This window comes from Mustela erminea, chromosome 19 (genome assembly GCF_009829155.1).
Source record: "Mustela erminea isolate mMusErm1 chromosome 19, mMusErm1.Pri, whole genome shotgun sequence".
NCBI classification, from domain to species: domain Eukaryota; kingdom Metazoa; phylum Chordata; class Mammalia; order Carnivora; family Mustelidae; genus Mustela; species Mustela erminea.
In genome coordinates this window covers 8,008,909-8,297,266 of record NC_045632.1, presented here as the reverse complement: position 1 = coordinate 8,297,266, position 288,358 = coordinate 8,008,909, and the positions used below count along the sequence as shown (strand labels likewise).

Here is a 288,358-nt window from a genome sequence, read left to right as displayed (position 1 = left end):
CTGAGCTATTTTATAAGACCTGAGGATCTACCTACTCACTGTGTACATAACAAAAAATATGTGTCTTCTTTCCTACAAGTACACAGCAGCCTTTTCATGGTATAGCTGACCAGAAGATGACACATCCTGAATAATGAATTATTATCCTTCTTTTTTTTAAAGATTTAACTCACTTATTTTATGTACAGTGTGTGTATACAATCACGGGGAACAGCAGGAAGAAGGAGAGAGACATATTTGGCTGAGCAGGGAGCCAGTTATGGAGCTCCTTCCCAGGACCATTCTGTTCTGAGTAAAGGCAGATGCTTAACTAAGTCACCCAGACGTCCATATCCTTCAATTGATCCAATTTCAAATGTAAGCATAACAGGGTACTCAACTTAATTTTATCAGCTTCTACAACTGATAAAAACCCACTTTTCACTCAGGTCAGGAGTATAAGGAGAGCATGGGCTGTGAAACAACATAGGGACATCTAACCTAAAAACTGGGTGGGCTGTTTGAAGCAGAAATAGTCACCTCTATTTACTGGTGACCAAGAGGGAGATACAGGGAACAAAAGCAGGGGGAGCTGCAGACAGAGGGAGGGGGAGAAGCAGGCTTCGCACTGAGCAGGGATCCCAATATATGGCTCAACCTCAGGACCCCAGGATCATGATCTGAACAAAAGGCAGACACCCAACTGACTGAGCCACCCACTTGCCCTTCAATTTTCTTTCTTTCTTTCTTTCTTTCTTTCTTTCTTTCTTTCTCTCTTTCTTTCTTTCTTCCTTTTTCTTTCTTTCTTCCTTTCTTTAAGAATTTATTTATTTATTTGACAGAGATCACAAGTAGGCAGAGAGGCAGGCAGAGAGGCAGGCAGAGGGCAGGGGGGGAAGCAAGGTCCCTGCTGAGCAGAGAAAATGATGCGGGGTTCGATCCCAGACCCTGGGATCATGACCTGAACCAAAGGCAGAGGCTCAACCCACTGAGCCACCTAGGCAACCCCCAATTTTCTTTTTTTCACAAATACAGTGCACTACTCTAAATTCACTTTCCCTTCATTATGACTGTTTTAATGTTTTATTTTCTCAAGTTTCATTCATTATAGAAATACAATATACACCATTGACCCCAGCAAAGTATGAAATAAAGGACTGTTAATGTTCTAGGTAAGGGTTCTGGTCAAAAATAGAATATTTCCATATAAAAGTAGGTATGGCTTTCAGTTTGGGGAACACAAACAATCCACAGAGATGTCCAATTGTGGAGAGGTTGGCAGCCCACATGCCTACATTTTCCATGACTAAAATATAATTAATCTAGTTGTTTTTTTCCTCTAAAAATAAATATGCTGATTTAGAATCAGAGGCAAAGAATTAGGAAAACATGTTCTAATCAGAGGAATGAAATAAATCTCTAAAATTGGCCCTGAATTAATAAAGAAGTACTTACTGTCTGAGGAAGAATTCAAATAACTGTCATAAAGATCATCATGGAGTAAGAAGAAAAGTAGGAGGGTAACTAAATGTCATCAGTAAAACTATACATGACAGAAATGTAAACCCAAAGACACAGAAAATACAACAATCAACCAAAGCTTGGAGCTGAAATGTACAATCACTGAACTTAAAAATACACAAAGGGGTCAGTCACAGACTTGATCAAAGAGAAGAAAGATGCAGACAACCTAAAGACCCCAGGTTTTAAATTATCTGCTGAGAGGAACAAAGAAACATGTGGAAAAAGGCAGAGTAGGGACTCATGAGACACCAACAAGTGCTCTCATAGGCACGTTATGGGGACCCCAAAGGTAGGGGAGAGTAAATGGGGAAGAAGGTTTATATGAAGATCTAAAGACTTGTAATTTCCATGTTTGTGGAAAGAAGAGACAAATTCAAGAAGCTCAGGAAAATTAAAGTAGGATAAAATTCAAGACATGAACACAGTGACACATTACAATTAACCTATGAAAAGTCACCAGTAAAAAAGAGAATTTTGAAACAGTGTGATAAAAACAATTCATCTTTTTAAGAGATCTCCATAAGATTATTACTGAGATTCACAACAGACCTGTTAGGAAGAACTGCATGGGACAGTGTATTCAAGCACTGAAAGATCAAAATATCCACCAAGAATCCTCTATCTGGGAAAACTGTTTTCCATAAAGGTAGAAATGAACACTTTTCCCACATAGAAACCCCTGTTAAGTTTACTCCTAGTCCCGCTCTACAAGAAATGTTAAAGGAAATCCTTCTAGATCAAGTAAAAGAATTCTAAGCAGGGACGCCTGGGTGGCTCAGTGGGTTAAGCCGCTGCTTTCGGCTCAGGTCATGATCTCAGGGTCCTTGGATCGAGTCCTGCATCGGGCTCTCTGCTCAGCAGGGAGCCTGCTTCCTCCTCTCTCTCTCTCTCTGCCTGCCTCTCTGCCTACTTGTAATCTCTCTGTCAAATAAATAAATAAAATCTTTAAAAAAAAAAATAAAAAAATAAAAAAAAAAATTAAAAAAAAGAATTCTAAGCAGTAATTAAAACCATATACCAATAAAAACCTCTCTGCTAGTTATAAATATTTTCACAATTATAGAAACCTGCAGTGTTGTAAGAGGTAGCACAAGTTGTTTTTATTTGTGCCACAAAATGTCTTCTTTATAGATTTTATTTATTTGACACACAGAGAGAGATCACAAGTATGCAGAGAGGCAAGAGCGGGTGGGAGGGGATGGAGAGAAGCAGGCTCCCTGCTGAGCAGAGAGCCCAATGGAGAACTCAATCCCAGGACCCTGAGATGATGACCTAACCTGAAGGCAGAGGCTTAACCCTCTGAGCTACCCAGACGCCCCTACAAAATATTTTTAAATCAAAGTATTTAAATCATAAACCAAATATAAAAGATAGAATTTGTGATACTGGTAACAAAGTGGGTGCAGGGGTCGAGATAAGTTGAATAATTTTGTATGCAATTGAGAATATCAGTTTAAAATGCTTACTTAATGTCTCTTTTTAAATATTTATTTCTTTATTTGTGAGAGAGAGCACGTGTGTACAAAGAGGGGAAGCAGCTGGCAAAGGGAGAAGTGGGCTCCCCGCTGACCAAGGAGACCAACTTGGAACTCTAGCATCCAAGATTCTAGCTTCCAATCACAGTTGTGCTCAGTAGAGGAGAGAGAACATTGTAGAATCTAGAATCCCAGAACCCTAGGATCATGACCTAAGCCAAAGGCAGATGCTTAAGTCATCAAGCCACTCTTGCATCCCATATAATAAAATACACAAGCAAAAAGGAAAGCACAACTACTTCATGTTGTGGAAAGTCCCAGACAAAAGGAAGTACATTATTATAGAATTGCAAAAGCAGAAAAAGACCAAATTGAAGATAAAAAATTCTCAATAAGTGGCGCCTGGGTGGCTCAGTGGGATAAGCCGCTGCCTTCGGCTCAGGTCATGATCTCAGGGTCCTGGGATCGAGCCCGGCATCGGGCTCTCTGCTCAGCAGGGAGCCTGCTTCCTTCTCTCTCTCTCTCTGCCTGCCTCTCAGTGTACTTGTAATTTCTCTCTGTCAAATAAATAAATAAAATCTTTAAAAAAATTCTCAATAAAAAAAATATATGAATTATCTAAAAGGAAAATCACTATGTAACTGTATTTTCAAACACAGACTGTGACCCCATGAAAAACAAACATTGGAATTGTTGGCATGCCTTCACTGATAGTAAAATTGTAATGAATATTCATTAATATTAACCATAAGAAAGTCTAATGAAAGATTTTACTAGTAAGCACTTAAAAGACATTGAAAAATGTATGATGTTAATATACACCTCCTTTTATGTAGAATATAAAGCTATAATTCATTCTGTAGAACCAAGCAACCAAAATCCTTTCTTTTCTAAATAAACACCAACCTTGGAAAGTATACTGACAATGACTTTATTTTTAAAAATGTATTTGGATGGGGCGCCTGGGTGGCTCAGTGGTTAAGCCGCTGCCTTCGGCTCAGGTCATGATCTCAGGGTCCTGGGATCGAGTCCCGCATCGGGCTCTCTGCTCAGCAGGGAGCCTGCTTCCTCCTCTCTCTCTCTCTCTGCCTGCCTCTCTGCCTACTTGTGATTTCTCTCTGTCAAATAAATAAATAAATAAATCTTTAAAAAAAAATGTATTTGGATGAATTCAGGTATATTCTGAGGAAATCAGAAGAAAAATCCAATGACTAATTTTTCCCTGAAGTAAAATTACATTTATAAGCAAAAGTTTTTCTTAAATATGGGGATTGTACTAATTATCTCCCTCACTTCTTATAAAGTACATGTCCATGTCCCATCGGAACTTTGGATCTAAAAAATCAAAACTGAATCTCATATACAACTAATTAGAATGGAAAAACACACAAGAACTTCATATAAGATAAAATTATTAAATGATACAATTATTAATAAATAAGGTAACAACTGAGACTATATTAGAGGCTATAAATTGAGTTCTAAATGTCCTAGCTCCCCTATGGCATTATTTAAGTAGGAATTCTAGGAAACAAATAGATACATTACAGTATTTCACCATTTAGGAATGGAACACATAGACCGTGAACTTCTGAAGGGAAATACAGGATGTGAATTTTCTCATTTTAGGGAGGTACTTTGTAATCTGATGAAGTTACAGAGTCTCAGTTTTGTATAGTCCATATTAAACCCTCCATAACACCCAAAAACATAAACCTGAAAGTATGAGATGTCTGTCTCCAGTGTTTCTGGAATTTCCACACATACTCCAACATGTTCAGCACTACCCTGACACATATCTCATAGGAGGCAAAACAGAACTTACGAAGGGCTTAACACGAAAGTCCTCAGAAGTAGGGTGATTTCCCCAGGGCCCTCACAGCAATGGAGAAAATCTCAGATTAGGGGGGCCCCTCCCCCTCCAAGGAGAGTCTCCAGGCCCTCCCTGTGGATATGATGGACCATCACTGGAGCTGAAGGAGAATTCTTCAAGAATGTAAGAATTTTATCATCTTGGATAGCAGATATCCCTCACTGAGAGGGAGACCAACAACACTGGGCTTCTTGAACTAATTTCCATTCAAGAAAATACATGGGGGGCGCCTGGGTGGCTCAGTGGGTTAAAGCTGCTGCCTTCAGCTCAGGTCATGATCCCAGGGTCCTGGGATCGAGCCCAGCATCGGGCTCTCTGCTGAGCAGAGAGCCCGCTTCCCTTTCTCTCTCTCTGCCTGCCTCTCTGCCAACTGGTGATCTCTGTCTGTCAAATAAATAAATAAAATCTTAAAAGAAAAGAAAATACATGGAAGCTACACACTTTAGGTCAACCACCCTCTTTCACATTTGGATCTCACCTCTGTCATCTGCTTCATTCTTTTCCACCTACCTGGATGGAAAGCTACTGTCTCCTTTCTTATCACATCCCAGAACTTACTCTGTTCCAAAAAGGATACCAAGTCTTGCTTGGATCCAATGAGACCTGTTCATTAGAAAAAAGGAAAACAAGTACTGCTGGAGATTCTAGCTTCCAATCACAAGTGTGCTCAGTAGAGAAGAGAGAACATTGTAGAATCTAGAACATGGGAAATGGAAATCTAGAAAATTTGGGAAATGGTTTCCCAAATGGTATTGCTCAAAATCCCCTTTACAACAGGATGGAGGGATTGCCAATGTTCAGACCCTGACCTCCACTTCCAAGTAGTAGATAGAATAATGAGTGAGAATTGGTGAAGATGCGGGTAGTACCACTTAAGCCACTCAATGTTTAGAACTGCCAGGAATCTACAGAAGTGATGATGTTACCTTGAGGAAGGGGAAGCTAAAGCTGAGAAGGAAACATCATGAAGATGTTTCTCTCCATCTACAAAACCCTACTTATTCCCCTCTCTGCCTGGATCTGAAATCCAGCCATTCAAACAGGAATCTCCCAACAAACAGTCTTCACAGGAAGGAGCAAAACCCAGAGTGGGGTTTGGAAAATCCGGAAGGAGTGTTCCTCACCCAGGAAGCAGAAGTGTCTGTAGTTCTCCAACATCACATTCCTGTACAGTTCCCGCTGAGCATGGGTCAGGCATCCCCATTCCTCCTCAGAGAATTCTATGGCCACATCCATGAATGTCAGTTGTCCCTGCAATAAATACCACAGTCACCAAGTGGCCATTGACACAGTTCACGATGGTCTCTAAGATGAGAGAGGAAGTTAATGTTCACCTCTAAACCCAAGATCCAAACTTTCTTGGTCCTGCTTGTACCCTCTGAACTTTCTACCACATTTTACTTACCCTCTTGCTTCCACCTTATCTTCATTTTATTCAAAACACCCATGGACATAGTCTGCTCCCAGGAAAACAGAAACTATCCAACTAAGGGCACTTACAGCCCTGAGGAAGAGCTTGGGCTGGTGCAATTTGAACTTCACCCCCATGACAAGCAGATGGACCAAGCAGTAAATGTTGGAGTGATCTACAGTCCCCTTTATCTCATGATAATATGAAAATCTCCACCGAAGAAGGTACACGAAGTCCATTTACATAAATACAAAGTATGTAGACAAGGTTTTCTTGAGGCTCTTGTGCCATCTAATGCCCAGCTCTACAGAAGATAAGGCTCCAGTTTCTGAATATGCACCCTAACCCCAAATAATAGGAAATCCTTCTCCCTTGTTCTAGGAGTCTCTATGTTGCAAGTTTATTGCCTGTGATTTTTTTTTTTTTTTAGGCAAATCAAGTTTGCATTCTGTGACAACACCATCAATTGTAGTTTCTATCTGTGACTCACCAAGCAGTGAACTCATGTTAGTGCAGTTTTATTAGGACAACTGGTTCTGCCTTCAGAGAACATCCTCCTTTGTACAGGAAGATCATTTTTAACCCAGTAATAGGCTCTAATGTATTCTGTGACTTTGAGGTAAGAGGATGGCATAGGATCCACAAAGCCAGTATAAATACTGTGTGTTTATCCAAAATAATTTGTCAAATGAAGTCCTCAACAAAGGAATACACAGTTTTGAGTACTGTGTTACTATCATACAGTATTAGTTGTGGCTACTTCTTAGGTGGGATGTTTTAGTGGGTTACAAATGTACTTATCACATTCTATTGTGAATTCAAATTTTAAATCAGTGCATTGGAGATCTTGTAAAAATGTAGATTCTGTTCAGAAATACTGGGGTGGGATGGGAGTCTGCATGTCTAAGGAGGCAATAGCACATGACCCAAGAGATCTATTTTTTAATGAGAGTTAGAACTCCAAGGCATGAATTATTGGAGGACTTGGAATTGAAATGGTTGGTTTTTTGTTTTGTTTTACTGATTTTCATTTAATTTCAAACACAGAGAGAAAGAGAGCAAGAAACAGCATGAGCTGGGGTGTGGGCAGTAAGGTGAGGTTTGCAGAGGGAGAGGGATAAGCAGACTCCCCACTGAGCAGGGCCCCCATCACAGGGCTCCATCTCGGGACTCTGGCACCATGACCCAAGCCAAAGGCAAACAGTTCACTGACTAAGCCACCCAAGTGTTTCTGAGTAGGTTTTATACCAATGACAGATTCTACTGGAATAACAAGAAAGTCAACAACAATCCTTTTCTCACCATTTCCTAGTTTCTAGAGAGCATCTAACAATTGTTCATAAATTAAGGTGAAATGAAGAATAATAATCTTAGAGAAGAAAACATTATTCTTCTAATTTTACGGGAATATTTTGTCAAACATCCAGTAACATGGAAGGGATCAGGCTTTCACCAAGGTTATCTGACCTAGAGTTGATCTAAAATGGCACTCAGGTCAATATACAGAGAGACCCTAAAGCAGTGTTCATAGAAGGTGCCCAACCTGAGAAGAATGATGAAAACAAGAAGGATCCACCCAATGCTGATCTACCATTGTACATTCATGCACACATCCATATATTTAGAAAGTACTTGTACCCACAGGAAAAGTGATAGAATAGAAAATTTTTGTGATGCCCAATTTAAGAAACAGTTTCAATGACATGACATTCATAAATCTTTTTGCTGATGATGATGCTTTTTTAAAAAAGATTTTATTTATTTATTTGACAAAGAGAGAGTCAGTGAGAGAGGGAACACAAGCCGGGGCATTGGAAGAAGCAGACTTTCCACTGAGCAGGGAGCTGGATCTGGTGCTCCATTCCAGGATCCCAGCATCATGACCTGAGCCCAAGTCAAAGGCCAAATGACTGAGCCACCCAGGTGCCCTGATGATGATGCTTGTCTTTTATTACACTATCAACACAAACACACTGAATGACACAAAGAAAACAACTCTTTATTTCTGAGACTACCATGATAAGGGCTAGAAGCAAAAAATGTTCACTTGTAGTCCAGAGGGCTGACCTACAGCTGGCATAGTTTTTCTGTTGTTGTAGTTTTAAGATTTTATTGAGAGAGAGAGAGAGAGAGAGAGCATGAGCAGGGCAGAAGGAGAGGGAGAAACAGCCTCCCCACGGACCAAGGAGTCTGATGGGGCTCAATCCCAGGAAAATGAGATCATGACCTGAATCAAAGGCACACCCTTAACTGACTGAGCCACCCAGGCACCCTGCCTGCATAGTTCTAGAAGCATCACCTAAGCGCAAATTGCTACATTCTCAGTGGATCTTGAAACTACCTGTACATCTCCCCCATATTAATATCAAGTGGAATAAGTGTCCGAGGAATCTTGCAAAAGGAGTTTTACAAGTATAGATTCAAAGAAACATTTATCATCTTATACTCCTTGCACAGCCCCTCCCCAATGAACATTAAGCACAGAACCACCAGTTTGATGCAGCCAAAGTGCAGCTCTTCCTGCCCATTGATACAGTGCTGTTAAAATAAACTTACTCGGGGCACCTGGGTGGCTTAGTGGGTTAAAGCCTCTGTCTTCTGCTCCAGTTATGATCCCAGAGTCCTGGGATGGAGCCCCACATTGGGCTCTCTTCTCAGCGGGGAGCCTGCTTCCTCCTCTCTCCGCCTGCCTCTCTGACTAATTGTCATCTCTGTCTTTCAAATAAATAAATAAAACCTTAAAAAAAGAAAATAAATTTACTAACTTGCATCCTTTTTTCCTCTCAAGAATTCTCTTTCTTGGCCATTGTAGTCAATGATCCTGTATCATAGTAGTTCATTGAAAAATTCGATTAAATTATGATTTGTGTTGTATTAGATCTCAGGATTTTAAAATACTGAACAATGTTCATTTTGTGATTCTTGGGTTTTTTCTGAAAACACAAAGAAGTAAATAGAAGAGTAAGTCTGTGATAGGAGTGTCCAATAGAAGAAAAACTATGGGATGGTGGGTTGACTGAATGAGAATCTCCAACCCAGAACTCATATATACCAACTACACAGAAGTGAGAGCCCTTCTTGTCCAGTGCAAACTGATGGATTTTGGATATGAGCCATTTGTCAAGAAAGAATTCTTGAGATGTTTTTGATGTGAAATATTGGGGTTCAATAGTGAATTATGAAAAATAATCATTGAGATATCATTGGTACAAAAAATATGGCCTTATTAAAACACAGGTGAGGACCTTTTGGTCAAAGAGTTACACTGGGGTTGTAAGCAGTGACTGATTACATACTTTCAAATGGGGAGAAGGTGAGGGATGGTGGAAGTGTCTAAGGAATTTGGAGTCTAGGCTTCCGGAACCTTGTCAGGAGATCCATCAGATATCTATCAGTGGGTCATATGCTTGGAGGATGATGGCCAACACATATTTGGAGAGTAGAAATAAAGGAAGTTTCCAAAGGGATTTTCATATGTTAAAGAGTTTTTAGAGGATCCTGGAGGCCTGGCACATCAAGATAAGGCTGCTTTTCACCTCCAACAAATCATGAACATTGAGGCAGTTGTGAATTCCTTGAGGAATGCCATACCCTGCTTGTCTCAAGTATTTATCAATGGACTGCAAGTTGAAGGAAATGTATCCACACTTCTTAGGACTTTGTTCTCTTCCTCAGAAACTATAAGCAAGGGGCACCTAGGTGGCTCAGTTGGCTAAGGGTCTGCCTTTGGTTCAGGTAGTGATCCCAGGGTCCTGGGATGGAGACTTTCCTGGGGCTCTCGCTCAGTGGGGAATTGGCTTCTATCTGTCCCCCACCCCTAATTCTCATACTCTCTCAAAATGTAAATAAAATATTTTTTTAAGAAAAGAAACTCGGGGTGCCTGGGTGGCTCAGTGGGTTAAAGCCTCTGCTTTCGGCTCAGGTCATGGTCCCAGGGTCCTAGGATCGAGTCCTGCATTGGGCTCTCTGCTCAGTGGGGAGCTGCTTCCTCCTCTCTGTCTCCCTGTCTGCATACTTGTGATCTCTGTCTGTCAAATAAATAAATAAAATTTTAAAAAGAAAAAGAAACTAAAAGCAAGTGAAACTCAGAACAAAGAAGTTTCCAATTGGAAGGCAATGGTTGCTGCATGTGGCTCAGAACATCTAAGCTCCTTACAAATAATAAGAGGGAAAACATGAATATTATAAGGGATGAATCTGGCAGACAACACCAAGCAAATAAAAGCAGTTCTCATCAGGTGTATAGAAACAAATTGCTATCAGTGCCTAAGGCACACCCAAGGACACACCATCATGGGTGTTTCCTTAGAGTCTGGAAACAGGAATTCAGAATAAAATCTTATTATGAGAATGCAGTGGATTTATATACACTTCAATCACATGTAGATTCTGTAGAGCCTACTTTTAGGCAAAGAGGCTTCAGTAAAGGAGTGGAGAAAGTGCCCATCGTGACCCTCCTGCTGAGTCCAAATAGCCCCAACAGGGGGCCCACCTCAAGGTAGCCATAGGACCTAACAACCAGGTACAGTGACGAATAAAGGGTCCTAAGTCCCCACAACTCCTCACCTTCCCCCTTCCAACACAGCCCCACTCACTGCATCCTGGCAGCCAGCCTCTCCTCTGGTGCCCTGCCTGCAGCTCTCTGGCAGGGTGTTCAGTCAATTTATGTCTCCTGTGTTCTCCCTCAGGTGCATTCTTCTCAATGCCCACATGACTGGCTTCCTCCCAATCTTTGATCCATGTTTGGGGTCCCCATCTGACTGTCAGAGTCATTGAAACACCAGTTTCCATGACCTGTAATAGCTAGTATGTTTTAGTTTTGGGTTTTTTTTTTTTACTTTATTTAAAGATTTATTTATATTTTAGAGAGAAGAGGGGAAGCGCTGAAGAAGAGGCAGAGAGAATATCAAGCAGATTCCCTGCTGAGCATGGAGCCAAAACAGGGCTCCACTGAAGGACCCTGAGATCAGGACCTGTTCTGAAATCAAGAGTCTGACGCTTAACCCACTGAGCCATGCAGGTGCCCATCTAGTATATTTTATTATTTTTTTTAAGATATTATTTATTCGACAGAGAGAGATCACAAGTAGGCAGAGCAGCAGGCAGAGAGAGAGGGAAGCAGGCTCCCCGCTGAGCAGAGAGCCTGAGGCGGGGCTCCATTTCAGGACCCTGAGATCTTGACCTGAGCCAAAGGCAGAGGCTTAACCTACTGAGCCACCCAGGCACCCCCAGAAGCTTTTTATCCTGATGAAGTCCCAAAAGTTCATTTTTGATTTTGTTTCCTTGCCTTTGGAGACATATCTTGAAAAAAGTTGCTGTGGCTGATGTTGAAGAGGTTACTGCCTGCATTCTCCTCTAGGATTTTACATCACAAAATGGGCAGAAGACATGAACAGACACTTCTCCAAAGAATACATACAAAAGGCTAAAAGACACATGAAAAAATGTTCATCATCATTAGCCATCAGGGAAATTCAAATGAGAACTACATTGAGATACCACCTTACACCAGTTAGAATGCTCAAAATTAATAAGACAAGAAGCAACAACTGTTGGAGAGGATGTGGCAGAAGAAGAACCCTCTTGCACTGTTGATGGGAATGCAAACTGGCGTAGTCACTTTGGGAAGTAGTGTAGAGATTCCTTATGAAATGAAAATACTTGGCGCCTGGGTGGCTCAGTGGGTTGGGGCCTCTGCCTTTGGCTCAGGTCATGATCCCAGGGTCCTGGGATTGAGTCCCAAGTTGGGCTCTCTGCTCAGGGGGGGAGCCTGCTTCTTCATGTCTCTCTGCCTGCCTCTCTGCATGCTTGTGATTTCTGTCTGTCAAATAAATAAATAAAATCTTTAAAAAAATTAAAACATTGAAAAAATAAAATTAAATTCAGATGTTAAAAAATGTTTCCATTTATAGATACAGCTTTACCCCATAGTCAATGCCAACAATGAATGAAGATTTAGAAATCTTAATAAACGCAGAGGTACGGTAGATTCTGACCTTCTGCTTGAAACAGAAGCCACCACCCCCTTCCCACTATGAGGATGGTGGACAGACGTGAAGGTCCTAACAGCCAGGACAGGTGAGGAGAGGAGGCAGCCAGACCCTGAGATATGAGTTCAGGAATCTGTAACCTCACCAACCCCCTGACCGCACTTATCATTTCTCCTACAGCGGCAATGAGAGTGCAGGCTGGGAGGAAGAAAGTTTCCAGAAACCTTTTTCCAGTCGCTAATTTAAAAAAAAAAAAATCAACCAAACAAAACAATTACACATCTCCTTTCATTGTCTCCCAAGGGAGTTTTGGAACGTTTGAGAATGACTCTTTCTCCATGATCCCTACAGGCAGATGCTGGCAAGCACTGGCACATCTGAAGACCATTATAGCAATACTGCAATAAAGTGGGCAGGAAACTCTGGGGTCCCACAGGTGAGGAGACACATGGGTCTCCTTGCACTCACAGAGAACATCTGTAAGAAGTCATTCTGCCAGGAAAACATGTTCTTTCCCTCTTTGGACTGTCACGTGCACCAAAACATCAGTTATGAGCAGAGACAAAAATGAGGCAGGCATCCCCTGAGGATTTCCAGACAGATGCAAGTGAAAGCTATCCATGACACCAATATTTCAGTTAGAAATCAGTAGACTTAATCTGCATGACTCTGTCCCCATGTTGAGTTCTCGGCATAATTCAATGCAAATTAATATGAATGCATAGGAAGGTGAACAGTGACACTGACCCCCACTCACAACAGGAACAACAGAAGAGCGTCCATGGAAGAAAGAGGGAAGTCTCAGAAGAGCCCCTCACAAATAAAAGCATTGGGGTCAGACTTTAAGAGGCAGATTGTACTACATTTTTTTAAATGATTTCATTTATTTATTTCACAGAGAGAGAGATCACAAGTAGGCAGAGAGGCAGGCAGAGAGAGGGGGCATCAGCCTCACTGCTGAGCCGAAAGCCAGATACAGGGCTCAATCCCAGGACCCTGAGATCATGACCCAAGCCAAAAGCAGAGGCCCAACCCACTGCAACACCCAGGCACCCCAGATTGCACTATTTCTATCAGTCACTTAACCCAATGGAACTTACTGAAATCTAGAGTAGTGAAGGATTACCATAGTTCTCATCACTTGATTTTTTCCCCAGAATTGTTAACAATAAGCACTGGTTGAAATCCCACTGAGCAGGGTCCAGGCACTAGTGATGAGGGAGCAGGAGGCTGGCTGAGGACAAAGCAAAAGCTGGCACCTTGCACCTCCTCTCCACCCACTCCCCTTGGTAATATGTGTCACATTCCTCAGGCACCCCTGACTGCCCTAAAAGGAAAACAAATAGTTAACTTGCTGAGATCACAGTCCTGCAAGGCAGGAGTCTCCCTTGGTTTACAAATGTCCTTGAGATTTACAACAAATAAATTACCTTATCAACAGCCCAATTTCCAAAGGCACATAACTCAATTCCCCAAGCCCTAGTGTCACCCTCCCCTCCCTAAAAACTGAAGGAGGCTGTGGTAGAAGGAAAAGTAAATAAAGTTACATTTCTTCTAAACCCAAATCTCACTAACAAGGACGCTTGATAGCAGGAATGTAACATTCCACCAGGAGACTCCCAATTGTCTTTATGTTAGTGCCTCATCAGAGGGAAAGTGGCCTTGGCTTGATAGTAACCAGGTTTTAGTATCCTGGCAGTCTTCTTTACCCCAATAGCCCTTGTTCTCACCTACCCAACTCCTGTGTATATAACCAGCCACTCCTCACATGCCTGGTGCAGCAGCATCTCCGTCTGCCCACAGGTCCTGTCCCTGTGCTCTAATAAACCACCTTTTTGCACTAAAGACGTCTTAAGAATTCTTTCTTAGCCGTCGGCTCCAAACCTCACCCCATTGAACCTCACCTAGGTTCAAGAACTTCATCACTAGCACGGCTCCTGTGAGAAATCTTCAGTCCCATTCCTGAATGTCAACCATCTCCGAGATAAAGAATACATTTATCATGTGGCCATTGTGCAGAGTTTTTCATTTTGCCTAAGAGAGTTCAGAGAACTGACTTAGGTGAGTGGCATGAATTACACACTGAGATGATTAGACACAAAAACACTCCCTGACGTTTTCCCTAGTTCAGAGGAAAGAGGTCAGCATAAGGTTCACAAAACCCTGATAAATAATACTTCCAGGGATGGTAAAATGTATTAGGGCATCAACACAGGCATACATGGATATGTTTGGTCTCTCTATTTACATCGTAAGTTGTGTATCTTTCTCAATGGGAGTCATGGTGAGTCAGAAGTGCACTTCTGAAAAATTTAATGTATACAGCCACAAGCTGGAGACCTTATTCAAATACAGGCTCTGATTCCATTCTGGGGTGGGACCTGAGTTTCTGCAGTTTTTTTTAAAGCTTTCATTTTATTTATTTGACAGAGATCACAAGTAGGCAGAGAGGCAGGCAGAGAGAGAGAGAGAGAGAGAGGCCCCGATGTGGGGCTCGATCTCAGGACCCTGGGATCATGACCTGAGCTGAAGGCAGAGGCTTTAACCCACTGAGCCACCCAGGTGCCCTGAGTTTCTGCATTTTGAACAAGTTCACCAAGTGTTGCCTCTGGTCTAAGAGACACACTCTTTTTTTTTTTTTTTTTTTAAGATTTTTTTAAAATGTTTTTATTTTAGAGAGAGTGTATAAGAGGGGAAAGGGTCAGAGGGAGAAGCAGACTCCCTGCTGCACAGGAAGGCCTACGAGGGGCTCAATCCTGAGACTCTAGGATCATGACCTAAGCCAAAGGCAGATGCTTAACTGACTGAGCCACCCAGGCACCCCTAAGGGCTTCACTTCCGAATAGTAAAGAAGTAAAATCTTGAGGAAAATAGTTGTGTGTGACTTAGAACAGTTTTATGGAAATTATAGATCCTTTTTAAAAAATATTTTATTTATTTGACAAGAGAGACAGATTACAAGTAGGCAGAGAGAGAAGAGGAAGCAAGTTCCCAGCTGAGCAAAGAAATTATAGATTCTAATATATGACCACAATCTTTTTTGAATATTTCCCTAGGTATTATTCAAAGAGCTTTCATCATTAACACATAAAACCACAAAAATAATCTAAGAGAATATTATTCTTCAACTTTTATGAGACTATTCTGTCAAACATCCAGTAAACAGAAGGGCCTGGGTTTTAACCTCATTTGTGAGATGTAGAATTTCTCCAAAAGGACCGCATTGGTCAATGTACAGAAAGGTGCTAAAAGACTAATGACAGGTTTTCTAAGTGAGAGGAATAATATAAAGAAGGTAAGACCACAGAACTCATCTAACAACTTCTATATTTTATGCACATACTGATACATTGACAAGATAATTATATACACTTTAAAAGAGATAGTGTAGAGGCACCTGGGTGGCTCAGTGAGTTAAAGCCTCTGCCTTTGGCTCAGGTCATGATCCCAGGGTCCTGGGATTGAGCCCTGCATGGAGCTCTCTGCTCCACAGGGAGCCTGCTTCCCTTCCTCTCTCTGCCTGCCTCTCTGCCTACTTGTGATCTCTGTCTGTCAAATAAATAAATAAAATATTTTTTTTTTTAAAAAAAGAGGTAGTGTAGAAAATCTCTCATTGTGACTGCAATTTTAAATATTTTCAGTGGTATAAAACATAGACATCTATTTGTGGATGACTCTTTTGGGTCATTTCAACACACCATGGAGACAAATATACAGACTAAAATAAGAGCTGCTGTTTCTGATTCTTGTTTTCATTGAAAATTTATTTTGTTGATCAATTGGGTGTTATCTTTGAGAATTCTGGGACCCTTGAACATATGTTAATATGATATGATTGTTTCCCAGCAATAAGAAGAATGTGTCTGTGTGACATGAGCGTGGAATGGGTGTAAATTTGCAGGACCAATGCCCTAATGATTTAGAACCTCCACCTGCAAAGTTAAGAATCTCCAAGTAAACAAAGGTGAGAGCCTTCATTTCCCAAGCAAACTGTAAGCAAAGAGAAAGGAGAGAGGGGGCTTTCCAGATTAAACACCATGTTTTGGGGCTCCTGGGTGGCTCAGTGGGTTAAAGTTTCTGCCTTCAGCTCCGGTCATGGTCCCGGGGTCCTGGGATCGAACCCCGCATCTGGCTCTCTGCTCAGCGGGGAGCCGGCTTCCTCCTCTCTCTCTCTCTCTCTCTCTCTGCCTGCCTTTCTGCCTACTTGTGATCTCTGTCAAATAAATACATAAAATCTTTAAAAAAATAAATAAAAAATAAACACCATGTTTTATACTCATCTCAAAGCAATTCACCCAGGACCCATATTAACAGTAAAAGACAAACTTTATTTTTTTATTAATTTTTTAAAAAGATTTATTAATTTTTTAAGAATTTTAAAAAAGATTTTATTTTTATTTTTATTAATTTTTATTAATTTTATTTATTTTTAAAAACGATTTTATTTTTATTAATTTCAATAATTTTATTAATTTTTATTTTTTTAATTTTTAAAAAAGATTTTATTTATTTATTTGACAGAGAGAGATCACAAGTAGGCAGAGAGGCAGGCAGAGAGAAAGAAGAGGAAGCAGGGTCCCCGCTGAGCAGAGAGCCGGATGCGGGGCTCAATCCCAGGACCCTGGGATCATGACCCATGCGGAAGGCAGAGGCTTTAACCCACTGAGCCACCCAGGTGCCCCTTACTAATTTTTTAAAATATTTTATTTATTTATTTGAGAGAGAGAGAGAGAGAGAACACAAGCAGGGGGAGGGGCAGAGGGAGAAGGAGAAGCAGTCTCCCCACTGAGCACGAAGCCCAACAGGGGTCTCAATCCCAGGACCCTAGGATCATGACCTGAGCCAAAGGCAGACGCTTAATGAACTGAGCCACCCAGACACCCCCTTTACTAACTTTAAAACAGTATTATCTCAGCAATTGCACTATTTACCCCAATGGTAAAGATGTAGTGAAAAGAAGGGGCACCTGCACCCCAATGTTCATAGCAGCAATAGCCACAACAGCCAAACTGAAAGAGCTGAGAAGTCCTTCAACAGATGAATGGATAAAGAGGTCGTGGTCCATATACACAATGGAGTAGTACTCAGCCATCTGAAAGGAAGAATACCCACCATTTGCATCAACATGGATGGAACTGGAGGGGATTATGCTGAGTGAAGTAAATCAATCAGAGAAAGACAATTATCATATGGTTTCACTCATATGTGGTACCATAAGAATAGTGTGGAAGACCATAGATGAAGGGAACGAAATCAGAGAGGGAGATGAACCACAGGAGACTCAACTCTAGGAAATGGACTGAGGGTTGCTGGAGGGCGGATTGGGTGATTGGGGGATGGGCATGAAGGAGGGCATGTGTTGTGATGAGCACTGGCTGTTAAATGCAATTGATGAATCACTGAACACTCCATTGGAAACTAATGATACACTCTATGTGGGCTAATTGAATTTAAATAAGAATGAAACACTGTATTAGCTGTAGAGCGGGGTGATCTGGCAGAGAACACCTGAGCTGAGGGGATGAAGGTAACATCGGCCCTAACAGAGCACATCACAGCGCTGTCAGGTGCCTGATGTACCCAGGACACATCACCAATTTTTGTGTCATTGGAAAAACAAAATCCAGACACCTCCTGCCTGCACCAGTGCCTCCCTGTCACTTGCTGTGGACCTCCATCCTCAGCTGGACTCCAAGTAGATCCCAGGAGCTCACATTCCACCGGCAGCCCAGGCACCTGCACCAGCTCCTGCCAGTGCACCACACTGTGGGCCTGGCCTTGTGCCCTAGGCTGTGTCGGCATTGGACAAGTGGGGCTGCCGGCCTCCATGCGGGGGAGAGCCTGTTCCAACATGCACAGAGCTATAGCTTAAAAACAATTTTTTTTTGTATTAACCTGACTTATTAGCTACAATCCTGTTTCCACAATATATGTGAATTACAATAAAAGTTGACTTTTTTTAAAGATTTTATTTATTTATTTATTTGTCAGAGAGAGAGAGAGAGTGCGGGAGAACACAAGCAGGCAGAGCGGCAGGCAGAGGCAGAGAGGGAAGCAGGCTCCCCGCTGAGCAAGGAGCCCGATGCGGGACTCTATCCCAGGACTCTGGGATCATGACCTGAGCCGAAGGCAGTGGCTTAACCAACTGAGCCACCCAGGTGTCCCAAAAGTTGACTTTTAAAGAAAGAAAATTATAATCAGAATTGAATCATGAGAAAACATCGGCTTTATGCAAATATCAAGGCACATTTAGCTTCCAAGCCCTATAATCTGCAGGGTATGTAAGTAGTGTTTCTTTAGCAAACTACACAGCAAAGTTCTCTTTTGCAGAAAATTCTGAATTATTTTAGACCACCAATGCCTTCCTGTTTATTTGCACATTTTCTTTTTTTTTTTTTCTTCTTCTTTTCTTTTTTAAGTGTGCTTATGGAGCCTGACTCTGGGCTCAAACTCATGACCATGAGATGAATACCTGAGCCCATATCAAGAGGCAGATGCTTAACCAACTGAGTCACTCAGGTGACTTTTTAAAAAAATGATTTATTTATTTTTTTAAAGATGTCTTAAAAAAAAAAAAGATGGTTTTTTTTAAAAGAAAAGATTTATCTACCCATTTTAGAAAGAAAGAGAGAAAGGAGCAGGGAGGGGAAGAGGGAGAGAGAGAAACTCAAGCAGAGTCCTTGCCAGGTGCAGAACACAACACAGGGCTCGATCATACAACCCTGAGATCAGACCTGAGCCAAAATCAATAGTCCAACACTTCACCGACTCTGCCACCCAGGCATTCCAGATACCACTCTTTCTAAGAGGTGGAGACTGATTGACCTGCTAAACTTACTGACTCCCTTCCAGTCAGTACAGAATGGGGATGGGCAGATAGCAATTTTACAGTGGAGAAACTGGATAACACTACCAACTGTTGATAACCACGTGATCAAGATTACCATCACCAATGATAAGTAGTAGCTAATTGCATGAATTCCCTGATGTGATATGATGTGATTAGATGAGATGTGAGATGTTTTTATAAAAATCTATATACATGTCTTAAATCCATCAAAATCCTTGAGGAGAACACAGGCAGCAACCTCTTTGACCTCAGCTGCAGCAACTTCTTCCTAGCAAGAGAAGCAAGGGCAAAAATGATCTACTGGGACTTCATCAAAATAAAAATATTTTGCCTAACAAAGGAAACAGTCACCAAAACCAAAAGACAATGAACAAAATGGGAGAAGATATCTGCAAATGAACTATCAGATAAAGGGCTAGTATTCAAAATCCATTAAGAGGGACGCCTGGGTGGCTCGGTTGGTTAAGCATCTGCCTTCAGCTCAGGTCATGATCCCAGCGTCCTGGGATCGAGTCCCGCATTGGGGTCCTTGCTCAGCAGGGAGCCTGCTTCTCCCTCTGCCTCTGCCTGCCATTCTGTCTGCCTGTGCTCGCTCTCTCTCCCTCTCTCTCTCTGATAAATAAATAGGGTCTTCAAAATCTATTAAGAACTTATCAAACTTAAAACCCAAAGGACAAAAAATCCAATAAGTAAATGGGCAGAAAACATGAACAGACACTTCTGCAAAAAAGACATCCAGGCCACCTGGGTGGCTCAGTGGGTTGGGCCTCTGCCTTTGACTCAGGCCATGATCTCAGGGTCCTGGGATTGAGGCCCATGTCGGGCTCTCTGCTCTGCGGGGAGCCTGCTTTTCCCCTCTGTTTATCTGCTGCTCTGCCTACTTGTAATCTCTCTCTGTCAAATGAATAAATAAAATCTTAAAAAAAAAAAAAGAAGAAGAAGACAGCCAAAGAGCCAATAGACACATGAAAAAGTGCTCAACCACTTGGCATCAGGGAAATACTAATCAAAACCACAGTGAGATCCCACCTCACATTGGTCAGAATGGCTAAAATTTACAAATAAGGAAACAACAGGTGTTGGCAGAGAATGTGGAGAAAGGGGGACCCTCCTATACTGTTGGTGGGAATGCAAGGTGGTGCAGCCACTCTGGAAAACAGTGTGGAGGTTCCTCAAAAAGTTCCAAATAGATCTACCCTACCACCCAGCAATCACACTACTGGCTATTTACCCCAAAGGTACGAACATAGTGATTTGAAGGGGAGGTCCAAAAATGAGTGCTGTGAGTTGTGTAAGACTGAGAAATCACAGACCTGTACCCCTGAAACAAATAACACATTATATGTTAATTTTAAAAAGGGAGAAAAAAATCTATAAACACTATCGAATCAGACAAACCCAGGTACTAGAAAGTACCTGGCCAGTCCTCCACACACCTATCATGTTCATAAAAACTGAGGAGACAGAGAATCTGACAGAATCTGACAGAGAGAAGAGGAGGTGGGAGACACATGTGGGCTACATGTAATGTGGTATTTTGGATTGGATCCTGGAAGAGGGAGGAAAAAAGACATTTGTGTTAAAACTGATGAAATAAAAATAAAGTCTACAATTCAATTTCTAATGTGGTGTCAGTGTTGGTTTCTTAGTTTTCCAGAATGTACTATGGTAACCTAAGATGTTAACAATAGGGGAAACAGACTGAGTGGAAGATGGGAATTCTCTGTATGTTCTTTGCTAAACTGACTCCAAAGTAAAAAAATTACAATAAAGTTTCAACCATCTGGCATCTGGGTTGTTCAGTCGGTTAAGTATCTGCCTTCTACTCAGGTCATGATCCCACGGTCCTGGGATCAAGCCCCTGGTTGTGCTCTCTGCTCAGCAGGGATCCTGTCCCGCCCCCCGTCTCTGCCCACTTGTGATCTGTCAAAAAAATAAATAAAATCTTAAAAAAAAAAAAAAAGACATCCTACATGTGATTTCTCAGACAGGGCAGTCCTTTAGAATTACCTGGGAGTTTCAAAAAATATATCGGAGATTCTGATGGAATTGTATCATGTGGCTATCATCAGGGATTTTGAGATGTACTGTCCTAAATGACCATATTGAAAACTCTACAAGCATAAGTACTTGTCAAATTCAACTATACCTTATATCTATGAACACTGAAGTTTTCAAAGTATTAGGATGTGGCTTTGGTAGCAGTTCTCAGATGGGAAAGATTTTTGCTATTAAGAATCAAGATTGGGCACCTGGATGGCTCAGTGGGTTAAAGCCTCTGCCTTCAGCTCAGGTCAGGATCTCAGGGTCCTGGGATCTAGCCTCGCATCTGCCTCTCTGCTGGGTGGGGAGCCTGCTTCCCCCCTCTCTCTGCCTGCCTCTGTGCCTACTAGTGATCTCTCTCTGTCAAATAAATAAATAAAATCTTTTTTTTTTTTTTTTTTTAAGAAAAATCAAGATTGGGGCACGTGTCTGGCTCAGTTAGTGGAGCATGCAACTCTTGATCTTGGGGTTGTGAGTTCAAGCCCTTTGTTGGATACAGAGACTGCTAAAATGAAAATAAAGACTCAGACCTAGGCAGTATGCAAAGTGAAGTAAGTCAGAGAAACACAAACACCATAGGATTTCATTTATATGTGGAGTCTAAAAAACAAAACAAACACAAAAAAACAGAACTCTTAAATGCAGAGAACAAATGGGCGCTTGCCAGAGAGAAATGGTGGGGTGATGGGTGAAAGAGGTGAAGAGGAATAACACATACAAACTCCCAGTTATAAAATAAATAACTCAATATGGGAAACATAGTCGATAATACTGTAATTAACATTGTATGGTGAGTAAATTTATCATGGTGAGCACTGAGCAACATATAGAATTTTCAAATCACTATGCTGTACACCTGAAATTAATATAACATTGTATGTCCACTAAACTTCAATAATAATTTTTTTAATTTTATTTATTTGACAAAGATCACAAGTAGGCAGAGAGGCAGGCAGAGACGGGGAGGAAGCAGGCTGCCCGCTGAGCAGAGAAGCTGATGCAAGACTCGATCAGGACCCTGAGATCATGACCTGAGCTGAAGGCAGCAGCTTAACCCACTGAGCAACCCAGGCGCCCCATAATAAATGTTTAAAAAAAAAAAAAATTGGGACCACTTCTCCATCAGTTTGCATTATATGTTCCAACTCTTTTCATGCTTTTGTACCTTCTTCATATGTTTTCATTGTTTGAGGAGAGATGATCATTTTTTAAAAATATTTTATTTATTTATTTGACAGAGAAAGATTACAAGTAGGCAGAGAGGCAGGCAGAGGTGTGGTGGAAAGCAGGCTCCCTGCCGAGCAGAGACCCTGATATGGGGCTCAATCCCAGGACCCCAAGATCATGACCTGAGCTGAAGGCAGAGGCTTTAAACCACTGAGCCACCCAGGCACCCTGAGAATTGGTCATTTTAAAGATAATCAACATGGCAATATCTCACCAGATTGTCAGGAAATCTTATGAAATATTTTGAAACAAGTGAGAAATTTGAAACCTGTGAAAGATTTTAAAACCTGGTTTCCTTTCAGGGGAATGTTGGCATCCTAGGATTGGTGTTATTTGGCACATGTTTCCCTGTGATGATTGGGATGAATCACAGACTCATTAGTTTTTATCTTTGCTGAAATAGCTTATGATAGTTCTCTACAATAAAATACTTGTATTTAAATACTGTTTCTTCTTACACTTTTGTTAAACGATGTGTTTTGTTTTTTTTAAGTAAGCTCTACACCCAATGTGGGGCTCAAAATCATGACCCTGAAACCAAGAGTTGCACGCTCTACACACTGAGCCAGCCAAGTGCCCCTAAGAAATACTCTTTATTCCACTTGAACACACACATAGTGAAGCTGCCTTGGCCCCTCCAATCAATCTAGAAGTCTTTAAACTATAGCAAATACTCTTAGCCTCTGTGATTGATTATCTTATCTTTGAATATCTATAGGTCATACATTCTTTCCTAGAAACAGCAGAGCACCTCTGCGCTTCACCAAACAAAACCCAGATCCACTGTGTAATCTCTAGGTACTAAGGAACCAGACCCCTGACACCCTTGCACAACCCCTGGGGCATAAGGAACCAGACCCCCTTGTACAAATTCTAAGCACTGAGATAACATCTGTAGCTGGTGTCATCAGAGTCTGCCTTCTCTCCAGGTGGCCAGACTTCTGAATCAAGCCCAAATTCCTTCCCAGTCATTACTCATCTCTTGGGGAGCACCTGGGTAGCTCAGCCAGGTAAGCCTCCAACTCTTGATCATAGCTCAGGTCCTGATAGCAGGGCCTTGAGTTCAAGCCCCACGCTGCCCCCCATGCTGGGTGTGGATCATACTTTAAAAACAAAACAAAACAGAAATTCATGTCTTGTCTCTTGGGTATTGGTCTTTTGAGCCATGGGAACCTGGACTTTGGGTGCTGTAACAAAATATCTATCAATGTGGGATTACAGTAGGGCAAAAAAAATTCACCGAACAAAAAAAAAAGTAGATATAATCCAACTATTTCAAGAGACATGGATTTATGGCTCACCTCCAGCATATAATATATAGATCAACACACTGAAGATAGATGAACAAAGTAACTAGTACCTATTTTCAAGGCTTTTTAAATTGATTTTTTTAAAAGATTTTATTTATTTATGTATTTGTCAGAGAGAGAGAGAGAGAGAGCGCGAGCGCACAAGCAGGCAGAGGCAGAGAGAGGAGCAAGCTGCCAGACCAGCAAGGAGACCGATGTGGGACTTGATCCCAGGAGCCTCCGATGAGGACCTGAGCCGAAGGCAGTGGCTTAACCATCTGAGCCACCCAGACATCCCTAAACTGGTTTTTTTAAAAAGATTTCTTCACTTATTTTAGAGAGAGCCTGTGTGCGTTGAGGGAGGGGCAGAGGCAGAGAATATCAAGCAGACTCCCCACTGAGGAACGAGCCCTAAGAGGGGCTCGATTTTAGGACCCATGAGATCCCGACCTGAGCTGAAATCAGAAGTCCCACACTCAACCCACTGAGCCACCCAGGTGCCCCTATTTCATGGTTTAAAGCAATAGATTGATGACCTAAACCATCAGATTCCTGTCCACCCACCCACCCATCCTTGCTCCTTGAAAGCTGCTGGACCTGAATCCTCTGGTTGCTCAGCCGTCCTGCGGGGGGTGAAGAACGGAAGCTGTGTTCTGGTGGAAGTGGGTACAAAGCTGCACGTTCTTCACAGGCGCGGTATGCCTGACCCTTCCAGCTTGTGTAACCTGAACAGACAGCTCCAGTCTTCCATCACCTAAATAAGCCATTCTCTCTGTCTGGGCTGCAGGTACAGGTCCGGGGTGCAGCCACAGTCGGCACAGATCCCCGCCGAGGTCCCAGCGCCCCCTCTCGTCTCCACCTGTTAGCAGAGGCAGCTTCAGACTCAAACCTTTCCGGCCTCCTAAGAGGAAAACATCTCAGCTTCCGGCCTAAGTGTCCACAGCACAGTAAGCTTTTACCCTGAACGGCTGGAAACGTTTACTGTAGAATAGTCAGGAGGCATTGCTAGGGGCTCCGCGTGATGCCGGAAGAACACAAACGAACCCAAACCAGACCAAGCTCAGCCTGGCAGAAGGGGCAGGGCGCACGGGAAGCCGACTCCCCGCCCACTCGTAGACCCCGCCCTCGCTCCCGCGACCGCCGCGGACCCGCCCATTTCCACTCCCAGCACCGCCATGGCGTATTTCCGGCAGACCCGGAAGCGGTTCTGGAGCCCTGGCGGTCTCCCTGTAGAAGGTCACTTTGTTTCTGCTTCAAGCTGTAGCGCGGCGGCACTCAGTCGGCCAAGGTCCGTACATGGGTGTGGGGGTGGTAGGATACTAATGGCCCCTGTGTTCTCCAGTCATGAGCCCGGATATCGGTCCTACACAATCCGAGGGCTGGGTCTCGCGTCCGTTGCAGGTAAAATCCCTGGGAGGCCATCCCTGCCCCCCTCTCCAGCTTTGGGGGGGGGACACCACCTGCCTCTTCGTTTCTCTGCTTGGTACCCTTGGCCCACCTTCCTCACGCACCCGGTGCCGTGTGAAAGTCCCCGTTAGTGGCCGGATGCCCCTCACGGGGGCGCCGTCCCTCCAGCGGCCGCCCCCCTGCCCGGTGTCCTCCCAGATCCTGGGCTTCTGTGCACCTCACCCTGTCTTGAGGCGCCACCCCCACAGCATCACGAAGGGCCTCTTTCGCCTGGGCTTCTGCTCACTGTTGTTACCCCTGCAGAAGGTGACAGGCTCGTGTCCCGTGACAAGCCGTGTTTGTTCCATCCCTAGGCTCATCCCATGCAGGGGATGTGCTAGTCGTGCTGTGGCTGGGGGACAGCTGTGCAACAGCCGCTTGATGTAAGAAAGTTGTTAGGGCCTGAAGTGACGGCCAAGAAATAATTCTTGAGACGTCTTAGTGCAAAAAGGTGATTTTATTACAGCACCGGGACAGGACTTATGGGCAGGACCTTTGCACTGGGGTCATGAGCGGTGGCCCATTATATACTTTCAAGTTGGGAGAGGATTAGGGATAGCGTAAGTCTCTAAGGAATTTCGGAAACAAGGTTTCCAGGATCTTGAGGGGGCTAGCTGTTAGGGGAAGGTCATTTATTACCATCTAATAAAACCTTGGTCATGAGACTCTTCCAGTGTATATCAGTGGGTCATATGCTTGGAGGATGATTGTTAACACATATCTTGGCGGGGTGGGGGTGGTGGGGACTAGGTTAGAGCTACAGGAAAATTCTAAAGGAGTTTTTATGTGTTAAAGTAGACGTGCAGGATCCAGGGGGTTGGGCTGGGATTGCCTTTTGCCCTTATCAGAGTATGAACATCAAGGCAGCTGAGTTCCTAGAGGAATGTTACTGCCTGTTTGAAGGACTTACCATTGGGCTGTAGTCAGTAAGAGCATTTAATAAGTTATCTTCTGCCTCGATTTCCCACATCACAGCGGAGGGCTGGGATCCGCATCTTTTGGGGTCCTAAACAAGCCAGGTTCTGCCATTCCCGCTGACAAAACTCAAAGGCAGAGAAACCAGTGGTGGTGAAAGAAAAAAAGGATTTGCTTCAGGGAGGCGGACAGTGGGAAGACATCAGAGTAGCCTCTCAAAGACTGTTCTCCAAACTATTGAAAATACTGCCAAGTTTCTAAGGAAAATGTAGGGCAAAGGTGGGTGGATGAGTAGTAGTGCAGGTAGGCAGTGGAAGTCTACGTGATGGCGTCTGTGAGTCAATCATTGGTGGGGACTGGCTGGCTCAGGGCCATTCTTTCCTTGAGGGGGTGGATTCACTTTCCCTCAGTATGATTTGCTCTCAGGATCTTCCACGTGAGCTGAGACTGGAACTGGAAAGAACCCAACCAGAAAGATTGAGGCCAAAATGGAGGCACCCAAAGTCCTCTTTTAGTGGCATGTGTACGGCCCCAGTGCCCCACTGGAAAGAGTATTCCCCATACAAGGGTTTTGGGGGGTTTTGTTTTTTGGGGGTTTTTTTTTTTTTTTGGTTTTTTGGTTTTTTGGTTTTGGGTTTATTCTGTTTTGTTTTGTTTTTCCTATCTTTGTATCCTCAAGTTTCATTTAAATTTGATTCCAATTTTTTTTTTAATTTCCAGTGTTTTTCCTTTAAATTGTATCACAGATGAGTTCTCAAGGGTTTTATAATAATTATATATTGAAAAGACTCTTAGTATCTGGTACATAGTTTTACACTATTTCATTGTGCACTTGCTAAACATACAGGAGTCCTAGTGCTGCTTTAACAAAGTACCACAAATAGGGATGCCTGGGTGGCTCAGTTGTTAAGCGTCTGCCTTCAGCTCAGGTCATGATCTCAGGGTCCTGGGATCAAGTCCCACAAGAGGCTCCTGCTCAGTAGAGAGCCTGCCTGTGTGCATTCTCTCTCTCTCTCGCAAATAAATAAGATATTTAAAAAAAAAAAATACCACAAATATGGTGGCCTAAAACAGAAATGTTAAAAAAAAAAAAAAAAGAAAGAAAGAAAGAGAAGCCAAAATAAAATAAAAACAAATGTATTGATTCCTAGTCCTGAGTGTGGAAGGTGTCTGCAAGGCCCTGTTCCCTCTGAAGCCTGTCGGGAAAAAAATCTTTCCTTGGTTCTTCTAGCTTTTTTTTTTTTTTTTTTTTTTTTTAAGATTTTATTTATATGCCAGAGAGAGAGAGTACACACAAGCAGGCAGAGAGGCAGGCAGAGGCAGCGAGAGAAGCAGGCACCCTGCCAAGCAAGGAGCCCGATGGGGGACTCAATCCCATGACCCTGGGATCAGGACCTGAGCCGAAGGCAGCAGCTTAACCAACTGAGCCACCCAGGCATCCCCTCCTCTAGCTTCTGGTCTTGGTGGGCAGTGTTTGACTTTCCCTGGCTTGTGGTGCATCACTCCAGTCCTTCATCTTCACAAGATGCATGTCTTTATATAGGGACACCTGTCATATTGAATTAGAGCTCTGTTCTACCCCAGGATAACCTCATCTTAACTCATTATATCAGCGATGACCACACTTCCAGTAAGATCACACTGAGGAAGCCAGGGGCAAAGGGGGTGTGGGTTAGGACTTAACAATATCTTCTCTGAGAAAAAGCACAGTTAAACTCATAATACTAAGGATATTGATGATCTCTTACATTAAGTCAAAAACTAATTTAACCAGACCATCTGATATGTTTAATGTTATGTTCTCCTTTGTGCAAATCTGGAAATGCCTCATAAGAAAGAGTCACAGTGTATTTGCTGATGGGAAATGCAACCCGTTTGATTTTTGTTTGCATTATTTTTTAATTACTGCTAGTAAAGCAGAAAGACTGATGTCACTGTGTTAAGGATTTGCTCTGTGTTCTTGTAGGGACACAAAGCAGGCTGCCCCCAAAAATGGCACATAAAAGTTGTTCTGAGCTAAAAGTAATAAAAACCCAGCAGATGCAGGAAGGGCCCTCTGCTTCCCATGTAACTGCCTAACACACATCAGAAAGATGAGCCTGCTGCAGGAAGACAGGTGTTAACCGAGGCCCCTCATCTGCCTGATGGAACAATCTTGTTTTTCCAAGCTTCTCTTTCACCTTGCCAAGGAGTCTTCTTCCCTGCCCCTCTCCTTAGCTCAAGTAAGCTTCGTGGTGCCTAGTTGTCTTTGGACTTGCATGTCTGAGTTCCACGGATGTACGCCTGTTTCGTGTCAATTTGATTCTTAAGGCCAGTGAGAGGGAACACAGGGCAGGGGAAGTTCTCCCTCCCTGACGTTCTCAATTCTCTTGTTTGTCTAACACTCGAAATACAGACTCTGCTGTTTCAGGTATGTAATCACGTCGCCCATGAATAATAACAGTTCTAGCCGCCTACTGTCCTTGTCTTGTTTCCACCTTTACCTGTTTCTCTGGGTCCCCGCTCAGGCATCCTGTGTGTAGTGAACGGGAAGAACCCAGACTGGGCCCCTAGTCCCAGACTCACTTTCACGAAAATGCTCTCAGTGTTGACTGCTGATCATAGTGTTTGCTGAAACTTTCTTGCTGAGATGTAATTTTAAATGATTTTACTACCAGTTATCTTGCTGATGGGTTAATTGTACTCAAATATGTTTTGCTTAAATCTGTTATTTTGAGGGGTGCCTGGTTGGCTCAGTGGGTTAAGCCTGCACCTTTGGCTCAGGTCATGACCCCAGGGACCTGGGATTCAGCTCAGCATCTGGCTCTCTGCCCAGCAGGGAGCCTGCTTCCCTTCCTCTCCCTGACTGCCTCTCTGCCTACTTGTGAACTCTGTCTGTCAAATAGATAAATAAAATCTTAAAAAAAAAAAAGTTAGAAATCTTTCTTCAAGGTTTGTCCTGTAATACAAATGGCATTATTACCTTCTGCTATGATGCCGAGTTATATGTGTGTGTGTCTGTGTATTCAAGAATCAATTAGATGGAGGACCTTTATTAGGAAAAGAGATGATCATGATGTGGGAAACCAAGGCAGAAGAAAACATACTAATATCCTTATACCCACAGGTCATTGACATGTCCTTGAAACAGGCAGACTGACATTCCTTCAAGGACTCAACTGCCATGATGTTAATAGGTTGCTAATGGGAAAAGACAATCCTGACCTGAACTCCCTAACCTCCAGCAGGATCCTATAAGTCTACTTTAACATATAACTTTTTTTTGGAAATACTTTTTTTTTCTTCTTTCTTTCTTTCTTTCTTTCTTTCTTTCTTTCTTTCTTTCTTTTTTTTCCTCTTAACCCTGCTAGCTACTTATTGGCAATCATCTCCCAAGCAGATGGCCCACCGAGACACATCAGAAGGGTCCCATGACTAAGCTTTTTTAGATGGTAATAAATGACCTTTTCCCAACTACTGCTAGCCCCCTCAAGGTCCTAAAACCTTGCTTCCAAAATTCCTTAGAGACTTCTGCTATTCCAAACTCCCTCCAACTTGAAAGTATGTAGTGGGCCATGCCTCATGACATAGTGCAGCTCTTTCTGCTCCCAGGTCCTGTCCCCATGCTTTCATAGAACACCTCTGGCACCAGAGACATCTCAAGAATCCTTTCCTTGCCATCAGCGTCAAACCCTAATGCTCTTTCCTACATGGATACTGGAGATTAACAGTTTATATCACAAAGAGTTGCCTACCTGTAACAGACACAAGAAAAAATGTTCATCATCATTAGCCTTCAAGGAGATTCAAGTCAAAACCACATTGGGATACCACCTTACACCAGTTAGAATGGCCAAAATTAACAAGACAGGAAACACCAAGTGTTGGAGAGGATGTGGAGAAAGGGGAATCCTCTTACACTGTTGGTGGGAATGCAAGTTGGTGCAGCCACGTTGGAAAACAGTGTGTGGAGATTCCTTGAGAAATTAAAAATAGAGCTTCCCTATGATCTTGCAATTGCACTCTTGGGTATTTACCCCAAAGATACAGACATAGTGAAAAGAAGGGCCATCTGTACCCCAATGTTCATAGCAGCCATGGCCACGGTCACCAAATGTGCAAAGAGCCAAGATGACCTTCAACACACGAATGGATAAAGAAGCTGTGGTCCATAGATACAATGGGATATTATGCCTCCATCAGAAAGGATGAATACCCAACTTTTGTATCAACATGGATGGGACTGGAGATTATGCTGAGTGAAATAAGTCAGCAGAGAGAGTCAATTATCATGTGGTTTCGCTTATTTGTGGAACATAAGGAAGGACATTAGGAGGAGAACACTAGGAGGACATTAGGTGAAGGAGTGAAGTGAATTGGGGGAAATCGGAGGGGGAGATGAAGCATGAGAGACTGTGGACTCTGAGAAAGGAACTGAGGGTTATGGCGGGGGATTGGGGGTTTGGTGAGTCTGGTGGTGGGTATTAAGGAGGGCATGGATTGTATGGAACACTGGGTGTGGTGCATAAATAATGAATCTTGGAACAATGGGGGAAAAAAAACTGCAAAAAAAAAAAAGAAAGAAAAGAAAAGTTGCCTTCCTTGAGGACAAACATTGTTTCATAAACATATCGTCTTTCCTTTCTCCTCTGAATATAATCCCTTCTTTGGAAATTCTAAATCGTACCTCCTCCTTCATAAGTCACAGTGACACAGAAGTGTCACCTCTTTGAGCCTCACCTTTCTCATTCATATACTTGTTTTTTTTTTTTTTTAAAGATGTTATTTATTTATTTGACAGAGAGAGATCACAAGTGGGCAGAGAGGCAGGCAGAGAGAGAGGAGGAAGCAGGCTCCCCGCTGAGCAGAGAGCCCGATGTGGGACTCGATCCCAGGACCCTGAGATCATGACCTGAGCCGAAGGCAGCGGCTTAACCCACTGAGCCACCCAGGCGCCCCAGAACTTGTTTTTTCTTGTGAAACTGTCTGACATCATTGAGAACAGCACAGGAAAAACAAATTTTCCTCTCCTCACATTCATTCTGTTGTGTGAACTGACCTCCACACTGTAGACCCAGAACAGAACATGCAGACAGAGCTGGGGAACAAGGGCAGTCAGAGCTTCATTGTTTTTCCTGCCAAGAAGGCCTCAGCAGATCAGGGCCATGAAACCTGCAGCCCACCCAGAGGAACGGGCTGGGGGGTTGTAGGGAAATACGGGATAATTGCCGATTTCCAGAGGAATTTGTCTGTGTTGCCAGCCATGTTCATCACGTCGTCAGGGTGGGGGTTTCTGAATCAAAGGGCTGAGAAGTGAGGAGAAGAGGTCTGTGGAGAAGGAAAAGGTTACGTATTTGGAAATGGAGTCTCACTGATGTGGGAAGCAGAGGCAGAAGAAAAATTACTCAATTTCCTTACCCACTGACAAGCCCTTCATATAATCAGAGTGACTCTCCTCTAGGGACTCAACAAACTCCACGTTCAGGCTTTGCTAAGGACAAAGGGCAATCCTAGCCTGACAGACCCCTTCCCCCAACCAGGATCCTGGAAGTCTACTGTAACTATTCCTTATAACTTTATCTCCAAATGCTCCAAGATACGTGCTGACATCATTCCCAAGCATACGGCCCACTGACATACATCTAAAGGGTCTCACAACAAAGGTTTTATTACCAATAATGAATAACCTTTTCCCCAATAATACCTAGCTCCTCAAGGTCCTGGAAACCTGGCTTCCAAAACTCCTTAGAGACTTACACCATCCCTGACCCCCTCCCAACTGGCGAGTATATAATGAACCACTCCTCACAGGCCCAGGGCAGCAGCTCTTTCTGCCCAAGGTCCTGTCCCTGTGCTTCAATAAGCCACCATTTTGCACCAAAAATGTCTAAAGAATCCTTTCTTGGTCATCAGCTCTGCACCTCACACACCAAATCTCACTTAATATTCTAAGAACCAGGTTCCTAATCAAAGGGCTGAGAAGCGAGAAGAGGTCTGTGGAGAAGAGAAAGGTTACTTATTTGGAAATGGAGTCTCACTGAAGCATTAATTGCTTTTATGTTTGTTCAACCTGATGCCTTCCAAGTGGTTTTCATTTCAGTGACCAAGACAGCTGTTTTAAGAAGACTACATAGTTTATAGCGAGAAACCACTCAGTCTTTTCTGGAATGGCTAAAATAAAGAAAAGCGACAACATCCAATTTTCCTGAGAATGCTGAGAATTAGAATTCTCATATCGCTGATGGGAAAGTAAAAAGAACATGCAGTGTGGAAGACTGTGTGTCAGGTCCTTATGAACAGAAACAGGTACTGGAGGGGAATATTTAGTCACCCAAAAATATGTCTCCTTGGCCTGAACATTATTTTCGGGTCAGTTATTTTGAATCAAGGAAGATAAAGGAAAAAACTCTGAAATCCTGTGTTTACTTTGAAAGAGACATTTGCATTTATATGTGTGTAAGCTGTCTCTCTCTGTGTAGCAGAAAGAGGGAGAAGGTGTCAGTCTCCAGAAACTCTGATGGTGGGAAGGCAGGGCTCAACTCTGCTCCCAGCCCCCCTGCTTGACCTGGTCACATCCCCAGTTCCCTCCCAGCAGGGTCACCTGTGGAGTTTCAGAAAGGATCTTCTCTGTGGGCCTCCCCCTCACTTTCTGTCAGTTGGTTTGGGCGAAAACAGCACTGTGGTGTTAATTAGGGGCTCAGGTGATTCTCCGGGAGGGCCGGGAGAGGGGTGGGGTTGGGTGGGAGCCTGAGGGCTTTTGGTGGTTTTCTGAGAGTAGATTTTCAGCTCTGGTCTTGGAGAGTTGACAAGGTCTCTGCTCCCTGAGTCTGGGACGGTCAGGTTCCAATGCTGATGCTGAAGGTATGAGTGGCAGTGGCAGGGGACCCCTCCCTCCCCACAAAGCAGGAGAGGAAAATGCAGGGATGGGTGTCCTCAGGGGAGCTCACAGTTTCTGAGCTGCTCCTCACGCAAAGGACTGGAAAGTTGGGCCTTTTCTGCATCTCTGAGTCCTGCCCGCGGGCGTGCTGTGTGAGGACAAGGAGCTCTGTTGCTGGATTTCAGGGCATTTTCTCCTGATGCAGCTGTGATTTTCCCCCAGATCCCTCATGAGGACGAAATCTAGAGGTGGAGGCGAAGACAGAAATGGCCGGTTCTCAGGTGAGCCTGGTGTCCCCGCGCAGCCATGTGCTCTGGTTCTCTGCAGACCCTCGCGTTTAGAAGCTGCAGATGTGGATGCCTTGAGTTCCGGTGCTTCTTGCTTCTACGTTTACCTGTTTTTAAGATCTGGTCAGAGTGATAACTCACAGTTAGGTCTTTAGAATGCTTCTCTATGTCCCAGAGCCTTCTGTCCTTTGTCCCCAACCTAGCTTCGATAGGGCATCAGCCGTTGTCACTTTGAATTAAGGTCTTGCGAGGAGTGACAATATTCCATTGGTGGCAGATCCAGAGGGGAAGGTGTCGAGTCCGAGAATCCTGTGGCTGATGAGGTCTGGTCCTGGGATGTCAGGGAGGGAAATCATTTCTCATTCGGGCTCGTCTGGATTCTCGATCAGCTGTGTGCAGCCGGGGAGGAAGGAAATGCAGACATAAGCTCAGTGGCTATGAGTCCAGAAAAACTTGGAAAGTTTTTATTCTAAAAATGGGTGTGTGTATCTCCATCTTTAGCACGTGAAAGAGATATTCTACTTAAAATGCACTAGGTGAGTGGCGCCTGGGTGGCTCAGTGGGTTAAGCCTCTGCCTTCGGCTCAGGTCATGGTCCCAGGGTGCTGGGATCGAGCCCTGCATCGTCTCTCTGCTCAGCGGGGAGCCTGCTTCCTCCTCTCTCTGCCTGCCTCTCTGCCTGTTTGTGATCTCTCTCTCTGTCCAATAAATAAATAAAATCTTTAAAAAAAAAATGCACTAGAGGAAGGTGCCTGGGGCCTCAGTCAACTAAGGTTGGACTGTTGATTGCCGCTCAGGTCAGGATCTCAGGGTCCTGGTCTGGTATCCCCGCTTCAGGCTCTGTGCCCAGAGGGGAGTCCCCTTGACATGCTTTTTATTCCTCTCCTGCCCTTCTCCATCTCCTCTAAAATATAAATCAGTCTTGGGGACCTAAGGTGGTTCAGTTGGTTAAGAGTCTGCTTTTTGCCTCAACCTCAGGTCGTTATCCTGGGGACTTGAGATCCAGACCCACATCAGGTTCCCAGGTCGGCAGGGATCCTGCTTCTTCCTCCCCCTCTGCTTTACTGCCTGTTTGTGGTCTCTCTCTTGCTCCTTTTGAAATAAATACAATAATTTTTTTTTTCAAAATTTTATTTATTGTGGTACTTGGGTGGCTCAGTGGGTTAAGCCTCTGCTTCCAGCTCTGGTCATGATCTCAGGGTCCTGGGGTCCAGCCCCACATCAGGCTCCCAGGTGGGCAGGGATCCTGCTTCTCTCTCTTCCTCTCCTGTTCTGCTACTTGTGCTCTCTCACTTGTCTCTTGTTGAAATAAATACAGTCTTTGTAAAAAGTTTTATTTGTAAGAAAAAGAGTGAGAACACAAATAGGCTGTGTTAGGGGCAGAGGTAGAAGGCTCCCCACTGAGTAAAGACACCCCCCCACCACCTCAATGTAGAAGGCCATCCCAGGACCTTGTGTCTTGGCCTGAGTAGAAGGCTGATGCCCACTGACTGAGCCACCCAGGTGCCCCTATAAATAGAATCTTTAAAGAAGATGAAAATAAAAATAAATCTTAAAAATTAAAAGAAAAGAAAGGCATAAAGTAGTTACTACTAGCACAGAGATGCTGTGCTATCTCAGTGTAATGTCTCTGTCAGTCAGACGTGGGTCCATGATTGGCTGGAAGCCCGTTCCGCAGGGCTGTTGGAATTCCCCTGAGGCAGGACAAAGGCTGCAGAAGTTTCCTGAATACCAGAGATGAGCAGGCAGGAGGGCACAGGAGAGCCTATCTGAAGGAGGGGGGGGTGTGTTTCTTAAAGCGGGAAAGAAGGTGAGGAGTTCTGGGGAATGAGGAACTTGCTCCTTTCTGCTCACTGTACCTGGTTGTCAGAAGCCAATTAGTTCCTTAGTCTCCTGGGAATTTTGAGGTGGGTCCCCTGATGGCCCTGTCTGAACTCAGCCAAGGGGACACAGGGGCCGTTCCTCGACTCCTTTGCTGAAGCCTGCTTGCCTAAAAGCAGCCTCTACAGAAGGAAAGTGTTTGATTTGTGTATGTATATCCACTGTATTTCCAAAATCAGATTTATATTCTGAAATCCTGTTTTCAGCCCAGTGGAGACTCCAGTGATGATGTGTCCTTTGATGTGCATTAGGCGCTGATAACGTTTGTTTCCATTCAGCTGATGGGAACTTCTTTTATTGGCTTGGTGCTGTCTGCCAGATCCTCCCCTGAAATGTTCCTATTTTCCTTCCTGTCATTTGTAAGGAACATAGGATACTGAGGAATATGCAGGAACTGTGGCATTTCAGGTGTAAACTTCTTTCTTCTGTGTTTCGCTTGCTTGTAGGTTCGTTCTTTCTTTCATTCTTTCTTTTATGCATTTTCTCAGTTGTGAGATGGAGAGAGCGCATGAATGAGGACAGGGAAAGAAGGAGAAGCAGATTCCCCATTGAGTGGGGAGCCCAACTGAGGGTTCCATCCCAGGAGTCTGGGATCATGACCTGAGCTGAAGGCAAACCCTGAGCAACTAAACTATCTGGTTCCCTCTTGCTTATAGTTTCTGAGGAGGAAAACAAAGTCAAAAGAGATGCGGATAAAATTCAATTTCCTTCAGCTTCCAATCTCTTGATAAATACCTGAGAAAGACAGAGTGGGACATTCCTCAGGGAACTCACAAATGTCTCAAGGTTAATGTTTTGTTGGATGCAAAAAACAGCCTTAGCTTGACAGTATACCTCCAGGATCTTGTAATTCCACTTTAACAGATGAAAATTCCTTTGGAAACTCCCTTGAACTCTTCCCTAAATGTAGCTTGGCCATGATCCTTCAAGCTTGTGGCTCTCTGGTAGATATCTGGAGGGTCTCCTGACTAAAGTGTTACTATACAGTGACTGGCCTCATCAAAACACCAGCTGGGAGGCCCTGAGGGTCCTGGAAACTGGCTTCCAAATTCCTAGAGCCTCCTGCTATCCCTCACCCCCTCCCCACCTGACAGCATAGAACCAGTCACTGCTCACAACCTTCCTCTTCCCTTGCATTAGGACCACAGTGTTTGTACTACAGGTATATCAACAATTCCTTCATCATTCACTCCAGAACCCCAATATTTCACATCAGAAACATGTCTAGAATTGCTTGACCATTGGTCCCTCTCCCACATCCCAACATTTTGCACTGGACAAGGAGGGCTGTCACCTCTGTGTCGTGGATAGAGTTGACTTCTGAGAGTGAAAGGAGTGAAAGTTCTCAACCAGGCAGCGCCCTGCCCCATAGGTTTTCTTTCTTCCCACACTCATATCACAGAGATGAAAAGGTCAGGTCTGGTTCTAGCTGCTGACACTAACTTCCTCTTCATTTTAGGGACCATCTTAGGGGCACACTTTGTCGATGGTTACTTGGTGACTGTGGTATTTGTTACAGGGACTGCTCACCTTCAGGGATGTGGCCATAGAATTCTCCAAGGAGGAGTGGGGATGCCTGACCCACACCCAGAGGCAACTGTACAAGGACGTGATGTTAGAGAACTATGGACATCTCCATTTCTTGGGTGAGGAAGACTCCTTCCAGGTTTCCAAAGCCCCACACAGGGTTTTGTCACTTCCTGTGAAGACTGCCTCTTGGGAGATTTCTCTTGGGATGACTGGATTCCAGATCCAGGCAGAAAGGGAAAAAAGTAGGGGTTTGTGGATGGAGAGACAAATCTTCATGATGTTTCCTTTTCAGCCTCAGCTCCTCCTTCCTCAAGGTAACATCATGGCTTGTGAAGATGAGTGGCAGTTCTCAACATTGAGTGACATAGAATAGTGCTGCTTACATCTGAGACTGAAATACACTTTTCTTATTATGTCTGCTACTTGGAAGTGGAGGTCAGGATGTGAACATTGGAAATGCCTTCGGTGTGTTCTAAATGGACTGTTGGGCAACAGCTGTTGGGAAACCATTTTCTAGAATTGTCCAACATCATCTCTTCTCTACTGAACATAAGACTCATGGAAAGTTAGAATTGGCAGCAATAGTCATTTTTCTTTTTCCTCATAAACAGGTCTCACTGTGTCAAAGCCAAACCTGATCATGTTTTTGGAGCAAGATAAGGAGCTCTGGGATGTGAAGAGAAAGGATACTGTAGCTCTCCATGCAGGTGGGTGGGAATGGGTGAGGCAGGTGACAGAGGGGACGTCCAAGTCTTAAGAAGGAAGGTAGACCTTCAGCTGCGGTTCGAGTAGCTCTCCCTGAAGGAATGTCAGTTGGAGACATGCCCAGTTTTATGTCTCTGTCTCTCTCAAAAGGACATCTGCTCTTCAACTAGGCTAAAGTCTTTGTAAATTCTGGTTCCTCATGAGACAAGTAGGGACATTGCTTCTCCCTCTCCTCGATGTATGCACAGTGGGGTTTGGTGCAGAAATTTTCAGAACACTGGAGACAGATTTCTAATGTTCTCTGCCTTGGCTTTCTAATGTTAGAGGCTTTAATATTAGTCTTAAACAAAACTGAGATTTAGTAATTTCATCAGATAACATAGCACCGCTCTAAAATGAGAAAATATACTGCTTTATTTCCCTTCAAGTGTTCTTTTTTCTTTCTTTTCTTTTCTTTCTTTCTTTTTTTTATTTTAAAACTATAGAAATGTCCACTCTTTGAGTTCTGTTCCTCAGTGGTCAAATAGTGCAATGTCTCCCTTTGTGTCTGAGAATTCCTACATAACAAATGCTATCAGGGAGCTAGCACATTTAGTACTTGGACTTGTAGCCTTTAATAAAGTTTTATTTATTATATCATTTGTTAATAATTGCATCATGACTCTGTCTTCTGTGAACTTCTCGTGACTTTGTCATGTGTGTTTGAAAGTGAAAACACACTTTCTGATTAGTTCTATATGTGATTTAGCTCTATATTTTGTACATCAAATGTCCTGATACGACATGCACATGTGCTTTTTAAGTAGTGAGTTAGACAATTAGTAAGATTCCCATATATTTTGTTTAAAAATTTTATTTGTTTGAGAGACGGAGAGAGAAAAAATGAGTAGGGAAAGGGCAAAAGGAGAGGGAGAAGCAACGTCCCTGCTGAACAGGGAGTCCTGGATCCAGAACCCTAAGCTCATGACCTGAACTGAAGGAAGCTGCTTAACTAATTGAGCCCCACAGGTACCCTGAATCCCCATGTTTGGAAAATCCTTTTTTTCAATAATGTGATGTTATTTCTGGGAAATTAATCTTGAGCTTTTCCTTCTAATTTTCTCAGAATCTATCAGAATTTAATCCCAAATATTAATTTCATATACAGTGTCTCTCAGCATATTTTTCAACTTCCATGGTGTTTATATACTGAGAAATGGAGAAGTTGTTTGTTTCCTCTGTCTTACAGAATGGATTATAGGGTTACATTTTGTGCAGGAGGGGAAATATATTAATAACGTAGTACTTTTCTTTCAAGCTTTTTAAGTGTTAAAAAATTTTCATTTACACCTTTTTTTTATAAAGGTTTTATTTATTTATTTGACAGAAAGAGATCACAAGTAGGCAGAGAGGCAGGCAGAGAGAGAGGAAGGGAAGCAAGTTCCCTGCTGAGCAGAGAGCCTGATGCGGGGCTCGATCCCAGGACCCTTGGATCATGACCTGAGCTGAAAACAGAGGCTTTAACCCACTGAGCCATCCAGGTGCCCCTCACTTACAGCTTTCTATAATTGATTTTAATGAGAATTCTTTACGATGTTATAGTTCATGAATACATGCCAATCAAATGCTTGTTTTTCATGGGCACATGGACACAGTTTTAAATCATGGTTATATGGAAGTTTTCCTTTTCTGTCATCCATCAGTGTTTTATTTAGAATTTCTTGGGTTGAGTTTTGTCTTACTCTAATTTGTAATTTCCTAATAATGTGCCTCTTGTGTCTGGCTCATACCACCATATTCGTTAGTTGTGGATTTGGTCTTACCTGTGTGTGTTGTTATAGGAAGGGAATTTTCAGCTCAGTATATTTTAAGACCATGTGAGCATAACTCAAAAAAAAAAAATGATCTTTGTGTTTTTTGCCAGTAAATTTTGTAAATCTTGTGTTTGTATGTCACACATACATACTGTGTGACCCCTACTTTTTCTCTCCTAGGTAGTGGTCAGTGAATGTTGTACCTTGTCTAGGTGAGTTGTCATCAACATAGAATTCATTTCACCTTGTTTTTGTGGGTGAATTTTTATTCTCTCTGCATGAGAGAAAGACTGTTTTGAATTCAAAGTAATTTTCAAACATTTTATACTTCTGTATCATGTTTTGGTATGAAATATGAAAGATATCTTTTGTCTGTAATTGTAAGATGAATACCCATGATATGCCTTGGTACCTTTCTCATTGCCTTTTGTGTCTTCTGGGAGTATTTTCCTTGTGATTTCCTTAGAGATTCCTTAAAACAACATTGTTATAAAACAGTTTAAAACTCAGTACCAATACCATAAAGAATTCTTCTTCCTGTCTTTACCCCTGCACCCCCCCCACTTTGATACTACAAATTCTTTTATGTTGTGTACTTTATGACCTACATTTGTGATTTTAATACTTTAACAAAGTATTAAACAAACAAAAACAAAAACAAAGCTCTGTAGCAGAAATAAACGTGACTGGTATCTCATTACAACACTACAGGTTTGTGTAATTGTCTACATATTTCTGCTCAGTGGAGAGCTCTGTGTTCTTGTGTGGTTGCAGGTTCTGGGTAGAATCCTTTTATTTCATCTAGAGAGTGTTTCTTTAATGGTTCTTGTAGGACAGGTCTACTGGTAAATGTAGAGGGGTCTTTACTTGAGAATGTCTTCATTTCTATGTCTGCGGAAAAGAGTTTTGCCGGGTAAAGTATTCTTGGTGGTATTTTTTGATCTTTCAGTACCGGAGTGCATTATGCTGGCCCCATTCTTGTTGGGACTGCTGGGATCCCACTACTACTCTTCTAGGAGCTCTTGCACAAGGTGAAGTGCATTTGCCTTGCTGTTTCAAAAGTCTCTTTTCATCTGTGGTGTTTGATGGTTTATCAGTCTTCCCATCCTTTGTATGTGGTCTGCTGTATATACCATAGTTTTATAAGGAAGTAATTTGAGGGGCACCTGGGTGGCTCAGTGGGTTAAAGCCTCTGCTTTTGTCTCAGGTCATGATCTCAGGGTCCTAGGATCGAGCCTTACATCAGGCTCTCTGCTCATCAGGGAGCCTGCTTCTTTCTTCTCTCTCTCTGCCTGCCTCTCTGTCTACTTGTGATTTCTCTCTGTCAAATAAATAAATAAAATCTTTAAAAAAAATTTTTTTAAAAAGGAAGTAATTTGAGGAAATAAAATATTCAGGCAGTCATAGTGCAAAGACATTTACTGTGGTGCACTAGATTTATTAAGATAAACTTATCTGTTGCAAGTGGACTGTTACTTATGAAAAGCACGTTATTCAGTGGTCGATTGTATTTGTTAGTAGACCTGAAAGGATTCAGGGGCAGATGGATCTCTAGAGAGGGACAGTTATTTTCAGTGTGATTCGTTTTTTCTTTTGACTCTATTAGTACATGTAGATGGATGTCCAAAGAAAGCCAGAGTAGCAGAAAATTCATGAGATAAACCAGCCTTTTATCTTTTGTTTATACTGCTTTGGTATCAGGGTATGCTGACCTCACAGAATGGTTTTGAGTGTATTTCTCTATTTCAGTAAGTATAAATTTCTTTTTTATTGCTAAGATTTTGGTAAGGATTGCCATGAATGGTTTTTGTAAATGTTAGTTTCTTTTTGTTGTACTGAACTAATGCCCAGGGTTTCTACCTAACAAGTGCTAATTGAACAAAGTCACTAAAAATATAATGATATGGCCTAGTCAGAGAATTCTCAGGGACTCTCAATAAAATTTTATCCTGTATGTTTCTCCAGTTGTTCTGTGAGCATAGAGAACACATGCAGAGTTTTAGGGTTTTGATATGCACAGAATGCAATGTGTTATATTAAGCTAAAGACAGATTTTGGGGTCAGAGAACTAACTAGGAAGAAGCACGTGTACATACATATGTGTGGGTACCTGTATCTTCAGAAGGAAAAGGAATCCTGTGTGTGTGTGTGTGTGTGTGTGTGTGTGTGTGTGTCCCTAACACTAATGTGACCACAAGCACAGGGGGTTTCTGAGAGGGATGACTTTTTTTTTTTTTAATATTTTATTTATTTATTTATTTGACTGACAGAGATCACAAGTAGGGAGTGGCAGGGAGAGAGAGAGAGAGAGAGAGCGGGACAGAAGGAAGCAGGCTCCCTGCTGAGCTGAGAACTTGATGCAGGGCCTGATCCCAGCACCCTGAGATCATGACCTGAGCCAAAGGCAGGGGCTTAACCCACTGAGCCACACAGGCGCCCCTGAGAGGGACTTCTGTGGGGATAACTCAGATTGACCTGTGACTTCATTCCTGCAGAGGTTGTGCAGATGGGCCTGGGTCAGAATCACTGGGAGCAGTTACAATTCTTGGATCCCTATGGCTAACCTTACACTACTATGTCAGTAGCTGTGGGGTGCAGCCCCCCACCTTTCTTTTCTTACCTAGTCTCGGGTGGCTGTCTGGGGACTAGACCTTGAGAACCTGTATCTGGCGACACATTCATAGTTGGGTTCTTCAGGGAAGGTAGTAGCCTGTGGGTAATGTAGTGAGATACTCAGGTGTGTAGTCTTGGGTCTCCAGGTGTGAATGTGGACTCCTGTGTGTTGGGCCTTTCCTGTATTGTTCCTTGGATGCCTGACCTTTGTGTCTACTTCTGAGTAGTCAGCCTGGAAACCACTCAGGCTATATATGTGTGGTGTGGACTGGAATGTTGACTTTGAAGTGTCCTTTCATGGAAGCTGTTCTGTGTGAGGACAGCTGCGTGAACCATTGAGTGTCCAGGAGGAAAGAGAATCCAAACCTGGGTCACCTTCTAGAAGGGCCTCTTTCTCCTTTGTCCATATGCCTCATGTTCCTATGTAGGGCAGCCAGATTCAAACCCTGCTCTACCAATAGGGGCTCACTATACCTTCCTTTATCTACATCATTTCTTTCAAAATAAATAAATGAAAAAAAAATAATTTCTTTCAGTACAAGGAAAATAGTGTTAGCTCTAAACCATAGAATCCAGAGCATTGAATACATTAAGAGCAGATTCAATAACCGTGGGACATACATTGTATGCAGTATGCAGAGGAACATGTCAGATGCTCGTGAATATTTGGATTTTCTTTTTAATGATAAAAAGTAGCCCACAAGTCATGTTTCATGGTGAATCATCTCTGAAAATGAATATTGAACCCTGTTTAAAAAAAAAAAAAAAAAACCCTGTGTGCATTTGAAACGTGAGAGTATCTGTCTGATGCCAATTTTCATTGGAATCCTTTGAAATTGTGGTTTTATTTGCAGTCATCTAAATGTAGCCAACTGTTTGGCATTCCTTCTAGAGGTATCCCATGGACCTCAGCAGCTTCTGCTGTAAAACATGTGCGATCATTTTGAATATACACTTATTCTCTATGAGCACAGAGGGCTAGACATCTGTCTATGGACATGTGTGGACTCCTGAGTGCCTCCAAAACCTATGCTGGCAACTCTGTGATCAGCCAGGGCCAGAGGTGATGCTGAACATGTGGTGGGATCGAAGGCCATTCTCTGTTGCTGGGCAGGACCATAGGCTGGGCTCAGAGGCTGCCCAGGTTCACTGAAGAAGCTCCCTGCTCATGCAGAGTAAGAGCTTATGCTCAATGCTTGGTCCATGCTGCTGGCTTGGTTTTCTTCCCAGAGGCCTGTTAGAGAGGCTATGAGGTTGTCTATGGTCTCTGTTCAGGCTTCCAGTGGAGCAGGATTGGAGGCTAGGATCAACCATGGGAAGTGACTTAGAACTTGCATGGCTACCCAGACAGAGAACAGAGAATGTTCTAGTTCAAAGCGTTGGCTGGACACCCAAGTCAGTCACAGCTGCTGACAAATCTCCTTAGCCAGGTAGGTTCATCTCCTCCCTGCAAGTGGGCAGATTCCCATGGATCTCTGATTCGTTGCCACTACAAGTTGGAGCACTGTCTGGTCTGACAGCTCTACGATCTGAGCACTGGTTGCTGTAAGCCCTGTCCAACTTCTCCGTGTCTATAGGGTCCCCAGTGGTCCAGCACCACAGATTCCCCCAGGGATCCCCGTGAGGTGAGCTCTCACTGGGCCACCCAGAGAGTGGTTTGCCCTTTGGGGAATGCTGGATGTCCACTCTGGGCTGTCATTTTCTTTGTGGAGCCATTGTAGTTCCTTCAGGTCCCTCTTAGTGGCACACTTTGCTGGCCCAGGGAAGGCGTACTGGGATGCACGTGAAATTGCTCCTGTTACCCTTCTAGAGGTGTCCTTCTTGGTCTCTGGGGTCCCGGGGTGCATCAGCCTATGCTTTTGTATTGAGAATCATGCATTGGTGTCTCATGTGAACAGATGTTTGTTGAGCGAAGGTGGAACTACTTTTTCACTATCTTCATGAGGTCCTCACTCTGTGAGGAACAGTCTTCTCTTCTCCTGGGGCTAAAAACAGTTGTTTCCCTGTATACATGTATTTGTGGGTATTTTTTTTTTATATGTGTGTATGAATTTGCACATATACATGCTTGATATCCAAGAGGTAGTATGTTTAAATCATGATTTTTTTGATATTGAAACATAACCCTAACAGAGACAAATGCCTTTCGTGTTAATGATTATTCTGTGAGATATGTCTGTTGCCATGCTGCTTATTTGATTGCTTATCACCACATGGGTTGTTTCTTCTTCCGTCTCTTTAAATTTGATCATCCAGTTTTTTATTTATAGATAAAGGAAAAATTTCAGTTTCTGCGTTGTCCCCATTTTGACAGCTTATGTGATTTTGATGTTTGGCTCCTGGTTCATACATGATCATACCATGTCCTACTTTTATCTGCTTTGTTGCTAGTGGTGTTTGTCTCTATTACTACAGAGTTGGGCACTAACTGTTGGCCAATCTCTTTTTCAAAGTGTCTAGTGAGTTCTTGTCCTCATTTTTTTCTGTTATGCCTTTGTCTTCAGTCTTTGTAGTTCTCCATGTATCATGAGAATGTGTCCTTTGTATCCTTTCTAACTCTATTTCTCTCTCTCGAACTTGGGATACAGAGATGTTTTTAATTCTTTTTGTAATCTTTTTCTTCATTTCACCATTCATGGTTGGTGTGTTGTTGTTGTTGTTTTCTTCCTCTTAGCAATTTTTTCTTATACCATACCCCAGAGATCGAGTCCTTATATTTATCAGTCAGAAATGTAGTAGAAACTGATGTGCTCTGTGGTTTCCTTAGTGTCTGGGGTTTCCTAATTTTTTCTCCCTACATGGCTAACAAAATGAAATGTCCTCTGAAAAAGTTGAACCATGTTTTCTTTTCTTTTTCCTTTTTTTAAAAAGATTTTATTTATTTATTTGACAGAGATCACATATAGGCAGAGAGGCAGGCAGAGAGAGAAGGGGAAGCAGGCTCCCCAGTGAGTAAGAGAGCCCAATGCAAGGCTTTATCCCAGGACCCTAAGATCATGAGCTGAGCTGAAGACAGAGGCTTTAACCCACTGAGCCACCCAGGCGCCCCTGAACTATGTTTTCTTTTCATTTCCTTACACAGATCAGTTTTTCTACAGACTTTACTTACTTATTTGTGTGAGAGAGAGAGAATGAACACAAGGTCAGGGGAGGGCCAGAGACAGAGTGACAAGCAGACTCCCCACTGAGCAGGGAGTCCCAGGCAGGGCTCTATCCCAGGACCCTGCATCAGGATCCAGTTTTTAGGCAGAAGCTTAACTGACTGAGCCACCCAGGCTTCCCTACACAAGTCGTGTCTTGATATGCATTCACATGGCCAAGATCTTCGATGCTGACTTCTCCGTTGACTTATCTCTGTCTTCCTCCTCTAGCGGTGTTCTTCAGTCTCCCAGGCCCACACACCCAATGTCAGTTCTGGTGTCATCGATCTTCCGTGGGCCTGTGTGCTCAGATGAATGATGATTCCTCTATTCCCACAGCAGATACGCCTCCAGGAGCTGCGAAATGCCATAATCTTTGTCTTGCAGGCTGTCCCTGCAATCCTGGCAACCTGATCGATGTACCATTGTCTCTCTTTACTTCACTGGAGGTAGGATAAGTTCTACAACTTTTATTGCCAAACAGGTGAGCATAGGCAACTCATTGTCCATTGTCTGTAATGGAGTCGCACCCACACTGACAGCTTTTGGATGAAATATTTCTGCCATGATGTTGGATGCACACTTCATTTTTAGGTTTACAGAGTAGCCAGGGATGTGTCTTTGGTGGTACCATGTGCATCTTAGGTATCTTCCAGAGCTTTGCAATTGGCCCTATGGCCGATGGTTGGAAAATCTTAAAGTCAAACCTTCCAGGCACATTGACTTTGTGACCTACCCTGCATGTAACTGTATATCACTCCCAGATGAGCAGCAAAAGATCACGAAGGAAAATGTATTGGTTACTGTTGTGGATACCTGCATGGAATCACAGATGTGACTTATATAGTATTATCAATATTCCTTGAAGTCATGTGATGACCTCATGATCTGCACAGGTGTTTCCTTGATTGATGTTTTAGTTGTAATTTTCATTCCACTCATATTTGGTAGTATAGTGATGGCATCTTGATTGTGGGTAGCGGACAGATGAGTTTATTGTATTGGAAAACAGATGTTTCTTTTCATAGCTGAAGATTGGACATATACGCTAGGTGTTCCTTGAAGATACTGGGGTTTCCTATGCTCAGAGTGTCCAACATAAACCAACCGCATGTGCAGTGCGTCCCTGTATGAGTTGGGGGTGAGCAGCTGGCCAGTGTCACTAGTGTGATGAAGATGTTTATGATGTTTGCTATGTCATGAGCCATAAGACACTTGGACTTTGACCTGGGAACCTCTTGTCTTCTGCCCATATTGGAACACTGTTACATACCAATGGGTTACAATATGGAATGTGTGTCATCTTGGAAGTTTTATATTTATTGAGATTATCCATGGACTTTATTCAAAACAAAATAGATGTTCATAGGTCTGTTTCTTGTTTGTTCATTTACATTGTTGTTTTGATTGTACATATAAGTGAATATGTATGGTATTTGTCTTTGAATCTCTGACTTAGTTCACATCACATAATTACTTCTGGGTCAAACCTCATTATCGCAAATGCAAGACACAATGAAAAAAGCATAAAGAGACACACAAATACAATGTATAGCCTGAATGTTACCAGTGTGGAATGGAGAAGGATGATGGGCATCATGACGAAGTGGGAATGGGAACTAGAGGCTTCCATGGGTGAAAAGAATACAGGCAACTCCTCCAATGGTATTTTCATAGCATATTATGGTGCCAGATGGTAGTTACTTGTGGTGAGCATAGTAGAACCTACAGAGTTGTCGAATCCCCATGTTCTACACCTGAACTAATGGAACATTGTCCATTATACATTAATAGAAAAGAAATCAAGATGGATACTGAGAGGCATATGCCTATGTAGATTAAACTAGTGTCTTAAGAAGTTGCAGGTAGGGTGCCTGGGTGGTTGACTGGGTTAAGCCTCTGCCTTCAGATCAGGTCATGATATCAGGGTTCTGAGATTGAGCCCCACGTTGGGCTCTTTGCTCAGCGGGGAGCCTGCTTCCCCCTCCCTCTCTGTCTGCCTCTCTCTCTCTCTCTGTGTCAAATAAATTTAAAAATCTTAAAAAAAAAAAAAGATTTGCAGCTAGAGAAAACTAACCCTACTCTTCCAAGGAAGCTACTCCTACGTATTCATATAAGGATAAAGTCCTAGGAAAGCAAATTGATCTGTACAACAGTAGAGATAAAGTTTCCTTAATATAGAAGGGAGGGGACAGGGAATGAGAAGCATGTGCCCAGCAGTGTGAAGAAGTGAGCCGGAAGACCAAGAAGAGCCTGTGGTCCTCATAGGCTGAGCAGCCACGAGGGTACATGGAAAAACAGTCATTTCTGTGAGAGCTTTTTTTTTTTTTCCTTTTTTTAAACATGGTTTTGTTTTTTTCAGTGTTCCAAGATGCATTATTTATGCACCACACCCAGTGCTCCATAAAATACGTGTCCTCCTTAATACCCACCACCAGGCTCTCCCAAACCCCCACCTCACTCCCCTCCAAAACCCTCAGCTTGTTTCTTAGAGTCTGCCAGCTCTCATGGTTCACCTCCCACTCCGATTCCCACCAGCTCACTTCTCTCCATCTGCCAATGTCCTCCGTATTATTCCTTATGCCCCACAAATAAGTGAAACCATATGATACTTGACTCTCTCTGCTTGACTTAACTTCACTCAGCATAATCATCTCCAGTCCTGTCCATGTTGATAAAAGTTGGGTTTTCATTATTTCTGATAGAGGCATAATATCCCATTGTATATATGAACCATATTATCTTTAAAAAAAAAATTTAACATATCATGTGTTATTAGCCCCAGAGGTACAGGTCTGTGAATCACTAGGCTTACATACTTCACAGTACTTCTGTGAGAGCTTCTTAAGTCTGTTTCCTTGAGTGTGGTCTCTCTCATCTCTCCCCATTTAAGAGTGTGTAGTAATGGCCACAGTTTTCAGGATGGCTTTTCTGTGTAAGTGTATTCTTTGGAGAAGACCAGAAAGTATAACCAACTTTTATAAAGTGCTCATTTTCACCAAAGTCAGTTTCTTTTTTTTTTTAAAGATTTATTTATTTATTAGACACAGAGAGATCACAAGTAGAAAGAGAGGGAGAAGTAGGCCCCCCACCGAGCAGAGAGCCGGATGTGGGACTTGATCCCAGGACCCTGAGATCTTGACCTGAGCCGAAGGGAGAGGCTTAACCCACTGAGCCACTCAGGCCCCCCACCAAAGTCAGTTTTCAGGAGGAAGCCTAGGTGGAAAGAAGTGATCCTGTAGCCTGAAGCCATGAGTATTAGGAAAAAATGCAGGGGAAACCTGAAATTCATAAAGGCCATGGACGCAGTGGGGTCCAAGCTACAAAATCCAGGGTTGCAGCCAGAAGCAGATTGCACCTGCATTTCTCATGAAAGAGGGAGCTATTTCTGTGAATACGGTGGCGTGGTGAATTGAAGAAACAAAAATAAGAGGAGGTCCAGAGAAAATTTTACAGGGGTAGTAGAGTTGGCTTGAATGAAGAGGGAAGGGAAGGGAAGGTCTCCATGCTCACCTCTATGCTCTTCCCGCTTTTTAGGAACCTTTGAAACTCTTTATCGTGATTCAGTTGTGGAGTTCTGTGGGAAGCATGCATTGTCAATGTAAGACATCAGTGGCATATTTGTGAAAAGTAGAAACTCAGACCTCACCCAAACATCCAAATCAGAATATGGGGGCGCCTGGGTGGCTCAGTGGGTTAAGGCCTCTGCCTTTGGCTCAGGTCATGATTCCAGGGTCCTGGGATCGAGCTCCGCATCAGGCTGTCTGCTTAGCAGGGAGCCTGCTTCTGCCTCTCTCTGCCTGCCTCTCTGCCTACTTGTGATCTCTGTCAAATAAATAAATAAAATCTTTAAAAAAAATCAGAATATGAATTTTAATAGTCTCTCCAGTTCATTGTCATACACATTAACACTGGAGACGTGCACATCTAGCTCAGCCAGACTCTTCCATTATTCTACTCCTGATGTCATGTCTATAGGACATTAGTTTGATATCTGTGCCTTGTATGCTATAAGTCAGGATATATGCTCTTCACTTCCCAGATTATTTTGGGTAAGGGTTATCCCATGACATCACATAATGTTAGGATGGATTTTGATCTTTGTGCAAAAATGACATTGGCATTTTGTAGAGATTGCATTTTCTGTAGGTCACATCAAGATTTATTGTGTTTCAGTTATTCCAGTGAAAGAACATGGATGTGTTTCGTAGTTATTCATTCTTTGAATCCAGCACAGTATATTACACTTTTCATCGTTTCTGGTTTGACCTCTACCATTATGTTAAATTGGAATCATTTTGTTGGGGGGAAGGGGGTTTGCTCTAAATGTATGATATCTCTGTTTGGGAGTTGTTCTTTGTTGTGTAGAAACAAAACTAATTTTTATGTGTTGATTTGCGTACCAGCTTTATAAAATCCATATGAGTTTTAACAGGATTAACACAATAAGGATTCCCAGGAGAAGCAAGGGCAGTGGAATAGGAGGATCCTAGACTCATGTGTCCTGTCATGAGCACCACTAGGCAACTGTCAGGTCCTCCTGAATGCCCCAGACATTGGGCTGAGGAGTGACAGGACAAACTCTCCAAGTAAGAGGCAGAAGAGGCCATGTGGAAGATGGCAGATTGTGTGGAGACATGGTTTAGGGAGGAGAGGAGTATAGCATTGTGGCGGGAAGGGAGCCCCGGTTGTGCAGTAGGTGTCATGACAGAGGAGCACTCCAGGGATACATTTTTGGGTTCCCCAAAACCATTGGCTTGGAGAGGGAGAAGGGCTGAATTTCATGAGTTCTTGGAACCAGCACATCTTAAAGCCTGGAGGTTTAATGGTCAGCAGGTTTGGATGGGATAGAATCAGGAGGGCACTGGGGTGCTCCCGGACAGAAGGTTGGCAAACAACCTGGGGGCACCGAGCGTGGAAACAGTCATCTGAAGAACATCTGGGGTGCACAGTGGGGAGAGTATTCAGTAGTCTAGGAGCACATTCCTGAGAGGAAACATTCAGTGACATGTGGCTTCCAAAACATGGGAGCCCTCTCCTGTCCTGTAGCATAAAGACTGAGTCCCACTCAGTAAGACACTGGCTGTCTGCCTTGCTTGCACCAGTCCCCACCCACTGTGATCTGAGGGAACTGCCCTTCTCAGCGAGGCTTTCCTCGGTCTCAGCAAGGTCAGCCCCTGCCCACCTCACATCTCCTGAGCAGAGAGTTCTGCAGGGCCACAGACCTGATGGAGTAGTAAGGAGCTTGATGGAGAATTTAAGGTCATAATCATAAGGATACTCAAGGAGTTGAGAAAACAATAGTGAGAACTTTACCACAGAGATAAGAGTTAAAAAATAATTGGGTGCTTGGTGGCTCACTTGGGTAAGTACCGACTCTTGATTTCTGCTCAGATCTTGATCTCAGGCTCCTGGGATGTAGGCTCAAGTCACACTGTAAATTCAGTGTGATGCCTGCATGTGATTCCCTCTCTCTGTAGCTCCCACCTGGAATCTTGTGAGTGCCCCCCTCAAATATATAAGTCTTTTTAAAAATCAAACATAGATGAATGATGCAGTAAGTGAGAGTAGAAACAGGTTTGATCTAGAGGGCAGGCTGGAAGAAGCAGAAGAATGACTTTGTCATATAAAAGGCAAATGAAGTAATACTGAATCTCAACAAGAGAGGGAGAAGAATCATGCAACACAGGATTGCATTTAGGGAACTCATTGACCCCATCAGTTGTAGTAAAATTCCTTGGTCTTGGGCTTTTCTGTCTCTGCTGCTAGAGTATTGATTCCAAGTTCAATTTTCATCCTTCTTACTGATCTCAGGAGATGTCCCATTTCTTTGGTTCATGGTTAGGAAATCAGTCTTAATAACTTGTACAATTTTAGGAATTCTCTGTTTTGTTTTTGTTTTTTATTTTATTTTTTTTAAAGATTTTGGTTTTTTATTTGACAGAGAGAAATCACAAGTAGATGGAGAGGCAGGCAGAGAGAGAGAGGGAAGCAGGCTCCCTGCCGAGCAGAGAGCCCGATGCGGGACTCGATCCCAGGACCCTGAGATCATGACCTGAGCCGAAGGCAGCGGCTCAACCCACAAATTTCCCTAGTTGGGCGCACTGGGAAGCTCAGTGGGTTAAAGCCACTGCCTTCAGCTCAGGTCATGATGCCAGGGTCCTGGGATCAAGCCCTGCATCGGGCTCTCTGCTCAGTGGGGAGCCTGCTTCTCTCTTTCTCTCTGCCATTTGTGATCTCTGCCTGTCAAATAAATAAATTAAATATTAAAAACACAAATTTGTCCATTTGTTGTTATGTAATGGTTTGTGGAGTTAAAGCATTGCCAATTTTGTTTTATTGATTGAAATGGGCATTACTTTCTGTGTTCCATTAATGCTTATCTTCTACTTTATTTATTTCCCACTTTTCTTTATATCATCCCTCTACTAAGTCTCATCCTAGTCTCTTCCTTTTTTAGTTCTTCTGGTGGAAATTAAGTTGTTTATTCCAACATTTTTCTTAATTCTGTATTGTATAACATGAAAAACTTGGGAAATGGGAAGTCTAGTAGGGAAAAACTGGCAGAAATAAACAATACAAACAATGACCAAAAACAGTAAAAAAAAATTAAAATGATGATCTTTAGGGATTTCAGTAATCATGTCCCATGTGAACAATGAGTTTTATTGTTTGTTTTTCAGTTTAGATTCCTTTACTCTAGTTTTGGTTGCATAATTGTTCTGAATAGAGAATCCAGTACTATGCTCAAAGGCAGTGGTGGGCTCACTTCATTACCTGCTGATGATAGAGGAGAAGCTTGCAGACGGTCCCTACTGAATAGGTTTCAGCTTTTCATGCATTTGTGGCATTCATTAGGTTGGGGTTTCTTTCTGTCTCTCCTGTGAGTATGTTTATCATGACATGTTGTCTGGTATGACCATATTTGTATTCTGTCTCCCTTAATGTGATAATGTCATTTTTGCCCTTCATTCTGTTAACGTGGAGTCTTGAATTTATGGTTTTCTGTATGTTGGAGTGCCCTTAATTCCAGGTCCGTTTCCCACTTGATCATCTTGTAAAAAGGGAAAATGTGCTTTTGATTCCATTTCCTCTATTTTATTGTGGACTTTGAGTGAATATGCATCACAGGTAGAGTTTTGCAAACTTCGTTCTTTGTAGTGTCTTTGGCTTGCATGACCTGGGAATGCTGGTGCCACAGAGAGAGTGTTCTGTTACTTTCTCTGGTCATCACTCCTTGGAAATGTTTGAGGAGATTTGCAGTCCTTTCTCCTTTGGTGTCTGTTTGAATATCCAGTGAACTCAATTTCCAGTGAACTTAATTTCCACCAGTTTTTGTTTGTTTGGCTTTTTAATTTTATTCCCCTTTCATTTGGCTTCATGTTTGCAGATCAGCTGAGAATTTTTTTCTACTTTTCAGAGTGATGGAGTCTAAATTGGTTATACCTTTTTTGAAATGTATACTTGTCTTTTATTAACAATTTATGGGCACTGATTATCCATTGTTGCCTCTTACAATTACTTTTATTCCTACAGTCAGTTACATTGTGTCTGCTTTCACTTCTTACCCTGTCATTTTAGTTTGTCTTTTTTGTGTTATTCTTAATTTAGTTCATGGGCTGTCAGTGTCATTGATATTTTCTGCCAAACAACTCTTCCTGTGCTTGATATGTTCCTATTTTTACTATACCCTATTTTGTTCAGTTCAGTCTTCTCTTTCTATATCCTTTATTCTTATGCTAATTTTGAGCTCATGCGACCCTTTTCCTGATTGTTAGAGATACAGGAAAGTGATTTGTGCTACACCATGACCATACCGCAGAATTCTCTATTAGACTCTGCTGAGTACGTTGTGTGCCATGGTGTGTTTCCATGGAGAAATGAGGTCCTGATGACTCCTTCTCAGCCATCTTTCTGACTTTGTCTGATTGACTTGATGCTTCTGTATTAGACCTCATCAGTATATTCTTCTGAATGTAGTAAGTGCAATGGTTTTACTCTTGTTTGGTATCTTTCAGCTGTATCTTCACATGACACCCAGAGTTTCCTGCTACAGCGGAGCATAGAAGGTTCTTTCCAGAACGGATCAATTCCCAGATACAAACATAGTGCTGTTGAGATTTTACACTTAAACACAGACTGGGACAATGATGGGGAGAGAGAAGGGCATCAAAGAAATCCTGGACGATACACCCAAACCAAGGCAATTGCCCTTAATGAGAATCTCACTGCCCCAAATGGTGAAGGATATAAACCACTGCGGAAAACCTTCCCTTTTAAGTCAACTGTTTCTGCAGAGCAGTGTGTTTCTGTCAGCACAAGCTCCAATCAGATATTCAAACATAGCTATTTGTGGACAGACCATTTGGAACATCTGAGGAGTAACCTAGTCCATGCTGAGAACAATGATTTGAGCCATTTGGAAGATAGGACTGGTCTGACCTTAAATCAGAGATTTAGAAATGAAGAACAAAGTGCTCAGTGGGATCCATTTGAGAGGGGCTTCACTGAGGAGTCGACCCTCCAGAATGACCAGAGGCTTTTCACTGGAGACAGATTTGCTCAATGCACTGTATCTCAGAAAACATTGAACCAGGGCTCCAGTGTTCACCAATGTGTCAGGGCTAGGTTTGCAGAGAATGAATGTGATAATTGTGGGGAAGGCTTTCATCCAAACTCTAACCTCAGTATACTCCCTTCAGGAGACTGTCTTCATAAAGATAATGAATGTGGGAAAGCTTGTAACCAGTCCTCCAGTGTTGGTGATCATCAGAGAATTCATGAGAGAAAAAGCCCATTCACATCTAGTAAACCAGGGACCATGTTTACTCAGCCACCAAGCCTAAACATCAATGAGATAATCTCTCAGGGAGAGGAAACTTACATCTTTAAGGAATATGGTAAATCCTTTGACTGCCACTCAACACTATCTCAACATCAGCGAATGCATACTGGAGGAAAAGTATACAGATGTGAAGAAGGTGGTCAAACCTTTAAGGATTGTTCATCACTAAATGGTCATTTGCAGTTTTATTCTGGAGAGAAACCTTACAAATGTCAAGAATGTGGCAAGGCTTTTAATGGTCACTCAAGTCTCAATAGAGATAAACGAATTCATATTGCAGGGAAAAATTACAATGGTAATGAATGTGCCAAAGCTTTTAAATCATTCTCAGAACTTACTCAACATCACAAAATTCATTGTGTAAAAAAACCTTACCAGTGTCAAGAATGTGGCAAGGCCTTTAAACACCCTTCACACCTTACTCAGCATCACAGAATTCATACTGGAGAGAAACCTTACCAATGTCAAGAATGTGGGAAGGCCTGTAATATGCACTCGCATCTCACTCGACATTGCATAATTCATACTATAGAGAAACCCTATAAATACCAAGAATGTGGCAAGTCCTTTAATTTGAGCTCAGGGCTTACTGAACATCAGGGAATTCATAATGCCAAGAAAACTTATGAAAGTCAAGAATGTGGCAAGGCCTTTTATGACAGGTCAACCCTTACTCAACATCATAGAATTCACACTGGAGAGAAACCTTACCAGTGTCAAGAATGTGGCAAGGCCTATGCCTTCCCTTCACAACTTACGCAACATCACAGAATTCATACTCGAGAAAAACCTTACCAATGTCAAGAATGTGGCAAGGCCTTTATTTGGAGGTCAAGTCTTACTGAACATTATAGAATTCATACTAAAGAGAAACCTTACCAATGTCAGGAATGTGGCAAGGCCTTTTATGACAGGTCAACCCTTACTCAACATCACAGAATTCATACTGGAGAGAAACCATACCAATGTCAAGAATGTGGCAAGGCCTTTAACCACAGCTCAATCCTTATTCGACATCACAGAATTCATAGTGGAGAGAAACCTTACCAATGTCACAAATGTGGCAAGAGCTTTAACCAGAGCTCAGCCCTTATTCAACATCACAGAACTCATACAGGAGAGAAACCTTACCAATGTCACAAATGTGGCAAGAGCTTTAACCGGAACTCAGACCTTATTCGACATCACAGAATTCATAGTGGAGAGAAACCTTACAAATGTCACGAATGTGGCAAGGCCTTTATCTGGAGGTCAAGTCTTACTGAACATTACAGAATTCATAGTGGAGAAAAACCTTACCAATGTCAAGAATGTGGCAAGACCTTAAAGGACAACTCAACTCTGATTGAACATTACAGTATTCATACTGGAGAGAAACGTTACCAATGTCAGAAATGTGGCAGGAGCTTTAACCAGAGCTCAAGACTTATTCAGCATCACAGAATTCATTCTGGAGAGAAACCTTACCGATGTCAAGAATGTGGCAAGGCCTTTAACTGCCTTTCACACCTTACTCGACATCATAGAATTCATACTGGAGAGAAACCTTACCAATGTCAGGAATGTGGCAAAGCCTTTAACGTGCACTCACACCTCAGTCAACATAGCAGAACCCATACCAGAATGAAACACTATAAATACCAAGAATGTGGCAAGGCCATTAACTGGTGCTCAAGGCTTACTCAAAATCAGGGAATTCCTAATGGAAAGAAATCTTACCAATGTCAAGAATGTGGCAAGACCTTTAACCACAGCTCAGACCTTACTCGACATCACAGAATTCATACTGGAGAGAAACCTTACCAATGTCAAGAATGTGGCAAGGCCTTTAGCCACAGCTCAAGCCTTACTCAACATTATAGAATTCATACTGGAGAGAAACCTTACCGATGTCAAGAATGTGGCAAGTCCTTTATCCACAGCTCAACCCTTATACGACATCACAGAATTCATACTGGAGAGAAACCTTACCGATGTCGTGAATGCGGCAAGAGCTTTAACCGGAACTCAGGCCTTATTCGACATCACAGAACTCATAGTGGAGAGAAAACTTAACAAGTCATGAATGTGGCAAGGCCTTTAAGGACCGCTTAGCCCTGACTCAGCATCACAGGGTTCATCCTGGAGAGAAATCTTACCAACGTCAAGAATGGTGTTAGGCCTTTGCAGGCACTCTGTCCTCGTTAAACATCATAATATCCATATTAGATAGAAAGCTTACCAGTGTACAGAATGTAATAAGAGGGATGCCTGTGTGGCTCAGTCAGTTAGGGCACTCCCTTGGGCTCAGGTTATGATCCCAGGGTCCCAGGATTGAGCTCTGCATTGGGCTCCCTGCTCAGCAGGCAGCGTGCTTCTCCCTCTCCCCCTGCCTGACCCTCCTCACTACTTGTGCTCTCTCTCCATCTCTCTGTCAAAAGAGTAAATAAAATCTTTAAGAAAAAAGAAAAAACGTGAGAAAAATCGGTTAAGGAGTGCTCACCCATTCATGCCTATGAGAGAATTCATATTGGACCATAACCTCCCAAATATAACCAGGGTGGCAAGGCCCTTGTCCAGCATGCATGCCTTCTAAACAGAGAATTCATATTGGATGAATGATGTGGCCAAACTCCTAGCAGGCACACAACCCTTACTGCACATCACAGAACTCACCCTGCAGAGAAAATTATAGATGTAATGAATGTGAGAGAGTGCCTAAGGACTGCTCCCTCCTCACTCCATATGAGAGATTTTAAATAGGAGAGTAAGTGTACAAATACTAAGAATGTGTCTGACCTCTCAGTGGGACTCCCAACTTTCTTAACATTGTTGTTTTCATATAGGAGTGAAAGCGTGAAATGTAAAGAATGTGGCCAAGCCTGTAACTGGAATTCAGTGCTTACTCAGTATCTCAAAATGCATAGTAGATTGGAACCCTTGGAACATCGTGAATGTGGAAAGATTTTCATTTTAGTATACATTGGAGCACACACCAGGGGGTGCATTAAGGAAAGTCAGTAGAGGGCGCCTGGGTGGCTCAGTGGGTTAAAGCCTCTGCTTTCGGCTCAGGTCATGATCCCAGGGTCCTGGGATCGAGCCCCACATCGGGCTCTCTGCTCAGCAGGGAGCCTGCTTCCTCCTCTCTCTCTGCCTGCCTCTCTGCCTACTTGTGTTCTCTGTCAAATAAATAAATAAAATCTTTAAAAAAAAAAAAAAAAAAAACTATTGAATTGAACACCTGATGCCAATGAATGTTACAGAAATCAAACATCATTTACTCTATTCAAACATTACTCTCTATGAAAATAGTGATTATAAGGAAAAATCAAACTTAAACACTTAGAAAATGTATATGGTATTCTGTTTCAACAGATTTAGCGGATTGACTTTTTCATATATATAAGGATTTCAGTATTTTTTAGTTTTTTACATTAACCCTATTTGAGATTTGTGACTAATGTATGAATATATTTCCTCTGAAATCACTCCAGAAAATTCTTCCTTTCCTTGTAGGTGTGTAAGACCACGTGGTTGATTGTTGCTACATCAAATTAGATGTCCTGCTCCATTAAGTGGGACCCATGCGTACCTAATTTTCCATGGAAGATGACTGTATGATATAAAACGTATGAAGTATATCTCAGTGGAGATGGTGCTTATGGTTATAACATTGATGTAAGATTCCATGGAAGAGGTGTTTGGAGCACACACTTCTGCACGCATTGAAACTAAATAACTTACTCAATATTAGAAATAAGAGGTTTTCCTGATTGTTCTTTAAGGAAAAAGAGGTAGCTGGTCAATAAACTACCAATGTATCTCCCTAAGTGCAATCGTTAGAGAGTATGACTTGATGTGGTTAAATGAGGAAACCCTGACAGATGACTGCAGGAGGGTAGCTAACTCTTCTTTACAATGCCATACCATTGAACATAGACATTTCTGAGGAATGTACCTCTGTCCTGAAATTTTTGGAAACAGGTACTCCATATCCTTCTGAAAACACTCGAATGCTTTTGCACATGTGTTCTGTATTTCGAATGGTGACAATAGAGTGGATTTGAAATGCATAACTTAGTGTTTGTGTGAACTTGATATATTTTCATTAATAAAACCTAGTGTGTTTTAACATCTGGATATGGGTGTGTCATGAATGATGTATGATCCTACGTCTAGTGTTCATTTATGTCATTGAAGTTTGTAGGGATCTAATTGAATCAATCACCTATATGATACTGGAGTAAAACAATATACCTAGGAATCCATTTTCTCTGAAGGTTTAAGTTGTCTGAAGGTTTAAGGGATAAGTGATTATTTTTCCCCTAGTCTATGCTGTGATTTTCTCCTCTTTGTGAATACAGTGATATTAACCATGGGTGTATTACCGAGGTATGTAACATAGAGGTATTGTTGGTGTTTTAGCTCACATACTCTGTGTTACTGCTACTTGGCATCGATTTGTGTAGCCCAACATTTTTGAAGGTCCTTGCACTGACAGGAGCCATTCTCAAGAGTGCAGTCCCCAGTCACCACACTGCAGGGTGTCAAGTTAGTGGAATGTCTTATAAGACATCTGCACTCTGTTCTTGTGAGCCACCATCTCTCTTTCTCCCAATGCTTTCCTTCCCATGTCCCTTAGAGAAGACTTCCCCTCCCCCAGAGCTTCCCTAAATCTGTTTCAGTTGGAATGGCATATTCTGGACTTAGACTTTGGACTCTCTAGCACTGCACCATGGACCCAAATGAAGTCATGTGCCCCATGTCCTAAACTGAGTGGTATTTTGATGTGTCTATGAGGTATACATGTGCATATGACCGTGTTATGTGTGTCAAAGATACCCCATAAGAAAGAGAAATCTATCCCAATAGGAGTGACGTGGTAGCCCGGGGAAGAGACAGAAAATATTCAAGATGAAGAATTAGCATGTAGAGGAGGAGAAGTGTCCCTAGTTTCCCAAGGGACTCCCTAGATGTAGAAAAATAACTTCTACTTGTTTACGACCTACTTATCTCCAGATCTCCAGTTGTATTTGCCCTCATTCTTCTTTCCAGCTACATAGGCACCACAACCATTCCTTTTTGCCTGTGCTATGGAGAGAGTGTCCTCAGAAAATGCTTCATTGAGATTAGACAGGTGGAAAGCTGATGGGTATTAGGACATTTAGCACGGGGATGTGGGATGTGAATCTAAGTAAAATTTGAGGAAGGCACCATCCTTCAAGAGAAAGACAAGACCTATTAAAATGAAATGTGAGGAACTCTTTCCAATGTGGGGAGGGACCTGGAGGTGACTCCCTTTAGTCACTGCAAAGGCACAAGGAGCTCTTGCTGGTGTCATCTGATGAACACATGTAATGGGGGAAAGAATTGGCTAATGTGGGTTTCTCAGGAGTAGGGAAGTCCTGCTTTATCCTGATGATTTGATTGATCTCTGTCTTCCTGAGGACTAATGCTGCTGGATGTCAGTGATTACACTACTTTCCTTGCCTAGATCCGTGACAAGGGATGGAGGAAGGTATTGGATGATGCAATCATGTGGACAGCTTTAAGATGTCACATGGTAGAATAGATGTTTGAGATGAAGAATCCTTCTGGACAGTGGAATAGGCAGGATCTGCAAGACATGTGCTGTGGTTACTCCCAAGCCCTCATTTCCCAGGGAGATCACCCCAGTCAAGGTCATATCCAGTGTGATTGGGTGATCTTCAGGGAAGCTGCTTCACTGCTGTGCGGGACTTTCCTCCCTTTTCTCAGCACCATAATGAGTGTAGTTCTGTATTGTGGGTCTTTGCATGGCATGGATTTGTTGGTGAAGCAGTTCAGCAGTGAGAAGCAGTGAGTATATCTGCTTGAAACAGTCCAACCCAAGCATTTATTGACCCCTCAATGAATAAAAAAGAAAGATAGAAATCAAAAGACATATTTATAACCCTAAAAGTGATGAAATCTTGCCATTTGCCACAAGATGGATAGAGCTAGAGTGTATTCTTCCAAGTGAAATAATTCAAAGAAAGACAAGTATTGTATCATTTCAGTCATGTTTGGAATTCAGAAAACAAAACAAGTGAGCAATCGGAAAGAAAAGAGAAAGGGAGAGGCAATGCATGAAATAAACTTTTTAAAAAATGATTTTACTGTATTTACAGAGAGACAGTGAGAGAGGCAACGAAAGGAGTGGGAGTGGAGAGGGAGAAGTAGGCTCTCTGTTGACCATGGAGCAGGATTTGAGGCTTGATCCTGGAACCCTAGGATCAGGACCTGAGCTGAAGACAGATGCTCAATGACTGAGCCACCCAGGCACACCAAGAAACAGATTCTTAACTTTGGAAAACAACCTGATGGTTGCCAGAGTGGACATGGTTTAGTGGATGCATTAAGTAAATGATGGGGATTTAGGACTGCCCCTGTGATAGGCATAGAATGTTATATGGAATTGTATAATCACTGTTGTACACCTTAATCAAATATTACTTCATATGTTAACAAAGTGGAATATAAGGAAGAATCTTAAACATATTTTGTGTTTTGCACATTTAAGAGATTTTTTTGTTTTATATTGTCTGACTTGTAGCTGTTGCCCAAAATATACCTTTGCCCACAAATAGAAATACTTATTGTTCTCCCTTCCTCATTCTTCCCAAATTCAGAAAGTTTTGGGGACTGTTCTTAATTTTTATGCCACTATATGTTTTAGCTCTGAATGAATATGCTAATCAGAGTGATCTTACTATATTTCATGTTATGGTTTTCTCTGTAGTTAGTCTGCCTAAATTCAAAGTGCTTAGTATGTTAAGTGGCTGATTCTTCTACACTTCCCCTGATGGAACACCTAAATTATTGGTGTCCTGAATGGAAATCCCTGTGGGATGGCTGTTGGGTGCTGAAGCTGAATCTGCCGCTGTCTACTGAGAGGAACTAATGTCGTTTTTGTGTTTGGATTCATTCAGAATCTTACTACAAGAATGCATCATTTCAATGGGTTACATTGTGAAGGATTTAAAATTTTAGGGGTGCCTGGGTGGCTCAGTGGGTTAGGCCTCTGCCTTCAGCTCAGGTCATGAACTCAGGGTCCTGGGATTGAGCCCTGCTTCAGGCTCTCTGCTCAGCGGGGAGCCCGCTTTCCCCCCCAGCCCTGCCTGCCTCTCTGTCTACTTGTGATCTCTCTCTCTGTCAAATAAATGAATAAAATCTTTAAAAAAAGAATTTTAAATTTCAAAAGACAGTTTTATCTGTGCCACAGACTTGGCAATTTGTGCTTCTCCTAACTCTAAAGTGTGTTGTGGCCATGCAGTATTACAAAAGAAAAGTACCTTCCTTTTAGTAGATTCATAACTGAATTCCTAGTGATTTTTTTAAATTTTTTATTTATTTATCAGAGAGAGAGGGAGAGAGAGCAAGCATAGGCAGACAGAATGGCAGGCAGAGGCAGAGGGAGAAGCAGGCTCCCTGCTGAGTAAGGAGCCTGATGTGGGACTCAATCCTGGGACGCCGGGATCATGACCTGAGCCGAAAGCAGCCGCTTAACCCACTGAGCCACCCAGGTGCCCCTAGTGTTCTTAATGCTAACTTTTTGATATACACAGTCCCTGTACAGTAACTTTTTAATTTTTTTCTTTTTGGTTTATGACAACTTAATTCTAGGATTTATTTTGTACTCTTAACATAGAACAATTGCTTTTTAAAAATTCTTATGAGATGGGGTGCCTGGGTGGCTCAGTTGTTAATTGTCTGCCTTCAGCTCAGGACCCTGGGATCAAGCGCTGCATTGGGCTCCCTGCTCTGTGGGAAGACTGCTTTTTCCTCTCCCACTCCCTCTACTTGTGTTACATCTCTCGCTTTGTCTCTCTCTGTCAAATAAATAAATAAAATCTTTAGAAAAAAATTCATTTTTTTTTTAAATTTTTTATTTTTTATAAACATATATTTTCATCCCCAGGGGTACAGGTCTGTGAATCACCAGGTTTACACACTTCACAGCACTCTAGAAAAAAATTCTTCTGAGAGAGACTACACTTGTTACTGGTGGTGTTGGGGGAGGGGAGTGGCAAAGGGAGAGAATTTTAAGTACCCTCCACCCTGGGGACAGAGCCAATCCCGGGGTTCCATCTAACCCTGAGATCTTGACCTCAGCCCCATCAAGAGTCAGCTGCCTATCCAACTTAGCCACTCTGGTTTTCCTTCTTTTTAAATAATTTATTTTGATTCCAATTAGTTAACATAACATGTTTTCGGTTTCAGGTGTTGAATTTAATGATTCCACAGTTCTGTACCTCCCCCAGTACTCATCAGATGTATGTCCCCCTTAATCTTTGAAATGGAGTCTCGCTGAAGCATGAATGCAGCCATGTGATTTTTTTTTAAGATTTTATTTATTTATTTGACAGAGATGACAAGTAGGCAGGCAGAGAGAGGGGGAAGCAGGCTCCCCGCTGAGCAAAGAGCCCAATTTGGGGCTTGATCCCAGGACCTTGAGATCATGACCTGAGCCGAAGGCAGAGGCTTAACCCACTGAGCCACCCAGGCTCCCCCAGCCACATGATTTTTGTTCCACTTGATTCTATTATGTGGTTTCCCGTTTCAGTCACCAGGACCACTATAGAAAGACCACTTCATCTTTTACAGTGAGACACCATTCAGTATTTCCTGGTATGGATAAAAGAAAAAGGATAACACCAATTTTCAGTGAGAATGTTGAGGAATTAGAATTCTCATATCGCTGATGGGAGAGTCAAAAGGACATTCACTTCAGAATGTGTGGCAGTTACTTATGAAAAGAAACATTTACCGACTGAAGCGGAACAATTTGTCACCCTAAAATGTATCTGGCATAAGCATTATTTTAGGCTGATTATTTTAAATAAAAGTCAGATAAAGGAAAGGCTCTGATATCCTGTGTTTACTTTTGGAAGACTTTTGCATTTGTAAGGAAAATCTCCACCTGTAAGGTGTCTCTGTGTAGCAGAAAGAGGGAGAATGTGTCTCCAGAAACTCCAGTGAAGGCCTGGATCTTCATCTGTCACCACCACATTTGCCTGGTCACCTCCGCAATTACTTTCCAATAGGATCACATGTGGAGTTTCAAAAAGGATCTTCTCTGTTAGTCTCCCCCTCAGATTCTGTTGGTCAGTTTGGGTGGAAACAATCCTGTTGCATTAATTAAGGGCTCCAGGTGATTCTCAGTGAGGCCAGGGGTAAGCACGAGGGCTTCAGGTTATTTTATGAGAGTGGGAGCAGGCTTTGGCTCATGGAGAGGCAACATGGTCTCTGCTACGTGAGTCTGGGAGGGTCAGGTCCATGCAGCACATGGTGCCTATGCGCTCTCTGTCTCTCTGGGCATTTTGGGAGCGGAGCCCCCCTGGAATTAGAGAAGTAAAATTCAGGGCCTGGTGTTCAAGTAGGAACTCCAAGTTTCTGAATAGCTCTGACACAAAGCACTAGGATGTTGGGTCTATCTGCATTTCAGGGTCTTGTCTTCAGGAGAGCAGTTTACAGATGAAGAGTTTGTATTGGCAGCTTGAGGGGCATTTTTTCCTGATGGAGCTGTGACTTCTCTACAAAAACCTTATGAGAAAAAAAAATCTACAGGATGAAGTGAAAGAAGAAATGGCCGGCCAGTTCTCAGGTAAGCCTAGCATCCCAAGTCAGAAGTCTAGTCATGTTTTTCTCCTGAAATTTCTTGCATTTAGAAATTGCAAATGTTGGTTGCTCTAGTTCTGATGTTTCTGGTGCATGTGTTCTTAAATGTAGTATTCATTTTCTGAAGTGATACCATAGGCTAGGTCTTTAGAACACTACTCCCCTATATCCCAGATAACCCCTACCTCCCCTACCTCCCTTCTCTGCCTTCTTTCCAACCTGGCTCCAGTAGGCCATCAGCAGTTGTCACTTTGAATTAAAGTCCTGCAAGTATTGAAAATATTCCCTTGGTGGCATATCCAGAGGGGAAGGTGTGTGGCGTCTAAGATTCCCGTTGCTGATGAGGTCTGGTCCTGGTTTATCAGGGAAGGGAAACATTTCTCATTTAGGGTCTGTCTGGATGTTTTACCAGGTCTGTGTAGCCCAGGAGGAAGAAAATGCACAAATAAAATGATGGATATAGGGTCCAGAATAACGTGGAAGTTTCTCAGATTAAAGAAGTGGGGGGAGGGGATTGTTGACTCTTCCCCTTTAGAATGTGAAAAAGATGGAAAGCCTGGGTGGATCAGTCCATTAAGCAGCTGCCTTCAGCTCATGTCATGATCCCAGGGTCTTGGGATTGAGTCCCCCATTGGGCTCCTAGCTCAGCAGGAGCCTGCTTCTCTCTCCGCCTCTGCCTGCCACTCTGCCGGCTTGTGTGCACATGCTCTCTCTCTTTCTCTCTCTGACCAAAAAATAAATAAAATATTTTTTAAAAAAAGAATGTAAAAAAGATGTTCTATGTAGAATACACTAGAGGTTTGCCTGGGTGTTTCAGTCAGTTTCGCACTGGACTGTTGATTTCAGTTCAGGTCATGATCTCCAGATCCTAGAATCTAGGATCTCCTAGATCCTAGAATCCTGGTTCCCTGCTCAGTGGGGAGTCTCTTTGACTCAGTGGCTCAGTCAGTTTTGCACTGGACTGTTGATTTCAGTTCAGGTCATGATCTCCAGATCCTAGAATCTAGCATCTCCTAGATCCTAGAATCCTGGTTCCCTGCTCAGTGGGGAGTCTCTTTGAGATTCTCTCCCTCTAATTCTGGCCCTCCCCTCCTCCTTCTAAAATATAAATCTTTTAATAAAAATAGACATTAAAAAAATACAGTAGGTATTACAGCACATGGAAACTGTGGTGTCTAAATGTGGTATCTCTGAGAGTCAGATGGGGACCCCAAATGTGGGTCCACGATTGGGGGGAAGCCAGTCAAGTGGGCACTGAGAAGAATTCACCTGAGTCAGAACAAAGGTATTAGAAGTTTATTGAATACACTGCAAGAGAGCAGCAGGCAGGACAGCAGAGGAGAGGCTGTCTATAAGGAGCCTTTAAACACAGGGTTTAAATGGGGAAGGTGGGGGTTATGGGAGCTTATCCAATTTTCCCTTTTCTGGTCACTGTACCCGGTTTTCAGTAGCCCGGTGGTTGCTCAGGGCCCATGGTTACTTTGAGGTGGGTCCCCTGATGGGCCTGTCTGTATTCAACCATAGGGGTGCTGGGGCCCTTTCTCCATTCCTTTGATCAAGTCTGCTTGCCTAAAAGCAGCCTCAATAGAAACTATAGGTGATTTAACATCATTTATATCCACTGTATTTTCATAATTAGATTTCTAGTCTGCATTACTGTTCTCAGACCACAAGTAAACACCAGTGATAGTGTGTCCTTTGGTGGGCCTTGGGCACTGAGATCAAGTTGGTGGCATACACCTAATGTTAACTGCTTTTATTGGCTTGTTGCTCTTTGCCAGATTCCTCCCCTATAGTGTTCATATTCCCCGTCTTACGTTTGTACAGACCTTAGGTGTACAGAGTGATATGCAGAAACCATCACATTTCAGATGAAAACTTCTTTCTCCTGAGTTTCTTTTGCTTGGAGTCTTTCCTTCTTTTAACTCCACCCTTATATTTTATCAAAACAGCAAATACCATGAATTAACCCAGCTGTTGACTTGAATTATAAAAGTAACATGATTTAACATGAAAATAAGAAACTTTCTACAAATCTCTGACAGTAGTAAATTGCAATATATAATGTATATAGGAGTCCTACAGAGCAACAAACTCATGTGAAACAAAAATGTTTTAATACCTTTAAAATCCAAATATTTCTTAAATCATTCATGAAAAAGCATCCCAAGTCAGAATTAAGCCCTCAGTCAAGCATTAGGAAGCTACATTACAGCTATTTAATGTACAAAGAGTCTTCTTTCCCTAGTCACTTCATCCAATGTCTGTTTCCAGAATCATACAGACTTAAGCTTCTCTCCACCCCATGCCACCATTTCTTCAGACCCTGAAAACTGAATTCGTTGAACACCAGAAATATGACATTGTATAAACGTAACATTTTGTTGTTGACCCTCTGTAAGTTCTTCACTTAGTCCGTCTGTAGCTCTGAGTCTTCCACCAACTCCTTTCTCTCCTTTCATAGCCTCTCTGAATTTCTGAAAGGATAATTTTAGAAGTTCAACAGAACCGTCACAGCCTGAGGTCAGCATGGCAAAGAGAATTTCTTCTCCCTTGATTGTCCTCCGTTTCTCTTGATGGCATCTTTCATTTGCTTCAGATGTTACAAAGCTGATGAGCTCACTTACTCATTCTTGAACACAGTCCTTGGCATTTTACAATCCTTCCTGTTTGAGGTATGACATTTTTCATTATCCTTGCTACATTTGCAGTTGGAAGATAGATATCGCATTCTCTGAAACTGTCTTTTGAACCATTTGTGTCTTCATGATCATTCATGCTGTGCTCAGTGTCATCATGAGGCTGAATCACATAGTGGCTTCCTCCCATGTAGTGTGCAGCTGTGCCTAGTAGAGAAGCATCTGTCGTAGCACTGTCACCATTGGTTGTCATGAAATACTGTGAGAACCGTGTTGTCAGTGGTGTTCAGAAACACCTTTCTAAAAAGGGGTCTGATCTTTGCCCAACTTCAACCTTTGAGGCAAGTCCAGGGACCACAAGCCGCCAGAAGGCTGCATTTTTTACATGTAAGCCAGATTGCAGGGAGACCAAATCCACTCCTCCCTCCCAGGCACCTCCGTTCCTACCCAGGCAGGTTTTCAGGCTGACCCTAGCCCCTCCGCCCCCGTGGGCTGACTGTCAGGCCCATCGTGGCACGCATCACCCTACTCCTTGACCCAGGCCCCAGGCTAGCGCTCAACACCTGTCGGGCATCTACCTGCCCAGGGCACTGGGGCAAAGATACCCAGCCCTGCCATGCCCCTGCTAGCTGTTGGGAGTCCCCCACCCCCACCCTGACTCTGTGCACCAGCATTGCTAAGGGCCCAGGGTCGGGAATGGGGTCCAGGCCAGTGTCTCCCACCGAGCTCACCGCACAAAATGGAGCCGGCTGGGGTGCCATTGAGAGGAGGTCTGGTGCCCTCGGGAGCTCCCTCCTCAGCCTTGGGCCAGGAGCTCCTCTGAGCAAGAGGAAGCCTTACCTGCCTCCAGCAGCACAAAGCTGCCTGCAGCCAGAGCAGCCTGCCCCCATTCTTGCCCCAGCCCAGGGCGGGGGTGGGAGGGAGGCAGGTATAGGAGGAAGGCCAATGGCACTGGCTATGGCAGTGTTGGGATAGGCAGGAGATTTCTTTCTTTCTTTCTTTCTTTCTTTCTTTCTTTCTTTCTTTCTTTTTTAAAGATTATATTTGCTGGGGCACCTTGGTGGCTCTCTGGGTTAAGCATCTGCCATGGGCTCAGGTCAGGATCCCACAGTCCTGGGATGGAGCCCTGCATCTGGCTCTGGACAGTGGGGACTGTGCTTCTGCCTCTCCCTCTCCCTCTCCCACTGCTTGTGTTCCCTCTCTTGCTGTCTCTCCCTCTGTCAATAATAATAACATAACTTTAAAAAGATGACATTTATTATTTGATAAAGATAGCAAATGAGCAGTGGTGGAGGGTGACCTCGGAGTCAGATCCAGGGCTCAATCCCAGAACCCTGAGATCACAATTTGACTTGAAGGCGGACAGTTAACTGAGCCACCCAGATGCACCTTTCTTGTATTCTCTGAGGAAAAGAACACAATCAAAGAAGTGCAGATAAAATTAAATTTCCTTTTACTTGCAGCCCATTGCTAAACTCTTGAGACAGGCACAGTGTGACATTCCTCAAGGTGTTCACAATGATGGCAATGTTGTTTTTTTGGAGGTAAAAAGTAACCTTAGCTTGTCATTAGCCAGACCTCTAGGATCCTGTAAGTCCTCTTTAACATAGGATAATCCCTTTGAAATTTATGTCTTTATGTCTACCCCTTGAATATATGTTGGCAGTCATCCCCCAAGCATGAGCCCACTGATAGATATCTGAAGGGTCCATGACTAAGGTTTTACAAGATAGTCATATGTGACCTCATCATGACAGCACCTTCAAGGTCCTGGAAATCTTGCTTCCAAATTCATTAGAGACTTCTGTTGTTCCCTCAACCCCCTCCCCCACTGAACATACATCATCAGTCACTGCTCACAAACCTAGTATAGCTCTTTCTACCCACAGGTCCTGTCGCCATATTTAATAATACCACTTTTTTGCACCAAAGACATCTCAATTATTTCTTCATCATTCACTCCTGAACCCCAACATTTCACATCAAAAAAATCTCAAGACATAAAAAAAAAAAAAAAATCTCAAGAATTCTTTCTTGACCAATGGCTCCTGTCCCACATCCCTGTTTGCACTGAATAGGGAGAGCTCTCACCTTTGTGTAGTTGATATATTTGACTTCTGGGGGTGGAGTTCTTAGGCAGCCAGCCCTCTGTCCCATTGGTTTTTCTTTTCTCCACATTAATGTCATGGACATACACTTCTTCTTCTTTTTTTTTTAATAACAAGTTGTTTTTTTTTTTTTTAAGATTTATTTATTTGACAGAGAGAGAGAGAAAGATCACAAGTAGGCAGAGAGGCAGGCAAAGAGAGAGGGAGAAGCAGGCTCCCTGCTTAGCAGAGCCTGATGTGAGGCTCAATCCCACAACCCTGAGATCATGACTTGAGTGGAAGGCAGAGGCTTAACCCACGAGCCACCCAGGCACCCCTGGACATACATTTCTGTTTAGCTCTTTGTGTTTTCAGAAAAAGAGAAAAATCACATAATTAACATTTTTTAAAAGATTTATTTATTTATTTGACAGACAGAGATCCCAAGTAGGCAGAGAGGCAGGCAGAGAGAGGTGGGGGGAAGCAGGGTCCCTGCTGAGCAGAGAGCTGGATGTGGGGTCCTATCCCAGGACCTTGAGATCATGACCTGAGCCAAAAGCAGAGGCTCAACCCATTGAGCCACCCAGGTATCCCCATAATTAACTTTTTGAGGGTCTTAAAATCCTGAAATATAATAGATCACAAATGATCATTGAAACAAAACTTTTTAATGAAATACTATGTTGAGGAATCATGGATTAAAATAGCCAAGAAAGGGGTACCTGGGTGGTTTAGTGGGTTAAAGCCTCTGCCTTCAGCTCGGGTCATGATCCCAGGGTCCTGGGATTGAGCCCCACATCTGGCTCCCTGCTCAGCAGGAAGCTTGCTTCTCCCTCTCCCACTCCCCCTACTTGTGCTCCCTCTCTTGCTCTGTCTTCCTCTGTCAAATAAATAAATAAAATCTGTTTTTACAAAGTATGGATGTGTACATGAAAAGTAAATAGGTAGATCAATTGGGTGCCTGGGTGGGTCAGTTAAATAAATGCCTTCAGCCCAGGTCATGATCCTGGAGTCCAAGGATCGAGTCCCAAATATGGCTCCCTGCTTCTGGGGGCAAATGCTTCTCCCTCTGACCCTGCCCCCTTTTGTGCTGTCTCTCTCATTCTCTCTCTCTCAAACAAACAAAAAGTAGATCAATTTTATTTAGACCCCTTCTTGTTTCCCTCATTCTTCTCCAGTTTGACACCTGCTGTGAACAGTGCTTTAAGGTCCTCTCTGCATATTGACCTGCATGTCATTTTAGATAGACTCTATAAAGGTCAGACAACCTGGGTGAAAACCCAATCACTTCCATGTTACTGGATGTCTGACAAAATATTCCCCCCAAAATAGAAGAAGAATTTATTAATTCATTATTTACTAATTTATTATAATTAATTTATTACTTTTGTCATAATTAATTTATTAATTATAAGGATAGAATTATATTATAATTAATTATTAATTATAATTTTATTGATCATAAATATATAATTATATTATATTTATATAATTATATATAAATTATATAATTATAATAATATTATATAATTATAATTAATTGTTATTTATTATAATTAATTTATTATTCATTAATTTAATTTATGAATTAATGTTAGATGGTCTTGGGTAACTAGGAAATGGTGAGAAAGGATTGTTGTTGGCTTTCTTGCTCTTCCAGTAACATCTATAATGGGTATAAAACCCATTCAGGGAGCACCTCTGTGGCTCAGTCAATTAAGCATCTGCCTCCAGCTTCGGTCATGGTCCCAGGATCCTGGGCTGGAGCCCTGCATTGGGCTCCCTGCTCAGGGGGGGAGTCTGCTTATCTCTCTCCCTCTGTAACCCCTGCCTTCCTCAAGTCATCTCTTGTGTTCTCTCTCAAACAAAAAACAAGATTTTAAAAAATAATTAAAAGCATTTTTTACCTGTTCCAAATCCTCCAAGACTTCTTGTCTTAGAGTTCTATCCCTTTCTTCTTTAAAACTTTATCCCTTTGCCCATAAGGTACTGCCTTGTTAGAAAGGTAGACTCTAGGCACCTGGGTGGCTCAGTCAGTTGAACAACTGCCTTAGGGTCAGGTCATTATCCTGGAAACCCAGTATCAAGTCCACATTGAGCTCACGGCTCCACGGGGAGTCATCTTCTCCCACTGACCTTCTCCCCTCTCATACTCTCTCACTCTCTCTCTCAAATAAATAAATAAAATCTTAAAAAAAAAAAAAAAGGAAAGAAAGAAAGAAACACAGACTCTGATCCCACCCCAGTACTCCTGAACAGAATATGCATTTTCACAACATCTCTAATGCACGGTTTTGAAATTTAACCCACTAAGAGATTCCACCTAAGAAACAGACACAACTTTCTGTATGATGTAAACACAGTGGTAAAAAATGTGTATGCCTGTGTTGATGCCTTCATTTGACAAGTTATCTTGGAGAAACAGAGTGTTAATAATGGTCTTGTGGATCCTAGCCATCCTCTTACCTCGAGGTTAGAGAATCCATTAGAACATATTACTGTGTTAAAAATTATCTTCCTGTGTAAAGTAGAAAATTCACCTAAGCCAGAACTAGTTGTCCTGGTATAATTGAACTAACATGAGTTCACTGATTGGTGAGTCACAGGAAGTATACTCGGTAGGGGTTGTCACACCAAAAAAGCCCTGCAATTTGCAACCAATAAGGAGGTAACAGTAAATAACTTCCAAAGTAGAGACTTACAGAGCAAGGGAGAATGATTTCTTTTTATTTGGGGTTAGGATAAATATTTAGAAAGTGGATCCTTGTCATCTTCTGTAGATCTGGCCACAAGGGGGCACAAGTGCCTCAAGAAAACACTTCTCTACATGCTTTGCATTTTACCTAAATGAGTTTGTGCTCCTCCTTGGGTGGAGATTTTAAACTATAATGAGATAAAGGGAACTAACTAACTCCCTGTATCATCTTGGGTACATTATGAACTCTTCCAATGGCCACTTGGTGACTGTGGTATTTATTGCAGGGACAGCTCAGGGACAGCTCACATTCAGAGATGTGGCCATAGAATTCTCTCAGGAGGAGTGGGACTCCTGACCCACACTCAGCGGCAACTGTACAGGGATGTGATGTTGGAGAACTATGGACACTTCCTATTCTTGGGTGAGGAAGATTCCTTCCAGATTTCCCACACCCCACTCAGGGTTTTTTGTTTTTTGTTTAAAGATTTTATTTATTTGTTTGACAAAGAGAGATCACAAGTAGGCAGATAGGCAGGCAGAGAGAGGGAGGAGAAAGCAGGCCCCCTGCCAAACAGAGATCCCAATGAGGGACTTGATCCCAGGACCCAGAGATTATGACCTTAGCCAAAGGCAGAGGCTTAACCCACCTAGCCATCCAGGCACCCCCCACTCAGGGTTTTGTTCCTTCCTGTGAAGACTGACTCTTTGGAGATTCCTCTTTGAACAACTGGATTTCAGATCCAGGCAGAAAGGAAAATAAATACAGGTTTGTACATGTAGAGAAGCAACTTCATGATGTGTCCTTTTCAGATTTACCTTCCCTTCCTTAAGGGAACATCATCACTTCTGTAGATGAGTGTCAGTTCTAAATACTGAGGGGCATAAAATGGGTACTTCTCACATCTTCTACTTCAATTTCTACTCTTTATTATTGTATTTCATATTTGGAAGTGGAGGTCAGGATGTGAACTTTGGAAATCCCTCCTTCATGTTGTAAAGGGGCTGTTTTTCAGCAGCATTTGGGAAAACATGTTCTTGATTTTGCAGTGTCCTCTCTTCTCTCCTGAGCACAGTCATAATGGAAAGTTAGAATCTCCTGCAGTACTCCTTTCCTTTCTTTTCTTTCTTTCTTTAAGAGAGAAAGCACAAGGGGTTGGGGAGGGTCAGAGGGAGAAGCAGACTCCCCACTGAGCAGGGATTCATGATGCAGAACTCCATCTGGGACACCAGGATCCTGACCTGAGCCAAAGGCAGTGGCTTAACCAACTGAGCCACCCAGGCACCACACTTTTCCTTTTTTTTCTAATAAATAGGTCTCACTGTGTCAAAGCCAGACTTGGTCTCCTTTTTGGAACCAAAGAGGGATCCTAGGGATGTGATGAGAAAGGATACTGTATCCCTCCATCCAGGTAGGTGGGAATGAATGAGGCGGGTGACAGAGGGGAGGTCCAAATGCAAAGGAAGATGATAGACCTTAAACTGTGGTTTGAGTAGCTGTCTGAATAGAAATTAGTTTAGTAGTGTGGTGTTATTTCTCTCTTTCTTATGGAGGGGCAGATGCCATCCAACATTCTTGGTCTGTCATTCTCTAGGGATTCTCCTTCAGTGCCAGTCATGGTCCATCACATTCACAGGGAGGGCCTCCATAATCTGAGAGTTTTTCCATTGCTTCGAGGGCCCTGCAGAAATCTCCCTATTTCTGAGGAACTCTATGTTTAGCCCTTTGCAAGTTGTGTTTTTCCTCCTCTAAGAAATGTGTCGGGGGCGCCTGGGTGGCTCAGTGGGTTAGGCCGCTGCCTTCGGCTCGGGTCATGGTCTCGGGGTCCTGGGATCGAGTCCCGCATCGGGCTCTCTGCTCAGCAGGGAGCCTGCTTCCCTCTCTCACTCTCTGCCTGCCTCTCTGCCTTCTTGTGATCTCTGTCTGTCAAATAAATAAATAAAATCTTTAAAAAAAAAAAAAAAAAAAAAAAAAAGAAATGTGTCGGGTCATGGTTGACATATTGGAGTTTAGTGCAGAAATCGGGGAACAGTGGAGACAGATACCACATGCATAAACCAGAAATGGTTTATGCTTTCCAATGTTATGGAGGCTATAATCTGAAATCTACAAAACTGAGACTCAGTAATTTTGTCAGATAACAAAGCACCTCCCTGAAATGAGAAAATCTAATGCTTCCTTTCCCTTCAGAAGTATTTTTTGGGGGCCCCTGGGTGGCTCAGTGGTTGGGCCTCTGCCTTTGGCTCAGGTCATGATCCCAGAGTCCTGGGATCAAGCCCAGCATCAGGCTCCCTGCTCCTCCATGGGAGACTTGTTTCTCCCTCTCCAACTACCCCTGCTTGTGTTCCTTCTCTCACTATCTCTCTCTCTCTCTGTCAAATAAATAAATAAGGTCTTTTTTTAAAAAGTTATTTTTTTAATATTAACTAATATAGAAATTTCCACTCTGTTTCATTTCTCAGTGTTGAAATAACATAGAATTCCTACCTAAATGAATGCCACAGTGGAGTCAGAACATTTGGATCTCAGATTTTGTAGCTTTTAATAAAGTCTCAGTTGCTACCTTATTAAAAATTGCATCAGTTCATAATTCTGTCTTGTATGAAGCTCCTGTGACTTTTTCCTGTGTGTTTTCATTTTCTAAATAGTTATATATGGGTGCCTGGGTGGCTCAGTGGGTTAAGCCACTGCCTTCGGCTCAGGTCATGATCTCAGGGTCCTGGGATCGAGTCCCGCATCGGGCTCTCTGCTCAGCAGGGGGCCTGCTTCCCTCTCTCTCTCTCTCTCTCTGCCTGCCTCTCCATCTACTTGTGATCTCTATCAAATAAATAAATAAAATCTTTTAAAAAAATCTTTAAATAGTTATATGTAAGCATCCTCATTTTTTTTTGATCAAAAGTTCTCATAGTATGTAGGCATGTCCTTTATAAGAAGCAAGGTAATGAGTAAAATCCCCATATTTAAGGAAAAAATTTTGTTCATAAATTTTTTACTTCACTAAAAATTAAACATGCACTTTTCATCTACTTTCCTCAGAATGTATCTGAATTTCATCCCAAATATTTATGTTTTATGAAGTTGTCAGAATATTTTACACATTGGTAGTGTTTATTTAGAAATGAACAGATTAAGGTGTCTGTGTGACTCAGCTAATTGAGCATCTGCCTTCACCTCCTGGCATGATCTAAGATTTCTGAGATTGAGCCCCAGGTCTGATTCCTGCTCAGTGGGGAGTCTACTTCTCCCACTGCCTCTGCACCGCCCCCCCAGCCGCTCATGGACTCTGTCAAAAAAAATAAAGTATTTTTAAAAATAGAAATAAAAGGATTTTAATTTGCTTGGTTCCAAGGAATGAGTTATATCTTACATTCAGATGAAAGGAGGAATATATTAATAACATGATACATTTTTTTTCAAGTCTTTTAAGCACTTATTTGTAAAATTATCATTAGACTTTTTTGTGTGTGTGAATTTTAATTAATTTGTCAGTGAAGGCCTGTCAGTAATTCATTGCTTGTTTTTCTTGCATACACAGTTTAAAATTGTATTTATTTAGTAGTTTTCTTACTAAATCATGTTTTTTAATGTAGAAATTTGGGTTCAATTTGGGCTTACTCCAGCTTTGCAATTCCATAATCACGCACTTCCTTTTGTCTGGGACTCTCCACAACTTTAGTTACTTCTTGTTTCCTTATTAACTGTGTATCTTGATATAGGATAACAATTTTTAAGTCTGGATTTGAAGACAATGTGCATTTACTCAAATATGAATCCACTTTATGCCCTTTGCCAAGAATATTATGTATCTGTCTGTGTCAATATCACCCATACATACTTTGTGACTCATCTTGTGTATTTCTTTCACTGGTTAGTGGTCCCTGTATACTGCATCATGCCTACATGAGTTGTCATAATAGAAATAATTTCATCATCTATTTACTGGTTGATTTTTATTCTCCTTTCATGAGAGACACTTTTGAAAAGTAATTTTGACACACTTCCTGGGGCACCTGGCTGGCTCAATGGGTTAAAGCCTCTGCCTTTGGCTCAGGTCATGATCCCAGGGTCCTGGGATTTAACCCCAAATTGGGCTCTCTGCTCAGCGAAGAGCCTGCTTCCTTTCCTCTCTCTGCCTGCCTCTCTGCCTACTTGTGACTCTGTCAAATAAATAAAATCTTAAAAAAATAAATTAAACTGATAGTCTCAACTGCATCCAAAATTATTCTGCTTATCTCCATTCCTGCACACACCTTGTTTGTAATATCATGAATCCTATCTTTTATGTTGTGTGCTTTATTACCTATATTTATTATGTCTTATGCTTTGGTTTTTAAAATATTTTGAGGTAGAAATGAAAGCAACCTGTGCTACCTTATTACAACACTGTGGGTTTCTATAATCTTGGAAATATTTATATTTAGTTGAGAGCTTTATGTTGTCTTGTGGTTTTAGTTTCTGTTTAGAATCCTTTTATTACAACTAGAAGTACTTCCTTTAGTATTTCTTGTAGGACAGGACTACTGGTAAACATACAGGGGTTTCTATGTGGGAAAGTCTTCATTTCTACCTTCATGGAAAATAATTTTCCCCGATAGAGTATTCTTGGTGGATATTTTGATCTTTCAGTGCTTGAATGCACTGTCCCATACAGTTCTTCCTACCAGGTCTACTGAGAATCCCACTACTTATAGGAGCTCTCTTGTATAAGAAGAATTGCTTTTTTCATATTATCTCAAAATTCCCTTTTCACCTTTGATTTTTTTCATAGGCTAATTACAAGGCGTCAATGTGTTGACATTAATCCCACTTTGAATTTCCTGGGCTTGCTGAATTTGTTCTTTCCACATACATGAGAAGCACAAGCCCTTAGAACTTCGTGTAAGCCCTCTGCCCCCTTTCACTCTTCTTTCCTTTTTGGGGCCCCTTAATGTAGCCATGGGACCACGTTCTGGTGTCCCATGAGTGCCTAGACTATCCTATTCCACATTTTTTTTTGGTCCTCTCAGCAGGTAATTTAAAACAAGGGGTCTTTGCAAAACAAAAAACAGAACAAAACAATGGATCTTGAAGTTGAATCTTTCTTCTGCTTGCTCAAGTCTGTGGGTGAGCCGCTGGTGTGTTTTTCACTTCAGGAATTGTACTCTTCAAATCCCAGTTTCTGGTTGGTTGGTTGTTATAGTTTCTGTGTCTTTGGATTTACATTTTGGTCCTGCATAGTTTTCCCGATAACATTTACTTACCCATCTATTTTTCTTCTTTCTCCATGAGCAGCTTTACCATGGTTATTTGAATCCTTTCTAAGGCAATAAATAGTTATTAATTTATTTATTATTTTTATATAAAAAGATTTTATTTGACAGATACAGAGAGAGGGAGCACAAACTGGAAGTGGGAGAGGGAGAAGCAGGCTTCCGGCTGAGCAGGGAGCCTGATGCGGGAATCGATCCCAGGACCCTGGAATCATGACCTGAGCTTAAGGCAGATGCTTAATGACTGAGTCACCCAGGCGCCCCCCTCTTTTTTAAGATTTTCTTTATTTGACAGAGACAGCGAGAAAGGGAACACAAGCAGAGGGAAAGGAAGAGAAGCAGTTATTAATTAATTAAAAGCCAGTATTGGACATTTGTTTCATTCATCTGGTTAGAACACAATTTTCTGGTTCTTTGAATGCCTTATTATCTTCTGTTGACATTTGGGAATTTTAAAAAAGCAGCCTCCGGGCCCAGGATTATAGACTTGCTTTGTACAGATGAACAGAAATAATAGCAGTTTGGGGACTGCTCTTACATGTTCTAGGCATTTGTCATGTCTGAAAATGTGTGATTTCTCAGTTCTCAAAATGTAGTTACCTTTTCAGAGTCTGTGATATCTTCCTCTCTTGCTTCATCTCTGTAGTCTCTCCATTGGTTGAACAAATGCTCACCTTTTGGCTGGGCAGCCACCGCAGTGCATCTAGAAGGTGCTGTCATTCCTTGCTCATTCCGTGTCAGGCATGACTGAAACATGTCCACAGGCAGCAGCAAAGTAGTGAGAGCACTGAACGCACAGGTCACTCATTTGTTTCTCTCCTGAGGAGAGGTGAGAGTGTTCTCACAGTGTTGCCATGGAGTGTCTGGGAGGGTGAGTCACCATCGTGGGCAAGCGTCAAAAACTTTGTCTCCCTGATGTGTGTATATGTATATGTATATGTATATAATATATGTGTATGTATATATGATATAATATAGTTCATTAAATATTCACATATACAAATATATACATGCATACATGTGTATATATACATATATGTATACATGTAGACGTGTGTGTGTGTGTGTGTGTGTGTGTGTGTGTGTACACACAAACACCACATCTTTATCCATTTATCTGTTGATTGACATCTGGTTTTTTGGTTTTGTTGACTGTTTCCTTTACTGTGCAAACGTTTTTTTATCTTGCTGAAATCCTAACATTTTTGCTTTGGTTTCCTTTGCTTTTGGAGACATGTCTAGCAAGAAGCTGTTGCGGCCAAGGTCACAGAGGTTGCTGTCTGTGTTCTCCTCTAGGATTTTGATGGACTTTTGTCTCATGTTCAGATCTTTGATCCATTTTGAGTTTATCTTTCTGTATGCTGTAAAAAAATGGCCCTGTTTCATTCTTCTACATGTGTCTGTACAACTTTCCCAACGCCATTTTTTTAGGGGATTGTCCGATTTCCACTAGATACTGTTTACTGCTTTGTTGAAGATACATTGACCATAGAGTTCAGGGACCATTTCTGGGCTCTCTATTCTGTTTGATCTATGTGTCTGTTTTTGTGCCAGTACCATACTGTCTTGATGTTACAGCTTTGTGATACAATTTGAAGTTAGGAATTTTGATGCTTCCAGAATTGTATGTCCTTTTCATTATTACTTAGGATATTTGGGGCCTATTTGGTTCCATAGAAATGTTAGGATTGTTTGTTCCAATTCGGTGAGAAATGCTGATGATATTTTGATAGGGATTGCATTGAATGTGCAGACTGCTTTGGGTAGCATAGATATTTTAGTGTGTGTATCCTCAATTTCTTTCCTAAGTTTTCTTTAGTTTTTAAGAGTACAGATCCTTTCCCTCTTTTAGGTTTATTTTTTCCCTCCTTTAGGTTTATTCCCAGGTATCGTACAGTTTTGGGTGCAATTATAAATGAGATGGATTCCTTGATTTCTCTTTCTTTTGTCTTATTGTTAGTGTATAGCAGTGCGACTGATTTATGTGCATTGATTTTATATCTAGCAACTTTGCTGAATACTATATCATTTCTAGCATTTTTTTTAAAATATTTTATTTATTTGACAGAGAGACACAACAAGACAGGGAACACAAGTGGGGGAGTGCAAAGGGGAGAAGCAGGCTTCCTGCTGAGCAGGGAGCCTGATGTGGGGCTCTATCCCAGGACGCCAGGATCATGACCTGAGCCAAAGGCAGATGTTTAATGACTAAGCCACCCAGGTGTCCCACTTCTAGCAAGTTATGAGTGGAGTCTTTTGGGGTTTTTACATAGAATATCATGTTGTCTGTGAAGAGTGAGAGTTTAACTACTTTGCTGATTGGGATATGTTTTATTTTTTATTGTGTGATTGCAGAGTTTAGGACTTCTAGGACTATGCTGAACATCAGTGATGAGAGTGGACATCCCTGCCATGTTCCTGACCCTAGAGGAAAGACTCCCAATTTTTCCCACATTGAGAATGATATTAGCTGTGTGTTTTTCATATATGTCCTTTATGATGTCGAGATATGTTCCTTTTATCCCTACACTGCAGAGAGCATTCTGTCAAGAAAAGATGCTGTTTTTGTCACATACTTTTTCTTTACCAATTGAGAGGATCATATGGTTCTTGTCCTTTTATTAATGTGATGAATCACATTGATTGATTTGTGGATGTTGAACCACCCTTACAACCCAGAATAAATCCTACTTGGTCCTAATGAATAATTCCTTTTTTTTTTTAAGATTTTATTTATTTATTTGACAGAGAGGAAGAGATCACAAGTAGGCAGAGAGGCAGGCAGATGGAGGGGGAAAGCAGGCTCCCCCCTAAGCAGAGAGCCTGACGTGGGGCTCGATCCCAGGACCCTGAGATCACGACCTGAGCCAAAGTCAGAGTCTTAACCCACTGAGCCACCCAGGTGCACCAGGAATAATCCTTTTAACATATTTTTGGATTGTATTGTTAGTATCTTGATGGGAGGTTTTTGGTTTTTTTTTTAAGATTATTTATTTATTTGACAGAGATCACAAGTAGGAAGAGAGGCAGGCAGAGAGAGAGAGAGGAAAAAGCAGACTCCCTGCCGAGCAGAAAGCCTGATGTGGGACTCAGTCCCAGGACCCTGAGATCATGACCTGGGTCAAAGGCAGAGGCTTAACCCACTGAGCCACCCAGGCGCTCTTGGTGAGAGTTTTGGCATCCAGGTTCATCAGGGATATTGATTTGTAATTCTCCTTTTCAGTGGGGTCTTTTTCTGGTTTTGGAATCAGGGTAATGTCATAGAATGAGTGCATAAGTTTTCCTTCCACATCTACTTTTTAAAACATTTTCAGAAGAATGGGTATTACTTCTCCTTGAATTGTTTGATAGAATTCCACTGTGAAGCCATCCAGCCCTGGACTCTTTTTTGTTGGGAGATTGTTGACTACTGCTTCAACTTCTTTGCTGGTTATGGGTCTATCTGGGTTTCTATTTCTTCCTGCTTCAGTTTTGGTAGATAGAGTTTTTGAGGAATATATCCATTTTTCTTCTAGATTTCTTAATTTGTTGGTATATTATTACTCACAATATTATTTTATAATTGTTGCTATTTCTTCAGTGTAGGTTATGATCTCTCATTTTTCATTCATGATTTTATTTGGGTCCTCTGCTCTTTCTCGTAAGTCTCCTAGGGGTTTATCAAGTTTATCAGACAATAATTCCTTCAAAGATACAGTTCTTAGATTGGTTGATCTGTTCTACTGTGGGTTTGTTTTTTTATTTCTATTTCATTGATTTGTGCTCAGATCTTTATTATTTCTCTTCTTCTGCTGGATTTAGGCTTTATTTGCTGGTCGTTGTTGTTTTTCCAGTTCCTTTAGATGGAAGGTTAGATTACATATTTGAGATTTGTCTTTTTCTTGAGAAAGGCCTCTATTGCTCTATACATCCCTCTTAGGGCTGCCCTTGGTGCATCCCACATGTCCTAAACAGTCATGCTTTCATTTTCATTTGTTTCCATGTATTTTTTAAAATTCTTCTTTAATTTCCTGGTTAACCCATTCATTCTTTAGTAGGATTTTATTTAACCTTGATTTATTTGTTTTCCTTGCAAATTTTCTCATCATTGAGTTCAATTTTAAAGCAGTGTGGCCTGGAGCACCTGGGTGGCTCAGTGGGTTAAAGCCACTGCCTTCGGCTCAGGTCATGATCTCAGGGTCCTGGGATTGAGACCCTCATGGGGCTCTCTGCTCAGTGCTTTCCCCCCTCTCTCTCTCTCTGCCTCTCTGCCTACTTGTGATCTCTGTCTGTCAAATAAATAAAATCTTAAAAAATTAAAAAATAAAGCAATGTGGCCTGAAAAATGCAGGGAATAATCCCATTTTTTCTGTACCATTCAAGACCCATTTTTGACCCAGTATGTGAACTGTTCTGGAGAATGTTCCATGTGTACTCAAGAAGAATGTGTATTCTGTTGCTGAGTAGATATTATACCTCAGGAAAGAATCAGTCCTCTATTAGTAGTGATGATGCCTCTTAAGGTAAGAGATGAAACATGTCTAAGCTGAATCACTGGCATGAAGTCTTCATTGGAGAGTGGCCTGTCCAATGCTACACTATTGACTCTGAATCTAGAAAGATAAGTTTTACTTGTTTCCTTTTTTTTTTTTTAAGATTTTATTTATTGAGGGCACCTGGGTGGCTCAGTGGGTTAAAGCCGCTGCCTTCGGCTCAGGTCATGGTCTCAGGGTCGGATCGAGTCCCACATCGGGCTCTCTGCTCAGCAGGGAGCCTGCTTCCCTCTCTCTCTCTCTCCCTCTCTCTCTGCCTGCCTCTCCATCTACTTGTGATCTCTCTCTGTCAAATCAATAAATAAAATCTTTAAAAAAAAAAAGATTTTATTTATTGATTTGACAGAGAGTGAGATCACAAGTAGGCAGAGAGGCAGACACAGAGAGAGAGGCTCCCCACTGAGCAGAGAGCCCAATGCAGGGCTCACTCCCAGGACCCTGAGATCATGACCTGAGTCAAAGGCAGAGGCTTAACCCACTGAACCACCCAGGTGGCCAAATTTTACTTGTTTTCCTTCGGAATCCTCTCACGTCTTTTGTCTCTTCTTCTCCATTCCAATGATGTAGGTATCAAAACTGATCTTCATTCCTGTGTTCTGGAAAGCCCACTGTCACTGGTCTCCCCCTCCCATCTAATCCTTGCAGGCCCTTGCAGTCCTTAGGAGTAGCTTGGACTTTTCCACTTCAGTGGTAAAAGGTTGATAACAGGATTATTTGAGGCCATAACTGAGATTTAAATACAGTGTTGTCACCACTTCATTGGAAGCATAGGAAAATGCCACCAATGGGAACAGGATTAATTTAGGTACTAGCACTTTGAGAGTTGGGAGGAGTGATAAAACATGATGACACAGCTTGAAGGAAGTTAAATCCTATGAAAATAAAATATGGAGAACTCTTGAAATGTGACAAAGTTCTTTGGTCACTGCAGAGCTTTAGGAATCTACTCATGATGAGCATATGTGACAGAGATGTGTTCTTGGGAATTGTGGTGTTTTTCTGGGAAGTCAGGTGTTTTTCTCATGATTGAGAATTTCCTGGTGCTCCTGAGGACCAGTTGCTGTTGGATGACAGAGATAACTCTACTTTTCCAGGCTCCGATTCACGGAGTGATGTGGGGGGGGGGGCGATATTGGAGGATTTAAGTATTGTGTGCATAGTTTGAAGATATCACATGACTGAGTAGATGCAGAAGATGAAGAAAGGCTTCTGGGTGCAACTAGTTAGAACCAGCACGGTGTGTGTTGTAGTTCCACAGAGCATTGGTATCCCAGGAATATAACCCCAACACCGATCTCTTCGAGTATAGATGGGTGACCTTCCAAGGAAGCTGACCTGAGGTTGGCAGGAACTTCCACTCAGCCCCATGATGAGTCTAGTCCTGTGCTCTGAGCTATGTGCAAGGCATTGATTGAGAAGCAGGTCACCTGACACCATAGGGACCATTTCTGTTTTAAACAGCCTACCCAGTTTATGGGCTAGCTGTCCCTAGGTTGTTTCACAGCCTGTGCTGTCCCTCTACTCCTCCCGACCTGGGAGAAAAGAGGACTTGGTTAGCATGTTACAGTCATATTTAACGTTGCATCAATTGACGATAATTCATTTTTTAGTACCTTTGTTTTGTGGTCAGCTATATAATGAAAAGGTTGATGTGTACATATAGAAAAGATAATGTTATGTTTTCAGTTATGTATACAGTGAGTAGGTAGACACTCAGGTCTTATAAAATATGTTAGATACACTTGGGTATCCTGATTTTTCCATTTCTGCTCTCCGGTATTGTCCACCCCCAGGCATTGTGATTATATTCACAACCCTTGGATCCTGACTTCAGTTGAAACTTAGAGTTGGATGGTGAACCAACAGAGCACACAGGAGCCACACTTTATTTTTTTTTTAATAAAGATTTATTTATTTATTTTTATTTATTTATTTGACAGAGATCACAAGTAGGCAGAAAGGCAGGCGGAGAGAGGAAGGGGGAAGAAGGCTCCCCTCCCCACTGAGCAGAGAGCCCAATGCGGGGCTCGATCCCAGCACCCTGGGATCATGATCTGAGTCGGGAGCAGAGGCTTTAACCCACTGAGCCACCCAGGCACCCCAAAGGTTTATTTATTTTAGAGCAGAGCAAGTGAGTAGGTACAAAGAGAATCCTGAAGCATACTACTGGCTGAGCTGAGAGCCCGATTTGGGGCTTGACCCCAGAACCCTGAGATGATGACCTTAGCTGAAACCGAGTGATTGCTTAACCAATAGAGCCACCCAGGCACCCCTGTTCTAATTAACATAAATTTGGATTGCTTTCATTCAGGAATGTGAACTAAAGTGTATTTGGGGTTATCTCAGCAAGCTCAAGGAGCATAGAGAGGAGAGAGAGATGGAAGAGGAGGAAGCCAAGACAGACTTTGTTAGAGTCAGATGTACTTATGAATAAAGAAAATGTGTGTTGTGAATGTCATATTTGTGTGTCACAAAGGTAAAATGCCCACAAGCATAGAGGGCTTCTAAGAGGGACTTCTGTGTGGATAACTCAGGATTGACCTGTGACTTAGTTCCTGCAGAGGTTGTTGAATTTAGCCTGAGTCAGAATCACCTGGAGGATCTGTAAATCTTGGATTGTTGTGCTTATACCCACATTCCCATGTCAGTAGTCCTGGGGTACAACCCCTCTCCCCCAGCTTGCCTTTCTTACATAATCTCTAGTGCCTGTCTAGGGAAGATGTTGAGAACTAATGTCTGGGGATATATTTATAGTTTTGTTCTTCAGGCAAGGTAGTAGCTATACAAAATGTTGTCAGATACACAGGTGTATAGTCTTGCTTCTCCAGGTGTGAAAGTGAACTCATTCCTGGGAATTTCCTGTGTGTTTACCTCGGACACCTGACTTCTGTCTCTGGTTCTCAGTAGTCAGCCAGAAAGCCACTCGGGCTACATGTGTGTCATGTAGCCTGGAATTTTCAGTTTGAAGTCTCAGTTCATGGAAGTTCTGTGTGAAGGCTTCTGGGTGAGCCATTGAGTGTCAAAGAGGAAAGAGAATCCATTCTCTTTCTGAGAAGTCACATTCTGGAAGGGCATTTGACCTGGGTTCCCCATGTTGATTTTTAGAGTATCCATATTTAAACACTGACTCTACCAATATCGAGAGGCTCACTAAACCCTCATTAAATCCTTTCTTTCCATAAAAGGACAATAGTATTAGTATTAACACATAGAATAAAAAGAACATTAAATACATTATAGTAGATAAAGCATTAGTAATTGTGGGACATACATTGTACATTTTATGTAGAGGAATGTGCCAGATACTAGTGAATATTTTAGATTTTATTTTTCAGGAAAAGATAGTCCACAAGTCATGTTTCATGCTGAGTCCTCTCTAGTTGAATGTGAATATTGAACCTTGGAAAACAAATACCTGTGTGCATTTCATTAGTGGCATGATCTGTCTGGTCCAGTTTTTCATCTGACTTCTGCAGAATTTCTCTTGTATGTGTACCTCTTTCTTAACTGAAATGGAATGAAGGCAAGTTTGAGAGGTTTTATTCTCAGTCATCTGAAGGTAGCCAACTATTCCGTCCTTTCTTCTAGAGATCTCCCAGGGACATGGCAACTTCTGGTTTAAAACATTTGTCATTTTTTTTTAAAGATTTTGTTTCATTTATTAGAGCAAGCACCAGCAAAGTGGGGGCTAGGAACAAAGGGAGAAGGAGAAACAGACTCCATACTGAGCAGAGAGCCCAATGCGGGGCTCGATCCCAGGACCATAGGATCATGACCTGACCCAAAGGCAGATACTAACCACTGAGCTGCCCAGGTCCCCCACAATCATCTTGGATGTAATTTCATATTCTAAGATTACAGACTGCCACATATATGTCCATTGACACTGTGGTCCCCCATGTGTTTTCCAAAACTATGCTGCTAGCTCTGTGGTTTAGGTGGGGCCAGAGGTGATATTCAGATTTGTCAGGACTAATGGACATTCTCTGTTGTGGGCAGTACCATCAGCTAGCCTCTGAGACTGCCTAGATTTACTGTTCAGCTTCCCTGGTCAGGCAGAGTCAGATGTTATACTCAACACTAAGGAAACAGTGCTGGCTTGGCTCTCCCTTTGTTTTGGGGGAAATTCCCTGTCTTCTCTGGCCTGACATGGACTGCCTATTCCCCCTGGTTTGTGCGAAAACATGGTGATGGCTCCTCTGTTGGATTTGATGACCTCTAGAACCAGGGACCCTTTCTCTGTCTTCTGGCAGCACTTTGCCTCTTCTGTCTCCCCCTGCCCTTCTTCCAGTTTCTGTACCAGCTGGGGTGAGACCTGAAGAACTTCTGAACAACCATCCTCAGTGCCTTCTGCACCATTGGCTTCTCCTACCCTCCTTGTCAAGGAGCCAAAAGAGAACCCCTGGACTTAATACCTCCCACTCCAGATTTCCCCACTGGTCTCAGATAAACATTGAAAATGGGATAGGCCCAGGTGGAACACAGTTCAGTACTTAAGTTTAAAAAACAAAAACCGGGCGCCTGGGTGGCTCAGTGGGTTGAGCCTCTGCCTTCGGCTCGGGTCATGATCCCGGGGACCTGGGATCGAGTCCCGCATGGGGCTCTCTGCTCGGCAGGGAGCCTGATTCTCCTCATCTCTCTCTCTGTCTGTCTCTCTGCCTATTTGTGATCTCTCTCTCTGTCAAATAAATAAATAAAATCTTTAAAAAAAAAAAAAAACCCTAAAACTAAACTAAGTTTGTTGGTTTAATAAGATAGACCTATCTTCTAAGTTATCAGCAGTAAACATGAAACTTTTATTCTGTGGAGGTTTACTGAAGGTCAGATAAGCCATTTTATCTCTGTTGCAGTTTGTTAGCAATAAACACATGTAATGATTAATCTTGTCTTGTCTCAAAGTTTTCATACAAAATTGTGAAGATAGCTTTCATCAAAGTTTTTGGTAACCTTAAACTTCAAACTTTTGCTTGAATGATAAATGGGATTGAATTCATTGGACATCTTGGTCTTTTCAAATAGGATAAAGTGCTAAAGCCTTGGACTGGACAAAGGTTTGTGCTTTTGTTTACTTACTGGAAAAACCGGAGGATATTTGAGTCTGTGGGTAAACATGCTTCACAGATTTTCTATCTAAAGAATTCTGGTGTGACAGTTGACAGTTGGTTACTACTTAGTTGTCACTGGAGACTAAGGTTTCTAGGAGTGCAAAAGTTGCTAAGTATAACTAAAACTGATGGAAATAAGGGAAGATACTCTGTATGTAGAAAAGTAGGAGATATGTAAGAAAGATAAAAGGAATGAGAATACTTTTTTTTTTGAAGGATAAAAAGGTAATTTTGTCTGAAATAAGGTGGATATTTGGTGAGGATGTGGAGAAAGGAGAACCCTCCTCCACTGTTGGTGGGAATGCAAGCCTGTGCTGCCACTCTAGAAAACAGTACAGAGTTTCCTCAAAAAGTTGAAAATAGAGCTACCCTACAACCAGATTCCAGAATGTAACCTCAGTTGGATTCTCTTTCCTCTTTGACACTCAATGGCTCACCCAGCAATCGCACTACTAGGTATTTACCCTCAAGAATCAAATGTAGTGATCCGAAGGGGCACGTGTACCCAAATGTTTATGGCAGCAATGTCCACAATAGCCAAACTGTGGAAGGAGCTGAGCTGTCCATTGACATATGAATGGATAAAGAAGATGTAGGGTGTGTGTGTGGGGGGGGGGTGTATAATGGAATAATATGCAGCCATTAAAAAACCAGAAATCTTGCCATTTACAATGTTGTGGATGGACCTAGCATATTTCAATATGCTAAGTGAAATAAGTCAATCAGAGAAAGCCAATTATCATATGATCTCTCTGATATGAGGAATTGGGGGGGTGTGCTGTGAGGGGTAGGGAGGGAAAGATGGGACTGGGGAGGAAGACAAACTATTAGAGACTCAGTCTCAGGAAACAAACTAAGGGTTGCTGGGGACCAGGGCGGGGGGAGGAATAGGGTGGCTGGATGGTGGATATTGGGAGGTTTGTGCTATGGTGAGTGCTCTGAATTGTGTAGGACTGATTCACAGACCTGTACCCCTGAAGCAAATAATACATTACATGTTAATAAAAAAAAATCATTTTTAATTTGTGGTAAGTTACACCACAGATTTTTAACATGTAAACATAGAGTAATTATACTTATTTCCTTTTGCTGAAAATTAAAAAGAAAAGCAATAAAGGAGAGAACGGTTGTGACATTGTACAGAATAAAATGGAAACTTACAGGTCCATGACTCATTTAGAACTTTTATTTGCAAAGGCCAGGATCTCCAGTAAACAAAGGTTAGAGCTTTCATTGTCTGGGGCATCCAGCAGAGAAACCCTGAATCAAGTCAACATATTTTAACATCAGATGTAACAAGACAAACTGGTATCAATGGCATGAAGCATGTAGAGAGAATTACCACTGCTGTGATACTGTTTACAATATATATATATATATATATGTATATATATCATAATTCCAATTGTGAAAATATTTTTATGAAATTAAGATAGATTGCTCTCGCGTCCTATAATCTTGAATGTATTTCAAAGTTTTTTTTTTTAAGATTTTGTTTATTTATTTGACACAGAGAGAGATCACAAGTAGGCAGAGAGACAGGCAGAGAGAGAGAAGGGGAAGCAGGCTCCCTGCTGAGCAGAGAGCCCAATGTGGGGCTTGATCCCAGGACTCTGGGATCATGACCTGAGCCAAAGGCAGAAGCTTAATCCACTTAGCCACCCAGGTGCCCCAGTAAGTCTTTCTTTGAAGCAAGCTAGACAGCAAGGCTGTCCCCGAACTTTGGCTTGTTCTGGGCCTAATAACCATGGGGCTTGTTTATGTTCATCTAGGTTCCATAGAGTCGGGCCACATCCAGACAGGACCTCAATGGTATGTATTCTCCTCTTACACTGGGGTCCTGAAATCTGAACCACCTCCAGTAAGAATCTTGGATTTTAACTCATCCCCATATTAGTTTGTCACAAAGTGAGTATTTTCAATAGTTCCAGATCATGAGTTCATGGTAGGAATTCATGCTGCATAGAAAACCTTGTTGGAGAGAATAGAGACAGCCCAGGGATGAAAGAGAGAAATATCCTAAAGGGCTGACTTTGACTATCATTAAAACAACAAACAGTAGTGGAAAATACATTTGGCAGACAGTTCCACCAGAGCTAGAGAAGTAAATGTGTATAAATTCTAAATACATGACATTTCAGTAAAAAATGAGAACACCGCCCTGAGCTAAGTCAAAACAAGATTTACCTGAGAAGCAGCCATTTCTTCCTCTCCCTTCTGTTGCAGGTTTCTTTCTCGGGTGAGATTATACAGAGAAATCTCACCTTTAAGCCTTTTAAGTTCTTGGCACAGTCTCTTCACCCGCTATCATCAGCTCAGAGGCAGAAGGATCTCGAACTGCACAAAAGGCCACCTCTCCTTTGTCAGAGGAAGGATTCAGAAAAAAGGAGCTGCTAAGTGGACACTTACAAGTGTGTTTCTCCTTCCCGGTTTCAGATGTCCTCGCTTCCCACAGGCAGCCACAAATCCTGCCACAGCACGGGGAGACTGGGCTGCCCTGACCTGCCCCTTTCAACTGCAGAGGGAACAGACTGTTACCTTCTCTTCACCAGAAAGCCAGCTCAGCTCTCACAGATACACCTTCAAATCCTCGTGCTTCCCCCTGGTCTCCCTGGAAATCACCTGGAGCAAGTAGTTAAAGCGGCACTGATGCTTTCCCCTTGACTCATAGACAGACTCTGGCAGAGCGCACAGGTGATGGCGGTTCTTTAAAACGCACCGTGGGATCTTGACCGTAAACCCAGGCTGATAAGCAATGATGAGCTTTCACATTTCGATGGGCATCGAAATCACCTGGTAGGAGCACCTGGGTGGCTCAGTGGGTTAAAGCCTCTGCCTTCCGCTCAGGTCATGATCTAAGGGTCCTCGGATCGAGCCCCGCATGGGGCTCTCTGCTCAGCAGGGAGCCTGCTTCCTCCTCTCTCTCTCTGCCTGCCTCTCTGCCTACTCGTGATCTGTCAAATAAATACATAAAATCTTTTTTAAAAAATCACCTCGTGTTCCAGGTTCCACAGAAAAAGATGGCGATTCTGCAGGTTTGGAATGGGATCCCAGAATTGGCATCTTTCACAAGTTCCTCCTTAGTGCTGATGCTGCCCCCTGGGGAATCACGTTTAGTGGCTACACTGGAGAATGCAAGGACAGCACACCTGAGGCCCCCCCCCCCCCACCATCTTATGTCAACACAAACATTTCCTGGTAAGTTCCCAGGAAAGAATTTACTATTTACTTTTCACTGTTGTGAGTTTACTGTTGGTCCCAGCAAAGACCACCATCACCATCCTGAAGGACCACGTGCTTTCACAGCACTTTGAAGTTTACAGAAAGAAGACCAATGAATACACTAATGTCTGAGCAAGTCTCTATTTGGAAAACAATGTGTACACATTGATTACTGCAATGTTGACTGAGCACTGATTTTGTGTTCACAAGGGTTATGGTGCGACATGTTGGCAACTGCCCATGTATGATGCGATTTCACCCCCATATAATCCTGCAAGCTGGGCACTAGGTGTATTGTAATAACCATGAAGATGTAGATACTGGCCCCCACCTATCTGCCTTATCTTTTTACCTGTCGATTACAAGAAATGTTTGTATTCTGTATGAGTGAAATATGGATGAATGTAAAAATACAGAAAGGAAGAAAAGTTCAGGGAGTTTTCATTGTGCATTTACATGTTTTTAAGAGGAAAGAAAATATTTTATACATAAATGAGTTTTCGTGTACCATGTATACTCTCTCTTTTTTTTTTTTTAAATATTTTAGTTATTTATTTGACAGACAGAGATCACAAGTACGCAGAGAGGCAGGCAGAGAGAGAGGAGGAAACAGGCTTCCTGCTGAGCAGAGAGCCCGATGCAGGGCTCGATCCCAGGACCCTGGGATCATGACCTGAGCTGAAAGCAGAGGCTTTAACCCACTGAGCCACCCAGGCGCCCCCAATGTATACTTTCTTCATCAATATATGATTATTTTTTTAAACATTTTATTTATTTATTTGACAGACAGAGATCACAAGCAGGCAGAGAGGCAGGCAGAGAGAGAGAAGGAAGCAGGCTCCCCGCTGAGCAGAGAGCCCGATGCGGGGCTCGATCCCAGGACCCTGGGACCATTACCTGAGCCGAAGGCAGAGGCTTTAACCCACTGAGCCACCCAGGCGCCCCCAATATATGATTATTTTAATTCCTCCACAATAGTGTAAATTTCTTTTTTTTTTATAAAGATTTTATTTTTACTCATTTGTCAGAAAAAGAGAGCTCAAGCAGAGGGAATGGTGGGCAAAAGGAGAAACAGGCTCTCTGCTGAGCAGGGAACCCAGTGTGGGACTTGGGATCATAACCTGAGCTGAAGGCAGACACTTAACCACCTGAGCCACCTCGGCATTCCTGGTGCTACAAATTTCTATTTTTTTTTCTCAATTTTAGTTATTCTAACAAATAGGAAGAGTAGTCTCCCTGGTTTCTAGGAGTAGTGACTAAAAAAAACGGTATATGTATATAAATATAAATATATAAATATATTATTTATGATATATATAAAAATACATATCAAATATACATTAAAATGTAGACATATATACATATCAAATATATACATTCAAGATACATATAAAAATAATATAATATAGATCTCTGTATCTATCTATACAAAACTCAGCTTAGAAGAAGGACATCCTTCCATCTGGACAGTGGGGGTGAGCACGGAGGGTTTTACGCTAAGTGGAATAAGCCACACAAAATGGCAAATACTGCATTATCTCAATTATATCTGAAATCTAATGAAACTGAACTCCTAAAAGCAGAGTAGAAATGTGATGCCAAGAGGTAGCTGATGGCAAAGTGGGAGGTGCTGGTGAAATAGTACACAATTTCACTTATACAGTTGAGTAAGTTCTGGGATCTGAGCTACAGCATGGTTAACTACAGACAATTCTGTGTCTTTTAATATTTGAAATTTGCTAAGGGAGTATATCTTAGATGTTCTTACAAAAATTAAAGCATCAAAAATGAAAAATTTCTAACACTTTGAGGTGACGGACATCTTCATTAGCTAGGTTATTTTAACCATGTCATAATGTATACATATATTTCTATTTTGTTACTTGAGTAACTACTCCATCTTCAGGAATGGAAAACAGGATTCTGAGTGAAAGACTTGTGAAGCACAGGATTTAATGATAAAAACAGAAATGAAGGCACTAAGATACATAGTCCTTTGCTCCCATTTTTCTGATTCCCAGTTTGGGGAATTGTGAGCACCAGCCCTGGAGAGATGAAAGGAACAGCTGCTCAGAATCTGTTCTCTAATCTGTCCTGGGAAGGGAGGAGCTCCCAGAGCCAGAGAGACAGGGACCCAGACTCAGAAGAGGGTGTATCTGGTTTGACCTAGGGAGGGAGTGGGCTGTAGGCCCTTATCTCCCTGCCTCAGGGATATTTCCAGCTCTGTCATTCCTAAGCCTATCCAAAGAAGATTAACACACAGAATTCATATTATTTAAATCTATTTGGTCTCTTTACTTTCTATGTTAGAAAAAAAAAAAAGCAACTTAACATGAACAGAATTTTCTGGGACAATTATATCAGAAATATTTTCTTAAGAAGAATGTCAAATCAATGCTACTGTTACTGCTAATAAAAACTCATCCATGGATGACCCATCAGGGGTAACATCAGAACACACACAACAGCACAGACAAGGAACTGGCCCAACTGAAACAAAGTTCCATGTAGACCACTCTTCCTCCTCACATTGACTCCACAATCCCAAATTCAACAATGTGCCCAATTATCCTAACCTAAAAATTCCTGGATGATGTGGGTCATGACTCTTTATCTGTTTTTCTAATGATGGGATGCTATGGAAATAAACAGTTTCTGTTTTCATCTCTACACTTGCTCAGTGTTCTTTACCATAGTGTGAGGAACCCAGAGGGACTCCCACCTGGGTACCACGAAGAAGATTCCCTCTATGGAGGGAGAAGGAGACCCTGGATGATTCATTCCTCTTTCTTGGAGATAAAAGCAGATTCAGATTCTGATGCCAACCTAACCCCAGTCTATAGAATCCATCTCTATGTATTCCAAAGAGTCCCTGATCCTGAAGAGTGTGTCCCCAGTGAGACTGCCCCCATAGGGATCCAGGGAGCAGAAACCTTGGGCTGAGTCTGGGCCATCAAGTAGAGCACAGACCTGTCCTGGTGGAGCAGTGTCCTCTGGTGCAGGTGTAATATTTCCCGTGTCTGAGCAGGGCTCTCTGCAGTAAGTAGCCTGTACTTCAGTTAACATGGGTTACAGGTAGCTGTAGTTGTGGTCATGATTTTAGAACTGTTGTGGATCTTAACTTTGCACTGTTAAAGAATCTACCCCCGCTCCTGAGGCTGCACTGAGGCAGAACCTAGTGTGGCAGGTTTTAATGCCTATGCTTGTTGCCATGTAGACATTCTGCTCTGACCATCAGGTGCACCAGTTTCTTGAAGGACCATCAGACTTGTTAACCACCTCTGTGGAGCTTTTCTTTATAACCCAACCCCCAGGTAAAAATGGTAGGCAAATATAACATCTCATATTGAAAGTTATACATTCAAAGACATTTGAGTATCTCTGCATTCTTTCAAGAGAAACTACTTCATCATTGATTGGACTCTGACCTTATCTCTTGGGACCCTCAATATAACATAATTATATGGATAATTATGTAATAATTATAAAAGGATTCATTCTATGGCTATAGTTTATTATTTCTTACTATGATAGATTATCCCATTCACAATTTTACCTACAATGTGACTGTCTTGTCATTGTATATGACACTCTTTGAGGCATGAATATGTAAATGACTTTCATGGAGGAAAACAGACTACATTTTGCTCATGAGATGAGGAAGTTTTTTGATTTCTCCAGGATACAGAGAAGGACCTGGATACACAGTGGTCATCACTCAACAGAGTAAAGTTCTGGCAGGTTGGAAACATGCATTGATTAAGACCCAGTTGTTCCTTTCCCTCTATGTGGTTTAATAAAAAAGAGAAATTACAATGATGGCAGAGAGAATATAAAAATTTACAACAGTGCTCCCCAGGATGAGAATGTTTGGGGTCACAGCTGTTATCTCAGGGGAGAATCTAGGTGTGATATTTCCTATGAAGGTGTTGGCCCCTCAGCTTGTACATGAGCAGAATTAAAACCATAATGAGTCCTATGCACAAAACAGTTGAGATACATCTGAATGCTGCATAGAGTAACTATGTAGGTAGAGTAGTAGAACAGGATCCAAAGCTTAATAATGTTTGTGATGTACTTGATCTTCTGGTCCTATACATACAAAGTAACTATAATATTGACCAGCTGAGGTAGAATTCAGCAGAGATTATTGGAGCAGCCAATGGAATGTGGAACCTTTCCTTAATGCTTTGCCTAGCTGGACTGATGGTGATGGCCTGGAAGATATTCAAGAGGTCAGAGTTGCCAGTGGGCAATCTTTGGACACTCTGTGAAACTAGAAAATGATGGAGAAGATGTTTTAAAGCAAAAGCTGCCAAGGTGTCTGGGATTCCACTAGAAGGATGACCAACACTTTCCTACATTCAAATGACTGAGAAATACCTCTCCAATTTGTCATGGTTGCACTGCAGTTAAGGAAAATGATGACACCCAATATCTCCAAACCCATAGTTGCCCTTCACTTGATGGGCACATGTCCACCACATCATGGTGCACTCCAGAACCTGGCACCCTTTTCACATGTGGAAGATATATCCATCAATGTTTACCAGCTAACCAGAGAGGCCCATGTCCATGGATGCTTCCTACTCCACAGGTAAATATAGTCCCCAAAAATCAATCCCTCTCCATTCCCTTGTTGGCATATGCATGGCCCAAGAGGGCCATCCAAATCATCCCACTTTTGGTTGGATTAGGCATAATGATAGCTGTGGGCATAAGGATAGGAGGAATGGCCTCATCCTATTACTAAAAGAAGATGTCAGAAAATCTTGCAGAAGATATGGAGCAGGTGGCTAAGTCTATGATGACCATATAAGATAAGATTTACTCCTGAGAAGCAGGGGTACTACAGAATCAAAGGGGCTTAGACCTGCTCACTGCCAAAAAGGGGGGAACTCTGCCTCTTCCCAAAAGAGGAATGTTGTTTCTACGTGAACCAGTCAGGGTTAGTCAGAGACATAATCTAATGACTACAAGATCAGATTGCACACAGGAGACAAGGGGCAATTGGTATGATGTCTGGGGCTGGGCTGTGTGGCTCCTTAGCCAGCCCTCTCCGCATCCTCCTGTTGGTACTCCTGTTCAGTCCATGTATTATTAATCTTATCACCCTATTCATCAGCTCTCAGTTGGAATCAATTAAATTGCAACTATTGGTAACTCAGTACAGGTCTCTAGATCAACAAAAAATCCAATGGAAATTATCGCTGTCCATTCTAAGTTTAAAAAGTCATTGAAAGCAGGGGATGAAGAGGAAAATCAGTCAGAGCAGGTCCACCCAGGGTAGCCCCAGGCCAGCAAACCCCAATAGATAGAGCAAGAGATAACTAGAAGTCCCACTAAGGAGCAAGAGAAAACCAGCTGTTTCTGCTTCTGTAAACAGACTTCCCACCACAAGCCCCCTCCACTGCCATAAGAGCCTAAAGCAACCTCCCAGTGTACCTCCCAGCAGCTATCATAGCCCTTGGAACCTGACCCCTTATACCCCCCTATAAAAACTCTGTAATCCCACTACATAGGGCCCAGAGCTTTGAGCACTAGCTCGTCTGGGTCCACCAGCGTAAAATAAATTCAAGTTCTCCTACTACTCTGAGTGTCTCTTGGTCTCTTGTCAATCTGATTATTTTCTGTGACAATACAGCCATACCACAAATATCACCTGCCCAAGACTTTGCACAGTTGGTCTCAACCTACAAATATCTATGTAAGCAAAAATAACATTAAAAGCATTTGTTCTGTTTTAAAGGTATAAAAAATTAGAATTAAACTGTAATGAACAACAACAGAAAGGTTTAAAAGGACTGTGCATATCAAAAACTTAGCTTTAAGAAAACTGAAGAAAAATGTGAAATGACTTCTGAGTATGGTGTTTTCATTTTGCAGTGGGAGAAGTAAGGCTTCTGGCTGGGAAGATCTCTCTTGGTAAATAACTTAGCATATGTAACAGCAGAGAAATTTCTTTTTGTGTGGTTGGAGTTTGATCATAAACTCATTTTGGTGAGGACTGGTCCTCTACTAGTTATAGTAGGCTATGGAATCTGAGAAGCTTGATGGTTTTTGTTGTTGATGAGTGTGTATGTGTGTGTGTGTGTTTAACAGAGAGAGAGAGAGAGAGAGAGACAGATGGGGGGTTGGGTAGAGGAAGAGGGAGAGAGAAACTTAAGCGGCTCCATGCGCAGCATAACTCCACCAGAAGTCAATCACAGGACCCTGAGAACACAACAAGCCACCCAAGTGTCCCTGTTTAAATTGTTTTTTAGCTAGCCACGAGAAACTGTTTCTGATCTAGCTCCGCACTTATAGCCCAATAGGCTGCACGTTACAAAATTAGCTGCAGTTCAGTTATGACTTGACTAAAGGATGATGACTTCGTCTTGTAATACCGCATGGCCACAATATGCTTTATGGTCAAGAGAAGCACACATTGCAGGCCCAGATGCATCTGCCTCTTAGATATTTAAAATTCTTCACAATTGGGACGCCTGGGTGGCTCAGTTGGTTAAGCGACTGCCTTCGGCTCAGGTCATGATCCCGGAGTCCTGGGATCGAGTCCCACATCGGGCTCTCAGCTCCATGGGGAGTCTGCTTCTCCCTCTGACCTTCTCCCCTCTCATGCTCTCTCTCTCTCTCAAATAAATAAATAAAAAATCTTTAAAAAAAAATAAATAAAATAAAATAAAATTCTTCACAATGCAGCCCATTTAAAGGCTTGATGCATTCTGTAGAGGAGATTCTGAATAAAGCCAAAGACAAAGGACCTTAGCTCTTCTCAGTAGAACCTGGCAGAGTCACCTTCAGCACCCAGCTGCCATGGCACGGGGATGACATTCACAATACAAATAATTTAGATGCTCCATCCGGGGAAGCATAGAAAACTCACCCACTTAGCACACTGAGTGCTCTGAATTTATGACTCCAGGGAAAACCAGCACAAAATATAATCAACCATCTCCAGTGACACCAGAAGGAGCAAGAGGACCCTAATCAGCACATTCAGTCACAGCTAACTCCCCTGAGGTAGTGCTGAGCATTTCAACCCACAAGGATGGAAAGTAACCATCACACCATGAAAGAAGTGATAGAGAACCACCTTCCAACAATCTGGTACGACTCATGTTCAATACACATTGGTGACCTGTTTCCAAGTGTCTTCATGAAATGAAAATTATACTAAGGATGATTTTAATGTTCAAGTGGCCTAAATGAGAAACATTGGAAATACATAATTTGTATAAGTAGGCACCTACCGTGCGAGAGACAACTATTAATCTAAACAAACTAAGTGGGACACATATTTTGACTGGGATTGAGAAGCATTAAGGAACCACTGACAAGACAGCAACCACGCAGGAAACAACTAAGGAACCCTGAGAGACAGTGACAACAGCAGAGGTCAAGAATCTCAACTCCTGCAGAAGTATTTCCTACTACTCCACCTTCTTCACATACTTTTTTTTTTAAGATTTTATTTATTTATTTGACAGAGAGAGAAAGCACAAGGAAGCAGAGCAGCAGGCAGAGGGAGAGAGGGAAGCAGGCTCTCCACTGAGCAGAGAGCCCAATGCGGGACTTGATCCCAGGACGCTAAGATCATGAACTGAGCCGAAGGCAGAGGCTTAACCCACTGAGCCACCCAGGTATCCCTCTTTATATACCTTAAATAGGATGTCAGGAAATGAGGCATTAAAATCAAATCCTCTATCAGAGAACAGGAATTCTTGTCACCTCAAAGATCCTTCTAGCTAGACTAAGAATCACAATGACATGAGCCAATTAACAAGAAAAAAATCATATTAAATCAGTGTGCATATAGGGAATCTGCAGAGACTTGAAAATTCCAAAGACTGTCAAGCAAGATGAGGTACAAATGTCATCCTGAACTAAGAGAAATGGGTCAGGGCCTGGAGCTTCTGAGGAAAGGAAACCCCCTCATAGGGTGATAAGAAGAGCACATATTTGGTAACAGGATATTTGTCCTACCTACAGTTGGGTCATGGAGATAAACTTGGTCTCTGTGACTAACCTTTGTTCTGAGAAAGAGCCCCAATTTAGATTACATTGTGTGGTTAAGGGAGCAGGGAAAGCTTTCTTGAGGCTGCAGGTTCTCAAGTGCCTTGAACTCAAGTTACCTCCAGGACAAAGCAGCACATTCAGGCACTGGGGGGATGGACTGGCTGTCTAGAAGCCCTTCAGTTCCCTACCTGAAACTTCCTTATGAGTTTCATACATTAAAATTTCACCCGATAAGTTGTTTCCTGTCACTGATCCAGCATTTTAGGCCTGACAATAAATAGGTCAGTAGAGTCAAAGTCATTTCAGGAGGCAGTGATGCAGGTGTATTTTCAAAGTTAGCCCTGTGGCACAAGTAATGTAATTAATGAAGTATTTACACTTAATGATTAGAGCAAATGTTAAGCCAGTTTCTGTCTTCTAAGGGTAGCAGTTGACCAGACATCTGGTCAGATGTCAGACTTGAAGTATCTTGAGATAGAGGACAGGTAGCGACCACTGGATAGATCTTCCTGGTTTGTAGTTCAAATACATCTGGCAATGTTTGCAGTGGCCCATGGAGCCACAGCCCTAAGATTGTCTCTACATGAATATAAGGGTGATTTTGTTCCATCAAGTCATTTATATTAAGTTTCCAGAGCTTAAGGGAAAAGGACAGTTTTAGTTCTCGCATAATTCCATATCAGAATGGTGGGAGAAAAATAAAAATATTAGTCTAGTAATTTGTAGCCAGACACTGGAGAACCCTAGAAGAAATCAAGATCTAGTCCATTGTATATGAAAACTATTAAAACATTTTATGCACGGGGCACCTGGGTGGCTCAGTGGGTTAAAGCCTCTGCCTTTGGCTCAAGTCATGATCCCAGGGTCCTGGGATCCAGCCCTGCATCCAGCTCTCTGCTCAGCGGGGAGCCTGCTTCCCTTCTTCTCTCTCTGCCTGCCTCTCTGCCTACTTGTGATCTCTGTCAAATAAATAAATAAAATCTTAAAAATATATATTTTATCAACTAAGATGTGTTATTAAAACACAGGTTTGGGGCGCCTGGGTGGCTCAGTGGGTTAAAGCCTCTGCTTTTGGCTCAGGTCATGATCCCAGAGTCCTGGGATCGAGCCCCACATCGGGCTCTCTGCTCAGCAGGGAGCCTGCTTCCTCCTCTCTCTCTGCCTGCCTCTCTGCCTACTTGTGATCTCTGTCTATCAAATAAATAAATAAAATCTTTTAAAAAAAATAAAATAAAATAAAACACAGTTTTCTCTGGGTGCCTGGGTGGCTCAGGGGGCTAAAGCCTCTGCCTTTGGCCCAGGTCCTGGTCTCAGGGTCCTGGGATCAAGCTCCACATCAGGCTTTCTGCTCAGCAGGGAGCCTGCTTCCCCACCCCCCATCCCCCCACCCCGCCTGCCTCTCTGCCTACTTATGATCTCTGTCTGTCAAATAAATAAAATCTTTAAAAAAACCTACATTTTTCTCTATAATCACCTGCAATTTTACCAGACATAGAAAAAAACATCAATTTCATCACAAAATAACTCTAGTTCAAGAAAGAAAACTTAGCCTGATTATTTACATAATTCCACCAAGAACAGAGATTTAAAACCAGTTTTGCTGGCTGTTTCATAATGAATTTCTAGACTGAACGTTTTTTTTAAATTTATTTATTTGACAGAGATCACAAGTATGCAGAGAGGCAGGAAGAGAGAGAGAGGAGGAGCAGGCTCCCCGCTGAGCAGAGAGCCTGATGTGGGGCTTGATCTCAGGACCCTAAAATCATGACCTGAGCCGAAGGCAGAGGCTTTAACCCACTGAGCCATCCAGGCGCCCCAAAACTGTGTTTTAATAACACATCTTAGTTGATAAAATATATATTTTTAAGATTTTATTTATTTATTTGACAGAGATCACAAGTAGGCAGAGAGGCAGTCAGAGAGAGAAGAAGGGAAGCAGGCTCCCCGCTGAGCAGAGAGCCAGATGCGGGGCTAGATCCCAGGACCCTGAGACCATGACCTGAGCTGAAGGCAGAGACTTGATCCACTGAGCCACCCAGGCACCCCAGAAAATGCTCCTCTTTACTGACATATTATGGCTGCTGGGAACTCTGTAAACAAGGTATCAGGCTGCTATTTCCAAGGGGGCATTAATGGCTCCATAAAGTCAATCTTAGTCCCTTAGAGCCATCCGTCATACGTGGATCTATGCAGCTCTTTCTCTGCTATGACCTTCCAGTCCAAGCTTTTGTTATATAACCAGTGTTTTTTATCATGTCTTGTCATAAGCAGAAGTTTCCTACTGAAATTATGCAAATACATAGGTTGGCAAAAAAAAATTATATATATATACATACATATATACACATATATACATATATAATTTATATATATTTATATATATATATATACACACACACACATATGCATATATATATGAGTGGTCACAAAGAGTTTCTGAATTTGGGAGGAATCAGAAAAGAAGAAAAGATAAAGATTCCAGTTTCTTTCTAAAGGAGTATTTTTGTGCCACTGCTACAAGTCGGTCAACTTAACACAAAAAGTTTTATAAATCTGTAAAAACAAAACATTTTTCAAGGTTTTTGTATATATTCCAGTTAGTTAACATGGAAGGTAGCATTTGGTTCAGCAGTACCACAGCGGTTGTACACTTCCATACAATGCCCCGTGTGCATCACAAGTGCCCCCCATAAACCGCATCACCCACTTAATGCGAGCAGCTACCCAGCTCCTCTCTGGCAACATCAGGTTATGATCTATAGTCAAGGTTCTTTTCTTGGTTTGCCTCTCCCATTCTTTTATCTTCCCCACTGCACACTTGCTTTCGTTTTGTTTTATTTTTAATTCCACATAGGAGTGAAATCATATGGTATTTGTCTTTCTCAGACTTACTTCACTTAGCATAATACTCTCCAGCTCCATTCATGTTGCTGCAAGTGGCCAGATTTCATTCCTTTTTAGGGTGATTTAAATATTCCAAACTATATATATTCTATCATCTATCTTTTTTTTTTAAGATTTTATTTATTTTATTTGACAGCACAAGCAGGCAGAGAGGCAAGCAGAGAGACAGGAGGGAAGCAGGGTCCCTGCTGAGCAGAGAGCCCGATGTGGGGCTCGATCCCAGGACCCTGGGATCATGACCTGAGCTGAAGGCAGAGGCTTTAACTCACTGAGCCACCCAGGCACACCTATTCTATCATCTATCTATCTATCATCGATCTCCAATCTATATCTATATCTATATCTATATCCCCAGTCTTTATTCATTCAGGATTCAATGAACACTTGGGTCTGTTTGGGGGCAGAAAAGCCCACAGCCTCTCCCTGTTGAACAGCTCCTCCAACATCATAGAAAGGACAAAGCCAGAGCAGGGGATATACTCATCAAGGTGTTGACTAAAGGGAGGAAGGTCCCACACAGCAGGGAAGCAGCTTCCCTGAAAGGTCCCCCATCTGTAGTGGATCTGACCTATGCTGGTGTTATATAACTGGGATACCAGTGCTCAGGAGAAACCACAGCACATGCCTTGCTGACCCTGCTTATTCCACTGTCTAGCAGGTTACTTCATGACCAACATCTACTCTGCCAAGTGCTATAAAGCTACGCCCGAATGGTTACGTCATCCAATATGCCTCCTCTATTCACTGCCACTGATCTAGGCCTGGGCCATCACAGTCATTATTGTCATCCAACAGCATCCGGTCCTCAGTAACATAGGAATTTGATTAAATCATGAAGACTAAGTAGGACTTCACTTTTTTTTTTTTTTTAAGATTTTATTTAGTTTTTTGACAGAGAGATCACAAGTAGGCAGAGCAGCAGGCAGAGAGAGAGAGGAGGAGGAAGCAGGCTCCCTGCTGAGGAGAGAGCCCTATGTGGGGCTCAATCCCAGGACCCTGTGATCTTGACCTGAGCTGAAGGCAGAGGCTTTAAGGTGCCCCCCATCGTATTTTTAGTAGAGCATCTTTTTCACATTCTCAAGAACAAGACTCACACTGACACCTATTTGCAGTCTGAAAATGTTGCCAGTTATTCTAGACCTCATATCCATCATGGGTATTTGTGTGTTTTTTTGCTGCTGGGCTAGAGAGAGCTGGTAAAGTATCCAGGTGGGACCTAGATGACGTTTTCCTTCACCGAGATCCCAGGAACAGACCTTGGCAGCAATAGGAAACCTGGACTCACCACCTTCCCCTGCGGATCTGTCACCGAGGAGTATTTTCAACACGCTCAGGACTTTAATTCAGTGACAAACACTGATGGCCCTACTGGAAGCCTGGTTGGAGACATGGGAGAGAAGGATCTGGGATATAGGCGAGAAGTGTTCTAAAGACCTAGCCCTGAGTGTCATTTCTGGAAAGGTTTTATAAATAGGTGATAACATGATGCAGAAACTTAAAAACCAGAGGAATCAACATATGCAAATTCTTCTTTTTTTTTTATTTTTTAAAGATTCATTCATTTATTTGACAGAGAGAGAGAGACAGCCAGAGAGGGAAAACAAGCTGGGAGAGTGAGAGGGAGAAGCAGGCCTCCCACTGAGGAGGGAGCCCGACACGTGGCTCGATCCCAGGACCCTGGGATCAGGACCTGAGCCAAAGGCAGCTGCCTAACAGCTAAGTCACCCAAGCACCCAACATTTGCAGTTTCTTTTTTTCTTTTAAGTCTTTTTTTTTTAAGGTTTTATTTATTTATTTGACAGAAATCACAAGTAGTCAGAAAGGCAGACTGCGAGAGAGGAGAAAGCAGGCTCCCCACCGAGCAGAGAGCCCAATGTGGGACCCGATCCCAGGACCCTGAGATCATAATCTGAGCCGAAGGCAGAGGCTTAACCCACTGAGCCACCCAGGAACCCACATTTGCAATTTCTAATGCAAGGAATTTCAGGAGAAAACATGACATGGTCTCTGACTTGGGACGCAAGACTTACCCAGGAACTGGCCATTTCTTTTTTCCCCTCATCCTCTAGATTTCTTTCGCACAAGGTATTTGTGGAGAAATCACAGGAATATCATGAAAAAAAAAATGCCCTTAAAGATACCAACAGAGTCTCTTCATGTATAAACTGCTCACCTGAAGACAGGACCATGAAATGCAGAGAACTCCTAGCTTCCTCGTCCATTTTGTCAGCAGCTCCTACTTGAAGACCAATACCTGACTTTTTCTTCCCTGCTCTCAGGGACCCTCCCCTTCCACAGATGCCCACAAATTCCGCTACAGCATAAGAACTGTGTGCTGCATGGACATGACCCACCCCGACTCTTGTAGGAGAGTCCCTCAGACCTCTTCTTGAGCCAAAGCCTTCTCTCAACACTCAAAAAATAACAGGAAGCCCTCAAGTTTAACACAGGATCACCTAGTCTCATTGAGTATCACCTGGAGCCCCCAATTAACACAACACTGTTGTTTTCACCCAAACCAATTGATAGAACCAGAGAGGGAGGGCTCAGGTGATAATCATCTTTCAAACTCCACACCTGAGCCTATGGGGAAGCGTTTGGAGAGGTGACCAGGCACAGAACAGGAACCAAGTCGATGATTGTGAGCACATTTAGATCCATGCCTTCTCCACTGATCAGATATTTTAGGGTGACAAAATGCTCCTCATTGGTAGATAAATACTTATTTTCATAAGTATCACACAGTTTTGCAAAGTGAATCTACTTTTTACTCTCTCATCAGCAATATGAGAATTCTAATTTATCCACGTTCTCAATGAAATTTGGTGTTTGTTTTATCTTTTTTCTTTATTTTACCCATTCTAGAAAATGTGGACGGGCTTCTCACTGTAAAATATGAAGTTGTCTTCCTACACTTGTCCTAGTGACTGAACCAGAACCACTTCAAATCATCAAGTTGAACAAAAACCAAAATGGCGAGGCCTGGGTGGCTCAGTTGGTTAAAGCCTCTGCCTTCGGCTCAGGTCATGATCCCAGAGTCCTGGGATCAAGCCCCACATCGGGCTACCAGCTCCATGGGGAGTCTGCTTCTTCCTCTGACCTTCTCCCCTCTCATGCTGTCTCTCTCTCAAATAAATAGATAAAATCTTAAAGACCTGAAAGGCTTGGATTAGCCATTCTCAATTAAAAAAAACAAAAACAAAAATGGCTGCATTCCTGCTTCAGCAAGACTCCATTTCAAACTAAATGAACTGTTTTCTCTCTTCTATAAACCTCCCTTCCTACCTTCTGAGCCTATTGTTTCAGGAATCTGATTCCACCCTGACAACCTGATGAACAGGGCTGACAGCACAGACACACGATTTCCTCTGGAAATTGGCCATAATCCCATATTTCCCTACAAACCCCCAGCCCCTTCCTCTGGATGGGCTGCAGGTTTGAAGGCCCTGACCTGCTGAGGCCTCCTTGGCTCTGAAGCACAGATGTCACTGTTGTTTTTTTTTTTTTTTTCCCAGTAAATGAACATATAGTGTATTACTAGCTTCAGTGGTAGAGTTTAGTGCTCATCAGTTACATACAACACCAAGTGCTGGTTACATCATGTGCCCTTCTTATTGCCCATCACCCAATTACCCCATCCTCCATCCACGTTCCTTCCAGCAACCCTCAATTTGTTCCTAGAGTTATGAGTCACTTGTGGTTTGTCTTACCTCTCTGATTTTCTCTTACTTTATTTTTCCCTCCCCTTCCCTATGATCCTGTTTTGTTTCTTAAATTCCACACTTGAGTGAAATCATAGGATAATTATCTTTCTCTGATGGACTTATTTTGCTTAGCATAATACCCTGTAGTTCCAGCCACATCACTGCAAATGGCAAGATTTCATTTTTGATGGCTGAGTAATATTCTTTTATATATATATATATATATATATATATATATATATATATATATATATATATATATCATGTCTTCTTTATCCATCCATCTGTTACTGGACATCTGCACTCTTTCCATATTTTGGCTATTGGGAACATTACTCCTGGAAACACTGGGCGCAGGAGCCCCTTTGTTTCACTATGATTGTATTCTTTGGGTAAATACAGGGTAGTGCAATTGCTGGGGCATTGGGTAGCTCTATTTTTACTTTTTGAGTATCCTCCATATGGTTTTCTAGAGTGGCTGCTGCACAAGTTTGCATTCCCACCAACCAGGGTAAGGGGGTCCCATATCTCCTCGTCCTTCCCAACATCTGTTGTTTCTTGACTTGTTACTTTTACACATTCTGACTGGTGTGAGGTGGTATCTCACTATGGTTTTGATTTGTACTTCCCTGATGCTAGATGATGTTGAGCACTTTTTCATTTTTCTGTGGACCATTTGTATGTCTTCTTTGGAGAAAGAGCTCTTTGTGTCTTTTGTCCTTTTCTTGATTGGATTAATTGTTCTTTGTGTGTTTACTTTGATAAGTAGAGATTTTGCATACTAGTCCTTTATCTGATAAGACATTTTGCAAATATCTTCTCCCAGTCCCTGACTGTCTTTTAGTTTTGTTGACTGTAAAGCTTTTTACCTTGAAGTCCCAATAGTTCATTTTTACCTTTGTTTCCCTTGCCTTGGAGTTGTGTCTAGACAGAAGTTGCTCTGGCTGATGTCACAGACATTATTGCCTGTGTTCTCCTCTAGGATTTTGATGGATTCCTGTCTCACATTTAGGTCTTTCATTCATTTTGAGTTTATTTCCGTGTATGGCCTAAGAAAATGGTCTAGTTTCATTCTTCTGCATGTTGCTATCCAATTTTCCAACACCATTTCTGTAGAGACTGTCTTCTATTGGATATTCTTTTCTGCTTTATCGAAGATTAGTTGACCATAGAGTTGAGGGTTCATTTTTGGGTTCTCTATTCTGTTCCATGGATCTGTGTGTCTGTTTTTGTGCCAATACAATGCTGTCTTGGTGATTACAGCTTTGTAATAGAGCTTGAAGGCCAGAACTGTGATGCTGAAAGACCCTCGATCCGCACCCAAGAAGCAGACACCAAGCCTCCACTGGATGCAAGTTGCAAGAGGTTTATTGGTTACACAGGCGCCTGCAGACGCATCAGCCTTTGTGGACTGAGCGCGCCGGGCTAGGTTGGGGAACAGATTATATAGGGCAAGGGTTGGGGTGGCGGGAAGCGGTGGCGGGAAGCAGTCTTACAGAAACAGATGCTTGGTTACAGGAGTCTGATTGATTAGGGGAGAGGGGGTGCTGTGGAGACATCAGGTTACTTAAACAAGCCTTTAGCAAGGGGAGAGGGGGTCTTTCATTCCCCCCTTTTTCTTTATCATGGATAGAATCCTATATCCATTCGCTTTGTTTATGAAGTAAGTAAGTTTGAAAGCCGGTCTGTTTAATTAGTTGATATTGCTGTGTCAGTACCATTGTCTGGATTACTGACAAGCGATCTTTTACAAACTGTACAAGTTTATTTAAGATACAAGGGCCGTGGGGCACCTGGGTGGATCAGTGGGTTAAGCCGCTGCCTTCGGCTCAGGTCATGATCTCGGGGTCCCGGGATCGAGTCCTGCATCGGGCTCTCTGCTCAGCAGGGAGCCCGCTTCCTCCTCTCTCTCTCTCTGCCTGCCTCTCTGCCTACTTGTGATATCTCTCTGTCAAATAAATAAATAAAATCTTTAAAAAAAAAAAAGATACAAGGGCCGATTGAAAATTGGGTTATTGATAAGGTAACTTCTTTGTTGTAATCTCAAGGACATTTGCAAACCAAGGGAGGCTCCTGTCTTGCAGGATTGTGATATCAGCAAGTCAACTATTTATCATTTTATGGCAGTCAGGGGTGCCTGAGGAATGCTACACATATGGAGGGGAGCTGGTGAAGGGGGGATGCAAGGCACCAGCTTTTGCTTTGTCCTCAGCCAGCCTCCTGCTCCCTCATCATTCCCCCCTGAACAATTTTGACCCTTAAATCTTTAAGGTGGTTGAAGGTGGAAGGTCTCATCTTCTATAACTTCTTCGTGCTGAATAGGGGCGTAGAGCTGTCTCTACCTACTGGGGTCAATATTGATCAGGGTAGGAATGTATAAGGGAGTTTCGAAAGGTGGAGGCAGTTGAATCCGGCGCTGACAGTGAAGAGGTGTCCTTGCACGCGATAAGGATCACCTGTCGTGGTGTAGTCATTGTAGCAATGGAGTCTCGGCACCAAGTAGAGAAACATGGAACAAAGTAACATATTAAGGTTAATAAGGCGATAAGAATGAGAAGCCCGAAAAGGAGATTCGGCCTTAGTTCTTCTTCAAACCAGGAACTTAACCATTTACTGAGAGAGAAGGATCTTGTAGGCCTTAATTTGGGTATTCATATCTTTTATCAGTCCTGTGACATTTTTGTGATAGTCTGGGATGTACACACAACATTCTGTCTTGATAATTGCACATGTGCAACCCTGGGCTGCTGTCAGGACATCTAAGGCCATTCTATTTTGTAGGACTGCCTTGCGTATCTGTGACACTTTGGTATTAAGCTGGGAGATGCTATTTAGTGAATCATTGAGTGCCTTTGTAGTATATTTATTAAGGACTTCTACATGCCATATGATATCTTCTAGTCCCGCAGATGGAACAAAAAGGGATGCTAAGTGATCATACCATTTAAAAACAGATCGTGTCCATCTTTGTCTCAAGTAGGGGAGATTAGCAGGAGTTGTAATGGTTTTAGTAATGCGCCCATGATTCCAGGAAAATCCCCTTTTCTTCCAAATAGCTCCATGGGCATGTGGTACCAGGAAGGCATATTTGGAGTCAGTGTAAAGGTTAATTCTTAGGCTTTGGCAATTGCAAAGTGCTAGTGAGCACTATGGCACACCTAACTTTTCTTCTTCTTTCTATGAAAACTATTTTCATCAGAAAACCAACTGTCATTTGTAATTTTAACAGGGGCATCTTAAACCTGGCCATATAGAATAAGCTAGATTAATAATATCTGAACATTTTTGCTCTATAGAGAAAGAAGTACAGTGGTCAGGTTCAGGCATACAGGTAACTAGGTTTAAAGTTTGACAAATTTTAAGTTTTATTTCTGGCATCTCTGTTAGTGTAGCCCAGTATTTAATAAGTCGGCCTCCATCATCCATTGGTGGCCTTTGGCTACTAAGATAAATCTGGACCTGATGTGACATTATTATAGTTAGGGACTGTCCCATAGTGAGCTTTGAGGCTCTTTTATGAGGGCTATTTTAGGTTTTGCTAAAGCATCTGTTTGCAATTGCACCTCAACGGAGGTGGCCTTTAGATAAATATGACTAAGGGATGAAACCAATAAGAAGACCTTTGAGTGGTCCAACCTTAACAATATCCTGATTACAGAGGATCATTGTCAAGTGGGAGAAGAGTGCGGTATGCTGGCTTTTAGGCAATTTCATTATTCCAGTTGTTTAATCATGTGCCGTGGGGTCTGCTAATATCCCCACAAAACAGTAAGATCGACTAAAGAAGCTATTGTACAACTTCTCTGAAGTTTACCTCAAATTGTTTAGCTTAGGTAAATAAACATTTAAAGACAATCAAATCTAGAATTTAACATCCATAAAGGTGTGTTATTAAAATAGAATTTTTCTCTCTAAAATAACCCTCATTTACAGAGATAGCCAAATCAGGACTAATTCACTTGTGAAACAAGTTCAGTTTTAACAAACTTGGCCTATTATTTACATAAGCTCAGCAAGAACAATGAGTGTGATCAATAGATCTTTTAGCATCTGCTTTGCTGGAACTTTTAATAAAGAATCTCTAGGTTGAACTTTTAGTAGCCTCTCTGGGCCAGAAGCCAAGCCCTGTACTGGCCATCAGGCATGCCTGCAATACCTGTCGATTTGGGCGAATTCCTCAGTGGGCGAATTCCTCTTCTGAGACTGCACCTACCAAGGAGTGACATTCTTTTTTTTTTTTTTTTTTTTTAAAGATTTTATTTATTTATTTGACAGAGAGAAATCACAAGTAGATGGAGAGGCAGGCAGAGAGAGAGAGAGGGAAGCAGGCTCCCCGCCGAGCAGAGAGCCCGATGCGGGACTCGATCCCAGGACCCTGAGATCATGACCTGAGCTGAAGGCAGCGGCCTAACCCACTGAGCCACCCAGGCGCCCCAAGGAGTGACATTCTTTACTCATCTGGTGAGGCTGCTGGGAACTCTGTAAGCAAGGTATCAGGCCAACAGTCCCAAGGGGCTTTATGGCTCCAGGTTTTATAAAGTCAACCTTAGTTCCTTTAAACTGTCTGGTCATATCTGAGTCTTTTCAAATATGACATTCCAGTCAAAGCCTTGGTAAAATAACACGTGTTTTTAATTCTTTCCTGTTACACGGAGAACAGGTTCTTATTGAACTTATGCAAATGACTGATTGCCATGGAAGAATGCTTACTTATTGAGACCTTTTGGTTTCAGAGGGTTCAGATAGAGAGAAAAGCTTGAATGCTTTGAGCTCTTTTACAAATGAGCACTTTTACATCTCTATAAGTTACAGATAACTAGGAGGAAGTATCCCTAGTCTGGAAGAGCAAACATTAGAGAGAACCAGCAATGTTTAAAGTAAGACAAAACATTAAGAGATATAACATTATAATTTTTTAGTTCATCTAGTTCCATGTTATTAATTCTGGTGAATGCGGCTTTAGTCAGTTTTGGAAATTTTTACCCATTTCAGTTTTAGGATTTTCAAATATATCAAATATCTGTATTTGTCCTGAAAGTCCTTTATAGGAATCTCCTTGAAAATAAAACTCATTTTACAAGAGAATTAAAACAATTATAAATGACAAAAACTCGGAATGGATATGGTTAAAGCTAAAGAGACACGGGAGTTTACAATTTAGCTGCAAGGAAATCAGGTTATTTTTGTGATACATTGAAAGACCCGCGGATCCCCTTACCCAAGAATCCAACACTGCCACTGGATGCAAACAGCAAGAGGTTTATTGGGGCGCAGGTACCGGCGGGTGGTCGGCAGCTCCAGCTAACCGAGCAACCCGACCGAGGGGAAAGCGGGGGTTTTTATAGACAGGTACAAACAAGTTTTGGGTGGGGACGGCGCTGATTGATTGATCCTTTGAACAGGCATACTTGGCGTCAGTGGATTGGGTCAGGGGACCCCGCGCGAAAAGCAGACAAAGCAATCTTACAGAAGCAGAACTGACCGGTTAGCCCACGCATGCGAAAAAAAGCACTACCAGGATATTGAAGGCCTGGTTACTTATCAAGTAAAGACAATTGGGAGTCTCCTGGTGGAATGTCACACTCCTGCCATCAAGCATCCTTGTTAATGAGATTTAGGTTTAGAAGAAATTGAACTTTATTTACTTTTCCTTCTACCTTTGCCTCCTTCCGTTTTTCATGGAGGGGAGGGTGACATTAGGGCTATTGATAAGGTAACTTCTTTGTTGTAAATCTCAAGGACATTTGCAAACCAAGTTAACTATTTATCGTTTTATGGCAGTCAGGGGTCCTGAGGAATGCCACACATATGGAGGGGAGCGGATGAAGGGGGGGGTGCAAGGCGCCAGCTTTTGCTTTGTCCTCAGCCAGCCTCCTGCTCCCTCATCATTCCCCCTGAACAATTTTGACCCTTAAATCTTTAAGGTGGTTGAAGGTGGAAGGTCTCATCTTCTGTAACTTCTTCGTGCTGAATAGGGGCGTAGAGCTGTCCCTACCTACTGGGGTCGAGATTGATCAGGGTAGGAATGTATAAGGGAGTTACGAAAGGTGGAGGCAGCTGAATCCAGCGCTGACAGTGAAGAGGCGTCCTCGCGTGCGACAAGGATCGTCTGTCGTGGTGTAGTCATTGTAGCAATGGAGTCTCGGCACCAAGTAGAGAAACATGGAACAAAGCAACATATTAAGGTTAATAGGGCGATAAGAATGAGAAGCCCGAAAAGGAGATTCGGCCATAGTCCTCCTTCAAACCAGGAACTTAACCATTCACTGAGAGAGAGAGGGACCTTGTAGAGCCTTAATCTGGGCATTCATATCCTTTATTAGTCCTGTGATAGTCTGGGATGTACACACAATATTCTGTCTTGATAATTGCACATGTGCCACCCTGGGCTGCTGTCAGGACATCTAAAGCCATCCTATTTATCTCTTAAGGGAGGGGACTTCTCCAGGGCAGGGGTCTTTCACATAACATTTCCATAATTATAGTATCAAGCGATGATCTCTCAAAACATTAAAACTTGGGGCGCCTGGGTGGCTCAGTGGGTTGGGCCGCTGCCTTCGGCTCAGGTCATGATCTCAGGGTCCTGGGATCGGGTCCCGCGTCGGGCTCTCTGCTCAGCAGGGAGCCTGCTTCCTCCTCTCTCTCTCTGCCTGCCTCTCTTCCTACCTGTGATCTCTCTCTGTCAAATAAATAAATAAAATCTTTAAAAAAAAAAAAAAAAAAAAAAAAAACATTAAAACTTTAGGAAGTGTGTAGAATCTCTAGAATAGTTATAGTATTTTCCCAAATGTAATCCAAGGTTTATCATCGGTTCAGTAGTATTTCATGAGCAACTTCATATATCAAGGAGAAGCCTGAGTCAAAGAGATTTACAATTTAAATCTTGTCAACATTTGCTAAGATCTTAGAAAGTTTTGAAGCACATGCCTAAATATAATTAGGGATGTTAAACACCTGATAAAACAAAACATAGAAACTGGTTTTTCTGGGCAGGCAAAGAGAAAATCACTTACATTTTCGTAGCAGGAGATCAATTAATCTAAGAAAACTTTGTCCTTTGAACAGAGAATTTCAGTCTTGTACTAATGTAATGTACCTTTAAAACCCATTTATTTAGTCTATCTTAGTCCGTCCTGACCATCTACAACTTTTCTTTGCATTCAGGTTTTGTCCCAAGTCATTTTCTTTTAAACAATCATCTCATTTAGGATAAAATTACCTTTAACAAAATGTATTCCCATTTCTTAAATTTTTCTTACATATTTCCTATTTTCTTACATACAGAGTTTTCCTTATTTCCATTAGTCTCAGTTATACTAAGCAGAACTTTGTATTCTTAGAAACACCTTGAGTTATTAACTAATTGTGAACTGTTACAATAGAATTCTTCAGGTGGCAAATTTATGAATCAGTTAAGTGGCAAACAAGTTTACCAACAGATTTAAATACTTTTAGTTTCTTTGCAGTAAGAAGTCAAAAGCACAAACCTACAACCAGTAATTAACGACTTAGCATTTTATCCTGTTTGGTTAAGACCTAGATGTTCACAATTTAATTCCATTTGTCATCCAAGCAAAACTTTAAAGCTTTCAGATTATCAAAGACTTTGAAAGCTACTTCAGCAATTACTCATTAGAACTTTTTTTTTTTTTTAGATTTTTATTTATTTATTTCACAGACAGAGATCACAAGTAGGCAGAGAGGCAGGCAGAGAGAGAGAGAGAGAGAGGGGGAAGCAGGCTTCCTGCGGAGCAGAGAGCCCGATGCGGGGCTCGATCCCAGGACCCTGAGATCATGACCCGAGCCGCAGGCAGCAGGCCAAACCACTGAGCCACCCAGGCGCCCCACTCATTAGAACTTTGAGACAGACAATTAACCATCAGTTTAGTCATTTCTTTGCTAACAAATTTTAATAAATAACACAAGGTTATTTGATCTTCAGTAAACTTCAAAGTTTTACATTTACTGCTGATAACTTAAAAGACAGGTCTTATTTTAATTAAACCAACAAACTTAACTTAGTTCTAACATTGATTTACGTTCCACCTGGACCCACTCCACTTTGAATGTTTACCTGAGACATGGTTGGGAAGATCTGGAGTGAGGGGGTGTTAGGTCCAGGGGGTGCTCTTCTTGCTCCTTGACAGTGAAGAGAGAAGGAGCTGTGGTGCATGATCTAGAGGCCAGTCATGCAGGCTGCACACACGTTGGTACAGAAATAGAAGAAGAGGGAAACAGAAGAAACAAAGTGCTGCCAGGAGGCAGAGAAAGGATTCCCAGTTTTGGAGCTCCTAAGCCCCAACAGAGGAGCAGATGCCATGCTTTTTCATTAGCCAGGGGGGAGGGGTTAGGCAGTCCAAGTCAGGCCAGAGAACACAGGGAAACTTCCCCGAAACAAAGAGAGTTTCGGCAGCTGCTTGGGAATATTCCTTATAGTCTCTGTCTCGAGTTAGACCAACCCCAGTTGGCTCCAGTTATAGCCATCAACACAGGAAGTGAGTGAGGGAGAAGCTCCCACATCTATTAGGAGAAACAGAGAGAAATAAAGCCAGAGTCCCCTTTGCTAGGGATGGCCCAGCAACCTGGGTTTACTAGAAGAAGGCTTATTTATTTAATTATCATCCAATATGTCAGGAGGAAATTTACTAGCTGCCTCATTGAATCTGGTTTTAGTACCTAATACCTATCTTTCATATTCCCTCCCGGTATGTAAGATGTTGCAGACAAGGGGAGGGGGATCTTTCAGGTGCTGTGTTGCTCGCGTCCCTCGCGGGAACTTAGGAGCGTCTTAGCTAAGGTCTATCCGTATAAACCCCGGACCAGGCTACTCCATGGAGTAGATGACCGTTATGCTGTATGACGCTCCGCGAGACTCAGGGTGCAGCCCACTCAGACTCCGTAGCCGAAGGCGGTGGAACCACACAAACATTCATACAGTCAGTCATTCCTCAGATTCAAACAGGTTAGACACCCTCCCTTAAACAAAATGTAACCTTTATAACCAGTATAAGGAACATATAACTATATTTAAAGACATAACATGTAGACATTAGTAGAACAATTTAGACATAGGAGACACAAACAGATATTGCTGCGCAGCCCTAGATTTAATGGCCCAAGATTCTGGACCTTCCTAGACTTGATGGCCCAAGATTTTGGACCTTCCTAGACTTAATGGCCCAAGATTCTGGACCTTCCTAGACTTGATGGCCCAAGATTATGGACCTTCCTAGACCTAATGGCCCAAGATTATGGACCTTCCTAGACCCCCAAGGCGTCCCCCAGGGTGGCAGGGGAGAAGTCTGAGTTCGTCAACTCCTTCTCATGCTGCCCCTAGATACCTAGATATGGAAGAACATAAAAACAGACAAACAGAGAGACAGAGACACAGATGCTGGCCAGCTTACCTCCCGGTGGGGATTGGCCGGGGTCTTGGGTGGGATTCCAAGAGATCTCGCTGGGGCCTCCAAATGAAAGACCCTTGATCCGCACCCAAGAAGCAGACACCAAGCCTCCACTGGATGCAAGTTGCAAGAGGTTTATTGGTTACACAGGCGCCTGCGGATGCATCAGCCTTTGTGGACTGAGCGCGCTGGGCTAGGCTGGGGAACAGATTATATAGGGCAAGGGTTGGGGTGGCGGGAAGCGGTGGCGGGAAGCAGTCTTACAGAAGCAGATGCTTGGTTACAGGAGTCTGATTGATTAATTTGAATCAAGCATGATTGGGCGTTGGGGTCAGGGCGTTCTGGTGGTTCCTTGGGTCAGCACTCTGGAAAGTCCCAGTTACACTCTACTCCTCATTTGTCTTTTCTTTTGACAGACCGGATGATCACAGACATCCTGCTTGTGCAGGATATATGTTGCCATTCGGCTATGGGAACAATCAAGCCTTCAGCAAGGGGAGAGGGGGTGCTGTGGGGACATCAGGTTACTTAAACAAGCCTTTAGCAAGGGGAGAGGGGGTCTTTCAATGCCACCAAGTTTGGTTTTCTTTTTCAACATTTCTTTGACTATTTGGGGTCTTTTCTGGTTCCATACAAATTTTGGCATTATTTGTTCCAGCTTTGAGAAAAAAAGTTGATGGTATTTTCATAGGGATTGCATTGAATATGTAGATTACTCTAGGTAGCATAGACATTGTAACAATATTTGTTCTTCCAATCCATGGGCATGGACAGTTTTTCCATTTCTTCGTGGCTTTCTCAATTTCTTTCATGAGTGTTCTATAGTTTTCTCAGTATAGGCCCTTCACCTCTTTGGTTAGGTTTATTTCTAGGTATCCTAAGGTTTTTGGTGCTATTGTAAATGGCATAGAATCCTTAATTTCTCTTTCTTCTGTCTCATTGTTACTGTATGGAAATGCAACTAATATCTACAATGATTTTATATCCTGCCACTTTATTTCCTGATTCAATTCTAGCAATTTTTGGGTGGAGTCTTTTGGTTTTCTTTTCTTTGAAGATTTATTTATTTGACAGAGATAGCGAGAGCAGGAACACAAGCAGGGGGAGTGGGAGAGGGAGAACAAGGCTTCACACTTAGCAGAGAGCCCCATGCAGGGCTCGATCCCAGGACCCCAGGATCATGACCCAAGCTGAAGGTAGACACTTAACGACTGAGCCACCCAGGAGCCCCTCTTTTAGGCTTTCTACATAAAATATTATGTCATCGGCAAAGAGTTTGATATCTTCTTTGCCAATTTAGATGCCTTTTCTTTCTTTTCTTTTTGTGGTCTGATTGCTGAGGAGGGGACTTATAATACTATGTTGAATAGCAGTGAGCATAGCAGGGCATCCCTGCTGTGTTCCTGACCTTGGATGAAAGCTCTGTTTTTCATCATTGAGCATGATATTTGCTGTGGGATTTTCATATGTGGCTTTTATGATATTGAGGTACTTTCCCTCTATCCCCACACTGCAAAGTGTTTATCAAGAAAGGATCCTATATTTTGTCAAATGCTTTTTCTGCATCAATTAAGAGGATCATATGGTTCTTATCCTTTCTTTTATTAATGTGGTATATCACACTGATGGGATATTGAACCATCTTTGCAGCCCAGGAATTAGGTAAATAAAATTTTTAATGTATTGTTGGATTGTAGTGGGTAGTGTACTGGTGAGAATTTTTGCATTCATGTTCATCAGGGATATTGTCTGTAATTCTCATTTTTAGTGGGGTCTTTGTCTGACTTGGGGATTAAGGTAATATTGCTGGTTTCATAGAATGAGTTTATAAGTTTTCCTTTCATTGCCATTTTTTGAAACAGGTTCAGAAGAAAACAAATTAATTCTTCTTGAAATGTTTGGTAAAATTCCACTGAGAGATCCTCTAGTCCTGGATTCCTGCTTGTTGGGAGATTTTAGATTACTGCTTCAATTTCTTTGCCAGTTATGGTGTTCTGCTTCTTCCTGTTCAGTTTTTTTTTTTTTTAAGATTTTATTTATTTACTTCACAGATCACAAGTAGGCAGAGACAGGCAGAGACAGGCAGAGAAAGAGGAGGAAGCAGGCTCCCCACTGAGCAGAGATCCAGACCTGGGGACCCTGGGATCATGACCTGAGCCAAAGACAGAGGCTTTAACCTACTGAGCCACCCAGGCACCCTTCCTGTTCAGTTTTGATAGGTTATGTGATTCTAGGATGCACGCATTTCTTCCAGATTGTCTAATTTTTTGACATATATTGCTCATAATATGTTCTTATATTTATTCAGTTTTGGTTGTGATCTCTCCTCTTTCATTTATGATTTTATTTGGGTCCTTTATCTTTTCTTTTTGCTCTTCAATTTTCTTTTTGAAAAGTCTGGCCTGGAATTTATAGACCTTAGTAAATCTTTCAAAGAACCAACTCCTATTTTCGTTAATCTGTTCTACTCTTCTTTTGCTTTCTATTTCATTGATTTCTGTTCTAATCTTTATTATTTCTCTTCTCCTGCTGGATTTGAGGTTTATTTGCTGTTCTTTCTCCAGCTTCTTAGGTGTAAGATTAAGCTGTGTGTTTGAGACTTGTCTTGTTTCTTGGGAATGTCTTGCATTACTATTTCCCTCTTAAGATTGCCTTTGCTACAACCCAAAGGTTCTGAATTGTTGTTGTTGTTGTTGTTGTTTTTAATTTTCACTTGTGTCATGATTTTTAAAAAAGTATTTCTTTAATTTCCTGGTTAACCTATTCATTCTTTAGTAGGATGCTCTTTAACCTCCAAGTCTTTGTGTTCCTTCCAAGTTTTCTCTTGTGATTGAGTTCTAGTTTTAAAGCCTCCGAAAATATGCCTGGAATAATTCCAATATTTTGGTACCAGGTGAGACTGATTTTGACACAGTATGTGATCTATACTGCAGAATGTTCCATGCAAACACAGGAAGAATATGTATTCTGTTGCTTTAGGATGAAATGCTCTGAATTTATCTGTGAAGTCCATCTGGTCCAGTGTGTTGTTTAAAGCCCTCATTTCCTTGTTGATCTTCTGCTTAGATGATCTGTCCATTGCTGTGAGAGCAGTGTTGAAGTCCACTACTATTATTGTTTTATTATCCATGCGTTTCTTTTATTTTGTTATTAATTGGTTTATACAATTGGCTGCTTCCAAGTTAGGGGCATAAATATTTACAGTTGTTGGGTCTTTTTATTGGATAGACCCTTTCATTATGATATAGTGTCCTACCTCACCTCTTACTAGTCTTTGGTTTAAATCTAGTTTGGTGGGACGCCTGGGTGGCTCAGTTGGTTAAGCAGCTGCCTTCAGCTCAGGTCATGATCCCAGCGTCCTCGGATCGAGTCCCACATCGGGCTCCTTGCTCGGCAGGGAGCCTGCTTCTCCCTCTGCCTCTCCCTGCCATTCTGTCTGCCTGTGCTCGCTCTCTCCCCCTCTCTCTCTGATAAATAAATTAAAAAAAAATCTTTAAATCTAGTTTGGTATAAGGATTGCTACTCTAGCTTTCTTTCAATGTCCCTTAGAATGATAAATGGTTCTCCAACCCCCCACTTTCAATCTGGAGGTGTGTTTGGCTCTCATATGAGTCTCTTCTAAGCCGCATATTGATGGGTCTTGTTTTGTTTTGAATTGAATTGACTACCCTGTGTCTTCTAATTGGAACTTTTTAGTCCCTTTACACTTAGAGTGATTATTGAAAAATAGGAATTTAGCACCATCATATTACCTATAAAGTCACTTTTTTGTAAAATGTCTCTGTTTCTTTTGAGTGTTTCTTCTTTTGGACTCCCTCTTTGGTCAGAGGATCCACTTAATATTTCTTGCAGGCCTGGTTTAGTGATCACAAAGTCCTGTGGTTTTTGTTCCGCCTGGAAGCTCTTCATCTCTCCTATTCTTAATGTCAGGCTTGCTGCATAAAGTATTCTTAGCTGCACATTTTCCTCATTTAGTAAATTGACACTATCATGCCAGTCCTTTCTCACCTGCCAGATCTCTGTGATTAGGTGTACTGACAGCCTTCTTTTTTTCACCCTGGTAGTTTACTCACCTCTTGACCTGAGCTGTTTTCTGGATTTTCTCTTTATCTCTGATTTTTGCAAGCTTCACTATTCTATGTTGTTGACTTATTTTTATTGATTTTGTGGGGGGGTTCTCTGTGCCTCCTGGACTTGAATGTCTATTTTCTTCCCAAGATTAGGTAAGTTCTTAGCTATCATTTGCTCAAATAAACCTTCTCCTGCCCCCCAACCCCGCCTCTTCCTCTAGGATCCCAATTATACTAACTTGTTTTACTTTGTGCTATGACTGATCTCTTGAATCCTCACTTTGTGATCCAATAGCTGTTTATCTTTTTCTCAGCTTCCTTATTCTCTATTTTGTTTTCTATGTCACTGATGCTCCCTTCTACCTCATTTACCATAGCAGTTAGAGCCTCCTTCCTAAATTGCATCTCAGTAATAGCCTTTTAGGTTTCAACTTGATTAGATTTTGGCTATTGCTCCGGTTAGGAATTTTCTAGTGTCTTTTGTTTTTTTGAAGCCCAGCTAGTATCTTTAGAGTTGTTGATTTGAATTCTAGTTCTGTGTACTTATATTCATATTGATTAAATCCATGGTAGTGAGTAGTGTCCCTTCTTCTCTCTTTTGGGATGAGTTTTTCCATCTTGTCATTACATCCAGAAAAGAATAGATGAATGAGGGGAAAAAAATACAAAATCAGCAATAATGACGCCAGAAAAAAATGTACACTTCAGAAAAGGAACAACAACAAAAAAAAAAGGCGGGGGTTGAGGAGAGAAAATAAAATCAAACAAAAATTAGAATAGAAGACAACTAGATCCAGAAACTAGACCCTGGGTTTATTTTGGTTGGGTTGGTAGAAGAAAATCCAAAATAAGAAATAAGAAAAGGATGGGGCCCCTGGGTGGCTCAGGGAGTTAAAACTTCTGCCTTTGGCTCAGGTCATGATCCCAGGGTCCTGGGATCCAGCCCTGCATCAGGCACTCTGCTCAGTGGGGAGCCTGGTTCCTCTCTCTCCATCTGCCTGCCTCTTTGCCTACTTGTGACCTCTGCCTGTAAAATAAATAAAATCTAAAAAAAAAAAAAGAAAGAAAGAAAGAAAAAAGAAAAGGATCCCAAAATAGGAAAGAAAAACACATATACACAAAAATAAAATTGAATACAATGAGAGGAAACAAAAAATGAAAACTATATATACATATATAACATAAATGTAAAAAAGAAAATTTTAAATGACTTAAAAAAAATAACTGGTAGCAGTGCCTGGGTGGCTCAGTGGGTTAAGCCTCTGCCTTTGGCTCAGGTCATGAGCTCAGGGTTCTGGGATCAAGCCCCATATTGGGCTTTCTGCTCAGCAGGGAGTCTTCTTCCCCATCTCTCTCTGCCTGCTCTCTGCCTACTTGTGATCTCTCTCTGTGTCAAATAAATAAATAAAATCTTAAAAAAAAATCAACTCCTGTAGAAATACTTCCTACTGTTCCACCTTGTTTTTATGCTTTAAAAAGTAAAATACCAGGAACTTAGGCCTTAGAATCAAACCGTATCAGAGAACAAGAATTGTTGTCCCCTTAAAGATTCATTTAGGCTGGCCTAAGAAACTGTCAGGAACAGATAAAGAGGAGAAAATAAAATTAAATCAGTGTACATACAGAGAATCCACATAGACATGGAAATTCTAGAGACTGTCAGGCCAGATGTGTTGCAAGTTTGGGCACCTGGGTGGCTCCATTGGTTAAGCCACTGCCTTCAGCTCATGTAATGATCCAGAGTCCTGGGATGGAGTCTTGCATCAGTCTCCAGCTCCACGAGGAGTCTGCTTCAGCCTCTGACCTTCTCCCCTCTCATGCTCTGTCTCACTCTCTCTATAAAATAAATAAATAAATAAAATCTTTCCAAAAAAAAAAAAAGAGTTACAAGTGTGATTCTGAACTAAGGCAAAAGAACCAGGGCCTGAAGTTTCAGTGCACAGGAAAACACTTTTATAGGCTGATAAGAGCACACAGTTTGTAATGAGATATTTGTCCTACCTTAAGGATCAGTCCCTGAGACAAACTTTTCTCTAATAACCCTAATGCTGGGGAAGACCCCCAATAATTCTGTTGGGTGCTTAAGGGAGGGGGAGATTGTTCTCTTGAGCCTGGAGGTTCTCAAGTACCTTGAAGTCAAATAATCCATAGACCAAGGTGGCACATTCGGGGGTTGGGAGGACAGAGAGGCTGTCCTGACTCCCTTCAGTTCTCCCATCTGAAACTTCATTGGGAGTTTCACATATTAAAAGTTGAACATGTAGATTGTTTCATATCAATGATCCAGGCCTGACAATAGGTCAGTTGAGTCAAAGTCATTTCAGGAGGCAATGACACAGGTGTATTTTCTTTTTTTTTTTTTTTTTAAGATTTTACTTATTTATTTGACAGAGAGAGAAATCACAAGTAGGCGGAGAGTCAGGCAGAGAGAGAGAGAGAAGCAGGCTCCCGCTGAGCAAAGAGCCCGATGCGGGGCTCGATCCCAGGACACTGAGATCATGACCTGAGCCAAAGGCAGTGGCTTAATCCACTGAGCCACCCAGGCACCCCAACACAGGTGTATTTTCAAATGTACCCTATGGTACAAGTAATGTAATAAAAGGAGGCTTTTATATGAAAACAAAAGAACTGTGATTGATGATTGGATTGAAAGTTAAGGAGCGCCTGGGTGGCTCAGTCAATTAAGCACCACCTTTGGCTCATGTTATGATCCCAGGGTCCTGGGATCAAGCCCCGAGTTGGGCTCCTTGCTCAGTGGGGAGCCTGCTTCTCCCTCTGCTTGTGCTCTCTGTGTCAAATAAATAAACTCTTTAAAAAAAAAAAAAGGTGAAGCCAGATTCTGACTTCTAAGGCTAGGCCATTGAGCAGACATCTGGGTGTCAGACTTGAACTATCTTTAGATAGACTGAGGGCAGGTAGTGACCACAGGATGGATCTTCCTGGTTTATAGTTCAAATGCATCTGGTAATGTGTTTAGTGGCCCATGGAGGCACAACCCTAAGGCTGTTTCTACATGAGCTATTAGGACCATTTTGTTACATCGAGTCCTTTGTACTAAGTCTACAGAGCTTCAGGAAAAAAGGCAGTATTCATCCTCAAATGATTAAAGTTAGAAACTTGACAGAAAGATCAAAATACTTGGGGATTTGGACCCTGGCATCGGATGACACTAGGAAAAAAAAAAATCAGGATCTATTCCACTTTATAATGAATGTTATTAGAATCTTTTATCTAGACACATGTATTACTGAGACATATTTTTCTCTATAATCACTCTCATTGTTACCAAAAAACACAACCAAATGAACACAAATTTTATTGGAAAATAAGGCTAGTTCAAGAAAGAAAACTTGGCCTGGTTATTTACATAAGTGCCCCAAGAACAGATGTTTGACTTACAGACTTTAAGAGCAGCTTTGCTGAATGTTTCATAGTGAATCTCTAGATGGAACTCTTTTTTTTTTTTCAAAGATTTATTTGACACACACACACAGAGCACAAGCAGGGGGAGCAGCAGGCAGAGAAAAAGGGAGAAGCACACTCCTGGCCAAGCAAGGTGTCCTCTGTGGGTCTCAATCCCAGGGCCCTGGAACCTGAGCTGAAGGCAGATGCTTAACTGACTGAGCCACCCAGGCACCCCTAGACAGAACTCTTAACAGCCTCTCCAGGCCAGAAGACAAGCCAAATCCTTGCCACCAGACATTGTGTGGAACACCTGTGGATTTGGGTGAACTCCTCTCTTCTTGGAGTCCCTCAAATAGCTCTAGGCTCCTGCAGCTGTTAGGAAACGATCTTCTTGACTCACACAGTAAGTCTGCTGGGATCTCTGTCAAGAAGGTCTCATGATGCTCTTTCCAAGGGGGCTTCATTTGTTTCATAAAGTGACTCTTTTTTTTTTTTAAAGATTTTATTTATTTATTTATTTGACAGAGAGAAATCACAAGTAGATGGAGAGGCAGGCAGAGAGAGAGAGAGAGGGAAGCAGGCTCCCTGCTGAGCAGAGAGCCCGATGTGGGACTCGATCCCAGGACCCTGAGATCATGACCTGAGCCGAAGGCAGCGGCTTAACCCACTGAGCCACCCAGGCGCCCCTCATAAAGTGACTCTTAATCCCTTATAGTTTTCGAGTCATGCCTGAGTCTATGCAGCTCTTTCCAACTAGGACATCCTATGGAAAGCTTTGGTAATATAACCAGGGTTTCTTAAATTGTTTGTTGTAGTATTTTATTTGTTTGGGAAAAAGAGAAAGAGTGAGCATCCAGCAGGGGAAGGGGCAACTCCCCAGTAAATAGGGAGATGAACATGGGCTGAATCGTGGGATGCTGCGATCATGACCTGAATCAAGGGCAGATGCCTAACCCACTGGGCCACTAGGAACTCCTAAAAGCAGCATTGGTCAGTGTGTCTTGTCATAAGCAGAACAATTGCTTATTGAAATTATGCAAATATATACGTGTTGGCTGAAAAATATAAGAATAGTTGGGGTGCCGGGGTGGCTCAGTGGGTTAGGGCCTCTGCCTTCTGCTCAGGTCATGACCTCAGGGTCCTGGAATGGAGCCCTGCATCGGGCTCTCTGCTCTGCAGAGGGCCTGCTTCCTCCTCTCTCTCTGCCTTCCTCCCTGCCTACTTGTGATCTCTGTCAGTCAAATAAATAAATTAAACCTTTAAAATATATATATATAAGAAAAGTCAAAAGGAGTCTCCAAATTTGATAGCATCAGCAAGGGAAAAAGGATATATGTTTCAATTTCTTTCCAAAAGTATATTTTGATGACCTAAGACACAAAGTTTCTCCCATCTGTAAAAAGCATTTTTTAAAGGTTTTTCTTTACATTCCTGCTAGTTAACATACAAGGCAATATTCCTTTCAGGAGTACAAAAGTTACAATTCCATACGACACCCAGTGCGCCTTGCAGATGCACTCCTTATCCCATCACTCATTTAACGCATCCGCCTTCCCACCTCTGTTCTGGCAACCACCAGCCTGCTCTCTATAGTTAAGAGTCTGTTTCGTACTTTGTCTTTCCTTTTCTTGTTCTCTTTCTCGTTGCTCACTTGTTTTGTTTGTTGGAATCTACATAGGAGTGAAATCATCCAGTATTTGTCTTTCTCTTATTTCACTTAGCATAATACTCTCTAATTCACCCATATTGAGGCAAATGGCAGGTAGGCAGATTAATATCCCATGTTGAACTGTTCCTCCAACAAATCCATGTCATGGACATGATGAGGGACCAGAAGGCAAGCTGAGGACAAAGCAGAAGCTGACACCCTCAACTCCCCCTCCATGGGATGCATGTGACATTCCTCAGGGGCTCCTGGCTGAAGGAAAAAACAAATAGTTAACTTATGGAGATCACACTCCTGCAAGACATGGGTGTCCCTCTGTTCTACAAATGTCCTAGAAATTTACAAAAACAAAGCACTTCTATCAATTACCAAGCTTCCAGAAGGGAATGTACATATGTTTAAGTGACTTTAGAGTCTGCAGCCCATTGACAGATGCTTGAAGATGGCAAAATGTAATGTTCCTCCAGAAAACTCCCAACTATCTTCACAGTAATGCCTTCCAAAGAGTGAAAAACAACCTTAACTTGACAATGGCAAGGCCTCCAGTATCCTGTGAGTCTTCGACATACGAAAATCATTTTGAAAACTCCCTTATTCCTCACCTTTCCCCAACCCCATAGTATAAAATCAGCCACCCCTCAGGACCCTGGTGGCAGCAACTCTTTCTGCCCTCCTCCTCTCCCCATGCTTTAATAAAACAACATTTTGCACCAAAGATGCCTCAAGAATTTTTTCTTGGTCATCAGCTTCAGACTCCACCCCACTGAAGCTCACCTACATTCCAAAACTACAGCAGACAGAGCCAGAGCCAGGGAGGGTATTGAACATGGCACTGAGTACAGACAGGAAGTTCCCATAATGCACAGCAGCAGCTTCCCTGAGTGGTCCCCTATCTACAGTGGCTCAAATCTTGATTGGGCTTTTATCCCTGGGAGAGCAGTGCTTGAGTTCAACCACAGCACACACCTTGCTGATCCTGCCTACCCCAGTGTCCAGAAGGCTCCTTCACCACCAACAGCTTCCCTACCACGTGACTTTTGAAAGCTATGTCCAAATGAGCACATCACCAATACCCCTCTTTATCCAGTGCTACAGAATTAGGTTTGGGCAATTTCGGTAAATATGATCCGACAGCATCTGATCATCAGTAACAAATAGGAATTCAGTTAAATCATGAAGATAAAGTAGGACTTCTCTACTCCTCAGAAACCCACCACATTTGCCAATTCCTTTCTCCCATTACATGTATTTATCACATGACACCACCAAGAGCTGCCTGTGCCTTTGCAGTGACTGAAGAGAGCCACCTCTGGGCCCCTACCCACAGTAGACACAATTTTTACATTTTATTTTAATAGGGCTTATACTTCTAAGGATGGTGATTTCATCAAGTTCTACATAGATTCAAATGCGACATCCCAGAGTTTAATGTCTGAATTAATACCCATTGGCCTTCCAGCTCTCTAGTCTCAAGTGTTTAGTGAAGACACTCCTGCACAACCCAGGCAAAAAAGATGTTTGTGATGCCTATTACCTAGGGGAAAAAATGAGCAAAAATATAGCTATAAATCTGGATATAACTAGGAAATAAAACAAATAGAAATTCTTTTCCTAAATCCATGGAGTCCATTGTGCAAATTGAGACATTTGCAGTCTACATGCTCACTTTTTTATTTTATGTATTTTTTTTTAAATTTTTTATTTATTTATCAGAGGGGGGGGGGGAGAGCGAGCACAGGCAGACAGAATGGCAGGCAGAGGCAGAGGGAGAAGCAGACTCCCTGCTGAGCAAGGAGCCCGATGTGGGACTCGATCCCAGGATGCTGGGATCATGACCTGAGCCGAAGGCAGCTGCTTAACCAACTGAGCCACCCAGGCGTCCCTATTTTATGTATTTTCGATCTGTGACCTGGGCTACAGTATCACTCCATTTGGGAGGTTTCTCCTACTTCCAGGTTATCGATGACCTATACAGCATGGTCACATGGGCACGTGATTCAAACCAAGAACCCCACCAATAAATGGAGAACATAACTTTATTATGGGTCATGGTGGAGTGCTTGAGAGTCCCAGTTCAAGTCCACTTTTGGCCATTCAAACAAATGCCAGCTTGGGTAAGCTCTGTGGGCATCTTCTCTAGGAAAACACAGGATGGGAAATGCTTGGGAAAAGGGACAGAGGATTGCCCACAGAGGTGGATCTGATTGCCATGTCTCAAGTAACATTACCTTGTGACTCTACAGAGTGTTGTCTAGGTGATGAGAGAACAGAAGGCAAGCTGAGGATGAAGCAGAAACTGACACCCCATGAACCCCCACCCCCCATGGGATATATGGGACATTCCTCAGGCACTCCTGGGTGCCCTAAAGGAGAAACAAATAGTTACCTGGTAGAGATCACAATCCTGCAAGACCTGAGTATTCCTCAGTTTACAAATGTCCTAGTGATTTACAAGGAAGAAGCCTTCTTTTATCTATAGCCGAACTTCCAGTAACCCATAACTCAGATTCCTGAAGCCCTAACATCACCCTCTTCTCCTTAAAATTGAGGGAGGTTGAGGCAGAAGGAAATGTAAATAAAATTGAATTTCTTTTAAACCTACAGCCTACTAAAAAGGATGGGGTTGAATAGGAGGAATGTAATACTGCTTCCGGAATATCCCAACTATCTTATCGTTAATGCTTTACGAGAGGGGTAAACAACCTTGACAACGGCAAGGCCCCCAGGATCCCCTGAATCTTCTTTAATATATGAATGTTCTTTCTCAAAACCTCCCTTTTTCCTTACCTCCCCCAAGCCCATACTATAGAGAGAAATCAGCCATGCCTCACAACCCCAGGGGAGCAGCGCTTTCTGCCCATGAGTCCTGTCCCTGTACTTTAACAAACCACCATCTAGCACCAAAGACATCTCAAAAATTCTTTCTTGGTCATAGGCTCCAGACTCCACCCCACAGAACCTCTCCTATATTCCAAAACCACATCATAGGAAACACACTAGCGAGCAGGGCAGGTGTCCACTCAAGGTCCCTGCAAAAGTGCTGAGTACACAAAGTGGATGGCGAGTAGCAGCACCACAGGTGAGCTAAAATGTCAACAATACCCCCCACAAAACCTGTAATATATCAGTAATATCACAGTCAGCACAAGGAGGAGAAAATGATACACTAAATTAACTAGGTGGGGAAATCACCCATCATTTCAACCTTAAGGTCACTGAGGGAATGGATTCATATGAGTATTATTCTCTTCCATTACCAAATAGGTGACAGATAACACCAGTTGTGTACAACTTTCAGTAAAATGATATAGGAGCTGCCTGGGTGGCTCAGTAGTTAAGCATCTGCCTTCAGCTCAGGTCATGGCCCCAGTCCTGGGATCTACCCCTGCATCAGGCTCCCTGCTCAGTGGGGAACCTCCTTCTCCCTCTCTCTCTCCCTCTGCTTGTGTTCCCTGTCAAATAAAATCTTAAAAAAAAAAGAGAGAGATAGGTTCAGCTTGGTGGTAGAATAACACACCACTCATCACAAATTCATGTTAACATATTAAAAACCATTATGTTTGATTAATTGAAGTACATTAAATTCATACATAGACTATGTTATGCATTTCAAATCCACTGTTACACTTGTTCAAAATACGGAATACAAGCGTTAACCCCCATAGCTGATATCATGATGTGGAAGTGACTTCCTTAAGTTCCAGTGCTGCTGACAGTCGCAACAGATGTGTATGTCCAGCTATATGGCATGGTAGGGAAGAGTTAGATAACCTCTCTCTGTTATGGGGGAGGATTTCTTCATTTCAATCGCATCCACTCCTATTCTCTAAAGATCGCTATTACGAAGATACATCAGTAGTTAGCTGGTGCGCCACCTTTTTTTCCTTAAAGAGCAATCAGGAAAACCTTGTATGTCTAATATTCAGGAAGTTCTTTAGTTTTAGTAAATGAAGAAAAATATTGTTCTGAACACCTATTTCATGGCAACTTACATCAATGCTATAACCCTAAGCAGTGTCTCCATTTAGATTTTCTTCGTTCATGTTTTGTATTACACAGTTCTCATCTTCCAAGGAAAATGTGGGATGCGTGAGTCCCCCCGAGGGCAGCAGGGCATCAAATGTCGTTGACTGAGCAAAAATCAGGCTCATGGACTCATGCACCCATTACAAGTAAGTCAATCTCCAGAAGTGATTTGAGAATAAAGTACATTAATATTTGTTGGTAAAAAACCTCAAAAAGGCTCAATATAACAAAAAGCACATCAAAACTAATTATACCCTTGTAAAAACTCCCCCACTGACTCTTTGCAATGTAACAGCATATGCATTTTCCAAGTGTTTAACTTATCTTTTCCTTGGACTAATAAGTACTATCTGAATAGAGGGACTGATACACTCCTTTTACATGATATTTGTGACATTTATTGACATTAGATGTTCAATCAGAGAGTTTTCTAATTATTTGTATGATTCAATTTACCTTCTTTAGCACTTTCTGTGTTTGCAAATGTGTATATTAAAAAGAGGGTCTTTCCACAATCATCATCTTTCTAGGGTTTGAATCTAGTGTGCATTTTGGGACACTGAGTATAGACTGAATTCCAGTTAAAGGTCTCACCACATTCATCACATTTTACCATGTTGCTCCCATATGACTACGATGTGAGTTTCAGGGAGAGAGAGGGTGGACTTCTTTAGATGTGTATAGATATTTCCAGTTATATTGGATGCAAGGTCTGTGATGTAAGGGTTTTACAGTCCTTACTCCTAGTCTTTACATTTTTAAAGTTTCTTGCCAGTATGATTTCTATGATGTCTGCTAAGGTGTGAGCGCTGGTTAAAGGCCTTGCCACATTCTTCGCATTTGTAAGGTTTGTCTCCAGTATGAGATCTGTGATGCTTAAGAAGATTTGAGTGCAATGAAAAGCCCTTGCCACATTCCTTACACTTGTAAGGTTTTTCTCCAGTATGATTTCTGTGATGTACAGTAAGCGATGAGCTCTGGTGAAAGGCCTTGCCACATTCTTGGCATTTGTAAGGTCTCTCTCCAGTATGAATTCTGAGATGATTACTAAGGTTTGAGTGACCCTTAAAGGCCTTGTCACATACTTGACATCTGTAAGGTCTCTCTCCAGTATGAACTCTGTGATGTTGAGTAAGGTGTGAGCGCTGTTTAAAGGCTTTGCCACATTCCTTACATTTGTAAGGTTTCTCTCCAGTATGAAATCTGAGATGATTACTAAGGGTTGAGTGACACTTAAAGTCCTTGTCACATACTTGACATCTGTAAGGTTTCTCTCCAGTATGAACTCTGTGATGTCGAGTAAGGACTGAGTGCTGTTTAAAGGCCTTGCCACACTCCTTACATTTGTAAGGTTTCTCTCCAGTATGAATTCGGTGATGTTTACTAAGCAATGACCTCTGTGAAAAGGCCTTGTCACATTCTTGACATATGTAAGGCTTCTCTCCAGTATGAATTCTGTGATGTCGAGTAAGGTATGCCTGCTGGTTAAAGGACCTACCACATTCCTTACATTTGTAAGGTTTCTCTCCAGTATGAATTCTGTGATGTCGAGTAAGGTATGCCTGCTGTTTAAAGGACCTACCACATTCCTTACATTTGTAAGGTTTCTCTCCAGTATGAATTCTGTGATGTCGAGTAAGGTATGCCTGCTGGCTAAAGGACCTACCACATTCCTTACATTTGTAAGGTTTCTCTCCAGTATGAATTCTGTGATGTTGATCAAGGCGTGAACTCTCCTTAAAGGCCTTGCCACATTCTTGACATTTATAAGGCTTCTCTCCAGTATGAATTTTGTGATGTCGAGTAAGGTGTGCCTGCTTGTTAAAGGACCTACCACATTCCTTACATTTGTAAGGCCTCTCTCCAGTATGAATTCTGTGATGTTGAGTAAGGTTTGACTGCTGACTAAAGGACCTACCACATTCCTTACATTTGTAAGGTTTCTCTCCCGTATGAATTCTGTGATGTTGAACAAGTGTTGAGCAAATTTTAAAAACTTTGCCACACTCTTTACATTCATAGAGTTTCTTTCCAGTATGGATTTGCCTATGTTTCCTTAGGGATGAGCGGTACTTGAAGGTTTTACAACATTCTTCACATTTGTATGATTTCACTTCGGTACTCATTTGCTGATGCTGAGATCGGGTTGAGTGCCAGTCAAAGACTTTACCACATCCCTTAAAAATGGGTGTTTTCTCTCCACTAGGGATCATCTTCTTTCTACTTAGTCTTGATGACTGACTAAATGTGGGACCACGTTTAGCATATCTGAATGGGTTTTTGGCCTCATGGATTCTCTGATCATCACCAATATTGGAGGACTGCTGAGGACCATTCTCACACTGACTGGATTCATCAGGATTTTCACCCAAATGGATACTCTCATGTGTAATAAGGTTAGACCTCTGATGAAAGACTTCCCCACATTTATAACATTCATAGTGGTTCTCTGAAAACTGAGTCCTCACACGTCTCTGAACACTGCAGCCCTGGTTAAGTGTTTTCTCAGATTCAGGGCACTGAGCATTGCTGTCTCCATTGGAAGGGCTCTGGTCATTCTGGAGGGTCGACTCCTCAGTGAAGCCCCTCTCGTGTGGATCCCGCTTAGCACTTTGTTCTTCATTATTCAATCTCTGATTTTCAGAAGTATCTGATGGGGTCAATCCAATCCCGTTTTGAAAATGGTTCCAATCATTGTTTTCAGCACAGACTAGATAACTTTCCAGATTGTCCAAACTGTCTTTCTGCAAAGAGCTATGTTGGAATACTTGAATGGAGCTTTTGCTGACAGAAACACACTGCTTTGTGGAAGCAGCTGACTTAAAAAGGGAGGCTTTCCACGATGTTTTATATCCTTCACTATTCGGGTCATTTTGAGTCTTATTAGATGCCATTGCCTCAGATGGGCTACGTCCTTCATGGTATCTTTGATGCCCTTCCCTCTCCCTATTACCGTCCCAGTCTGTCATTAAGTATACATTTTCAAGAGCACTATTTTGGTATCTACTCATCGTCACTTTTTGGAAAGAAGCTTCTATGCTCGGCTTTTGCAGGAAATTCTGAATGTCATGTGAAGATTTGGCTGAAAGATATCAAATAAGAAAAAAGGAAACTCATTGCACTTACTACTTTCAGATGAATATACTGATGACTTGTAACATACAAGCTTCCAGTCAATCAGAGAGTGTCAGAAAGATGGCTGGGAAGGAATCATCAGAATTTCCTTCCTCCATGGACACCCTACCTTGGAACACAACATACTGACCACATACCCTAATAGATAATTCTGTGATACTGTCATGTTCTAGCACAAATCCCTTCCTGCATCTCAAATAATCTGGAAAAGTGCCACATGAGCGTAAAATTAGAAGGATGGTTATTTAAACATAAAACTGAAATGAACCAAATAGAAAAAAATCCAACATATTCAATAGGTCAAGATTGTAAGCTTCTCCTCTATGATCAGAAATGAGGTAATGAAGTAACACTACCACTGCCTTTCAACATGGTACTGGACATTCTAGTCAGAACTGGGGAAGAAAAACCCCATAAAAAGAATCCAAACTAAAAAAAGAAAAAGAAAAATTATCTGTGTTCACAGATGACATGATCTATAAACGACCCTAAAGAATCCTAATTTAATTTTTCTGTGCTCTTTTTCTATTGTTTGTATTGTTTATTTCTGCTAAACGTTGTCTACAACACTTTCCATTTTCAAATTTTTTTTTTTAATGCAATACATAGCTGAGTTTAAAAAAAAAAAAAAAGAGAGCTGGAAGGGTGCTTGAGTGGCTTGGTGGGTTAAGCCTCTGCCTCCAGCTCAGGTCATGATCTCAGGGTCCTGGGATCGAGTCACACATTGGACTCTCTGCTTGGCAGGGAGCCTGCTTCCTCCTCTCCTCTCTCTACCTGCCTCTCTACCTACTTGTGATCTCTGTCTCTCAAATAAATAAACAAAATCTTAAAAAAAAAAAGAAAAAGAAAAACAACTTTCCATGAGAAACAAGGAAAGGAAAAAACTTAGATGAAATTTAGTAGGACAAGGAAGTAACAAAGATAAATCTGAAATAAATAAAATAGAGATGAGAATAGTAACAGAACAATGAATGTAATGCCCAGTTTACCCAAAATACTAAAACTGGCTGTGCTTTAACTTGGACAGCATTTATATACTACCAAATCAGATAACTTAGGAATAAAAACAATAACAACAATAGATAATTCCTAAAATTGCACAAGTCACTAAGACTGAATTATCAACCCTCTACCAAATAAATGGGAACTCTTCTTACACCAGAAACAGGAATTTAAGTTATATTTGGAAACAAAACTCTCCCAGCACAGAAAAGCCCAAGACCTAGGGATGTTACAACATTTGATGCAGTCACTGAGTTCCCTAAGTCAAATCTCTCTCTTGCTCAGATTATTTTCCTTTTTTGTGTCCTTGAGGTCAGAAAGTCCTTCCCCTGTTGCCTCCAGCTAGCTGTTTATTGCATCAATCCTCTATTCAATCTCATTTATTGCATTGGTTTTATTTATGGGCGCCTGGGTGGCTCAGTGGGTTAAGCCGCTGCCTTCGGCTCAGGTCATGATCTCAGGGTCCTGGGATCGAGTCCCGCATCGGGCTCTCTGCTCAGCGGGGAGCCTGCTTCCTCCTCTCTCTCTCTCTGCCTGCCTCTCTGCCTACTCGTGATCTCTGTCTGTCAAATAAATAAATAAAAATCTTTAAAAAAAAATAAAATAAAATAAAAAAAAAAAAAAAAGATTTTATTTATTTATTTGACAGAGAGAGAGATCACAAGTAGGCAGAGAGGCAGGCAGAGAGAGAGAGAGGAGGAAGCAGGCTTCCTGCTGAGCAGAGAGCCGGATACAGGACTCGATTCCAGGACCCTGAGATCATGACCTGAGCCAAAGGCAGCGGCTTAACCCACTGAGCCAACCAGGCGCCCCTCATTTACTGCATTGTTAATCTCATTTATTTTTTAAAAAATTTATTTATTTGAGAGAGAAAGAGCATGAGTAGGAGCTACCGAGGGAGAGGGAGAGTATCAAGTAGACAGCACACTGAATGTTGACACTGACCTGGGGCTGGATCCTAGGATCCTGAAATCACTACCTAAGCTTAAACCAAGAATCAGATATAATTGAGGCACCCATATGCTCCATTTTTTCCCCTCTTAACTCTTGCCTCTGTGGTAAAGTTCTCAGCACTCTTTTCTCAAACCTGTGAGTATCCCTATGATTGTTGCCTTTAATTCTCCATTGCGTATGTTACTGACAACCTCTTCCCTTCGATCTCTGACCATGGCCGTATTTTTTTGTTTCTTTTGGGATAAATTCTTCCATCATGGCATTTTTTTTTTTTTAAAGATTTTATTTATTTATTTGACAGAGAGAGATCACAAGTAGGCAGAGAGGCAGGCAGAGAGAGAGGAAGGGAAGCAGGCTCCCTGCTGAGCAGAGAGCCCGATGCGGGACTCGATCCCAGGACCCTGAGATCATGACCTGAGCCGAAGGCAGTGGCTTAACCCACTGAGCCACCCAGGCACCCCCATCATGGCATTTTGTCTAAGTTTGCCTTCCTCTCTGTGTTAGAAAAGCCAGTGATGTGTCCTGCTACATCCTTCTAGTCAGTGGTCTGCAGGGGCTCTCCTTGCCTTCTGTAGACAGTATTTGCTCCCTGGTCTGAATGTGGTCAGTTTTACCTAGGTGAGCTCTGGACTGCTTGTGAAATGAGACCTGAAATCACCTCCACCAGAACGGAGGTTGTGCAGAACTCTCTGCTCAGGAGATGTGGTGTGGGCAGGGGCCCACCTTTCTGGGCCTGAGGTAAGCTAGACTGAGATGGTCAGTCCAACCAGAGCACAGGGGACTGGGGCTTAGGAAGCAAGCCAGACAGCCAATGTCCTCACTGACTGGGACACTGGGACACTGCTCTGAGATTATGCTACAGGGCAGGAGAAGGAAATGCTGCCATCTAACTCCTGTGTTCTTAGACACATATCCCACTGAATGTTTCCTCACAGGGAAACACTCCTAGACTAGTGAATACTCTTCCCACTGTGTCCCCCAGTCATTCTTCTGATCTCTGTTTGAAGGTTGTCTGTACCCAGGTTGCTTGCCTTCCTTCTCTCCAGGAGTAGCACAGCACCTTCTTGGCTCTATCCCAGCCAAGTCTGCTGACCTTTAGAACTCTCGGCAAGGGACTGCTGTGCTGGTTCCAAGAACTCATGAAATTCAACCCCTCTTGTTTTGCACACCAGGGGCTTTGGAGAAACATCCTCCTTGTGCGTTCCCTCTGTCATACCACTTTCCCCACAACCAGGGATCCCTGCCTTCCATAGCACTGTAATTCTTCCCTCCCTCAACCATGTCTCCAAACTTTCTGCCTTCTATGATGTGGCGTCTTCTCTCCTGTAACTTGGGGAGTATGATCTGTCAGTCTTCATGGCCATTTCTGGAGTACTGAGGGTGATTTGGTTTTATCTAATTGTGTTCCTGAGATGTGATGTGTCTAGCGCCCCCTATTCCAAGGCCATTTTCCTCTCCTGGGAATCCTTCTTTTTAGAGCTCTGTGAAAAGAAGTGCCTGGGTGGCTCAGTGGGTTAATGCCTCTGCCTTTGGCTCAGGTCATGATCCCAGGGTCCTGGGATTGAGCACTGCATTGGGCTCAGTAGGGAGCCTGCTTCCCTCTATCTCTCTGCCTGCCTCTCTGCCTACTTGTGATCTCTGTCTGTCAAATAAATAAATAAGATCTTTAAAAAAATAAAAAGAGGGCGCCTGGGTGGCTCAGTGGGTTAAGCCGCTGCCTTCGGCTCAGGTCATGATCTCAGGGTCCTGGGATTGAGTCCCGCATCAGGCTCTCTGCTCGGCAGGGAGTCTGCTTCCCTCTCTCTCTCTGCCTGCCTCTCTGTCTACTTGTGATCTCTCTCTGTTAAATAAATTAATAAAATCATTTAAAAAAAAAGAAAAAGAAAAAGAAACCTGTGTAAACTAAAAAAATTTAAAACACTGAAGAATACAAACCCAACACATAAGAAATTTGTTGTTTCTACATAAAAAAGAATTCCAAAAGTAAAGACATAATACATTCAGAGGAACATCCCCCCAAATAAAATGCTTATAATTCAAAATAATGATATCAAATCTGGAACAATGAAAACTATAAAATAGTGTGCAGGAATTTAAAGAAGAAATAAGTGGAAACACATCAATGTTCCTCCACTCAAATACTTAAGACTATTGACCTATCAATAAAACTTCAATTGACCTGCAGATTTAATGTACTCTCTATCAAATTCCCAATGCTATTTTTGCAGAAAGAACAAAATGCACCCTAACTTTACATGGATGTCACAGGATAACACATACCCAGAATAATCTGGAAAATGAATAGCACACATCATGATTTAAGGCATAATGTAAAGTCACAGTTATCAAAATAATATACTACAGATATAAAGATAAGCACAGAATAAGGGATGAGTGTAGATGATCTAGACATGTATTTCTCCAATGTTACTGTGTTTGACAATCAACTGAGGCCTTGTTAAAATTCATATTCTGATTCCGATTTCCGGGTTGGGTCTAAGTTTCTATATTTTTCACAAGTGTGCAACTGATGCCCATATTTTCAATTCCACAGTTCTAAATTCCATAAATGAATGAATGAATAAATGATGGATGGATGAATGAATGAATAAAATAAAAATAAAAAGTAAAATAAAATAAATATCATGGGTGGGACTGCATCAGTGGCTCAGTTGGGTAAGCATCTATTTTGGCTCAGGTCATGATCTCAGGGTTTTGGGACTGAGCCCCACAGCACGCTTTGTGCTTCTTTAGAGACACATGAAGAATGGAGAGAAATCAAAGAGTAGTTAGGTCTAAGATCATGGCAATGGGAATCCATCACAAGAAACAACTTGTGTAAGCAACTGCAAAAAAAGTACAGTACATTTTCAGAATACATTTCAATATGTTAGTGATGTTGTGGGGGGAAAAAAGAATAGAAAACCTCAGTAACTGCAGAAACCATATAGCACATTGATTTTTAATACACTTCTGATTGAAATTGTAAAAATAATAAGGTGTTTAGAGAAACACAAATCATTCTATCTCTCTGGGCTTGCTATAAGAAGAAAATTCTGAAACCTATAAAAAAAAAAAAAACTAACCATGAAGGATGAAATGATGAATTAGATTCCAAAAATATTAAGAATTTCTTTGCATCACAATCTTAAGAGATAGAAATAGAAGTACAGTGATAGAGAAGACAAAAAACTCATTCTCATAATATATGCAGAACTACAAAGACTAAAGAAAAAGATACCATAACAGAAAAAAAGGGGCACAGTAAGTAAGACACCTTGACAAAGAGATTATCTATAGGTTAATACCCAACTTCATACTAGTAGTAACACTACTAGTGTGAGTAACAACACAACAAAAAAGCAAATAAAACCACAACTTGGTAACATCACTTGCTAACCCAAAGCCTGACACCAAAATCACATAAGCCACCAAGTTTTAGAAGGCACGCAGATAAACCAGAAATCCTAGGAATCACTGCTGGTATGTGTGAACAATGGTACAAGTTTTGGGGCGAAGGGTTTGGTAGTATCTATTAAAACTGAACATATCTAACCTAAGTACCCGGATTCCAGTCCCACATCAAACAGCCAGCAGATATGTGTACATGTTCACTGAAAGACAAATCATAGATTTTACACGTCAGTACTAGTCATGACAGGCCTGCACAGAGAACCATCCCTGCTCCTGTTAACAATAGAATGAGGCAGCTGGTATCCACATAATGGAACAGGATCACTCCACTCTAATGAATGATGCACAGTAATATGCAGGAAAACCAACCAATTCACAAATACTGAGAAAGAAAAAAAAGCCGAATACAAGAGTCCCCATTGCCTGATGATGTTTCCACAAAGTAAAAAAGGGAGCAGAGCAATCCCTTGCCTTAGACACTGAAATGGTGCTGAGATTAGGGGGAAAGTTACTGAGACCTCAACAAGGATTCAGAGGACATATTTTGTGTTTCATGACCTCAAAGGCTTATACAGATGAGATCAGTCTGTGATATTCCATGAAGCTGTTTGCTTGTGATCTGTACACGTGATGTGACCTTTCTTTTTTTTTTTTTTAAGATTTTGTTTATTTATTTGACAGAGATCAGAAACAAGCAGAGAGGCAGGCAGAGAGAGGGGGGAAGCAGGCTCCCCACCAAGCAGAGAATCCAATGTGGGGCTTGATCCCAGGACCCCGAGACCATGACCTGGGCTGAAGGCAGAGGCTTAACCAACTCAGCCAACCAGATGCCCCAATAAATAGTTTGTTAAAAATTAAATTAAAAATAGGGGCGCCTGGGTGGCTCAGTGGGTTAAAGCCTCTGCTTTCGGCTCAGGTCATGATCCCAGGGTCCTGGGATCGAGCCCCACATCGGGCTCTCTGCTCAGCAGGGAGCCTGATTCCTCCTCTCTCTCTGTCTGCCTCTCTGCCTAGTTGTGATCTCTGTCTGTCAAATAAATAAATCTTTAAAAAAAATTAAATTAAAAATAGAAACAAAAGCTGCATCATCAAAAACATAGATGTAAGTATGAAAAATATACATATACTGACAAACTGAAATTAAAGTAGGAAGGAATTTCACACTGTGACTAGATTTAAAATGCATGCTTTAAAAAAAATGCATGCTTTTATTTCTAGCTGAAGCAGTATGTTATTGGAAACAGAATGGTCACAAAGAATGAACTGTAGAATTATTTTTTTAAATATGAACACAAGGAAACACAAGAAACAAAGAGTTAAAAAAATAGATAAAGTCTAAGGAAAAACATAAAACAACTCAGTAAATGCAAACCCAACCTCCACTGGAACACTGGACATAGATAAAAGAAACATTAATGGTAACAGTAAACTCTGCTTGAATATATTTCACTGGAGTTTTCCTGGAGCTATAACTAGAACACAAGATAAAATCAAAAAACAAAACAGAACAAAAATATATTCCACATGGTGACAACCAATCAAATAACTAGCATCACAATATGCATATTGTATAATCTTTAGCATGAAAGGAGTTTATCCCTGTTACTATTAGTTTAATCTTTCAATATCAAATGTTACACTATGTAAATATTCTACTTCATGGATGACAAACATTTGTGTGCATATTTATATACAGAAACGTAAAAATATACACACATAAACACTGGCATATAGAAAAATATGTTTAGCTTGAAACACAAAACCATCCATCACAGAGGGATGACATCATCAAACTAGCACCTGTCTGCATCAGACCTCCATGGCAACTCTCAGTACTCAGTGGTGAGGCCAAAGTAGCCCCTGAATCCCAGAGACCAAGAGGGTCATTAAAAAAGTAAAAGGAGTGATTTCACTTTGATTACAAGGCTCCTCCTTAGGGCCAGCACAGCCCTACCATGTAGGACCAAAACGAACTACAATTGCTCCACCAAGAAAAACCCCCCATGGGCATCCAGCATTCCCCAAATGGCAGGCCCCTTTCTGGGTGGCCAACTGAGATCTCACGTCATGGGGAACCCTGGGAGGAATCTGGTGCTGGACCAGAGGACCCCAGAGACATGGGCAAGGTGGGCAGGGCTACAACAACCAGTGATCAAGGGCACCCCGGGCTCAGTCAGTTAACTGTCTGCCTTCATTTGGCTAAGGTCATGATCCCGGGGTCCTGGGATGGAGCCCTGCATCAGGCTCCCTGCTCAGCGGGAAGCCTGCTTCTCCCTCTCCCTCTGCCTAGCTCCTCCCACCTATGCTCCTTCTGACAAATAAATAAACCTTAAAAAAATAAAAAGGTGATCAGATCTTGATAGACTGCCAGACTAGACTGTGTCCCGCCCTGCGGTCACACCAAGAGACCCCAGGGACCCTGCTCATGTGCAGGGCTAGATGGAACTTCCTGGTCAAGGTTTGTCACCAGCTAGGCTTGTGTTTGGTCACCGCCAACACACTGCACTAGAGCATTAAGGACATTCTATCCCTCTGTCTGGGCAGGCCTGCAAACAGGCAGTCACTTTCCACTGCTGACCATAGCTTCCGCTGCTACCATATCAGGATGACTGAACATAGGCCCTGGGCGAGCACAGAGCCCATGTCATATGGCTACTGAGGAAAGCAGCAAGCCAGTAGCATGGCCCAAGTGTGGAGCATAACGTCTCTCTGCAGGATGAACAGTGAACTTGTGTTGAGCAGTGAACTGGGGCGGTCTCAGAGCCCAACCTACTGTACTCTTTCTGCAACAGAGAATGGGCTTCAGTCCTGCCAACGTCTGTACATAACCTGGGGATCCACCTGACTGGGGACATGCCAGCGCTGGCTTGGAAAACACTCAGGGGCCCACAGCTGCCAATGGGTACATGTCTGACCCTCTGTGAACACAGAAAATAACATTAGCAACCAAATTACTGCAAATGTTTAAACTAAAAGTTGCCACGGTCCCTGGGATACCTCTAGAATGAATGACAAACAGTTGGCTACGTTCAGATGACTGAGACTAAAACCTCTCAAATGTGCCTTCACTCCATTCCAGTAAAGGAAAAGGTACAGATAGCAGCGTGAGCAATTCCGCAGGATTCCAGGGACCATCTGGACCAGACAGACCACTGCAGTTTTCACACACATGCAGGCTACTCAGCTTTTCTTTCGAGGTTCAAAAGCTACATTCAAATGGAGAGCATTCAGCATGGAACAGGACTGCTGGGCTACGTTTTTCATGAAAAATAAAATCCAAAATATTCACCGAAGTCTCACATATTCCTCTGCATAATACCTACAATGTATGTCCCATGGTTACTAATGCTTTATCTATATGTTTTTTTAAGATTTTATTTATTTATTTGATAGAGAGAGATCACAAGTGGGCAGAGAGGAAGGCGGGGGGTGGGGAACCAGGCCCCCTGCTGAGCAGAGAGCCCAATGCAAGGCTTGATCCCAGGACCCTGAATTCATGACCTGAGCTGAAGGCACAGGCTTACCCCACTGAGCCACCCAGGTGCCAGATGCTTTATCTATTTTAATGTATTTAATATCCTTAATTCTGTGTGTTAGTGCTAATGTTATTGTCCTTTTACTGGCAGAAATGGTTTAGATACAAGAAGGTTGAGTGAATATCTCAATATTGGTAGACTCAGGGTTTGACCCTGGATACCCTGCACATCAACATGAGGAACCCTGGTCCAATGCTCTTCCAGAAGGTGACTCATGCTTGCATTCTTTTTCATCTTCAACAGGTAGCGGTTGAACCAGAAGCCCTCACATGGAGCAGGTTCCCTAAACTGGGACTTCAAAGGGAAAATTCCAGCTCAAACCACACACATGTAGCCTGAGTGGCTTTCCGGTTGACTACTTAAGACTCAGAGGTCAGGTGTCCAAAGTCAAAACACAGGGAAGGCCCAGCACACACAGGAGTCCACTTTCACACGTGGAGATTATGGACCTGTACCCTGACTACATTTTGCATAGGCTAATACCCTTCCTGAGGCACTGAGCTCTAAATGTGTCCCCAGACACTGGTTCTCAGCATCTGTTCCCTGGACAGGGACCTGAGAATGCGTAAGAAAAGAAATTCAGGAGTTACACCCCAGACTTATTGACATGGTAATATAGGGATAGGCAAAGCAATCCAAGATTTCAAACTGTCCTGGTGATTCTGATGCAGGCAAAATCTGATTACCTCTGAAGGAAATGTCATGGGTCATCCCAGAGTTGTCCACAGATAAGTCACTCTCAGAATCCCTCTATGCTTGTGATCATGCTACTGTTGTGACATACACTTAGACAACTCACACACAACATACACAACACACATTTTCTTTTTTCATAAATTAAGCTGACTCTAACGAAGTCTATCTTGGCTTCCTTCTTTTCCATCTCTGCTTTCTCTCAATACTCTCCTTGAGCTTTCTGGGATCACCCCAAAAGGTGTTTTCAAAAACACCTCTGGTCCCATTCTTGTATAAAGGCAACATAATTAAAATGAAGGGGCACTTATGTAAATATTTTATCAACTAAGTTATGACATACACACGAGACATTGATACATGTCATGTATTATATTGAGATGGCATCCACCATTTTCACTGTCAATCTGTCGATGATGATTTTTACCGTTAAACCATAAATAATTGCAGGCTTAAGGAGCTCATCAGCATTCAATTTGCATGCAGCATAAAATCCCTGTGCATTAAGATTAAGGATACACTAAATTTTAGCATCTTTTTAAAAAACAGTTTCAGTGCAAAGTGTGATTACCTTTCTCTCAGATGCTGTGAACCAGTTCACAGAACAAGAGCCATTTGCAAACATCTCTATGTCCACCTGTGCTACACTTCCACATTTCTACTTAGACTGACTCCTATGACAGAGTTCTGGTCCACAGCATGGTGGGAGTAGGCCTTGTGGAGGATGGCTTTCCCTGAATGAACATGAAGAGGCATCAATTCAAATTTCTTAAGTGGAACCAGACTTACACTGTTTCCTTTGCTGTCTTCAACATGGACTGATGCCTGGTGTGTGTGTGGTGGGGAGGAGGAGGTATCTTGGAGCCATTAGAGAGCTAGTATGAACAGAATGCCAAGGGAGGACCATATCGCAGAGAAGAAATAAAAGATGAGAGTGCACGTTAGTGTGTCTGAGCCATTCTATCAGGCCTGAACACCTATCTACTCACTGTATACATAACACAAAATACACATCTTCTTTTCTATGCATACACATCAGTCTTTTCTTTTTTTTTAAATTTTTTTCAACTTTTTAAAAAAGATTTTATTTATTTATTTGACAGAGAGAGAGATCACAAGTAGGTAGAGAAGCAGGCAGTGAGAGAGGGGGATGCAGGCTCCCTGCAGAGGACCCTGAAATCATGACCCGAGCTGAAGGCAGAGGCTTCACCCACTGAGCCACCCAGGTGCCCCACACATCAGTCTTTTCTTGGTAGACCTGACCACAAAGTAACAGGTATTGAAAAATGCATTATTATCCCTCCAATGTTAAATGTGAGGATAACATGTACTTAATCTGATTAGTTTCTACAACTGATGCAAGTCCTCTTTCCACTCAGGTTAGGAGGACTGTAGGGACAGCATGGGCTGTGAAACAACACAGGGACAGCTAGCCCCCAAACAGGGTAGGCTGTCTGAAGCAGAAATGGTCACTGCTGATGATTCCCTTATCACCAAGGAATTCATGAATCCGTGAAGAAAGCATCTTACTTCTCTGAATCCTAGAACACCCTCACCATTCTCAAGTCCCCATCTCTGTCACATTTGCTCATCACAAGTAGCTTCCTAAGGCCTTGCAGTGACCAAAGGGAGCTCCCTACAGAACTTGCCCACATCAAGAATTCTCCATATTTGGTGTTTTGTAGGACTTCTCTTCCTCTCAAACTAGGTCATCATCATGTTTTATCTGTCCTCACAACTCTCTCAGTGCCAAGTGTCTAAATCAATCCCGTGGCCCACTGATGGTGTTTTCCAAAGCTTCCAATGAAGCGGTAATGACAATGTATTTAAATCTGAGATATGGCCTCAAATTATCTTGTTACCAATGATTTACTAATAAACTAGAAAATTCCATGGTACTTCTAAGGAGCTACAAGAGCCTGTGTGACTTGGGGGAGGAAAGAGCAGTGACGATGGGGCCTCCATAGCATAGAAAGGAAAGTCAGCTCTGTTGCCTACACATCACCAGAATGGAAATAAGGAGACAGAAGAACTGGAGATGATTTGGAAAGGAAACGAGAAAAATTTACATTTCTAAATTCAGTCAGTAGCACAGCCTTGTTCAAGGGTCCTCTCCCACATGAAGAATTCATGCCAAAGCTCTAGCCTAGATGTGTTTCATCTCTTACCCTGAGCTACATCATCACTCCTTCCCCCCCCCCATTTTTTAAAGACTTGATTCATTTATTTAACAGAGAGAGAGGGAGAGGGTAAGAGCACAAGCAGATGGATTGACAGGCAGAGGGAGAAGCAAGGCTCCCTGCTGATCAAGGAGCCCGATACGGGACTCGATCTTGGGACCCTGGGATCATGATCTGAGCAGAAGACAGAGGTTTAACCCACTGAGCCACCCAGGCGTCCTGAAGTCTCTACATTTTCACCTAATCAAACTGTTACAGTGAAGTGAGCAACCTGGATGATGTCACTTCCAAGAAAGGAAGATTACTTCTCCAGTCACAAAGGAAAGAATGAATGTTATCAATTAAACTACATGGAATATCATATGCTCCCTGGAGAATTACTCCCATGTGCACATTAAATTCTGAACACCAAGTCATTTCATGCAAACTGTTCTTAAAATCCTTGAGATTTTAAGATTATGCAGATTGGAAGAGAAGCATAGTGGATCCTGCAAGAGTTAACACCCAGGTACACAAGATAGGATTTACATGCAGAGAGTCTCAAACCAAGATACTCGAGATTTAGGAACTATAAGTTCCGTACTATTCCTTTTTTTTTTTTTTTGTATAAAGATTTTTATTTATTTATTTGACAGAGAGAGATCATAAGTAGACAGAGAGGCAGGCAGAGAGAGGAAGGGAAGCAGGCTCCCTGCTGAGCAGAGAGCCCAATTCGGGGCTCAATCCTAGGACCCTGAGATCATGACCTGAGCTGAAGGCAGAGGCTTTAACCCACTGAGCCACCCAGGCACTCCAGTTCCGTACTATTCCTAACATGAATATATAATACTTTTGCTTGCTAGGATATCATCAGTTTTGAAACCTGGAAATGTGCTCCTCAGAACCAATATTCCTTTTCCTTCTGAAGACACAGGTGCAATACACACATATATGTGCTTCCTCCTAGTTGGTGCTGTTACTCAAAAATCTATCTTTAGGGAGCCTGGGTGGCTCAGAGGGCTAACCCTCTGCTTTTGACTCGGGTGGTGATCTCAGGGTCTTGGGATCCAGCCCTGCGTCGGGCTCTCTGTTCAGCGGGGAGCCTGCTTCCCTCTCTCTCTCTGCCTGCCTCTCTCCCTACTTGTGATCTCTCTCTCTCTGTCAAATAAATAAATAAAATCTTTACAAAAATTACTTTCAGTTCAAGAAAGTGTTTCTCTCATGCAAGGAAAATACAAATTCACCAACAGATGATGAAATGAATTCTATTGTTATGACAACTCCACAGACATGATACAACATACACTGACCACTGACCAATGAACTACGCAAGAGGAGTAACATAGTATGTATGCGTAATATTGATACAGACCAATACATACATAATTTTTTGGCAAAGGGCCTAAAAGTGATTTAGATTTGAGGAAAACTCACATTGTCTTAAAATCTATTGAGTTAAAAATTGTCACCCTATAATAATATAATAAAATAAAACAGGTAAAAAGGAAACCCAGACGACTTTGTGATATGGGAAGTCCAAGACAAAAAGAAGCACATGATCATGGAATTGCAAAACCAGAGTAAGTCCAAATTTAATCCAAAACATTTTACTAAAAAAGGATGAGTTATTTAAAAAGAAAACCACCGTGTAACTGTATTTTTAGACTGTGACTGTGACCCCATAAAAAACAAGCACTGGAAGTACTGACATGTCTTCACGGACAGTCAAATTGCAATGAATAGTCATTAATATCAACCAGAAAAACATCTAATGAAAAATTTTACCAATAAGGACTTACAAGACATTAAAAATATATCATGTTATTAACAGAGTCCTCTTTTGATGCAGAATGCATAATTCATTCTGTAGAACAACAAGCAAAATCGTTTCATTTCCAGATGAAAAATACCCCCAACACTCTAAAATATACTGACAAAGACTTTACATAAGTATTTGGATGAATTCACGTATATTCTGAAGAAAGCAGAACAAAAATCTAATGACTGACCTTCCCTGATGTAAAACTACATTTATAAACAGAAGTTTTTCTTAAACATGGGGACTGTACTAATTATCTACCTCACTTCTTATAAAGCAAATGCCCATGTCCTATCAGGATTTGGAATTTAAGAAACATCAGAAATGAATCTCGGGGCACCTGGGTGGCTCAGTGGGTTAAGCCTCTGCCGTCGGCTCAGCTCATGATCTCAGGGTCGTGGGATCGAGCCCTGCATTGGGCTCTCTGCTAGGTGGGGAGCCTGCTTCCTCCTCTCTCTCTCTGCCTAAGTGTGATCTCTGTCTGCCAAATAAATAAATACAGTCTTAAAAAAAAAAAGAAATGAATCTCAACTACAACTATAAAAAATAAAAACACATGGCAAAGTCACAATAACTATATTTATTTATATTTGTATATATATAAATATAAATATATATTTATATAAAATAGTCATTTTATATAAAATGAAATTATGAAATGATGCAATTATTAATAAATAAGGCAACAACTGAAACTGTATTATAGGCTACAAATGTTGAGTTCCAAATGTTCTAGCCCCCCATGGCATTATTTAGGTATGAATTCTAGGAAACAAACATACATTACATTACTTCACCACTGAGGAATTGAATACAGAGTGGAAAAATTTCTACTATTAGTTCATACAGAACTTACCTGGCAGGGGAGATACCAGGATCAAGTTCATATGAAGTAAAACCAACTTTTGAAGGGGAGTAAAGGATCAGACCTTGTCATTTCAGGGAGGTACTTTCTGATCTGATAATGCTACTGAGTCTCAATTTTGTATAATTCAGATTAAAGCCTCCATAACATTGGAAAGCATAAATCAGAAAACATGGGATGTCTGTCTCCAGTGCTCCCAGCATTTCTGCACCAAATCCCATTATGCCCACCACTACCCTCACATGCATCTCACATGAGGCAAAACAGAACTTAAAAAGGACTCAACACTAAGGTTTTTAGAAGTAAGGTGACTTCCCTGGGTCCCTCATGGCAATGGAGAAGCTCTCGGGTCATGGAGGCCCTCCCAATCCCAGGGCAGTTGCCTGGCCCTCACTACAGCACTCGAGCTGAAGGAGAATCCCTAGAGAATGTAACTGCCTGATAATCTTGGATAGCAGATGTCCCTCAGTGACAGGGAGACCAGCACCACCAGGCTTCCTAAACTAATCTCCATTCAAGAAAATCTCCTCCTTCACATTTGGATGTCACCTCTGTCACCCACTTCATTCATTCCCTCCTACCTGGATGGATGACTACTGTCTCCTTTCTTATCATATCCCAGAGCTGCTGCTTTTGTTCTAAAAAGGAGACAAAGTCTGGATTGGATGTAATGAGGCCTGTTTTTTATAAAAAAAGAAAGTGAGTATCGCTGGAGATTCTTTCAATCACAGTTGTGCTAGGTAGAGAAGAGAGGAAACTGCAGAATTCTAGAAAAACATTTCCCACATCCTGTTGCTCAAAAGCCCCTTTAGAACACACGGGAGGTACTTCCAACATTCACGTCCTGATCTCCACTTCCAGGTACCACCTACACAACAGTGAGTGGAAACTGGAGTAGAAGACGTGGGCAGAACCATTTTATGCCACTCTGTTTAGAATGACCAGGAATCTACAGAAATGATGAAGAAAGGGAAGCTAGAGCTGAAAAGGACACATCATGAAGATTTCTCTCTCCATCTACAAATCCCAACTTATTTCCCTTTTTGCCTGGATCTGAATGCCAGTCACTCACACAGGAATCTTCCAAGACACAGTCTTCACAAGAAGGAACAAAACCCAGGGTGGGGTTTGGAAATCTGGAAGGACTTATTCTCACCCAAGAAGACAAGGTGTCCATAATTCTCTAACATCACATCCCTTTACCGTTGCCGCTAAGTGTGGGTCAGGCGTCCCCACTCCTCCTCAGAGAATTCTATGACCACATCCCTGAAGGTCAGCTGTCCCTGCAATAAATACCACAGTCACCAAGTGGCCACTGGCAGACTTCACGATGGTCCCCAAGATGAAAGGAGTTAATGTCACCAGCCAGACCCAAGACCTGACCTTCTCTGGTTACATGTTTGTACCCTCTAACCTCTAATCCAGATTTTACTTACCCTCGTGTTTCCACCTTATCTTTTACCTCATTCAACCCCCCCCCCCACCACTGTCTCCTGCAAAACAAACGGAAACTATCCAACAAAAGTACAAACTGTCCTGAGGAAGAGCTTAGGCTGGCCCAGTTTGAGCTTAAGCCCAGACTCACACCTAAGCAGATACACCAAGGGGTAACCCATGGAGTGATTTATAGAGCTCCCTTTATTTTAGTATTAAAATCTCCACCCAAAAAGGAACTCAAAGATCATGTACATAACATACAGAGTATGTACAGAAGTGGTTTGTGTTTTTTTTTTCTTTAAGATTTTATTTATTTGACAGAGACAGCGAGAGAGGGAACACAAGCAGGGGGAGTGGGAGAGGGAGAAGCAGGCTCCCCATGGAGCAGGGAGCCCGATGTGGGGCTCGATCCCAGGACCCTGGGATTATGACCCGAGATGAAGGCAGATGCTTAATGACTGAGCCCCCCAGAGGCCTGAGAAGTTTTTTTCTTGAGACTCTTGTGTCACCTTTTGCCCAGCTCTACACGAGACCAGACTCCACTTTCTGAACATCCACCCTAACCCCAAGTAACAGGAAATCCTTCCCCCTTGCTCTGTCAGTGTCTTATTTGGAACTTATTCCCTGTGATGCACCCCGCCTTTTTTTTTTTTAAAGGCAAATCAAGTTTCCATTGTATGACCACCATCACCCCATCCCTGTGTACTTTCTGTGACTCACCAAGCAGTGAACCCATGTTAGTCCCATTTTATTAGGACAACTTGTTCTGCCCTCAAGACTATCCTCCTTTGTACAGGAAGATAATTATTAACTCAGTAAGAGACGCTAATGTATTCTCTGGCTTTGAGGTGAGAGGACGACACAGAATCCACAAAATCAGTATAAATACTGTGTGTTCATCCAATACAACTTGTTAAACGAAGGCATCAACACAGGCATACGATGGCATCAACAGAGGCATACACATTTTTTATACCATGTTAACATCATACAGTGTAAGTAGTGTCTGCTTCTTAGGTGGGATGGTTTAGTGGGTTACAAATGTACTTATTAAATTCTAAGAGGGCAGGGAAGATCTTATATACATACAAATTCTGTTCTGGAGTACTGTGTTGGGATGTGAGTCTGCATTTCTAAGAGAGCAATAGTCCAACCACCAAGGGATACGTTTTGGAGTAACAAAGAGGTAGAACTCTGAGGAGGAATTTTTGGAGGACTTGGAGCAGAAATGTGTGTTTGTTTGTTTAAACTGGTTTTTATTTTTTTTTATTTGAGAGAGACAGAGAGAGAGAGAGAGAGGGAGAGCATGCTCACACAAGAAATAATAAGGCTGGGGGGAGAATAGAAGGCCAGTAGCAAAGGGAGAGAGATAAGCAGACTCCCACCTGAGCAGGGAACCCAACACAAGGCTCCATCCCAGGACTTGTGGCACCATGACCTAAGCCAAAGTCGGACAGTTCACCGACTGAGCCACCCAAGCATGCCTGAGTGGGTTTTATACCAATTATAGATTCTACTGGCAAAGCCAGAAAGACAACAACAATCCTTTCTCACCATTTCCTAGTTTCTAGAGAGCTCCTAACACTTGATCATAAATTAAGGGAAAATGTGTAATAACCATCTCAGAGAACAAACACATTATTCTATTTTTATAGGAATATTCTGTCAAACATCCAGTGACATGCAAGGGATCAAGTTTTCACTGAGGTGTTGTGACCGAGAGTCACTCTAAAATGACACAGAGGCCATTATGCAGAGAGACCCTAAAGCAGTGTTCATAGCAGGGGTCAAACCAGAGAAGAATGAGGGAAACAAGAACTGATTCACCCAGCACTGATCTGCCATTGTACATTCAAGGACACACCCAGAGATTTAGAAAGTGGTTACCCCCAAAGGAAAAGTGACAGAATAGAAATTTGTCATGATGACTATTTTAAGAAACATTTTCAATGATAGGATACATAAATCTTTTTACCCATGATGATTTTTGTCTTTTATTCACATTGTCAACACAAACACACAGAATGACAGAAAGGGAACAGCTCTTATTTCTGAGTCATCTAGGATGAGGGCTAGAAGCAAAAAATGTTCACCTGGAGCCCAGAAGACTATATAGTCTCTATGGTCTCTATGGATGGTTCTTGAACCATCACATAAGGGCAAACTGCTGCATTCAGGTTAGATCTCCTGACTGCCTGTACATCTCAGCTACAATTAATAAAGAACTCATTAGCACCAGAGAAATCTTGCAAAAGTAGTACAAGTACACATTCACAGAAACAGCGACAATCTTACACTCCCTGCACACCCCCACGAACACTAAGCAGAGAACCACCAGATTCATCACCACCAGAAATCAAGAGCACAGTGCTTAACCCACTGAGCCACCCAGGCGCCCCTGTTTTTCACATTTTAGGGAGCACCACTCACTCCCTGGGATTACCCCGTGAACTCTCTGAGTGATTCTGGATCTCTTATCCATCCTGTTTATTTATGCATTTTCTTAACCCTGGGATGCACAGAGCTGATAAGCATTCCCATGGGACATAAATGAAAATGCTTTCCTCCGCTGATGTCCCAAGGAAATATTTTCAATACTTAACCGGACTTTACTTAATTCAAAGTGACAACGGTTGGTGCCCTATTGGAACGCAGGTTCTAAGAAGGCAGAGAAGGATCTGGGATACTGGGGAGAAGGGTTCTAAAGACCTAACTTTGAGTATTATTTCTGAAAAGGTTTTTAAAATAGGTACAAATATAAGGAAGAAACATCAGAGCTACAGAAATCAAGACTCACAATTTCTAAACACAAGGAATTTCCGGAGAAAAGGATGACATGACCTGTGAACTGGGACTCATGACTTACGGAGCACCCAGCCATTTCTGCTCTCGCATCCTTCTCTAGATTTCTTTCTCACAAGGTTTCTGCAGAGAAACCACAGATGCGTCACAAGAAATGCTTTTAACATCGCCGACAGAGCCTCTTCACCGGAAAACGGCTCAGCTACCGGCAGGATCCTAAAATGCAGAAAAGGCCCAAATTCCTAGCCTTTGTGTCAGGAGCTAGTCAGAAAGCTAGTGAGCTCCTGCAGGAAGAGCAATCCCTGCCTTTTCCTTCTCTGCTTTCAGGGGCGTCTCCCCTCCCACAGAGCCTACAAATTCGGCTTCAGTGTAGGAACCCTGTTCTCCACGGACCTAACCCTGCAGACTCGCGGAGCAGAGACCCTCTTACCCCTCCAGGAGCCAAAGCCCCCCTCTCCACTAGTAAAATAAGAACCTCGTGCTCACCGCCGGCCTCACTGAGAATCACCTGGAGCCGGTAATTAACACAACAAAGATGTCTCCACCCAAACCGTCAGACAGACTCTGAGGGGGAGGCCAACAGATCGGATCATTTTGAATCTTCCAACCTCATCCTATAGGGAAGCATCTGGGAGGACACCATGCAAAGCAGGGGAACCAAGGCTGGGGCTGGGAGCACAGTTCAGCCCTGCCTTCTCCACGACCACAGTTTCCAGAGACTGCCTCCTTCTCCCTCTATCTGCTACCAGAGGGAGACACCAGACAGACGAACTTTCCCATAGAAATGCAATGTCTCTTTCAAATGTCTCTTTCAAAGTAAACACAGTATTTCAGAGCTTTTCCTTTATCCGCTGTTTCTTTAAAATACTAGTCTGAAATAATCTTTAGACCAAGGAGACACATTTTAGGGTGACAAATTGCTCTGTTTCCATAGGTAAATGTTTATTTCCATAACTACCTGCCACACAATTTCCCAAAGTGAATGTATGTATTTACCCTCCAATCAGCAATATGAGAATTCTTTTTTCTTTTTTTTTTTTTTTTATATGACAGATTCCAAGTAGGCAGAGCAGCAGGCAGAGAGAGGAGGAAGCAGGCTCCCCACTGAGTAGAGAGCCTGATGCAGGACCCTGGGATCATGACCTGAGCTGAAGGCAGAGGCTTCACTCACAGAGCCACCCAGGCACCCCCAATATGAGAATTCTAATTCTTAGCATTCTCACTGAAATTTGGGGCTATACTTTTTATTTTACTCATTCTAGAAAATATTGGGCTTGTTAGGCACCCCCAAAAATGGTTCCATGATTAAAGGAGTGAGACTGATATAAAGCCAAGGTCAAGCAAAGCTTTATTCCATGCCAAGTATCAAGAATCAGACTGAACATTCGGGGACACACCTCTTAAAAGAGAGGGCAACCTTTCTATGTTGCACATACTAGCTTTTAAGGGCAAAGGCCATGCGGTTGGGCCTGGCCATGCAGAGGTGGCCAATGAGACAGTAACACAGAGAAAGCTGCACAGTCATGCTAGGTGACCAATTGAATGACAATTTACTCTAGTAGACATTTGAACTAGCCTATCACCTTGGTCAGAATTGGTGCCCAAAAGGTGCCCAAAGGGCAGGGCCCATACTCCTTGGTAACTAGGAAGAAAGTACGCATCCCCCACTGATCGGATGTCTCCACCTGGCCTGACCCATTCTAGTATTTGAGCTTTGGTACCTGGGCTGGTTTCCAGGACTCGTTTTTAAGTAAGTCCCCTGGGGGAAGGGGAGCAGGGACAGTTTAAGGGTTAAACAACAAGGTTATTGTTTAACCTTAATGGAAGTCTCTTGCTAAATAGGTCCTTACAGGCTGAAGTGTGGAGGTCAGTTCATACAACAGAATGAATGTGAGGAGAGGAAAATTTGTTTTCCTCACTCCATTCTCCATTCCTTGCTTTGCTGAATACTTAAAATGAGGTAAGAAAGATTCATGAGGAAAAAAAAATTCTTAATTATGAGAGCCTGAAAGACATGAGGCTCAAACACAGGCAATGGAAGCTTGCATGCCACAGTGACTTAAAAAAGGGAGGGAGGGATTTAGAATTGCAAACACGGGTCATAAACTCACAGGAGAATGAAAAGATGAAATTGACATCGAATAATACTTTGCCCCTCCAGGTAGACAACTCTTGAGGATGTAAAAAGTTAATCTTTGGTGTCAGCAGTCTTTCAAATCGAGGTCCACCATCTAATCATTTCTTGGTATGTATCACAGACAAAGAGGGTAATTTATACCCTCCTATTTCCGCATACTTGATATTTTTGGCACCTGTGGGAAGCAGGGAACAGAAAAGAACCCAGAAGAGCCCCAGGGCAGGAGTTGGGATTCCTTAGCTCCCTAGGTCAGCCATCTTGGAACACAGGTTTTCCTTATCACTACAAGACAGTTTTCTTCCTCACTTTATGCATGTCCTACTGATTTACAAGGAAGAAGCTTTCTTATCTTATCTATAGCCTACCTTCCAGAGACCCATTAACTCAGTTTCCTGAGGCCCTAAAATCACCCTCCCCTCCACAAAATTGAGGGAGGCTGAGGCAGAAGGAAAGGTATATAAAATTAAATCCCTTCTAAACCTGAAACCAAACCACAAGGAGGTGTGATAGAAGAATACAACAGTCCTCCAGGAAGCTGGCAAATGTCTTCATATCCTTAGCTCACTGGAGGGAAAAACAGCCTTTGCTTGACAATAACTAGGTCCCCATTCTCAAGAGTCTTCTTTCCCATATGACAGTCCTTCTGGACACCCCGTTTGTCCTCAGCTCCCCAGCTCCCAATTATATAATCAGTGACACATCAGGAAAATGAGCAGCTCTTTCTGCCTAGGGGTCCTGTCCCGGTGCTTTAAGAAACCACTGATTTACACCAAAGACATCTCAATAATTCTTTCTTGGTCATCAGCTCCAGATTCCACCCCACTGAACCTCACCTATATTCCAAAACTCCGTCAAGTTCCATGTTGCTTATTGGTGGATGGACAGAGTCATGAGAGCCTATAAGAACATAGCAACCAGCACTTATCAGCACTTGCTAGATTCTTATCCTAACTATGCAGGCTGTAAGTCAGCCTTTTGGGCTAAAAGTGAATGTTTTGTTTCTATGTCTCATCTTTTCACCAAGTAACAATTTTCTGTCCTTAAGTTACTTTTTTGTAGCTCCAAGTTTTCTTTAGATTCCACTTCATTTGCACATAGTATTAGTTTCAGCAGGAGAATTTCTATTCTCCACTTATATACAACACTCAGGTCATCACGGTGTGCTACTTAACCCATCACCCGTTGCATCCACCCCTCCCACCCACTCCCTATCCAACCACCCTTAGGTTGTTCTCGACAGTTAGGAGTCTGCTCTGTGGGGGCACTTGTGTGGCTCAGTCATTGAGCATCTGCCTTCAGCTCAGGTCATTATCCCAGGCTCCTGGGATCAAGCCCCACATTGGGCTTCCTGCTTGGTGGCAAGCCTATGACTCCCTCTCCCCCTGCTTGTGTTCCCTGTCAAATAAAATCTGCTTCTTTAAAAGATTTTATTTATTTATTTATTTATTTGACAGGGAGAGATTACAGGTAGGCAGGGAGGCAGGCAGACAGAGAAGGGGAAGTAAAGAGCAAAATCTTTCTTGAATATGGTGATTTCAGTTTGCAGTGTAGAGAAATAAGGCATCTGACTGGGAAGATCTCACAGTAAGTAACATGACATGTGATGAAACCGAAATTTGTTACGTTATTTTGGTGAGGACTAGTCCTCTTCTCGTTATAAGTCACGGACTCTGAGAGGGTGTGTGATCCTGCTTCTGTTTGTGTGCCTAAAGTTGTTTTTTGGCCACCAATGGTAATCAGTGCTTCTGATCTGCACCCCAACTTGCAACACTTGGGCTGGACTGTTTCAGGCAGAAATGCTCACTGCCTCTCACTGCTGAACTGCTACTCCAACAAATCTATGCCATGGAAAGAGGTAGAGCCTAGAACTACACTTATTACCATGCTGAGGAAAGGGAGGAAGGTACCGCACAGCAGTGTATCAGCTTCCCTGAAGGATCACCCAACCACACTGGATCTGACCTTGACTGGGTGATCTACATAGGCAATCAAGGAGCAACCACAGCACATGCCTTGCTGATCTGGCCTATTCCACTGTCCAGAAGGCTTCTTCATCTCAAACATCTATTCTACCATGTGACATCTTAAAGCTGCCCACATGACTGCATCATGCAACACCCTCCTTCATCCCTTGTCATGGATCTAGGCAGGGATAGTACAGTCATCACTGACATCCAACAGTACTAGTCTTCAGGAAGACACAGGAGGTCGATCAAATCAATAAAATAAAAGAGGACTTCCCTACTCCTGAGAAACCCACATTTTCCATTTCTTTTCCCCATTACATGTATTCATCAGATGACACCAGCAAGAGCTGCCTGTGCCTTTGCAGTGACTAAACGGAGCCAACTCTGGCTCTCTCCCCACACAGGAAAGAGTTCCTCACATTTCCTTTCAATAGGTCTTGTCTTTCTCTCGAAGGACGGTGCCCTCCTCAAGTTTTACTTAGATTCACATCCCACATCATTCATGTTGGAACTAATACCCACTGGCTTTCCATCTGTCTAATCTCAATGAAGCATTTTCTGAGGGCACTCTCTCCATAGCACAGGCAAGAAAGAATGGTTATGGTGCCTATGTAGCTGGAAATAAAAATGAGGGCGAATACAACTGGAGATCGGGAAATAACTTCTACATCTAGGGAGTCACTAGGGAAGCTCAGGACAATTCTCCTGTACACGCTAATTCTTCATCTTATATTTTCTGTCTCTTCCCTGGGCTACCACATGATTCCTATTGGGATAGATTTCTGTTTCTTATGGGGTATCTATGACACACATAACATGGTCATATGCACATGTGTACCTCATAGACACATCAAAATACCACTCAGTGTAGGACATGGGGCACATGCTTTCATTTGGGGCCATGGTGCAGTGCTAGAGAGTCCCAAGTCTAAGTCCAGAATATGCCATCCTGACTAAAACAGATTTAGGGAAGGCCTGGAGGAGGGGGAGTGTTCTCTATGGGTTATGGGAGGGAAGGCATTGCAAGAAATAGAGATGGGGGCGCCTGGGTGATTCAGTGGGTTAAAGCCTCTGCCTTCAGCTCAGGTCATGATCCCAGGGTCCTGGAATGGAGCCCTGCATCAGGCTCTCTGCTCAGCAGGGAGCCTGCTTCCCCCACTCTCTCTGCCTGCCTCTCTGCCTACTTGTGATCTTTTCGTGTGTGTCAAATAAATAAATAAAATCTTTTTTTAAAAAAAGAAAAAAGAAAATCATTTTGAAAGGTCCCTTATTCCTCACCTTTCCCCAAACCATAGTGTAAAACCAGCCACCCCTCATAACCCTGGTGGCAGCAACTCTTTCTGCCCTCCTCCTCTCCCCATGCTTTAATAAAACAACATTTGGCACCAAAGACGACTCAAGAATTTTTTTTTTTTTTGGTCATCAGCTCCAGACCCCACACCACTGAAGCTCACCTATATTCCAAAACTAAAGCAGACAGAGCCAGAGCAGGGAAGGGTATTGAGTAGACAGGAAGTTCCCACAATGCACTGCAGCAGCTTCCCTGAATGGTCCCCCATCTACAGTGGCTCAAATCTTGATTGGGCTTTTATCCCTGGGAGAGCAGAGCTTGAGTTCAACCACGCACACACTTTGGTGATCCTGCCTACCCCAGTGTCCAGAAGGTTCCTTCACCGCCAACAGCTACTCTACCATGTGACTTTTGAAAGCTATCACCACATGATTGCATCACCAATACCCCTCTTTATCCTGAATTAGGTTCGGCGATCGCGGTAAATATGATCCGACAGCATCCGATCATCAGTAACAAATAGGAATTCAGCTAAATCATGAAGATAAAGTAGGACTTCCCTACTCCTCAGAAACCACCACATTTGCCAATTCCTTTCTCCCATTACATGTATTCATCAGATGACATCACCAAGAGCTGTCTGCGCCTTTGCAGCGACTGAAGAGAGCCACCTCCGGATCCCTCCTCACAGTAGAAACAATTTTTTAACACTTTCTTTTAATAGGGCTTATGCTTCTCTCTAAGGATGGTGATTTCATCAAGTTCTACATAGATTCACATGCCACATCCCAGTATTTAATGTCTGAATTAATACCCATTGGCCTTCCAACTCTCTAATCTCAAGTGTTTAGTGAAGACACTCCTGCACAACCCAGGCAAAGAAAAAAAAATGCTTGTGATGCCTATTAGCTGGAAAAAAAAATTAGCCAAAATATAACTGTAAATCTGGAAATAACTAGGAAATAAAACAAATAGAATTTATTTTTCTAAATCCACGGGGTCCATTCTTTAAATTGAGACTGTTAGGGTCAATTTAATGTTAAAACCTATTTAACTATTAGGGCCTGCTGAGCCAGAGCAACTCCATATTGCCCAGGTAGCCATATTGTTCTTTACATCCACGGACTTCATTCCAGGAATAAACGCCCCAGTAGTTCCTGGTATGGTTCTGGGTATCGATTCTGGGAGCAAACACCTTAACAATAGAAGACATGTACTTTGGATTGTTGGTTATGCCCTATAAAACCAGCCTGTGAGATCAGGAGAGGGTCGTTGTCTTCGGAGTCGGCCCTGGCCGGTCATTCTGACTTCTAATGCTTGGCATAGAATAAGGCTTTGCATAACTTTCACTTTGTCTCAGGCTCATTCCTTTGATAACTGAGCTCAACATTCTGGGGGCTCATCCACGACCTAAGGCATCAGAATTTCTGGGAAAAGCCTCCGGAGGTAAGATCTTGAGATTTTATCCTGCAGGATCTGTTCTGTCTGTCTGGTTGCAGAGCTCCAGGGTATAGCCCACCGGGGACAAGCTGGACACAGCATTGCTCCCGGGGCTGCAGTGGATGTGGGGATGCCCCATCCCTCCACTGGGATATTGCCAGGGGGTTTGAATCCCCCTAGGCTGTCAGGGGATCTTCCAGGGGGTTCAAGTCCCCCTGGGTGGTCAGGGGACCAAGAAAATCCTCACCAGCAGCAGGCTGTATTTTTGAGTTGGGATTAAGTCTTGCACACCCTTAAACTTGATATCTGGTTGAGGAAGGGCTGCTGGGTCTGGTCTGAAGTTGTCTGTCCTGTCTTTTTGTTGTCTGTTGTGTTGTTTGTTGTATTTGAAGAAATGGGGAAAGCAGAGAATAAGGGACCTATGACACCCCTAAGTCTTGTTCTCCAGCATTTCAAGAATTCTCAAGGTGAGACCACCCAGTTGGGTGACAAGGTTTACCCAGGAAAACTCTCTAAAACTAGGAATCCTTTCTCTGCCTTCTGGCAGCACTCCCCCTTCTGTTTCTGCACTGACTTGGGTGCAGCCTGCATAACTGCCTCTAGGCCGTCCTCGGTGCTTCCTGCACCATGGCTCCTTTCCCTCTTCACAGTCAAGGAGCAAGAAGAGCACCCCCTGGACCTAACACCCCCCTATCCAGATCTTCCCATCCATGTCTCAGGTAAACATTCAAAGTGGAGTGGGTCCAGGTGAAACGTAAATCAGTATTTGAACTAAGTTAAATGTGTTGGTTTAATTAAGATAGACATGTCTTTAAAGTTACAGCAGTAAATGTGAAACTTCAATCAAAGTTTACTGAAGGTCAAATAAATTCATGCTATTTGTTAAAATATGTTAGCAAAGAAATAACTGAATTGATGGTTAATTGTCTGTAAAGTTTTAATGGGTAATTGTTAAAGTTACTTTCAAAATATTTGGTAACCTGAAACTTGAACGTTTTGGTTGGATGACAAATGGAATTAAATTATGGACATCTAGGTCTTAACCAAATGAGACAAAATGCTAAAGCACTGAGTACTTGATGTAGGTTTATGCTTTTGACTTCTTACTTCTTATGCAATTCTACTGTAACTGTTCACTATCGGTTAATACTTAACCATCACGAGAGACTGAAGTGTTTCTAAGAATATAAAATTCTGCTAACTGTAACTAAGACTGATAGAAGTATGGGAAATAACCATACATGTAAAAAAGTAGGAGATACATAAGAAAGACAAGGAATGGGAATACCTTTTATTAAAGAAAAAGGCAATTTTTTCCTAAATGAGATGGTTGTTTGAAAGGAAATGGCTTGGGACAAAACCTGGATACAAAAGAACTTGTAAAATGTTTGTGAAGATAAATTTTCAGAAAAAAAAAATTAGGTATGATCAGGACAGACCACCAAAAGAAATATACCGTAAGGTTTTTATTAAAGGTTTTTTTTTTTTTTTAAATGTACTTGCTCTTTTCTTTTTTCTTTTTTTTTTAAGATTTTTTTTATTTATTAGACAGAGAGACAGAGAGAGAGGGAGAAGCAGGCTCCCCGCTGAGCAGAGAACCCGACGCGGGGCTCGATCCCCAACCCTGAGATCATGACCTGAGCCGAAGGCAGTGGCTTAACCCACTGAGCCACCCAGGTGCCCCTTAAAGGTTTTAATGTTGTCTGAAAAACCAGAGGAAAGACAGTTAACTGATAGTAAGTTTAAAAAAACTGTACACACACAAAAAAAGAGGGCCTAAGAGAATAGTTTTATATTAAAGTATGAAAAACAGACTAAAAAAATAGTTAAAGTTTTGGCATTACATGAGGTGGGAAGGAGACAGGAAAAAAAAAAGTCAGTGGGAAAGAAAAAGGCAGGTAGCAGATGGTCAATGGAAAGAAAAGCCTAAACACAGAGAAAGCAGGTGGGAAGGCTTAGATTCAGATCATTGTGCTTACTGCAAGGAAAAAGGAGACTGGGCCAGAGAGTGCCCTAAGAAGAAAATGGCAATGCTGGCCACCAAAGACTGAAGGGGATGTGGTTTGGGGCCCCTCCCCAAACCTTGGGTCAAAATTGAGGTGGAGGGGAAATCGATTGATTTTTTGGTGGACACGGGAGCCCAATTTTCATCATTACTAAAGTCTATGGGAAAACTATCTGGAGAGGAAGTCTGAGTACAAGGGTTAAATGGCACAGAAAGACAGAAATGAACAACAGAAAGAACTTTAAATTTGGCCTCAGGAGTAGCCAAACATCAATTCTTGGTCCTCCATAATGCCCCGTATAACCTGATGGGAAGAGATCTCCTCCACAAACTACAGGCTGGCATTCAGTTCTTGGAAGGAGACATGACTGTGACTTTGGGACAACCCACTGTGCAGATGCTTGTGGCAGCAGTAGATGAACATCTCCTTTACGAGCCAGTCTCAAAACCAGAGGAGATAAGGGAGGAAAGCCTTCTCCAAACCCTACAGGTCAAACTTCCCAAAGTCTGGGCTGAAGGGAGGCCCCCTGGCCTGGCCAAGGGATGGTCTCCAGTAGTGGTACAGTTAAAAGTAACAGTTATGGCCATTCAAGTCCGGCAGTACTCCCTCTCCTGGGAAGCATAGTAAGGGATCAGAAAACATATTAATCGCCTCCATGGAGAGACATCCCCTCTCCATGGAACACACCTTTCTGCCCATTAAAAAGGCTGAAACTGGTGAGTACCAACCCATTCAGGACTTGTGGGAAGTTAATAAATGGGTTGAAGATATCCACCCAACGGTGCCCAACCCCTATACCCTACTCTCCCTCCTAGGCCCCAAAAGAACTGTGTATACCATCTTAGATCTCAAGGATGCATTTTTCTGCATAACTTTGGCAAGGGAGCCTCAACCCCTCTTTGCTTTTGAGTGGTCTGACCCACAGGAAGGGTTCCAAGGCCAGCTCACCTGGACAAGACTTCCCCAAGGATTCAAAAAATTCACCCACCATCTTCGACAAGACCCTACATGAGGATTTGCATGAGTACAGAATCACCAAAATGGGAGTCACTCTGTTACAGTATGTTGGTGACTTGCTAATAGCCGCTGAGGACTGTGAGTATTGCTTGCGGGGGGGCGGGGGTGCCACGGGTGAAAACTCTCTTACAGACTGCAGGAAAAAGGGTATTGGGTGTTAACAAAGAAAGCACAGCTTTGTCAGAGCCATGCCACTTATTTAGGCTTTGATCTGCATGAGGGAGTGCCTTCACTGAGTCCAGGAAACAGGTGATCACCGGATACCTCCGCCCTACCACGCCCCAACAAGTGAGGGAGTTTCTTGGGACAGTGGGCTACTGCAGACTGTGGATACCGCAATTCGCAGAGATTGCCCAAGCCCTCTACGAATTGATTAAGGAAAAAGTCACTATGGTAGAGTGGACCACTGAGGCAGAAGGAGCATTTCAAAAATTACAAACAGCCTTATTGAGTGCCCCAGCACTGGCCATCTCAGATGTAACCAAGCCCTTCCACTTTATGTAGATAAGGCAGGGGTGGCCAAAGGGTTTTGACTCAGACTCTGGGGCCTTGGTAAAGGCCAGTAGCCTTTCTTAGCAAAAAAACTAGATCCAGTAGTGGCTGGATTCCCCCCTTGCCTCCACATAATTGCTGCCATGGCCCTCCTGGTCAAGGATGCAAGTAAATTAACTCTGGGTCAAAATCTCATCTTGACCACTACTCACACTGTCGAATGCCTCCTCTGGAACCCACCAGACTTGTGGATGACAAACACCCGAGTGACAGGGTATCAAGCCCTCCTCCTCAATGAACTGAAAGTGATTTTCAGGCCCCCAGCAGTGCTAAATCCAGCCACATTATTGCCAGAAAAGGTAACTGACCACCCATACAACTGCGGGGAGGTCCTAACCCAGATCACAGGAATAAGGCCTGACCTTAGACACACTCCCCTCCTGGATGCAAGATGACTCTGTTCACAGATGGGAGTAGCTACATGACCGATGGAAAGAGGTATGCAGGGGCTGCAGTGGTTTCTCCTGAACAGGAACTCTGGAAGGCAGCCCTGCCACACAGAACCTCATTGCAAAAAGTGGAGCTGATTGCACTCACTAAGGCACTGCAGATGGCCAAGGGTAAGACCGACAACATCTATTCGGACAGCAGGTACACCTTTGCTAATCTCCATATACATGGGGCTATTTATAAAGAAAGGAGCCTATTAACAGCAGAGGGAATAGAAATTAAAAACAGAAAAGAAATATTGGCTCTCCTCCAGGCTATTTGGGACATGAAAGAGGTGGCCCTTATGCACTGCCCAGGGCACCAAAAGGGGACTAATCTGGTTTCAAAAAAAAAAAAAACAATTAGCAGATCGAACAGCAAAGCAAGCAGCCAGGGAAACAGCTCAAGAACTGGTTACACTCCTGGCTCCAGCCCTACCAGAAAAAAAAAAAAAAAAAAAAGATTATTCAGAGAAAAATTTAAAATATTTACAAAAATGGACTAAATTAGACTATGAAGGGGATTGGGCTAAGACTAAGGCAGAAAAGTTAATTCTTCCTCGAAGACTAGAGAAAAAAATTAGTAAGCCAAATACATCAGGGTACTCATTTAGGGACACACAAGCTTAAGGAGCTCGTGGGTAAACAGTTCCAGGTTTCTAAATTGGGGCATATGGCTCAGGACATGGGTGATAGATGTGCTCAATGTCAGGCAGTAAATGCGGGAGGAACTAGGATGGGAAGAGGAAAAAGAGAAAGAGGAAGGGAACCAGGAATTTATTGGGAAGTAGATTTTACAGAGATGAAACAGGGAAAGTATGGACACAAGTATATGTTCGTTTTTGTGGATACCTTTTCAGGGTGGGTAGACTTTTTCTGCCAAACATGAAACAGCAGGAATGTTAGCCAAAAAGCTACTAGAGGAAATAATTCCTAGGTTTCGGTTGCCTCTTGTGATTGGGACAGACAATGGCCCTGCATTTGTGAGTTCAGTCTCACAGGCATTGGCCAAGGCCATGGCACTTATTGGAAACTACACTGTGCCTACCGGCCCCAGAGCTCCAGACAAGTAGAGAGAATGAACTGGACTCTTAAAAAGAGACCTTACAAAGTTAATTCTGGAGACTGGCGATGGATGGGTGGATCTCCTTCCCATCGCCCTCCTTAGGGTGCGATGTACACCCTACTTAAACAAGCTTACCCCATTTAAAATGATGTTCAGGAGACCCCCCTCCACTCTGCCTATGGCTACAAAAGGTTGCCCTAACAGAAATGACTGATCAGTCTGTACTCCAGTCACTGCAAGCACTACAGTCTGTCTTAAAAAGAGCCCACGCACAGATCCGAGCTGTCTACACGGAGATGAAGAAGGAAAAAAAACCACGTCCTTACCAACCCAGAGACTTGTTTTGGATACGTCACCACCAAATGGAAAACTTGGGGCATTGCTGAAAGGGACCATTCACTGTCATCCTGACCACCCACACAGCAGTAAAAGTAGAAGGCATGAGGGTCTGGATGAGGGCCTGCATTCACACGTCACGTCACAAGAACACCCCCCAGAAATGGGAGCCACTGCCGGTGGACCCCAGTAACTGTGGACTAAAACTAAGACTCAAAAGGGTTTCATAACGTGGTCACTTTTAACCCTGTTCCTACTCAGCAGCGGGCAGAGGACACCTCATTGGCCTAGAAACAGCTCAACAGAAAACCAGAAAAACAGCGGATGGAACAACACTCAAGGTTAACACCACCTCAGGTCAGCCTGTTTTCACCCTCCAGAACTGGCTGAAGAGTCAAAGAATTGACTAATCTCCAAAAAAGGGGGGAATGTTAGTGCCAATTTAATGTTAAAACCTGTTTAACTATTAGGGCCTGCTGAGCCAGAGCAACTCCATATTGCCCAGGTAGCCATATTGTTCTTTACATCCACGGACTTCATTCCGGGAATAAATGCCCCAGTAGTTCCTGGTATGGTTCTGGGTATCGATTCCGGGAGTAAATGCCTTAACAATAGAAGCCATATACCTTGGGTCTGTGCTTATGCCCTATAAAACCAGCCTGTGGGATCGGGAGGGGGTCGCTCAATTCAGAGGCAGCCCTGGCCTATCAGTCTGATTTCTAATGCTTGGCATAGAATAAAGCTTCATATAACTTTCACTTTGTCTCAGTCTCATCCCCTGGCCGGTCAGTCTAACTTCTAATGCTCGGCATAGAATAAGGCTTTGCATAACTTTCACTTTGTCTCAGTCTTGTTCCATTGATAACGGACCCCAAAAGAGACATTTGCACTCTACATGCTCATTTATTCATTTTATGTATTTTTTGATATGTGACCTGGGCTACAGTGTCACTCCATTTAGGTTTCTCCTACTTCCGGGGTCTCTATTAACCTATGCAGCATGGTCACATGGGCACCTGTGATTCAAACCAACACTCCCATCAATAAATGGAAAACATACCTTTATTATATAGGTCATGGTGGAGTGCTTCAAAGTCCTAGTTCAAGTCCACACTTGGGCCATTAAAACTAAAGCCGGCTTAGGTAAGCTCTGTGGGCATCTTCTCTAGAACACAGGATGGGAAATGCTTAGGAAAATGGACAGAGGACTGCCCACAGAGGTGGATCTGATTGCCATGTCTCAAGTAACATTACCTTGTGACTCTACAGAGTGTTGTCTAGGTGATGAGAGAACAGAAGGCAAGCTGAGGATGAAGCAGAAACTGACACCCCATGAACCCCCATGCCCCATGGGATATATGGGACATTCCTCAGGCACTCCTGGGTGCCCTAAAGGAGAAACAAATAGTTACCTGGTAGAGATCACAATCCTGCAAGACCTGAGTATTCCTCAGTTTACAAATGTCCTAGTGATTTACAAAGAAGCAGCTTTCTTTTATCTATAGCCAAACTTCCAGTGACCCATAATTCAGAATCCTGAAGCAGCACAAGTCAGCACAAGGAGGAGAAAATGATAAACTAGATAAACTAGGCGGGGAAATCACCCATCATTTCAACCTTAAGGTCACTGAGGGAATGGATTCATAGGAATATTATTCCCTTCTCTTACCAAATAGGTTACAGATAACACCAGTTGCCTACAACTTTCAGTAAAATGAGATAGGGGCTGCTTGGGTGGCTCAGTCATTAAGCACCTGCCTTCAGCTCAGGTCATACTCCCTGTCCTGGGATCAAGCCCTGCCTTCAGCTCAGGTCATACTCCCTGTCCTGGGATCAAGTCCTGCATCAGGCTCCCAGCTCAGCGGGGAGCATCCTTCTCCCTCTCCCTCTTCCCCTGCTTGTGTTCCCTATCTGTCAAATAAAATCTTAAAAAAAAAAAAAAAGAGATAGGCTCACCTTGGTGGTAGGATAACACACCACTCGTCACAAATTCATGTTAACATATTAAAAACCATTATGTTTAATTGAAGTACATTAAGTTCACACACAGACTATGTTATGCATTTCAAATCCACTGTTACAGTTGTTCAAACTAAGGAATACAAGCGTTAACCCCCATAGCTGATATCACGGTGTGGAAGTGACCTCCTTAAGTTCCAGTGCTACTGACAGTCGCAACAGATGTCTATGTCCAGCTATATGGCATAGTAGGGAAAAGTTAGATAACCTCCTTCTGTTACCCAGCAGGATTTCTTCATTTCAATCACATCCACTCCTATTCTCTAACGATCCCTATTACGAAGATACATCAGTAGTTAACTGGTGCGCCACCTTTTTTTCCTTAAAGAGCAATCAGGAGGGGCGCCTGGGTGGCTCAGTGGGTTAAGCCTCTGCCTTCAGCTCAGGTCATGATCCCAGGGTCCAGGGATCGAGCCCCGCATCGGGCTCTCTGCTCAGCAGGGAACCTGCTTCCTCCTCTCTCTCTCTCTGCCTGCCTCTCTGCCTACTTGTGATCTCTGTCAAATAAGTAAATAAAATCTTAAAAAAAAAAAAGATTAAAAAAAAGAGCAATCAGGAAAACCTTTTATGTCTAATATTCAGGAAGTTCTTTAGTTTTAGTAAATGGAGAAAAATATTCTTCTGAACACCTATTTCATGGCAACTTACATCAATGCTATAACCCTAAGCAGTGTCTCCATTTAGATTTTCTTCGTTCATGTTTTGTATTACACAGTTCTCATCTTCCAAGGAAAATGTGGGATGCATTGAGTCCCCCCGAGGGCAGCAGGGCATCAAATGTCGTTGACTGAGCAAAAATCAGGCTCACGGATTCATGCACCCAGTACAAGTAAGTCAATCTCCAGAAGTGATTTGAGAATAAAGTACATTAATATTTGTTGGTCACAAACCTCAAAAAGGCTCAATATAACAAAAAGCACATCAAAACTATTGTACCCTTGTAAAAACTCCCCCACTGAATCTTTCCAACATAACAGCATTTGCATTTTCCAAGTGTTTAACTTGATCCTTTTTCTTGGACTAACGAGTACCATCTGAATAGAGGGACTGATACACTCCTTTTACTTGGTATCTGTCACATTTATTGACATTAGATGTTCAATCAGAGAGTTTTCTAATTATTTGTATGATTCAATTTCCCTTCTTTAGCACTTTGCTTGGGAACGTGTATATTAAAATGAGGGTCTTTCCACAATCATCATGTTTCTAGGGTTTGAATAGTGTGCATATTGGGACACTGAGTATAGACTGAATTCCACTTAAAGGTTTCACCACATTCATCACATTGTACCATGTTGCTCCCATATGAGAACTACGATGTTGTGAGTCAGGGAGAGAGAGGGTGGACTTCTTTAGATGTGTATAGTTATTCTGCAGTTACACTGGATGCAAGGTCTGTGATGTAAGGGTTTTACAGTCCTTACTCCTAGACTTTAAATTTTTAAAGTTTCTTGCCAGTATGACTTCTATGATGGTTAGTAAGGTGTGAGCGCCAGTAAAAGGCCTTGCCACATTCTTCACATTTGTAAGGTTTCTCTCCAGTATGAATTCTGTGATGCTTAAGGAGGTTTGAGTGCAACGAAAAGGCCTTGCCACATTCCTTACATTTATAAGGTTTCTCTCCAGTATGAATTCTGTGATGCTGATCAAGTTGTGAGCGCTTGTTAAAGGCTTTGCCACATTCTTGGCATTGGTAAGGTTGATCTCCAGTATGAATTCGGTGATGCCAAGTAAGGTCAAAAGGCCAGCTAAAGGCCTTGCCGCACTCTTGACATTGGTAAGGTCTCTCTCCAGTATGAATTCGGTGATGTTGAGTAAGTTGTGAAGGCCGGCTAAAGGCCTTGCCGCATTCTTGACATTGGTAAGGCTTCTCTCCAGTATGAATTCGGTGATGTTGAGTAAGGGCTGAAGTTCGGCTAAAGGCCTTACCACATTCCTTACATTTGTAAGGTTTCTCTCCAGTATGAATTCTGTGATGCGCAGTAAGCAATGAGCTCCGGTGAAAGGCCTTGCCACAATCTTGACATTTGTAAGGTTTCTCTCCAGTATGAAATCTGAGATGATTACTAAGGGTTGAGTGACCCTTAAAGGCCTTGTCACATTCCTGACATTTGTAAGGTCTCTCTCCAGTATGAACTCTGTGATGTCGAGTAAGGTGTGAGCACTGTTTAAAAGCCTTGCCACACTCCTTACATTTGTACGGTTTCTCTCCAGTATGAATTCGGTGATGTTTATTAAGCAATGAGCTATGGGAAAAGGCCTTGTCACATTCTTGACACTTGTAAAGTTTCTTCTCTCCAGTATGAAGTCTGTGATGTTGATCAAGGCGTGAGCGATCATTAAAGGCCTTGCCACATTCTTGACATTCATAAGGTCTCTCTCCAGTATGAAATCTGAGATGATTACTAAGGGTTGAGTGACACTTAAAGGCCTTGTCACATTCTTGACATTTGTAAGGTTTCTCTCCAGTATGAATTCTGTGATGTCGAGTAAGTCGTGAGCGCTTGTTAAAGGCCTTGCCACAATCCTTACATTTGTAAGGTTTCTCTCCAGTATGAATTCGGTGATGTGCACTAAGCAATGAACTCTGGTAAAAGGCCTTGTCACATTCTTGACATTTGTAAGGCTTCTCTCCAGTATGAATTCTGTGATGTAGATCAAGGTATGAGCGCTCTTTAAAGGCCTTGCCACATTCTTGACATTTGTAAGGTTTCTCTCCAGTATGAATTCTGTGATGTCGAGTAAGGTGTGCTTGCTGGTTAAAGGACCTACCACATTCCTTACATTTGTAAGGTTTCTCTCCAGTATGAATTCTGTGATGTTGATCAAGGCGTGAGCGCTCCTTAAAGGCCTTGCCACATTCTTCACATTTGTAAGGCTTCTCTCCAGTATGAATTCTGTGATGTCGAGTAAGGTGTGCCAGCTGGTTAAAGGACCTACCACATTCCTTACATTTGTAAGGTTTCTCTCCAGTATGAATTCTGTGATGCTGAATAAGTGTTGAGCGAATTTTAAAAACTTTGCCACACTCTTTACATTTGTAGAGTTTCTTTCCAGTATGGATTTGCCTATGTTTCCTTAGGGATGAGCAGTACTTAAAAGTTTTACCACATTCTTCACATTTGTATGATTTCACTTCAGTATTCATTTGCTGATGCTGAGATTGGGTTGAGTGCCAGTCAAAGACTTTGCCACATCCCTTAAAAATGGGTGTTTTCTCTCCACTAGGGAACTTCTTTCTACTTAGTCTTGATGACTGACTAAATGTGGGACCACGTTTAGCATATCTGAATGGGTTTTTGGCCTCATGGATTCTCTGATCATCACCAATATTGGAGGACTGCTGAGGACCATTCTCACACTGACTGGATTCATCAGGATTTTCACCCAAATGGATACTCTCATGTGTAATAAGGTTAGACCTCTGATGAAAGACTTCCCCACATTTATAACATTCATAGTGGTTCTCTGAAAACTGAGTCCTCACACGTCTCTGAACACTGCAGCCCTGGTTAAGTGTTTTCTCAGATTCAGGGCACTGAGCATTGCTGTCTCCATTGGAAGGGCTCTGGTCATTCTGGAGGGTCGACTCCTCAGTGAAGACCCTCTCATGTGGATCCCGCTTAGCACTTTGTTCTTCATTATTCAATCTCTGATTTTCAGAAGTATCTGATGGGGTCAATCCAATCCCGTTTTGAAAATGGTTCCAATCATTGTTTTCAGCACAGACTAGATAACTTTCCAGATTGTCCAAACTGTCTTTCTGCAAAGAGCTATGTTGGAATACTTGAATGGAGCTTTTGCTGACAGAAACACACTGCTTTGTGGAAGCAGCTGACTTAAAAAGGTAGGTTTTCCACGATGTTTTATATCTTTCACTATTTGGGTCATTTTGAGTCTTATTAGATGCCATTGCCTCAGATGGGCTACGTCCTTCATGGTATCCTTGATGCCCTTCCCTCTCTCTATTACTTTCCCGGTCTGTCATTAGGTATATATTTTCAAGAACACTATTTTTATATCTACCCATTGTCACTTTTTGGAAAGAAGCTTCTATGCTTGGCTTTTGCAGGATGTTCTGGGTGTCATGTGAAGATATGGCTGAAAGATATCAAATAAGAGAAAAGTAAACTCATTGCACTTACTACTTTCAGATGAATATACTGATGACTTGTAACATACAAGTTTCCAGTCAATCAGAGAGTGTCAGAAAGATGGCTGGGAAGGAATCATCAGAATTTCCTTCCTCAATGGACACCCTACCTTGGAACACAACATACTGACCACATACCCTAATAGATAATTCTGTGATACTGTCATGTTCTAGCACAAATCCCTTCCTGCATCTCAAATAATCTGGAAAAGTGCCACATGAGCGTAAAATTAGAAGGATGGTTATTTAAACATAAAACTGAAATGAAACAAATGGAAAAAAATCCAATATACTCAACAGGTAAAGATTGTAAGCTTCTCCTCTATGATCAGAAATGAGGTAATGAAATAACACCACCACTGCCTTTCAACATGGTACTGGACATTCAAGTCAGAACTGGGGTAAAAAAAAAACAACACATAAAAAGAATCCAAACTAAAAAAAGAAAAAGTAAAATTATCTGTGTTCACAGATGACATGATCTATAAAAGACCCTAAAGAATCCTAATTTAATTTTTCTGTGCTTTTTTTTCTATTGTTTGTATTGTTTATTTCTGCTAAACGTTGTCTGCAACACTTTCCATTTTCAAATTTCTTTTATGCAATGCATGGCTGAGTTTTAAAAAAAAAAAAAAGGAGCTGGAAGAATGCTTGGGTGGCTTGGTGGGTTAAGCCTCTGCCTCCAGCTCAGGTCATGATCTTAGGGGCCTGGGATCGAGTCACACATTGGGCTCTCTGCTTGGCAGGGAACCTGCTTCCTCCTCTCCTCTCTCTGCCTGCCTCTCTGCCTACTTGTGATCTCTATCAAATAAATAAATAAAATCTTCTTAAAAAGAGAGAGAGAGCTGGAATAAAAAACTTAACTTTCCACAAAGGAAAAAACTTAAATGAAATGTAGTAGTACAATAAATGACAAAGATAAATCTGAAATAAGTAAAAGGGAGACCAGAATTGTAACAGAACACTGAATGTAATGCCCAGTTCACCCAAAATAATAAAACTGGCTGTGTTTTAACTTGGTCAGCATTTATAAACTACCAAATCAGATAATTTGGGAATAAAAGCAGTAACAACAACAATAGATAATTCCTAAAATTGCACAAGTCACTAAGACTGAATTATCAACCCTCTACCAAATAAATGGGAACTCTTCTTACACCAGAAACAGGAATTTAAGTTATATTTGGAAACAAAACTCTCCGAGCACAGAAAAGCCCAAGACCTAGGAATGTTACAACATTTGAACCAGTCACTGAGTTCCCTAAATCAAATCTTGTACTAGAGGATTCTTCTCTCTTTTGCTCAGATTCATTATTTTCCTTTTTTGTGTCCTTGAGGTCAGAAAGTCCTTCATTTCCTCCAACTTGCTGTTTATTGCACCAATCTTCTTTTCAATCTCATTTATTGCATTGTTAATTTCACTGATTTTTAAAAATTTATCTATTTGAGGGGTGTCTGGGTGGCTCAGTGCATTAAAACCTCTGCCTTCAGCTCAGGTCATGATCCCACAGTCTTGGGATGGAGCCCCACATTGGGCTCTCTGCTCAGCGGGGAGCCTCTTCCTCCTCTCTCTCTCTTCCTGCCTCTCTGCCTACTTGTGATCTCTGTCTGTCAAATGAATGAATAAAGTCTTTAAAAAGATTTATTTATTTGAGATAAAAATAAAGAGAGAGAAAGAGCATGAGTGGGAGCTACAGAGAGAGAGGGAGAATATCAAGTAGACAGCACACTGAATGTTGACACTGACCTGGGGCTGGATCCTACAATCCTGAAATCACTACTTAAGCTTAAACCAAGAATCAGATATAATTGAGATGCCCGTGCGCTCCATCTTTTTTTCCCTTCTAACTCTTGTCTCTGTGGTAAAGTTCTCAGCACTTTTTTCTCAAACCTGTGAGCATCTCTACAATTGTTGCCTTTAATTCTCCATTAGGTATGTTACTGATAACTGCTTCCATTAGATCTCTGGCCATGGCCATATTTTTTTGTTTCTTCTAGGATAAATTCTTCCATCATGGCATTTTGTCTAAGTCTGCCTTCCTTTCTGTGTTAGAAAAGCCAGTGATTTGTCCTGCTACATCCTTCTAGTCAGTGGTCCGCAGAGGCTCTCCTTGCCTTCTTTAGACAGTATTTGCTCCCTGGTCTGAATGTGTCAGTTTTAACTAGGTAAGCTCTGGTCTGCTTGTGAAATGAGACCTGAAATCACCTCCACCAGAACGGAGGTTGTGCAGAACTCTCTGCTCTGCTCAGGAGATGTGGTGTGGACAGGGGCCCACCTTTCTGGGCCTGAGGTTAGCTAGATTGAGAAGGTCAGTCCAACCAGAGCACAGGGGACTGGGGCTTAGGAAGCAAGCCAGACAGCCAATGTCCTCACTGACGAGGACACTGGCACACTGGGACACTGGGACACTGCTCTGAGATTGTGCTACAGGGCAGGAGAGGGAAATGCTGCCATCTAACTCCTGTGTTCTTAGACACATATCCCACTGAATGTTTCCTCACAGGGAAACACTCCTAGACTAGTGAATACTCTTCCCACTGTGTCCCCCAGTCATTCTTCTGATTACTGTTTGCAGGTTGTCTGTACCCAGGTTGCTTGTCTTCCTACTCACCAGGAGTAGCATAGCACCTTTTTGGCTCAATCCCAGCCAAGCCTGCTGACCTTTAAAACTCTCGGCTTTAATACCTGCTAGTTCCAAGAACTCGTGAAATTCAACCCCTCTTGTTTTGCACACCAGGGGCTTTGGAGAAACATTCTCCTTGTGCGTTCCCTCTGTCATGTCACTTTCTCCACAACCAGGGATCCCTGCCTTCCGTAGCACTGTAATTCTTCCCTCCATCAACCATGTTTCCAAACTTCCTGCCATCTATGATGTGGCCTCTTCTTTCCTTTAACTTGGGGAGTCTGATCTGACAGTCTTCATGGCCATTTCTGGAGTACTGAAGATGATTCGGTACTTATCTAGTTGTGTTCCTGAGATGTGATGAGTCTAGTGTCCTCCTATTCCAAGGCCATTTTCCTCTCCTGGAAATCCTTGTCGTTAGAAACCTGTGAAAAGGGGCGCCTGGGTGGTTTAGTGGGGTAAAGCCTCTGCCTTCAGCTCAGGTCATGATCCCAGGGTCCTGGGATTGAACACCAAATCGGGCTCTCTGCTCAGTAGGGAGCTTCCTTCCCTACTGATTAAATAAATAAATAAATAAGATCTTTTAACAAATAAAAAGAAATCTGTGTAAACTAAAAAAATTTGTAAAAATGTTTGTAAAAAAATTTACAACACTGGAGAATACAAACTCAACACATAGAAAATTTGTTGTTTCTACTTAAAAAAGAATTCCAAAAGTTGAGACATAATACATTTAGAGGAACATCCCCAAAATAAAATGCTTATAATTCAAAATAATGATATCAAATCTGGAACAATGAAAACTATGAATAGTGTGCAGGAATTGAAACAAGAAATAAGTGGAAACACATTGATGTTCTTTCACTCAAATACTTAAGACTATTAACCTATCAATAAAACTTCAATTGACCTGCAGATTTAATGTACTCTCTATCAAATTCCCAATGCTATTTTTGCAGAAAGGACAAAATGCACCCTAACTTTACATGGATGTCACAGGATAACACATACCCAGAATAATCTGGAAAATGAACAGCACACATCGTAATTTAAGGCATACTGCAAAGTCACAATTATCAAAATAATATACTACAGACAAAGAAAGCCACAGAATAAGGGAAGAGTGTAGAGCATCTAGACATATATTTCTCCAATGTTACTGTGTATGACAATCAACTGAGGCCTCGTTAAAATTCATATTCTGATTTTCATTTCTGATTAGGGTCTACGTTTCTACATTTCTCACAAGTGTGCAACTAATGCCCATACTTTCAATTCCACAGTTCTAAATTCCATAAATGAATGAATGAATAAAGGATGGATGGATGAAGAAATGAATGAATGAATAAAATAAAAATTAAAAATAAAATAAAATAAAAATCATAGATGGGGCTGCATCAGTGACTCACTTGGGTTAACGTCTATTTTGGCTCAGGTCATGATCTCAGGGTTTTAGGACTGAGCCCTACAGCAGGCTTTGTGCCTCTGTAGAGATACACAAAGGATGGAGAGAAATCGAAGGAGTAGTTAGGTCTAAGGTCATGGCAATGGGAATCTGTCACAAGAAACAACTTGTGTACATACATGTTCCACTGAAAGACAAATCATAGATTTTATGTCAGTACTAGTCATGACAGTCCTGCACAGAGAACCATCTCCCCTCCTATTAACAATAGAATGATGCGACTGGCATCCACACAACGGAACAGGATCGGTCCATTCTAATGAATGATGCACAGTAACATGCAGGAAAACCAACCAATTCACAAAGACAGAGAAAGAAAAAAAAGCCAAATATAAGAGTCTCCATTGCCTGATGGTATTTCTACAAAGTAAAAAAGGGAGCACAGCAATCCTTTGCCTTAGATGCTGAAACAGTGCTGAGCTTAGGAGAAAAGTTACTGAGACCTCAAAAGGAGTTTAGAGGACAATATTGTGTTTCATTACCTCTATGGCTTATACAGATGAAATAAGTCTGTGAAATTCCATCCATGAAGCTCTTCACTTGTGATCTGCACATGTGACTCTACTTTCCTTTTTTTCAAAGATTTTATTTATTTACTTGACAGACCAAGATCACAAGGATGCAGAGAGGCAGGAAGAGAGAGGGGAAGCAGGCTCCCCACCAAGCAGAGAACCCCATGTGGGGCTTGATCCCAGGACCCTGAGATCATGACCTGAGCCGAAGGCAGAGGCTTAACCCACGGAGCCACCCAGGTGCCCCTGTGTCTGTTTTTTAATTTAAGTTTTTAAAAATTTTTTATTTGGGCACCTGGGTGGCTCCGTGGGTTAAGCCTCTGCCGTCAGCCCAGGTCATGGTTTCAGGGTCCTGGGATCAAGCCCAACATTGGGCTCTCTGTTCAGCAGGGAGTGTGCTTCCCTCCCCCACCCCCGCCCCTGCCTCTCTGCCTACTTTTTCTCTCTGTCAAGTAAGTAAATAAAATCATTAATAAAAAAGTAGAAACAAAAGCCTCCTCATCAAAAACCTAGATATAAGTATTAGCAATATACATATACTAGCAAATTGAAATTAAAATAGGAAGGAATTTCACACTGTGACTAGATTTTAAAAGCACGCTTTAGAAAAATGCATGCTTAGGGCACCTGGGTGGTTCAGTGGATTAAGCCGCTACCTTCGGCTCAGGTCATGATCTCAGGGTACTGGGATGGAGCCCCACATCGGGCTCTCTGCTCAGTGGGGAGCCAGATTCCCCCCTTCTCTCTGCCTGCCTTTGCCTACTTGTGATCTGTCACATAAATAAATAAATTCTTTAAAAAAATGCATACTTAACCCTGACAGCATGATGAACACGGCTGGCAGCACAGACACAATTCCTCTGGAAATCGGCCATTTTCCCATGTTCCCCTACAAACCCCCAGCCCCTTCCTGTGAGTGGGCTGTCGGTTTGAAGGCCTCAACCTGCTGAAGCCTCCTTGGCTGGCAAAGCAATGAAGCTACAGCTGCCCTTGATCCCCAGCTCTGTCTGCACGTTCTGATCTGGGTCTGAAACATAGAGGTCAGTTCATACAACAGAATGAATATAAGGAGAGATTTGTTTTCCTCACTCCATTCTCCCTTCTTTGGTTTGTCGAATACTTTAAAAATTTCCTAATTATGAGCGCCTGAAAGACATGAGGCTCAAAGACAGGCAATGAAAGCTTGCATGCCACAGTGACTGAAAAAAAAGAGGGAGGGATTTAGAATTGCAAACAGGAGTCATAAACTTACAGGAGAAAAGATGAAATCTACATCAAATAATGCTTTGCCTCTCCAGGTAGACAACTCTTGAGGATATAAAAAGTTAATCTTTGGTGTCAGCAGTCTTTCTGATCGAGGTCCTCCATCTAATCGATTCTTGGTATGTATCACAGACAGGATAATTTGTACCTATTTCTGCATACTTGGTACTTCTAGCACCTTCGAGCAGCAGGGCAGAGAGGAGAAACCAGAAGAGCCCAAGGGCAGAAGTTGGGGACTCCTTAGCTCCCTAGGTCAGCCATCTTGGAACACAGGTTTTTCTTATCACTACAGGACAATTTTCTTCCTCACTTTACACATATCCTATGGATTTATGAGCAAGCAGCTTTCTTATCATATGTATAGCCTAACTTCCAGAGACCCATTAACTCAGTTTCCTGAGGTCCTAACATCACCCTCCCCTCCACAAAATTGAGGGAGGCTGAGGCAGAAGGAAAAATATGTAAAATTAAATTTCTTCTAAACCTGAAACCAAACCACAAGGAGGTGTGATTGAAGAATACAACAGTCCTCCAGGAAGTTGGCAACTATCTTCATATCCGTAGCTCACTGGAAAGAAAAACAGCTTTTGCTTGACAATAACCAGGTCCCCATTCTCTTTTGAGTCTTCTTTCGCATATGACAGTCCTTCTGAACACCCTGTTTGTCCTCAACTCCCCAGTTCCCAATTATATAATCGGTGACACATCAGGAAAATGAGCAGCTCTTTCTGCCTAGGGGTCCTGTCCTGGTGCTTTAAGAAACCACTGATTTACACCAAAGACATCTCAAGAATTCTTTCTTGGTCATCAGCTCTGGATTCCACCCCACTGTGCCTCACCTATATTCCAAAACCCCGTCAAGTTCCATATTGCTTATTAGTGGATGGACAGAAGTCACGAGAGCCTTTAAGAATGTAGCAACCAGGGATGCTTGGTTGGCTCAGTTGGTTGGACAACTGCCATCCGCTCAGGTCATGATCCCAGAGTTCCGGGATCGAGTCCCACGTCGGGCTCCCAACTTCACGGGGAGTCTGCTTCTCTCTCTGACCTTCTCCTCACTCATGTTCTCTCTCACTGTCTCTCTCTCAAATAAATAAATAAATAAAAATCTTAGGGAAAAAAAAAAAGGTAGCAACCAGCACTTATCAGCACTTACTAGATACTTATCCTAACTATGCAGGCTAAGTCAGTCTTCCGGGCGAAAAGTGTTTTTGTTTCTATGTCTCATCTTTTCACCAAGTAACAATTTTCTGTCCTTAAGTTACTTTTTTGTAGCTCCAAGTTTTCTTTAGATTCCACTTCATTTGCACATAGTATTAGTTTCAGCAGGAGAATTTCTATTCTCCACTTACATACAACATCAATTGGTCATCACGGTGTGCTACTTAACCCACCACCCACTGCATCCACCCCTCCCACCCACTCCCTATCCAACCACCCTTAGGTTGTTCTCGACAGTTAAGAGTCTGTCCTGTGGGGGCACATGGGTGGCTCAGTCACTGAGCATCTGCCTTCAGCTCAGGTCATTATCCCAGGGTCCTGGGATCAAGATCTACATTGGGCTCCCTGCTCAGTGGGAAGCCTACTGCTCCCTCTCCCCCTGCTTGTGTTTCCTGTCCAATAAAATCTTTTTACGGTTTTATTTATTTATCTGACCGAGAGACATCACAAGTAGGCAGGGAGAAGGAAAAAGCGAAATACTTATTGAATATGGTGCTTTCAGTTTGCGGTGTAGAGAAATATGGCATCTGACTGGGAAGATCTCATGGAAAATAACATAGCATGTGATAAAACCAAAGAAATTTGTTATTTCAATTGTATCATAACCTCATTTTGGTGAGGACTAGTTCTCTTTTGGTTGTAAGTTACAGACTCTGAGAGGGTGTGTGGTTGTGCTTCTGTTTGTGTACCTAAAGTTGTTTTGTGGCCAGCAATGGAAATCATTGCTTCTGATTTCCAACTTGCAGTACTTGGGCTGGGCTGTTTTCAGGCAGATATGCTCACTGCCTCTCACTGCTGAACTGATTCTCTAACAAATCTGTGCCATGTAAGGAGGCAGAGCCTAGAACTATACTTACTACCATGCTGAGGAAAGGGCAGGAATGTACCGCACATCAGTGAATCAGCTTCCCTGAAGGATCTACATAGGAAACAAGGGCTTGAAAGCAACCACAGCACATGCCTTGCTGATCTGGCCTATTCCACTCTCCAAAAGGCTTCATCATCTCAAACATCTATTCTACCGTGTGACATCTTAAGATGTCACACGGTAGAATGCCCACATGACTGCATCATCTAACACCCTCCTCCATCCCTTTTCATGCATCTAGGCAGGGGCAGTACAGTCATCACTGACATCCAACAGCATTAATCCTCAGGAAGACACAGGAGGTCGATCAAATCATAAGGATGAAGCAGGACCTCCCCACTCCTGAAAAACCCACATTTGCCATTTCCTTTCCCCATTACATGTATTCATTAGATAAATGATTGAATACATTACATGTATTTATCAGCAAGAGCTGCCTGTGCCTTTGCAGTGACTAAAGGGAGCCACCTCTGGCTCTCTCCCCACACAGGAAAGAGTTCCTCACATTTCCTTTCAATAGGTCTTGTCTTTCTCTCAAAGGACGGTGCCTTCCTCAAATTTTACTTAGATTCACATCCCACATCATTCATGTTGGAATTAATACCCATCTGCTTTCCATCTGTCTAATCTCAATGAAGCATTTTCTGAGGGCACTCTCTCCATAGCACAGGCAAGAAAGAATGGTTATGGTGCCTATGTAGCTGGAAATAAAAATGAGGGCAAATACAACTGGAGATCGGGAAATAACTTCTACATCTAGGGAGTCACTAGGGAAGCTCAGGACAATTCTCCTGTACACGCTAATTCTTCATCTTATATTTTCTGTCTCTTCCCTGGGCTACCACATGATTCCTATTGGGATAGATTTCTGTTTCTTGTGGGGTATCTATGACACACATAACATGGTCATATGCACATGTGTACCTCATAGACACATCAAAATACCACTCAGTGTAGCTCATGGGGCACATGTTTCATTTGGGGCCATGGTGCTGTGCTACAGAGTCCCAAGTCTAAGTCCAGAATATGCCATCCTGACTATAACAGATTTAGGGAAGTCCTGGGGTAGGGGGAGTGTTCTCTATGGGTTATGGGAGGGAAGGCATTGCAAGAAATAGAGATGGGGATGCCTGGCTGGTTCAGTGGGTTAAAGCCTCTGCCTGCAGCTCAAGTCATGATTCCAGGGTCCTGGAATGGAGCCCTGCATCAGGCTCTCTGCTCAGGGGGGAGCCTGCTTCCCTTCCTCTCTCTGCCTCCCTCTCTGCCTAGGTGTGATCTGTCGGCAAAATGAGTAAATAAAATTTTAGAATTTTTAAAAAAGAAAAAATAAGGAAAGAGAGATGTTGGCTCACAAGGATGGAGTGTAGATCTCATATGAGATGTTCCACTAACTTGACACTCTGCAGCATGCTGACTGGGCAATGTCAGTGCAAGGCCCCTGCGAAACTGCTAGCTACACAAAATCAATGCCAAGTAGCATCATGGAGTACATGAGCAAAGACACCAAAAATACCTACCTCTATGCTACATGCCTCAGTTAATACACCCACAGTACTATCATCGTATTCACAAAGAGGAGAGAATCATAGCACAGACTAGGGGAAACAGTCACATATCCCTTAAACCTTCAGAGCACTGGGAAAATGGATTCCTAAGTAAATTGTTTTACTCCAGTACCAAACAGGTGATTGATTCCATCATTTACCTGCAACCTTCAAAGAGAGAGATTAACACTGTAGGTAGGATAACACCTCATTCATGACAAACCCATACCAATACATGAAAAACCACTAGGTTTTATTAATGAAAATATATTAAGTTCACACGTACAATACGTTATGCATTTCAAATACAGTCTATCATCACTGTTCGAAATACAGAACAAATGTGTGCAAAACCATTCAAGTGTTGTCGGAAGGATGGGGAGTACCTATTTCCCAAAATTTCAGGACTGAGGTACATTCCTAAGAAATGTGTATGTTCAGTGGTATGACACTGTAGGGAAGAGTTAGCTACCCTCCTTCAGTCATCTGTCAGGATTTCCTCATTTAACCACATCAAGTCATACTTTCTAATGATTGTGCCTACAAAGATGCACTGGTAGCGTACTGACTGCCACCTTCTTTTTCTTAAATAACAATTAGTAAAACCTTCTATTTCTAATATTGAGGAAGTTCTTTACTTTAAAACATGAAGCAGTATGTGTTCTGAACACCTATTTCAATGTAACATACATCAATGTTGTAACCATAAACATCTCCACGGTGATTTTCCTCGTATGTTATATATTATACAATCCTACATCTTCCATGGAAAATTAGGCATGTGTGCATCCCACTTAATGTACCAGGGCATCTAGTGTCTTTGATGGAGCAAAAATCAGCCACGCGGTCTTCCAGATTCAGTAGGGATAAAGGGATTCTTGGTAGAGATTTCAGAGTAAAATAAAACTGTCACAAATCTCAAATAAGGTCAATGTAAAAAATGTTAAAAAAATATATTGAAATTAAGCATACATAAAACCCTATCTACTATATCTGTTGAAACAGAATAGTATATACCTTTTCTAAGTGTTTGATTTTTCCTTGTAATAACTATTTTCAGAGTAATGTCTGAATTGAGTTCCTTCATTCCTTACATTTATTGGCATTTGAATTCAATTAGAAAGTCATCTAAGTATTTATGTCTTCAAATTTACTTTATTTAATGTTCTCTCCGGTGTTTGCTCCAGTGTGTATAGAAATGAAGGTCTTTCCACATTCATTAGTTCCAAGGGTTTGAATCTAGTAAGCATTTTGTGATATTGAGTAAATACTAAATTCCAGAAAAGGCGTGTCTTATCCACTTTCTTTACATTTTACAGTTCTTCTGCTACATGGTAACTATGACTTGAAGTACGTTGGGAGTTCTAGTGAGAGGTCGGACACATTCTGTGTGTCCAGTTACTCTCCTATATAAAATTTCTGACATGAAGTAAATGAAGAAAAGGCCATAGATGTTTTCACAATCACATTATGTCTGTAGACTACTCTCCACTTATGAATTTGGCGATGTCGAGTAAGGTTTGAGGGCCACATAAAGGTCTTGCCACATTCTTCACATTCATAAGGTTTCTCTCCAGTATGAATTCGGTGATGTGCAGTAAGTCTTGAGCTGTCATGAAAGGCCTTGCCACATTTGTTACATTGGTAAGGCTTCTCTCCAGTGTGAATTCGATGATGTTTAGTAAGGGATGTGACCCACATAAAGGCCTTTCCACAGTCGTTACATTTGTAACGTTTTTCTCCAGTGTGAATTCGGTGATGTTTCATAATATCTGAGGGCATCTTAAAGGCCTTGCCACACTGTTTACATTTGTAAGGTCTCTCTCCAGTATGAGCTCGGTGATGTCGAAGCAGCCCTGAGCTCTGCCTAAAGGCCTTGTCACATTCTTGACATTGGTAAGGCTTCTCTCCAGTATGAATTCTGTAATGTTGGGTAAGCACTGAGCTCTGGTTAAAGGTCTTGCCACATTCATGACACTGGTAAGGTTTCTGTCCCGTATGAAGCCTGTGATGTTGAGTAAGGCCTGCAGGGCGCATAAAGGCCTTGCCACATTCTTCACATTGGTAAGGTTTCTCTCCAGCATGAACTCGGTGATGTTGAGTAAGCTCTGAAGTACACATAAAGGCCTTGCCACATTCCTGACATTTGTAAGATTTCTTTCCAGTATGAATTCTGCGATGTTGGCTAAGGCCTGCGCTCTGGTGAAAGGCCTTGCCACATTCTTGACATTTGTAAGGTTTCTCTCCAGTATGAACTCGGTGATGTCGAGTAACATCTGAATGCGACTTAAAGGCCTTGCCACATACGTGACATTGGTAAGGTTTCTCTCCAGTATGAGTTTGGTGACTTCCAGGAAGGGTGGAGGACAATGTAGATGCTTTCACACCTTTTGCCCATTTGTACGGTTTCCCTCCAGTGTGGACTGGCTTATGTCCCTTTACTGATGAAGGGTCCTTAAAAGGTTTACTACATTCCTTGCATTTACATATTTTGCATATTTTCTCTCCAGTATGCATTTGTGGGAACTGAGATAATGTCGAGTGGCAGTCAAAGGATTTACAACATTCCTTAAAAATACAAGTTTCCTCACCCCTAGGAATTGTGTTGTTTCTATTTGATCTCGATGACTGACTAAACATGATCCCTGGTTTATTAGATATGAATGGGCTTTTTCCCTCATAAATTCTCTGATGATCACCAACACTGGAGGACTGGTTATGAGCTTTCCCACATTCATTATCCTTGTGAGGACTGTCTCCTGAAGGGAGTATACTGAGGTTAGAGCTTGGATGAAAGCCTTCCCCACATTTATCACATTCATAATGGTTCTCTGCAAACCTAGTCCTGACCCATCTGTGAGCATGGGAGCCCTGGTTCAATGTTTTCTCAGATTCAGTGCACTGAGCAATTCTATCTCCCCTGAGAAGCCTCCGGTCATTCTGGAGGGCCGACTCTTCGGTGAAGCCCCTGTAGAATGGCTCCCACTGAGCACTTTGTTTTTCATTTCTAAATCTCTGATTTAAGGTCAGGTCAGTCCTATCTTCCAAATGGCTCAAATCATTATTCTCAGCGTGGACTCGGTTACTTTCCAGATGTGCCAAATGGTCTGTCCACAAATCGCTATGATGGAATATCTGATCGGAGCTTGTGCTGACAGAAGCATATTGCTCTGCAAAAACAGTTGACTTCAAAAGGGAGGATTTCCACAGATGTTTACATCCTTCACCATTTGGGGCAGTGAGATTCTCATGAAAGGCAGTTGACTTGGTTTGGATTTGTCTTCTCTGAAATCCTTGATACCCATCACTCTCCCCATCATTGTCCCAGTCTCTATGTAAGTGTAAAATCTCAACAGCACTATGTTTGTATCTGGGAATTGATCCGTTCTGGAAAGAACCTTGTATGCTCTGCTTTAGCAGGAAACTCTGGGTGTCATGTGAAGATACAGCTGAAAGATACCAAATAAAAGTAAAACCATTGCACTTACTACATTCAGAATAATATACTGATGACTTTTAATACAGAAGCATCAAGTCAATCAGACAATGTCAGAAAGATGACTGAGAAGGAGTCATCAGGACTTCATTTCTCCATGGACACACAACATGGCACACAATGTACTAGGTAGAGTCTTTTTTTTTTTTTAAGATTTTATTTATTTAACAGAGATAGATGACAAGTAGGCACAGAGAGAGAGAGGAGGAAGCAGGCTCCCCGCCGAGCAGAGAGCCCGATGCGGGACTCGATCCCAGAACTGAGATCATGACCTGAGCCGAACGCAGAGGCCCAACCCACTGAGCCACCCAGGCACCCTAGGTAGAGTCTAATAGAGAATACTGCGGTATGGTCATGGTGTAGCACCAATCAAGTTCCTGTACCTCTAACAATCAGGAAAAGGGTCACATGAGCTCAAAATTAGCAGAACGGTGGATACTGAAACAGAAAACTGAAATGAACCAACTAGAGTACGGAAAAATAGAAACTATCAACCACAGGAAGAATTGTTTGTCAGAAAAGATCAACACTGACAGCCCATGAACTAAATATAGAATAAAGAAAAGTGCGACTAAAATGAGAGGTAAAAAGGCAAAAGGAGAGCATAACTGACTGTAGGAATCAAATTAAGAGGCAACAGTGGATAATCAGGGACTACAAACTCACACCAAAAGATGAGTATGAATGTCAAAAAAAAAAAAAAAGTATGAACAATTTAGACTTAAGCATTCATAAAAACAAATAAAAAAAAAACCAAACTGATCTACAACCACAAACCAGAGTGAGAAAGGAATAAAAGATAAAATCCAACAAGCAAAAATTGTGTGCCAGATTAATTCACTGGATATTCAGACACTGAAGGAGAAGGACTGCAAATCTCAAACATTTCTAAGGCATGAATTATCAGAGAAACTAGCAGAACACTCTCTCTGTGGCACCAGCATTACCAGCTCATGCAAGCCAGACAAAGACACTACAAACAACAAAGTTTACAAACTACTGCCTGTGACCAATATTCACTCGAAGCTCACAATAAATAGCAATCTGAATCAACAGCACATTTTCCCTTTTTACAAGATCATCAAGTGGGAATTGGACCTGGAATGAGGAGCGCTCCAACATACAGAAAACCATAAATTTGGGGCGCCTGGGTGGCTCAGTGGATTAAGCCACTGCCTTCGGCTCAGGTCATGATCTCAGTGTCCTGGGATCGAGCCCCGCATCGGGCTCTTTGCTCAGCGGGAGCCTGCTTCTCTCTCTCTGCCTGACTCTCTGCCTACTTGTGATTTCTCTCTCTGTCAAATAAATAAATAAATAAAATCTTAAAAAAAAAAAAAAAAAAAGAAAACCATAAATTCAAGACTCCACATTAACAGAACCAAGGACAAAAATGACATGATCATTTTAAGGGAGAAGGAATACAAATAAGGCAGACAGTATTGGACAGCATGTCATGCTAAAAACACTCAAGGTAGAGAATGAAGGAAACCCTAACCTAATGAATGCCACAGATGTATGAAAAGCTGAAACCTATTTAGTAGGGAGAGTCTGCAAGCTTCTCCTCTATGATGAGCAGGTAATGAATTGACCCCACCACTGCCTTTGAGTTCTCTATTGAGAACAATTATGCAACCATAAATCTAGTAAAGGAATCTAAACTAAACAAGAAACAGTAAAACTATCTCTGTTCACACATGACATGATTACAGAAATCCCTAAAAATCACCTTAATTCTTTTACTGTTTCTGGTCATTATTTGTTTATTTCTGCCAGTTTCCTGAGTACACTTTGTTTTTCATTTTTGTTGTTATACAATAGAGGTAACAAAAATGTTGGAACAAGCAACTTAATTTCCACCCAACTAAAAAAGGAAACAATTAGATGAAAGTTAGTAGAGAGGAATGCCTGGGTGGCTCAATGGGTTAAGACTCTGCCTTCAGCTCAGGTCATGATCCCTGGGTCCTAGGATCGAGTCCCACATTGGGCTCTCTACTCAGAAGGGAGCATGCTTCGCCCTCTCTCTCTGCCTGCCTCTCTGCCTACTTATGATCCCTCTGTCAGATAAATAAAATTATTTTTTAAAAGAAACTTAGTATAGGAATAAAAATTACAAAGAAAAATCTGAAATAGCACATTAATACTAACAGAGGTAATTAATACTAACAAGTAATGCCCATTTTATCAAAAATAAAAGTGGTAAAACACTAAATCCCACAAACTACTATATGATTTAACAGATAAAGGGGCGCCTCTGCCTTCAGCTCAGGTCAAGTATCCCATGGTCATGGGATGGAGTCCCCATATGGGGCTCCAGACCTGCTCAGGCTCCAAGATCAACAGGAAACCTGTTTCTCCCTCTCCTGTTCCCCGAACCTATGTTCCCTCTCCTGCTGTGTTTCTCTGTCAAATAAACAAAATCTTTTTTTTTTCTCTTAAAGATTTTATTTATTTATTTAACAGACAGAGATCACAAGTAGGCAGTGAGGCAGGCAGAGAGAGATAGAGAGGGAGGGAAGCATGCTCCCTGCTGAGGAGAGAGCCCAAAGCAGGACTTGACCCCAGGACCCAGGGATCATGACCTGAGCTGAAGGCAGATGCTTTAACCTACTGAGCCACCCAGGCACCCAAAATAAACAAAATCATAAAAAACAAAAATGAAAACAAATAGGGTAATTTAGAACAAAAGAAAGATAATGCCTAAAAACAGACAAGTAATTAAGAATGAACTGCTAACCTTGAACCAAAGAATTTGGAAATCACCTTAGACCAGTAAGAAGCATGAGGGTTGAATTTCGAAGAAATACTCTCCCAGCACAGGAAAGCCCTAGACCTGGGAATCTTCCTACTTTCAATGGTGTCAATGAGCTCCCTAAATAAATTTGTGTTAGGGGAACCTGGGTGGCTCAATGGGTTAAGCCTCTGACTTTTGGCTCATCTCATGATCCCAAGGTCCTGGGATTGAGCCCTGCATAGAGCTCTCTGCTCTGCAGGGATCCTGCTTTCCCGGAAACCTCTCTCTCTGCCTGCCTCTCTGCCTGCTTGTGATCACTGCCTGTCAAATAAATAAAATCTTTAAAAAAAAAATCCCTTGTTGCATGATTCTTTTCCCTCCTTTGGTTCCAATTCAGTATTTCCCTTCATTTTGCCTTTTATGTGACAAAGTCATTCTTCTGTTTCTTCCAGCCTTCTCTTAACATCAGCCTTCCAGCCTTCTCTTAATAACCTATTTCTAATCTGGCTTATTGCATTGTTCACCTATGTTTGATTTTTCAAAAGACATCTACTGGGGGATGGGGGTGATAGGAGTTTGGGTGGAAGCTAGAGAGATGAAATCACATGTATGCATCACACTGAGTGCAGAGGCAGACTTGAGCCTGGATTCCAGGACCCTGAGATCAAGATACAAGCAGAAACCAAGAGCCTGGGGCTTAACAGAGTAAGCCACCCAGACAACCAACTTTTTTTCAACCTTTTTTTTTTTTTAAACTCTTATCCCTGTAGTAAAGTTCTCACTATTCTTTTCTCAACTCCTTGAGTACTGTTAGGATTGCTGCCTTAAATTCGCCATCAAGCTCCTAACTACTGTTTCCATTGCTTCTCTGGCCCTGGCCTTACCTGCTGGTTTTGTTTGGGATAAATTCTTTCATCATGGCTTTTGTCTAATTCTCTAACTTCCTCTGTCCATTAGAAAACTCAACAATGTCTCGTTCTGTATCCTTCAGGCCAGTGGTCTGCAGGAGCTCTCCTTGCCTGCTATGGGAGGTGTTTTGTCCCTGGCCTCAATGTGGCCAGTTTGAACTAGGTGAGCTCTGCTCTGATTGTCAAAGGAGACCTGACATCAACTCCACCAGGACTGCAGCCCTGCAGAATCCCTGGCTCAGGATCTGGGCAGGGGCTGACCTTGCTGAGCCTGAGACAAGCCTCACTGAGAAGGGCAGTCCCCTCAGATCACAGGGGGTGGGGCCTGGTGCAAGCAAGGCAGACAGCCAGTGTCCTGAGCGGGGCTCTGCTTTATGCTACAGGACGGGAGAGGGAAATGGTGTCATCCAACTCCAGTGTTCTGGGAGCCACATGTCACTGAAAGTTTCCTCTCAGGAATGTGCTCCTAGACTACTGAATACTCTCCCCACTGTGCGCCCCAGGTGTTCTCCAGATGGCTGTTTCCATGCTGTGAGCCCCCAGGCTGTTTGCCAGCCTTCTCTGCAGGAGCACCCCAGTGCCATCCTAGTTCTATCCCATCCAAACCTGCTGCCCATTAAACCAGGCTTTAAGATAGAGTATTATGCCTCCATCAGAAAAGATGAATACCCAACTTTTGTAGCAACATGGACAGGACTGGAAGAGATTATGCTGAGTGAAATAAGTCAAGCAGAGAGAGTCAATTATCATATGGTTTCACTTATTTGTGGAGCATAACAAATAGCATGGAGGACATGGGGACTTAGAGTGGAGAAGGGTGTTGGGGGAAATTGGAAGGGGAGGTGAACCATGAGAGACTATGGACTCTGAAAAACAATCTGAGGGTTTTGAAGGGACGGGGGGTGGGAGGTTGGGGTACCAGGTGGTGGGTATTATAGAGGGCACGGATTGCATGGAGCACGGGGTGTGGTGCAAAAATAATGAATACTGTTATGCTGGAAATAAAAAAATAAATAAATAAATAAATAAATAAATAAATAAATAAATAAATAAAAAACCAGGCTTTAAGATGTGCTGGTTCCAAGAACTCATGAAATTCAGCCCTTCTCCCTCTCCAAGCCAATGGCTTTGTAGAACCTCCTTAGGCATCCCCAGAGTGTTCCGCTGTCATGACACTTACTGCAGAGCCGGGGCTCCCTTCCAGCCACAGTGCTATACTCCTCTCCTCCCTAAACCATGTCTCCACATTATCTGCCATCTTCCATGTGGCCTCTTCTCCCTGTTCACTTGGCAGTCTGTCCTGTCACTCCTCAGCCCAATGTCTGGGGCATTCAGGAGGACCTGACAGTTGCCTAGTGGTGCTCATGACAGGACGAATGAGTCTAGGATCCTCCTGCTCCACGGCCGTTGCTTCCCGTGGTGAATCCTTATTGTTTTAATCCTCTAACAACTCATGTGGATTTTAGAAAGTTAGTACACAAACCAAAACATAAAAATTAGTTTTGTTTCTACACAACGAAGACCAATTCCCAAAACAGGATCATACATTAAGAGCAACAAACCACCCAACCCAAATTCACCACGGCCACCATATTCATGGAAACAACTCCCTCCTTGACAACAAATGCAGGTGCAATCTGCTTCCGGTTGCAACGTTGGATTTTGTAGCTTGGACCCCACTGCATCCGTGGCCTTTTTCAATTCCAAGTTTTCCCTGCATTTGTACTAGTACCCATGTCTTCAGGCTATAGGATCACTTGTTTCAACTTAGGCTTCCTCCTGAAAACTGACTTTGTGTAAAATGAGTTCAGTTATTAAAGTTGGTTGCACTTTCTGGTCTTCCCAAAAGAATCCACTTACACAGAAAAGCCTTCCTGACACGTGTGGCCATTATTACACACTCTTTAATGGTGAGACATGAGAGATAAGACACTGTAGGGAAATAGACTTAAGAAGCTCTCACAGAAATGACTGTTCTTCCATGTACCCCCTGAGCTGCTCAGCCTGTGAGGACCACAGGCTCTTCTTCATCTACCAATTTACTTCTTCACACTGCTGGGCAGACACTTGTCTTTCCCCTGCTCTCTCCCTTCTACCACTATGCACCTTTATCTCCACTGTGGTACAGGTCAGTTTGCTTTCCTAGGATTTTTTCCTACTACTAATACTTAGGATTAGCTTATTCTGCACAGTTGGTTTACTTTGTTTGCCTGCACCTTCTTAAGACACTACTTTAACCTATAAAGGCATATGCTTCTTGGTATCTATCTTGCTTTCTTTTAAATGTTCCATTAGTTCAGGTGTAAAACATGGGGACTGGACCACTCTATAGGTTCTATTCTGCTCACTACCAAGTAGCTACCATCTGGCACCATAAAATGTTGTCATTATACCACTGAACGAGTTCCCTATACTCTGTTATCCCCATGACTCATTATAACACAACTGGAAGCATGTGCTTCCCGTTCCCATTTCCTCATGCTGCCCATCATCCTTCTCCATTCCACACTGGTTACAGTCAGGGTACTCTCTATATTTATGGGTCTGTTTCTGCTTGTTTCATTGTGTCTTGTCATGTGTGACAACATGGTTTGAACCACAGAGTATTGTGCGATGTCAAGTAACTCAAAGACAAATATCATGTATAATCAAAACAACAACGTAAGTGAACAAACAAGAAACACACCCATGAATATATATTTTGTTTTGAATAAAATCCATGGATAATCCCAAGAGTATGAAAAGCCCAACATGACACACATTCTAAACTGTGACCAGGTGGCCTGTAACCATTTCCCAATCTGGGCAGACGACAGGAGGTTCCCAGGTCAAAGTCTAAGCATCTTATGACTCATGACACAGCAAACATCATAAACGTCTTCATCACATGAATTCCACTGGCCAGCTGTGCACCCACAACTGATACCGCGAGATGCTGCACATGCGGTGGGTTTGAATCACTTCTGTGGGATTCTGAGCACAGGAAACCCTAGTATCATCAAGGAACATCCAATGTATCTACCTGGTCCTTTCTCACAGAAAGAAACATCTGTTTTCCTGTACAATAAACAAACTCATCTGTCCTCTACCCAAGAGCCAGATGCGTTCACTATATTCCCAAGCTTTTTTATACACAAACATGTGGAATGACAAGTATTACTAAAACATCAACCAAGGAAATGCTCACGCAGATCATGACATCACCACATGACTTCAAGGAATAGTGACAAGACTGTATGAGGCACATATATGAATGTATGATTCAGGGCAGGTATCCACAACAGCAACCAATACATTTTCCTTCATGATATTTTGCTGCTCACCTGGCAGTGATATACAGTCCCATGAAGGGTAGGTCACAAAGTCAACGGACCTGGAAGGTTTGACTTTAAGATGCTTTCAACCATCGGCCATAGGGCCACTTGTGAAGGTCTGGAAGACCCCGAAGATGAACACTGTGCCACCATAAACACATCCCTGGCCACTCTGTCAACCTAACAAAGAAGTGTGCATCCAGTGTCATGGCAGAAATCTTTCACCCAAAAGCTGTCAGTGTGGGTCAGACTCCATTACAGACAATGTACAATGAGTTGGCTATGCTCCCGTTTGGCAATAAAAGCTGTAGAACTTATCCTATCTCCAGTGAAGTAAAGAGCGACAGTGGTACAACATCTATCAGGTTGCCACGACTGCATGGACAGCCTGCACCACAAAGATTATGGCAACTTCCCAGCTCCTGGAGGCTTGTCTGCTGTGGGAAAAGAGGAATAATCATTGATCTGAGCACAGAGGCCCATGGAAGATCTCTGACATCACAACTGGCATTGGGTGTGTGGTCCTGGGAGACTGCTAACACCTCTAGAGGAGGAAGACACAGAGATAAAACAACAGAAAAGTCTGATACAAGATCATGGCCATGGGAATCTATATCAAGACATGACTTGTGTAGGGAAGCCTGGGTGGCTCAGTCAGTTAAGCTTCTGCCTAAAAACTGGGTCCTGATGCAGGGTCTTGGGAAAGAGCCCTACCTGGGGCTCCCCGCTCAGTGGGGATTCTGCTGGTCTGCCTCTGGCCCTCCCCTAATTTGTATTTATTCTCTCCCTCTCTCAAATAAAGAAAATTTAAAATGATTTGTGTAAGCAAATAAAAAGAAAGCATAATACAAATTTTCAGAATACATTTCATTTTATTAGCCAAGTGGGGAAATAAAAATAGAAAACCTCAATCACAAAAGAAACCACAGAGTATGTTAATTTCTAATACGTATCTGGCTAAAATTTTAAACATAATGATGTGTTCAGAGAAACACAAGGGATTCTATTTCTGTGGTATGGTTTAAAAAATTTTTCCTAAGATCAAGAGAAATTAGAAAAATATATTTACTAGTATCTGAAACATTCCTTTGCACAGTGCATACAATGTCTGTCTCACGGTTACTGATGCTGTATTTCCTATTAATGTATTCAATGTTCTAGAGTTTATGGGTTAGCGATAATACTATTGTCCTCTCACTCAAAGAAATCATGTAGATAAAGGAAGGTATAGGGAACCTCTCACTACTGGTCGAGTCAGGGTTTGAATCTGGGTGCCTACATAGGAACAGGAAGCACACAGTACATATGCCCTTCTAGAAGGTGACCCATGTTTGGATTGTTCCTTTTCTCTTTGACACTCAATGGTTCACCCAGCGGTCCTCACACAGAACAGCTTCCATGAAGGAACACTTCAAAGTGAACATTCCAGCCCACACCACACATAGGTAGCCTGAGTGGTTTCCTGGTTGAATACTCAGACGTAGACACAAAGGTCAGGCATCCGAGGTACAACATAGGAAAGGCCCAACACACACCCGTCCACTTTCATGCCTGGAGAACCAAGACTACACACCTGTGTATCTCACTACATTACACATGGGCTACTACCTTTCCTGAAGAACCCAACTATGAATGTGTCCCAAGATACAGGTTCTCAAGGTCTAGTCCCTACACAGCCACCTGAGATGGGGTAAGAAAGGAAAGGTTGGGGGCTGCCCCAGAGCTACTGACATGGTAATGTAAGCCTGGGCACAGCGATCCAAGATTTACAAGTGCTCCTGGTGATTCTGACCCAGGACAATTTGCACAACATCTGCAGGAACCTAGTCACAGGTCAATCCTGAGTTATCCCCACAGAAGGCACTCTCAGAAACCCTCTGTACTTGTGGTCATGTTACTGTCTGGACACACATACACCACATGCACAACACACAACATACACAACACACATTTCCTTTATTCATTACTAAATCTGACTCCTTTTCACATGCCTTACACAGGAAAACAGAGAGGGAATCAGGGCACCTGTAGAGGCAGTGTGGAGGCTACTCAGGTGAACACCTGCTCAAACAAGGAGAGACAACAGAGCTGAAGGCAAAGAGAGAGGTAGGGTCACTCGTTGTACAGTAGTGACTCTTCCTGAAACTGGGAAAGAACAGGAATGCAGACTTGACAAATGCCCGGGTCAAGTGTGACAGAACCCAGGAATTGCTATTATTAGTGTTCTCCTGAAGAAAACAAGTCTATAATCCTGGGCCCTTAGACTGTTTTTTTTTTTTTTTAAATTCCCAAATACCACTCCAAGATCACAACACATTCAAAGAAAAAGAAAAATATGTTCCAATCAGAGGAACAAAACAAATCTCCAAAACTGGCCCTAAATTAATAAAGACCCATACATTGCAAAAAAGAAAACCAAACCAAACCAAAACCAGACCAAACCAAAAACAAAACAACAACAACAACAAAGCACAAGCACTTCAAATTATAATGATAAAAATCTGAGTGGAGGAAAAAGAGAAGACTACAGGTAACTAAACTTTTATCTGGAAAACGAAGCATGACCAAAATGTAAACCCAGAGAGACAAAAAGTAAAACATCCAGGAATCAGAAACGGAGTCCCAGAGTACAATTACTGAATTTAAAAATAAACTAAGGGATCAGCAACAGACTTGATGAAGCAGAGAAAGAATCAGAACTCTTAAAGACAATTTTTCTAAATTCTCTACTGAGGGGACCAAAAAAATAGGTGGAAAAGGATGGAGTCTGAGGAACTCGTGGGATACCAACAAAGTGGTCCAATATGCTCATTAAGGGGACCCCATAAGAAGATGAGGGTGACCTCTGTGGACACAAGAGACAATTCAAGCTTGCTAAAAATTCTTTTTTTTTTTTCAAGATTTTATTTATTTATTTGACAGAGAGATCATGAGTAGGCAGAGAGGCAGGCAGAGAGAGAGGGAGGAGGAAGCAGGCTCCCTGCCGAGCAGAGAGCCCAATGTGGGGCTTGATCCCAGGACCCTGACCATGACCTGAGCTGAAGGCAGAGGCTTTAACCCACTGAGCCACCCAGACGCCCCCGCCTTTTTTTTTTTAAAGATTTCAAGCTTGCTAAAAACTCTAAGTAGCATAAATGTCAAGACATGAACCAGTGGGCGCCTGGGTGGCTCAGTGGGTTAAGCCGCTGCCTTCGGCTCAGGTCATGATCTCAGGGTCCTGGGATCGAGTCCCGCATCGGGCTCTCTGCTCAGCGGGGAGCCTGCTTCCTCCTCTCTCTCTCTGCCTGCCTCTCTGCCTACTTGTGATCTCTCTCTGTCAAATAAATAAATAAAATCTTTAAAAAAAAAAAAAAAAAAAAAGACATGAACCAGTGACAGATTGTAATTAACCCATCAAACACCACAGATGGAAAGAGACTTTTGAAACAGAATGGCAAATGCACTTCACCTTGTGCAAGAGCTCCTAGGAAGAACAGTAGTGGGATCCCAGCAGTCCCAACAAGAATGGGGCCAGCATAACGTACTCAGCTACTGAAAGATTGAAAAATATCACCAACAATACTTTACTGGGCACTCTTTTCCACAGATGTAGAAATGAGGACATTCCCAAGTAAAGACCCTTCTTTCTACGTTTACCAGTAGACCTGTACTACAAGAACCATTAAAGGAACGCTCTCTCAATGAAATAAAAGGATTCTACCCAGAAACTGAACCAGATGGGATCCTAAAGTTCTCCGCTAAGTATAAGTATTTACACAGTTAAACAAACCTGTAGTGCTAGAATTACCCAGGTCACATTTATTTCTGCCACAGAATTTTGTTTTTTAAAAAGTATAAAAATCATTCATATAGGTCATAAACTACACAACATAAATGTTAGAATTTGTGACATCAGTTAACAAAGTGGGTGCAGGGGTGGAGACAGGAAGAAGTGTTTTGTGTGCAATTCACAGTATTGAGATTCAAAAGCTTTGTTTTACCTCTAAGTTGTTTTAAGGAATCTCTAAGGTAACCACAATGAAAATACTCACAGAAGACACAAAAGTTAATGAGGAAGGTACCAAGGCACACCATAATGTAATATAATTAAAGATAAAATAAATCTTTCTTATTTCCTACCAAAACATGATACACAGGTGTAAGGTGTTTCAAAGTAACTTTCAATTCCAGAAACTCTTTTCTCTCATGCCGAAAGAAAACAATTCACCCACAAATACATGATGAAATTAATTCTGTGTTGATGTCAACTCACCTAGACATAGTATACATAGTATAACACTCACTCACCACTCCCCAGGGAGAGAAATTAACAGTAAGAATCAGAGCATGTATGAATGATACACAAACACAATCAAATACACGTAATTATATTGGCAAAAGCATAAAATTTATCCTTTTTTGACTTACATAGTAAGTGAGACTTTCTTAAAGGTTCCAAGCTCTGAGTTCTAAATATGCTAGTCCCCCCAATAACATTATTTATGTGAGAAGGCTAGGAAACAGAGACCTTGAATTATTTCACCATTGAGGAATGAACAGAAAGGGGAAATAGAACTGCACATTGTCTCATTTTAGGGAGGTGGTTTGTTATCTGATGCAGTTACTAAATGTCAATTTTGTAAGAATAAGATTAAAGCCTCCCTAACATTAGAAAGCATAAACCAGAAAACGTTAGAAATCTTGTGTCTCTACTGCTCTGGGAATTTCTGCACCAAAACCCAGTGTGCATACAACTACCCTAACCTACTTGTCTCATGATGAAAACCAGAACTAACAAAGGCCAAAACATACAGGTCCTCAGAAATAGGATGACTTCCCCAGGGCCCTCAAAGCAATGGAGAAGCTCTCAGACTGAGGGGGCCTTCCCCCCTCCAAGAAGAGTCTCCTGGTCCTCCCTGTGGATGTGGCAGACCATCACTGGAACTGAAGGAGAATCCCTAGAGGACACAAGACCTTGATAATGTGGGAGAGTAGATGTCCCTCTGGGAGCATGAGAGAAATAAAACCGGGCATGTCTCCAACTGATTTTCATTCAAGGACAGCTAGTGGAACCACAGCTTAAGGTCTATGTTCCTCCTTCAGACTTGGACCTCCCCTCTGTCATCTGCCTCATTCATTCCCACCTACCTGGATGGAAGCCTATGGTCTCCTTTCTCTTCATATCCCAGAGCTGCTTCTCTTGCTCCAAAAAAGTGATCAGGTCTGGCTTTGACACAGTGAGACCTGTTTAGGAGGAAAAAGGAAAATGAGTATCGCCAGAGATTCTAACTTTCCATCAGGATTGTGTTCAGCGCAGAAGAGAGGATACTGTACAATTCTAGAAAATAGTTTCCAAAAGCTGTTGCCCAACAGTCCCTTTAGAACACACTGGAGGCATTTCCAATGTTCACATCCTGACCTCCACTTCCAAGCAATAGACATAGTAAGAAGGGGAAATTTCAGTTTAACATGTGAGCAGCACCATTCTTTGCCACTAAATGTTTAGAATTGAAACTCTTATACAGAAGTGGGGTATTACCTTGAGAAGCTAAAGATGAAAAGGACACATGATGATGACTTTTCTCTACATGTACAAATCCCTCCTTCCTCCCCTCTCTGTCTGGATCTGAATTCCAGTTATTCAAACAGGAATTGTCCAAAAGACAATCTTCACAGAAAGGAGAAAACTCAGAGTGTGGTTCGGGGAATCTGGAAGGAGTCTCCCTCACCCAAGAAGCAGAGGTGTCCGTAGTTCTCCAACATCACATCCCTGTAGAGTTGCCGCTGAGTGTGGGTCAGGCATCCCCACTCCTCCTGAGAGAGTTCTATGACCACATCCCTGAAGGTCAGCTGTCCCTGCAATAAATACCACAGTCACCAAGTGGCCATTGACACACTTCACGAAGGTTCCTAACATTAAAGTGGGAGTTAATGTCACCAGCTAAACCCAAGACCTGACTTTCCCCGCTCCAGGACATGAGTATGGAATAAAAGAAAAACCCATGAGACAGAGGGCAGTACTGATTGACCCCCTCTACTCCCAGAAGTCAACCCTACCAACTACAGAAAGGTGAGAGCGCTCCTTGTCCAGTGCACACTGTTGGGATGCAGGAGAAGAACCAATGTTCCAGAAGGAATTATGAGTTATTTCTGATGTGAAATATTGGGGTGCAGGAGTGAATGATGAAGAAACAATTCCTGAGATGTCTTTGGTGTCAAAGCTGTGGTCCTCCTGATGATGCACAGGCACAGGCCCCACGGGTCAGAGGCATTGCACTGGGGTGTGAGCAGGAACTCAGTCTGCACTAAAATGGTGAGTGGCTCAGGAGTGCAGTCATCACGAACGAATCTGAAAGCAAGGTTCCCAGGACCTTGAGGGCCCAGCTGGTGTGATGATGAGATCACTTTCTACTGTTGAGTGAAACCTTGGACAGAAGATCCTGCAGATCTGTATCAGTGGGGACATGCATGGATGAATATGGCCAACATGCATTTGGGGAGAAGAGGTAAAGAAAAGTAATCTCAGTACCAAGGCACACCCAAGGACACACCATCACTAGTTTTTTTGTGTGTGTGTGTGGTCTGAAAACAGGAATTCAGAATACCAATCTCATGAAAACAAAGGATATATATACAGTTCAATCACCTACAGTCTCTGTAGGGGCTGCTTTGAGGCAAGCGGGCTTGAGCAAAGGCATGGAGAATGGCCCCCAGAAACCCCCCTGCTAAACCCAGACAGGTCCATCAGGGCCTCACCTCAAAGGAGCCACAGGCCTGAACTAGCCAATGAACTACTGACAACGAGGGACACTGCCCTGAAGAGGAAAACTTCCCTGAGCCCCCTAACTCCTCACCTTCCCTCACTAAAAATAGCCCCCACCACACCCACTGCTACTTATACAGAGCCTCTTTCTCCTCTACCACCTGCCTCCCGCCTCCCGCAGGATATTCTGTGAACTGCAAAGAGCGGTTCTGCCTCAGGTGAACTCTTCAAGGCCACGTGACTTCCTCCACCCAATCATGGACCCGGCTTCGCGCCCCGCCCCCCCATGACTGGCAGAGACACCACGTTTAGACACCGGAGCCTCCATGTCTCCTCCGAGGCAGCATAATCTTAATTACAGATTCATTTACTCTTTAGTGCAAGGCCCAGGGAGAGGAAGAGGCTCTCAAGCCGATTCCCAGCTGAGAGCCTGCAACCAAAGGAAGAGCTCATCCCGGGACCCTGAGATCAAGGCCAAAGGGGAAATCAACAGTCTTGAGGTTTAACTGACTGAGCTCCCAGGTTCCCCTCTAGTGTATTTTAACTAGTGTATTTTACATAAAATACCTACTTCACATTCTAAAGAGCAAAGTCTCAAAAACTCCCCCTTCCCATACTTTCTCTCAGAGAACATCTAGAGTTATTCTGGACACAAACCCATCGAGTTTATTTCTCAATTTCCTGACCCCTGGGCTACATAGCGCTGAGAAAAGCAAGCACAAGGGACCTAAAGGAGAAAGGTTTTCCCTCACTGACCGCCCTGGACCAGACCTCAGCAGCAGCAGGAATCTCAGACTGAAGCCCCCCACCCACACCCCCACGTGCGTCTATCACTCAGAAACTACTTTCAGTGCTTCCAGGACTTTAACTCCCAGAGACAGCTGCTGCTGTCCTATTGTAAGGCAGGTTGGAGACATGGGAGAGAAGGCTCTGGGATACAGAGAAGGGCTCTGAAGACCTGGCCTTGAAAATCACTTCTGATAAGATCTTCATATCAGGTGAAAACAGAAGGGAGAAACATCAGAACTACAGGAGGCACCATTTGCAATTTCTAAAAGCAAGAAATTTCAGGAGGAAAACATGACATGGCCTCTCCTGGATACCAGGCTTACCTGAGAACTGGCCATTTCTCCTTTCCCTTCGTCCTCTGGATTTCTTTCCCACAAGTTATCTGCGGAGAGATCACAGCAGCATCAGGAGAAAATGCCCTTAAGGCCACCAACAGAGCCTGTGCATCTGGAAACTGTTCTAGGACCGGGCTGGATGCTGGCCGAGGAACTGTGCAGCACTGGGAGACCTTGAGGATTGGAGATTATTTAACACCAGCGGGCTCAGAGGAATGTGACCGTTCTCCGAGGGTCTGAGCCCAGGACAGACAAAGAGGGGAGTTTAAGCACTTTTACTTCCGCATCTGTGCCATTCTTGTGGTCACGGCCGGCAGGACAGGGGGGAAAACCCGGAATGGGCTCAGGGCCGGAACTGGGATTCTCTGCTGGATGGGTCTGCCTCCAGAGAAAACGGATTTCTCTTATCAAAACTGCTTCCCTGGAGGCAGGACACTGAAACGCAAAAATAGCCCAAATTCCTAGTCCTTTGTGTCAGGAGCTATTCAAATGAGCTCCTACCGCGAGACTAATCTTTGGCTTTTCCTTCTCAGCTTTCAGGGGGCCTCGCCTCCCCCCAAATGCCCACAAATTCAGCTTCAGCCCAGGAACTGGGCGCTCCATAGGCCTCACCTTCCCAGACTCACGCAGCAGAGACCTGGTTAACTCCCCGTGGACCAAAGCCACTCTCCACTCTCAAAAAAAAAATTAAAAATATAAGGAAATAACCCCATACCCCTGCCTCACTGAGGATCTCCTGCGGCCCTTAAGTAACACTACACTGTTGTTTCCACCAAATGGATGGACAGACTCTGAGGGGGAGGGGCAGCAGCTAAGATCCTTCTTGAAACTGCACAAGTGATTGTTATGCCCAAGTTTTCACATCTGAGACACCACCAAAGACACCGATGCAATCGCACGAGGGTTTATTTGACATGCTTAAGCTTGGGCCCAAGTATACCCGACACAGCCGAGTAGGGACTTGGACCCTGAACCAGTTTACAGTCAGAGTTTTTAAAGGCAGAGTCGGGGTGGACTCGGCGGTTGGTGAGGACAAAGGGGGTGTTCAGAAGGGCTATCAGGGTAAAGAAGACAGTCAGGATACTGGAGGCCTGGTTATTATCAAGCCAAGGCCGTTTTTCCCTCTAAGGAGGCACTAACATGAAGACAACTGGGAGTTTCCTGGTGGATGTCAGATTCCTCCTATCAAGAGTCCCTGTTAATGAGATTTAGGTTTAGAAGAAACTTAACTTTCTTTGTTGTAAATCTCTAGGATATTTGTAAACCGAGGAAGACTCTGGTCTTGCAGGATTGTGATTTCTGCAAGTTAACTATTTGTTCACACATATGATCGAGAGGAAGAGAGTGAGTGGAGAGGGGGTGCAAGGTGCCAGCTTTTGCTTTGTCAAGATGGCTGTACTAACCTCAGGGCTAGACCCGAGTGGGTACAGTCTTGTTTTTCTTGGCCTCCACAGTGATGCTCAACAGCAGCTGGGAAGGAGAGCACACAAAGCAGGGAAACCAAGGCTGTGGTTGTGACCACATTTAGCTCCATGGCTTTCCAATGATCAGTCTGGTGACACCTCCTCCCTCTTTCTGCCACACAGAGGCAGGCACCCTTACAAATGATGTTTTCCCTTATCAATGCAAAGTCTCACAAAGGGAAACATTCTGGTTTCAGAGCTTTTCCTTTACCCTTCTATTAAAATACCAGCCTAATATATGGGGCGCCTGGGTGGCTCAGTGGGTTAAGCCGCTGCCTTCGGCTCAGGTCATGATCTCAGGGTCCTGGGATCGAGTCCCGCATCGGGCTCTCTGCTCAGCAGGGAGCCTGCTTCCCTCTCTCTCTCTCTGCCTGCCTCTCCGTCTACTTGTGATTTCTCTCTGTCAAATAAATAAATAAAATCTTTAAAAAAAAAAAAATACCAGCCTAATATAATCCTTAGATCAGAGACGTATTTTAGGGGGACAAAATGCTCCCCTTCATTAGGTAAATGTTTCTTTTCATATGTAACTCCAAAACAGTATTCCAAACTGTATGTACTTTTACCATACCATTCTAAAAAATACCGAAAAGTTTCTCACTGAACATATGAAGTGGTCTTCCTACAGTTGTCCTGGTGACTGAAATGGAAACCACTTCAAAGCATCAAGCTGAACAGAAATGAAAATGGCTGCATTAATGCTTCAGGGAGACTCGATTTCAAACTAAATGACACTTTGCCTCTCCCCTCCAAACCTCCCCTCTGCAAACCTTCCCTCACCCCTTCTCAGCCCTTCTTTGTTTCAGGAACCTGGTTCCGCCCTGACAACATGGTGAACAGGGCGGGAAGCATAGACACAATTCCTGCGGAAACTGGTGACATTCTCTATTGCCCTACAAACCCCAGCCCCTTCCTCTGGGTGTCCTGCAGGTTTGTCGGCCGGACCTGCTGAGGCTTCCTCTGCCAGTGAAGTGATGAATCTGCTGTTCCTCTTGATCCCCAGCTCCGTGTTCACGTTAGATCTGGGGTCTGAAGCACAGAAATCAGGTCATTCAGCAGAAGTGAATTTAGGAGAGAAAAACTTGTTTTTCTTGCTCCATTCTGAGTTCTTTGGCCTGTTAATTAAAATGAGATAAGACAGTTTAAAGAAACTTAAAAAAAATCTTAATTATGGGAAATTGAAAAACATAAGGCTCAGAGATAGGTTGACTGGAGCTTCTGTGCCACAGTTACAGGTTGAGGAAGAAGGATGTAGAATTTCAAAAAGGGGACATATATTCGCAGGAAAGAGGAAATGCATGTAAACAATGGGCTGCCAATCCGTTGGGGCAACTTTCCATGATCTTCAAAGTTAATGTCTGGTATCATCTCTCTGTAGAAAAGACATTACGGCTCAAAAACTATGGCCAAGAAAGAATTCTTAATCCATCTCTGTTGTAAGAATGTGGTTTTACTAAAGTCAGAAGACAGGACCTGTGGGCAGAAAGAGCTGCCCTGGGGTCATGAGAAGTGGCTCATTATATACTTTCAAGTGGCAAAGTGGTTTTGGATAGTTTAAGCCTCCCAGGTATTTTGGAAACAAGGTTTCCAACACCTTGAGGGAGCTAGCTATTGTTAGGAAAGCTTCTTTCTTACTGCTTAGTAAAATCTCAGTCATGAGACCCAACAGATTTCTATCTGTGGGCCATAAGCTTGGAGGATGATGGCAAACAGGTATTTTGTGGGGCAGATATAACAGAAGCTTCCAAAGCAATTTTTATATGTTAAAGGAGACTTACAGGATCCTGGGATTGGGCTAAAATTGTCTATTGCCCTTGGTAAAATATTAAGCTGGGAGTTGAGTCCCTGGAGGAAGGTCACTCTGCCTGTTTCAAGGACTTGTCAGTGGGCTGTTGATTTTAAGGAAGTGCAATAAATTTTCTTCTGCCTTTGTTACCGACATTAGTCCCCACCCCCCAGAACAGTTTCTACCCTTAAATAATCACAAACTTGGTCTACATAAGTTCAGCAAGAATAATGACTCATCATAAAGTTCTTCTAGAATCTGCTTTGCTGGAACTTCTTAGAAGGAATTTCTAGGGTGAACTCCTAGTAGCCTCTCCAGACCAGAAGTCAAGTATTTGCCATCAGACATGCCTGTAGGCCCTGTAGATGTGGGCAGATCCCTCTTCACAAGCTCCCCAATACACCCTGAGGTTTCTGTACCTGCCAGGAAGTGACAATATCTATCCTGGTGAGGCTGCTGGGAAATCTGAAAGCAAGGAATCAGGCCAACATTTCCAAGGGGTTTTAGGGCTCCAGGGTTTGTAAGTCGACCTCGGTTCTTTAGAACCATTCAGTCCTACCTGAATCCATACATGTCTCACAAATAAGACACTCCAATCGAAGCCTTGGTAAAATAACCAGTGTTTCCAGTGGTTTCCCCTTAGGAGAACACATTCTATTGAACTTAAGCAAATGACTGTGACCGCATTGGTAGAAAGAATACTTACTGAGACTTTTTGAGTATCAGAGGGTTCCAGTGGAGAGAAAAGTTAAATGCTTCCTTTTGTTCACAAGTCAATACTTTACTGCATTCTTTTTAAGTCACAGATATCTTAAGAGAAAGTTCTTTAATCTGGAAGAGCAAACTTTAGAGAACCAATGATGTGTCAAGAGGCACAAAACTATCATTATCTTCTTAGTTCATGTAGTCCCATGTTACTAATTCTTGTTTAATTTGAATGCAGTTTTTTTAGTTAGTTCTGGAAATTCATACCCATTTAAGTTGTGATCTTACAGATACTGAATACCTGTATTTTTCCTAAAAGTCCTTTATATGAACCTCCTTGCAGATGAAACTTATTTTTCAAGATAATAACACAATTAGAAAGCACAAGAACTCATAAATGGACACTGTTAATGATTTGGTAAGAGTTCATTATGATAGGAGCGCCTGGGTGGCTCAGTGGGTTAAGCCGCTGCCTTCGGCTCAGGTCATGATCTCAGGGTCCTGGGATTGAGTCCCATATCGGGCTCTCTGCTCAGCGGGGACCCTGCTTCCCTCTCTCTCTCTCTGCCTGCCTCTCCATCTGCTTGTGATATCTCTCTGTCAAATAAATAAATAAAATCTATAAAAAAAAAGAGTTCATTATGATAATTAACAAGGAAATCATCCCTTCTGTGACACAGAACACTTCAATAATCAGAGTATCAAGTGATAATGACCTTATAAACAGAGATAACACACCAAACAAACAAGCCTAGTTAGTCAACAAGACTCGGTTTAGGATTTAAATCTTGGAGGAGTTTGTAAAACCTTAGAAAGTTTTCAAGCCCTGGACTAAATAGGATTAGGCATTCTTAAAGCCCTGATAAAGGCAAAACAGAGAAAATTGTTTTTCCAGGCAGGGAAAGAGAAAAACAACTGTTCACATTTTCTAGTCAAGAGCAGAACAACAGGGTGGCTGGGGGCCTGGGTGGCTCAGTGGGTTAAAGCCTCTGCCTTTGGCTCAGGTCATGATACCGGGGTCCTGGGATTAAGCCCTGAGTTGAGCACGCTGCTCAGCAGGGAGCATGCTTCCCCCTCTCCCACTGTCTGCCTCTCTACCTACTGGTGATCTCTGTCAAAGAAATAAATAAAATCTTTAAAAAAAAAAAAAAAGGCAGACCAACAATTAAAGAAATTTTTGACTTTTTAACAGAAGGAAAACACACTTTTAATCTTTTACTAATGCATTATAAAATCCATGCATTTCAGTGTTAGTCTGTTCTGACCACACCTAAAATTCCTTTCCAAAGATTTCCCTTCAAAACCTTCTACAATTTTCCTTTGCATTCAGATTTTTCCCAGGCCCCTTTTCTCCAAAGAACCAGTCTCACTTAGGACAAAAGTACCAGAGTGCCTAGGTGGTTCAGTAGGTTAAGCCTCTGCCTCTGGCTCAGGACATTGTCTCAGAGTCCTGGGATTGACTCTTGCATCAGGCTGCCTGCTCAGGGAGCCTGCTTTCCCCCTCTCCCCCTGCCTGCTTCTCTGCCTACTTGTGATCTCTCTGTCAAATTAAGTAAATAAAATATTTTTTAAAAAGGACAAAAGTACCTTCTTTTACCTTCAAGAAAAATGTATTCCCATTCCTTGTCTTCCTTGTACATAGAGTTGCTTTTCTTATTTCTATCAGTCTTAATTACATGTAGCAGCTTTTAACTCTTCAAAACCTTAGTCTCGGGCACCTGGGTGGCTCAGTGGGTTAAGCCGCTGCCTTCGGCTCAGGTCATGATCTCAGGGTCCTGGGATCGAGTCCCGCATCGGGCTCTCTGCTCGCCAGGGAGCCTCCTTCCTCCTCTCTCTCTCTCTCTCTCTCTCCCTCTCTCTCTGCCTGCCTCTATACCTACTTGTGATCTCTCTCTGTCAAATAAATAAATAAAATCTTTAAAAAAAAAAAAAACTTAGTCTCCAGCAAAGACTAAGTAGTAATCAACAGTGAATTGTTACACCAGAACTCTTTGGATGGCAAACTTATGAATCAGTTAAGTACAAAGAATGTTTACTGACAGATTCAAATATTCTTTGTTCCTTTGCAGTAAGAAGTCAAAAGCACAGGGGCACCTGGGTGGCTGTCTTTAATAAAGAGTCTGCCTTTGGCTCTGGTTGTGATCCCAGGGTCCTGGGATGGAACTCCAAATTGGGCTACCTACTTGCTGGGATGCCTGTCTCTCCCTCTCGAACTCTCCCAATCCCCACCCCACTTGTGTTCCCTCTCTTGCCATGTCTGTTTGTGTCAAGTAAGTCTTTAAAAGCAAGAAAAAGTCAAAAGCACAGACCTACATTCAGTCCTCAATGCTTTAGTATTTTATCTCCTTTGAAATCAACTAGATAGATGTCCAATGAATTCAATCCCATTTATCATCCAAGCAAAACTTTAAAAGTTTCAGTTACTGAAGACTTTGAAAACTTTCTTAACAATGGCCCGTGAAAACTTTGAGACAGACAAGGTTAACCATCATTTCAAGTCATCCTTTTGCTACCAAACTGCAAAAGTATATATAGCATAAGCTTATTTGACCTTCAGCAAAACCCAATAGGATAAAAGTTTCACATTTAATGCCAATAATCTTAAAGACATGTCTACCTTAATTAAACCAACAAAGTACCTCCCCATTGCTGATTTTTACCTGGAACACTGATGGGGAAATCTGAACCGGGCAATGCCAAGTCCCTGTGATGAAGTCCCAGAACCTAAGTCAGGTTCGGTGGGGTGAGGAGGTTCGGAGCCGACGACTAAAGAAAGAATTCTTAAGACGTCGTTGGTGCAAAATGGTGGTTTATTAAAGCACGGGGACAGGACCCGTGGGCAGGAAGAGCTGCTGCCCCGGGTTGTGAGGGTAGGCATGTTATATACCCCACGGTTGGGGGGAGGTGGTGAAGGGATGGGAGATTTCAACAGAGTTCTCACATGTTAGGGAGGGCCTACAAGGTGCCGGGGGGAGTCCTTGCCCTTATGGCTTGATCAATGTCGTCTTTAGGTCAGGCACTAACATCAAGATAGTTGGGAGATTCTTGGTGGGGTGTTATGATCCTGCTATCATTTACATTCCCTTCTACCTCAGCCTCCTCCAGTTTATGGTGAGGAGGGAGACATTAGGGCTTCAGGAACCAAGAGTTATTTGCCTCTGGAAATTTGTGCTATTGATAAGGTAACCTCCCTGTTTAGGTCTCTAGGACATCTGTAGAGCAAGGGAGATTCCTGTTCTGCAGGATTGCGATCCCTGCACGTTAACTATTTATCGTTTTATGGCAGTCAGGGGTGTCTGAGGAATGCTACACATATGGAGGGGAGTGGGTGAAGAGGGAGTGCAAGGCGCCAGCTTTTGCTTTGTCCTCAGCCAGCCTCCTGCTCCCTCATCACCTGGGGTGGTCTTCTTTGCTCCTCACAAGGAGGAGGAGGAGGAGGAGCCAATGGTGCTGGAGGTAGGGAGGCCAGTAGAGGAGCCAGTAATGCAGGCCCCACCCAAGGTGGGAAATGGGAGGAGGGGGAGAGGAAGTGCTCCCAGAAAGCAGACAGAGGGTTTCCAGTTCTCAAGATCATCCACTTGGCCAGAGATTCAAGCGCTGTGTGTTTTCCACCAACAAGGGGAATTAGGCAGTCCATGACAGGCCATAGATGACAGGGAATTTCCCCAAAACAAAGGGTGTTTCAGCAGCTGTTTGGGAATGCCATTAAGATATTCCATCCTGAGGGAGACTAACCACAGCTGGCTCCAGTCAGAGCCATTAAAATGGGCCATGAGTGAGGGAGAAGCCCCCATATCTATTAGGAGGAGGAAGAGTGAGAGAGAGAGTCAGAGTCCCCTTCGTCCATGATGGCCCCTTTCCTCCCATAACCTGGGTTTATTTGGAGGTGGCCTACTTAGAGAATTACCATCCAGTAGGTCAGGGGGAGTTTACTGTTCTGCTTATGACCAAACATGGTATGCAAGAGGCCTTTAGGTTCATGTCCTGATTTAGAGCCCTGAAAGCCTGGGATGGGCCAGGGTACTTAATCTATTTTCCAAGTTTCCTGCAAAGAGATCTAACTGATAAATCCTACTGATGAGGGAGCAGGAGGCTGGCTGAGGACAAAGCAAAAGCTGGTGCCTTGCACCCCCCCTTCATCCGCTCCCCTCCATATGTGTAGCATTCCTCAGGCACCCCTGACTGCCATGAAATGATAAATAGTTAACTTGCTGAGATCACAATCCTGCAAGACAGGAGTCTCCCTTGGTTTGCAAATGTCCTTGAGATTACAACAAAGAAGTTACCTTATCAATAGCCCAATTTCCAAAGACACAGAACTCAGTTCCTCAAGCCCTAATGTCACCCTCCCCTCCATAAAAAACCGAAGGAGGCAGAGGTAGAAGGAAAAGTAAATAAAGTTAAATTTCTTCTAAACCTAAATCTCATTAACAAGGATGCTTGATAGCAGGAATGGAACATTCCACCAGACTCCCAATTGTCTTTACTTGATAGTAACCAGGCCTTCAATATCCTGATAGTATTCTTTGCCCCAATAGCCCTTCTGGACACCCCTTTGTCCTCACCTACCCAACTCCTGTGTATATAACCAGCCACTCCTCACAACCCGGGGCAGCAGCTCTTCTGCCCACGGGTCCTGTCCCCGTGCTTTAATAAACCACCATTTTGCACCAACGACGTCTTAAGAATTCTTTCTTTAGTTGTCAGCTCCGAACCTCCTCACCCCACCGAACCTGACTTAGGTGCTGAGACTTCATCATTTTTGGTGAGCCAGGCAGGAGATTTATGAGTCTTTACATTTGGACTCTGAGCTTCGGTGCAAAATTGGTGAGTACTTTCTCTCCTTTTCCTTTACTCTCATTCCAGGGCTTTTTCAAGAAGTATGGTCTTTTTGGAACACTTGCATGTCAATTGCTCAGGCTGTAATCCTCTAGCCCGTGGCTACTCTATGGGGAGGAGAACGTCTGCCTTTTGGCTGTAAGCTAGTACCCTGGCCGGAATGGCAATAAGACCCAGAAACTTGATGGCCTCACTCTGTTCCTGTTCTTATAGAAAGTTGTCTCTCTTGGGCACGGGACAGCCACCTAAGTCACCAGGACGGCTGCCAATCTTAAGACTCCCATGTGAGGTTTCCTACTGATTGATCTAATGTGATCCCCTCCACATCCCTGGTCTAGCCACTTCTGGCCGCGAGACCTCCACTGGGAGCTGGTCGAAACCAGTACCCGATTGAATTAAAACGCAACCGGGGACCGTTTCCTAGGGAAGTTGGCTGTAAGGACCACATGTGTTGGAATGTCGCATAGACCATGATGGATTTCAGTCTTTACTGTTTCTCGTCAGTGTCTTCTGCAAACCGCCTAAAGCTATGAAATTGGGTAATTTCCCCTTGCCAAACTTTTCTAGTATTTCCATGGGTTAATATGGCAAAACAGTATGCAGTCTTCAGGACAATGGCATGGCACAATTTCCTAGTCCATTCACCAGGCACCCATCTGTAGCCTAGGATGCGATGGGGAAGTGGAGGGACGCCGGCACCCCTCCAGGGCCTCTTAGGGCAGGAATGCCTTCTGGGGAAGGCATGATGGTGATCAATAGCCTATCTTGAGGGACGCCTCAGGTCGCTTTTGACACCTAAAACCTCTGACATACCCTGTGTGGGACTCCACCTAGGAGTCGGGGGATTTGGTAATGGACCTTTACTTTTCTGGAAGCATGGCCTCAGTAGGCTGCTTCAGTTCCCAAGGACTCTACCTTGGGGTGCCTTTTAACCCACTGGAAATAATTTGGATTGCAAAACTTAGGAAAGGACTGAGCTCCTGTAACACTCCACGGACTCAGTGGGATCTATCAGTTAGATCTCCTCTGCAGGAAGCAGGGCAAATGGACCTAGGGTGCCTGCATTGCTCATGCCTAGGCCTTCATTGCTCTACACCAGGACCCCAGACTAAGGGGCTTTTATGGAATGTGTTTGCCCAAATGAGTTAGCTAGTAAACTTTCTCTTGACATATTGGATGGTAATTACGTAAATAAGCCTTCTTTTAGTAAACCCAGGTTGCTGGGCCATCCCTAGCAAAGGGGACTCTGGCGTTATTTCTGTTTCTCTTAATAGATGTGGGGGCTTCTCCCTCACTCACTTCCCATGTTAATGGCTATAACTGGAGCCAACTGGGGTTAGTCTAACTCGAGACCATAAGGAATATTCCCAAGCAGCTGCCGAAACTCTCTTTGTTTCGGGGAAGTTTCCCTGTGTTCTCTGGCCTGACTTGGACTGCCTAATCCCTCCCCCCTTGCTGGTGGGAAAGCATGGTGTCTGCTCCTCTGTTGGGGCTGCTGAGCTCTAAAACCGGGAATCTTTTCTCTGCCTCCTGGCAGTACTTTGTTTCTTCTGTTTCCCCCTTATCGTGTTTCTGTACCAACGCGCGTGCAACCTGCATGACTAGCCTCTAGATCATGCACCACGGCTCCTTCTCTCTCCACTGTAAAGGAGCAAGAAAGCACCCCCTGGACCTAACATTCCCAACTCCAGATCTTCCCACGCATGTCTCAGGTAAACATTCAAAGTGGAGTGGGCCCAGGTGGAACGTAAATCAGTATTGGAACTAAGTTAAGTTTGTTGGTTTAATTAAGATAAGACGCGTCTTTGAAGTTAACAGCAGTAAATGTGAAACTTTTATTCTATCAAAGTTTACTGAAGGTCAGATAAGCTTGTGTTACTTGTTAAAATTTGTTAGCAAAGAAATGACTAAACTGGTGGTTAATTGTCTGTCTCAAATTTCTAATGGGTAATTGCTGAAGTAGCTTTCGAAGTCTTTGGTAACCTGAAAGTTTTAAAGTTTTGCTTGGATGACAAATGGAATTAAATTGTGGACATCTAGGTCTTAAACAAATAGGATAAAATGCTAAGTCGTTAATTACTGGATGTAGGTTTGTGCTTTTGACTTCTTAGTGCAAAGAAACTAAGAGTATTTAAATCTGCAGGTAAACTTGTTTTCCACTTAACTGATTCATAAATTTGCCACCTGAAGAATTCTGTTGTATAACAGTTCACAATTGGTTAATAACTAAAGGTGTTTCTAAGAATACAAAGTTCTGCTTAGTGTAACTAAGACTGATGGAAATAAAGGGAAACTGTATGTAGGAAAGTAGGAGATATGTTGAAGGAGCAGGAGGCTGGCTGAGGACAAAGCAAAAGCTGGCGCCTTGCACCCCCCCCCCTTCACCCGCTCCCCTCCATATGTGTAGCATTCCTCAGGCACCCCTGACTGCCATAAAACGATAAATAGTTAACTTGCAGAGATCACAGTCCTGCAAGGTAGGAGTCTCCCTCGGTTTGCAAATGTCCTTGAGATTTACAACAAAGAAGTTACCTTATCAATAGCCCTAATGTCACCCTCCCCTCCATGAAAAACGGAAGGAGGCAGAGGTAGAAGGAAAAGTAAATAAAGTTAAATTTCTTCTAAACCTAAATCTCATTAACAAGGATGCTTGATAGCAGGAATGTAACATTCCACCAGGAGACTCCCAATTGTCTTTACTTGATAAGTAACCAGGCCTCCAATATCCTGGTAGTGCTTTTTTTTTCCGCATGCGTGGGCTAACCGGCCAGTTCTGCTTCTGTAAGATTGCTTTGGCTGCTTTCGAGCGGGGTCCCCTGACCCAATCCACTGACGCCAAGTATGCCTGTTCAAACTATCAATCAATCAGCTCAGCCCCACCCGAAACTTGTTTGTATCTGTCTATAAAAATCCTGCACCAACCCAGCTCTGGACCTCTCGGCGTTATCGGCAACGAGCGCCGCAGAGGTCCAGGTTCGAACCTGCAATAAACGACCCTTGCTGATTGGCTTTGACTCACGTCTCTGGTGGTCTTTTAAGGTGGGGGTAATATTCAATTGGCATTACAATGGAAGAAAGATTTAAGGAATGGGAATACATTTTGTTGAAGGTAAGGGAAGGTAATTTTGTCCTAAATGAGATGGTTGTTTGGAAGGAAATGACTTGGGACAAAACCTGAAGGCAAAGGAAAGTTGTAGAAGGTTTGTGAAGGGAAATCTTCAGAAAAGGAATTTTAGCTATGGTCAAGAATGAACTAAGATTGAAATGAATGGGTTTTAAAGGTACATTGGTACAAGACTGAAATTGTCTCTGTTCAAAAGGACAATGTTTTCTTAGATCAATTGATCTGCTGTTAAGAAAATGTAAATGGTTTTCTCTTTGCCTGCCCAGAAAAACCAGTTTCTATGTTTTGTTTTATTAGGTGTTTAACATCCCTAATTATATTTAGGAATGTGCTTCAACACTTTCTAAGATTTTAGCAAATGTTGACAAGATTTAAATTGTAAATCTCTTTAACTCAGGCTTTTCCTTGGTATGCGAAGTTGCTCATGAAATACTACTGAACCAATGATAAACCTTGGATTACATTTGGGAAAATACTATAACTATTCTAGAGATTCTACGCACTTCCTAAAGTTTTAGTGTTTTGAGAGATCACCGCTTGATACTGTAATTATGGAAATGTTATGTATCACAGAAATAACCTGATTTCCTTGCAGCTAAATTGTAAACTCCCGTTTCTCTTTAGCTCTAACCATATCCATTCTGAGTTTTTGTCATTTATAATTGTTTTAATTCTCTTGTAAAATGAGTTTTATCTTCAAGGAGATTCCTATAAAGGACTTTCAGGACAAATACAGATATTTGATACACTTGAAAATCCTAAAACTGAAATGGGTAAGAATTTCCAAAACGGACTAAAGCCGCATTCACCAGAATTAGTAACATGGGACTAAATGAACTAAAAGATTATAGTGTTGTGTCTCTTACTTTAAACATTGCTGGTTCTCTCTAATGTTTGCTCTTCCAGACTAGGGATACTTCCTCCTAGTTATCTGTAACTTATAGAGATGTAAAAGTGCTCATTTGTAAAAGTGCTCAAAGCATTCAAGCTTTTCTCTCTATATGAACCCTCTGAAACCAAAAGGTTTCAGTAAGCATTCTTCCATGGCAATCAGTCATTTGCATAAGTTCAATAAGAATCTGTTCTCCTTGTAACAGGACACCATTGGAAACTGGTTATTTTACCAAGGCTTTGACTGGGATGTCATATTTGTTTTTTTTGTTTTTTTTTTAATATTTTATTTATTTATTTGACAGAGAGAGATCACAAGTAGGCAGAGAGGCAGGCAGAGAGGCAGGCAGAGAGAGAGGAGGAAGCAGGCTCCCCGCCGAGCAGAGAGCCCGATGTGGGACTCGATCCCAGGACCCTGAGATCATGACCTGAGCCGAAGGCAGCGGCTTAACCCACTGAGCCACCCAGGCGCCCCGTGGGATGTCATATTTGAAAAGACTCAGATATGAGCAGACAGTTTAAAGGAACTAAGGTTGACTTCATGAAACCTGGAGCCATAAAGCCCCTTGGGACTGTTGGCCTGATACCTTGCTTACAGAGTTCCCAGCAGCCTCACCAGGTGAGTAAAGAATGTCACTCCTTGGTAGGTGCAGTCTCAGGAAGAGGAATTCGCCCAAAGGTATTGCAGGCATGCCTGATGGCAAGTACAGGGCTTGGCTTCTGGCCCGGAGAGGCTACTAAAAGTTCAACCTAGAGATTCCTTATAAGAAGTTCCAGCAAAGCAGATTCTAAAAGATCTATATGATCACACTCAACAGTTCTTGCTGAGCTTATGGAAATAATGGGCCAAGTTTGTTAAAACTGGACTTGTTTCACAAGTGAATTAGTCCTGATTTGGCTATCTCTGTAAATGAGGGTTATTTTAGAGAGAAAAAAATTATGTTTTAGTAACATACCTTTATGGGTGTTAAATTCTAGATTTGATTGTCTTTAAATGTTGTTTACCTAAGCTAAACAATTTGAGGTAAATTTCAGAGAAGTTACACAATAGCTTCTTTAGTCGATCTTACTGTTTTGTGGGGATATTAGCAGACCCCACGGCACATGATTAAACAACTGGAATAATGAAATTGCCTAAAAGCCAACCTGTCGCACTCCATAGGATTAACTATGGACTTGTGGAGATAATGGATGACCCCACTTTCTTTATGAGTGGATTGGATGATTCATGGGGGACTCCCCTTATCTCTTGACAAGTTTTCTCCCACTTGACAATGATCCTCTGTAATCAGGATATTGTTAAGGTTGGACCACTCAAAGGTCTTCTTATTGGTTTCATCCCTTAGTCATATTTATCCTAGAGGCCACTTCTGTTGAGGTGCAATTGCAAACAGATGCTTTAGCTAAGCATAGAACAGCCCTCATAAAAGGAGCCTCAAAGCTTACTATGGAACAGCCCTCCTATAAAAGAGCCTCAAAGCTCACTATGGGACAGTCCTTGACTGTAATGATGTCACATCAGGTCCAGATTTGTCTTAGAAGCCAAAGGCCACCAATGGATGATGGAGGCCAACTTATTAAATACTGGGCTACACTAACAGATATGCCAGAAATCATACTTAAAACTTGTCAAACCTTAAACCTAGTTACCTGTATGCCTGAACCTGACCTGTACTTCTTTCTCTATAGAGCAAAAAAGGTTATTGATCTTGCTTACTCTATTTTTCCAGATTTAAGATGCCCCTGTTAAAAATATGAATGACAGTTGGTTTTCTGATGACAGTAGTTTTCATAGAAAAAAAAAATAAAAACAGCTAGGTATGCCATAGTGCTCACTAGCACTTTGCAATTGCCAAGGCCTAAGAATTAACATTTATACTGACTCCAAATATGCTTTCCTGGTACTACATGCCCATGGAGCTATTTGTAAGGAAAGGGGATTGCTATCAAGCCATAACTCCCCAATCAAATATGGGCCTAAGTTACGAAATCCTCCTTATCGCTATACTAAGGATGATATATATCAAATCTGGGATACATATCTGTGGCTTACACCCACGATTGGAAGGCTCAGTCAAAAGGCAGTTTTATGCTGGGAACAAAGGAATCATACGAGTGGTACTTGGGCAAATAACACACGATGTCTAGGATGGCTCACTAGAAATGTGTTCCCAAGTAATAGTACTCCAGGCTACTGACTGGTTTGCTACTGACTGGGCAAGGCGACCTGGCATCAGATGGCCAGCTCCAAATGGAACCCACTGGATATGTGGAACCAACCTGTGGCCCTGGCTTCCTCCAGGGTGGATAGGTCGCTGTGCTTTAGGACTTGCCTGGATTCATGGGCACATTACTAAAACTTATCACCACTCCAGCTAATCTCCCTACTTAATACCAAAGTCTCACAGATACCAAGGCACTCCAGAAAATAGGATGGCCTTAGATGTCCTGACAGCAGCCCAGGGTGGCACATGTGCAATCATCAAAACAGAATGTTGTGTGTACATCCCAGACTATCACAAAAATGTCACAGGACTAATAAAAGATATGAATGCCCAAATTAAGGCCCTACAAGATCCTTCTCTCTCTCTCAGTGAATGGTTAAATTCCTGGTTTGAAGGAGGACTATAAACAAATCTCCTTTTCGGGCTTCTCATTCTTATCGCCTTATTAACCTTAATATGTTCCTTTGTTCCATGTTTCTCTACTTGGTGCCGAGACTCCATTGCTACAATGACTCACGCGAGAGGACGCCTCTTCACTGTCAGCGCCGGATTCAGCTGCCTCCACCTTTCATAACTCCCTTATACATTCCTACCCTGATCAATATTGACCAGAGCAGGTAGGGACAGCTCTACGTGCCTATTCAGCACGAAGAAGTTACAGAAGATGAGACCTTCCACCTTCAACCACCTTAAAGATTTAAGGGTCAAAATTGTTCAGGGGGGAATGATGAGGGAGCAGGAGGCTGGCTGAGGACAAAGCAAAAGCTGGCGCCTTGCACCCCCTCTTCACCCGCTCCCCTCCATATGTGTAGCATTCCTCAGGCACCCCTGACTGCCATGAAATGATAAATAGTTAACTTGCTGAGATCACAATCCTGCAAGACAGGAGTCTCCCTTGGTTTGCAAATGTCCTTGAGATTACAACAAAGAAGTTACCTTATCAATAGCCCAATTTCCAAAGACACAGAACTCAGTTCCTCAAGCCCTAATGTCACCCTCCCCTCCATAAAAAACCGAAGGAGGCAGAGGTAGAAGGAAAAGTAAATAAAGTTAAATTTCTTCTAAACCTAAATCTCATTAACAAGGATGCTTGATAGCAGGAATGGAACATTCCACCAGACTCCCAATTGTCTTTACTTGATAGTAACCAGGCCTTCAATATCCTGATAGTATTCTTTGCCCCAATAGCCCTTCTGGACACCCCTTTGTCCTCACCTACCCAACTCCTGTGTATATAACCAGCCACTCCTCACAACCCGGGGCAGCAGCTCTTCTGCCCACGGGTCCTGTCCCCGTGGTTTAATAAACCACCATTTTGCACCAACGACGTCTTAAGAATTCTTTCTTTAGTTGTCAGCTCCGAACCTCCTCACCCCACCGAACCTGACTTAGGTGCTGGGACTTCATCACTACTAAGGCCATGTGTACCTTTCTTAAATTTTGCAACCCACATGGTTTCCAGTGGCTTAAAAGTATCCCATGGGAGAGTCCTTAGGGACTAGCACCATGCTCCTAGAAAAGTAGAGAAGGCCCCTTAACAAAATCCCCTGACTCCCAGGTGGTGTCCCACACAGGATATGTCAGAGCGTCCATGTGTCAAAAGCAATGCAAGGTGTCCCTCAAACAAAAATCTCAATTGATTACCATTCTGCCTTACCACAGAGTCATTCCAGGCATAAAAGTCTAGGTTGGAGGGATACAGGTGTCTCTGCCCTACACCATCACATCCTAGGCTATAGATGGGTGCCTGGTGAGTGGACACCAGCTGAATGGATGGAAATACTATGCCTTGCTGCTCATGCCCCAAAGGCTGCATTATTGCCCTGTGATTTTTTTTAAGATTTTTATTTATTTGACAGACAGACCACAAGTAGGCAGAGAAGCAGGCAGAAAGAGAATGGAGGAGGAGGCAGGCTCCCTGCTGAGCAGAGAGCCCGATGTGAGGCTCCATCCCAGGACCCTGGGATCATGACCTGAGCCAAAGGCAAAGGTTTTAAGCACTAAGCCACCCAGGCAACCCGCCCTGTGATTTTTTTTTTAAAGATTTTATTTATTTATTTGACAGACAAATCACAAGTAGGCAGAGAGGCAGGCAGAGTGAGAGGAGGAAGCAGACTCCCTGTGCAGCAGAGAGCTAGATGAGGGGCTGGATCCCAGGATCCTGGTATCATGACCTGAGCCGAAGGCAGAGGCTTTAACCTCCTGAGCTACCCAGTCGCCCCACGCCCTGTGATTTTTAATCCATGGAAAACACTAGAAAATTTTTACAATGGGAAATTACCCAATTTTGTAATTTAAGTAGTTAGTAGAGGACATAAACAGAAAACAGTAAAGACAGAAATCCACCATGATCTAAGAGACATTCAAACACATGTAGTCTTTGCAGTCAACTTTCCTAGGAAATAGTCACCAGTTGGGCTTTAATTCAATCGGGAACTAGTTTTGATGGAGTTTTGGAATGTAGGTGAGAATTGGTGGGGTGAGGTCTGGAGCCTATGGGCAAGAACTCTTGAAAGGTTTTTGGTGAAAAATGATGGTCTTGTTAACCCCCCCCCCGGGGGGGAGGGGCATTACCCAAAGGCAAAAGGAGCCCAAGCACTTGGAGTTGAGATAAGGGAAAGAAAGGTAGGTTTTCAAAAGAACTTTCATATGCTAAAGAGGACCTACAAAATACTCTAAACTCTGCCATTGTCAAGTTAAGGTTGTCTTTCCATCTAGTAAAGCATTAACATTAAGAGAGTTGGGCGTTTCTCTCTGAAAGTTATGGATAAGAATGCTTTTTCTTGTAAATCACTAAGATATTTGTAATCTGAAGGAAACTCTGGGGTCTGGTGGACTGTAATCTGTGTTAAATTAACCATTTGTTTTTCCTTTCCTTAGCTTTAGGGCAGTCAGGAGTGCCTGAGGAATATCACTATCCCACCTGGGAGTGGGGGTTAGAGGGGTTACAGGGGGATCAGCATGTGCTTTGCTCCCAGTTTGCCTTCTGCTCATCAACAGAAGGGAATAATTTCCTGCTCACAATAGAAGGAAAGAATTTCCATTTGTAGCCACAGAATAAACCTATAGGACATTTTTTTAACTTATAGAGAAGCTGAGCATTGACCCCTCTGGCCAACTGAGTAGACTGAAATTTTCAGCGTGCACCTTTATCCTGTGTGAGTGATGAACTAGACTCTTCTTTGTAAACCTATAGATGATGCATTGTTTCCTACAAAGACTGGTTACCAAACCTTATTGCAGAACCTCCCCCAGGCCACCCACACACAGCCTCCAGGCACATCCATGTCAGTAGAAGGCACCAGTGAGTCTGCAGCCTATCCAGAAGTGTTACAGACCGCCCTGCTCCCCTCCTACTTATTCACTGCACTCAACTTCCCTTTAAAATCTGCAGGCCTGTAGGAGTCCTTGGAGTTGCTTTTAGGACATGTGTCTGTCTTTTTCCAACTGGCTGGCCTCCTGAATGAAACTAATATTCCTTTTCTTTTCTTTTCTCTTTTCTTTTATGATTTTATGCATTTATTTGACACAGAGAGAGGGAACACAAGCAGGGAGTGTGGGAGAGGGAGAAGCAGGCTTCCTGCCTAGCAGGGAGTCCAATGTGGGGTTCATCCCCAGGACCCTGGGATTATGACCTGAGCCAAAGGCAGACACTCAGTGACTGGGCCACCCAAGCACCCCTAATGTTCCTTGTCAATCAAAACTCATGCCTTAGGGCTCCTGGGTGGCTCAGTGGGTTAAGGCCTCTGCCTTCGGCTCCCGTCGTGATCCCGGGTCCTGGGATCTGGCCCGGGTGGTTGGGCTCTCCGCTCAGTGGGAAGCCTGTTTCCCTTCCTCTCTCTGCCTGCCTCTCTGCCTCCTTGTGATCTCTGTCTGACAAATAAATAAATAAAATCTTAAAAAAACAAAACAACACCCAAAAACCCCGCATGCCTTGGGGCGCCTGTGTGGCTCAGTGGGTTAAGCCTCTGCCTTCGGCTCAGGTCATGATCTCAGGGTCCTGGGATGGAGCCCCACATTGGGCTCTCTGCTCAGCAGGGAGCCTGTCCCCACCCCCCACCTGCCTCTCCACCTAGTTGTGATCTCTGTCAAATAAATAAATAAAATCTTAAAAAAAAAAATACAACACACAACTCATGCCTTGTGCACTAGATTTTCAAAGGAATAGCAATCAAATAGCTTTTTGTTTTTTAACAAAATTGTGGTGAAAGACCCGCGGATCCCCTTACCCAAGAATCCAACACTGCCACTGGATGCAAACAGCAAGAGGTTTATTGGGACGCAGGTACCGGCGGGTGGTCGGCAGCTCCAGCTAACCGAGCACACCGACGGAGGGGAAAGCGGGATTTTTATAGACAGGTACAAACAAGTTTTGGGTGGGGACGGCGCTGATTGATTGATCCTTTGAACAGGCATACTTGGCGTCAGTGGATTGGGTCAGGGGACCCGCGCGAAAGCAGACAAAGCAATCTTACAGAAGCAGAACTGGCCGGTTAGCCCACGCATGGGAAAAAAAGCACAACCAGGATATTGAAGGCCTGGTTACTTATCAAGTAAAGACAATTGGGAGTCTCCTGGTGGAATGTCACACTCCTGCCATAAATCTCAAGGACATTTGCAAACCAAGTTAACTATTTATCGTTTTATGGCAGTCAGGAGTGCCTGAGGAATGCTACACATATGAAGGGGAGCAGATGAAAGGGGGGGGTGCAAGGCGCCAGCTTTTGCTTTGTCCTCAGTCATCCTCCTGCTCCCTCATCATTCCCCCCTGAACAATTTTGACCCTTAAATCTTTAAGGTGGTTGAAGGTGGAAGGTCTCATCTTCTGTAACTTCTTCGTGCTGAATAGGGGCGTAGAGCTGTCCCTACCTACTGGGGTCGATATTGATCAGGGTAGGAATGTATAAGGGAGTTACGAAAGGTGGAGGCAGCTGAATCCAGCGCTGACAGTGAAGAGGCGTCCTCGCGTGCGATAAGGATCGTCTGTCGTGGTGTAGTCATTGTAGCAATGGAGTCTCGGCACCAAGTAGAGAAACATGGAACAAAGCAACATATTAAGGTTAATAAGGCGATAAGAATGAGGAGCCCGAAAAGGAGATTTGGCCATAGCCCTCCTCCAAGCCAGGAACTTAACCAATCACTAAAAGAGAGAGAGAGAGAGGGACCTTGTAGGGCCTTAATCTGGGTATTCATATCCTTTATTAGTCCTGTGATAGTCTGGGATGTACACACAACATTCTGTCTTAATAATTGCACATGTGCCACCCTGGGCTGCTGTCAGGACATCTAAAGCCATCCTATTTATCTCTTAAGGTAGGGGACTCTCCAGGGCAGGGGTCTTTCAGTGGGATCCTTCACAGTGGTAAGAATTCTTGCCATGTTTTATGGTGCAACTTAGTAAGTTTATTGAAGTAGCACATGGATAGGACTCATCCTGAGAATGAGCTACACTTTCATTTTAATTATTTTGAAGATTTTATTTATTTGAGAGTGAAAGACCCCTGCCCTGGAGAGTCCCCTCCCTTAAGAGATAAATAGGATGGCTTTAGATGTCCTGACAGCAGCCCAGGGTGGCACATGTGCAATTATCAAGACAGAATGTTGTGTGTACATCCCAGACTATCACAGGACTAATAAAGGATATGAATACCCAAATTAAGGCCCTACAAGATCCTTCTCTCTCTCAGTGAATGGTTAAGTTCCTGGTTTGAAGGAGGACTATGGCCGAATCTCCTTTTCGGGCTTCTCATTCTTATCACCTTATTAACCTTAATATGTTGCTTTGTTCCATGTTTCTCTACTTGGTGCCGAGACTCCATTGCTACAATGACTACACCACGACAGACGATCCTTATCGCACGCGAGGACGCCTCTTCACTGTCAGCGCCGGATTCAGCTGCCTCCACCTTTCGTAACTCCCTTATACATTCCTACCCTGATCAATGTTGACCTGAGTAGGTAGGGACAGCTCTACGCCCCTATTCAGCACGAAGAAGTTACAGAAGATGAGACCTTCCACCTTCAACCACCTTAAAGATTTAAGGGTCAAAATTGTTCAGCGGGGAATGATGAGGGAGCAGGAGGCTGGCTGAGGACAAAGCAAAAGCTGGCGCCTTGCACCCCCCCCTTTCATCTGCTCCCCTCCATATGTGTGACATTTCACAGGCACCCCTGACTGCCCTAAAAGAAGGGCAAATGATTATCTTGCAGAGATCACAGTCCTTTAAGGTAGGAGTCTCCTTTGGTTTGCAAATGTCCTTGAGATTTAGAACAAAGAAGTTACCTTATCAATAGCCCTAATGTCACCCTCCCCTCCTTGAGAAACGGAAGGAGGTGGAGGTAGAAGGAAAAGTAAATAAAGTTCAATTTCTTCTAAACCTAAATCTCATTAACAAGGATGCTTGATAGCAGGAATGTAACACTCCACCAGGAGACTCCCAATTGTCTTTACTTGATAAGTAACCAGGCCTTCAATATCCTGGTAGTGTTTTTTTCGCATGCATGGGCTAACCGGCCAGCTCTGCTTCTGTAAGATTGCTTTGTCTGCTTTCGCGCGGGGGTCCCCTGACCCAATCCACTGACGCCAAGTATGCCTGTTCAAAGGATCAATCAATCAGCGCCGTCCCCACCCAAAACTTGTTTGTACCGGTCTATAAAAACCCCGCTTTGGGCGCCTGGGTGGCTCAGTGGGTTAAGCCGCTGCCTTCGGCTCAGGTCATGATCTCAGGGTCCTGGGATCGAGTCCCGCATCGGGCTCTCTGCTCAGCAGGGAGCCTGCTTCCTCCTCTCTCTCTCTCTGCCTGCCTCTCTGCCTACTTGTGATCTCTCTCTGTCAAATAAATAAATAAAATCTTTAAAAAAAAAAAAAAAAAAAAAAAAACCCGCTTTCCCCTCGGTCGGGGTGCTCGGTTAGCTGGAGCTGCCGACCACCCGCCGGTACCTGCGCCCCAATAAACCTCTTGCTGTTTGCATCCAGTGGCAGTGTTGGATTCTTGGGTAAGGGGATCGATCCGCGGGTCTTACAAGAGAAAGTGGGCAGAGGGAAGGTAGGTGCAAGGAAGGGGTTAAGGAGTGCACCTGTCCTGATGAGCTCTGGATGATGTGTGGAATTGTGGAATGACTATATACTACACAAGAAACTAAGAAAGCATTCCAGCAGTACAATAGCGACAGTGCAATCCTATACAAAACCTGGTGCTCATCACAATTGTACGCTTTAATGTCTGTACATAATTTAATGCATCTGCTTACCCACCCGCACTCTGGCTTCCATAAGCTTGCTCTCTACAAGAGTCTGTTTCTTTTACTGCCTCTCCTTTTCTTTTTTTCTTTCTCACTGAACACTTTTTTGTTGGTTGAAATCTACCTATGAGTGATACCATACAGCACTTGTCTTTCTCTGGCTTATTTCACATAGCATTACACTCTCTAGTTCCATTCACGTTGTTGCAAGTGGCAAGATTTCATTCATTTCCATGCTAATATACCATTGTACATACATACCAAGTGTTATTTATTCATTCAGTAGTCAATGACCAATTGGGTTGGACTGTTTGAAGCAGAAATGCTCATTGTGTCTCACCGCTGAACTACTTCTCTAGCCAAGAACCACCATGCACAGAGCCAGAACCTGAGCCCATACTCATCAAGGTATTGACTAGGGAGGAAGGCCCCACACAGCAGTGCAGCTGCTTCCCTGAAAGGTCACTGATGTACAATGGATCAAATCTTGACTGGGGTTTTATCCCTGAGAGAGTAGTGCTTGGTTCATCCACAGGACATGCCTTGCTAATCTTGCCTATCCCACTATCCAGAAGGAAACCCCACCTCCAACAGCTACTCTACCATCTGACGTTGTAAAGCTATGCCCAACTGACTGCACCATCCAAGATACCTCCCTTTCCATTCATTGCCACTGAGACAGGCCTGGTGATCACAGTCATCATTGTCATCGAAGGCCATCTGGTCCTCAGTTACACACAGGAATGTAAAGAAATCATGAGAATGAAGGAGGACTTCCCTACTCCTCAGAAACCCACATATTTGGCAATTCTTTTTTCTATAACATGTACTCATCAAATGAGAAAAGCAACAGCTGCTTGTGCCTTTGCAGTGACTAAAGGGAGCTGATTCCAGTTCCCTCCTCACACAGGAAGGAGTTCTTGATGTTTAATAGGTCTTACCTCTTTCTCACCAGATTTTACTTAGATTCACATCCCACCTCCTAGGGCTAAATGTCTGAATTAATATCCAGTGGCCATCCATCTCTCTAATCTCAATTAACTCTTTGGAGAACACTCTCACCACAACTCAAGAAAAAAAGAATGGTTCTGATGCCTATGCAGCTGGAAAGTAAAATGAGGAAAAATACAACTGCAAATCAGGAGATAGCTAGGAAATAAAACAAGTAGAAATTATTTTTCTAAATCCACAGCCAGCACTGTCATATGAGCATGTGAACTTCACAGACACATCAAAGGAACACCCCCACATAGGAAGTGGGGAACACAGCTTTTTAGAGCCCACAATTCAGTGCTTTAGAGTCCAAGGATTAACTCCAGATTAGGCCACTGAAGCTAAAACAGGTCCAGGTCAGCTCTGTGGCAGTCTTCTCTAAGGAACACAGGAAGGGAAAGCTTTGGGAAAAAGGGAGATGGTTGCTCACAAGGCTGGATTGGGGTTGTTGTAGCGTAGGTTACATTACCTTGTGATTCTGCAGAGTGTTGTCTGGGAAACATGCTAGTGGAAGGATGGGTGTCTGTTCATGGACCCTACCATACTACTGGCTACACAAAGTGAATGCTAAGTAGCAGTATCATGGAGTGCATGACCTAAAATGTCAACAATACCTCTACAAAATCTGTAATATATCCATAATATTATCACAGTCAGCACAAAGAAGAGAAAAGAGGACAATAGATAAAGTAGGGGGAAAATCACTTATTTTTTAAAGATTTTATTTATTTGACAGACAGAAATCACAGGTAGTCAGAGAGGCAGGAAGGGAAGCAGGCTCCCTGCTGAGCAGAGAACCTGATGTGGGGCTTGATCCCAGGACCCTGGGATCATGACCTGGGCCAAAAGCAGAGGCTTCAACCCACTGAGCGACCCAAGTACCCCAAATTACTCACTATTTAAACCTTAAGGCCACTGACAGAAAGGATTCCTAGGAATATTATTCTACTCCATTACCAAATAGATGATACCATCAGGTCCCTACCACCTCCAATAAAATGAGATAGGTTCACCTTGGCAGTGGAGTAATGTGTCATTCATTACAAATCCATGTTACACATTAAAAATCTTTGTTTTATTAATTAAAATATATTAAGTCCACACATGGACTATGCAATGCATTTCAAAGATTTTATTTATTTATTTGACAGAGATCACAAGTAGGCAGTGAGGCAGGCAGGGTTGGGGGTTGGGGGAAGCAGGCTCCCTGTTGAGCAGAGATCCCTATGTGGGGCTCAATCCCAGAACCCTGAGATCATGACGTGAGTAAAAAGCAGAGGCTTTAACCCACTGAGCCAGCCAGGCACCCCTAGACATTGATACTTTTTGGAAAGAATCTTCTATGCTCAGCTTTAGCAGGAAACTCTGGGTGTCATGTGAAGATACAGCTGAAAGATACCAAATAAAAGTAAAATCACTGCACTTATTATATTCAGAATATACTGATGACTTCTAATATAGAAATATCTAGTCAATCAGACAATGTCCGAAAGATGGCTGACACGGAATCATCAGGACTTCATTTCTCCATGGACACATAAAATGCCACAGAATGTATTGAGCACATAGTCTAATCGATAATTCTATGGTATGGTCATGGTGAAGAACAAATCAGTTTCCTGTATCTCTAATAATCAGTAAGAGGGTCACATGAACACAAAATTAGCGTAACGATGGATATTGAAAGAGAAAATTGAAATGAACCAAATAGAGTACAGAAAAATAGAAACATATCAACCACACGAAGAGTTGTTTGTCAGAAAAGATCAACAACATTGACAGCCCATGAACCAAAGTAAGAATAATTAAGACCAGGCTGCCTTCGGCTCAGGTCATGATCTCAGGGTCCTGGGATAGAGTCCCGCATTGGGCTCTCTGCTCAGGAGGGAGCCTGCTTCCTCCTCTCTCTCTCTCTGTCTGCCTCTCTGCCTACTTGCGACCTCTCTCTGTCAAATAAATAAATAAAATCTTTAAAAAAAAAAAGAATAATTAAGACCAACTTAAGTAAGAAGTGAAAAAGTGAATGAAGACACAGTATCACTGACCTTAGAAATAAAAATAATTATAAGAGGTGATGATGGATATCACTGTCCACAAATTCGTACCAAAAGATGAGTATAAATTTGAAAAAAGGTATAACCAATTTAGACTCCATCGTTCAGGAAAAAAAAAAAAATCACAATTGATCTATAACCATGAAGCAGAATGAAAGAGGAGTTTAACAAAAAACAAAACCAAAAAAACTCCCAAGATGTGCCAGGGAATTCACTGGATATTCAAACAGATATTTAAGGAGACAGTACTTCAAATCTCCTCAAACATTTCCAAGGAGTGAAGATCAGAAAATTAGTGTACCACTCTCTCGGTGGTACCAGCATTACCGGCTTATCCAAGCCAGAAGATGATACAACAAGGAGGTTATGAACAACTATCTGTGAGGAACATGCACTCAAAATCCACAATAAAACAGAGCAAACTGAATTAAAAGTACATTTTCACATTTTACAAGATACTCAAGTGGGACTGTCCTGGAATTAAGGGATTTCAACATAAGGAAAACCATTAATTGAAGATGCCACACTAAAAAAAATAAAGATAAAAAATGACATGACAGAGACAGAATACAAATATGGGCATACTGGACAACACATCATGTTAATAACACTCAAAGTAAAATGAGAAGGAAACCCCTCAACCTAATGAATGCCACATATGTATGAAAAGCTGAAACCAATTCAATAGGGACACTCTACAAGCTTCTCCTCTATGATCAGCAGGTAATGAAGTGACCCCACCACTGCCTTTGAGTATAGTCCCGGACACTCTAGTCAGAACAATTATGCAGCCAAAAATATAGTAAAGGAATCTGAACTGAAACAGTAAAACTATCTCTGTTCACAGATTACATCATTATAGAAATTCCTAAAAATTTCTAATTTTAATTTTTTTACTGTTTTCTTCTCATTGTTTGTATTGCTTATGTCTTCCAGTTTCTCCCTACTAGACTTTCAATTTTCAATTTTTCTTTTTTTATGTTATACAATGCAGAGTTAAGAAAATGTTAGAAGAAACAACTTAAGTTCTACCAAGAGAACTAGAAAAGGAAGAAACTTAGATGAAATTTAGTAAAGTAATGAAATAACAAAGAAAAATTCAATATTAAAAAAGTAGATACCAGATTAACACTAACAGAACATGGAAAGTAATGCTCATTTTAACAACAAAATAAATAAAACTGGCAATGGTTTAACTATGTAAACCACTATATGCTAAAAAATCGGTTAATTTAAAAGAAAAATCCAGAAAATTCCTAAAAATTGAGAAGTTATAAAGATTGAATTAGGAGCCTTTGAACCAAGAAATGGGAAAAATCCTTAGACAAATTAATAAGCAAGAAAGTTGAATTTGGACCAGTACTCTCCCAAGACAGAAAAGCCCAAGAACTAGGAATCGTAATTACTATATATTTGATGGAGTCATTAAGTTCCCTAAATCAAATCCTCTGTTGCATGATTCATCTCTGCCCTCTTTTGTTCAGATTCAATATTTTCCTTTATTTTGCTTTCCATATGACAAAGTTATCTTTCTCCTTTTTCCAGCATACTCTTTATATCAAGCCTGCTTCTAATCTTGCTTACTACACTGTACATCTGTTTGATTTTTTTCATCTGTTTGATTATTAAAAAGATTTACATATTTGAGGGGGGGATCAGAAGAGTATTAGTGGGAGCTACAGAGAGAGGGAATCACATGCAGGCATCATGCTCAGTGCACAGCTTGACGAGGCTGGATCACAGGACCCTGAGATCCAGACCTGAGCAGAAACTGAGCCTGGAGCTTAAGGGAGTGAGCCACCCATGCACCAAATTATTTTTTAACTCTTATCTCTGTGGTAAAGTTCACACTATTCTTTTCTCAAGCCTTTGAGTATTCTTATGATTGCTGCCTTAAATTCTCCATCAGATAGATAAATTCATTCATTCATTCATTCTCCATCAGGCTTGATACTATCTATTTCCATTGTTTCTCTGGCCCCGGCCTTACCTGCTGGTTTTGTTTGGGATAAATTCTTTCATCTTGGCATTTTGTCTGAGTCTCTACTGTCCTCTGTCCATTAGAATAGCCAATGATGTCTCCTGCTGTATCCTTCAGGCCACTGATCTGCAGAGGTTCTCCTTGCCTGCTATGGGCAGTGTTTGGTCCCTGGCCTGAATGTAGTCAGTTTGAACTAGGTGAGCTCTGCTCTGCTTGTGAAAGGAGACCTGACGTCAACTCCACCAGGACTGTGGCCCTGCGGAATCCCTGCTCAGGAGACGTGATCTGGGCAGGGGCTGACCTTGCTGAGCCTGAGACAAGCCTCACTGAGAAGGGCAGTCCCCTCAGATCACAGGGGGTGGGGCCTGGTGCAAACAAAGCAGCCAGCCAGTGTCCTCACTGAGTGGGGCTCTGCTTTATGCTACAGGATGGGAGAGGGAAATGGTGTCATCCAACTCCCATGTTCTGGGAGCCACATGTCACTGAAAGTTTCCTCTCAGGAATGTGCTCCTAGACTACTGAATACTCTCCCCACTGTGCACCCCAGGTGTTCTCCAGGTGGCTGTTACCATGCTGTGAGCCCCCAGGTTGTTTGCCAGCATTCTCTCCAGGAGAACCCCAGTGCCCTCCTGGTTCTATCCCATCCAAACCTGCTGCCCATTAAACTCCAGGCTTTAAGATGTTCTAGTTCCAAGAACTTATGAAATTCAGCCCTTTCCCTTTCCAAGCCAACGGCTTTGGGGAAACCTTAGGCATCTCGAGTGCTCCTCTGTCATGACACCTACTGCACAACAGGGGCTCCCTGCCCTCCACAATGCTATACTCCTCTCCTCCCTAAACCATGTCTCTGTACTATCTGCCATCTTCCATGTGGCCTCTTCCCTCCTCTTACTTGGGGAGTTTGTCCTATCACTCTTCAGCCCAATTTCCAGGGCATTTAGGATGATCTGATGGTTACCTAGTAGTATTCATGATATGTGATGAATTAGGATCCTCCGGCCCCACTAGCATCTCTTCTCCTGGAAAATCCTCATTGTTATAATCTGGTTGAAACGGATATGGGGGGTACTCAGTGGCTCGGTCATTAAGTGTCTGTCTTCAACTCAGGTCATGATCCCAGGGTCCTGGGATGGAGCCCCACATCAGGCTCTCTGCTCAGTGGAAAGCCTGCTTCTCCCTATCCCACATCCCCTGCTTGTGTTCCCTCTCTCATGGGTTCTCTTTGTCAAATAAATAAATAGTATCTTTAAAAAAAAAAAAAACTATATGGCCTTCCGAAGATGGTACACAAACCCAAAACATAAAAATTAGTTCTGTTTCGGGGCGCCTGGGTGGCTCAGTGGGTTGAGCCGCTGCCTTCGGCTCAGGTCATGATCTCAGGGTCCTGGGATCGAGTCCCGCATCGGGCTCTCTGCTCGGCAGGGAGCCTGCTTCCTCCTCTCTCTCTCTCTCTGCCTGCCTCTCTGCCTACTTGTGATCTCTCTCTGTCAAATAAATAAATAAAATCTTTAAAAAAAAAAAAAATTAGTTCTGTTTCTATACAACAAAGAACAACTCCCAAAACACAGGCATCATACATTGAGAGCAACAACCATCCCATGACAGACACACAAGAAAATGTTTCTAATTTAACATAATGGTAGAGGTCAAAGCCGAAATGATGAAAAGTATAAAATTCTGTGTAGGAATCAAAAGGAATAATTGGAAACATATCCAAGTTCTTTCACTGGAATACTTGAAACACAATAAAACTTGATGTGATCTACAGATCAATGTAATCTTTACCAAAATTACAATGTTATTTTTGCAGAAAGATAAAAATCCACCCTAACTTTACATGGATGTCATGGGATAACCCATACCCAAAATAATCTGGGAAATGAACAGCACATTTCCTGATTTAAGACATACAAAAAGGCTAAATTACCAAAATAATGACCTATAGACATGAAGATAAGTGTAGACTCATGGAAAAGTATAGTTGAGCTAGATGTGAACTTTTCCATTGTTACAGTGTATGACTAGAAACTGAAGATCTTATTAAAATTTATATTCTGGGGGTGCCTGGGTGGCTCAGTGGGTTGAAGCCTCTGCCTTCAGCTCGAGTCATGATCTCAGGGTCCTGGGATGAGCTCCACATTGGGCTCTCTGCTCAGCAGGGAGCCTGCTTTCTTTCCTCTCTCTCTCTGCCTGCTTCTCTGCCTGCTTTTGATCTCTGTCTGTCAAGTAAATAAATTTTTTTTTAATTTATATTCTGGGGCACCTGGGTGGCTCAATGGGTTAAGCCGCTGCCTTCAGCTCGGGTCATGATCTCAGGGTCCTGGGATCAAGTCCCGAATCGGGCACTCTGCTCTGCGGGGAGCCTGCTTCCTCCTCTCTCTCTCTCTGCCTGCCTGTCTGCCTACTTGTGATCTCTGTCTGTCAAATAAATAGATAAAATCTTTAAAAAAAATTTATATTCTGATTTGAATATTTGGGTGGGGTCTGAGTTTCTACATTTCACAAGTTTGCAACTGATGTCCTGCCTTGACAATGTATGCTCCCCACAGAATTCCAGGACTGAATCACAAATGAAGAGTTTCAGAAGGTTCCTAAACAGTAGAAGATGAGGAACATGAAGTCCCTCTCTCCCTTCACTCTTCATTCAAGCCAACACTACCCCTGCATGACTTGACCAGGCAATCTTCTCTAGAACCCCTTTTCTTTATGCTTCTTCAAACCACCCATGCCAACCTATTCATCAAAATAGCTCCCTCTTTCATGAGAAATGCAGGTGCCATCTACTTTTTTTTTTTAAGATTTTATTTATTTACTTGACAGAGATCACAAGGAGGCAGAGAGGCAGGCACAGAGAAAGGAGGAATCAGACTCCCTGCTGAGCAGAGAGCCCGATGCGTGGCTGGATCCCAGGACCCTGGGATCATGACCTGAGCCAAAAGCAGAGGCTTTAACCCACTGAGCCACCCGAGTGCCCCGCCATCTACTTCTTGTTGCAAGGTTGGATTTCATAGCTTGGACCTCACTGAATCCATGGCGTTTATAAATATCACATTTTCTATGCATTTTTATTAATTCCCATGGCTTCAGGCTACAAGATCACTTCTTTTTTTTTAAAGTTTTTTTTTTAAGATTTTATTTATTCATTTGACAGAGAGAGATCACAAGTAAGCAGAGAGGCAGGCAGAGAGAGAGGAAGGGAAGCAGGCTCCCCACCGAGCAGAGAGCCCGATGCGGAACTCGATCCCAGGACCCTGAGATCATGACCTGAGCCGAAGGCTGCGGCTTAACCCACTGAGCCACCCAGGCACCCCTACAAGATCACTTCTGTTTCAACTTAGACTTCTTCCTGAAAACTGACTTTGCCTAAAATGAGCACAGATATAAAATCTGGTTGCACTTTTTGGCCTTCCCAAAACAATCACTTATTTAAGAAAGCCTTCATGAGACCTGTGGTCATCATTACACACTCTTTAATGGTGAGACATGAGAGAGAGCACACTGAAGGGAAATGGACTGAAGAAGCTCTCACAGAAATGACTGTTTTCCATGTATCCCCTGGGTTGCTCAGCCTATGAGGACCACAGGCTCTTCTTGGTCTTCCTGTTCACTTCACTTCTTTCCTCTGCTGATGGGCTCTTCTCTTTCCTCTGTCCTCTCCCTTCTAAAACAAGGAACCTTAATCTCCTCTGTGGTACAGATCAATTTGGTTTCCTAGGACTTTATCCTACTATGAAGACTTAGGATTGGCTTGTTTTGAAGAGTAAGTTAGTCTTCTTTCTTATTTTTTTTTTAAAGATTGTATTTATTTATTTGACAGAGAGAGAGGAAACAAGCAGGGGCAATGGGAGAGGGAGAAGCAGGCTCCCCACTGAGAAGGGAAGCCTGGTGCAGGGCTCAATCCCAGGACCTTGGTACCAGGATCTGAGCTGAAGGCAGAGACTTAACCCACTGAGCGACCCAGGTGTCCCTACCTGAAACTTCTTTTTTTTTTTTTTTTTTTTTTTTTTTTAAAGATTTTATTTATTTATTTGACAGAGAGAGATCACAGGCAGGAAGAGAGGCAGGCAGAGAGAGAGAAGAGGAAGCAGGCTCCCTGCTGAGCAGAGAGCCCGATGCGGGACTCGATCCCAGGACCCTGAGATCATGACCTGAGCCGAAGGCAGCGGCTTAACCCACTGAGCCACCCAGGCGCCCCTTCTTTTTTTTTTTTAATAAAGATTTTATTTATTTATTTGACAGAGAGAGATCACAAGTAGGCAGAGAGGCAGGCAGAGAGAGAGAGGAGGAAGCAGGCTCCCCGCTGAGCAGAGAGCCCGATGCGGGACTCGATCCCAGGACCCTGAGATCATGACCTGAGCCGAAGACAGCGGCTTAACCCACTGAGCCACCCAGGCGCCCCCTTACCTGAAACTTCTTAAGACAGTAGTTTAACCTATATACATAAATGCTTCTCAGTATATATCTTGCTTTCTCTGTTATTAAAGTATACTTGACAGACAATATGACATGTACAACATGGGGATTTGACAACTCAATAGGTTCAACTATGCTCACCACAAGTAGCTACCATCTGGCACCATAAAATGTTATTGTTATATCATTAAATGAGTTCCCTATATTCTGTTATCCCCATGACTCATTATTCCATAACTGAAAGACTGTGCTTCCCATTCCCATTTCTTCATGTTGCCCATCATCCTCCTCCATTTCACACTGGTAACAATCAGGTTATTCCTTGTATTTATGTGTTTGTTGCTCCTTTTTTTCATAGTGTCTTGTCATTTGATAACGAAGTTTGACCCAGAAGGTATTATGCAATGTGAACTAAGTCAGATATTCAAAGACAAATCCCATACATATTCACTTATGTGTATAATCAAAACAACAATGTAAATGAACAAACAGAAACAGACCTATGAACATCTATTTTGTTTTGAATAAACAAAATAGATAATCTCAATAAATATAAAAATTCCAAGATGACATGCATTCTATACTGTAGCCCATTGGTCCGTAACAGTGTTCCAAAATGGGCAGAAGACAAGAGGTTCCCAGGTCAAGATCCAAGTGTCTTATGGCTCATGACACAGCAAACATAATAAACATCTTCATCACACTAATTCCGCTGGCTACCCGCCCACCCCCAACTCAAACAGGGACGCACTGCACATGCGGTGGGTTTGTGTTGGACACTCTGAGCATAGGAAACCCCAGTATCTTCAAGGAACATCCAATGTATCTACCTGGTCCTTTCACAGAAAGAAACATGTTTTCCTGAACAAAGAACTCATCTGTCTTCTACCCGAGAGCCAGATGCAGTCACTATATTCCCAAGCTTTTTTATAAACAAATATGAGTGGAATGACAAGTATAACTAAAACATCAATCAAGGAAATGCTCCTGCAGACCACAAAGTCACCATATTGATGAGGGAGCAGGAGGCTGGCTGAGGACAAAGCAAAAGCTGGCGCCTTGCACCCCCCCTTCACCCGCTCCCCTCCATGTGTGTAGCATTCCTCAGGAACCCCTGACTGTCATAAAACGATAGTTAACTTGCAGGGATCGCAATCCTGCAGAACAGGAATCTCCCTTGCTCTACAAGATGTCCTAGAGACCTAAACAGGGAGGTTACCTTATCAATAGCACAAATTTCCAGAGGCAAATAACTCTTGGTTCCTGAAGCCCTAATGTCCCCCTCCCACCATAAACTGGAGGAGACTGGGGTAGAAGGGAATGTAAATGATAGCAGGATCATAATGCCCCACCAAGAACCCCCCCATTATCTTGATGTTAGCGCCTGACCTAAAGACGACATTGATCAAGCCATAAGGGCAAAGACTCCCCCCGGCACCTTGTAGGCCCTCCCTAGCATGTGAGAACTCTGTCGAAATCTCCCATTCCTTCACCACCTGACCCCAACCATGGGGTATATAACATGCCTACCCTCACAACCCGGGGCAGCAGCTCTTCCTGCCCACGGGTCCTGTCCCCGTGCTTTAATAAACCACCATTTTGCACCAATGACGTCTTAAGAATTCTTTCTTTAGTCGTCGGCTCCGAACCTCCTCACCCCACCGAACCTGACTTAGGTTCTGGGACTTCATCAATATGACCTCAAGGAATAGTGACAATACTGTAGAAGGCACATGTACAAATGTATGATTTGGTGCAGGTATCCACAACAGTAACCAATACATTTTCCTTCATGATCTTTTGCTGCTCACCTGGCAGTGATATATAGTCATGTGCAGGGTAGATTACAAAGTCAATGTACCTGGAAGGTTTGACTTTAAGATGCTTCCAACCATCAGCCATAGGGCCACTTATGAAAGTCTGGAAGATACCCAAGGTGCACACTGTGCCACCATAGACACATCCCTGGCCACTCTGTCAACCTAACAAATATGCGTGTATCCAAAATCACGTCAGAAATCTTTCACCCAAATTCTGTCAGTGTGGGTGGGGCTCCATTACAGACAATGTGGAAATAGAGGAATAATCATTGATCTGAGCACAGAGGCCCATGGAAGATCTTTGACATCACAACTGACATTGGGTGTATGGTCCTGGGAGACTGCTAACACCACTAGAGGAGGAAGACACAGAGATAAATCAACAGAGAAGTCTGATACAAGATCATGACCACAGGAATCCATATCAATAAATGACTTCTGTAGGGATGCCTGGAAGGCTCTGTCAATTAAGCGTCTGCCTAAAAACTGGGTCCTGATCCAGGGTCCTAGGATAGATCCCTGGCCTGGGGCTCCCTGCTCCATGGGGAGTATGCTTGTCTCTCTGCCTCTGGCCTTCCCTTGAACTTATATTAATTCTTCCTCTCTCTAATAAATAAAAAAAATATTTTAAAAAAATGATCTAGGGGCACCTGGATGACTCAGTGGGTTAAGCCTCTGCCTTGAGCTCAGATCATGGTTTCAGTGTCCTGGGATCAACCCCCTCCCCCACTCCTCCCCCAACCCCCCCATTTAGCACTCTGCTCAGCGGGGAGCCTGCTTCCCCGCACCACCCCCGCCCCCACCTGCTTGTGATCTCTGTCAAATAAATAAATAAAATCTTAAAAAAACAAAAAAGATTTGTGTAGGTAAATGAAAAGAAAGCATAATAAAACTTTTTCAGAATACATTTTGATTTGTTAGCCATATTCACGAAAAAAATATAAAACCTCAGTCACTAAAGAAACCACAGAGCATCTTAATTTATATTTCTGACTAAAAATATTTTTTAAAGATTTTATTTATTAACTTGACAGAGAGAGATACAGCGAGAGAGGGAACACGAGCACGGGGAGTGTGAGAGGGAGAAGTAGGCTTCCCGTTGAGCACGGACCGATGCAGGGCTCCAACCCAGGTCCCTGGGATCATGACCTGAGCCAAAGCAGACACTTAACAGGTAAGCCACCCAGGCACCCCCTGACTAAATTTTTAACACAATGATATATTTAGAAAAATACGTAGGATTCTGTCTCTGTGGTGTTGGTATAAGAAAAAATTTTTAAGACCAAGGGAAAGAAACAACAAACTACCCATGAAGGGTAAAATGAAGAATGAGATTACAATATCATTAAGAAATTCTCTGCATCAGGGCACCTGGGTGGCTCAGTGGGTTAAGCCGCTGCCTTCGGCTCAGGTCATGATCTCAGGGTCCTGGGATCGAGTCCCGCATCGGGCTCTCTGCTCAGCAGGGAGCCTGCTTCCTCCTCTCTCTCTCTCTCTGCCTGCCTCTCTGCCTGCTTGTGATGTCTCTCTGTCAAATAAATAAAATAAAAAATTTAAAAAAAAAAAAAAGAAATTCTCTGCATCACAAGCTCAAGATAGAAATAGAGATAGAGTGAGAGAGGAGACAAAGGACTCGTTCTCACGATATGTACAGAACTACAATGATTCAAGAAAAAGGTATCATAACAGAAAAAAATGGGCACAAGAACTCACTAGACACTTTGAAAAAGAGATTATCCAACAGTTAGAGTCCAACTCCATACTAACAGAGAGAAATAATGCCAGCAAAAAAGCAAATAAAACCGGGGTTTAGTAACATCATGTATGACCCCGGAGCCCAACATCAAAATCACATAAGCCACTAAAATGTGAAAAGTATGTGGTTGAGCACGAAATCCCATGCACTGCTGGTAGATGGGAAAATGGGCACAAGTTGTTTGAGGGAGAATTTGGTAGTTCAAGCTGAAGATATTTAACCCTATTTATGAACAATTCAATCGCACATAAAGAGCCAGCAGACATGTGAGCATGTTCCACTAAAAGACAAGTTAGATTTTGGGATGCCTGGGTGGCTCAGTAGGTTAAAGCCTTTGCCTTTGGCTCAGGTCATGATCCCAGGGTCCTGGGATGGAGTCCCGCGTCAGGCTCTCTGCTCACCGTGAGCCTGCTTCCTCCTCTCTCTCTCTCTGCCTGCCTCTCTGCCTACTTGTGATCTCTATCTGTCAAATAAATAAATAAAAATCTTTAAAAAAAGAGAAATAAAAGACAAGTTAGATTTTACATGCCAGTACTAGTCATGACAGTCCCGCACTGAGAACCAAACTCTCCCATTAACAGTAGAATGATGCAATCACTTGGTATTCACAAAAAGGAGTGGGATGATCCATTCTTCTTCTTCTTCTTTTTAAAGATTTTATTTTTTTGTGAGAGAGAGAGAGAGCACACAGTGAGGGGTGTGCAGTCTGAGCAGGCAGAGGGAGAAGCAGACTCCCCACTGAGCAGAGAGCCCAATTTTGGTCTCAATCCCAGGACTCTGAGATCATGACCTGAGCCAAAGGCAGAAGCTTTAACCCACTGAGCACCCAGGCACCCGAAGAATACAGTTTTCTAACTTCAACTGAAACCTTGCCTTGGCCTCTTGGGCCAACTTAATAGTCCTTAAACTTCTGCGTGCACCTTTCCATGAATGATGGACTAAACCCTTCTTTGTACATCTATACATCACACATTGTTTCCAAGAAGGACTGGTAATCCCACCTTCTGGCACAGACACCCCTGGGGATCCATAAGCAACCTCCACACCCCTGTGTAATGACCGTAGGAGACACAGAAGTCTGCAGGTGATCAGAACTGTTTCAGACTGCCCTGCTTTCCTCCTATTGATTCACTATCCTCAAGCTCCTTTAAACTCTGAAGGCCTGGCAAAATCCTTGGAGTTGATTTTTGAACATGAATCTTTCTTCTTTCCAAACGGCTCATCTGAATAATGTAGATATTCCATTCCCATCAAAACCCATGCTCTATGCATTGGCTTTTCAAGGGAATGGCAGCCAGCTTGGGTTTCTGGATAACAAAATTGTCGGATCCTTCAGCACAGTGATCAGGAAGAACTTCTGTGATGATTTATGGTGCAACTTAGTAAGTTTATTGATGTAGCACGTGGTTGGGACTTCTGCTCAGAAAGAGCTACACTTTTTTTTTCTTTTTTAAATATTTGATTATTTTATTTGAGAGAGAGAGGCACTCGTGGTGGGATGTAGTGATGGGCAGAGTAAGAGAGAGAACCCACCCAAGTCACCACTGTGTAGGGAGCCCACTGTAGGGCTGTGCTGGGAACCTGACATTATGACCTGAGCCAAAGTGAGACCCTTAACTGACTGATCCCCCAGAACCCCTAAGAGCTACACTTTTCATGTTTGAAGGGGGTGGTTGTATGCTTAGCACTGAAGGAGGTGGGCTCTTGCACACAGTAATAAAGTATAAAATGTTTCCACCAATTTCTTCATACTGTTTGAAATATTATTATTTTTAAATTATTTATTTGACAGAGACAGACACAGGGAGAGGGGGAACACAAGCAGGGGGAGGTGGATAGGGAGAAGCAGGTTTCCAGCTGAGCAGAGAGCCCGATGCAGTGCTAATGACCTCAGCCTAAGGCAAAGACTTAATGACAGAGCCACCCACGTGCCCCTAGAACTATACCCATTATGGTGCTGAGGAAAGGGAGGCAGGTGCCGCACAGAAGCTTCCCTTAAGGATTACCAACCACACTGGATCTGACCTTGACTCAGGTTATCTACCTGGGAAATGAGGGAGCAACCACAGCACATGCCTTGCTGATCCAACCTATTCCACTGCCCAGAAGGCTTCTTCATCTCAAACATCTATTCTACTGTATAACATCTTAAGGCTGCCCACAGGATTGCATTATCCAACCCCTCCTCCATCCCTTGTCATGGATCTAGGCCAGGGACATACAGTAATCACTAACATCCAACAGCATTAGTCCCAGGTAGACCACAGGAGACCCATCAAATCATCAAAATAAATCAGGACTTCCCTACTCCTGAGTAACCCACATCTGCCATTTCTTGTCCCCATTACATGTATTCATGGGCCTTTGCAGTGACTAAAAGGAGCCACCTCTGGGTCCCTCCCCACATGGGAAAGAGTTCCTCACATTTCTTTTTAATAGGTCTTGTCTTTTTCTCTAAGGATGGTGCCTTCCTCAAATTTTACTCAGATTCACATCCCACATCCATGCTAAACGTCTTAATACCCACCAGCTTTCCATCTGTCTAATCTCAATGAAACATTTTCTGAAGACACTCTCTCCACAGGCAAAAAAGAACGGTTGTGGTTCCTATGTAGAGAGGAAGAAAAATGAGGGTGAATATAACTGGAGATCTGGAGATAAGTAGGTCATAAAACAAACAGAAGTTCTTTCTCCACAACTAGGGAGTCACTTGGGCAATTCAGGACAGTTGTCCTCCTCTACATGATAATTTTTTTTTAAGATTTTATTTATTTATCTCACAGACAGAAATCCCAAGTAGGCAGAGAGGCAGGCAGAGAGAGGCAGAAGCAGGCTCCCCACTGAACAGAGAGCCCAATGCGGGGCTCGATCTCAGGACCCTGGGATCATGACCTGAGCTGAAGGCAGAGGCTTTAACCCACTGAGCCACTCAGGTGCCCCTACATGCTAATTTTTCATCTTAAATATTTTCCATCTCTCCTGGGTTACCACATGACTCCTAATGGGACCGATTTCTCTCTCTTATGTGGTATCTATGACACACATAGCATGGTCATATATGCTTATGTACTTCATAGACACATCAAAACAACACTCAGTGTAGGGTACAGGGCACATGCTTCCATTTGGGGCCATGGTTCAGTGCTATAGAGTCCCACGTCTAAGTCGAAAATATGCCATTTTGACTGAAACAGATTTAGGGAAGGCCTGGGGGAGGAGTCGTCTTCTCTATGGGACATGGGAGGGAAAGAATTGGAAGAAAGGATAGATGGTGGCTCACAAGGTCGGAGTGCGTATGTCCTATCACACCTCCTCCTAACTTGTGACCCTACAGAGTGCTGACTGGGGAATGCACTATTGAGAAGGGTTCTTGGCAGTGCAAGGCCTCTGCAAAACTACTGGCTACACAAAATCAATGCCCAGTAGCAGCATCATGGAGTACGTGAGCTAAAACATCAACATCTCTCTGTTATATACCTTGGTAATACACCCACAGTAGTATCATCGTATTCACAAAGAGGAGAAAATCACAGCATAGACTAGGGGAAAACATAATCACATATCCCTTAAACCTTCAGACCACTGGGAAAATGGATTCCTAGGTATATTGTTTTACTCCAGTATCAAACACGTGGTTGACTTGATCAGCACCCTACAACCCTCAATGAGACAGACGAACACTAGACGTAGGATAACACTTAATTCATAACACACCCAAATCCATGTTAAAAACGGGTTTTATTAATGAAAATATATTATATTCTGGAGTCATACTCTGTAACAATTGCACTTAGCACGATACATTGGTAGTTTAGTGGACGGCAACCTCTTTTTCCTTAAATAATCAGGAAAACCTTGTATTTCTAATATTGAGGAAGTTCTTTGGTTTCAATACATGCAGAAGTGTGAGCTCTGAACACCTATCCCATGGAATCTTACATCAGTGTTATAACCATAAGCACCATTTCCACTGAGATGTACTTTGTATGTTGTATATCACACGGTCCTCTTCCATGGGAAATTAGGTACGCTTGACTCCCACTTAATGGAGCAGGACATCTAATATCTCTGATGTACCAGCAATCAACCACATGGTCTTACACACCCATGAGAAACAGGAATTTTGGGGACTGATTTCAGAGGAAAACAGATTATAATATAGTCAGTCACAAATCTCAAATGTGATCAATGTAAGAATGAAAATATACTATAATCCCTTTTAATATGTGGAAGTCCACCCTCTAAATCTGTTCAACAGAATACCACATGCATTTTCTAAGTGTTTGATTTTTCCTTATAATCACTATGTTCATACAGAATGTCTGAGTAAATAATATATTCCATTGGCTTGATTTCTTTTACATATATTGGCACTTGATATTTAAATAATTAGTTTTCTAAACAATGCTAACTTTCAATTAACTTTCCTTAATGCTCTCTCGTGTTTGCTCCAATGTATACTGAATTGAAGGTCTTCCCACATTCACTATGTTGCAAGGGTTTGAATCTAGTATGTGTTTTGAGATACTGAGGAAGGACTGAATTCCAGTTAAATGCTTGGCCACGTCCCCTACATTTCAAACATTTACTCCTATATGGTAAGTATGATTTTAGTTAAGTTCGGAGTTCCAGTGAGAGGTCAGGCACTTAAAAAAAAAAAAAATATGTATTAGGGGTGCCTGGGTGGCTCAGTGGGTTAAAGCCCCTACCTTTGGCTCAGGTCATGATCCCAGGGTCCTAGGATTGAGCCCGTGACAGGCTCTCTGCCTAGCAGGGAGCCTGCTTCCCTTCCTCTCTGTCTGCCTTTCTGCCTACTTGTGATCTCTGTCAAATAAATAAAATCTTTTAAAAATTTTTTTCTTAAATTTTATTTGACAGAGATTTAAAAAATTTTAAAAATTTTTAAAAAATTTTAAAAGATTTTATTTATTTGACAGAGATCACAAGTAGGCAGAGAGGCAGGGAGAGGTGGGGAATCAGGCTCCCTGCTGAGCAGAGAGCCTGATGTGGGGCTCGATCCCAGGACACTGGGACCATGACCTGAGCTGAATGCAGAGGCTTTAACCTACTGAGCCACCCAGGCGCCCCCATAAAATCTTTAAAAAAAAAAACTTTATTTATTCATTGGAGAGAGACTGTGAGAAAGAGCATGAGAGGGGAGAAGGTCAGGAGTAGCAGACTCCCCGTGAAGCTGGGCACCCAATGTGGGACTCGATCCCAGAACTCCAGGATCATGACCTGAGCCAAAGGCAGCCGCTCAACCATCTCAGCCACGCAGGTGCCCCGCAGACACAATCTTAGTATTTGTACACTAACTCTCCTATATATAATCTCTGATATGGAGTGAGCAGGGAACAGTCCTTAGGCATTTTCTCACATACATCCATAATTTTCTCTCCAGTACGAATTCTGTGATGCCTAGTAACAGTCGTTTGCAGCTAGAGGGTGTGCCACATTATTCATCGGCTGTCATTCCAGTATGAATTCTCTCTTTAGTTAATGCGTGCATGCTGGACAAAGGCCTTGTCACATAATATTTGCAAGGTTATTGTCCAAAATGAATTCTCTGATGTGCATGAATGGGTAAGCACTCCTTAACTGATTTTTCTCACATTCTTTCTTCTTTTTTAAAGATTGTATTTATTTGACAGAGATGGAGAGAGAGCACAAGTAGGGAGGAGGGATAGGCAGATGGAAAGGGAGAAGTAGGCTTCTTGCAGCACTTGAACCTGGGATCAGGAACACGGTCTAAGGCAGCCACCTATCCAACTGAGCCACCCAGGTGCCCCCTTTCTCACATTCTGTACACTGGTAAGCTATCTATCTAGTATGAATTTTCTTATGTTTAGTGAGGATTGAGTCCCTTTAAAGCCTTGCCACATTCTTAGTGTTTGTAGTTTCTCTCCAGCATGAATTCTGATCAAGGAAGGTCTGAGGGCCACAAAAAGGCTATGCCACATTCTTGACTTTCATTAAGTTTTCTCTCCAGTATGAATTCTGCGATGTTGATTAAAGAGTGAAGACCACTTAAAGGCTTTGCCACAGTCTTGACATTGGTAAGGTTTCTCTCCAGTATGAATTCTGCGATGCTGAATAAGGGTTGAGCTGTGCTTAAAAGCCTTGCCACACTGTTGACATTGATAAGGTTTCTCTCCAGTATGAATTCTGTGATGTTCAGTAAGACTTGACCTCTGCTTAAAGGCCTTCCCACATTCTTTACATTGGTAAGGTTTCTCTCCAGTATGAATTCTGTGATGTCGAGTAAGCACTGAGCTCACGTTAAACCTCTTGCCACATTCTTGACACTGGAAAGGTTTCTCTCCAGTATGAATACTGTAATGCTGAATAAGGGTTGAGCGGTCGTTAAAGGCCTTACCACATTCTTGACATTGGTAAGGTTTCTCTCCAGTATGAATTCTGTGATGTTCACTAAGACTTGAGCTCCGGGAAAAGGCCTTGCCACATTCTTGACATTGGTAGGGTTTCTCTCCAGTATGAATTCTGCGATGTTGAGTAAGGCTTGAGTTGTGGTTAAAAGCCTTGCCACATTCATGACATTGGTAAGGTTTCTCTCCAGTATGAGTTCTGTAATGCTTAGTAAGGGCTGAGCTGTTGTTAAAGCCCTTACCACATTCTTGACATTGGTAAGGTCTCTCTCCAGTATGAATCCTGTGATGTTCGCTAAGATGTGAGCTCTGGTAAAAGGCCTTGCCACAGTCTTGACATTGGTAAGGTTTCTGTCCAGTATGAATTCTGTTATGTTGTGTAAGCCTTGAGCTGTAAACAAATGCCTTGCCACACTCTTGACATTGGTAAGGTTTATTTCCAGTATGAATTATGTGATGTTCAAAAAGGGTTGAGCTGTCATTAAAGGCCTTGCCACATTCTTTACATTGGTAAGGTTTCTCTCCAGTATGAATTCTGCGATGTTGAGTAAGTTGTGAAGGGCAGGTAAAGGCCTTGCCACATTCTTGACATTGGTAAGGCTTCTCTCCAGTATGAATTCTGCGATGTTGAGTAAGTTGTGAAGGGCAGGTAAAGGCCTTGCCACATTCTTGACATTGGTAAGGCTTCTCTCCAGTATGAATTCTGTGATGTCGAATAAGGGCTGAGCTCTGTATAAAGCTCTTGCCACATTTTTCACATTGGTAAGGTTTCTCTCCAGTATGAATTTTGTGATGTTGAATAAGCTGTGAAGTGCGGTTAAAGGTCTTGCCACATTCTTGACATTGGTATCGTTCCTCTCCAGTATAGGTTTGTCCATGTCCATTTACTGATGGACATTCCTTAAAGGTTTTACCACCTTCTTCACATTTGTGTATTTTTTCCCCAGTATGCATTTGCTGATGTTGAGATAGTGTTGAGGGGCAGTCAAAGGATTTACCACATTCCTTCAAACTGTAAGCTTCCTTTCCCCTTGGAACTATGTTATGTATATTTAGGCTTGATAACTGGCTAAACATGGTCCCTGCTTTATTAGATCGGAATAGCCTTTTTCCCTCATGTATTCTCTGATGATCAGCAACATTGGAGGACTGGTTATGAGCTTTCCCACATTCATTGTATTTATGAGGACTGTCTCCCAAACGGTGACCATTATGTATACTGAGGTTAGAGGCTGGATTAAAGCCTTCCCCACGTTTATCACATTCATAATGGTTCTCTGCAAACCTAGCCCTGATACATTTCTGAACACTGGAGCCCTGGTTCAATGTTTTCGCAAATTCAGTGCACTGAGCTATTCTGTCTTCAGTGGAAAACCTCTTCTCATTCTGGAGGGTCGACTCCTCAGTGAAGCTCCTCTCGTATGGATCCCATGGAGCACTTTGTTCTTCATTTCTAAATCTCTGATGATCAGAAATAACTGATTGAAAAGTGAGGCCAATCCTATCTTTCAAATGGGTCAAATCATTATTCTCAGCATGGTCTAGGTTACTTACCAGATGTTGCAAATGTTCTGTCCTCAAGTAGCTATGTTTGAATATTTGATTGGAGCTTATGCTGACAGAAACACACTGCTCTGCAGAAACAGTTGACTTAAAGAGGGAGGTTTTCCACAGCAATTTATATCCATCACCATTTGGGACACGGAGATTCTCATTAAGGACCATGGCTTTGGTTTGGGTGTATCGTCCAGGATTTCTTTGATGCCCATCACAATCCCCATCACTGTCCCAGTCTGTACATAAGTGCAAAGTCTCAACAGCACTATGTTTGTATCTGTGCACTGATACTGTCTGGAAAGAATCTTCTATGCTCTGCTTTAGCAGGAAACTCTGGGTGTCATGTGAAGATACAGCTGAAAAATACCAAATAAAAGTAAAATCACTGCACTTACTACATTCAGAAGAATAAACTAAAGACTTTTTAAATAGAACCATCAAGTGAATCAGACGAAGTCAGAAAGATGGCTAAGAAGGAATCATCAGGACTTCTTTTCTCCATGGACACACAACATGGACACAGTGTACTGAGCACAGAGTCTAACAGATAATTCTGCTGTATGGTCATGATGTAGCACAAATCACTTTCCTGTATCTGTAATAATCAGGAAAAGGGTCACATGAGCTCAAAATTAGCAGAACGATGGATACTGAAACAGAAAACTGAAATGAACCAACTAGAGTACAGTAAAAATAGAACATATCATCCACAGGAAGAATTGTTTGTCAGAAAAGATCAACAACACTGACAGCCCATGAACTAAATTAAGAACAGGGAAAAGACCAACTAAAGTGAGAGGTGAAGAAGTGAAAGCAGATACAGTATAACTGACTGTAGAAATAAAAGTAATTGTAAGAGGCAACAATGGATAATCAGTGCCCACAAATTGTTAATAAAAGGCAAGTATACATTTCAAAAATGTATAACCAATTTAGACTCCCATCACTCAGAAAGTAGAAAAAAATCTCAACCAATCCACAAATATGAAGCCGAATGAAAGAAGAATAAAAGAAAAAAACCCAACAAACAAAAATTGTGTGCCAGATGAATTCACTGGATATTCAAACAGACATTGAAGGAGAAAGGACTGCAAATCTCCTCAAATATTTCCAAGGAGTGACAATCAAGAGAAGCTAGCAGAACACTCTCTCTGTGGCACTAGCATTACCAGCTCATCCAAGACAGACGAAGACACTACAAATGATGAAGTTTACAAACTACCACATGTGAGGAATATTCACTCAAAGTCCACAATAAAATAGAGGAAACTGAATCAAACACACATTTTCCCTTTTTACAAGATGATCAAGTAGTAAATGGACCTGGAATTAAGGTTGCTCCAACATACAGAAAACCATAAAGACCCCACATTAACAGAACGAAGGTCAAAAATGACATGATCGGGCGCCTGGGTGGCTCAGTGGGTTAAGCCACTGCCTTCGGCTCAGGTCATGATCTCAGGGTCCTGGGATCGAGGCCCGCATCGGGCTCTCTGCTCAGCAGGGAGTCTGCTTCCCTCTCTCTCTGCCTGCCTCTCCATCTACTTGTGACTTCTCTCTGTCAAATAAATAAATAAAATCTTAAAAAAAAAATGACATGATCATATTAACAGAGAATAGAAATATGGTGGTATTGGACAACATGTCATGTTAAAAACACTCAAGGTAGAGAGAGAAGGAAAACCCCAACTGATGAATGCCAGATGTATGAATACCTGAAACCTATTCAACAGGGAAAGTCTGCAAGCTTCTCCTCTATGATCAGCAGCTAATGAAGTAACCCACCACTGCCTTGAATATGCTTCTGGATACTCTAGTCAGAAGAATTATGCAAGCAAAAATAGAGTAAAGGAATCTAAACTGAAAAAGAAACACTGAAACTTTCTCTGTTCACACATTACACAATTATAGAAATCCCTAAATATAATCATTTTAATTTTTTTTACTGTTTTTGTTCCTTGTTTGTATTGTTCATTTCTGCCAGTTTTTCCCTACTAGGCTTTCCGTTTCCCAATTTTTTTCATATATAACACAGAGTCAAGAAAATGTTTAAATAAACAACTGAATTTCCACCAGAAGAATTAAAAAAGAGACTTAAATGAAACTTAGTAGAGGAACAAAATAAAGAAAAACCCAAAATAAAATAGAGAGCACATTAACACTAATGGAACACTGAGTGTAATGTCCATTTCAATCAATAAAATAAAACTGGCAATGCTTTAACTCCATAAACCATTATGTAATAACAAAAAGGTAAATTTAGGGGAAAAAACAGAATTTCTAAAAATAGACAAGTTATTAAGAATGAATTACTAACCTCGAACCAAAAAAATGGGAAATCTCTTTAGACCAGTAAGAAGCATGAGGGTTGAATTTGGAAGCAATACTCTCCCAGCACAGAAAAGCCCGAGACCTGGGAATCTTACTATTTTTGATGGCGGCTATGAGTTCCCTAAATAAATCCCATGTTGCATGAGTCTTCTCCCTCCCTTTGTTCAAATTCAGTATTTTCCTTTATTTTTTCTTCTATGTGACAAAGTCGTTCTTCTGCTTCCTCCAGCCTCCTAACATCAAGCCTGTTTCTAATCTTGCTTACTGCATTGTTTTTAGAAAGACATATATTTGGGATGGGGTCAATCTTAATTAAGGGTTCAGGTAGGAATTGCAGAGCGAGGAAATCACATGCAGGCATCACATTAACCGCAGAGGCTGACTTAAACCTGGATCCCAGGACCCTGATATCAAGATCTGAGCAGAAATCAGGAGTCAGTGGCTTACCCAAATTAGCCACAAAGCACTCAATTTTTTTTTAAATATTCTTATTTTTTTTAATTTTATTTATTTATTTGACAGAGATCACAAGTAGGCAGAGAGGCAGGCAGAGGGAGAGGGAGAAGTAGGCCCCCTGCTGAGCAGAGGGCCCAATGCGGGACTATACCAGGACCCAGAGATCACGAACTGAGCTGAAGGCAGAGGCTTAACCCATGAGCCACCCAGGTGCCCCCCACCCAATTATTTTTTAACTCTTACCCCTGTGGTAAAGTTCACACTATTCTTTTCTCAACCCTTTCAGTATCCTTGTGATTGATGCTTTCAATTGTCCATCAAGCTCCTTACTACAATCTGTTTCCACTGCATCTCTGGCCCTGGTCTCATCTGCTGATTTTGTTTGGATAAATTCTTTCATCTTGCATTTTGTCTAGTCTTTACCTTGCTCTCTGTGACAGAAAAGCCAATGATGTCTCCTGCTGTATCCTTCCTGCCAGGGGTCTGCAGGGCTCTCCTTGCCTGCTACAGTCTTCTTCCTTGCCTGCTTGGTCCCTGGCCTGAATGTGGCCAGTTTGAACTAGGTGAGCTCTGGTCTGCTCGTGAAAGGAGACCTGACATCAACTACCCCAGGAGTGCAGCCCTGCAAAATCTTTTCTCAGGAGACAAGATGTAGGCAGGGGCTTACCTTGCTAAGCCTGAGACAAGCCTCACTGAGAATGGCAGTCCCCTCAGATCACAGGGGGTGGGGCCTGGTGCAAGCAAAGCAGACAGCCAGTGTCCTCACTGAGTGGGGCTCTGTCTTTGTGCTACAGGATGGGAGAGGGAAATGGTGTCATCCAACTCCCATGTTCTGGGAGCCACGTCACTGAATGTTTCCTCTGAGGAATGTGCTCCTAGACTACTGAATACTCTCCTGACTGCGTGCCCCAGGTGTTCTTCAGATGGCTGTTTTCATGCTGTGAGCCCCCAGGTTCTTTGTCAGCATTCTCTCCAAGAGCACCCCCCGTACCCTCCTGGTTCTATCCCATCCAAACTTATGGACCATTAAAACTCCAGGCTTTAAGATGTGCTGGTTCCAAGAACTCAGAAAATTCAGCCCTCCTCCCTCTCTAAGCCAATGGCTTTGGGAAACCTCCTTAGGCATCTCCTGAGTGCTCCTCTGTCATGACACCTACTGCACAACTGGGGCTCCCTACCCTCCACAATGCTATACCCCTCTCCTCCCTAAAACATGTCTCCACACTATATGCCATCTTCCATGTGGCCTCTTCTCTCCGTTCACTTGGGAGTCTGTCCTGTCACTCCTCAGCCCAATGTCTGGGGCATTTAGGATGACCTGACAGTTGCCTAGTGATGCTCATGACAGGACACGTGAATCTAGGATCCTCCTACTCCAGGGCCATTGCTTCTCTTGGGAAGCCTTACTGTTTTAATCCTATTAAAACTCATATGGATTTTACAAAGCTGGTACACAAATCAACATATAAAAATTAGTTTTGTTTCTACACAACAAAGAACAATTCCCCAAACTGAAACATCATACTTTTAGAATGAACACCACCCCCCCATAAAAATGCTTCCAATTTAACATAATGGTAGAAGTCAAACCAGAAATTATGGAACATGTAATGTACTATGTAGGAATCAAGGAATGAATAAATTGAAAACACATCTATGTTCCTTCACTGGAATACTTGAAATGCAATAAATCTTTTTTTTTTTTTAATTTAGTTATTTGACAGACAGAGATCACAAATAGGCAGAGAGGCAGGCAGAGAGGGGGAAGCAGGCTCTCTGCCAAGCAGAAAGCCCAATGCGGGGCTTGATCCCAGGATCCTGGGATCATGACCTGAGCCGAAGGCAGAGGCTTCAACCCACTGAGCCACCCAGGTGCCCCAAAACACAATAAATCTTGAAGCGATCTATAGAAAATGCAATCTCTACCAAAACTCCAATGCCATTTTTGCACAAAGATCAAAACCCACCCTAACTTTATGGGGAAGTCATGGGATAACCCATACCCAAAATAATCTGGGAAATGAAGAGCACGTATCCTGATTTAAGGCATACAAGACAGTTATCAAATAGAGTAGAACAGCAGAATAATGGAGAGTGTAGGTGAGCTCGATGTGTACTTCTCCAGTATTAATGGATATGACAATGAACTGAAGATCTTAAAAGTCATATTCTGATTTGGATATATGGATAGGGTCTGAGTTTCTACTTTTCACAAATGTGCCACTGATGTCCTACATCAACAATCTATGTTTCGCTCACAATTCCAGGACTGAATTATGATGAAGAGTTTCAAAGCGGGGGGCACCTGGGTGGCTCAGTGGGTTAAAGCTTCTGCCTTCAGCTCATGTCTTGTGTTACAGGATGGGAAAGGTAAATGGTACCATCCAACTCCCGTGTTCCTGGAGCCACATGTCACTGAATGTTTCCTCTCAGGAATGTGTTCCTCAGGATTGAGCCCCACACAGAGCTTTCTGCTCAGCAGGGAGCCTGCTTTCCCCTCTCAATGCCTGCCTCTCTGTGTACTTGTAATCCCTCTCTCTGTCAAATCAGTAAATCAATAAATCCTCTCTCTCTCTCTTTTTTTTAAAGGAGTTTCAAAGGATCCTAAAAAGGGGAAAGAGCATAGAGGTGAGCATGGAGTCCTTCCCTTCCCATCACTCTTCCTTCAAGCCAACTGTATCCCTGTATAACCATATTGACCAGTCACTCTTCTCTGGACATCTTTTTATTTTTCTTTCTTCAATTCACTGCACCACCATATTCATGGAAATGGCTCCCTCTTTCACAAAGAAATGCACGTGCAATCTGCTTCTGGATGTAAGGCTGGATTTTGTACCAGAAACCACTGAATCCATGGTGTTCATAAATTTCAAGTTTTCCCTGCATTTTTACTAATACCCGTGGCTTCAGTTTATGGAATTACTTGTTTCAACTTAGCCTTCCTCCTGAAAACTGACTTTGCCTAAATTTAGCGCAGTTATAAAACTTGAAAAACCCTCTGTTCACTCCGGTTAGGAGGAGTATAGGGACAGCATGGGCTCTGAAACAACATAGGGACAGCTTTCCCAAATACTGGGAAGGCTTTTTGAAGTAGAAATGATCACTGCTGGTTAATTAGTGATTTCCTTCTCCATGAATCGGTGCCTGGCACATAGATCAGAGCACAGGAGATTCATCATGGGGCTGAGTGGAAGTGAGGAAGGGTCCTGCCAATCACAGGTCATTATGCTTACAAGGTCACCCATCCATCCTGGATCAGATCTATGTTGGGTTATATTCCTGGGATATCAAAGCTTTGTGCAACCGCAGAACACACCTGGCTGGTTCTCACTAGCAGTACCCAGCAGCCTTCTTCGTCTTCAACTTCTATTGTCATGTGACATCTTTAAACTATGCCCACCATGTTTCAACCAACCAATACCCCTTCTCAATGCACTCCACATATCTGGGCCTCAGAGAGTACAATTATCTCTGTCATTCAATACCAACTGGTCCTCAGGACCAGCATGGAATACATTACATCATGAGAAAAGCATCGGCCATCCCAGACAACCACATTTCCCAGAAATGAATCTCAGTCCCATTCACTCATCATGAGTAGCTTCCTAAGGCCTTGCAGTGACCAAAGGGACCTCTCTACCAGATCTTTGTTCACATTTCCAGAGTTCATTGTATTTCATTTCCACAGTACTTACCTTTTTTTCAAACTGTCACAATATCATGTTTTATCTATTCTCACAACTTCCAGTGCCAAGTGCCTAAACTAATCCTGTGGCCCAGTGATGGATTTTTGCTTTTCTTCCAGTGCAGTGGTGGCAACATTGTATTTTAAATGCACATAGGGGCGCCTGGGAGGCTCAGTGGGTTAAGCCGCTGCCTTCGGCTCAGGTCATGATCTCGGGGTCCTGGGATCAAGTCCTGCATTGGGCTCTCTGCTTGGCAGGGAGCCTGCTTCCTCCTTTCTCTCTCTCTCTGCCTACTTGTGATCTCTGTCAAATAAATAAATAAAATCTTTAAAAAAAATTAAAAAAAAAATAAAATGCACATAGGCCTCACATGATCCTGTTATCAACCATTTACAGTGGCATCAGAAAACTCCAAGCTACTCCTAAGGCCTGCAAGGGCCTGCGTGGCTTATGTGGGAGGGGGAGTGCAGTGTCAAAGAGGTTTCCAGAACACAGGAGGGAAAGTCAGCTGTGATGCCTCCATCACTGGAATGGAGAGGAGACAGAAGAACTGGAGAGGATTTGGGAAGAAAGTAAGTACAATTTTTTCTTCAAGATTCAGAGTCAGTAGAATAGCTTTGGACAGAGGTCCTCTCCCCACATGAAGAATTCAGGCCAATGTTTCACCGTGGACCTGTTTCATCTCTTCTACTGGGCTGCTCCATCACTCCTAACAGAAGACTGTGTTCTTTTTAAGTTAGAAATCTACTCAGCTCCCAGCCCTGTCCTGTCTTTGTTTCCTTCAACTAAACATTAAAACAAAACAAAACACCCATGACTAATGAAATCTCCACATTTTTACCTAATCAAATGTTTACATTAGAGTGACCAATTTGGGGATTCCTGGGTGGCTCAGTTGGTTAAGTGGCTGTTTTCGGCTCAGGTCATGATCCCAGTGTCCTGGGATTGAGTCCCACATCAGGCTCCTTGCTCAGTAGGGAGCCTGCTTCTCCCTCTGCCCCTGCCTGCCACTCTATCTGCCTGTGCTCACTCTCTCTGACAGATAAATAAAATCTTTAAAAAATAAATAAATAATAAATAAAGTGACCAACTTGGATGATGTCACTTCCCAGAAGGGAAAAGAGTAACAACTAAGGAACTCTTACTTCTCCAATTGCAAAAGAAGGAGTGAAGTCTATCAGTTTAACTAAATGGAATTTATAATGCTCTCTGGAGAATTACTCTCACATTTTTTTTAAGATTTTATTTATTTGTCAGAGACAGAGGGAGAGCGAGCGAGCAAGCACAGGCAGACAGAGAGGCAGGCAGAGGGAGAAGCAGGCTCCCTGCCAAGCAAGGAGCCTGATGTGGGACTTGATCCCAGGACCCTGGGATCTTGACCTGAGCCGAAGGCAGCTGCTTAACCAACTGAGCCACCCAGGTGTCCCTACTCTCAAATTTAAATTAAATTTTGAATATCATGTCATTCCATGGAAACTCTTGTTAAAATCTCTATCAAGGTAGGTAAGCAACAGGTCAACACAGGAATAAGGAAAACAGAGTTGATCCTACAGGAGTAAAACCCAGTTATGTAAGAGATGATTCGCATGGGCAGATTCTCAAACTAAGATACATGAGATGCAGGAAGCATAAATTCAATACAATGAAGAGAAAACTATTTCTATTATGAATCTAGAATCTCTTTGCCTGCTAGGAAATCATCAATTTTCAAACTTGGAAATGACCTGGTTTGAACCAAGATTCCTTTTCCTTCTGAAGATACAGGTACACACACATATGTATGTACATGTGCTTCTTCCTAGTTAGTTCTGGGACTGCAAAAATCTATCTTTATCTTAATATAACACATTGCATTCTGTTGCAGATCAAAACCCTAAAACTCTGCTTATGTTCTCTATGCTCACAAAACAACAGGAGAAACATACAGGGTAAAATTTGATCGACAGTCCTTGAGAATTGTGTAGCTATGGCTTATCATTGTATTTGTAGTGACTCTGTTCAATTAGCAATTGTTGGGTAGTATCCCTAGGCATTAGATGGTGAGCCATGGTTCAGGACAAGAAAAAGAAACTAACATTTATAAAAATCATTCACAAGAATATTTATCAAAATCTTAGCAATAAAAAAAAATCTTATAATTTTGAAATAGAGAAATACACTCAAAACCATTCTGTAAGGTCAGCAGTACCCTGATATCAAAGCAGTATAAACAAAAGATAAAAGGCTAGTTTATCTGATGAAACTTCTGCTACTCTGGCTTTCTTTGGACATCCATCTGCATGTACAAAATAGAATCAAAAGAAAAAAAAAAAAAGAATCACACTGAAAATACTGATCCCTCTCTAGAGATCCACCTGCCCCTGAATCCTTTCAGGTCTACTAACAAATACAGTTAACCATTGAATTACATGCTTTTCATCAGTAATGGTCCACTTACACAGACAAGTTTATCTTGATAAATCCAGTGCACTACAGTAATTGTCTGTGCACTATGATTGCCTTAATATTTATTTCTTCAAATTACTTCCTTATAAAACTATGGTATATACAGTGGACTACACACAAAGAATGGGATGACTCACAACATGTTGTAATTAACCCATCAAACACCACAGATGAAAGGAGACTTTTGAAACAGAATGACAGGGGCACCCAGGTGCCTCAGTGGGTTAAGCCTCTGCCTTCAGCTCAGGTCATGATCTCAAGATCCTGGGATGGAGCCCTGCAAGGGCTCTCTGCTCAGCAGGGAGCCTGCCTCCCCTTCTCTACCTGCCTCTCTGCCTACTTGTGATCTCTGTCTGTCAAATAAATAAATAAAATTTAAAAAAAAAAAGAAAAAGAAAGTAAGAAAATCACTAGTAGGGTTCTCAGTAGTCCAAACAGGAATGGTACTCAGGTACTCAAAGATTGAAAAATAGCCTCCAACAATACTTAGCCTAGAAAAATTCTTTTCCATAGAGGCAGAAACAAAGACATTCCCAAGTGAAAGCCCCTCTACATTTACCAGTAGATCTGTCCTCCAAGAACCATTAAAGGAAGCCTTTCTAGATGAAACAAAAGGATTCTAATCAGAAACTGAACCACAGAAGAACACAAAGCTTCCACTGAACATAAATATGTAGACAATTACACAAAGCTTCAGTATTGTAATGAGATACCAGTCACATCTGCTACACAGTTTTGTCTTTTTAAGAATTTATTTATTTATTTGGCAGAGAGAAAACAAGTAAGCAGAGGAAGAGAAAGCAGCAGGTTCCCTGCTGAGCAGAGAGCCCAATGAGGGGCTCCATCCCAGGACCCTGAGATCCTGACCTGAGCCAAAAGCAGAGGCTTAACCCACAGAGCTACCCAGGTGCCCCCGGAGTTTTGTTTTTAAAAAATCATCAATGTAGGTCATGAAGTACACAACATAAAAGAATTTGTGATACCAGTAACAAAGTGGGCAGGGGGTGCAGGGATGGAGACAGGAAGAAGAGTTTTCTATGTAACTGACACTGAGTTTTAAATGGTTTATTTTGCAGCTAAGTTTTTTTTTTTTTTAAGATTTTATTTTTTGACAGACAGAGATCTCAAGTTTGCAGAGAGGCAGGCAGAGAGAGAGAGAGAGAGAGAGAAGAGGAAGCAGGCTCCCCACTGAGCAGAGAGCCTGATGCAGGACTCGATCTTAGGACCCTGGACCATGAGCTGAGCTGAAGGCAGCGGCTTTTTAACCGACTGAGCCACCTAGGCACCCCTGCAGCTAAGTTGTTTTAAAGAATCTTTTTTTTTTTTTTTTTACTTGAGAGAGAGACAGTGAGAGAGAGCATTAACGAGGAGAAGGTCAGAGAGAGAAGCAGACTCCCCACGGAGCTGGGAGCCTGATGCGGGACTCGATCCCGAGACTCCAGGATCATGACCTGAGCCGAAGGCAGTCGTCCAACCAAGTGAGCCACCCAGGCGTCCCTGTTTTAAAGAATCTTTAAGGTAACCACAACGAAAATACTCATGGAAGATAGAAAAGTCAATGAGAAAGTTACCAAGGCATATCATGGGTATTAATCCTACAATTAAAGATAAAATAAATCTTTCATATTTCATACCAAAACATGATACAGAAGTATAAAATGATGAAAATTACTTTGAATTCAAAAAAGTCTCTCATGCAGAGAGAATAAAAATTCACCCACAAATATATGATGAAATGAATTCTGTATTGATGACGACTCACCTAGACATAGTACAACATTCACTGACGACTCATCATGGAGAAAAAGAGTAGGGGTCACACAGTATGTATGTGCAACATACAAATACAAGACAGACACACATAATTTACAGGCAAAAAGCATAAAGGTCATTCTGTTTTGAGTTACATTAATGAGTAAATTACACTCACATGGTCTTGAAATACACTGAGCTGAAAATTCTCTCCCTGTAATAACACACACAGATAAAACCCAATCCACACCTCACTAATATTGTGCAATAAACCAGACCTAGGAAGCACATTATTAGGAAAACAGAGTAAGAGAAAAATCAACCCAAGAAATTCTAAATAAAACATTGATGCATGACAGAAAAAGAAACTTCTCTATAACCGTAATTTTAAACAGTATCCTCGTACCCATGAAAAGGAAGCATTTGATTGGCATGCCTTTATGGACTATAAAATTATAGAGAATTCTCATTAAAATCAATCATAAAAAGGTATAAATGAAAATTTTACAAACACTTAAGCAGCTTGAAAGAGATGTATTACATTATTAATATATTCCTCCTCATACACAGAATGTAATGCTATAATCCATTCTTTACGACAGAGGAAACGAACAATATCTTCACTTCTAAATAAACAAATACTATGAAAGTTGGAAAATATGCTAAGAAACAGTGTATATGAAATTAGTATTGGGGGTTAAATTCTGATACATTCTGAGGAAAGTAGAAGAAAAAGCTCATGATTAATTTCCCATGAAGCAACACTGCATTACTGAACACAAGGATATTTCAAACATAGGGGACTGGGGTACCTGGGGGGGCATGGTCAGTCAAGGAGCTACCTTCATCTCAGGTCCTGGGCTCAGGGTTTGGAGATCCAGCTCCACATAGGGCTCCCTGATTAGCAGGAAGTCTGCTTCTCCCTCTCCTTTTGCCCTTTCCCTATTCATTCTCTCTCTGTGTGTCTTGAACAAATAAAATTTTTAAAGAAAATATGTGGGAATTTTACTAATTGCCTAACTCACTTCTTAGAAAGCACATGCCCATGTCGTATCGGGACATTTGAGGTAAAAAATTCAGAGCTAAATCTCATATAGAACTGACTAGAAAGTGAAAACACACATGACAAAGTCACAAGAAGTTCATAGAAGAAACATACGATGATGCAATTATTTAAAAATAAGGTAATAGGGCGCCTGGGTGGCTCAGTGGGTTAAGCCGCTGCCTTCGGCTCAGGTCATGATCTCAGGGTCCTGGGATCGAGTCCCGCATCGGGCTCTCTGCTCAGCAGGGAGCCTGCTTCCCTCTCTCTCTCTGCCTGCCTCTCCGACTACTTGTGATTTCTCTCTGTCAAATAAATAAATAAAATCTTAAAAAAAAAATAAGGTAATAAATGAGATTATTATTAAAGGCTACAAGTTCAAGTTCTAAATGTGCTAGTTTCCCAATAGAAATTACGTAGGAATTCTAAGAAACAGAGACATTACATTATTTCACCACTGGGGAATGGAACTCATAGAGTGGAAATTTCTGTATTTAATACAAAGGAAAAAAAGAAAAAAGACCATTTGAAGAGAAATAAAGCAGTACATTTCTTCATCTTACGGTGGTGCTTTGTTATCGATGAAGTTACTGAATGACAATTTTTTAAGACTAAGATTAAAGCTGGAATGGAAAGCATAAGCCAGAAAACATTAAAAATCTGTCTCCAGGGACGCCTGGGTGGCTCAGTTGGTTGGACGACTGCCTTCGGCTCAGGTCATGATCCTGGAGTCCCGGGATCGAGTCCCACATCGGGCTCCCAGCTCCATGGGGAGTCTGCTTCTCTCTCTGACCTTCTCCTCGCTCATGCTCTCTCTCACTGTCTCTCTCTCAAATAAATAAATAAAATCTTTAAAAAAATTAAAAATAAAAAAAAGATAGACCATAAAAATTTAAAAAAAAAAAAAAAATCTGTCTCCAGGGGGCACCTGGGTGGCTCAGTGGGTTAAAGCCTCTGCCTTCAGCTCAGGTCATGATCCCAGGGTCCTGGGATCGAGCCCCACATCGGGCTCTCGGCTCCGCGGAGAGCCTGCTTCCTCCTCTCTCTCCCTGCCTGCCTCTCTTGCCTACTTGTGATCTCTGTCAAATAAATAAATAAATAATCTTTAAAAAAAAAAATCTGTCTCCAGTGTTTTGGGAATTTCTGCACTAAACCCCAGTGTGCATACAACTACCCTGACCTACTTGTCTCATGATGAAAATCAGAATTGACAAAGGCCAGAGCGTATGGGTCCTCAGAAAATAGAGAGATTTCCCCAGGTCCTCACAGAAATGGAGTAGCTCTTAGATTAGGGGGGGTCCTCCACCTCCAATCAGTCTCCTGGCTCTTCCTGTGGATGTGATGGACCATTACTAGAGCTGAAGGAGAATCCCTAGAAAATTCAAGAGCTTGATAATGTCAGAGAAAAGATGTCCCTCTGGGATCCAGTGAGAGAGATAGAACTGGGCATGTCTCCAGCTGATTTTCATTCAAGGAGAGCTACTCGAATCACAGCTTAAGGTCTACCTTCCTCCTTCAGACTTGGACCTCCCCTCTGTCATCTGCCTCATTCATTCTCACCTACCTGGATGGAAGCCTACAGTCTCCTTTCTCTTTGCATCCCAGAACTGCTCCAAAAACATGATCAGGTCTGGCTTTGACAGAAGGAGACCTGTTTATGAGGAAAAAGGAAAGTGACTATTGCTGCCGATTCTAACTTCCCATCAGGCTTGTGTTCAGTAGAGAAGAAAGGACATTGTACAATTCTAGAAAATTGTTTTGTGAACGCTGTTGCCCAACAGTCCCTTTAGAACACACAGGAGGCATCTCCAATGTTCACATCCTGACCTCCACTTCCAAGTAGTAGACATAATAATAAGAGAAAATTTCGGGGCACCTGGGTGGCTCAGTGGGTTAAAGCCTCTGCCTTCAGCTCAGGTCATGATCCCAGAATCCTGGGATCAATCCCCACATCACCTTTTCTGCTCAGCGGGGAGCCTGCTTTCTCCCAACTCCCCGCCTGCCCCTCTGCCTACTTGTGATTGCTGTCTGTCAAATAAATGAAATCTTTAAAAAAAATTTTTTTTTAAATTTTATTTATTTATTTGTCATAGAGAGAGAAGCGAGAGCGAGCACAGGCAGACAGAGTGGCAGGCAGAGGCAGAGGGAGAAGCAGGCTCCCCGCCAAACAAGGAGCCCAATGTGGGACTCAATCCCAGGACGCTGGGATCATGACCTGAGCCAAAGGCAGCCGCCTACCCAACTGAGCCACCCAGGCGTCCCTTAAAAAACCTTTTTTTTAATTTTTAAACATTAAAAAAAGAGAGAATGGGAAATTTCAGTTTAAGAGGTAAACAATGCCATTCTGTCATCAAGTGTTTAGAATTGCCATTCATCTACACTAGGGTTGATATTACCTTGAGGAAGGAGAAGCCAAGGCTGGATAGGAAGTATCATCAAGATTTTTCTCCATCTACAAACCTCTACTTATTTCCCTCTCTGCCTGGATCTGAATTCCAGTCATTCAAAGAGAATTCTCAGAGACAGTCTTCACAGGAAGGAATAAAACCCTGAGTGGGCACGCCAGACAGAATGGCTAAAATTAGCAAGTCAGGAAATGACAGATGCTGGCCAAGGATGCAGAGAAAAGGGAACCCTCCTCCACTGATGGTGGGAATGCAAGCTGGTGCTGCCACTCTGGAAAACAGCATGGAGGTTCCTCAAAAGTTGAAAATAGAGCTACCCTACGACCCAGCAATCACACTACTGGGTATTTCCCCTAAAGATACAAATGTAGTGATCCAAAGGGGCACATGCACCTGAATATTTACAGCAATGTCCACAATACCCAAAATATGGAAAGAACCTAGATGTCTATCAACAGATGAATGGATAAAGATGTGGTATATATACACAATGGAATACTATGCAGTCATCAAAAGAAATGAAATCTTGCCATTTGTGATGACATGGATGGAACTAGAGGGTATTATGCTGAGGGAAGTAAGTCAATCAGTGAAAAACAATTATCATATGATCTCCTTGATATGAGGAATTTGAGAGGCAAAGTGGTGGGTTTGGGGGGTAAGGAAGGAAAAAAATAAGGTGGGATTGGGAGAGAGACAAACGATAAGAGACTCTTAATCTTACAAAACAAACTGAGGGTTGCCGGCAGGGAGAGGGGTAGGGGGAGGATGGTTGAGTTATGGACATTGAGGAAGGTATGTGTTATGGTGAGTGCTGTGAAGTGTGTAAACCAGGTGATTCACAGACCTGTCCCCTGGGGCTAATATTACATTATATGTTAATAAAAAATAAATAAAGTTAAAAACAACAGAACCCTGAGTGGGGTTTGGGAAATCTGGAAGGAGTCGTCCTCACCCAGGAAGCAGAGGTGTCCATAGTTCTCCAACATCACATCCCTGTACAGTTGCCGCTGAGTGTGGGTCAGGCATCCCCACTCCTCCAGGGAGAATTCTATGGCCACATCCCTGAATGTGAGCTGTCCCTGCAATAAATACCACAGTCACCAAGTGGCCATTGACACAGTTCACGATGGTCCCTAAGATGAAAGAGGAAGTTAGTGTCACCACCTTGAACCAGACCTGACCTTTCCTTCTCTAAAAGAAAAACCTATGGGGCAGGGGGCTGCCTGGCTGAGAACTTTCACTCCTTTCACTCCCAGAAGTCAGCTCTATCAACTACACAGAGGTGACAGCCCTCCTTGTCCAGTGCAAAGTGTTGGGATGTGGGAGAGGAGCCTATGGTCAAGCAATTCTAGACATGTTTCTGATGTGAGATATTGGGGTTCTGGAATGAATGATTAAGAAAAGATTGTTGAGAGGGATGCCTGGGTGGCTCAGCTGGTTAAGCGGCTGCCTTCGGCTCAGGTCATGATCCCAGCGTCCTGGGATCGAGTCCCACATCGGGCTCCTTGCTCAGCAGGGAGCCTGCTTCTCCCTCTGCCTCTGCCTGCCACTCTGTCTGCTTGTGCTCACTCTCACTCCTCTCTCTCTGACAAATAAATAAATAAAATCTTTAAAAAAAAAAAAAAAAAGATTGTTGAGATACCCGTGGTACAAACACTGTGGTCCTAAAGCATGGGGAGAGGAAAGTTGTGAGCAGTGACTGCTTCTCTGCTGTCAGGTGGGGAGGGGGTGAGGGATAGCAGGAGGCTAGTTAGGAATTTGGAGGCAAGTTTCCAGGATCCTCAGGGCCTCCCAGTTGGTGTTTTGATGAGGCCACTCACTGTAGAGTAACAGTTTAGTCAGGAGACCCTCCAGATACCTATCAGTGGGCCACAAGCTTGAAGGAGGCTGGCCAAGCTACATTTAGGGAATAGAGTTCAAGAAGTCTCCAAAGCAACTTTTATCTTTTTTTTTTTTTTAAAGATTTTATTTATTTTTTAGAGACAGAGGGAGAGAGCGCGAGCGAGCACAAGCAGACAGAGAGGCAGGCAGAGGCAGAGGGAGAAGCAGGCTCCCTGCTGAGCAAGGAGCCCAATGTGGGACTCGATCCCAGGGCCCTGGGATCATGACCTGAGCCGAAGGCAGCTGCTTAACCAACTGAGCCACCCAGGCGTCCCTCCAAAGCAACTTTTAAATGTTAAAGAGGAATTAGAGGATGCTGGAAGTCTGGCTATTATCAAGCTAAGGATGCTTTTTGCATCCAACAAGACATTAACCTTGAAGTAGTTGTGAATTCCCTGAGGAATGTCCTACTCTGCCTTTCTTATATTTTTCTAGGTTGGAAGTTGAAGGAAATTTAATTTTATCTGTAAGATCTATTCAGCCAGAGCAGCCCCACCCCAGTTGAACTGCCCTTTTGTTAAGACTTAAATTGACCTTGCCCCCCCCCCAAGGGGAACTTATTTAAAAGTAAGTCTGGGAAACCAGTCCCATGTAACAAAGTCCAACTACAAAGGTGGGTCAGGCCCAGTGGGGTGACATACTGTCTCCTAGCTACCAAGGAGTATGGGTCCCCGCCCTTTGGGAGCCTTTTGGCGCCAATCCTAACCAAGGTGTGATAGGCTGGTTCAAATGTCTACTAGGGTAAATTTTTTAATCCAATTGGTCACCTAGCATCACTATGGCGTTTCCTCTCTGTGTTACAATGTCATTGGCCACCTGTGTGTGGCCAGGCCCAACCACATGGCCTTTGCTCTATAAAAGTTAGTCTGGAAAGGAGGGATCATCCTCTCTGTAGGGGCAGCCCCGACCAGTCTGTTTGACGGTTGGTCTGATTCTTGATGCTTGGCGTGAAATAAAGCTTTGCTTGGCTTTTGCTTTGTATCAGTCTCACTCCTTTAATCACGGACCCCTTATTGGGGTACCCAATTTTGGGGGGACCCAACATTATCCACACCTTTTTTTTTTTTTAAGAATTTATTTATTTGGGGGGCACCTTGGTGGCTCAGTGGGTTAAAGCCTCTGCCTTCAGCTCAGGTCATGATCCCAGGGTCCTGGGATCGAGCCCCACATCGGACTCTCTACTCCGGGGAACCTGCTTCCTCCTCTCGCCTGCTTCTCTGCCTATTTGTGATCTCTGTCTGTCAAATAAATAAATAAAATATTAAAAAATAATTTGTTTATTTGAGAGAGAAACATTGAGGGAGAGAATGAGAGGGAAGTTCAGAAGGTGAAGCAGACTCCCCGTGGAGCTGGGAACCCGATGAGGGATTTGATCCCCAGACTCTGGGAACATGACCCAAGCAGAAGGCAGTTGCTTCACCAACTGAGCCAAACAGGTGCCCGTCCACACATCCTTTGACGTTGTTCTCCTCCTCAGAAACTACAAGGAAGGGGACCCTGAAGATGTAGGTTAAGGGTCTGCCTTGTCTGCCTTCAGCTCAGGTTGTGATCCCAGACCCCTGGCATGGAGCCCTAAGTTGGGCTCCCCACTCAGTGGTGAATCTGCTTCTCCCGTTCCCCCTTTCCTCACTCATGTGCTCTCTCTCTCTCAACTGAGAATATGTTCAGAAAGAAAGACAGGAAGAAAGAAAGAATCTACCAGCTAGATTACCCGAGATCAAAGAAGTTTATATCTGAAATGTGATAGTTTCTGCATATTGCCTAGTACCTTATGTTCCTTACAAATGACAGGAGGGAAAATAGGAACTTTTCAGGGGAGGATCCAGCAGACAGCACCAAGCCAATAAAAGAAGTTCATATCAGCTGAATGGAAACAAACTGCTATAGGCCCCTAATGCACATCAAAGGACACACCGTCCCTGGTGATTCCTGTGGACTCAAAGCAGGAATTCAGAATACAAACCTAATTTTGGAAATACACTGGATATACATAAACAATTCAATCACTGTACTTTTCACTGCTGCTTTTACGCAAGCAGGCTTGAGCAAAGGAGTGGAGGAAGGACCCCAGTGACCACTTGGCCGAGTCCAGACAGGCCCATCGGGGGACCCACCTCAAAATTCCCAAGGCCCTAATGAACCAATGGGCTTCTGAAACCAAGTACAATGACCAAAAATGGGAAGGTTCCACATGTTCCCCATAACTCCCCTTTAAGAAAACCCCCTACCCACCGCTCCTTGCAGACAAGCTCACCTGTGCCTTCCTGCCTGCTCTTCTCTTAGGTCTTCAATTAATGTCTCCAGTCCTTGCCTTGCCTCAGGGGAATTCCATCAGTGCTGCTGGACGGGCTTCCAGCCAATCATGGACCCACATCTGGGGCCCCATGCGATGGACAGAGACACAACACTGAGCCACCACAGCTTCCCTGTGCTAGAAATCACTAGTTTAGTCCTTTTTTAAATTCTAATTACTAAAGATTTATATAATCTTCTTTTTTTTAGTTTTATTTATTTGTTTGACAGACAGATTACAAGTAGGCAGAGAGGCAGGCAGATAGAGAGACAGGAGGAAGCAGGCTCCCCGCCGGGCAGGGAGGCCGATGTGGGGCTCAATCCCAGGACCCTGGGACCATGACCTGAGCTGAAGGCAGCGGCTTTAACCCACTGAGCCACCCAGGTGCCCCTATATAATCTTCTTTTTAAAAATTTTATTTATTGGGGGGCGCCTGGGTGCCTCAGTGGGTTAAGCCGCTGCCTTCGGCTCAGGTCATGATCCCAGCGTCCTGGGGTCGAGCCCCTCATAGGGCTCTCTGCTCAGTGGGGAGCCTGCTTCCTCCTCTCTCTCTCTGCCTGCCTCTCTGCCTGCTTGTCATCTCTCTGTCAAATAAATAAATAAATAATCTTAAAAAAAATTATTTATTGGAATGCCTGGATGATTCACTGAGTTGAGCATCAGCCTTGGGCTCAGGACGTGACCCAAGGTCCTGGGAATGCCTCCCACCTTGGGGCGGGAAGGTGGGGGTGGGGATTGGGTTGGGGGGGGAGGTGGGATGGGGGATGGGGGGTGGTCCTTGCTCAGCAGGGAGCATTCTCTCTCTACCCACTGCTCACATACTTGTGCCCTCTCATTCATTTTCTAACAAATAAATATTTTTTTAAAAAGGATTTTATTTACTTATTTCAAAGAGAGTGAGAGAGAAAACAAAGAGGCCTCCCACCAGGTAGAAGGAGAGGGAGAGGAGGATGCTGGCCCATTGGGGGTCCGATGTGAGGCTGCATCCCAAATCCCAGGATCACGACCTGGGCTGAAGGCAGAAAGCCCTCTTAACCAACTGAACCACCCTTGGTCCCCAAGATTTATTTGTATTTCAGAGGAGATGGACATGGGCAGAAGAGGGAATATTGAATCTCAAGCGGCCTCCCTCTGGGCGCAGAGACAGAAACGGGAATACCAATCCAGGACCCTGAGATTCCTACCTGAGCTGAAATCAAAAGTCCAAGCTTAGTCAATTGAGACCCCCCCCCCCAGGCGCAACTCCTATAGTATCTTTTAAATAGAATATCTGTTTCACATTCTAAAAATCTAGACATACCCGCACCCTTTTTTAGAATGGGAATTTTCAACCTTTTTCTGGACCTCATACCCTTCAAGTTTTTATCTGCATTTCCTTACTCCCTGGCTGCACACAGCTGATCAAGAATGCAAAAAAGCCCAAATGAGAAATTATTTCCCTCCCTGATATCCCAGGACCAGACCTCATCAGCCACAGGAATCTCGGACTTGACACCTTCCCCTCCGGATCTGCCACCAACGGAATATTTTCACTCCTCGAGGGGCTTTAATTCAAAGTGACAATGACTGATGCCCTATCGAAGCCAGGTTGGGACAGGACAGAAGGCTCTGGGACATGGAGAAGCATTCTAAAGACCTAACCGTGAGTATAACTTCTGACCAGATCTTAAAAACAGGTGAACACAGAAGCAAGAAGCACCCGGACTCGAGGCATCATCTGTACCTTCTAAACGAGAGGGTCTGCGGAGAAAAAGAGGACATGGCTCTGCTCCGCGGGGACACCAGGCTCACCTGAGAACCGGCCATTTCTGCCTTCGCCTCCACCTCTAGATTTCGTCCTCACGAGGGATCTGTGGGGAAATCACAGCTGCATCAGGAGAAAATGCCCTAAAATCCAGCAACAGAGCTCCTTCTCCTCAACGCTCACCGGCAGGCAGGACTCAAGAGATGCAGAAAAGGCCCAACTTCCCAGTCCTTTGTGTCCGGAGCAGCTCAGAAACTGTGAGCTCCCGTGAGGACACCCATCGCTGCATTTTCCTCACCTGCTTTGTGGAGAGAGAGGGGTCCCCTGCCACCGCCACTCACAATTTCAGTGTCAGCATCAGAACCGAGGGCTGGAGGGACCCGACCCTCCCAGACTCAGGGAGCAGAGACCAAAGCCGCAAACCCACTCTTGGAAAACCACCAAAAAGCCCTCGGGCTCCGCCCTGGCCTCACTGAGAATCACCTGGAGCCCGTAATTAACACAACAGTGTTGTTTTCGCCCAAACCAACTGACAAGAATGTGAGCGGGAGGCCCGCAGAGACGATCCTTTCTGAAACTCCACAGGTGACCCTCCTGGGAAGGAACTGGGGAGGTGACCAGGCCAAGCAGGGGAACCAAGGCTGGGGCTGGAAGCAGAGTTCGAGCCCTGCCTTCTCCACCATCAGGTTTCTGGAGATTGGTTCCTTCTCTCTCTTTCTGTTACACAGAGGGAGACCCCTGACAGACCGAACTTTCCCAAATAAATGCAACTGTCTCTTTCAAGGTAAACACAAGATTTCAGAGCTCTTCCTTTATCTGCCTTTGATAACCACCCAAAAATAATGCTCATGTAAGACCCGCGGATCCCCTTACCCAAGAATCCAACACTGCCACTGGATGCAAACAGCAAGAGGTTTATTGGGGCTCAGGCAGGTGGTCGGCAGCTCCAGCTAACCGAGCACACCGACCGAGGGGAAAGCGGGGGTTTTTATAGACAGGTACAAACAAGTTTTGGGTGGGGACGGCGCTGATTGATTGATCCTTTGAACAGGCATACTTGGTGTTGAAAGACCCCTGCCCTGGAGAGTCCCCTCCCTTAAGAGATAAATAGGATGGCTTTAGATGTCCTGACAGCAGCCCAGGGTGGCACATGTGCAATTATCAAGACAGAATGTTGTGTGGACATCCCAGACTATCACAAAAATGTCACAGGACTAATAAAAGATATGAATACCCAAATTAAGGCCCTACAAGGTCTTTCTCTCTCTCAGTGGATGGTTAAGTTCCTGGTTTGAAGGAGGACTATGGCCGAATCTCCTTCTCGGGCTTCTCATTCTTATCACCTTATTAACCTTAATATGTTGCTTTGTTCCATGTTTCTCTACTTGGTGCCGAGACTCCATTGCTACAATGACTACACCACGACAGACGATCCTTATCGCACGCGAGGATGCCTCTTCACTGTCAGCGCCGGATTCAGCTGCCTCCACCTTTCGTAACTCCCTATACATTCCTACCCTGATCAATGTTGACCTGAGTAGGTAGGGACAGCTCTACGCCCCTATTCAGCACGAAGAAGTTACAGAAGATGAGACCTTCCACCTTCAACCACCTTAAAGATTTAAGGGTCAAAATTGTTCAGGGGGGAATGATGAGGGAGCAGGAGGATGGCTGAGGACAAAGCAAAAGCTGGCGCCTTGCACCCCCCCCTTCATCCGCTCCCTTCCATATGTGTGGCATTCCTCAGGACCCCTGACTGCCCTAAAAGAAGGACAAATGGTTATCTTGCAGAGATCACAGTCCTGCAAGGTAGGAGTCTCCTTTGGTTTGCAAATGTCCTTGAGATTTAGAACAAAGAAGTTACCTTATCAATAGCCCTAATGTCACCCTCCCCTCCATGAGAAACGGAAGGAGGCGAGGTAGAAGGAAAAGTAAATAAAGTTCAATTTCTTCTAAACCTAAATCTCATTAACAAGGATGCTTGATAGCAGGAATGTAACACTCCACCAGGAGACTCCCAATTGTCTTTACTTGATAAGTAACCAGGCCTTCAATATCCTGGTAGTGTTTTTTTCGCATGCATGGGCTAACCAGCCAGTTCTGCTTCTGTAAGATTGCTTTGTCTGCTTTTCGCGCGGGGTCCCCTGACCCAATCCACTGACGCCAAATATGCCTGTTCAAATTATCAATCAATCAGCGCCGTCCCCCCCAAAACTTGTTTGTACCTGTCTATATAAACCCCGCTTTCCCCTCGGTCGGTGTGCTCGGTTAGCTGGAGCTGCCGACCACCCGCCGGTACCTGCGCCCCAATAAACCTCTTGCTGTTTGCATCCAGTGGCAGTGTTGAATTCTTGGGTAAGGGGATCCGCGGGTCTTTCATTTGGAGGTCCTACCGAGATCATCGGACTCCTGCCCAGGGATCCAACGGACTCCCACCGGGAGGTAAGATAGCTGGCCAGCCCTCTTCTGCTTCTGTTCTGTTCTGTTTCTGTTTCTGTTTCTGTTTCTGTTCTGTTTTATGTTCTCGTTTCGGCTCCTGTCTCCTATCTTGTACGGCCGTGGTCCGCCTATACGCTCGTATAGGACTGTACCTCTACGCGTAGGGGCTCTGTATCTGTAGGCAGCTTGAGAAGGAGTTGACGAACTCGGACTTCTCCCCTGCCACCCTCGGGGGACGCCCCAGGGATCAGTGGGGTTCGAGGCCCCACATCTGTCCGAGGGTTATATCCGTCTGTCCATTCCAGAGGAACCCCTCGGCCCTGGACGGAATTTGTCCACTGAGAGGAGGTCTCGAGACTCCTTTTGTAGGCCAGTGGAATTTGTACGGTGCACCGCAAGGTTTTTGTCTTTGCCGGCTCGTTAATTGTTTTGTGTGTCTTTCTCGTTGCACCTTGACTAAGGTTACATTCTGTTTATGGGAGGGTGTCTAACCCGTGTGAATCTGAGGAGTGCCTGATTGTATGAGTGTGTTTGTACGGCTCTACGGCTTCGGCTACGGAGTCTGAGTGGGCTGCACCCTGATTCTCGCGGAACGTCATACGGCATAACGGTCATCTACTCCTTGGAGTAGCCTGGTCCGGGGTTTATACGGATAGACCTTAGCCAAGACGCTCCTAAGCTCCCGCGAGGGACGCGAGCAGGACAGCACCTGAATGATCCCCCTCCCCTTGTCTGCAACATCGTACATCGGGAGGGAAAAATAAATACTAAGGTCAATAGCTCCACCTCGCGGCCATCTGAAACCTGAAACTCCTCCCCTGTCACCCTGGGGGACGGCCCAAGGATCATAGGGGCCCGGTTCTTTGGGGCCCCACAAGTATCCGAGGGATACGTCCGTCTGTGGGCCGCAGAGGAAACTCGTAGTTCCACGCGGCCGTCTGAAACCATCCTGTTGGTGTTACGCCGAAATCGCGCAGCGTCCTTTTTGTTATTTGTTCTGTGTGTCCTGCTCATTGTCTTTGGTGTTATTTTTAACTCTGAGATGGGGCAAACATTCACCACCCCTCTAAGCCTCACTCTAGGTCACTGGAAAGATCTTCAGAACCGAGCCAACAACTTATCGGTGGAAGTCAAAAGAAGAAAATGGCAGACTCTCTGCACCTCTGAATGGCCCACCTTCAAGGCTGAATGGCCCGCAGAGGGGACCTTTAACATTAATGTTATTTTGCAGGTCAAAGAGCGGGTCTTCGATCAGGGACCCCAGACTAAGGGGCTTTTGCGGAATGTGTTTGCCCAAATGAGTCAGCTAGTAAACTTTCTCCTGACATATTCGATGATAATTACATAAATAAGCCTTCTTCTAGTAAACCCAGGTTGCTGGGCCATCCCTAACAAAGGGGATTCTGGCTTTATTTCTCTCTGTTACTCCTAATAGATGTGGGGGCTTCTCCCTCACTCACTTCCCGTGTTAATGGCTATAACTGGAGCCAACTGGGGTTGGTCTAACTCGAGACAGAGACTATAAGGAATATTCCCAAGCAGCTGCCGAAACTCTCTTTGTTTCGGGGAAGTTTCCCTGTGTTCTCTGGCCTGACTTGGACTGCCTAACCCCTCCCCCCTGGCTGATGGGAAAGCATGGCTTCTGCTCCTCTGTTGGGGCTTATGAGCTCTGAAACCGGGAATCCCTTCTCTGCCTCCTGGCAGCACTTTGTTTCCTGTTTTCCCCTTCTGTTTCTGCACCAAGGTGCGTGCAGCCTGCATGACTAGCCTCTAGATCATGCACCACAGCTCCTTCTCTTTCCACTGTCAAGGAGCAAGAAGAGCAGCCCCTGGACCTAACACTCCCCACTCCAGATCTTCCCACGCATGTCTCAGGTAAACATTCAAAGTGGAGTGGGTCCAGGTGGAACGTAAATCAGTGTTGGAACTAAGTTAAGTTTGTTGGTTTAATTAAGATAAGACCTGTCTTTGAAGTTAACAGCAGTAAATGGGAAGCTTTTATTCTATCAAAGTTTACTGAAGGTCAAATAAGCTTGTGTTATTTATTAAAATTTGTTAGCAAAGAAATGACTAAACTGATGGTTAATTGTCTGTCTCAAAGTTCTAATGGGTAATTGCTGAAGTAGCTTTCAAAGTCTTTGGTAACCCGAAAGTTTTAAAGTTTTGCTTGGATGACAAATGGAATTGAATTGTGGACATCTAGGTCTTAACCAAGCAGGATAAAATGCTCGGTCATTAATTACTGGATGTAGGCTTGTGCTTTTGACTTCTTACTGCAAAGAAACTAAGAGTATTTAGATCTGTTGGTAAACTTGTTTTCCACTTAACTGATTCATAAATCGCCACCTGAAGAATTCTGTTGTAACAGTTCACAATTGGTTAATACTTAGTCTTCACTAGAGATTAAGGTGTTTCTGAGAATACAAAGTTCTGCTTAGTGTAACTAAGACTGATGGAAATAAAGGGAAACTGTCTGTAGGAAAGTAGGAGATATGTAAGAAAGATTTAAGGAATGGGAATACATTTTGTTGAAGGTAAAGGAAGGTAATTTTGTCCTAAATGAGATGATTGTTTGGAAGGAAATGACTTGGGACAAAACCTGAAGGCAAAGGAAAGTTGTAGAAGGTTTGTGAAGGGAAATCTTCAGAAAAGGAATTTTAGCTATGGTCAAGAATGAACTAAGATTGAAATGAATGGGTTTTAAAGGTACATTGGTACAAGACTGAAATTGTCTCTGTTCAAAAGGACAATGTTTTCTTAGATCAATTGATCTGCTGTTAAGAAAATGTAAATGGTTTTCTCTTTGCCTGCCCAGAAAAAGGAGTTTCTATGATCAGTTTTATCAGGTGTTTAACAACCCTAATTATATTTAGGCATGTGCTTTAAAACTTTCTAAGATTTTAGCAAATGTTGACAAGATTTAAATTGTAAATCTCTTTAACTCAGGCTTTTTCTTGGTATGCGAAGTTGCTCATGAAGTACTACTGAACCAATGATAAACCTTGGGTTACATTTGGGAAAATGCTATAACTATTCTAGAGATTCTACGCACTTCCTAAAGTTTTAATGTTTTGAGAGATCACCGCTTGATACTGTAATTATGGAAATGTTATGTATCACAGAAATAACCTGATTTCCTTGCAGCTAAATTGTAAACTCCCGTTTCTCTTTAGCTCTAACCATATCCATTCTGAGTTTTTGTCATTTATAATTGCTTTAATTCTCTGGTAAAATGAGTTTTATCTTCAAGGAGATTCCTATAAAGGACTTTCAGGACAAATACAGATATTTGATATACTTGAAAATCCTAAAACTGAAATGGGTAAGAATTTCCAAAACTGACTAAAGCCGCATTCACCAGAATTAGTAACATGGGACTAAATGAACTAAAAGATTATAGTGTTGTGTCTCTTAATGTTTTGTCTTACTTTAAACATTGCTGGTTCTCTCTAATGTTTGCTCTTACAGGCTAGGGATACTTCCTCCTAGTTATCTGTAACTTATAGAGATGTAAAAGTGCTCAAAGCATTCACCTTTTCTCTCTATCTGAACTCTCTGAAACCAAAAGGTCTTTCAGTCTCAGTAAGCATTCTTCCATGGCAATCAGTCATTTGCATAAGTTCAATAAGAATCTGTTCTCCTTGTAACAGGACACCATTGGAAACTGGTTATTTTACCAAGGCTTTGACTGGGATGTCATATTTGAAAAGACTCAGATATGAGCAGGCAGTTTAAAGGAACTAAGGTTGACTTTATGAAACCTGGATTCATAAAGCCCCTTGGGACTGTTGGCCTGATACCTTGCTTACAGAGTTCCCAGCAGCCTCACCAGGTGAGTAAAGAATGTCGCTCCTTGGTAGGTGCAGCCTCAGAAGAGGAATTCGCCCAAATCGACAGGTATTGCAGGCATGCCTGATGGCAAGTACAGGGCTTGGCTTCTGGCCCAGAGAGGCTACTAAAAGTTCAACCTAGAGATTCCTTATACAAAGTTCCAGCAAAGCAGATTCTAAAAGATCTATTGATCACACTCACTGTTCTTGCTGAGCTTATGTAAATAATTAGGCCAAGTTTGTAAAAACTGGACTTGTTTCACAAGTGAATTTGTCCTGATTTGGCTATCTCTGTAAATGAGGGTTATTTTAGAGAGAAAAATTATGTTTTAATAACACACCTTTATGGATGTTAAATTCTAGAATTGATTGTCTTTAAGTGTTTTATGGGGGTACCAGTAGAACCCCCTCACACATGATTAAACAACTGGAAAATGGGATTGATTCCCCTACAATTGTATAACTTAACTAACACCTTATGTGTGGCTGGGATAATGAAATTGCCTAAAAGCCAGCCTATTACACTCCATAGGATTAACTATGGACTTGTGGAGATAATGGATGACCCCACCTCTGTTGAGATGCGATTGCAAACAGACGCTTTAGCCAAGCATAAAACAGCCCTCATAAAAGGAGCCAATGGAGGTCTTGACCTCAGGTCTGTCCGTTCTGTCGGCAAGTAACGCAGTACTGTTCTGATCTGCTGCTATTAGAATGCATTGTGAAGCGACTGGAGTATGATTAAAAGTTGTTCCCCCAATGCTTGGAGTAGTGATTGTTGAAGGAAAATCCAGCTAAATGATAAAGGCTGAGTGTTGGAGGGAGCCTATATCTATGACTATAGCCTTGCTATTGGGCATCGGGGGAATAACAGCAGGTGTTGGAACAGGGACTTCCGCCTTAATCCAAGGTAATCGGCTCATGCAGTTACAGGTTGCTATGAATGATGATTTAGAAGCCATAGAAAAATCAATCACAGCCTTAGAAAAATCTTTGACTTCCTTATCAGAGGTAGTACTACAGAACAGGAGAGGACTAGACCTCTTATTCTTAAAGAAAAAGGGAATTCGAATCCCAGCAGGGCTGGTTCGAAAATTGGTTTAACAGGTCACCTTGGTTCACAACCTTGCTATCCATCCTAATGGGACCCCTTATCATCTTATTATTGATCCTGTCATTTGGCCCTTGCATCCTAAATAGGCTTGTCCAGTTCACGAAGGACCGCTTGTCTGTAATCCAGACTATGGTATTAACTCAACAATATCAACTCCTAAAACTATCAGAGTCCCAGACAAGCTTAGAGCAGGAACAAGACGAATGGATATAAGATTCTATCCATGATAAAGAAAAAGGGGGGAATGAAAGACCCCTGCCCTGGAGAGTCCCCTCCCTTTTTTTTTTTTTTTTAAAGATTTTATTTATTTATTTGACAGAGAGAAATCACAAGTAGATGGAGAGGCAGGCAGAGAGAGAGAGAGGGAAGCAGGCACTCCGCTGAGCAGAGAGCCTGATGCGGGACTCGATCCCAGGACTCTGAGACCATGACCCGAGCCGAAGGCAGCGGCTTAACCCACTGAGCCACCCAGGCGCCCGAGAGTCCCCTCCCTTAAGAGATAAATAGGATGGCTTTAGATGTCCTGACAGCAGCCCAGGGTGGCACATGTGCAATTATCAAGACAGAATGTTGTGTGTACATCCCAGACTATCACAAAAATGTCACAGGACTAATAAAAGATATGAATACCCAAATTAAGGCCCTACAAGGTCTTTCTCTCTCTCAGTGGATGGTTAAGTTCCTGGTTTGAAGGAGGACTATGGCCGAATCTCCTTCTCGGGCTTCTCATTCTTATCACCTTATTAACCTTAATATGTTGCTTTGTTCCATGTTTCTCTACTTGGTGCCGAGACTCCATTGCTACAATGACTACACCACGACAGACGATCCTTATCGCACGCGAGGACGCCTCTTCACTGTCAGCGCCGGATTCAGCTGCCTCCACCTTTCGTAACTCCCTATACATTCCTACCCTGATCAATGTTGACCTGAGTAGGTAGGGACAGCTCTACGCCCCTATTCAGCACGAAGAAGTTACAGAAGATGAGACCTTCCACCTTCAACCACCTTAAAGATTTAAGGGTCAAAATTGTTCAGGGGGGAATGATGAGGGAGCAAGAGGCTGGCTGAGGACAAAGCAAAAGCTGGCGCCTTGCACCCCCCCCCTTCATCCGCTCCCCTCCATATGTGTGGCATTCCTCAGGACCCCTGACTGCCCTAAAAGAAGGACAAATGGTTATCTTGCAGAGATCACAGTCCTGCAAGGTAGGAGTCTCCTTTGGTTTGCAAATGTCCTTGAGATTTAGAACAAAGAAGTTACCTTATCAATAGCCCTAATGTCACCCTCCCCTCCATGAGAAACGGAAGGAGGTGGAGGTAGAAGGAAAAGTAAATAAAGTTCAATTTCTTCTAAACCTAAATCTCATTAACAAGGATGCTTGATAGCAGGAATGTAACACTCCACCAGGAGACTCCCAATTGTCTTTACTTGATAAGTAACCAGGCCTTCAATATCCTGGTAGTGTTTTTTTCGCATGCATGGGCTAACCAGCCAGTTCTGCTTCTGTAAGATTGCTTTGTCTGCTTTTCGCGCGGGTCCCCTGACCCAATCCACTGACGCCAAATATGCCTGTTCAAACTATCAATCAATCAGCGCCGTCCCCCCCAAAACTTGTTTGTACCTGTCTATATAAACCCCGCTTTCCCCTCGGTCGGGGTGCTCGGTTAGCTGGAGCTGCCGACCACCCGCCGGTACCTGCGTCCCAATAAACCTCTTGCTGTTTGCATCCAGTGGCAGTGTTGGATTCTTGGGTAAGGGGATCCGCGGGTCTTACAGCGTCAGTGGATTGGGTCAGGGGACCCCGGGCGAAAAGCAGACAAAGCAATCTTAACAGAAGCAGAACTGGCCGGTTAGCCCACACATGCGGAAAAAAAGCACAACCAGGATATTGAAGGCCTGGTTACTTATCAAGTAAAGACAATTGGGAGTCTCCTGGTGGAATGTCACACTCCTGCCATCAAGCATCCTTGTTAATGAGATTTGGGTTTAGAAGAAATTCAACTTTATTTACTTTTCCTTTTACCTCCGCCTCCTTCCGTTTTCATGGAGGGGAGGGTGACATTAGGGCTTGAGGAACTGAGTTCTGTGTCCCTGGAAATTGGGCTATTGACAAGGTAACTTCTTTGTTCTAAATCTCAAGGACATTTGCAAACCAAAGGAGACTCCTACCTTACAGGACTGTGATCTCTGCAAGATAACCATTTGTTCTTCTTTTAGGGCAGTCAGGGGTGCCTGTGGAATGCTACACATATGGAGGGGAGCGGATGAAAGGGGGGGGGTGCAAGGCGCCAGCTTTTGCTTTGTCCTCAGCCAGCCTCTTGCTCCCTCATCATTCCCCCCTGAACAATTTTGACCCTTAAATCTTTAAGGTGGTTGAAGGTGGAAGTTCTCATCTTCTGTAACTTCTTCGTGCTGAATAGGGGCGTAGAGCTGTCCCTACCTACTGGGGTCAATATTGATCAGGGTAGGAATGTATAAGGGAGTTACGAAAGGTGGAGGCAGCTGAATCCAGCGCTGACAGTGAAGAGGCATCCTTGTGTGCGATAAGGATCATCTGTCGTGGTGTAGTCATTGTAGCAATGGAGTCTCGGCACCAAGTAGAGAAACATGGAACAAAGCAACATATTAAGGTTAATAAGGTGATAAGAATGAGAAGCCCGAAAAGGAGATTTGGCCATAGTCCTCCTTCAAACCAGGAACTTAACCATCCACTGAGAGAGAGAAGGATCTTGTAGGGCCTTAATTTGGGTATTCATATCTTTTATTAGTCCTGTGACATTTTTGTGATAGTCTGGGATGTACACACAACATTCTGTCTTGATAATTACACATGTGCCACCCTGGGCTGCTGTCAGGACATCTAAAGCCATCCTATTTATCTCTTAAGGGAGGGGACTCTCCAGGGCAGGGGTCTTTCACTTCCCACCTCAGTGAGACTCCCATTTCCAAATAAGTAACCTTTCTCTTCCCCACAAACCTCTTCTCCTCACTTCTCAGCCCTTTGTTTCAGGAACCTGGTTCCTCCCTGACAACATGATGAACACTGCTGGCAGCACAGACACAGTTCCTCTGAAAATTGGCCATTATCCCAAATTTCCCTACAAACCCCCAGCCCCTTCATTTGGGTAGGCTGCAGGTTTGAAGGCCAGACCTGCTGAGGCCTCCTTGGCTGGCAAAGCAATGAAGCTCCGGCTGCCCTTGATCCCCAGCTCTGTCTGCATGTTCTGTTCCAGGTCTGAGGCATGAAGGTCAGTTCACACAACAGAATGAATATGAGGAGTGGAAAATTTGTTTTTCCTGCGCTGTTCTCAATTCTTCAGCTGGTCTAAGACTTAAAATGATATGAGACATTTTCAGTAGAGAAAACAATGAAGTTCTTAATTATGGGAACGTGAAAGACATGAGGCTCAAACGGTGATTGAAGCTTCTATGTCACGGTGATATAATAAGGAGGAAGTAGGATTTAGAAGTTCCAAGGAAGGGATTATATTCAGAGGAGAAAGGAAAGATGAAATGTTTATCAAACAATGGTTTGCCCCTTGAGGTCAGCAATTTTTTTTTTTGCAATTTTATTATTTTTCTATGTTCCAAGTTTCATTGTTTATGCATGACACCCAGTGCTCCATGTAATCCATGCCCTCCTTAATACCCAACACCAGACTCATCCAACCCTCCCACCTCCCTTCCCTCCAAAACCCCGTTTGTTTCTCAGAGTCCATAGTCCCTCATGGTTCATCTCTTCCTCCGATTCCCCCAAATCACTTCTCCTCTCCAATTCCCAATGTCCTCTGAGTTATTCCTTATGCTCCACATGTAAGTGAAACCATATGATAATTGACTCTCTCTGCTTGACTCATTGCACTCAGTATAATCTCATCCAGTCCCATCCATGTTGATATAAAAGTTGGGTATTCATCCTGTCTGATGGAGGCATAATATTCCATTATATATAAGGACCAGAGCTTCTTTATCCACTCATCTGTTGAAGGGAATCTTGGCTCTTTCCACAGTTTGGTGACTGTGGCCATGGCTGCTATGGACATTTGGGTACAGATGGCCCTTCTTTTTACTACATCTGTATCTTTGGAATCAATCCCCAGGAGTGCAATTGCAGGGTCATAGGGTAGCTCTATTTTTAATTTCTCAAGGAATCTCCACACTCTTTTCCAAAGTGGCTGCACCAACTTGCATTCCCATCAACAGTGTAAGAGGGTTTCCTTTTCTGCACTTCCTCTCCAACACTTGGTGTTTCCTGTCTTGTTAATTTTGGCCATTCAATCTGGTGTAAAGTGGAACCACAATGTGTTTTTAATTTGAATCTCCCTGATGTCTAATGATGATGAACATTTTTTCATGTGTCTGTTACAGGTAGGCATCTTTTATGATATAAACTGTTAATCTCTGGTGCCCATGTAGGAAAGAACATTAGGGTTTGAAGCCGATGGTAAGAAAAGAATTCTTGAGATGTCTCTGATGCAAAAGGTGATTTTATGAAAGCATGGGGACAGGACTCAGGGGCAGAAAGAGCTGCACTGTGTCATGAGGTGTGGCCCATTATATACTTTTAAGTTGGAGGGAGTTTGGGATAGCATACGTCTCTAAGAAATTTTGGAAGCAAGGTTTCTAATACCTTGAGGGGAATAGTGGTTGTTGGGAAAAGGTCATTTATTACAATCTAAAAAACCATAGTCATGCAACCCTTCTGATGTCTCTCAGTGGGCCATCTGCTTGGTGTATGATTGCCAACAGGTAGCTGGGGGTGTGGAGAGAAAAAGGAAATTTCCCAAGGAAATGTTGACTGTTAAAGTAGATTTACAGCACCCTGGTGGGGGTTGGGAGTTCAGGTCAGGATTGTCTTTTGCTGCTACCAACCTATTAACATCAAGGCAGTTGAGTCCTTGCAGGAATTTACTCTGCCTGTTTCAAGGGCTTGTCAATAACCTATAGGTATAAGGATATTAGTATTTTTTCTTCTGCCTTTGTGTCCTACATCATGATCATCTCCCTTCCTAATAGAGGTCCTCCATCTAATTGATTATTGAGTGTGTGTATATATATATATGCATACATATGCATATGCGTATGTGTATATGTATATGTATATGCATATGCATATGTATATGTATCTCAGCATCACCACAGAAGGCAATAATGCCATTTGCATCATGGGACAAACCTAGAAGACACTTTTCTAACTTAAATTGAATCTCTGCCTTGGCCAACTTAATAGTCTTTAAATTTCTGCATGCACCTTTCCATGAATGATGGACTAAACCCGAAGGACTGGTAATCCCACCTTCTGCACAACTACCCCTGGGGACCCATATGCAACCTCCAATCACTTCTGTAACATCCACAGAAGGCACAATTAAGTCCACAAGCAATCACGAACTGTTTCAGATTAACCCCATTTTCCTCCTGATTCACTGTCCTCATACTCCTTTAAACTCTGAAGGCCTGGCAAAATCCTTGCAGTTGATTTTCGAACATGAGTCTTTCTTCTTTCCAAGTGGATCGTCTCCTGAATAATGCTGTTCTTCTATTCCAATCAAAACTCATGCCATATGCACTGGCTTTTCAAAGGAATGGTAGCCAGCTTTGGTTTCTGGATAAAAAAATTGTCAGATCCTTTAGCACAGTGGTCAAGAAGAACTTCTGTGATGATTTATGGTGCAACTTATTAAGTTTATTGAAGTAGCATTTGGTTGGGACTTCTGTGCATAAAGAGCTACACTTTTTTTTCTTTTTTTTAAATATTTGATTTGAGAGAGAGAGGCACTCATGGTGGGGTATAGTGATGGGCAGAGGAAGAGAGAGAAACCAACTCACCACTGGGTAGGGAGCCCAGCAGGGCTATGTGTTGGGGACCTGACATCATACCTGAGCCAAAGTGAAACCCTTAACTGACTGATCCCTAGACCCCCTAAGAGCTACACTTTTCATGTTTGAAGGAGGTGGATGTATGCTTAGTGCTCAAGGGGGTGGGTTCTTGCAGACAGCAATAGATTATAAATGTTTCCAACAACTTCTTTATATTTTTAAAAACTTTCTTTAAAGATTTTATTTATTTATTTGACAGAGATCACAAGTAGGCAGAGAGGACAAAACAGGCTCCCCGCTGAGCAAAGAGCCTGATGTGGGGCTAGATCCCAGGACCCCAGGATCATGACCCGAGATGAAAGCAGAGGCTTATCCACTGAGCCACCCAAGCCCCCAAAATATTAGTTAGTTTTTTTTAAACATTTTACTTATTTGATGGAGACAGAAACAGTAAGAAAAGGAACACAAACAGGGAGATTGGGAGAGGGAAAAGCCAACTTCCCACTTATCATGGAGCTCAATGCAGGGCTCATGACCTGAGCCTAAGGCAGACACTTAATTCTGAGCCACCTAGGTGCCCTCTTCTCACATTCTTTACACTGGTAAGCTTTCTTTCTAGTATGAATTTTATGATGTTTAGTTAGGATTGAGTGCCTGTAAAGGCCGTGCAACATTTTTGACATTGGTAAGGTTTCTCTCCACTATGAATTCTGCTATGTTGAGGAAGGTATGAAGGCCAGTGAAAGGCCTCACCACACTGTTAACATTGGTAAGACTTCTCTCCAGCATGAATTCTGTGATGCGAGGATGGTGAGGACCATGAAAAAGCTTTGCCACATTCTTGACATTTGTAAGGTTTCTCTCCAGTATGAATTCTGTGATGCTGAGTAAGGATTGAGCTATGTTTGAAGGCCTTGCCTCATTCTTGACATTGGTAAGGTTTCCTTCAAGTATGAGTTTTGTAATGCTTAGTAAGCACTGAGTTCTGGTAAAAGTTCTTGCCACATTCTTGACACTGGTAAAGTTTCTCTCCAATATGAATTCGGCAATGATAAGTAAGGGATGAGCTGTGGTTAAAGGCCCTGTCACATGTTTGACATTGGTAAGGTTTCTCTCCAGTATGAATTCTGTGATGTTCAGTAAGAATTGAGCTTCGGTAAAAGGCCTTGCCACATTCTTGACATTGGTAAGGTTTTTCTCCTGTATGAATTCTGTGATGTTCAGTAAGACGGGCTCTGGTAAAAAGCCCTTGCCACATTGTTCACATTGGTAAGGTTTCTCACCAGTATGAATTTTGTGGTGGTGGGTAAGCCCTGTGCTGTGGTTAAAGGCCTTGCCACATTCTTGACACTGGTAAGTTTTCTCTCCAGTACGAATTCTGTGATGTCGAGGAAGGGCTGAATTGTTGTTAAAGGCCTTGCCACATTCTTGACATTGAAAAGGTTTCACTCCAGTATGAATCCTGTGATGTTGAGTAAGATATGAAGACTGGTTAAAGGTCTAACCACATTCTTGACATTGGTAACGTTTCTCTCCAGTATAGATTTGTCTATGTCCATTTATTGAAGAATAGTCCTTAAAGGTTTTACCACCTTCTTCACATTTGTGTATTTTTTCCCCAGCATGCTTTTGCTGATGTTGAAATAGTGTTGAGGGGCAGTCAAAGGACTTACCACGTTCCTTCAAACTGTAAGTTTCCATTCCCTTAGGAATTATCTTATCTATGTTTAGGCTTGATGACTGACTGAACATGGTTCCTCGTTTATTAGATCTGAATGGGTTTTATCCCTCATGGATTCTCTGATGATCACCAACACTGGAGGACTGGTTAAGAGCTTTCCCACATTCATTATATTTGTAGGAATTATCTCTCAAAGGGAGACTGTTATGTATACTAAGTTTAGAGTTTGGATTAAGGACTTCCCCACATGTATCACATCCATAATTGTTCTCTGCAAACCTAGCCGTGACACATCTATGAACACTGAAACCCTGGTTCAATGTTTTCTCAGATTCAGTGCACTGAACTATTCTGTTTCCAGTGAAAAGCCTCTGGCAATTGTGTAGGGTCAACTCCTCAGTGCCCCTCTTGTGTGGATCCCACTGAGCACTTTGTTCTTCATTTCTATATCTCTGATGATCAGAAACATCTGGCTGAAAGGTCAGGCCAATCTTATCTTCCAAATGGCTCAAATCATTATTTTCAGCATGGATTAGATAGCTTTTCAGATGTTCCAAATGGTCTATCCACAAATCACTATGATTGAATATTTGATTGGAGCTTGTGCTGACAGGGACACACTGCTCTGCAGCAACAGTTGACTTAAAGAGGGAGGTCTTCCATAGCGGTTTAGATCCTTCAACATTTGGGGCAGTGAGATTCTCATTAAGGGCAATTGCCTTGATTTGAGTATATCGTCCAGGATTTTTTTGATGCCTGTCACCATCCCCATCATCACTGTCCCAGTCTGTACATGAGTGTAAAATCTCAACAGCACTATGTTTGTATCTATCTACTGATCCACTCTGGAAATAACCTTCTATGCTCCACTTTAGCATGAAACTCTGGGTGTCATTTGAAGATACAGCTGAAAGATACCAGATAAAAGTAAAACCACTGCACTTACTACATTCAGAAGAACAGACAGATGACTTCTAATACAGAAGTATCAAGTGAATCAGACAAAGAAAGATGGCTGAGAAGGAGTCATCAGGACTTCATTTCTCCATGGACACACAACATAGTACACAACATACTGAGCACTGAGTCTAATATATAATCCTGTGGTCAATTTCCTGTAACTCTGACAATCAGAAAAAGGGTCACAGGAGATCAAAATTAGCAGAACGGTGGATATTGAAACAGAAAACTGAAAGGAACCAACAAGAGTACAGTAAAAATAGGAACATATCAACCACAGGAAGAGTTGTTTGGCAGAAAAGATCAACAACAGCCCATGAACTAAATTAAGAATTATAGAGAAAATACTGACTAAAATGACAAGTGAAGAAGTGAAAGCAGACATAGTATAACTTGTAGGAATAAAAGTAAATATGAGGCAACAATGGATAGTCAGTGCCCACAAACTTTTATTAAAAGACAAGTATAAATTTCAAAAATGGTATAATCAATTTAGACTGCATCATTCAGAAAAATAATAAAAAAAAAAATCTCAACTGATCTGCAACCACGAAGCTAAATGAAAGAAGAATAAAAGAGAAAACCAACAAACAAAAACTGTGTGCCAGATGAGTTCACTGGATATTCAAACAGACACGGAAGGAGAAAGGACTGCAAATCTCCTCAAACATTTCCAAGGAGTGACCATCAGAGAAACTATCAGAACACTCTCTGTGTGGCACCAGCATTACCAGCTCATGCAAGCCGGACAGAGACACTACAAACAACAAAGTTTACAAACCCCTGCCTGTGAGAAATATTCACTCAAAGTCCATAATAAATAGCAATCTGAATCAAAGCACATTTTCCCTTTTTACAGGATGATCAAGTGGGAAATGGTCCAGGAATTAAGGGAGTTCCAACATATAGAAAACCATCACTTTAAGACTCCACATTAACAGGGCACCTGGGTGGCTCAGTGGGTTAAGCCCCTGCCTTCAGCTCAGGTCATGATCCCAGGGTCCTGGGATTGAGTCCCACATCAGGCTCTCTGCTCAGCAGGGGGCCTGCATCCCTCTCTCTCTGTCTGCCTCTCTGCCTACTTGTGATCTCTCTCTCTCTCTCTCTGTCAAATAAATAAATAAAATATTTAAAAAAAAAAAAGACTCCACATTAACAAAATGAAGTTCAAAAATGACATGATTACATCAAGGGAGACAGAATACAAATATGGGGGTATTGGATAATCTGTCATGTTAAAAACACTCAACGTAGAGAGAAAGGGAAACCCCCTCAACCCAATGAACACCACAGATATATGAAAAGGTGAAATTTAACCTATTCAATAGGGACAGTTTGCAAGCTTCTCCTCTAAGATCAGTGTTAGGATCCATTATCAAAGGAACAAGACTGAGACAAAGTGAAAGTTATGTAAAGCTTTATTCTATGCCAAGCATTAGAAGTCAGACTGACTGGCCAGGGCTGCCTCCTAAGAGAGCGACCCCCTCCACAACTCACAGGCTGGTTTTATATGGCATAACCGCAGACCCAAGGTATGTGGCTTCTATTGTTAAGGTGTTTACTCCCAGAACCATACCAGGAACTACTGGGGCATTTATTCCAGGAATGAAGTCCATGGATGTAAACAACAATATGGCTACCTAGGCAATATGGAGTTGCTTGACTAAGCAGGCCCTAATAGTTAAACAGGTTTTAACATTAAATTGGCCCTAACAATCAGCAGGTAATGAAGTGACCCCACCACTGCCTTTGAATATACTTCTGGACACTCTTGTTAGAACAATTATACAATCAAAAATAGAGTAAAGGAATCTAAATGAAAAAGAAACATTGAAACTATCTCTGTTCACCCATGACATGATTATAAAAATCCCAAAAAATCACCATTTTAATTTTTTTACTGTTTTTGGTCCTTGCTTGTGTTATTCATTTCTGCCAGTTTTTCCCTACTAGGCCTTCCATTTCCCAATTTTTTCATCTTATACAATACAGAGTTAGGAAAATGTTGAAATAAACAACTTAACTTCCATGAAAAGAATTTAAAAAAGAGAGAGACTTAGATGAAACTTAGTAGAGGAATGAAATAAAGAAAAATCTGAAATAAATAAAATAGAGAGCAGAATAACACTAATGGAACACTGAGAGTAATGTCCATTTCAATGAACAAAATAAATAAAACTGGCAATGCTTTAACTCCATAAACCATTACCTAATAACAAATGGGAAAATTTAGAAAAAAAACAAAAACAAAAACAAACAGAATTCCTTTTTTTTTTTTAAGATTTTTATTTATTTATTTGAGAGAGAGACAGTGAGAGAGAGCACGAGAGGCGAGAAGGTCAGAGGGAGAAGCTGACTCTCCATGGAGTTGGGAGCCTGATGCAGAAATTGATCCCAGGACTCCAGGATCATGAAATGAGCTGAAGTCAGTTGCCTAACCAACTGAGCCACCCAGGTGCCCAAAACCAGAATTCTTAAAAATAGACAAGTTATTAGGACAGATTCCCAAAGAAATGGGAAATCTCCTTAGGCCAATAAGAAGTGTGAGGGTTGAATTTGGAAGCAATCCTCTCCCAGCACAGAAAAGCCCAAGACCTGGGAATCTTACTACTTTTGATGGAGGCTATGAGTTTCCTTAATAAATCCATCATTCTTCTCCCTCCCTTTGTTCAGATTCAGTATTTTTTTTTATTTTGCCTGCTGTATGACAAAGTAATTCTTCTGCTTCTTCCAGCCTCTTTACATCAAGCCTGTTTCTAATCTTACTTATTGTATTGTTCACCTATGTTTTATTTTTGTTTTTTTTTAAGATTTTATTTATTTATTTGACATATAGTGATCACAAGTAGGCAGAGAAGCAGGCAGAGAGAGAGGAGGAAGCAGGCTCCCCGCTGAGCAGAGAGCCCAAAGCGGGGTTCAATCCCAGTATCCTGGGATCATGACCTGAGCCAAAGGCAGAGGCTTTAACCCACTGAGCCACCCAGGCGCCCCTATGTTTGATTTTTAGAAAGATATATATTTGAGGGGGGGAATCATAAGAGTTCGGGTGGGAGCTATAAAGAGGGAATCACATGTAGGCATCACACTGAGTGCAGAGGCTAACTTGAGTCTGCATCCCAGGACCCTGAAGTCAAGATCTGAGCAGAAATCAAGAGTCAGTGGATTACCCAAATGAGCCACCCATGCACCCAATTATTTTTTAACTCTTATCTCTGTGGTAAAGTTCTCACTATGTTTCTCAGCCCTTTGAGTATCCTTGTGATTGGCTGCCTTAAACTCTCCATCAAGCTCCTTCCTACTATTGCTTTCCATTCTATCTCTGTGTCTTTCCTTGTCTTATCTGCTGGTTTTGTGTGGGATAAATTCTTTCACCCTGGCATTTTGTCTAAGTCTTTACCCTCCTCTGTGTGACAGAAAAGCAAATGATGTGTCCTGCTGTATCCTTCAGGCCAGCAGTGGTCTGCAGGGGCTCCCCTTGCCTGGTACAGGCAGTGTTTCATCCCTGGCCTGAATGTGGCCAGTTTGAATAGGTGAGCTCTAGTCTGTTTGTGAAAGGAGACCTGATGTCAACTCCACCAGAGATATCCCATAAGAAATGCTAAAGGAATGCTCTCTAGATGACATAAAAAGATTCTAAGCAGGACCTGCAACCACAAGAAAACACAAAGCTCTCTGCTAAACATAAATATTTAGACAATTGCACAAACCTGTAGTGTTGTATTGAGATACCAGTCACATTTATTTCCACTACAGAATTTTGGTTTAAAAAAAAAAAAGTATAAAAATCATCAATGTAGATCATATTGTATAAAACATAAAAGAATTTGTGATATCGGTAACAAAGTGGGTGCAGGGGTGGACACAGGAAGAATAGTTTTATATGTAATTGACACTATGAGTTTTAAATGGTTTGTTTTACATCTAAGTTGTTTTAAGGCATCTGTAAGGTAACCACAATGAAAATACTCACAGACCACACAAAAGTCAATGAGAGAGGTACCAACTCATCATGGGTGTAACACCACAATTAAAGATAAAATACATCTATGGAGAGTCAAGATGGCAAAGGAGTAGCAGACCGAAATTATATCAGGTAGCAGGAGTATAGCCAGATAGTTATCAAAACATTCCAAACCCTATAAACCCAACAAGAGATCAAAGAGCAGGGCAGTAATTCTAGAAACAGAAAATCGAACACTTTCTGAAAGGTAGGACATGCGGAGAAGTGAATCTGAAGGGACAAAAAGATAGACCGCAGGGGGGGAGGGGCTGGCTCCCAGCAAGCACAGAGCAGCGAGCACAAAATTAGAATTTTGAGAAGTCTGCTCCACTGAGGGATATCACTCCAGTGGCTAAGCGGGGGTGGAGCCCTCATGGGGACAGTGTGGGCTCGGGTCCCCAGGGGTCACAGAAGGCTTGGGGGTGTCTGAGTAGCAAAGCTCACAGGTATTAGAGCAGGGAAGCCGGCTATAGAGACGGAACCAAGGAGTGAGCTCTCAGCTTGGGGTTACCTTAAACTGTGATCCATGGCACAATTTGGACACTGCTCCTCAAACAGGGACCCCGCAAGAGGCAGATCTGCAAGACTCACCTTCCTCTGCTGGAAGAGCAGAGTGACAGGAATCTGCTGGGTTTGGAGACTCCAGGCCGGGCTGTGCGCCAGAGACAGAGACACTCGGTCACAGGTAGGGGCAGCTCGGAGCGCAGCTGGAGACCAGGGAGACAGGAGGGACTGACGGCTTTTCTCTGAGGGCGCAATGAGGAGCAGGGCCCCAGCTCTCCACTCCTCCAGCCAGAGACTGGGACGCTGCCATCTTCATTCCCGTCCTCCAGAGCTCTACGGAAAGCGTTCAGGGAACAAAAGCTCCTGAGAGCGAACCAGAGCAAATTACTTAGCCCGGCCCCTGGCAAGGGCAAAGTAATTCTGCCTCCAGCAAAGACATTTGAGAGTCACGGCAACAGGCCCCTCCCCCAGAAGATCAGAAAGAAATCCAGCCAAGACTGAGCTCACTGAGCAAGGAGAACAGCGTAATTCCCAGAGGAAGGGAAAGCAAAGCATGGAATTCATGGCTTTCTCCCCATGATTCTTTAGTCTTACAATGTTAATTAACTTTTTTTAATTTTATTTTTTCTTTTTGTAATTTTTAAAACTTTTCTTCCTTCCTCTTTTAAAGTTTTTTTTTTTTTTATATTTTATTTATTTATCAGAGAGAGAGAGAGGGAAAGAGAGCGAGCACAGGCAGACAGAATGGCAGGCAGAGGCAGAGGGAGAAGGAGGCTCCCTGCCGAGCAAGGAGCCCGATGTGAGACTTGATCCCAGGACGCTGGGATCATGACCTGAGCCGAAGGCAGCTGCTTAACCAACTGAGCCACCCAGGCGTCCCCCTCTTTTAAAGTTTTTTAACTAGTTTATCTTCACAATACCTTTCTAAAAAAATCTTTTTAAACTTTCATTATAATAGTCATAGTTTATCCTTCATTGTATCTAACATCATTCTTTATGTACATATAGGGGTTTTTTCCTCCTAAAAATTTATGGGATACAACTTCTTCTAATAGATCAAAATATACCCTAAATCTAGCACAGGGCTTTGTTCTAGTGTCCAGCCTGAGCAAATTCTCTCCACTTTCTTTTTCTTTCTTCTTCCAACCAACTTATCTGTTTCATTTTTAGAGGGAAAATTGGACCATTTCCTTACACCACACACAAAAATAGACTAAAAATGGATGAAAGACCTCAATGTGAGAGAGGAATTCATTGAAATCCTTGAGTAGAACACAGGCAGAAACCTCTTTGACCTCAGCTGCAGCAACTTATTCCTAGAAACATTGCCTAAGGCAAGGGGAGCAAGGGCAAAAATGAACTACTGGGACTTTATCAAGATCAAAATCTTTTGCACAGCAAAGGAAACTGTCAAAAAAAAACAAAAGACAACTGACAAAATGGGAGAAGATATTTGCAAGTGACATATCGGATAAAGGGCTAGTATCCAAAATCTATAAAGAACTTACCAAACTCAACACCCAAAGAACAAAATGCTCCAATCAAGTAATGGACAGAGAACACGAACAGACATTTCTGCAAAGAAGACATCCAGATGGCCAACAGACACAAAAAACTGCTCCACATCACTTGGTATCAGGGGAATACAAATCAAAACCACAGTGAGATACCACCTCACACCAGTCAGAATGGCTAAAATTAACAAGTCAGGAAATGACAGATGCTGGTGAGGATGCAGAGAAAGGGGAACCTTCCTCCACTGATGGTGGGAATGCAAGCTAGTGCAGCCACTCTGGAAAGCAGCGTGGAGGTTCCTCAAAAAGTTGAAAATAGAGCTACCCTATGACCCAGCAATCGCACTACTGGGTATTTACCCTAAAGAGACAAATGTAGTGATCCGAAGGGGCACATGCACCCAAATATTTATAGCAGCAATGTCCACAATAGCCAAACTATGGAAAGAAATTAGATGTCCATCAACAGATGAATGGATAAAGAATATGTGAGATATATATACAACACACACACACACACACACACACACACACAAAATGGACTACTATGTAGCCATCAAAAGAAATGAAATCTTGCCATTTGCAACAACGTGGATAGAAGTAGAGGATATTGTGCTGAGCGAAATAAATCAATCAGTGAAAGACAATTATCATATGATTTCCCTGATATGAGGAATTTGAGAGGCAAAGTGGGGGGTTGGGAAGGAAAAAATGAAACAAGCTGGGATGGGGAGGGAGACAAACCACAAGAGATTCTTAATCTCACAAAACAAACTGAGGGTTTCTGTGGGGGGGAGGAGGGTTTGGAGAGGGTGGTTGGGTTATGGACATTGCAGAGAGTATGTGCTATGGTGAGTGCTGTGAAGTGTGTAAGTCTGATGATTCACCGACCTGTACCCCTGGGGCAAATAATACATTATATGTTAATTTAAAATTTTAAATTAAATATATATTTAAATAAAAGTTTTTATTTAAAATAAAATTAAATATATTTTTAATTTTTACAAATTTTAAATTTTATTTTAATTTTTAATTTTAATTTTAAGTTTTTTAAAGATTTTATTTATTTATTTGACAGGCAGAAATCACATGTAGGCAGAGAGGCAGGCAGAGAGGCTGGCAGAGATAGAGAGGGAAGCAAGCTCCTTGCTGAGCACAGATCCTGATGTGGGGCTCAATCCCAGGACCCTGAGATCATGACCTGAGCTGAAGGCAGAGGCTTAACCCACTGAGCCACCCAGGCGCCCCTAATTTTAATTTTTTAATAATATATATGTATCTTTTTTATTTCATACCAAAACGTGGTACAGAGTGAATTCAAATAGTCTTTTCTCTCATGCAGAGAGAATAAAAGTAGACCCACAAATACATGATGAAATTAATTCTATGTTGATGACAACTCACCTAGACATAGTATAGCATTCACTGACCACTAAACAAGGAGACAAAAAGTAGAAGTCACACAGTATATATGTGTGACATACAAACACAAGACAAAGACATACATAATTTACTGACAAAAAGCATAAAGTTCATTCTTTTTTGAGTTAAACTCACATGCTCTTGAAATGTACTGAGTTGAAAATTCTCTTCCAGTTAACATCACACAAATAAAACCCAATCCACACATAGCTAATGTTGTGGAATGTATCAGATATAAGAAGCACATTGTTAGGAAATTACCAAACCAGAATAAGACAAAACTTAGCCCAAGAAAATCTAAATAAACACTGATGTATTACATAAATGGAAAAGTTCTATATAACCATAATTTTAAACTGTGTCCATGTACCTATAAAGCACAAGCATTTGATTGGTATGTCTTCATGGAGTATAAAATTGTAAAGAACTTTTATTAAAATCAATCATAAAAAGCTGTAAATGAAAATTTTATGAACATGTAAAATACCTGAAAGAAATATATTATGTTATTAATTTATTCCTCCTCCTACACAGAATGTAAGCCTATAGTCCATTCTTTAAGACAGAGGAAATGAACATCTTCATTTCTAAATAAATAAACACCATGAAAGTTAGAAAATGTGCTGAGAGACAGTGTATACGAAATTAATATTTGGGGTTAAATTCTGATGCATTCTGAGGAAAGTAGAGGAAAAAGCTCATGATTAATTTCCCATGAAGTAACGCTGCAATACTAAACAAAAAGATTTTTCAAACATAAGGGTTTTCTAATGTTATGGAGGCCTTAATTTTAAGTCAGTCAAGCAGGTTCCTTCAGCTCAGATCATGAGCTCAGGGTTCTGGGATCCAGCCCCACACTGGGATCCCTGCTCAGCAGGGAGTCTGCTTCTCCCTCTCCTTTTGCCTTTTCCCTACTCATTCTCTCTCTATCTCTCTCTCTCTGTCTGTCTGTCTCAAACAAATATAAATGTTAAACAAAATATATGGGAATTTCACTAATTGTCTAACGCACTTCTTATGAAGCACACGCCCATGTCATATAAGGACATTCGATGTAAAAAAATCAGAGCTAATCAGAAAGTGAAAACACATATGATAAAGTCAAAAGAAGTTCATAGAAGACAGAATTCTACAATGATGTGATTATTAAAAAATAAGGTAATAAATGAGACTTTACTAAAGGCTACAAGTTCAAGTTCTAAATGTGTAGTTCCCCAATACCATTTGTTATGTAGGAATTCTAGGAACAAATGGAGACATTACATTATTTCACCACAGAGGAATGGAACTCACAGGTGGAAATTAAATTTCTATATATAATACAAAATAAAAGAAAAACGAAATTTTGAAGGGAAATAAAGCAGTACATTTTCTCGTTTTAGTGCAGTGCTTTGTTATCTGATGAAGTTACTGAATCTCAACTTTGTAAGATTAAAATTAAGGCCTCCATAACATTAGAAAGCATAAGCCAGAAAACATTAAAAATCCATCTCCAGTGTTCCGGGAATTTCCCCATCAAACCCTAGTGTGCATACAACTACCCTGACCTACTTGTCCCATGATGAAAACCAGAATTGACAAAGCCATAGTGTACAGGTCCTCAGAAAATAGGGAGATTTCCCCAGGGTCCTCACAGAAATGGAGAAGCTCTTAGATTAGGGGGGCCCTCCACCTCCAATCAGAGTCTCCTGGCCCTCCCTGTGGATGTGATGGACCATCACTAGAGCTGAAGGAGAATCCCTAGAGAATTCAAGAGCTTGATAATGTCAGAAAAAAGATGTCCCTCTGGGAGCCAGTGAGAGAGATAAAACTGGGCATGTCTCCAACTAACCTTCATTCAAGGAGAGCTACTCGAACCACAGCTTAAGGTCTACCTTCCTCCTTCAGACTTGGACCTCCCCTCTGTCATCTGCCTCATTCATTCTCACCTACCTGGATGGAAGCCTACAGTCTCCTTTCTCTTTGCATCCCAGAACTGCTTCTCTTGCTCCAAAAACATGATCAGGTCTGGCTTTGACAGAAGGAGACCTGTTTATGAGGAAAAAGGAAAGTGACTATTGCTGCCAATTCTAAATTCCCATCAGGCTTGTGTTCAGTAAAGAGAGGACATTTTACAATCCTAGAAGATGGTTTTGCAAAGGCTGTTGACCAACAGTCCCTTTAGAACACAAAGGAAGCATTTCCAATGTTCACATCCTGACCTCCACTTCCAAGTAGTAGACATGAAAATAAGAAGGCGAAAATTCAGATTAAGATGTGAGCAGTGCCATTCTATGCCAACAAGTGTTTAGAATTGCCACTCAACTACATCAGGGTTGATGTTACTGTTGGGCTGGCAGAAAGGGCTACTTAAGATGGTGAAAGTTCCACCACAAAACCTGAGTTCGGACAGGAGAACAAAGACCCAAGCAGGAATATGAAAACCGTCCTGGCTCGGGCTCCCATGGACCAATGGGACCCTGACAAGCGGGAATCTGAGACCCCTGCCCCAGGCTCCAGTGGACCAATGGGACCCAGAAGAGCAGGCAAGATAACTGAATAAGGGAAACTTGCCAAAAGACCCCTGAGCTCCCCTCGAGACCCCTTAAAAGCCCCCTTCTCCCTGCCTTGGGCGCTACTTCCGCCACTCTGCTTTCCAGAGTGGCAGAACCTCGCCCAAGGGTGCCCACCTCCTCCCGGCGCAACTTTCCCGGCTCCCCCTCTCCTGAGCCCTGAAACTTTGCTGGAGAGAGTTTTTAATAAATATTGCCTTGCACCCACTTTGCCTGGTGTTGTGTTTATCTCTCCGGAAGAACTTTACAGTTACCTTGAAGAAGGAGAAGCCAAGGCTGAAAAGGAAGCATCATAAAGATTTTCCTTTCCATCTACAAACCACTACTTATTCCCCTCTCTGCCTGGATCTGAATTCCAGTCATTCCAAGAGAAAACTCCCAAGAGATAGTCTTCACAGGAAGGAACAAAACCCTGAGTGGGGTTTGGGAAATCTGGAAGGAGTCTTTCTCATGCAGGAAGCAGAGGTGTCCATAGTTCTCCAACATCACTGAGTTGCCACTGAGTGTGGGTCAGGCGTCCCACTCCTCCTGAGAGAATTCTATGGCCACGTCCCTGAATGTGAGCTGTCCCTACAATAAATATCACAGTCACCAAGTGGCCTTTGACACAGTTCACGATGGTACCTAAGACGAAAGAGAAAGTTAGAACCAGACCTGACCTTTCCTTCTTCCTGATATTGATGTGGAGTAAAAGTAAAACCTATGGGGCAGAGGGCTGCCTACTTGAGAACTTTCACTCCTTTCATTCCCAGAAGTCAACTCTATCAACTACAGAGAGGTGACAGCCCTCCTTGTCCAGAGCAAAGTGTTGGGATGTGGGAGAGGAGCCTATGGTCAAGCAATTCCTGACACGTTTTTGATGTGAAATATTGGGGTTCTTGAGTGAATGATGAAGGAACTGTTGAGATACCAGTGGTACAAACACTGTGGTCCTAAAGCATGGGGAGAGGAAAGTTGTGAACAGTGACTGCTTCTAAGCTGTCAGGTAGGGGAGGTGGTGAGGGATAGCAGGAGGCTCTTAGGAATTTGGAAGCAAGTTTCCAGGACCCTCAGGGCCTCCCAGCTGGTGTTTTGATGAGGCTACTCACTGTAGAGTAACACTTTAGTCAGGTATCTATCAGTGGGCCACAAGCTTGAAGGAGGCTGGCCAAGCTACATTTAGGGAATAGAGTTCAAGAAGTCTCCAAAGCAACTTTCAAATGTTAAAGAGGAATTAGAGGATCCTGGAAGTCTGGCTATTGTCAAGCTAAGGATGCTTTTTGCATCCAACAAGACATTAACCTTGAAGCAGTTGTGAATTCCCTGACGAATGTCCTACTCTGCCTTTCTCATATGTTTTTCTAGGTTGGAAGTTGAAGGAAATTTAATTTTATCCACACCTCTTTTGACTTTGTTCTCCTCCTCAGAAACTACAAGCAAGGGGGACCCAGATAGTTCAGTTGGTTAAGGGTCTGCCTTGAGCTCAGGTCATGATCCCAGAATCCTGGGATGGAGGCCTGAGTTGGGCTCCCCACTCAGTGGGGAATCTGCTTCTCTCTCTTCCCCTTTCCTCACTCATGTACGATCTCTCTCTCTCTCTCAACTGAGAAAATGTTTAAAAGAAAGAAAGAAAGAAAGAACCTACAAGCAAGAGAAACACAGAAGAAAGAAGTTTACACCTGAAATGCGACAGTTTCTGATGAAGTTCTTGAACCTAGGTGAGGTTCAATAGGGTGAGGTTCGGAGCCGACGGCTAAAGAAAGAATTCTTAAGACGTCTCTGGTGCAAAAAGGTGGTTTATTAGAGCACGGGGACAGGACCCGTGGGCAGGCAGAGATGCTGCTGCCCCGGGCATGTGAGGAGTGGCTGGTTATATACACAGGAGTTGGGTAGGTGAGGACAAAGGGGTGTTCAGAAGGGCTATTGGGGTAAAGAAGACTGTCAGGATATTGAAGGCCTGGTTACTATCAAGCCAAGGCCACTTTCCTCTAATGAGGCACTAACATAAAGACAATTGGGAGTCTCCTGGTGGAATGTTACATTCCTGCTATCAAACGTCCTTGTTAGTGAGATTTAGGTTTAGAAGAAATTTAACTTTATATACTTTTCTTTCTACCTCCGCCTCCTTTGGTTTTTTATGGAGGGGAGGATGACGTTAGGGCTTGAGGAACTGAGTTATGTGTCTTTGGAAATTGGGCTATCGATAAGGTAACTTCTTTGTTGTAAATCTCAAAGACACTTGTAAACCAAGAGAGACTCCTGCCTTGCAGGACTGTGATCTCTGCAAGATAACCATTTGCTCTTCTTTTAGGGCAGTCAGGGGTGCCTGTGGAATGTCACATTTTTACCAAGGGGAGTGGGTGGAGAAGGGGGGGCAAGGCGCCAGCCCCTGCTCCGTCCTCAGCCAGCCTCCTACTCCCTCATCATTCCTGCATATTCCTCAGTATCCCATGTTCCTTACAAATGACAGGAGGGAAAATAGGAACATTTCAGGGGAGGATCTGGCAGACAGCACCAAGCCAATAAAAGAAGTTCACATCAGCTCAATGGAAACAAATGTTATCAGCGCCTAATGCACATCAAAAGACACACCATCCCTGGTGCTTTCCTGGGGAGTGAAAGTAGGAATGCAGAATGTAAATCTAATTTGGGAAATACAGTGGACATACATACACAATTCAATCACTAAATGATCTGTATGGACTCTTTTTAGGCAAGCAGGCTTGAGCAAAGCAGTGAGGCCCCCAGTGACCCCTTGGCTGAGTCCAGACAGGCCCAGCAGGAAACCCACCTTCAAATTCCCAAGGCCCTAATGAACCAATGCGCTTCTGACAACCAGGTACAGTGACCAGAAAGAAGCAAGTTCCACAGGTTCCCCAGAACTCCTCACCTTCCTCCTTTAAGAACTAACCCCTGCTCCTTGCAGACAAGCTCTCCTGTGCCCTCCTGCCTGCTAATCTCTTAGATATTCAACAAACTTCTCCAGCCTATGTTCTACCTCAGGGGAATTCCATCAGTGCTGCTGGACGGGCTTCCAGCCAATCATGGACCCACATCTGGGACCCCATGCAACTGACAGAGACACTTCACTGAGACAGCACAGCGTTCCTGTGCTAGTAATAGTTTAGTCCTTTTTTAATTTTTCGGCTCAGGTCATGATCCCAGGGTTCTGGGATCGAGAGCCTGGGATTTTTAATTTTAATTCCCAAAGATTTCTATAATCTTCTTTTTAAAGATTTTATTTAGTGGAATGCCTCAGTAAGTTCTTTTTAAAGATTTTATTTAGTGGAATGCCTCAGTAAGTTGGGCCTCAGCCTTTGGCTCAGGCCACCACCCAAGGTCCTGGGAATGCCTCCCACATTGGGGTCCTTGCTCAGTGGGGAACTTCTCCCTCTGCCTGCTGCTTAGCCTGCCTGTGCTGTCTCTCACTTTTACTAACAAATAAATAAAATTTTTTTTAAAAGATTGTATTTATTTATTTCAAAGAGAGCATGAGAGAGAGCACAAAGAGGCTGTACCAGGCAGATGGAGAGGGAGAGGAGGATGCTGGCCCATTGGGGGCCCAATGTGGGGCTGGATCCCAGGTCCCCAGAATCACGACCTGAGCTGGAGGCAGAAAGCAGGCTCAATCAACTGAACCCCTCTTGGTCCCCAAGATTTATTTAAACTTTAGAGGAGATGGAGACCAGCAGAAGAGGGAAAAAGAGAATGTCAAGGGGACTCCCCTCTGGGCACAGAGCCAGAAGGAGGGATACCAGTCCAGGACCCTGAGATCGAGACCTGAGCTGCAATCAACAGTCCAACCTTAGTTGACTGAGCCCCCAGGCACCCTCCTCTAGTGGATTTTAAGTAGAATATCTCTTTCACGTGCTAAAGATGGAGACACACACACACACACACCCTTTCTTTGAATGAGAACTTTCCAAGTTTTTCTGGACTTATACCCACCGAGCTTCTGTCCGCATTTCCTTACTCCCTGGCTGCACGCAGCTGATCGAGAATCCAGATAAGCCCAAATGAGAAATAATTTCCCTCCCTGACATCCCAGGATCAGACCTCATCAGCCACAGGAATCTCGGACTCGACCCCTTTCCCTCTGGATCTGCCACCAATGGGATATTTTCACTCCTCGTGAGACTTTAATTCTTTTTTTTTTTTTAAGATTTTATTTATTTATTTGACAGAGAGATCACAAGAGGCAGAGAGGCAGGCAGAGAGAGAGAGAGGAGGAAGCAGGCTCCCTGCCAAGCAGAGAGCCCGATGCGGGGCTCTCGATCCCAGGACCCTGGGATCATGACCTGAGCCGAAGGCAGAGGCTTAACCCACCGAGCCACCCAGGCACCCCGAGACTTTAATTCAAAGTGACAACGACTGATGCCCTATCGAAGCCAGGTTGGAGACAGGACAGAAGGCTCTGGGACATGGAGAAACACTCTAAAGACCTAACCGTGAGTATCCCTTCTGACCAGATCTTAAAAATTGGTGAACACAGAAGCGAAAAGCACCCCAACTCGAGGCATCTGCATCTGTACCTTTTAAACGAGAGGGTCTGCGGAGAAACAGAGGACACGGCTCCGCGGGGACACCAGGCTCACCTGAGAACCAGCCATTTCTGCCTTCGCCTCCACCTCTAGATTTCATCCTCACGAGGGATCTGTGGGGAAATCACAGCTGCATCAGGAGAAAATGCCCTGAAATCCAGCAACAGAGCTCCTTCTCACCGCTAGCCCGCGGGCAGGACTCGGAGATGCAGAAAAGGCCCAACTTCCCAGTCCTTTGTGTCCGGAGCAGCTCAGAAACTGTGAGCTCCAGTGAGGACACCCATCCCTGCATTTTTCTCACCTGCTTTGTGGGGAGGGAGGGGTCTCCTGCCACCGTCACTCACAATTTCAGTGTCAGCATCGGAACCGCGGGCTGCATGGACCCGACTCTCCCAGACTGACGGGAACAGAGACCCTGTCACCTCTCCAGGACCAAAGCTGCAAACCCACTCTCAGAAAACCACCGGAAACCCTTGGGCTCCCCCCTGGCCTCACTGAGAATCTCCTGGAGCCCTTAATTAACACAACAGTAATGTTTTCCCCCAAACCAACTGGGGAGGTGACCAGGCCAAGCAGGGGAACCAAGGCTGGGGCTGGGAGCAGAGTTCAAGCCCTGCCTCCTCCACCATCAGAGTTTCTGGAGACTGGTTCCTTCTCTCTCTTTCTGTTACACA

At 42.8% G+C, this 288,358-nt stretch overlaps 8 protein-coding genes and 3 long non-coding RNA genes across 20 annotated transcripts in view; 3 read left to right on the top strand and 8 right to left on the bottom strand.

The window, feature by feature from the left end:
- The window catches only part of LOC116579132 (zinc finger protein 11-like), a 1,039,038-nt gene extending 983,047 nt beyond the window's left edge, over nucleotides 1-55,991 (top strand). The window contains 2 exon segments of the mRNA XM_032324104.1: nucleotides 52,845-55,718; nucleotides 55,721-55,991. Coding sequence (XP_032179995.1) covers nucleotides 52,845-55,718; nucleotides 55,721-55,830 — 2,984 coding nt within the window. The 3' untranslated portion in view covers nucleotides 55,831-55,991.
- LOC116579161 (putative protein ZNF720) lies at nucleotides 24,860-48,567 on the top strand. Of its 3 annotated transcripts, XM_032324153.1 has the most exons (6): nucleotides 24,860-25,062; nucleotides 36,565-36,691; nucleotides 37,187-37,282; nucleotides 40,023-40,104; nucleotides 45,214-45,275; nucleotides 48,364-48,567. In XM_032324153.1, the coding sequence occupies exons 1-6, from the start codon at nucleotides 25,006-25,008 to the stop codon at nucleotides 48,429-48,431; spliced, it is 492 nt and encodes a 163-aa protein (XP_032180044.1). In that variant the 5' UTR covers nucleotides 24,860-25,005; the 3' UTR covers nucleotides 48,432-48,567. The 3 variants fall into 3 exon arrangements, with proteins under 3 accessions (XP_032180044.1, XP_032180045.1, XP_032180046.1); XM_032324154.1 differs by lacking the exons at nucleotides 40,023-40,104; nucleotides 48,364-48,567 and adding an exon at nucleotides 45,855-46,749; XM_032324155.1 differs by lacking the exons at nucleotides 40,023-40,104; nucleotides 45,214-45,275; nucleotides 48,364-48,567 and having other exon boundaries at nucleotides 37,187-37,922.
- A 9,574-nt stretch (nucleotides 55,992-65,565) lies between the features above and the next one.
- Nucleotides 65,566-66,266, bottom strand: LOC116580065 (nuclear transcription factor Y subunit beta-like). The gene is given in 2 exon segments (XM_032326098.1): nucleotides 65,566-65,941; nucleotides 65,943-66,266. Coding segments are annotated over 2 exon segments (615 nt in total). The 5' UTR covers nucleotides 66,182-66,266.
- Nucleotides 66,267-125,429: 59,163 nt separating this feature from the next.
- On the bottom strand, nucleotides 125,430-195,748 carry LOC116579133 (zinc finger protein 345-like). 7 transcript variants are annotated; one of them, XR_004281149.1, is made up of 7 exons: nucleotides 195,458-195,748; nucleotides 194,043-194,101; nucleotides 191,897-192,023; nucleotides 191,316-191,411; nucleotides 177,920-179,188; nucleotides 176,757-177,751; nucleotides 166,142-166,190 (listed from the first exon to the last, which is right to left on the bottom strand). XR_004281149.1 is itself a non-coding variant. In XM_032324106.1 (6 exons), exons 2-6 carry the CDS (start codon nucleotides 194,055-194,057, stop codon nucleotides 126,773-126,775), a joined length of 2,478 nt encoding a protein of 825 aa, XP_032179997.1. In that variant the 5' UTR covers nucleotides 194,058-194,101; nucleotides 195,458-195,748; the 3' UTR covers nucleotides 125,430-126,772. The 7 variants fall into 7 exon arrangements, 6 of the variants coding, with proteins under 6 accessions (XP_032179997.1, XP_032179998.1, XP_032179999.1 ...); XM_032324106.1 differs by lacking the exons at nucleotides 166,142-166,190; nucleotides 176,757-177,751; nucleotides 177,920-179,188 and adding exons at nucleotides 125,430-126,854; nucleotides 126,939-129,096; XM_032324107.1 differs by lacking the exons at nucleotides 166,142-166,190; nucleotides 176,757-177,751; nucleotides 177,920-179,188 and adding exons at nucleotides 125,430-127,183; nucleotides 127,268-129,096.
- Nucleotides 162,632-165,311, bottom strand: LOC116579142 (zinc finger protein 345-like). Its single transcript, XM_032324131.1, is given in 2 exon segments — nucleotides 162,632-163,700; nucleotides 163,702-165,311. Coding segments are annotated over 2 exon segments (1,770 nt in total). The 5' UTR covers nucleotides 165,238-165,311; the 3' UTR covers nucleotides 162,632-163,466.
- Nucleotides 195,749-196,077: 329 nt separating the features above from the next.
- On the bottom strand, nucleotides 196,078-196,903 carry LOC116579174. The gene is made up of 2 exons (XR_004281158.1): nucleotides 196,463-196,903; nucleotides 196,078-196,187 (listed from the first exon to the last, which is right to left on the bottom strand). It is a non-coding gene; the product is annotated as an uncharacterized LOC116579174 (long non-coding RNA).
- Nucleotides 196,904-205,735: 8,832 nt separating this feature from the next.
- LOC116579175 lies at nucleotides 205,736-219,130 on the bottom strand. The gene is made up of 3 exons (XR_004281159.1): nucleotides 218,638-219,130; nucleotides 214,956-214,957; nucleotides 205,736-205,748 (listed from the first exon to the last, which is right to left on the bottom strand). It is a non-coding gene; the product is annotated as an uncharacterized LOC116579175 (long non-coding RNA).
- A 15,740-nt stretch (nucleotides 219,131-234,870) lies between these two features.
- On the bottom strand, nucleotides 234,871-278,034 carry LOC116579134 (zinc finger protein 345-like). Of its 2 annotated transcripts, XM_032324113.1 has the most exons (6): nucleotides 277,764-278,034; nucleotides 257,375-257,433; nucleotides 252,362-252,488; nucleotides 250,566-250,652; nucleotides 235,855-237,645; nucleotides 234,871-235,770 (listed from the first exon to the last, which is right to left on the bottom strand). In XM_032324113.1, the coding sequence occupies exons 2-6, from the start codon at nucleotides 257,387-257,389 to the stop codon at nucleotides 235,319-235,321; spliced, it is 2,472 nt and encodes an 823-aa protein (XP_032180004.1). In that variant the 5' UTR covers nucleotides 257,390-257,433; nucleotides 277,764-278,034; the 3' UTR covers nucleotides 234,871-235,318. The 2 variants fall into 2 exon arrangements, with proteins under 2 accessions (XP_032180004.1, XP_032180003.1); XM_032324112.1 differs by having other exon boundaries at nucleotides 234,871-237,645.
- Nucleotides 251,172-260,122, top strand: LOC116579177. Its single transcript, XR_004281161.1, has 4 exons — nucleotides 251,172-251,182; nucleotides 258,337-258,342; nucleotides 259,141-259,142; nucleotides 260,029-260,122. It is a non-coding gene; the product is annotated as an uncharacterized LOC116579177 (long non-coding RNA).
- Nucleotides 271,046-282,199, bottom strand: ZNF781 (zinc finger protein 781). The gene is made up of 2 exons (XM_032326097.1): nucleotides 282,164-282,199; nucleotides 271,046-272,031 (listed from the first exon to the last, which is right to left on the bottom strand). The coding sequence occupies exons 1-2, from the start codon at nucleotides 282,197-282,199 to the stop codon at nucleotides 271,168-271,170; spliced, it is 900 nt and encodes a 299-aa protein (XP_032181988.1). The 3' UTR covers nucleotides 271,046-271,167.
- A 216-nt stretch (nucleotides 282,200-282,415) lies between these two features.
- LOC116580063 (putative protein ZNF720) lies at nucleotides 282,416-288,063 on the bottom strand. The gene is made up of 3 exons (XM_032326096.1): nucleotides 288,029-288,063; nucleotides 283,619-283,663; nucleotides 282,416-282,642 (listed from the first exon to the last, which is right to left on the bottom strand). Exons 1-3 carry the CDS (start codon nucleotides 288,061-288,063, stop codon nucleotides 282,537-282,539), a joined length of 186 nt encoding a protein of 61 aa, XP_032181987.1. The 3' UTR covers nucleotides 282,416-282,536.
- Between the last annotated feature and the right edge of the window lie 295 nt (nucleotides 288,064-288,358).

Bases quoted from the DNA above. Each gene is read 5' to 3' on its own strand.
- LOC116579161 (XM_032324153.1), top strand. From the start codon at position 25,006: ATGAGCCCGGATATCGGTCCTACACAATCCGAGGGCTGGGTCTCGCGT. The intron at 36,692-37,186 runs GTGAGGAAGACT...CCTCATAAACAG, and splicing joins TGGACATCTCCATTTCTTGG to GTCTCACTGTGTCAAAGCCA. The intron at 45,276-48,363 runs GTAGGATAAGTT...CCCGCTTTTTAG, and splicing joins CTCTCTTTACTTCACTGGAG to GAACCTTTGAAACTCTTTAT.
- LOC116579133 (XM_032324105.1), bottom strand. The intron at 191,412-191,896 runs GTGAGGGAGACT...CCTCCTAAACAG, and splicing joins CGGACACCTCTGCTTCTTGG to GTCTCACTGTGTCAAAGCCA. The intron at 129,097-191,315 runs GTAGGTGGGAAT...GATATCTTTCAG, and splicing joins GACCATAGGCTTCCATCCAG to CCAAATCTTCACATGACATT.
- LOC116580063 (XM_032326096.1), bottom strand. From the start codon at position 288,063: ATGCAGCCCGCGGTTCCGATGCTGACACTGAAATT. The intron at 283,664-288,028 runs GTGAGTGACGGT...ACCCACACTCAG, and splicing joins CCGATGCTGACACTGAAATT to TGGCAACTCAGTGATGTTGG. The intron at 282,643-283,618 runs GCATGAGAAAGA...TTCCTCATAAAC, and splicing joins TATGGACACCTCTGCTTCCT to AGGTCTCCTTCTGTCAAAGC.
- ZNF781 (XM_032326097.1), bottom strand. From the start codon at position 282,199: ATGGCTTTGTCAATTCTGGTTTTCATCATGGGACAA. The intron at 272,032-282,163 runs GTAGGTCAGGGT...GAATGTGGTTAG, and splicing joins TGGTTTTCATCATGGGACAA to ACCTTTAACCAGTCTTCATA.
- LOC116579134 (XM_032324112.1), bottom strand. The intron at 250,653-252,361 runs GTGAGGACGACT...CCTCATAAACAG, and splicing joins TGGACACCTCTGCTTCCTGG to GTCTCCTTCTGTCAAAGCCA. The intron at 237,646-250,565 runs GTAGGTGAGAAT...GGTATTTTTCAG, and splicing joins GACTGTAGGCTTCCATCCAG to CTGTATCTTCACATGACACC.